General features: G+C 45.8%; 2 protein-coding genes, 3 long non-coding RNA genes and 3 pseudogenes across 6 annotated transcripts in view; 5 read left to right on the forward strand and 3 right to left on the reverse strand.

Moving 5' to 3' along the window:
* The window catches only part of LOC118926332 (uncharacterized), a 23,254-nt gene extending 9,224 nt beyond the window's left edge, over positions 1-14,030 (forward strand). For both annotated transcript variants that reach the window (XR_008996420.1, XR_008996421.1), the window contains exon 5: positions 11,761-14,030. This is a non-coding gene — a long non-coding RNA (uncharacterized LOC118926332). The remainder of the gene's footprint in view (positions 1-11,760) is intronic.
* A 69,689-nt stretch (positions 14,031-83,719) lies between these two features.
* On the reverse strand, positions 83,720-88,334 carry LOC118926330 (uncharacterized). Its single transcript, XR_005030421.2, has 2 exons — positions 85,812-88,334; positions 83,720-84,215 (listed from the first exon to the last, which is right to left on the reverse strand). It is a non-coding gene; the product is annotated as an uncharacterized LOC118926330 (long non-coding RNA).
* Positions 88,335-104,584: 16,250 nt separating this feature from the next.
* LOC118926326 (spermatogenesis-associated protein 31A3-like) lies at positions 104,585-113,288 on the forward strand. Its single transcript, XM_036913016.2, has 5 exons — positions 104,585-104,884; positions 105,920-106,278; positions 107,023-107,080; positions 107,481-107,939; positions 113,256-113,288. Exons 1-5 carry the CDS (start codon positions 104,585-104,587, stop codon positions 113,286-113,288), a joined length of 1,209 nt encoding a protein of 402 aa, XP_036768911.2.
* Positions 113,289-115,795: 2,507 nt separating this feature from the next.
* Positions 115,796-148,165, forward strand: LOC118926325 (cytoplasmic dynein 2 intermediate chain 1-like; annotated as a pseudogene).
* A 2,572-nt stretch (positions 148,166-150,737) lies between these two features.
* On the reverse strand, positions 150,738-218,861 carry LOC118926329 (vasoactive intestinal polypeptide receptor 2-like). The gene is made up of 14 exons (XM_057498441.1): positions 218,674-218,861; positions 214,721-214,820; positions 194,913-195,020; positions 190,722-190,819; positions 171,443-171,540; positions 163,395-163,536; positions 158,608-158,755; positions 157,997-158,057; positions 156,518-156,587; positions 155,943-156,034; positions 152,893-153,022; positions 152,785-152,826; positions 151,665-151,867; positions 150,738-151,554 (listed from the first exon to the last, which is right to left on the reverse strand). Exons 1-13 carry the CDS (start codon positions 218,734-218,736, stop codon positions 151,694-151,696), a joined length of 1,326 nt encoding a protein of 441 aa, XP_057354424.1. The 5' UTR covers positions 218,737-218,861; the 3' UTR covers positions 150,738-151,554; positions 151,665-151,693.
* Positions 195,191-197,908, reverse strand: LOC130682948 (uncharacterized). Its single transcript, XR_008996423.1, has 2 exons — positions 197,787-197,908; positions 195,191-196,711 (listed from the first exon to the last, which is right to left on the reverse strand). It is a non-coding gene; the product is annotated as an uncharacterized LOC130682948 (long non-coding RNA).
* Positions 218,862-245,969: 27,108 nt separating the features above from the next.
* Positions 245,970-273,927, forward strand: LOC118919310 (rabphilin-3A-like; annotated as a pseudogene).
* Positions 273,928-287,634: 13,707 nt separating this feature from the next.
* LOC118919315 (2'-5'-oligoadenylate synthase 1-like) overlaps positions 287,635-288,358 on the forward strand; it is a 3,279-nt pseudogene continuing 2,555 nt past the window's right edge.

A 288,358-nucleotide genomic window follows, 5' to 3' on the forward strand; every position in this document is an offset into this window, starting at 1 on the left:
GCATGAAGTACTGAAATTCACCAAATCTGAAATAATTAGAAAACTATTAATGAAATTAAACTCATACTTGAAAAAACTCCCCAAAATAAATCTCCAGGGTCAAGAATTGTACCCAACATTTAAGAACTAAAAACAATTTTACACATTGTCTTCCAGAAAATATAAATGAGAAAGTACTTCCCAGTTCATTCTATGAAGTTAGTTTTGCACTCTAACAAAACTAGACAAAGACACTTCAAAAAAGAAAACTAAACACTACGTGTCATGAATACTGACACAGGTTTTTAAAAATGCAAATCCAATTAATTAATATACAAAACTATACACCATGACCAAAGTGATCTATTCCAGTGATGCAGGCTGTTTCCATTCTCAAATATCAATAAATGTATTTCATCATGTTTTTAAAAAATCATATAAACATGTCAACTGGTACAGAAAAAGAATTTGATAAAATTCAACAATGACTCGTGATGAATAAGCTCAGCAAAAATGGATAAATAGAAACTTCCTCAATCTTGTAAAGAGTGTCTATATAAGACCTATGGTTAACTTATTATTGTATGGTGAAGACTTCTTTCCCCCCTAAAATCAAGAACAAGGCAAGATGTCCACTCTCGGCACAGCTTTTTAGTATAGAACTGCAAATTTTAACCAGTTCAATTAAGTGAGAAACTAAAGTAAACTTGAGGTGCATCAGAAAGAAAGGAAGAACTGTCACTATTTGCAGAAGATTCGGTCTACGTGATGCACACCCCCAAGGAATCATCATAAAACTCCTTAGGGTTAATATGTGAGCTCGTCAGTGTCATGAGATATAAACACAGCATGCAAAAATGATCACATTTCTATATACTCTCAATGAACATGTGGAAACCAAATTAAAATCATATTTGTACGTGCTCAAAGAAATGAAATATTTGTGTACAACAATGTATGCCAAAATTACAAAACACTGATGAAAGCAATCAAAGGTAGTCTCAGTGAATGGAGAGATATTCCCTGTTAATGGATTACAAGTATAAACATAGTAAAATTATCAATTCTCCTCAAATTGATATATAGGATTAAGCAAGTCCTCCCAAAATCACAGTAAATTTTCTGTAGAAATAAATAAGCATATTGTTAAATTTATACGGGAAGGCAAGAGAACTGAAATCTCTGAACTGATTTTGAAAAGTAAGAAAGAAGTAGAAGGCATCACGTGCCCCAGTTATAACCCTCACTACAGCTGCAGTAATCAAATCTGTAAGGAAGCGGCTGGAGAACCGAGAAACAGATGCACACGGTGTGGCCACGGTGTGGCCAGATGAACAGATGCACACGGTGTGGCCAGATGATTTATGACAAGGGGAAAAAGCTAGTCATTAATGGATTAATAGCAAATCTACTAAAACACTGAAATGTACATGTTAAATGGGTGAAGTCCATGTTATGTGAGTGAATAAAAGAAACAGAGGGTTTCCTTTGTTTTCATCAAATGGGTCCTAACGTTAAAAGAACTGAAGGTGCATTAGTGAGTCGCTGAGTCAGATGTGGACAGTCTTGATTTTCTGAGAAACAAGGAAGAGGAAAATGAGACAATTTAACGTCCATGTGTCTTCTGTTTACTTCATTTTTAAAGGCAAGCTGTGCATTTCTAAAGAATATGGTCAGCTCTTAATTATTTCATGGTTTATTCCCTCTGGGGGTTATTTCTCTGCCTGCATTGTCTCAATTGTATAGTAAAGGAATTATACCAGAGGATGGGCAGTAGACCATGAAAATCAAATAAATTAATCTGACTTTGAACTGTTGTCACAAAAAGTTCAATAATAGAAGCATAAGTTGGCTTATATTTGGGATAAATTCAGACTTTTCCACTCTTGCAAGCTTTAGCTGCTGTCAGAGAGGATATACAGTCCCATTTGCCATTTGGGGTTTTGCCTTGTGACCAGTTAAAACACAAATTCCCCAGGATCAGAGAGACCATGAAATAAAAACATTCATCCCATGCTAATTGTGCTGAGTCCCGGGGCTTTTCCTACTTTTCCCTCTAAATATAGGGACTTATGGATTAAGATATTGGCGTGTCAGAAAAGCCCAACCCAAGTTACTAAAAAAGATCTGTGGAAGCACACTTATTGAAACCTTCACAGTTGCACTCAAAGAAGGAAAACTAGGAACCATAGGCCACAACCTGTAGCCAAAAATAGAAATAAAGGATTGAAGAATACCCCTCCATGTTCTCCCTGGGAAGCCAAACTGTCTTTCTTGCTGGCTTGGTAAAAGCACAGACACACTGGTCTCACTGTACAAAGACATCATATTCCTGAATTTCAACTTCTATTAAAAGAATATTTTCATGAGACTATGTATGTCCTGCTAATGCTCTCATGTTCAGGGGAGAAAGGTGGTAAGAAACTGAAGTCAGAGGGTAAAACAGGTACCAATTTGGTATAAACTATGAAAGAAAGCATTAACTGAAAAGCAACAAGATGGCCACCTGAGCAGGTGCATTCACCTTCCTGTCCACTCTGAGGCTCATGGGAAAGATAGGAAATAGCCAAGACAGGTAGTCGACTCATAACAACAACTTGGAGAAATGTTTTCAAAATTAGCAGCAGCATTTTGAGGAATTTTTAAAACATGGGAAGGACTACAAACCAGACATAATAAAAACATTAATGAAAACATGTTAACAGAGGGCATGTGCAGCCTATCAGTTTTATCAATGAAGCTCAGGAAAGCTCCAAATAAAAGTTACCAATATCATGTGGGAAATACCACTTTCAACAAATGATACTGGAAGAGTTGAACACATCCATAAAAAAGCATGTATCTTTATTTTATATCATATATAAAAATGAACTACCCCGAGTAGCCAAAGCAATCCTGAAAAGGAAGAATAAAGCTGGGGGGATTACGCTCCCCAACTTCAAGCTCTACTACAAAGCCATAGTTATCAAGACAATTTGGTACTGGCACAAGAACAGACCCACAGACCAGTGGAATAAAATAGAGAGCCCTGATATAAACCCAAACATATATGGTCTATTAATATATGATAAAGGAGCCATGGACATACAATGGGGAAATGACAGCCTCTTCAACAGCTGGTGTTGGCAAACTGGACAGTTACATGCAAGAGAATGAAACTGGATCATTGTCTAACCCCATATACAAAAGTAAACTCAAAATGGGTCAGAGACTTGAATGTATGTCATGAAACCATAAAACTTTTAAAAGACAACATAGGCAAAAATCTCCTGAATATAAGCATTAGCAAATTCTTCCTGAACACATCTCCTTGAGCAAGGGAAACAAGAGCAAAAATGAACACATGGGACTACATCAAACTAAAAAGCTTCTGTACAGCAAAGGACACCATCAACAGAACAAAAAGACATTCTACAGTATATATTTATAAATGACATATCTGACAAGGGGTTAGCATTCAAAATATATAAAGAACTCATATACCTCAACACCCAAAAAGCAAATAAACCTATTAAAAAATGGGCAGAGGAGCTGAAGACACAATTCTCCAAAGAAGAAATCCAGATGGCCAACCGACACATGAAAAGATGTTCCACATCACTAATCATCAGGGAAATGCAAATTGAAACCACAGTGAGATTATCATCTCACACCAATAAGGATGGCCAGTGTTGAAAAGACTAAGAACAACAAATGCTGGTGAGGATGTGGAGAAAGGGGAACCCTCCTACACTGCTGGTGAGAATGTAAGCTAGTTCAACCACTGTGGAAAGCAATATAGAGGTTCCTCAAAAAACTAAAAATAGAAATACCATTTGACCCAGGAATCCCACTCCTTGGAATTTACCCAAAGAATACAAGTTCTCAGATTCAAAGACATATGCACCCCTATGTTTATCACAGCACTATTTACAGTAGCCAAGATATGGAAGCAACCTAAGTGTCCATCAGTAGATGAATGGATAAAGAAGAAGTGGTACATATACACAATGGAATACTATTCAGCCATAAGAAGAAAACAAATCCTACCATTTGCAACAACATGGATGGAGCTGGAGTGAAATAAGCCAGGTGGAGAAAGACAAGTGCCAAATGATTTCCCTCATTTGTGGAGTATAACAGTGAAGCAAAACTGAAGGAACAAAATAGCAGCAGACTCACAGACTCCAAAAAGAGACTAGTGGTTACCAAAGGGGAGGGCTGTGGGAGGGCAGGTGGGGAGGGAGGGAGAAGTGGATTGAGGGGTATTATGTTTAGTACACATGGTGTGCTGGGGGTCACGGGGAAAACAGCGTAGCACAGAGAAGGCAAACAGTGAATCTGTGGCATCTTAGTACACTGATGGACAGTGACTGCACTGGGGTATGGGTGGGGACTTGATAATATGGGTGAATGTAGTAACCACATTGATTTTCATGTGAAACCTTCATAAGAGTGCATATCAATAATACCTTAATAAAAATAATAATTTCTGCATCACAGGGTTGTTGGGGGCATGGATAAAAAAAAAACCAAAAATGGATAACAGACATAAATATGAATGGTAATGCTTTAAAACTTTCAGAGAAAACAGAGTACAAAGCTTTATGCTGTTATGTTAGGCAACTATTTTTCAGCTATGACACCAAAAAATAATTCATAAAAGTGAAAATAGTCAACTTCCCTTCATTGAAATTAATAACATTTATATTTAAAGATATGGTTAAAAGATCTGAATACAAGCTCCAGACTGGAAACAAATATGTGAAAATCACATATCTGATAAAAGATTCATATCCAAAATACATAAAGAACTCTTTCAACTTAGCAATAACAAAGAAAACAATTTTTAATATTGGGCAAAAGATCTGACCACACCCTTCACCTGAAAAGGTAAGTGGATGGCAAATAAACAGGTAGAAAATGTTCAGTGGCATTTGTCATTAGGAAAACACATATTAATACCTCAATGAGATATCATTACTCAGTTATTAGAAAGGTAAAAATCCAAAAGAGAAACCAGTGATATTAAATGTTGGCAAGAATGAAGAGCAATAGGACCTCTTGCTCCTTGCTTGGGGGAATATAAAGTGACTCAGTGACTTTAGAAGACAGTTTGGAATTTTTTACAACATTAAATATATATTTACCATACAACCCAGCAATTGAACTCCTAGGTATTTGCTCAAGCAAACTGAAAACTGAAATTAGTACCAAACTCTGCACTTGAATGTTTGTATTATAGCAGCTTTATTTGTAATTACTAAATATTGTGAGGTGGGGAAACAAAAGAAGATGTCCTTCAGTGGGGGAATGGATAAAACAAAGTGTGGGACCTGTGATCAAAAAGACTGAGGTATTGATTGATGAAACAACACGCATGAATCTTTACATGCATTTTGTTAAGTGAACGAAGGCAGCCACAGAAGTCCATATACTGTGATTGCATTCATAACATTTAGGAAAAGGAAAAACTAGAGGATGGAAAATGTATTATTTATTGCTATCGGTTGGGGGAGCAGAGGATGACTGACTGCAAAGGGATTGATTTACTCAAAAAAGTGACCATTAAAGTACATGAACTGGAAAATCCACCAGATACTCTGGGACACGAGGATGGAAATCAGACTGTGACAAATGAATCAACCAATTAATCGAAAGGAGAGGGGAAAGGAAACTTTTGGAAAATAGTGTTTTTACTGGAAATTTATGCTAAAGACAGAAAGAACTGTACATAAATAATACACTCTACTTGGTAAATATTATTTAATTGAAATGAAAAGGACCAGACAAGCTAAAACAATCTTGAAAATGAACAAATTTGGAGGCCCACCTTTTCTAATCTCAAAAGTTCCTGGGAAGTTATACCCCAAAAGACTGTGGTACTAGCCCAAGGACTGGTATAGAACAAGGGAGTAGAATTGTTATGGGCTGGGGTCATTGTCCTCCGTTCTCGTCCCCCTGCAACAAACTGAGAGGCAGACACAATAGCGAAGCAGAGGGGAAGTCTTGCTTGAATACACTCGCGGGGTAGAGCAGGCCAGAGGCAGGGTAGACACGGGCCGCCATCTGCTATGCGGGAGGGAGGCCTTTGTAATAATACATAAGGAGGCCTATATATTAATCCAGGTAGGAGTTGCCTCTTTGCTTGACAAGGTGGGGTTATTTGATTGATGTGTCCACCTCTCAGTGTACGTGTCCTTTCCTATGATGAGGCACGGTGTTTTGGGCAGCCCTTAGTTTTGTTCGATTGTGCCCACGTTGGGATCAGGTTGGGACCAGTTTGGCTTGGTCCTGATTGGCAAAGAAGTTACCTCCCCGTAAAGCCTCTGTTGCCTTCATGTAGGACCCCTTACCTGGGCAGGCTGGGCAGTTTTTCCTTGAATTTATCTTCCCTTCCCCCAGCTGCTCATGTCTATCTTTCTACCCAACAGAACTAAGAACTCACATATCTGTGACCAATTAATTTTTGCAAAGGTGGTGAGACCATTTAATGGGGATAGAATAGTCTTTTCATTAAATGGCAACTGTATATTCACATGCAAAAATTGAAATTGGGCCTCACCTCACACTATATATAAAGAGTAACTTAAGTGTAAGCTAAACTATACAACTGTTCGAAGGAAACAGATGTAAGTTTTTGTGATCTTAGGTTAGGAAAAATTTCATATTTACAACACCAAAAGAACTCACACAAAAATAAAATTAATTCTTTTTCAGCAAAATTATTATTACTGTTATTTTTTGTTCAAAGACATTAAGGAAATGAAAAGGTAATCAACAGACTGGGGGAACATATTGCAAATCATAGCTTATAAAAAGCTCATATCTAAAATACATAAAGAACTCTTAAAATATTTTAAGAAGAATTAAAAGGACCAAATAACAGGGGCAAACGATTTGAAAAGACATTTCAGTGAAGAATAAAAACTTCCTAAAAGCACATGAAGAGATATTCAGCATCATTAGTCATTAAGGAAAGTCAGATTAAACCCCACTGAGTGCAACCCAGAACCTTTAGAATGACTGTAATAAAAAAGACAAGACAGGACAGAGCATTGGCAAGGACATGGTAAGAATGGAATTCACATACACTGCTAGTACAAATGGAAAATGGAACTGTTTGGCAGTTTCTTAAAAGGTTAAGCATAAATTAACAATGTAAACCAGTGAGTCCATTTCTAGGACTCTACACACAAGAAATAAATGTATAGATTCACAAAAAGACTGGTCTATGAATGCTCATAGCAACAGTATTCCAGTTCTTCACCAGAAAAAAAAAAACAACTCAAATATCTACCAACAGTTAAGTGGATAAACAAACATGCTACATTGATATGATGGAATACTGTTCAGCAAAATAAATAAATAAATAAAATACTCATATATGCTAAAACATGGAAAAAAACCTCAAAACATTATGCCAAATAAAAGAAGTCAGACATAAAACATGACCCATTGAGCTTTCCTTCATCTAGGGTGACTGGACTTCCCCTGTATTCCTGAAGGATATTTTCACTGAAAATAGAAACCAGACTTAAGAAGTTTTCCTCAGCACGTGGAAAATCCCGTGCTTCTTGCTGCTGGCCTCCCCAGTCTTGATGAGAATGAGTAATCTTTTGATTGCTTTTCCCTATCTGTAATTGATTTCTCTCCACCTTCTTTTAAAGAAATTCTATTTGTCTTTAATTTTCAGAGGCTCGATTATGCTATGTCCTGATGTGCATTCTTTGAATTTATACTGTTTATGATTTGTTCAGTTTCTTGAATCTATAGGTTTATGTCTTTTGCCAAATTTGGGGAGAATTTTCAGCTCTTACTTGTTTGAATACTTTCCAGCTCCATCCCGTTTTCTTTTCCTTCTGGGGAATTTGTGACATGAATGTTAGATCTTCTGTTATTGTTCCTTATTGAGGCTCTGCTCAATTTTTTTCCATTTGTTTCCTCTGTTATTCAGATTGGGTAGTTTCTACTGTTTTATCTTCAAGTTCACTATTTATTTCCTCTGTCCACTACCTTTTCATTGTGAGTCCATCCTTTGAGTTTTTATTTTGGCTGTTGTATATTCTGAAGCTCTAAAATTTCCACTTGATTCTTCTGATTCCTTTGTTTCAGTTGTGCTCATAGCTGCTCATTAAAAGGTTTTGATGATGGAGGCTTTAAAACCCTTGTCGGATCATTCAGCGCCCGTGTCATCATGTGGATGGTGTCTGTTGATTATTTTTCTTGTTAGTTTGAGATCTTCCTGGGTTTTTGTATAAAAGGTGATTTTCTCAAACCTACTCATTTTGTATATTATGTTGAAGAATCTGGATCTTATTTAAATTTTACATTTTATCAGGCTTTCTCTGACATCACTCTGATGGGTGAGAGAATCTCACCTACTACCACCAGGCAGGATGAAAGATCAGGCTTCCACTTATCATTTGGGCAAGGCAGTGGGTACTCCTTACTTCTGGGGTGTGTGGGAGGTCAGGCCTCCCACAGGCTCTGCTGACCTATCCTGGCTAGGAGGCGGGAGGCCCTCACAGGACCTGGCCAGGGTGGGAGTCTGGGCTCTCCACTGGGGCTTTGCTGCTGGCATGGGGGAGAGGAAAGGGACCACGGTTTCTTCTGAACTATTTAGGTAAAACAGAGCTGTTTTTGTCTAAAAGTTGCCTGTACTGCGGCTATATTGAGCATGCTTTCTTTTGTCTGCACAAAATGTCTGTGGGTTTTCAGATTCTCCAGTGCCCAGTCTGGGATGTAGAGGCCGCTGTGTCATTTCTTGGGTCCGAATGTCCCCCGGTCACCTTTCTTCTCTCCACTTGTCTTAAGTCTGTTTATATATAACAGCCAGGCACTTTAGTTGTACTTATACGTTTGGGGAAAAGTCATCTGCTCCACCTTCCAGGAAGTGGAAGTTCATTCTGTGAATTTTAATCACGTATTACCTGTCCTCTGTCTAGCCCACTGCACTATAAACTCCATGGGAATAGGAATTCTTACTTCTTTTGGTCAGTAATGAAGGGCAGGGCCTAAAATATGCCTGGACCATGATAGATACGTGTTAATATTTGTCAAATAAATTAATCATCAGAATTTTCATTATGCAAAACTGGTTGCTGGACGATCATGCAGTAAGATCTATAGTTCTTAAGAAAATATATTTTGGCCTTCCATTTCTACCTCAAGCCCAATTATCTTTACTTGAATGTGGAACCACAAGCAAGATATTTTCCGAAAAGCAAGGACTTAACATTTCATAGCCTCAAATCTTTTGGAGGCTCAGGAAGACATAGTCAGGAGTTTGGATTTTACTGCAAGTGTGATGGCAGATACTTAAAGGGCTTTACCCAGGGAGGTCCACTTCATGTGGCACAGGTGACTCTGACTTCTTATGGAGAGCATACTGGGTTGGTCCAAGAAAGGGAGCGTGTGGAGCTGTCACAGGGTTACCAGAGTTAGCTCCAGGCAACATGAATGACACATCGGGTGCAGTGGTGGCAGTGAGGATGGGCAGGGGCGCACCAGGCCTGCAGCAGGAATGGCCGCTCAGAATCAGAGTGGCTCCCAGAGCTCCAGCTTAAATATCAGTGTGCAAAAACTGGCTTTGAGAGGAAACCAAGAGTTTAGTTTCAAATGTACTCAATTTGAAATAATCATGGTCTTTCATGTGAGGATTGCGTCAGTCTATTCAGGTTGGGTGGCTTAAATAAGAGAGGTTAATTTCTCACAGTTCAAGTAGCCAGAAGCCCAAGATAAGGTGCCGGCAGGGTGGGGTTCTGATATGCAGACCCCACTACCCCCTGGCTGGGTCCTCATGTGGCCTTTCTGCGGCGTGTGCGCAGAGAGAGTGGGAGCCATCTGGCATCTCTTCTTATAAGGACACCAATTCCATCAGACCAGGACCCCACATCCTGACCACATTTAACCTCCCTTACAGGCCCCTGTCCAAATAGGGCCACACTGTGGGGTAGGGCTCCAGGAGGCACACAAACCTGAATCCATCACACGGGTGTTAACAGACCATTAGGCACACAAAGCCAGAGCTCAGAGGAGAAAGCGGGGCTGAGTAAGTGCTAACCGTCCCTGTGCTGGAGGCCATGGGGTCAGCTAGGACACGTGCGAAGGCGATCTGGCAAAGAGCACAGAAGCTTGTCTAGGACTGAACACTGAGGACATCCAGTATTTAGAGACCAGTAGAGGAGGTGACAGCGACAAAGCTCTCCGCGATGGAGCCCCAAGGAGGACAGAGCGCCAGAGGCCTCCCGCCCATGCGCACTGTGGGCCCTGGGTCTCATCTTTGTGATCTAGGACCGCCGGGCAAAGGGTCAAGGACTGTGAAATCCCAGAGGGGATGTGTGATGGCACGGGATCCAGGGGTGCAGGTGCCACCTCTCAGCGAGCCCCCTTGGCTCAGTCCAGGCGTCACAGCTTTTGGTAAGGAAGATTTGTGATTGCTTGTGACCTGTTCTTTATTTCTTTGAAAATGTAAGATTGGGGTTTAATGCCTGTGTTCTTTTTTTATGTATATAGTCATTTTCCATGAGTCTCAGTAGCGGAGAATGGAGAAATGTCTTGACAGCATGACCTTCTCTGGGCATCAGTACCCTCAGATTAACATACTGATCACTGCACATCTTAGATGTTGATCAGTTATATCATAGATGTGTAACACATGCAAATGCTGGGAAAATACACAGTAAGCACTCAATAAACATTGGTATCAATTTGCTCTATTGTTTTGGAGGAACCCATTCTTTAACAGCTTCTTAAAGAATAGAGGCCATGGGATGGTAAATTACTTGAGCATTCTCTAAGTGTGTCTGGGCTGCTGTAACAGAATGCACAGACTGGGTGGCTTAAAAACAACAGGAATTTGTTCCTTACAATTCTGGAGGCTGGAAGTCCAAGATCAAGGCACCTGCAAATCCCATGTTGGGTGAAACCACTTCTGGTTCATAGGTTCATCTCCTTGTGCTCCCACGTGGTGGAAGGGACGAGGGGGCCTTCCGGCCTGCAAAAGCACTAATACCATCCATGGGGCTCCACCTTCATGACTTAATTATCTCCCAAGGGGCTGTACCTTCAAATTCCATCATACTGGGAATAGGGACTCCACATGCAAACTTTGGAGGGACACACTCAGTCTACATCAAGCATAATAGCACCCCACCAGTGACATATTTGGGAGTGGGTCTAAAAGCAGAGAGGACAGGGTGAAAGTCTGTTCAGGAAGCTGCTCAGATCCTCATTCCCAACTCCGAAGGGGGTCGCCGCAGCTGACAGTGGGCAATAGAACACCTTGTTTCCTAACACAAACCTCTTAATACCCATGGGGAGCAACATCTGGCCCAGGCATTCTTGGGACCTGAGCTATTTCTTAAATGTCCCTTTTGGGTATTACTAAGATATTAGAGAAACAACTCTTCTACTGTTGTTTCCTAAAACCAAGAAATATTTTAAATAGACTAAATCCCAAGACAGCCAGCTGCTGCCAGTGTGAGAAGACAATTGGGTGAAATCTGGTGAATGTATGTATATTTCTTAATCACTGTGGGCCTGTTTTGTCCTTTGTAAACTAGAAATAACAAATAACAGCAGAAATAACAAATAATATCGGATTCATGTGAGAACCAAATGCATAGAAATGAAGTAATGTGTGTGGAGGCACTTACACCTGAAAGCATCATGTGGTGGGGCTTGGAATCGAAATCTGAAAGAATTTCAGTAACACTGCAGTATATTAAGGATGTCTGCAAACTCTTGCTTTTCCTTTTGAAAGGCAGCATCTAATTTCTGTCCCTTAAATCTGGGCAGGCTCTGTGATGCGGCAAGGTGACCGGAGCAGCCACTGGAGAGAAACAAGCCTCAGGCTGCTGGCCACAGAGGAGCTCCAGACCAGGACCGGCCCCAGTGGGTCCTGCCGAGTGAGGTGGCCATCCCAAAGGGCGATCAGCATCCCCAATGACGTCGCGCTTCCTTGAGCCTTCAAGGAGCAGACAGAAGCACAGATCAGAAAAAATACTCACCTCAATAGCTTAACTTTTTAAATAATCGGTTGTACAATTTAAAAATTAAATTATTTAATTAAAACATTCAAATTTAAAATTTAAAAAATGAGAAGTTTTTAAAAATGAAAACATCCGTTTAAAAGAGAAACCTCTTGATTACAGAAGAGTCAGAGGATGGGACTCATACTGAACGGGGCCACTTCTGTCTCTGCGGGCGTGTCAGCGATGCGCACTGGGCCTCCATCAGGCTCCTGCGCTGAGGGCAGGGGCTGTGGGTCTGACCCACCAGGGGAGCCTGGACACACACTTTCACTTTCTCGGCCACAGATTTTCATCTGTAAGTTTTTCTAAGATTATGAGCCAAATATTTTTGAAATTACAAAGGAAATTTAAAATTATAAAGGAAACATAAAGCAAGTCACTTACACCTGCAGCTGTTCTTTAATAAAACTTCATAGAAGCACATTTCAATCTGGCTGCAAAGGCTGATCTGTGCATTCCTACCTTGGTGTATAGTTTTGCCTTTTCTTGGGACTTTATATACAAGTTTAGACTTGCACTGCATGCAAATAGTGGGTCAGTGACCAATTCCAGTCCTGCTTTCCAGGATAATGAAAGCTGTCATTTGTTGATGGAAGCTGGAAAAAAGATTAAGTGGGATTTTCAGGGTCCTTCTGTTCTTTACATGTGGAAGTTGACTCTAATTTAAATGCATCCTTTGTCCAGGCTTGAATGTGGCAATGGATTAGTAGGGTAATATCTGAATGTTGGGTCTGCATCTGGGACCTTTGCACTGAGCGATCTGGAACCATGTATAGAAACCACTGCGGTCATAGTGCACCCCCATAGGGCATGCTGTTCTATGCATACTATTACTTCATCTTTGGAGATGACTGAATTTTTTTTCATGGCAAAGTCATAAAAATAGCAGTGGCCTGTGGTGAAGCTGCGGGGCAGGCAGCCAAGGACCTGCCTACAGCGGGCTCCAGGGCCAGATGGCATGCGGCTTCCCAGCCCACCCCGTTTCGTTTGTGAGCTTGGAGCACAGCGCCTCACACTCCCCAGGGCTGCTCACCTGCTTCCGGATCTCAGACATAGAGGGTCAGATGCTGAGTTTCCTTTTATGGACAAGTCATGATTATAATGGGGCTGATGGAGCCCAGTGTGAAAACCAAAGGGCAGCCCTTCAGCTTTAGAGAGACTTTCTGTGCACCTGCTATGTGTGGGCAATTCACTGCTCAGATTGGAACGAGCAGCCTGGCCCCTGGTAGCCAGGAGTAGAGTTGGAAGGGGAAGAAGCAAGCGCTCAGGGCAGGTAAAAAGGCAGGGACAAGGGGCCAAGGCAATGCGTACAAGGCCCACGGGAACCTAACAGGGTCTCTGTGCGTGGCTGACTCCCTGGCCAGCCAGCTCTGACCAGAGTTGCTTTGCTGCTTCTTGAGCATCATGTCTGCCTCTCCCTCGGAGCAGCATCTGTACACTTGCTCAGCTCTGTACAGTGCCCCCCACTTGCTCGATTCCAGCAGACCTCATTGGCTTCTGATCACTGTCAGCACCTTCAGCCAAGATTGTAAGGAATGTTCCCCACGTGAGGCAGCTTACATCCCCCAATGACCAGAGAGGACCTTGGCCATGGACTGCCTGACACGTTTGTAAAACTCTGTACTATGTGCAGACCCCAACTATCTAACTGTATCTGCTCAGAAGGAGGAAACAGTGCTATTACCCAAAAGAAGAGTGTTGCCTTTTGCTTTACCAGAAAAAATAAATGTTCCACACAGCTAAGTAATTTCTCAAAATGTGCATAAAACTGGTAAAACCAATTTCCTTAACAATTTTGACTGGCTCCATTTTAATGCTAATATTAAGCCATCACATATCATTCCATTAATAGCTGAGTGAGCTTATATGTTGGAAGGATTAGATCCTTTCTTAGAACTAGTAAAAAAGTAAATATTCATTTGTTATTTTTTATTGAAGTTTTCATCTGTTAACGAAGCCTACCTTGTGCTAGCAGCAGGAGAATAGCTATAGGACTTACTTTGACAAATTTTTGTTTGAAATGCTTCACATGGTTTCATCCATATTGATTTCAACAATTATATAGTTCCTTTAAAAAACTGACAGTATTTTGAATCATTATTTCTTCTGTTTCTCCTACTCTAACATTATGCTTGAGATTCATTTCCTCTGTGTAAATATTTTAGCCCATCTTATTTCACCATGTGACATGCACAGGTGGACATCTATGCATCTCAGAGAGGACACATACACTGGTGATATTTCCTGCTGGCCTCCAGGCAATCCACCGGTGTGAGGGGGTGGGTGCCCTATGCACTCCCTCACCTATCTCTCTAGATGATTTTAATCCTGAAGAGGATAAGTGATTGCCAAACAGTAAGTTAGGAGTTCTGTTAGAAATCATGGGCATCTCTGCTGGACAAAAGTCTATGGGTCCACAGGCACCTTCACTAAATCTGGGACCTTTAGAAAATAACAAGCAGTGACAATATGACAATAGGGAATTTACATCTGCAATCTTTGGGTTAACAGGTTTTAAATAACCACCTTAGCTTCAAAATACATGGGAATGTGTGAAAATTGAGACCCCTCAGTCACAATCACTGTCCGTGATGTGGTTTAAGTCATGTGTAGAGAGACTGAAGAGGTGAGGAGGGTGGGCACATTTCATCTGAGGGTGGAGAGCAGCGTTTGAGGAGATGGTGGGCAAGAGTCTGAAGCCCAAGGCAAAGGGAGACAGTTCACCGGCAAATGGAACGGAGGCTTAGGGACAGTGCTGAACCCTGCCTGCAGGTGTATGAAGGAAACCCAGTTAGCTGGTCTTTTGTGAATCAGGAACATAAGAAAGGGGATGTGTTAGAAGCAAACAGAAACCTCAGGGCTCCACATGTTAGCACGTGATGCAGACAGTTAGGGATCCGGGCAGCCGAGATGCCCGGGCCAGGCTGCCTGAGCGGGGACAGAGCAGAGGCCGGGTTCCTTTCCAGAGGGCACTCACCCAGTCTGAGAAAAGAACTGTGGTTCAGCACTCTGAGCGTCTGCTGGTACAAGTGGCTCACAATTCAACCAATTGGCTGTGAAAACAGTGATACCTCAGAGCTAACCTCTTATTTTCAGTTATTTAATCATAAAGCTGACATGGTAGGGCCAGAGGCCTTTGAGGCTTATTACTGAAGGTTTTCTTAAAATTTGCCACCGTAATTTGGATCCTAATCTCTGTTGGACTTGTTCTGTTTTGGATTAAAATATAAGGAAACTAAATTTCACAGAAGTACCAAGATGATCACTGTGGAGAGAGATGAATGAGTGGCCAAGATAGAGACCTGAGCCTGACTCCTCGCCTTCTAATTCAACTCAGATGCAGCAAGGGCATAAGAAGATGAAGAAGAGGAGATGACACTGGGGAAAATGTTTGGAAGCTGGAAATCAGAGGGAAGAATGGAACCCATCTTACCCGGCAGAAACTTGAATCTTTTCTTGCCGAGGAGAGGGTGGAAGAGAGGGGTCTCAGCTCAGGGACCCACGGTGGCCTTGCAGTGTATATGCAAGGTGTCCGGAGCATCACACAGCACAGTAGGACAATGCCACATTGCCAGATGTTTGGAGGACTGTCTCGGCATGAGGATAGACCAGAACAAAGTAACAGGATAGAGAAACTTGGAGAAACAAACTGTACACAAAACAGAACACAGTGATTTCTTAAAACTGTAATAAATTGCCTCAAAGTAAAAAGAACAGACTGAACTCATAAAGCAGGAACATGGAGTTATAAAAGGAAATATTTAAAGAATAAAAATTAATTTTGAACAACTTAGAAGTTTAAAAATAATCTAATTGAATGCTTGCAAACTATAGTTAAGGAAATCTAGGAGAAATCAGGGTTAAAAAAAACAGATATGGAGAATGTGAGAAAGGTAATAATATTAGACAATCTCTCTAAAGAGTCCAAGTTAATATAGCTTATATAGCTTCTATGTTTTATAAAGAAAAAACAGCAAAAAAAGTGGAAAAGTAAATGTTGAAAAATTTCATAATAGAAGCATATGAGTTTCCCAAAATTTTCAGATTGAAAAGTGCCCCTGAAACTTGCAAAGAGTTGAAATGTGATTCCTACAAAGTCCCAAGTGTACAATTTTGGATTATTTTTGACAATAATGATTGAGTCATAAGCTCTTCCAGAGAGAAGGGAAGAAAATGACCACATAGATACATTCTGGGGATTCTAAACGGCATAGGACTTCTCAACAGCGTCCCAAAAGACAATATAGCTCAACATAACCATTTGTAGTTCATTCCCCAGCTCAGCTGTGAACAACATGGACAAGGTCTTTGTATTGGGAACCCTGAATACTTATCCAACAACAACACAAAGGCTGTGTAAAGTGATGCTAACTTACAGTCTTGGTGCTACGGCAGACAGGGTCTTGGAGAAGCAGCTTCTTGGAGAGGCTTCTGGAGGGCTGGAGCAGGTCCCTCAGCAGGGCGGCGGGAGCCGGTCCTTCCACGTGGGCAGCCTAAGGAAGAGAGCGCTCAGATGTGCGCGGCTGCCACGGGCCTGCCTGGAGACAGCGGGCTGGGGATGGGCTCACACGTCAAAGTGTGCAGGATGACATCTGTGGCCATTCACTGGTTTCATGGTAGAGAGGAAAGAAGTGACTTTATGTGGAGTGTGTAAATCAGGATTCCCGTGTAAAGAGATGAACACATGTCAACGACTGAATCCCTGTGGAAACAGGTAGGATGGAGAGCCTGATGCAGAGAACATGTGCGTGCAGGAAACAGGAAGGCGGTGAGCTGCAGCACTCGTTAATGACCAACAGGGTGGCCACCTCTCACTTTTGGGGTAGTGTTTTCTACCACACAGACATCATGAGCATCTCTGCTGGACAAAAGTCTGTGGGTCCACAGGCACCTTCACTAAATCTGGGACCTTTAGAAAATAACAAGCAGTAAGTGAAAGTACAGTCTCCTAAGTGATCAAATAATCCTCGGTTGGGACTGTGCTCCCATAGGACAGTAAACAAACATTCTGTCCACCTTTAAAAATAAAAATCTAATCTCCAAGTTGAAGTGTTTTTCTTAACATAAGTGTATGAGTTCCATGCACCAGATGTGAGCTGCTCGGGAAGGAGCCAGCGTGATGGGGGCTTCAAGTGAGGCCCCCCAAGAGGAGGGCACGTTCACGGAAGAGTCTGGAAGGAGCCGGGAGCACTGGCAGGAGGAAGAGCTAGACCAGGGCTGTCAGTGAGGAGACCTGTCAGGCCCCCGCCTCGGGGCAGCAAGAGAGGAGAGAGACGGAGACACACAGAGACAGAGAGGCAGAGACCGGGCAACCCAGCAGGAGCACCGTGCTTCCGCCCACCTCGCAGGCCGGCTCAGTCCCGCAGGGCCTCTCCTCTCCTTCCCTTACATGTCAGTCCACCCCTCCAGATTAACCGTTTAATCCTGTAATGCTCAAGGAGGGCAGATTTCATCCTAGTCTCAGGAGCCTAGGGCGGGGAGAGACGGTGCAGAGGAGAGGGAAATCCAGGGTCAGACCCTGCTCTCCCCCACGGCTTCCGGGCCAGCAGCAGCTTTAGAGGCGTTTGAAGTCCTGGTTACTGCACAGGACCAAACATTTAATTGTGAATTTTGTTTGGTGATAAGGAGTAACTGGAATTTTTTTTATTGTCTAAATAAGACATGAAATAGCTTGTAGTTACCCTGGATTACATGAGTGAATTGTGGTTGGGTGGAGTGGGCAGTGACTGGCGTGTCTGGCATTCACCAGATAGGGGTCTGCTGGCCACTGCAGTGACTACACTTCTTGAGCTCCAGAAAAAAAGCGTGGGGCAGAAGAAGGGGTGTGTTTTGAGGTACAAGGCAGTGAATCGTAGAAGAGGGCAGAATCTGTAGCTGTATTATCAGGAACCAGCAAATAAAAGCTACAACTGAAATATAAGAAATGGGGAAACATCAGAAGCAAATACTAATAGAAACACCTAAGAGGGATTGTTTCTGGGAAATCAGGGTAGGTTGATGGATGTTTCCCAAGCAGTCCTGGCCTTGCATGCATTTCAGCTGAGGGACATCACATTCAGCACACGCGAAGTCCCCAAGGGGCCAGGGGCAGGGAGAGGAAACACTTTCCCAACAGCAATGGTGCTCTTATATCAGCGAGTGTTAGGCTGCAAGCTGGGCGTCAGACTTTCTCCACCCCAACATCTAAATCACAGAAGTTGGAAAGAAGAGGAAAAATAATTCACAGCGGGAGAGGGACAGGCGCCTGGAATGTGCTGAAACATCTGACTCCAAAATTCATGAACAATGTTAATTAAATATGAACAAAAACTTACTAATGTAATGTGATGTTAGAAAAATGTATAAAATCTGTTAGTAAAATACCATCCACATTAACTAAACTATCCACCTTTCATTTGTTGCTTTGACATTTTAAAAGCAAAATCAAAGTTGACAAAACATTTTGCCTAAGCCTCCTAGTGCATACACACAGGTTTGGCTTGTCAGTCAGCTCTTCACCACAAAGATTTCAATGTCTCCAAGAAGGAATCTTTTTTATTTTCTGAACTACTGATCCTCTGTTTCTTCAGTCTTAGAAGATAAAAGTATTTTGTCCAGGTACAAATGTGGTTTTTGGGTAATTCTGAAGTAAGTCACCCCGATTCAATCTCTCCAGGGCTGGACAAAATCTAGCAGAGAAGAAAGAGGGCCGCAGGAAGCAGAGCAGCAGATTCCATGGCAGAAAGTCACATGTAAATCACATGTTGTCCACTTGGGAGAGAACTGGTGGAAGTAGCTGTTCTACAGCGGAGACGTGAATGCTAATCTGTCCTCTGTCCTGGTTGAATTCCTGCCCCAAATTCATAGCCCTTCTCTTGCCCTGGACAGGCATGGTTCGGGTCCTCCCGGATTAGGTTTCAGATGGTGAATCCACTGTCACCAAGCCAGGCACAATGCCCAGCTGAAATGGGGCAACTCCACTGCGTCCTCCACTGTAACGAACCACGCTTTGGCCTGGTCCCCTCTGCCGCTGAGACCAATGAGTTTCCTGCTACGGGGTGCATGTGGTCTAATGCTGTGGTGTCTTGGCTTCAAGGTTTCCATTACTGATTGTGCTTCTAGGCCTTTCTCACAGATAAATGTATTACTCATGCCCTTTATTTTTTCTGTCCTGGTGCTTTGACGTCTGGGCCTTGCTGACCCTGCTGACCCTCCCAGAGCTACATAATCCCTACAGAGAGCAAGGGCTTGCTCAGAGGTGCTCCTTTGGTCAACAGACTACAGACTAGCCAGTGCAGACCCCCAGCCCGTGGGGCTCTTGCACCAGAGCCACTGTCCTCCTGCCCTAAACACCACAGGGCTTGCCAGAGACAACTGGGACAGGCCCTCGGCCCCAGAGCCAGCTGAGAGGCTTCAAGCTACCTGATCCTTGGCCTGCTCGCCCTGCCTCACCAGTTGCTTCCCACAGGGAAGCCTCTGGTCTGTTTCCCCACTGTGACCTCTGGGTCACCCCAGTGCTTTCCGTGTGGACCCCCAAGCATGGCATGCCCACTGTGAGTACCCAACCATCTTTTCAATGCCAGTTGTTTCCTGATCTGTTAGCCTGACTGTATCTGAATAATAATAAACCTCTATTTTAAAACACTTAACTTGGTCCAGTCCTTCAGGGGCATGTAACACGGCCACATAGATGCTGACATGGTATTTATTGTCACCACTCCACCTAATTCATGGGTGTCAAGACAAAGTATCAACCATTTCCTAACAGAAGAGTGGGTCCCACCTGGGTCGCACCCCACCCCCGGGCACTGAGGGATCAATGACAGCTCCACAACACTTACTGCTCCAAGAATTTCATGCTGCAAGTTCTGTTGGTGTTTTACACACACGGTCTCATTTAGTGCTCACGAGAACAGTGTAATGTCAGTTTTATTATCTCCATCAACCATATATTAAGGACTTGCCCAAACCACACAAAACCACACAAGACCACTGTTTAATAAGGGGCAGATCCTGGGTTTTTACTGACTCCATCTGAGGTCATGAGACTGTGTGATTCACGTATGACACTATGCAGCCCTCGGAGCCCCCAGTCGTAAGACCTCAGTCGCCAGTGGATTAACCACTAATCCATATCCCCCTGGGGGTCTGCCCTCGCACTAGGACTTCAGGATTTCAGGAACATAAGAGTAAAAGGAAAGCATAACTATGGGTCAACAGAGCACATATACCCCACACATGTTGGGTGCTTCTTGCTCTGCCCATCAGCCAACATTCAACCAGAGAAGTGGAAGCAGTTGGATCCACACACGTATGTGAAGAGGCACTTGATAAAACACACAGGCATTTACTACAGAAGGGACTTATTACAAGGAACTGATTCCAGGTGACCTCGGCTGGTTGCACGCTCCGTGGTGGCGATGACCCACCACATCATCAGCCCTACCAACACGCAGTGGTAGACTCCGAGCCTAACATGGTGGCCAGGGGGGACAGGGGATCAGGGTTCAATTCCAGGGAGGGAGTCTGACAAATGGTTGTGACATCCAACGAGGGCAGCAGGTGTGCAAATTACCCATTCCCGACTCAGGGACATGGTGACAAAAAAGACAATGTAGGATTCTTCTGAGGCCACGTAACTGGAGGGAGGAACCCATACAGGGAACAGGGTCAAAGAAAAACGTTTTTCTTTCTTTACTGGCCTTTTTTTGATTGTCTCAAAAAAATTTTTTTCTTCTACCTGAACATGCTTTTGTCTCCAGTAAACATTGTGTGGGAGTAAGGACTTTACAGAGAAAAACAGGCTTTAAGGTGTAATTCCGAGCCTGTTCCCTGCCTGCAGTTCATTGTATAGTCCCCTCTGTCATAGCAATTTTGTTCTGAGGTGTAACTCATGATGAGTGATGAATCATGCAGTCCACTCCTAATACAGGCTGTCAGCCACCTGTCAGAACACTACTATATTCTTATTTTTTATTAGCCACCAGGTAAACTTTTAAAATTCCTGAGGTGTATTTTTCAAAATTCCCTAGATGGTTAGAGACTGCAGCAACCGCTTGGGGTACACGTGTGGGGATTTTATGTTAATGAGGAGTTCTGTGCTCATCCCCCCCTCTCAGAGGCTATTAGTAAGAGGGCTGGGAGAGGACTTTCCCCACTGTGAGGAGGAGGTCGCTGGAGATGGATTAGTAAAAGCAGCCAAACACCAAAGCCAGACTGCTGGGGGTCAAAGCAGCCCCAGGGCCCCAATTCCCCTTGACTCGGGGAATCCTGATGCCCACTGGAGTTCACGCTGGACCTGAGGATCCCCAGGCAGCATGACACCTGGAGACAAAATCCAGAACCCCAGAGAAATTAATTCATTATTCATGAAAATAATGGGTGCTTACTAGCTGTCAGGAGCAGACAGGAATTGAGGGTAAAGCAGGGAATACAATGGGTATTGTGCACAGCCCCTACCATTGTGGGCAGGAAACAGATTTTTAAGCAAATAGGTTAATTAATTACCAGATGTAAAAGGAGCTGTTCACTAGAAATTACTGATACAGGTGGGGTCCCAGGGTTGGCCTCTCTGAAGACATGACCACCCAAGATTTTGTAAAGGAGCTGGGTTGCTAAGAGCTGCAGGAATGATGTCCTTGCAGAAGGAATAATGAATGCAAATTCCCAAGGTAAAAAAAGGCTATTTGTACAACTTGGCTTGTTTTCAGAGCTGACATATAGCAGCGTGGCTTCAGTGAACCATGCAGGGGAAATGGAGACCAAGGTTTGTGGAGGGTGAAGGGCAGAGCACATGGGATGCAGGCTGCCACGATGATGCTAGCTTCCCTCCTAAGTTCATGGAAGGGTCACCATCAAGGGTTTTGCTTAAACAGACCTGTTTTATTGAAATCTTCATGCTGCAATAAATTGAAATAAAGAATCAATTGAAAGTAGAAAAAGGAAGGAGCTTAGAAACCTTGCAGGGAACAGATGCAGTAACCTAGGTGAGAGATCGCAGTGGCCAAGACCAGGATGGCAAGGGCAGGTGAGACCTACAGACTGGAGCCTCGTTTTGGGAAGGGAATCGGCAGCCATGGCAATGGAGTGAGTGGCTGTGTGGGCTGTAGCAAATGAGAAGTAGCGCGACCCCTGGACTCCTCTAAGCCTGTCATCTCTGGCAGGAACTGCTCCTCAAACGTTCCAAACTAGTTCTGCTTGCTCCCACTTCTTCCCTTTTAAAATTCAGTTCCACAAAGAGGCCAGACATCCAGTCACAGCCAGCCATGTTCACTGTACTCTGAGCCCTCCTATTGCACGTACAACACGTGACACAAGCCTGCAGTCCAGCCCACATCATTCAGCTGGCAGAGACCTGGCCTGGTCTCCCTGTGCTCCACACTCCCTCACTCTGCCCTGGCCACACAGCTTCTCTGGCTCTACAGACCATGGGTGGGGCAGTGGAGACCATGGCTGTGGGGGCTGAGGGCAGGCAGCCACCACCAGCAGTGAGGGAGTCTAGGAAAGTGTGGCCACGTGCCGGGTGCCATCAATACCGATGCTCCAGTGACAAGATGCTACAGGAGTGACCCCGAGGACAGTAGGAGAGTCACATGTTAGGGCAGTAGGTGATGGCGGTGGGGGTGCTGAGCCTGGAGGAATCATTGCTTGAAGTTGGGGGGAGGACAAATAGGGTTTTTTTTGCTTCAAGAAATTTACATTATTGTTCCTTCTGCAAAGACCCCATTTCCTGCAGCTCTTAGCAACCCAGTCCTTTACAAAACCCCATTCCCAGTCCCAGAGGTCAGGGAGGTGGGGGAGACCAGGTCAGCCACTGCTGAGAAGGCCACAGGGGAGGTGACAACTGGAGGCCAGGAGGTGAGTCCTGGGAGGAGCTGGGAGCACAGGGGAGTTATTTAATGGGAGGAGCTCAGAGGGCGCAATGTGACAGTTTGAGGAAGGCTCAAGAGTGCGCTTGTTGTTGGGTGTGATTGAGAGGGGCTCGCCACACCCCATTCCACAGGGCATGACAGCAGGTTCCTGTTTCACCCCCGAGGGTGGGGACTGTGCCCAGGGGTCACCATGTCATGGTAGGTGGGAGCTATGTCTGAGGGCTGTAATAGGGCTGCAAAGATCCATGCTTCAGTGCCAGGAAAGACCCACTGTTCCTGGAGGCTGGGACAGAGATGAAGATAAAACACTGTTTCTTCCTCAGCGGGCAGCGCAATTGGACTGTGCCTACTAACAACAATAGAGTGATCACACGTCACAGCTATCGGGACTTACCTGGGAGGCAACCAGCAGGAAAGGCAAAAAGAGCTGGTTCCAGGGCCGTTTGAGAAACAGGAACACCCAGTCGGGGAAGGCCTGTCCTTGATGAGATGCTACGTCACCTGCACGACTGGTTAAGTTCTGCAGGACACTAACCCCTTAGCACCTTCATGCGGAACTGGTCTGCCAGGTTGTGGAGCCTCCCCAGTCTCTGTAGGTCAATGTCCAACCTGACAAGCTGTAATCCACCTGGGCTTTTCTGCAATTAAGTATTTGCCAAACACATTTATATTTCAGTCCTCTCTTCTTGGAAATCCTGCCTCCAGATGAAAAGTCATTCAGTGAAAAAATAGGTCCATTCATTTTGATGGGAAAGTATTGAAGCTACCATAAAGCATTTCTACAGAGAGAAACATGCATCACTGAGCGACGGGAAGAAGTGCAGGGACACAGACACAACCACCGTTGCCTAGTTAACACCCACATTAAGTCCTGCTCGGAGCCGGGATGTAATGGTTTCTGAAGTTCTCCGGTGATGGTGGGGTAAGGGTGAGTGGGAAGACGGCATCCTTAGGCAGGTACGTTCTTCCTTCTGCACAGTTTCTTAGCAATTTTCCATATTCCTGCAGTTTCTGATTGGCTTACATTCAGACTGAACTTAAAAATAAAGTTATAGCAAGGAAAAATGCTTTCAGTACCTGGAAACTTGTGCAAATAACTTGCTTGGCCCCCATGACTGAAGGGCTGGAAGAGCCCAGCTCTTCATTACTCTCTGGCCTGACAGAAGCAGGGCAGGACACCTTGTGTTCATCCCAGCATGGCGCAAAACCAACCTGGTGCCACGGGTAAATCGGCAAGTAAGTCCTTGTATGAAACTATCATGTTGAAATGTATTCATAAACAGTATTTATTTGTTGTGATTCGTGATCTGTATGAAAAGGACATTATATTCCTCAAAATAGTCACAATAAGAAGTGTGTTGCTAACACACAGCTAAATAACTTAGTCATTATTTAAAAGAATTCTGTGTCCTGTGACAACACAGTGACCTCCCTGGTGTTCAGTGGCCCGGTGGAAAGTGCTCTGGTGTGAGCTCCAAACAGCACACAGTCAGCCCTTTCCTCTTCCCCAGTTTGAGCAAACACTGTTTCTCTTCCTCACACTGAAGAGGCAATGCTGAGATGCAGCCTGCACCTGAAGGCTCACATCCACCACCGGGCAGGGTCTGCAGGCCTTTCTCCCCCTGCCTCCCAGCAGGACGGAGGTGCTCGCCCTGCTCATCCGGAGGAACACTGGGAGCTGCTTGACACGAGGACACAGGTGGAGCCCAGAGGTGAGGCTGACTCCTGGGCACGGGATGATGTCGGGTGCCGAGGAGCCTCAGAAGGGGTCCCACCTGAGGCCCAGGTTTGCAAGTGCTTTGCTAGGCCTTCAAACGTCGAACTTTCTTTATACATTTAGGAGGCTGTGTCTCTGGGGCTGATCAGCCACAGTGGCTCATTCCTCAGAGGACACTGAAGATGGTCCGGACAAGAAGAAAGTAGGAGAAATAGGAGAAGGCCTACTGATGGGTAGATTAGCAAAGCTACCCTCTCTGAGGCAAGGCGGTGGGGGTGGGGCAGCAACATGCATGCGGCACTGCAGCCAGTGGTGAGCAATGCACAAAAGCAGGAATCTCAAAACAAATTTGCCCTCAGCATGTTTTGTGGCTCCTACTGGGTGCGGTGGATGACGATGGCTGCTCCTGTGGGGAGAGGAGGATGCGATGGCTGGTCCCGCGGGGGCCAAAGGAGGATAAGGATGGGTGGTCCTGTGGGGGGAGGAGGATGCGGATGGCTGGTCCCATGGAGAAAAGGGAGGATGAGGATGGCTGGTCCTGTGGGGGGCGGGGAGGATGAGGATGGCGCTCTAGCTTGGAGTCTCAGCCTTTAGAGTTGCTTACTCTGGGTATCAAGATGTGGACGATCACTTATTCCAAAACCTTGTTTAATATCCTCTACTAAAACCAATAGCTAAATCCAGTAAGGTCCTGGAGAAAACAAACTAATTTTTAAAAGCTCCTTCTATCCTTTGAAAAGTGATAAAAAATTAATATCAAACAAATGCCCAATTTCTGATTTTTCCAAATGCTTAAACAAGATTTTATCTGTTACTGTGACAACTGAGAGCTTCATAAATTTTTTCTAGCTTCTGATATTTTCTAGAATGTATCTGCGTTTTGGTGTCTTTTTAACAATTTTGAGATGACAATAGTAATGAAATTGTTTTATGGGCTTGTGGGGGTGTGGTAGGAAGTTATATTGATGCCTTTGTTTTCCATTGTGAGACATTTTAAATAAATCTTTATATTTAATGTGCACATTAAATGACCCATTCGCTTTGCTCACCATCTAATTAAATCATTGTGATAAGCAAACTGACTTTATCAAAAATCTGCTGGCTTAATTAAAACTTCGAGATGGTAAAATCATGTCTTTAAGTGAAATTGACAGTCTTAAGAACTTGTATTAAAAAGTGGTTAAGCTGAAAATGATGAGAAAAATTTCTGAATTAAGTAACTGGTAATGAAAAGCAAAATAAATCCCAAGATTGCAAAAAGGAGATAATAAGCACAGAAATAAAAAGATCTCATGGAAAATCAACAATGTGAAAGGTTGCTTCTTTGAAAATATGTACAAGATTTGGGTGATCATATGCTTGCTTTACCCAAGATAGTCCCAATTTCCCCCTGCTGTCTGGTGTCACCTTCCATTTAGTTACATCTCTGACTACTGATTATTAATTAAACATAATTATTCACAGTTGAATTCTGTTAATCCAGCATGAGTTTGGTAAACCTCCGCTTTGTATCAGTAGCTTCTTCCGTGGTCTCAAGGGTGTGCCATTGAACAGAATTCTCATTTTAATGTGCTCTAATATGATAGATAATCTGTGATAGCTTGCCTCTCTTTTTACAATGTCTTCAGATACGGCATGACTACTGCCTCCCTTAGTGGGACAGCATGCAGGGGTTGCTGACAGACTGAAGTGTTCCTGGACACAAGTGTAAAGGACAGCACCTTCTACTGATGGGGGAGAGACGCTTATGCTCCTGTGCCCATTTGGTATACCAGCAAGCTGTGGCATGGCCACCCCACCCTGGCCTGTTGGGGTTGATGACTAAGTGTGGGAAATGAAAGTTTAGGTATAAGGGAAATATATATGAGAAATGGAAGTAGATCAATCCTCTTTAGAGTGTATATGGTCTGTACATAGTCAGTCATTTATAGCATTTTTCCCATTTAAAGGTACCATACATCTATATTTATTGTATTGTTCAACAACACTTTAATTTTGCAGTTGTGTTTGTTTTGCAATTATTTTGCAGCATTAAGCTGAAGAATAATAAAGTTCATGTTTAACTAAAACTTATATACAGAAATCTCATTCTCAACTTTGGTGATAGTTACCTCATGCAGACTGTTTGTTGTCATTGACTATCCCGCAGAGGAACCATAGTCATGCCATGGGAATGAGAAGTGACAACTTCTCAGGTCAGGAGAAATTACAAAAAGACTGTGCTTGAAAGTGAAAGTTGAACACATCTTCAGAAAATGTGTTTACATTGTATGTTGTGAAGGAAGACTTTTCATTTAGATCAAATAACCGTTTTCACTTTGAATTTCAAGTTTTCTTGGCATGTATAAAAAAGTGAGGCAATAGTTACCAGTTTTTGGTTTCAGTTGGCAAGAGAACATAGTCGATAATTAAATGATGCCAGATTTTTATCAGTGTACTGGATGCTTCAAACAGAAAATTAAATTCCAGTACCAATTTTATCTTTTCAGCTAATCCATGTAATCAAAGTAGGGATTTGGAGGTTTATTCTGCTGAAGGTGAAGCATCTGATATCATGTGAATGTTACAAGGTTTGAGTTTAAAAGTTCAATAATGAGGATAAAAATTTTGTATTTGTGACAATAATAAGGAGAAATTTGGGATGCCAAGCTTCATGGTACGAGCAATGTTGTTTCTAAGGTTAAAAAGCCCAGAGTAGCAATCCACTGGACATTGATTAGGGGCACGCATAATTCATAACGTCGTTCATATAAACTGCATCGTTTTGCCAACTGGAATGAAAACATAGTTCACAAAATTTATAAATATTTTACATATACACAACTAAATGACCTACAAAATTCTGTGAAGTTAAATTTTACAAATAGCACAACAGAGTATGTTTGATTCCTCTTCTTTATCCATCACAAATAGTTAAGGTGGTTGAACCTTTGAAGTTGTAACTGTGAAAAGTAGCCAGTGTGAGAAATAATGATGGCGAATTTTTATGAGTCTCCAAAATTCAGTTTTGTGCTTTATTCTAAATAAATGAGATGTCTTAGAAACAAAAGAGTATCTAAGAAAATGCTGAGTGAAAACATGATGACAGTTTTGCAGAATCTGACTTGGACAAAGCATTCCGAAGAATTATAGAGACTGGTTATTTGACAAGTGTTTTTCTCATGAAAATATTTGTTAATGACATGTATTCTGAATGAAGGAAAAAGGTATTACCTGTGAAAATATTTTGGCTAAAATATTAAAAACAGATTCTGTCAATCTCTGCCCTTTCCGGCTACTTCAGTTTTGTAGGATTATTTTCACAGTGAAAATCATCATGGTCTGTGGAGGAAGCTCAAGTTTATTGAAGGGATCAAGTTTATTAATCATACAATACAACTTTGAGGATTTTTTAAAGTTTTAAATATTTTTAAAATTAAAAATAGTATGACCATATATTTAAAAATCAGTTATTCTAAAAGATTTCAATGGCACTGTGTTAGAGAAACTGAAATATATGAATATTTACCAAGAGTCAATTACTTTTATTTTTTCCTTTTGAATGTTTAAATATTCATTACTAGGAATTATTTTTGTTTCTAAATTTGCTTTGGTAATATGAATGTTTTTTAGGAAAAAAATTACTTGAAAGTATAAAACTAATTATTTGAGTTTGTAATATAAGAAGCTAATTTGTTATATTGCACTGTTTTATATCAGCTTAATTATTTTTGGGGGCTCCCTTTCACACTCCTGGTTTGAAAAACAATTTATGCAGTCACCCTACGTAAGAGAGAAAAAGATCTGGAAAATAAAGAAGTAAAGAGGAGGCATAAATGAATAATATCATGAATGGAAAAAAGGACATAACCACAGACAGAGGAGTCATCAATAATATTCTAAAATAATAATATCACTAACTTTGTGCAACGTGTTTGAAAACTTAGATGAAATGGACAATCCTTTCAATATATAACCTAACAAATCTAACTTAGGTGAAACTAGATTGCATGAATGGTCCTAATACTATGAAAGAAACTTAATGACCAAAACTTTTTGACAAAGAAAAACACTGTGGTCGCACAGTTTTGTAGGTGAGTTCTACCAAATTCTTACCCGGTGGTTCATCCCAGTTTGCACAGGCTTTTCCAGAGCAGAGCAGATGAATGGTTGAATTATTCTGTAAGACCAATACAATCCTTAAGCAAAACCTGGCAAGGACAGTACAAGAAAACAACACTACAAACTTACTTTATTCATAAATATAGATAGAATCACCTTAAACAATTTAACGATCTGAACCCTACAGTGTATAAAGTGAGCGTATACAGTGTCTTGGGGCCAATTAAGTGGAGAAACCTGGCAAACACCACTGCAGCCAGGTGACCAGCTCAGCATCCTCTGTGGTGAGTCAGGTGGACAGCATGTGCCCCGGACAGGGTGTGAGGAGTGGTGTGTCTCCACCTCTGCTTCCTCCCAAACCTTCTCCCTAGTCGAACCATGAGAAAGACATCAAACCCCAACATTCTACAAAATACATGATCGGTGCGCCTCAAAACTATCTAATGTCATCAAAACAAGGGAAGTCTGAGAACCTGTTACAGCTAACAGGTGGCCAAGGAGACAGGTCAGCAAATGTGCCACAGTACCCTGGAGGGGATCCTGGCTCCAGAGAAGGACATTAAGCAAACAGAAAAAAAAACTAGAAAAATGTAAACAAGGCCTGAGGCTTAGTTGATAACAAGAAAAGACCTCTGTTCATCAAAACAGAAATAAGAAACTTTACAGAAAGTGCAAATCTGCATTTAGAGTAAGAGGAAGGCATTTGTGATGTGGGCAGGCAGCGATCTGAGAGCGCCCCGCAAACCCATCCCTGGTGTGCAGCCCCTTCACCAGCTAGTCAGATGCTGATTATTTGCTGCTGGAAGGAATTTTCCTGGTGTGACGAAGGTCCCAAATCTCCCTAAAGGTGGGGAGTTGTCAGATGGGCAAAAGCGACCAGGCAGCCCTTCCTGTTGGCTCTGGAAGAGGAAGGCAGATGTCCCCTCTGCTGGCCTGGACAGAAGCAGAAACCCAGCTTGTGAACTGCCTATGAGCACCCTGAGGCAAGGAGCTGTGGCAGCCCCCTGGAGCCAAGGGCGGCCCTGCCCGCAGCTGCCATGGTGGGATGCCCATCACACAGCCCCAGGAAGGAGTTCTGCCAGCAACAGTGAGGAAGCAGAGTGTCCCCCCACCCCCCACCAGCACAGGGCGGCAGGCACCTGCACTCCCACCTGTGAGACCCTGGGCAGAGCCCAACCACGCCTGCTGACTTCAGGCCTAAGGAGACTGTGGAGTGGTGCATTTCTGATATTTTAAGCCACTGAGTTGTGGTAACTTGTTATCCAGCAAAGAGAAAAGTAACACAATGAAATAGCAAGGAGTGAGAAAGAAATGCTTCAAGAACAAATAACCTCCTAAGAAAAGAAGGGCACACACACGGCCAGCAGATATGGCAGATCTCTTTAACCTCTTAATGAGGAATGCAAATGGCACTTGGATGAAATATTTTACACCTATGAAATCGCCATTACCTAGGAAACTTGTGGATACTGATTTTTAGATTTCAAGTCTAGATTTCAAGACTCTCTTGTTCACTGTATGTAGAAAAGTCAAGGGGCATAACCACTTCAGCAAATAATTTAGAATTATGTTATTCAGCTGAATATTTGCCAGGCTTACTGTGGCAAGGAAATCCCGTTTCTGGGAGTGTACCCAAGAGCAACTCTTGCAAGTGTTCATCGGAAAACATGTATAAGAAGTAACAGCACTGCTTTTATTAGAAACATCTTAAAAATAACCAAAACGTCCCTCAGCAGAGACTGGGAGTCAAGTGTGGAATACCCACACTTGGAGCATTCTGTAATGGTGAAAACAACAGGTTCACGAAGCCGTACACACCAATCCCAGCAGTGCAGCACCATGTGAACAAGCTGCAGAGGGTTAACTATACCATGGCATCATTCCTATACTGTCAATTAAAACAATTACCAGAAAAACACTTTAAAAAAGATTCTAAGAATGTTTTCATACTAAAATTATGTTTCACAAAAACATCAGAATGGTAAATGCAACATTTCAGACCAGAGTTACTTCAAGTGGGGTAAGCAGGATTTTGGGGTAAGGAAGATGTAAATGATGGGCAGCATCCCAGAGAATCACTTATATGTGGTCCATGCTTCCAGTTACATCGGATGAGAGATGGTGGGAGGGGGGAAAGGAGAAAGACCACATGAGAACCCATGAGAGCAGAGTAGTGAACAAATGAGTTTGTAATTCTGTGTACTCTTGGTCACAGCAGGGTAGGAGGGTGGGGGTGGTTGCTTTGCCAGCCCTGTTTCAGACCCAGGGAGGGCCCCTTGATGAAATCCTTTCTGGCCAATGCATTCCAACTTCTAGTGGGCCATGGCACTTAGCCAAACCAGGCCTTTTCTGCACAAACATGCAGGAGCTGACTGTCCCAAGGATTGTTACTGGGTTGATGTGACAGCCCATTAAAAATGGGTGGTTCCTGTTTACATTTTATTCAAATGAACCAACTATACAGATATTTAGGAGATAATTGAGAAAACTTGATATCAAGTGATACCACAAAATTCATATTAACTTTACTGTCATGGTTATTTGAGAGAACCCACATATATGCAAAAGTGTATACATACTATTCTGAATTTATAAAATGTTAACAACTAAAAGAAATATGAAGGAGCCTTCATTTTAAGTCTAAACTTATATTTCCTTTCTCTTTCCACAAGTCATTCCAATTTAATAGGTGTAAAATATTATTTCATCCAAGTGTCATACTCTGATTATGCCTTTAAAATAGTTGCCTGTTTCATTCATGGTGACATTTTTCTGTTGAAGTAAATTCAGGGTTTACATAACACACAAGCATATACATTTTGTATTGAAGTCACTTAGTAGGCGCCATAGCAGTCAATACCTAGGGAAATCTCAGATCTTCATTACCTAGAAAATGACAGCCATCTACTGAAGCATAACAGTAATTGCAGGTATCAATTTTGTAATCCGTGTCATCACAGAAAGCAGCAGGCTTTTAGATGCTTACACAGTGCCTCAAAAACATAGGGAACTTGAAACAAGGTGGAGAGTTCAAGATGACTTGCAGAATGAATGTACAGTGTCTGCAACTGCCTTAAGAATCTCAAACATTATAAACTCTTTACCTGCAACAGTGCACACTCCTAAATACCCATAAAAACTCTTTACTGGCTTCCTGGGGGACTCTTTCCAAGAGAGTCTACCCTCTTGAACATTCAATTAGAAGAACAGGTCTCACCCTCCCATTCTGTCATCCTTCCCAGCTGGATGGAATTTAGGATTGTACTCACATTTTGCCAGCTATCCAGGGAAATACAGCTTGTCAGTTGCTTGGGAGCCCAGCCAGTGTAGGACCAAAGCCAAAATGAGAAGGAAAGATCTAGAAATAGAGAATTGTGGCCATTTGAATAGATCTCCACCTCCCATACCTGGACCTTCCTCCACCTGCTCAAACCACATTTTCACAGGGAGGCACTTGGCAAAAGTGAGGATATTTTCCTACTCCCCTAAACGTTGCTCTCAGCCTACTATGAGTTCCATGAAAAAACTGAAGAACCAAACTAGCACCTTGACTGTCTTGTGAATTTCCCACAGAGTTAGGAAGAAAGGTGTTCCTCCCATGGAGTTGTCGGAGCAGATGATGGCATTTTCTTCTCTAGTTTTTGGAAACAGATTCACTTCTACTTGCATGAATTTGTGTTTTTCAAAGAAATGTAAATTTAGGAGAAGACAAAGGAAAAATACCATTCACCTGCAGATTAAATCATGAAGATCCCGAAGTACTTGGCATGCCTCTCCTTTTTTTTTCAATTTCTTTGAAAGCTTTCAGAGTATTAAATAAAGTGAGGAAAGTGTTGGAAACTTTCATGAATAAAATCTATATTTTCTAAACTAGTCAGTGATTGATTCGGTTTAAACTGCTCTGTTTTTCTAGGTCTCAGTTTTAAGCAGAAGAAGATACTGGGGAGAGAGAAGTGGAGAGGAGGAAATCAGGTTTTTGTTCCTTTTTCACTCTTGTATTTGACAACATACCTCCCCAAACAGCAAAACGTTAACGGTAAGGATGAAAATCTTATCAAAGAACAGAAGTGTAAATGCCAGATGGGGACTGCACTATGTAAATTACAATGATACACATTAGGGGTGTGAGTGTGTGAGCAAATTTTAAGTTTTGCCAAAAAACATCATCCCACATTTCAATGTTCCTGTTGAAATAAGATGTACTTATTTTATAATCTATGGTAACTTGCACTCAATGGATCATAATCCAATACAGTATATGGGTAGTTACCACATACTCCTTAACCCTGACACCTCTCAGAAGGGGAAACACCAGGCACCTGTGCACACAGCTGGGTGCTCCGCCCAGAGGCTGGGTCCCTCCACACCAGCACCAGCATCCCTGGGGTCTATCGGAGATGCAGAACCTCGGGCCTCCACCCCAGATCTGCTGACTCAGAAATGACATGTTGCCAAGACCCCTAAGCGATCTGTGGGACACTGTGTGAGACTCAGTGTGGAACCAGCTGTGCAGTGCCTTCAGGCCCTGGCCCAGGAGCCTTTTTCTTGGGGTCAGCTATGAGTAAGTTCATCCAGACCTGTGCAGCCCCAACATGGCCCTAGAATTGTATGGGCGACACCGGAGCCTTTGTCTGCCTTTCAAAAGTTTCTCCTCTTTGCAAACATAGTTATAGGTAGAATATGCCAGTCGCTCAGTAATGAGGATGAGAACATGCAGCAGGTACCCCAGGACAAAAACTAGTTCTAACCCAGATTGGCAATTTTCACCAGAGTTTCCATAGAAATTGCACCAGGGGCTCCGTATCCTTACGCCCTCTTCCTAAACCAAACAGGGATCTGCCCTCGGCGCCTCCTGGAGAATGGGTGTGGGAGCCATCCGGCGGAGGGCAGTGTGCTTCCCTTCTGCCCTTCTGATGTGTTATCTCTGGGATGCAGGCTAGGAATCTTACCAAGAGCTACAGGGATCTTGTGCAGATTAAAGTTTGAATCTCCTGAATCCAGAGGACACACCTTTTCCCACAACCATGGGGAATAAATCTGTGCGGGGAGCCCCAGCGTCTTTGAAGAACTTCATGGTGGTTCATTTCTGCAGGTCAGAAATCACAGAGAGAACTGCTGCCACCAGGATGGGGTGGGCTAAGGGGCTCCTGAGAGACGGGTCCCCACACTTATACCCAAATCGAGGTGGGAGTGGTGCCCACAGGACAGCACAGCCAGAGTAGTGATCAGGGAGCTCACACAGCCCTAGCCATTGGCTAGCTGACCCTGATGTCCCAGAAATGGAATGAGGGGCAGCTGCTGAAGCCCTTTGATCTGTCTAGGCAGAAAAACTATCTGCTGAACAGAAGTCTAATTTCAATAATCAAAACACAGTTCTTGGACCTTCAATCAATTTAGATACTGGAGTCTGCTCACAGATAGAAATCTCCTGGAATGAAGGGGAGACAATTCCCTCGAGAAAGGAGCCTTCCACATCACTGAAAATTTGCAGTTCATCTTCCAACTGGCCTTCCCCAAGGGGACCTCCAAAGGGTGACTGTGTATGAGGAAGGGTGAAATAGCAGACTTTTCAGGGATTGCCAGATACTGACGCTGAACTGACATTAATTCCTGGAGACAAAATGTCACTGAGGCCCAACAGGCAGAGCTGGGATGAGGCCAGATAACGGAAGGCGTTCAGTCTCGGGTGCATGTAACACTGGGTTTGGCAGGTCCCTCACCCCACCCTGTGGTGTTTCCCAGTTCCAGAATGAACTCAGATAGACAGACTCACTCACTGGGACTTATCTTGTCCAGATGCTAAGGTGGGTGGATCATTAAGAAACTTCCAGAGGACCACTGAGGCACTGCATCTTAGAAGCCAGGCAGTGGGTGTCATATGTGACCAGGATAGGCCTCTTTGCTGGGAGTAAGCATTCATCATCAGCATGGCTTCTGCACATCACGGACAAGACCCAGTCTTCTCAGCGAATGTGTATCAGTTGCACTCCTTCTCACAGGTGCATGAAGCCCAGTGATTGTCCAGTAGGCGGTGAGTCTCTCCCAGAGGCAGCCCCATGTGTAGGGCCTGAGTAACAGAGGCTCCTGGCCCCACACTGTCCCCTTCGCTCCTAGGACAGCCTCTTCTCCTGGATCTCTGCAGCTCAGGTCTGAAGCAGAAGAGGAGGCAGGGAGAACTGGAGCATGGAGCCCACAAAAGACACCAGAGAGTTCAGAAAATGTTCACATGTTTCTTGGAAGAGACAGCTCAGGCTATTTTGTTATGAGTAAGTGATGTGCAAATTCAGTGCAAATAAAGATTTTGGAAAACACAGGTTGTTTTTTTCTGGCTATTGGATATATAATGGAATATGGCTTGTAGGAAATTCTTAAATAGGTCTTAAATAGGTTTTTTTTGCTGCAAAAAGCTTTATTGTTTCCATTTGGTCCATGGCTTAGGAGAGAACTCCACAGTGGTTAAAAGGCTGCCTAGTGGCTGCAGGGAGAGGCTCAGGCGGAGGCCCTGACACCTGGGGGATGCCAAAGAGGCCCCTCTATGGCTGCTGGGCTCCAGAGGCTCCTAGTTGTGCTTGAGGGTGTTTTCAAGATCCCATAATCTCTTGCTCTATCTGGTGTCTGACCATGGTACTGCAGACTCTCTGGTGTTGACAAACTGCAGGGCCACCCTTGTCCCCAGAGGCCCCTAACCTGGCACCCGGATTATACCTCTGTTTGCTTCAGCTCTCAATTCAAGTGAGGCAGAAACCAGTCCCTCTGCAAGCCCCCTGCTAAATCCCAAGCCTTGATGCACATTCTATTCTCTTTCTATCCTGAGGGAGAAGCCAGGAGTTGGGAGCTCTCTCCCAATGGTGCTGCACTGTTATAGTAAGGAGAGAAGACTAGGGGGGCAAAAGCAGAAAACTCTACTTCAGTGGGGCCTTTGGTGGCTGCAACCTCCTAACTGGCGCCTACAACCTCAGAAAGGAAAGTTAGTCCATGTGTTGTTTTTAAGTTGCTGTCTCCATGGTGGATGAGGGCACAAGACTTCCTGATCCATCATCTCGCCGCAGTCTGCCTGCCCAGCTTCCAGTGTCTCTTACTTTATATTTATTACGATTACTGTAAAGGGACTTTAATTGGCTTTTTATTTTATGTACTCTGCTGTTTTCTTTCCTACTTTGTAGAGGATATATCTACTTTCCTATACTTTAAAAAAGTATACATTTTATTTTTAGTTTTCTAGTATTTATCTCTACCTTACTCAGATGGACTTACATCTTTTTCCCAATAAATTCAAAGGTTTATAAATATGTGTAGTGCCAACATTGAAAAGACTAGGAACAACAAATGCTGGTGAGGATGCAGAGAAAGGGGAGCCCTCCTACACTGCTGGTGGGAATGTAAGCTAGTTCAACCATTGTGGAAAGCAATGTGGAGGTTCCTCAAAAAAATAAAAACAGAAATACCATTTGACCTGGGAATTCTACTCCTAGGAATTTATCCAAAGAAAACAAGTTCTCAGATTCAAAAAGACATAAGCACCCCTGTTTATTGCAGCAATATTTACAATAGCCAAGATACGGAAGCAACCTAAGTGTCCATCAGTAGATCAATGGATAAAGAAGAGGTGGTACATATACACAATGGAATACTAATTAGCCATAAGAAAGAAACAAATCCTACCATTTGCAACAACATGGATGGAGCTAGAGGGTATTATGGTCAGTGAAATAAGCCAGGCAGAGAAAGACAAATAACAAATGATTTCCCTCTTTTGTGGAGTATAATGACAGGGCAAAACTGAAGGAACAAAACAGCAGCAGACTCACAGACTCCAGGAAGGGACTAGCAGTCACCAAAGGGGAGGGGTGTGGGAGGGCGGGTGGGGAGAGAGGGAGAAGGGGATTGAAGGGTATTATGTTTAGTACACATGGTGTCGGGGGGGTCATGGGGAAGACAGTGTAGCACAGAGAACCCAAGTAATAACTCTGTGGTGTCTTACTACACTGATGGACAGTGACTTCAATGGGGTATGGGGGGAACTTGATAATATGGATGAATGTAGTAACAACATTGTTTCTCATGTGAAACTTTCATAAGAGTGTGTATCAATGATACCTTAATAGAAAAAATCTGTAGTGTCACCTGAATGGAATGATCACTGTGGTATGCTCATACCTCTTTCTTCTTTCTACTGTTACTACCAGACTGTGTTACTGTTTCCTAAGATTTTAATTCTGGATAGCTATAGATGTATTTTTGAATTCAGAATGTCCTTATTCTAAAAAAAATAATCACCCAAAACCTATCAAAGTAAAAATCACATTTATTAATTTATAAGTGTATGCTACTGCTCTTAATTATATCATCTGTAGCATAATAATACATTCACAAAAATTACAGAAATCAAAACTCAGGTTATAATTATGAATTAAATGTTTTCCTGTCTAAATTCTATGGCTTCTTCCATGCCACCCTAGGATGAATAGAGTCCACTTTTGAAAGCTCAGTAAAGGTTCCTAAGTTATTTATTTATCCTTATTCTTCATTGCATTATTCATATCTCATTGTATCTTTCGAATGTGTTTATCTTCCTGAAATGCTTCTCCCAAGGGTGTTTTCAACGACAGGCTGTTTTATCTTTGTGTGCCGTATTGCTGTGAAAATTCTCTTGTCTCTTTGTCTCTTTCTCTTTTTATTCATTATCTCAGGGTGCTTTCTGAATTCTTTCCATATCTGCGCTTTAAAATTTTCCTTTAACGTGTATTATTTTTTGTATTCATTTTCTTTTTGTTTGTTTTAACAATAAGAGGGCTTATAAAATGTTCAAGAGAAGCCAGAGATGGAACAAAATATAATTTTTTGGCAGAAAAATGGGTAAAGGCTATCAGCAGACACTTACCAGAAGGGTAAAGACAAATGTCATAGCAACGGCTGGCAATGTTTATGCATCTGTAATTAGTAAAATGCAAACTAAAATGAGATACACCTTCATGTTCTTCACATTGGCAAAAATCTTAAAAGTGGAAAACTTATACTGTTGACTACATTGTAGTGGACCTTTTGCTCTTATTTTTTGTGAAGATAAATTGATAAAACTTTATTAGAAAATTATTCAGCAGCATATTTCAAAATGAAAAAATAAAAGTCCACATAACCTTTGAGCAAGCAATTCTTTTAGGAATCCATCCTAGGTAAACAATATTGCACTAAATTTTATATACAAATTCCCAAAACAGCTCAAATGGATTATAGACCTAAAACTATACAACTCATAGAAAAAAGTATAGGAGTAAATCTTTGTGACCTTAGGCTAGGCAACGCTTTCTTAGATATAACAAAGCACAAGCAAGAAAATCAAATATAAATTGGACTTTATCAAAATTATTAAAGCTTAATGCTGAAAGGATATCACAAAAGAATGAAAAGATAATCCAGAAAATGAAGAAAATACTTGAAAGTCATATACCTGATAAGTGTTTCTAGAGTGTTTTGTGTCTAGCATTTATAAATAATTCTTACAACTCAATAATATAAGGATATGTAACCCAACTAAAAATGGGCAAAAATCTGAATATTTATCCAAAGAAAATATACAAATGACTAATAAACCCCTAAAAGATCCTCAACATCATTAATCATCAGGCAAATACAAAATCAAAATCAAACTGAGATGTCCTTCACACTCACTAGAATGGCCATTAAAATGAACAAACAAAATAACCAGGGTTGATAGGAATATGAAATGATTGGAAACCTCATGCACTGAGTGGTGGGAATGTAAAATTTGTATAGCCATTTTGGAACAGTTTGACATTTATTCAAAAGTTAAATGTAGGTTCATCATATGATCCAGTAATTCCATTCATAGGTTTATGCCCAAGAGATTTGAAAACATGCCCTCAAAAATATTTTACATGGATGTTTATAGCAGCATTATTCATAAGTCAAAAAGTAGAAACAACTCAAATATCTACCATTGGATGAATCACAAAATGTGGCATATCCACACTGAAATATTATCCAGCAATAAAAAGGAAGTTCTGCTACATGACACAGCATGGATGATCCCTGAGACATTATGCTCCGTGATAAAGAGCAGAGTAAAGAAAGCCACACATTGCTTGATTCCATTTATACAAAATGTCCCGAATAGGCAAATCTATAGAGATGGAAATTGCACTAATGGTTGCTTAGGTCTGAAGGGCTTGAGGAAATAAGGAGTGACTGCTAATAGGTTACCAGGTTTATTCTGGAGGTGATCAAAATGATCTAAAATTGTTCCCATGGCTGTGCAACTCTGTGAGTATAGTAGGAACATTGAGTTGATTGCTTTAAGTGGAAAAATTATGTTACATAAATTATACGTCAGTATGATCATTACATGAAAAATTTACATACAAAAATATCCACAGAGGTGTTGAGAAAAAAACTGGAAGAACTATAAAAATGTCTGACAGTAGCAACTGAATTAAACAACATCCTTCCAAGGGCACACTATGTAGTCCTCCAAACAAATACAGGGGGAATCCATATATACTTATGATAAGGAGAAAACTCCAAAATGTGGGGTTAGATGGAAATTCAGTTTTAGGTAAATATATATATACCATACTCCAACTTTAAACTGTAGGTAATTTTTTCATATTTGTGCAAGAGTACCAAAAAATACTGAAGACATGTAATTGCTGATACTGTTTTTGAACAACAGGGGGTAGGAGCAGAGGATATGAGGGCTGGGGGGTTTGTGAGAGCTTTATTTTGTATGTCTGCATTGCTGGGATATTTTAGAATGACAATGCCATTCTGTATTATTTGAATAATGAACAACAAATACACAGATAAACACAGCTAAGTAAAAAGAATGTACACGGGAGGACTGAGGAATTAAAGAAATGCCTGTCTTTACTCAGGGTCCTCTTGGCCAGCAATGTGTGGGCTCCATCCGTACAGTGACCTCCGCAGGGCACTGTGCCTGGACGTCAGTTGAACATGTCTTTGAGGAGGGCACTTTCACGTTTAGAAAGGAAAAGAAGGGGGACGCCAAGTCTTTTTTCTTTCTTTTACAGTCTATTCAATTACTTTCCTCTTTTTTTCATTCTTTTCGATTTTTGTAATTCATTTCTTTTTACCATTTTTAATGGTAGTTCACTTCTGATTTTGTAATCTATTACTGTTTTTAACTATTTATATCTATTGATTAAAATTAACACACCAGGGTGTGTCAGTCAGGTTCTAGATGAGGATTAATTGAGGAACTTGCTTTATGAAGACTCTTTGACAACGTACAAGAAGTTTGTAGGGTTTTCACCAGTCTGGAGGAAGACCTGGTCAACAGGAATGGAAATAAGTGGCTCGAGAGGAGCTTAGCCTTCCTAAATTGCCTTCACCTTGTGAGTGCTGGTGAAGACACACCCTACCTCCACCTTCTTCCCGCTTGCCAGAGCTCCCCTCTGGGCCCCAGTGGGAAGCCCTCAGGCATGGAAGCCCATTGGCAGCCTCTTAGGGCAGAGAGCCAAGTGAGAACAGTCTGATTTTGGAAATTGGGGTACTTAGCTGGATAGAACAGTTTTGACCCTTATTTGTTGTGCACTGTGCCAACCTGCCATGTGAACTTAGCATTTTATACAATTCTTCTAAGTTACAACCTATTCTGATTGGCATTTCATCACAATTTTTTTCTGATTTGTTGTTCTTGAAATGTCAAAAATGGCCTTAAAATGTGTTCAACAAGGTTGATAAACAATAGAGTTCAGAGCTGAATTTGTATGAGGCCCCTCCTGACTACAATTTTCACAGCACTCTCATTCATAATTGCTTTTGCGGGGATTCTTGGCAGGCTTAATTTAAGCTTTATCTCAATAGCTTTAGAAATGAAGCACTCTTTTCAAATACTCCCCACAATTCATGTTTAATTGCTCTTTTAAAAGCAATACTTGAAAAGGTTCCCACAGCAAGACCCAGATTCTTTTTTCACTGGAGAAAATAGGAATGAAAAGAAATCAAGGCAGGGAGATGTTACCTGAACTTGAGTGTTCTGAGAGGTGCCATGTTATTTCTGGGTGGTGAACTGGGGCTGCCTTTTATCCCACACAGTAAATAAACATCACCCTCCCTGCCTCTCACAAGCAACCTGAGAACTATCTATGATGCCTACTTCATGCCAGTGTAAGGCATAGGTGCAACTCCACTGGGACAAAATTAGTTGTGATCATCTTCAGATTTGAGTAGGTGCTTTAATCATGCCCATTCACCAACATCAATCAATCATATGTAAGCTGTACACACATAGTTGTTCAATGCAAAAGTGAAATTTGGGAAAATCTTATAACTAGTATCAAGCTCTTCTGGTCAGACAATGCTTGATTGCCATTCAACTCAGCTGAAACACATTATGTGCTTTTTTATTGCCATTAACTTTTAAATTTCAGAGTCCCTTCAGACAATTTTTTCCCAAAGCAGAATGCATGTCAGAACCACCTGAGAACCAGATTCATTCTAGGCTAACTGAATCAAATTGAATCTAGAGTCTGTATTTTTAAAGAGCTCCTCTTTTGATCCTAACACCTAGCCATGTTTGGAACCCTACAACATAGAGTAATTTTTTATTCGTAAATATATTCTATTTTCTAAGTAGATAAATATCAAGGAATTGTGTATATATGTGTATGTGTGTGTGTGTACGTGTTACACATATATTTACATATAGTATGTTGGGGCAGTAGTTAGGAAGCTTCTGTTGTGGAAGCTTTGGAGGGTAATTTTCTAATTTTCTGGTGCTTTCTTGCATGGTGATGGTAGGTAGATAACCCGAAGTAGGTGGGTAACTGTAGAATAATTTTTAATTTTCTTTGTTATATGAATCACTTTCACTTCAGGGAACTAAAGACAATGTGTTGATCTGATTTTATACATCAAATTCTTCCTGGTAGTTAGTTTTGATAATTTATAATCTGACTTGAAGTCAATTTCCCATTTCTCCTTAGATGAAGATTATAGGCCCCAGTGGATATAACACAGGCAGGGCAAGATGGCAGATTAAAGCCCAGAATATCACTAATTTCATTAGCTCTAAAGAGGATAAATCATTAAGTGAAAATGGAATACTCCAATTAAAACTAAAAGATTGTCAGATTGGATAAAAAAGTACCTAATTATGTACAGCTTACAGGACATGTGTTTTAAATTTGCGACTATAGCACCATAACCTACTGATAGAACAAAGGACCATCTCAATGCATGCAGAAAAAATGATAAAAATCAAATGCATTAACGATAAGTGCACTTAGTGAACTAGAAATAGGAAGAAATGTTCTTAATCTGATGAAGATCTACAAATAACAAAACAGATGTTAAAGCAAGCATCACACTCAAAGCTTTAAGACATTACCTCTGACATCAGAAATAAAGCAAGAATCTGCTATCACTTTTATTCAGTTCTGTTGTGGAGATTCCAGTTGGCACAAAAAGAGATGGGGAAAAATTGAAATGGGAGAAATAGAATAGTTATTATTTTATATGTAGGTAACTCTCTATAGACAACTCAACAGAATCTAATAGTCTATTAAAATTAATAAGCAAATTGTCAAGGTCAATTATACTGGTTATAACATCAATATATGAGAACCAATTGTATTTCTATATACTAGCAAAAAAATTAGAAAATAAAATTTAATGAAGAGAACTTTCATGCAAGCATTAAAAAATTTAAATATAGGAATAAATCTAAACAGAGTTAGTGACCTCAACTCAGGTGGTCAGAACTTGTGCTTCTAAGCCCCAGCCTGTGCTGCCTCCGGAAGTGGACAACTGTACTCATTCTGGTCCTGCCAGCGTTTTCTGTGCCTAAACAGATTACTAAAGCCCTTGGAACAGAGCTGTCCCTGGTAAATCCCTTTCTTCCCCATGGCAATCCCACAAACACTAGAACCAATTGACTTTTGCCAAGCCAGGACAGCAGCTTGCCTTTCCCATATGGTCCTCTGCATGGACTGCCATATGGCACATATGTCAACACTTGAGCTCTGTGTGACCTTGACTGTGTCCTCACCTCCCAGCTCGTGTTAGCACACTACACTGATAGGACCCAGAGTGCACATGTCTCTGGGTTTTTAAGGCAAAGGGGCTGAATCCCATGAACAGAGCTGGTGAGGGGACCTGGAGTCCTATGGTCCAGGATGCGCAGCCATCCTTAGCAAAGGTGACAGCCCCCTGGGCCCCCGACCACTAGTGCAGGAGGCCTGTTTGGTTTCTGCAGGCAGCATACACCACACCTGTGTGTTTTGCTCTGATAAGAAAGACTGATGACCTTGTGTGTTGGCTGCACAAGAAACAGCTCACCAGTGGCAGGCTGCAGCCACTCAGCCACCACGTGGCCCACACAGAACCCTCAGAGACAGCAGCTGGAGAGGACACCCTGTCTGTGGCTGGGGACAAGTCCCGACAGGAAAACCATAGTGGAGGCCCGAGAATTTGTTAATAAAACCTATTCAGTTATAACTATTGTCCTTTTGAGAAACATTCCCTAGCTTTTATTAATCTAGTAAAGGCTGAATGCTTAACTATGAAACATGAGATGACCGAGGGACCCAGGAGGCCTTTCATGAATAACTTTCTGCCGGATTCTTCCATAGGCCCAGCTGCATCCTGGAAGCGGTATAGGGGACCTACTTGCGCAGGCCCTAGAGTGCAAGTGGCATGTCCCTCCCACCACTACCAGGGTCATGAGGAGTACCCTCTGGCCACTTGGCAGAGAAATGTTAACTTCAAGTCCCTCCGCAGGTGGCTCTGAGCAACACCTGGGGCAGGGTGGGCAGAGCATGATGGCTCTCCATCAAACCAGCCCCACCGCACCAGTGGCACCTTCCCAGACAGGCCTTCTGCCCTGACTGTTTACCGCACCCTGCCTTCTATCATGTCACAGTTTCACTCTCATTATACAGCTTACTAGTATAGAAAATTGTCTTGCTTATATCCACCTGGCTTATTTCACTGAGCATAATACACTCTTGGACCATCCATGTTATTGCAAAGGGCAGGATTCCTCTCTTTTTATAGTGGAATAATATTCCATTGTGTACATGTACCACCTTTCTCTATCCATTCATCTACTATGGTAAATTTTCCTTTGTATTTGTCTGTTTCTTTTGTTTAGAACATAAAATAACTAAGTTCAGAGAACTTACTGTCATAGCATGAAAAACAGAAGCCTCACATTCAACCAAAACATAATGCAAGCCAGATATGTAATTTTAAAGTTTCTACTAGGTGTTTTAAAATAGCAACAAAACAAAACAGATGACATTAACTTTAACAGTGTGTCTTACTTAATCTACTGTATGTAAAAATTATCATTAACAGGTAATCAGTGTTACCTGGACTCACCTCGTGCGGCTGTAGCCACAGCAGCACAGCCAGGAGTGATACACAGGCGACTAAGTCCTTGTTGACGAAACGAATGCACTAAGTCGTTCAGCGCTGTAGGTCCAGTCAGAAGAAGTCCTGTGACAGACGATACCCTAGATATTGTTGCTTCTATATGATTTTATAATAAATGTTATTTTTTTGTGTGTTTCTTTTTCCTTCCATTGCATATTTCCTTCTGGTTTGAAGAAACCTGTTCCTGTTCCCTCCTCCTTTTGCATCTGACTCTCTTTTTCAGTTCTATTAGTGTTTATGTTTCCATTCTTAACAATTTATCAAAATGTAAAAATTAAATAATTATTAGGCCACTCAATAGGATGACTTGTTAGTTATTTCTCGCCCCACTAAAATGTACCATTTTGAACCCTGCTTTCTTTTCTACTTTTCCCACACACAGGAAACCTGATCATATGAGACCTCCACTCTCCCACATTTGTAAATCTTGAGATTGATTGGAGAGATTTTTTTTGTCAAGCTATTATTAAAGTTAGCTTGCAATATAGTGCATTTCCTTGTTCAGAGGCTTAATGAAACCCTACATGTCAATCTCATTCTCAGGACTATCTACTCACTGTAGCCACTGTAACAGTTTCTCCATCACTATTTCCTCTAGTGATGACCATGTCTGCACCGATATAGTTTTTCTGCTCCAGTTACCATGGAGGTAAAGATCTTCAACCATCCTCCTCAGATAGGAATCATGGGCTGAGCCTCTCTGAATTTCTCCCTGCATTAATAAATGTCTTCATTTTGTCCTGACAGTTTAATGGTAGCTTTATTTTTGAATAGTCTTATTGAATTACAATTAATACAGAATAAAATTCATCCATTTAGAGTTTCATTTCAATGATGTGCTCACGGAGATGTGCAACCATCACCTCAGTCAACTGCAGAACCTTTTCCGTCATCACTGTGTCCACTACAAGTCACTCCCCATTCCGTGTAGCAACCACAGATTCACATCTTGGTTTGTAGATTTGCCTATTCTGAAAATTTCACATTAAGTGCAGTCATACAATTTGTGTTCTTTTTTGACTGGTTTCTTCACTTAGGATAAGATTTTTTAGATTTATCCCTGTTGTAGTATGTGTCAGTACATGATGTTTTGTTGATGAATAGTTTCCCACTGTATGAACATAACACTTTGTCCCTATTCAGTTTTCATTGTCCTCTAAGAGATGTTTGTTGAGATAGAAAATGGAAGGTAGTGCTCACCATTCAATATGCTACATATAATAGGACTTTTGGGGGAGAAAGTGGGAGTAAGGATCAAATTTATATTTATTATATAAAATTTATATAATTTTTTCTGAAGAAAAGTGGTTAACCAAAAAGTGACAGGGGAATAGAGTTATTAATTTTCTCAGTGAATTTGTTTTTGAGATAGAGTCTCTAGGTTTATTAGGGGCCTGCTGCCATTTGAAGAAGACAGTTCATGGAACAGGCAGGGGGACATCAGGGGATGCCAGAAGGTCCTAAAGTTTCCATTTACCTTGCAAGGTGGCCACAGTCCAGGCTTCATCCTCAGTCTGGGAGGCTGCATGCCTAGATTGTCAGCGCTTAGTGTGGCTCCATCTCCTAAGGCAGACTCACACCCTAATGTGGCTCTCACAGTTCAACATATCAAAATCAGAAAAATGGCCTTCCCTTTGGATGAGGACGGCAATTGTCAAATGAACTGAATGGTCCAGTCCAGAGATGTTAAGTGTGAAGTCCAAGTATACTTCAAAGGTTGTTCTCAGCTATGCTACTCTGAAGCTCTGAACCCACTTGGGGAGGTAGACCAGCTTGGTAGGAGCATCCTGTGTCAGTTTTGTTGAGGTGATTGCCTCTGTGACCCTACTATTCATATGTACTTTTCCTGACAGTCTTTTCCCACACAGGACCAGTGCAAAGAGACAGGCTTCTGGCTCCTAAGTCACAGCCACAGTCTGGTCCTGCCCCCTCGAGCTGGGCATTATCGTCATTGGACTTCAGGTCACACCTGTTTAGCAGTGCTTCAGTCAGCTTAGGCTGCCATCGCAGAGCACCACAGGCCAGGTGGCTCGGACAACAGCTCTGGAAGCTGGCAGTCCAAGGTCGGGGTGACAGCAGGGGTGGGTTTTGGTGAGAGCTTGCTTCCTGACTGGCAGTCACCTTGTCACTGTGCCCTCACATGGCAGAGATAGAGCTCTGGTGTCTCTCTCTGTCTTAAAAGGGCACCAATCCCATCATGGTGCCACCGTCAAGACCTCATCTGAAACTAACTGCTTCCCAAGGGCTCCATTTCCAAATGCCATCACATTGTGGATTAAGGCCACAGCATATGGATTTGAGGCAGACATAATTCAGTCCAGAACAAGTGGATTAAATTTCAAAAGCCCCTGCATCACTGCATCCTAACCATGGCCTGTGACAGAGCACATGATAGAGATGTACCCTGTCTCCAAAAGACAGAAGCTACAGCCTGATACTGAGCCTTTACGGGGGAGATGGTCCTTCATTAAGGGCAGTCAAGGAGTCCAACTTCCTCCCAGTTGTGTTGCCTGTGGGATCATGGGCTACATAGTCATCTTGGGGCCTCTCCTGAGGAAGGTGCCTGTAGTCTTGCTCAGCTACGCCCAAGGACAAAGAAGACAACAGTACATGACTCTCAGTAGAGATGCTACTCTTTATACTGCGTGACCATTGGGCGTAGGATCCAAATCTAATTCATCTGTGTCCACGACACTGTGTCTTGATTGCAGGTCCTCGATTAATATTTTAAATCAATAAATGGATTTTTAAAATGCTATATAAAAGCCTTTCTTGATGGACAGTGACTGTATTGGGGTATGTGGGGGGGACTTGGTGATGGGGGGAGTCTAGTAAACATAATGTTCCTCATGTAATTGTAGATTAATGATACCAAAAAAAAAGCCTTTCTTATAGATTGGCACATTATTGTTTTGATTTCTTTTGGAGTGAAGGAATGTTTCCCACTCAACTGAAATCTACAACTGCAAATTCCTAACTAGATATAATGTACATTGTAAAAACATCACAAAATGAAAACTCTGATCACAACTGTCTTTAAATTGTGCAGTCCACCCAGTCCTACTGCTCCCTGGTTTGTTAGGGGAAGGACAGTCCCAGACAGAATGTAGGCCTGAAAGCAAGCTTGTTCTGAAATCAAGGGTTTTATTCATTCTCAAAAGTACAGTTCACATACCCAGAACCAAAGTTGTATTATAAGCCACGAATGGAGAATGTGTGATGAGACACTCCCAACACGCGGGAGGGGGAATGGACAGAAGGTGCACGGAGGACTTTAGGAGGGCTATCGGGTGAGGACAGTAACTGGGTCTTTAAGAAGGGTCTACATACTCAGCCAGCCCCAAGAGTCCATAAAAAGTAGTGGAGGCGAAAGAGCAAAAACACTGATATAAACCTCAGACTCAGAAATCCAAGAGCCTCTAGGAAGACCGCTGTGCTTCAATTGTTATTTCCATCCAGGGCAGGAGCGAGGCAGGAACGAGGAAACACAGGCCTGCTCTCATGAACCTCACATTCTAGTTGGGGGGTGACCCCATAAGCAAGTTACTATTAGATGTGTAACATTACAGTGTGACATACGCAATATGCCAAAAATGAGTCATGATTAGAGGTAATGAGGAAAGAGAGGGAGACTTTTTAAAAGGGGTCCCTTTGAGCAAAAGATCTGACAGAAGTGAATGAATATGCTAAATGAATATCTGCAGTTAAAGAGCAATTTTAAAAGGTGCTCAGGCAGGATTATTCTTAGACACTTGAAGCAAAGCAAAAAGACCAGCATAGGTGGTGCACAGTCAGTGATGAGAAGAGGGTAGGAGATGAGTCTAACAAGAAAAGCAGAGGTAAATTACATAAGGTTGAGTGGCTCATGGTAAGAATGCTGGATATTTTTCCTCGCCGTAAAGGGAAACAAATTGCCAGGTTTTGAGGGGAGGAAGTGAGTGATCTCATTCGCATTTCACAAAGGGCATCTTTCAAGAATATAGAGTGGGACAAAATGTGGAATGAGTTCATGTTGGAGTCTATTCACATAGCCCAAGTGATGTGAGAGAAAATGTGGGTTGAGTAGGAAAGAACAATGAAATTGGTTAAGAGCAGTTGTATTTGAGATACATTTTGAAAATGGAGGCAATGCTACTGGCTCCCCAGGTCCCCGGGCTGCAGCTCATCTCCTCCTGCCCCCTCCCTGGCTCCACGAAGGAGCACACCACGTGGGCCTGGAGGATGGCCTCTCCCAGCTTCGGCCAAGCCCGTGCCGGCCTTCAACTCCCTACAACAGATGGGGCAATTTGCCCCGTCAATGCCTTTGCCGATTTTCATTCCTCTTCCTTTGCCCACCATCCAACTTCCGCTCTATTTCCGACCTCGGCCTCCTTGTTCCCTGTCAGGGGAAGCACCTGATCTCTGTGCAGTTAATACCCGGTATTAATCTTTATCCTGGGACACTGTTTTCTCTCATTAGCCCTTAGCACTTTTGTGATTGGCTACTTGTTTGTGGTCCTTCTAACCAAACACAATGCAGTCTTCCAAAGGCTTTGGTCACATCAGCACCCCATTTCAAGAACTGTTGGAAACAGAGTTGATAATAAATGTTTATTGGGTGAATAATTATACAGGTGTATAAAAGAGGTTCCTTCTTTTACTGATATGATAGCCACACTTTTAAGTTGGCTTTTCCAAGGCAGGACTTCTCTCCTCTTCTGGATTCCCCAGACTCTGTTTTATTCACCACTGATTTCTACCATGAGAAATCTTGGTAATTTACAGTATGACTTCCTCCCTCCATTCTTTAAAAGAGTTTCTTCTTCCATTTCACTTCACGTATATCCACCCCCACAGATATCTTAAAATATCATAAAAGTTACATGCCATTTCCTTTTAAAACTTAAAATCCATGCCATCTGTAACAGCAGTGATAGAAGTTCACACCTCAGATGAGTGCCTCTGCACCATTAGTGATCAACACTGAAACAGCTTGAAATTCTCTCTTCTACGTTATATCCCCGCAAAAAAACAAGCAGGAGCAAACGTAAAAATGGAAACTTTTCTCTTTACACATCTTAGGACTGTTTTGTGCTTTTTTAGATTAAAGAAAGCAACTGCTTTTTTTACTGAAGTATAGTTGATATACAATATTATATTGGTTTACACTATGCAACACAGTGGTTTGACAATTACACACATTATTAAATCCTCACCCTGACTAGTGCAGTTACTGTCAACATAGAAAAACATTACACAGACATTGGCTATATTCTCCGTGCGGTACTACCATCCCTGTGACCAGCTTATATTATGATTAAGAATCGTGTCCCTTTATTCTCTCACCCTCCCTACCCATTTTACCCACTCACCCCAAACCCTCCCCCATGGTAATCACCAGTCACTTCTCAGAGTCTATGAGTCTACTGCTATTTTGTTCATTTTGTTTTCAGATTCCGCATATAAATAATGTCATATGGTATTTGTCTTTCTCCACCACCTGGCTTATTTTACTGAGCATAATACCCTCTAGGTCCATCCACGTTGTCACAAATAGGATTTCTTTCTTTTTTTTATGGCTGAATAATATTCCATTGTGTATATGTACCACCTCTTCTTTAGCCCTTCATCTCTTGAGGGACACTGTGGTTGTTTCCATATCTTGGCTATTGTAAATAATGTGGAAATAAACATCAAGGTGCATATATCTTTTTAAAGCAGTAAATTCCTAGAAGTGGAATTACTGGGTTGCTTGGTATTTCTACTTTTAGTTTTTTGAGGAACCTCTGTACTGCTTTTCATAGTGGCTGCACCAATTCACATTCCCACCAACTTTTCTCTGCATCCACACCAGTACTTCTTATTTCTTGTCTTTTGTGTATGTGGCCATTCTAACTGGTATGAGGTGATAATCTCATTGTGGTTTTGATTTTCATTTCCCTGATGATTAGCAATGTGGAGCATCTTTTCATGTGCCTGTTGGCCATCTGTAATTCTTCTTTGGAAAAATGTCTGTTCCAGTTCTCTGCCCATTTTTTAATTGGGTTATTTGTTTTTTTTTGGTGTTGTCATACAAGTTCTTTATATATTTTGGATATTAATCCCTTATTGGACAAATCATTTACGAACATATTATCCTATACTGTAGGTTGCCTTTTTATTCTGTTGATGGTGTCCTTTGCTGTACAGAAGCCTTTTGATTTGATGAAGTCCCACTTGTTCATTTTCTATTTTGTTTGCTTTGCTTTGCCTGGGAGGTATGTCCAGAAAAATATTCCTCATGATTATGTTTAAGAGATTTTTTCCTGTATTTTATTCTAAGAGTTTTTGGTTTCATGTCTTACATTTAGGTCTTTAATCCTACTTTAAATTCAAGTTTACATTTCTGTATGGGGTTAGTCAGTAATCCAGTTTCATTCTTTTGCATGTAGCTGTCCAGTTTTGCCAACACCAGTTATTGAATAGACTGTCTTTCCCCCATTGTGTATTTGTGACTCCTTTATCATATATTAATGGACCATATATGTGTGAGTTTATATCTGGGCTCTCTATTCTGATCCATTGATCTATGGGTCTGGTCTTGCACCAGTACCATATTGCTTTGATTTCTATAGCTCTGTAATATAGCTTGAAGTTAAGTAGAATAATCCCCCAGCTTTGTTCTTCTTTCTCAGGATTGCTTTGGCCATTTGGGATCTTTTGTATTTAAAATTGGTGTCTTGCAGACAATACAGTGGGCCTTGGGTTTTCTGTCATTTGTTTTTAATCCACTCAGACAATCTGTCTTTTGATGGTGTAATTAGAAAATTCATATTTAAAGGGATGATGATGTACTTGCATTACCATGGATATACTTGCATTTGTCATGTATGTAATTGTTTTCTATTTGTTGCATTTGCCTGTTACTCCCTTTTTTTCTGCTTTTAATAGATTTTATATGACTTATTTTCCCTCTTAGTATATCAACTACACTTCTTTTCAAAAAATAAATTTCAGTGTGTATGCCTTAAAGCCTGCAAAATATTCATTTTTAAATACTTTACTCCACTTTCAAATAACATAATGCTCATGACTGTGGTACCTTATAATGGTATCACCGACCCCTTCCTCTTGCTCACCCCTTGTGGCATTGTGCCATTCATTTCACTTATCTATGTAAAAGTCACCCATTATTAGTATTTGTCCTTCAACCAAACAAGTATGTTTTTGACCAAATAATCAATAAGAAAAAAGAAATTATTTTAGCTTCACTTACTCTCTGATGCTTTCCTTTTCTTTATGTATATCTGAGTTTCTGAGTTACATCATTTTCCTTCTCTCTGTACAAAATCTTTCACTATATTTGCCAAGGAAAGTGTCCTAAACTGAAATACTTAAGTTTTTGTTTGTCTAAGAAAGTCTTTATTTCTCCTTCTTTTTTTTTTTTTTTTGAGAGGGCATCTCTCATATTTATTGATCAAATGGTTGTTAACAACAATAAAATTCTGTATAGGGGACTCAATGCACAATCATTAATCAACCCCAAGCCTAATTCTCAACAGTCTCCAATCTTCTGAAGCATAACGAACAAGTTCTTACATGATGAACAAGTTCTTACATAATGAATAAGTTCTTACATGGTGAAAAGTGCAAGGGCAGTCATATCACAGAAACTTTCAGTTTTGATCACGCATCATGAACTATAAACAATCAAGACAGATATGATTATTCGTTGGATTTTTATACTTGATTTATATGTGAACCCCACATTTCTACCTTATTATTATTATTATTTTTAATAAAATGCTGAAGTAGTAGGTAGATGCAAGATAAAGGTAGAAAACATAATTTAGTGCTGTAAGAGGGCAAATGTAGATGATCAGGTCTGTGCCTATAGACTAAGTTTTAATCCAAGCTAGACAAGGGCAACAAAACATCCACGGATGCAGAAGATTTCTCTCAAAATGGGGGTGGTGGTGGTGAGGTTCTAAGCCTCACCTATGTTGATCCCCAATTTCTCACCTGATGGCCCCCCCTGCAACTGTGCCTGTCTTAGGTTGTTCCTCTCTTGAGGAATCTTACCCGTCTCTGGCTAACCAGTCATCTTCCGGGGCCGTACAGGGAAATGTAAAGTTGCTAAGTGAGAGAAAAGTATTATTGTTTGAAAAGGTTAGCTTTTTACTTCTTTGCAGATTTATGCCCTGTGGCTTCTATGCCCAGCATTCGTCTTGAGGTATCTTTACCACTTGGAAGAATTATGATAGTCGGTAATTCTCTATATGAGGCACGAATTCTACTAAAGGGTTGTAATTAGGAAAGAACAAGAAAAGCTATAGAAGTAGCAGACGGAAGGAAACATGGGAAGATTGATTATTTCTTTGACATATCTTCTTGTAGAGTAACATAAGCATGTATAGGTTTTAAACTACTAATTAAATTGCATACACACATTAACATAATAGAAATACAGCTGCATAACAAAAGCAGACCTACAATTACCAGCCATATCCAGTGAAACCAAGAAAACCAGTTAGGTACCCTAGGCATTTGTGAAAACTTATCAATGATATGATGGATATTGTCTAACTGAATTTGAATAGTTTGAGAAAAACCAGACAAATTAAAACAACACATTCCTGGGAACTGTTCACATCCCATATGTTCTTTCAACAGTAGATAGTCTATAGTCGCACGATTTTGGAGCACTGCAACTTGCACTTCTCCTAATTCTTGGTTGAGATCTGACCATATAGATCCAGTCAAATTTGTTGTTTCACTGTATGCACAGGCCAGCTTAGATATCTCCTTCTTTCCAATGGCAAGTCCAGGAACCGGTGGGATGACTGCTGCTACAATTGCAACAGCGCCAGGATCTTTGTTGAAGTTTTTTGATGATCATCTTCTGGAATGACTCTTCCAGAGGATGTTGATGTTGGAAGTTCTTCTTCATATCGTATCTTAATTCATTTTCTGGGTAGCCAAATTAGGCTTTGATCCTCTGTATAACACAAACAAACCCTTTGCCCACACTTTGATATGACCTTTATACCATTGTGAAGAACCTATTGGAGATCACAACACAGGAACTGCTTTTTTTTTTTAAGAGAAAGGAATATTATCAGAAAAACGTACTTCCACAGTTGATCATCTGACACCCTTTAAAAGATAAAAATTAGGTATATGTAAAGCATGCATTAATCATTGATTTGCAGTTAGTTTTATCCTATCAGGGAGTAATTCCCCTTTTCTTTCTCTTTTTTTTTGTTATCATTAATCTACAATTACATGAAGAATATAATGTTTACTAGGCTCCCCCCATACCAAGTCCCCCCCACAAACCCCATTACAGTCACTGTCCACCAGCATAGCAAAATGTTGTAGAATCACTACTTGTCTTCTCTGTGTTGCACAGCCCTCCCCTTTCTCCCACCCCCCACATTATACATGCTAATCATAATACCCCCTTTCTTCTTCCCCCCCTTATCCCTCCCTACCCACCCATCCTCCCCAGTCCCTTTCCCTTTGGTACCTGTTAGTCCATTCTTGGGTTCTCTGATTCTGCTGCTGTTTTGTTCCTTCAGTTTTTCCTTTGTTCTTATACTCCACAGATGATTAAAATCATTTGGTATTTCTCTTTCTCCGCTTGGCTTATTTCACTGAGCATAATACTCTCTAGCTCCATCCATGTTGTTGCAAATGGTAGGATTTGTTTTCTTCTTAGGGCTGAATAATATTCCATTGTGTATATGTACCACATCTTCTTTATCCATTCATCTACTGATGGACACCTAGGTTGCTTCCAATTCTTGGCTATTATACATAGTGCTGCTATAAACATAGGGGTACATCTGTCTTTTTCAAACTGGAGTGCTGCTTTCTTAGGGTAAATTCCTAGGAATGGAATTCCTGGGTCAAATGGTAAGTCTATTTTGAGCATTTTGAGGAACCTCTGTACTGCTTTCCACAATGGTTGAACTAATTTTCATTCCCACCAGCAGTGTAGGAGGGTTTCCCTTTCTCTACAACCTCACCAACATTTGTTGTTGTTTGCCTTTTGGATGGTAGCCATACTTACTGGTGTGAGGTGATATCTCATTGTGGTTTTAATTTGCATTTCTCTCATAATTAGCGATGTGGAGCATCTTTTCATGTGTCTGTTGGCCATCTGAATTTCTTTTTTGGAGAACTGTCTGTTCAGTTCCTCTGCCCATTTTTTAATTGGATTATTTGTTTTTTGTTTGTTGAGGTGGGTGAGCTCTTTATATATTTTGAATGTCAAGCCTTTATCGGATCTGTCATTTACAAATACAGTCTCCCATACTGTAGGGTACCTTTTTGTTCTATTGATGGTGTCTTTTGCTGTACAGAAGCTTTTCAGCTTAATATAGTCCCACTTGTTCATTTTTGCTTTTGTTTTCCTTGCCCAGGGAGATATGTTCAAGAAGAGGTCACTCATGTTTATGTCTAAGAGATTTTTGCCTATGTTTTTTTCTAAGAGTGTTATGGTTTCATGACTTACATTCAGGTCTTTGATCCATTTCGAATTTACTTTTGTATATGGAGTTAGACAATGGTCCAGTTTCATTCTCTTACATGTAGCTGTCCAGTTTTGCCAGCACCATCTGTTGAAGATGTATGTCCCCATTGTATGTCCATGGCCCCTTTGTCAAATATTAATTGACCATATATGTTTGGGTTAATGTCTGGAGTCTCTAATCTGTTCCACTGGTCTGTGGCTCTGTTCTTGTGCCGCTACCAAATTGTCTTGATTACTATGGCTTTGTAGTAGAGCTTGAAGTTGGGGAGTGAGATGCGCCCCCCCCCCCACTTTAGTCTTCTTTCTCAGGATTGCTTTGGCTATTCGGGGACTTTGGTGTTTCCATATGAATTTTTGAACTATTTGTTCCAGTTCGTTGAAGAATGTTGCTAGTAATTTGATAGGGATTGCATCAAATCTGTATATGGCTTTGGGCAGGATGGCCATTTTGATGATATTAATTCTTCCTAGCCAAGAGCATGGGTTGAGTTTCCATTTATTAGTGTCCCCTTTAATTTCTCTTAAGAGTGTCTTGTAGTTTTCAGGGTATAGGTCTTTCACTTCTTTGGTTAGGTTTATTCGTAGGTATCTTATTCTTTTTGATGCAATTGTGAATGGAGTTGTTTTCCTGATTTCTCTTTCTGTTGGTTCATTGTTAGTGTATAGGAAAGCCACAGATTTCTGTGTGTTGATTTTGTATCCTGCAACTTTGCTGTATTCCGATATCAGTTCTAGTAATTTTGGAGTGGAGTCTTTAGGTTTTTTATGTACAATATCATGTCATCTGCAAATAGTGACAGTTTAACTTCTTCTTTACCAATCTGGATTCTTTGTATTTTTTTGTTTTGTCTGATTGCCATGGCTAGGACCTCCAGTACTATGTTAAATAACAGTGAGGAGAGTGGGCATCCCTTCTTGTTCCTGATCTCAGAGGAAAAGCTTTCAGCTTCTCGCTGTTCATATGATGTTGGCTGTGGGTTTATCATATATGGCCTTTATTATGTTGAAGTACTTGCCCTCTATACCCATTTTGCTGAGAATTTTTATCATGAATGGATGTTGAATTTTGTTGAATGCTTTTTCAGCATCTATGGAGATGATCATGTGGTTTTTGTCCTTCTTTTTGTTGATGTGGTGGATGATGTTGATGGATTTTCGAATGTTGTACCATTCTTGCATCCCTTTGATGAATCCCACTTGGTCATGGTATATGATTCTTTTGATATATTTTTCAGTTCGGTTTGCTAATATTTTATTAAGTATTTTTGCATCTACATTCATCAGGGATATTGGTCTGTAATTTTCTTTTTTGGTGGGGTCTTTGCGTGGTTTTGGTATTAGGGTGATGTTTGTTTCATACAATGAGTTTGGGAGAATTCCCCCCTCTTCTATTTTTTGGAAAACATTAAGGAGAATAGGTATTATGTCTTCTCTGTATGTATGATAAAATTCTGAGGTAAATCCATCTGGACCGGGGGTTTTGTTCTTCGGTAGATTTTGATTACCATTTCAATTTCTTTGCTCGTAATTGGTTTGTTTAACTTTTGTGTTTCTCCCTTGGTGAGTCTTGGAAGGCTGTATTTTTCTAGGAAGTTGTCCATTTCTTCTAGGTTTTCCAGCTTGTTAGCATACTGGTTTTCATAGTAGTCTTTAATAATTCTTTGTATTTCTGTGGAGTCTGTCGTGATTTTTCCATTCTCATTTCTGATTCTGTTGATGTGTGTTGATTCTCTTTTTCTCTTAATAAGTTTGGCTAGAGGCTTATCTATTTTGTTTATTTTCTCAAAGAACCAGCTCTTGGTTTCATTGAGTTTTGCTATTGTTTTATTCTTCTCAATTTTGTTTATTTCTTCTCTGATCTTTATTATGTCCCTCCTTCTGCTGACTTTAGGCCTCATTTGTTCTTCTTTTTCCAGTTTCAATAATTGTGATGTTAGACTATTCATTTGGGATTGTTTTTCCTTCTTTAAGTGTGCCTGGATAGCTATATACTTTCCTCTTAAGATTGCTTTCGCTGCGTCCCACAGAAGTTGAGGCTTTATGTTGTTGTTGTCATTTGTTTCCATGTATTCCTTGATCTCTATTTTAATTTGTTTGTTGATCCATTGATTATTTAGGAGCATGTTGTTAAGCCTCCATGTGTTTGTGAGCCTTTTTGTTTTCTTTGTAGAATTTATTTCTAGTTTTATACCTTTGTGGTCTGAAAAGTTGGTTGGTAGAATTTCAATCTTTTGGAATTTGCTGAGGCTCTTTTTGTGGCCTAGTATGTGGTCAATTCTGTAGAATGTTCCATGTGCACTTGAGAAGAATGTATATCCTGTTGCTTTTGGATGTAGAGTTCTATAGATGTCTATTAGGTCCATCTGTTCTAGTGTGGTGTTCAGTGCCTCTGTGTCCTTACTTATTTTCTGCCCAGTGGATCTATCCTTTGGGGTGAGTGGCGTGTTGAAGTCTCCTAAAATGAATGCATTGCATTCTATTTCCCCCTTTAGTTCTGTTAGTATTTGTTTCACATATGCTGGTGCTCCTGTGTTGGGTGCATATATATTTAGAATGGTTATATCCTCTTGTTGGACTGAGCCCTTTATCATTATGTAATGTCCTTCTTTATCTCTTGTTACTTTCTTTGTTTTGATGTCTATTTTTTCTGATACTAGTACTGCAACCCCTGCTTTTTTCTCTGTGTTGTTTCCTGAAATATGTTTTTCCATCCCTTGACTTTTAGTCTGTGCATGTCTTTGGGTTTGAGGTGAGTTTCTTGTAAGCAGCATATAGATGGATCTTGCTTTTTAATCCGTTCTATTATTCTTTGTCTTTTGATTGGTGCGTTCAGTCCATTTACATTTAGGGTGACTATTGATAGAGATGTACTTATTGACATTGCAGGCTTTAGATTCGTGGTTACCGAAGGTTCAAGGTTAGCTTCTTTAGTATCTTACTGCCTAACTTAGCTCGCTTATTGAGCTGTTATATACACTGTCTGCAGATTCTTTTCTTCTCTCCCTTCTTATTCCTCCTCCTCCATTCTTTATATGTTGGTTGTTTTATTCTGTGCCCTTTCATGTTTCCTTTAACTGCTGTTAGTGGGTAGTTGATTTTATTTTTTGCCTTTAGTTAGTATTTGGTTGGTCTGCTTTCTTTGCTGTGATTTTATTTTCTCTGGTGACATCTGTTTAGTCTTAGGAATGCTCCCGTCTAGAACAGTCCCTCTAAAATACCCTGTAGAGGTGGTTTGTGGGAGGCAAATTCCCTCAACTTTCACTTGTCTGGGAATTGTTTAATCCATCCTTCATATTTAAATGATAATCGTGCTGGATACAGTATTCTTGGTTCAAGGCCCTTCTGTTTCATTGCATTAAATATATCATGCCATTCTCTTCTGGCATGTAAGGTTTCTGTTGAGAAGTCTGATGGTAGCCTGATGGGTTTTCTTTTATAGGTGATCTTTTCCTCTCTAGCTGCCTTTAAAGTCTTTCCTTGTCCTTGATCTTTGCCATTTTAATTATTATGTGTCTTGGTGTTGTCCTCCTTGGGTCCTTTCTGCTGGGAGTTCTGTGTATTTCTGTGGTCTGTTTGATTATTTCCTCCCCCAGTTTGGGGAAGTTTCCAGCAATTATTTCTTGAAAGACACTTTCTGTCCCTTTTTCTCTCTCTTCTTCTCCTGGTACCCCTATAATACGGATATTGTTCCTTTTGGATTGGTCACACAGTTCTCTTAATATTGTTTCATTCCTGGAGATCCTTTTATCTTTCTCTGCGTCAGCTTCTATGCATTCCTGTTCTCTCATTTCTATTCCATCAATGGCCTCTTGCATCTTATCCATTCTGCTTATAAATCCTTCCAGAGTTTGTTTCACTTCTGTAATCTCCTTCCAGACGTCCATAATCTCCCTCCAGATGTCTGTACTCTCCCTCCAGACTTCATCCCTTAGCTCTTGTATATTTATCTGCATCTCCATCAGCATGTTTATGATTTTTATTTTGAATTCTTTTTCAGGAAGACTGTTTAGGTCTGTCTCCTTCTCAGGTGTTGTCTCTGTTATCTTTGTCTGCCTGAAATTTTGCCTTTTCATGGCGATAGAGATAGTTTGCAGAGCTGGCACGAGTGACGTCTGGAAGAACTTCCCTTCTTGTTGGTTTGTGGCCTTCCTCTCCTGGCAGAACAGTGACTTCTAGTGGCTTGTGCAGGGCAGCTGCATGCAGATGGGGCTTCTGATTCTTGCCCGGCTGCTATGGAGTTTATCTCTGCTGTTGCTGTGGACGTGGCCTGCCTCGGGCTGCTACTCTGATATGGTGGAGCCGCATTGGAGGGGGAATGGCTGGGAGGCTATTTATCTCCATGAGGGGCCTCCATGCTCCCTGTTGCCCAGGGGGTTAGAGTGCCCAGAGATCCCCAGATTCCCTGCCTCTGGACTAAGTGTCCCGCCTGTCCCTTTAAGACTTCCAAAAAGCACTCACCAAAGCAAAACAACAGCAAAAAAAAAAAAAAATTAAATTAATAAATAAATAAAAATAAAAGCCGCTCACTTTTCTTTGTCCTCAGGTGCCGGCCTCAGGGACCTGCTCACCGGTTCATCCATGTACATGATTTTACCTATTTCAAGTATATCAGCAGAATAAAAACCCTTTATTTGCTGTGTGCCTTCATGGCACTGCAAGCCTAGTGGGCTCGTGCTCTCCAATGGTCTCCGCTCTGTTCATGCTCACAACTTGCAACTGATGCACCTTCCCAACCTGTGGGTGCACCTTCTTCATGGCTCCCACTCCCGCTCTTATGACGATGCTTTTAAAAGTATGAAGATGACCAATCACCTCAATAGAAATAAAAAGCAATTTGGTTTTGAGGTGGGTATAAGTCTCCACTCACCAATAAATAAAACTCTACTTTAATAAATTGCTCAATCCTTTTGTTAATAAATAGCTAGTAAATAACTCTATTTAAAAAAACCTGTTTTGCTTCATGGAGTCTGCTTTCAGTCTCTCTCCTGACATCTGGTTGCCGAGCTGACTAAGTGCCTGGGTCAGGGATAATGAGAGAGGGAAATAGAAAAAGAAGTAAGTTAATACCTTGAAGTGTTATCCAGGCACATGCATCCTAGAACCAAATTTCTCAAGGTAGCAAAAAAGGAAGGAATTTAAATGAAACTGGCACTCCCGTTTTTATCTAAGGGTCACCTGAGGCTGACGCTAGAGCAGACTTCAGTGTTTCTCATCCTTCAAATAGTTTCTGAACCTCTCATCTGGTCAGCAGCCTCCTGTGCTCCTTCTCTTATGCCAACTTCTCAAAATAGGTGTCTGTTCAAGTACCCCCAGGGACCCCTGCTGGTCACTCAGTTAACTCCAAACAGGCTTCTCTTCTCACCAGGCAGCTGAAAGCCCCTCTTGTCTGGGCGCAGATGACGCCCATGTCACCCAGCACAGGGTCTGGCCCTGCTCTCATTTATTTTGACTCTCAGTGGCATTTGTCCCATTGATGACTCCCTCCTTTTTGGAGCTGTTCTATATCCTCGATAAGCTACCAGTACAAAGGTCGACTTCCCCAACTTGCTTTACCTACAACATAAAGATATGTCACTGGAATACATATGAGAAATTGAAGTATTCCTCTACACTTGTTAAAACAGAGATTTCATTTCCTACTGTGTTGTGTTACACTGAGTGTCATTACCGTGAACTGCCATGGTCATAATATGATCCTCAGAACACATATTTCTTGACCATCTTGAGGAAAAACTTTTGCACATCCATAGAGACAGGACTCCAGTCTGGGCTCAAGTCCTGCCTCCTCTCCTTCCATGCTCTATGATCTTGGCACCACACCACTTTTTCCTCACATGTAAAATGATAAAAATAATGCAATTTAACTCTTACGGTTGTTTGAAAATTAAATGAGTTCTTACATGTAAGAATTTGTGCATGGCACATGGCCAAATGTGAGCTTTATTGCTATTCCCAGTTTTTCCAAGCAGGCATATCATGGTAATTGATTTTCTGCCAAGCTCTCTTGATTTCATTGAACAACAGCTGGTGATTATGAGAGACCGAGCAGTCATGGCTTTCTCCACTGAAACCTGGTTCTTATAACTTAGAGATACTAGGAGGCCACGGCAAACTTCAGTTTCCTTAGCTGGTGAAAAGATAAATCAAAGAGATTAAAAGTTGTCATCAGTATTGCTAGGAGAATGTTGCAAACCATCTTCATTTGGGCACATTTTTTCCAGGCAATGTTGAGTTCCAGGCATTTGAAAAGGTGTCCAGATGAAATAGCCCGGGAATCAATATGATCAAGGGCACTTTTCCATTCAGGAAATGAAGTTGAGTTGATGTATGATTCGTGCACTGGGGGTACGGTTTTCAAAGAGAAAATCTAATCACTGCATATATAAGGTCTTAACATAGCTATAGATAAAAAATGCATATTTTATTGGACTTTGATGATCACAAAAACAATAAAACAATGAATACTGTCTGCATAAATAGTGTAGATAAACACTAGCTGATATGAATTAAGTGCTTGGGGCAAAACTGTGGTTTATCTATGGATATTATCAAAAACTCTGGAATAAGTGTAAGATAGCAGAGCTTGTCTCAGGACCTCAGGCCTCAAGATCTCAGTGTGCTCTTTCTGGTGGGAAGTCTGATGTGAACCTTTGCTATAGGGACAGATGCCCCTCTGATTTCCTCCTCCGGTACCTCCTCCTATTTCATCACATTCTGCTTGTCAGTGTGATTCAGTCAAACAAATCAAACCACAGAGATGGTATAATTTCAGCTTGACCTTGAGAAGGCAATCTTCCTTACAATTAAAAAAAGAAAAGTTTTGATTGTGAATTAAATGAGAGTAGTAATAATGCTTGGGTCAGAAAACCCGAAGTGCTAGGCTTAAATTTATAGATAGCCAGGTTCAAGATGAAAAATATTTCAAACCACAATTTAAAAATAAGTAAGAAACAACAGTTTTTTGAACAGGAGGAGAGCCTTTCCCTCATACCCCCAGAAGTCACATGCCTGAGCGACCGTGACCTAGAGTCCAGCATTGATGGCATATTTAGCAATGGGATGAATGTCACACCTGCTTCTATACAATATTCTTTGAGGAACAAAGTCAAGTTAAAGGGAGGCATACTGATTTTCAGGGCTAGCTAACACTGTGGATGCTAATAAATTCAGACCCCACAAAGGCTGGAGCTCCCCCACTAGAAACTGACTTCCCAATAGCCACATGAATGCCTAAAAGACGTTGTCAAGCAACATTGAAATATCTTTGATATTGAAGACATTAATGTCCCACTTAAGAATTTTGTTCCCTGCCAAAGGATCTTTATATAAATTTATGTACTTTTTGTATAAAATCATGAAAAGAATATGATGTCTGATTTGTGGAATTATAAAAATACAGAGCTAAAACACTGGAGAATATTATGGACATGTCAAAGAAGTTGGGGTCAATTTTCTCTAACGTTTTTGTATTTTAAAGCACAGCTTAAGATGCTGATTAATTTTTGAATGAGTATGCCTGGTATAATTTCAAAGATAAGCAGTAAAGAATATAAATACAGATGCCTGAGCTTCCAAATGAGAAAAGGGGGGGGTGGGAAGCACACAATTCTAGCTGTATTAAAGACACCATTAAAAAAAATTTTGATGGAACATTTAGAAAAAAAAATTGGGGACTATCTTTATGATACTCAGGTTGGGGAGACTTGTTTAAGCATCATATCAAGAATTAAAACTATCTTATTAAAACCAATTCAAACAATAAAGCATGTAAGAAAGAAAAGTCACAAATAGTAAGATGTTTTCAACATGTATAACTCAAAAATGAAATAAAAAAGAGCTATGAATCATTAAAGGAAAACAGCTCAACAAAATTTACTCAACCTGAACAGTGACTTCATATCCAAGTAAACATGAGTGACCAAGAAGCAAATCAAAAGATGCTACACCTCATTCTTACCCCAAGTCCTACTAATGAAAATCACAATGAGATGCCCTTGTGTATGCATCAGGGAACTAGCTCGAAAGGCCAGTCATAAGCTTGGGTATCATACAAAGCAATGCAAACACTTGCACAGCTGTTAAAAGATACAATCCTTTTGGAAAACAACTCTCATTACATGGTAATCCCACTCCTGAGTGTTTAACATGGCAAAGCACATTCACACCAAGATGAAGAACAGAAATACTCAGACTCCTGTATATAGTCTGAAATAAGACAGAATTAGTCCTTGGTATTGGCTGCAAGGGGATAAATTCAAGGGTATTATGAAACTAGTAAACTTAAGATAAGCTTTCAGAAACAGACTAGAAACAAACTTCCAGAAAAGTCCAAGAGAACTGTAGAACTGCTGAGGGTGACAGCAAACACTGCAGAAACAGGATGCAGAATGACCCAGGCAGAAGATGAGCTATTCCTGCCAGTCCACAGGCCCACAGCTGATGGCCTGGGGAAGGGCTGTGCCATCACTCAGCTCCACTGGGCAGCAGAAACCATTGCCAGCTGCCTGAGGTCTAGCTGAGCTCATTCTATAATGGAAGTCTGGCACAGGTGACTACCTGCATTTGGGAATCTAAGGCATGTGTGTGCACTGTAGCTGCAAGAGAGACTTTTGGAATACAAAACAGCTCTGTGAGAAAACTCCACAATATAAAAGGAAGAATGTTATTAACAACATTAACTGGATTAGAAAAAATCCTTTGATAAGTTTAATAGATGTAAATAAAACATTTGGCACAGTCAACACCCACTCATATAACAGTTCTCAGAAAGCTAGGAACACAAGGAAAGTTCCTCACCTGATAAAGGACATCTACTGAAAACCCAAAGTTAAAACCGTGCTTCATGGGAAGAGACTGAATCCCTTCCCCTCACTGTGGGCATGAGGAAGGGGGTCAGCTGTCACTGCCTTTATTCAACACTGTGCTGTAATTTAAGCCACTGCAACAAAGCAAGAAAAAGTGGCAAAAAGATTGAAGAAAACAATATTTCTATTTGCAGATGACATCATTCAAAACATAGAAAATTCTAAGGAATGTTCAAAGCAGTTACTAGAACTAGTAAGCAAGTTTGTCAAAGTTGCAGAATACAAATACTGTAAACAAATAATAATTGTATTTCTACCTACTAGCAATAAATGACAAAAATTGAAATTTAAAATAAGTATTTATAATTTACTATAACAAAAAAAAGGAGCCTAGAAATAAAAATTTAAATATGTACAACACCTATAAAATAAAAACTGCAAAATACTGCTGAGAAAATTAAAGATTTAAGTAAATGGAAAGATATGCCATGTTTCTTGTCTGGAAGATAGAACACTGTTAAGATTTCAGTCTTCCAAATCTATAGATCCATCACAGTAGCCTTTTTTTGTCGTTGAAACTGATGAAGTGACAAGAATGTCTATTACAAATGACGTAGGATAGCCCAGGCAATCTTGAAAAATAAGAACAAAGTACTGCTTGACTTCCAGAGTTACTGTGATGCTAGAGCAAATCACAACAGTGTGGTAGTAGTGAAAGCATAGACAAGTAGGTCAGCCGAACAGAATCAAAGATTGAGATACACAGTGTGGCCAGCAGATCTTAAAAACACAGGCAAACACACAACGAATGACTTATTAATATTGTATAACTGCACATGATAAAATAATATGTATGTTCAGACTTTAGGGACACCCTATAAATCTACACAAGTGCAATTATTAGATTTTCAACAAATATTCAAGAGAGCTGAATAATTCAATATGGAAAAAATGTTCAAAACCTTGTGCTGGAAAAATGATACCCACAGGGAACAGATGAACCTTGAACTAAAAACAAAAGTTAATTTCAGGTCAATCATAAACTTAAATGTTATATCTAAAAAGATAAAATTACTTAAAAATAGAAGATACATCTTTGCAACTTTGTAAGAGTCAAAGATTTCTCAGAACACAAAAAAACACTGAGTAAAATTTAAAAACAGTAAGTTAGACTCTAATAAAATAAAAAATCACTACTCATCAAAAATCACTGCTAAGAAAATGAAAATTCAGGCCAAAGACTTGGGAAAATATTTGCAATACATAAATAAATTAACTGTGAGTGATATCCAGAATATATATTTGTACAAAGCAAAAGTCAAAAGGAAAGCAGCCCAATACAAAAAAAGGTGAGGGGTGGGCAGTGGACTTGAACAGACATCTCATAGGATGGCAACATCACTAATCATCAGTAAAATGCAATTAAAATCACAATGAGTTACTACTTCACACTTACTAGAATGGCTAAAATCTGAAACTGGAAATTTCAAGTGTTCCTGTGAAAATGGAACTTGCGTGCAAACAGCTGGACTCACTCGATTCTGGTGCATGCTACAACCACTTCTTGTGCAATTGATGGGATCATGTTCATCAATGAAAATGAATTACGATTATAGGTACATACACCAACATGAACAGTTCTCCCAAACATGATTTTAAAAAGCAATGTCAGGAGAATATAGACAGTATGAATCCATACATTTAAAGTTTAAACATAAATAAGCAAATCTAAACAGTTCATTAGAAGACACATATCATAAGGAAGCATAAAGAATAAAAAAGGTGTAACAGTTAAAATACAGGAAGATGGTTTCCTTCTTTGCCATGTGTTTTAGTTTACAAAGTATGTCTTATATGCAATATTTTGTTCATATGAAGTGTATGATGAGGTTAGGTTAGAAAAATAAAGTATGAGGACCATAACATTAGCATATATTTCTATGGGATGAAATACTAGGATGCATGTAAATTTAAATTATGAATTCCAAGCTGCCTGTATATTCCAAATATGGTAATAATATTATCTTTCTTTCAACATGCTCTTCTATCATTATTCTTGGTCATTTTAATATGCAAGTAGAGGATCCATTCAGTGAGTCAACAAACTTGAATGTCTCTATGCCAGTCTCCTTAATTCCAGCCATTTTTCTTGCTCCACCTACAAGATTGATGACTAAGTCAGTTACTACCTCCAAAAATCTCAGTTTCAGACCTCCAATTTTCTGATCACCTTTCCAGCTCATTCCAGCACCTGGACTCCAGCAATTACTGCAACCTGTCCACTGACCATGAGCCCTTCACTGGCATTCTCTCCACTGTCCCTAGATTTTGGGATGTTTCATCACCATGCATCTTTTGATTGCCTTGTCAACTTTACAGATTTCCATCATATTTACCTAAAAAGAATTACTCTATTCTCCACTTCCTTCTCAGTCACACTCAAGCAACTGAAGGAAGTTGGAGGAAAAAATATATACGTAAGTATTAATTTATCTCCTATTAAATAAATGACCCAAAGTGCCGAGGGGGGTCCTCTGTACTGCCCCACATGGCAGCTATGCTCTTCTCGTCACTGCTTCCCCACTGTCTCCAGTGTCACTTTGCCCCTCTCCTCTCTAATGCCCCGATTTCTCCTCTGGCTTCAGAGACAAGTCATCAACCAGAAGCCTACCTCAAATCCCACCAAATTCATAGCTTCCTTTCGCTGCTACCCTATCTTTCCTCCTAGAACAATAGATAAGCTGGCGTGCTCTGTCTTAAGGATAATGACCAAAGCTGACCCATCCTCTCTCAGCTTCGGATAGCATTTGCTCTGACAATTACCAGCCATTCTCTCTTGAACCATTATTCTCTCCCTACCAGATCATTCCAGGGACATACAATGGACTGTAATAGATCACATGTTTCAAAAAACAGTTCATTATCTTCACATCTCCTACCAGGTACTGAGCCCTTGCTTGGAACCCCTGTATGGACCACACATTTCCCATGAGTCACGTCCCATGAGAGAAATAACCAGTGTCTCCACCGCCTCTCCTCACATTCTTTCCTAAACCTGGAAGAAGCGGGCTCTGTCCTAGTACTCTGCAGCAGCCACTCTTTCCAAGAGAGATCACGATTCCTATACTGCCAAAGTTCAGGGGATACCTATTGTCCTCATCTTACTTGACATATCATCATGAAGCAGATAACTAAATTACTCTCCAAATTATTAAATACTTCTTTCTTGAAATACTCTCCCCCGCTGGTATCTCAAACAGCACAAGCTCTTAATTTTCTTCCTAGATCAGCAGCCATTCCTCAGTCTCCTTTGCTGGATGACTCCATTCTTCACAACCTCTTGGGGGTGATGTGTCCTGGAGCCCAGGCTTTGGACCCCTTCTCCATCAACTCTTACTCTCTGTGTGATCCCATCAAGTCCTTTGAAGCACAAATGCACATTTTTCCCTTTGGGATGGCAGTATGTAAAATGAGACCCACCATCACTCCCTTTTTATATTTGAATTTTCTCTATAGTCCTTATCATTGTGAGGTGTTTTATACAGTATGTGTGTAGAAGGACTTACTATCCACCCCACCCTATGATGTATACTACATGTACATGGTGAGTGCATTACCACTGGATTCCCAATGCCTAAAGTGATAATTGCTATGTGCTAAACACATACTAGTGAGTAGATGGGTAAAAGACTGAATTTATAAATGCCCAGAAAAATGATCTGGAAGGATAGGCAGCATAAGAGTACTTCTATTTGACAAGAGGAATCAAACTTACCCAACACTGGTTGGAGTTGGGATTGGAGATTGGTCAGTGAGGGTTTGAGCTGTTCCTCTAAAGTTGACTTCTATTGGTTATATTGTCATGTAGCTCTTGCATAATGAAAGTGATATTATTAACATATGTTAATGAAAACTCTTCAAAGTTTTGAAAGTAAGTATTTTCAAAATTAAATTCTCTGAGTAGCCAACTCATTTTTCAAGAAAAAAAGAGTCATTCTTTTGGATATAGAGGGAATCAGGAACTTAAGAAGCCATATATGAACTGCATGCTAGTGATGCCGGGGTTTTTGTTTGCAGAGCTGAAGAATGAGCTTCACAAACAGTCAAGGTAGAAGAGCAAGGTACAGGCTTTTATTTAGAGATACAGTGAAAGGACAGAGCTCCCGGCTCATGCCAGGAGGGGACAAGAGAGTCCGTAGTGGTGCATTGTCTAGGGGGTTTTATAGGCAGCTTTGGATTTTTCGAGAACATGAAAAAACTTAGGGATGGGAACCTGTTAAGTGGTCCCTGAATATTAAAAATTAACTTAACTGTAAGGAATTTCCTGCCTTGATTTCTCTCTGGGGCACCAGCGCCTTGGTCTGGGAGCATATCAAAAGGCTGCCTGCCCAGCCCCCAAGGTGGGCTGAGGTATTGTCTACTTGCTAAAGAATCTTGCCTCTGGAACTTCCTGGGTGTTAAAATGCAATCATCTTCATGATGGAATTCTTCCTGCCTTTTACCATGCTGTCTACAGCTGGGTCTGCATGCTAAGTTAGTTGCTCAGTTTGCAAAATCACCTTGTCAGATCTGAAGGAGGAAAGACAGCACATAGGCCTGGGCCTTTTAGCATGCTGAAGTGAATTTTCCACATGGTTACAAATGATTAGCATAACAAAACATGTGCTACTCTTCTTTATCTGGGGAACATTAACTGATTTCACTGAAGAATGATTCTAGAGCTTAATATTTAACATAGAGTTTTAGAGGGGGGTTTCCTTGCACATAGTTACATTGTTCTGACTACAAATATCCTGCTTTGCCCCCTCCGGAGGCCCTCACCCTACTCTGACTACATCCATGGTCCCTGTCTCACTGGCAAAACTGAAAACAAATCTCAAAGGCACATATGAAATACAAGTAACAACAGGGAAGAAAAAAATAATCAAAACTCATAGTTTACTTACATTTTAAGTAAATGTGGGCTTAAATGCTGATGAGTAAGTATACAAATTAATAATAACCAGAAACTAAAAGCCTTAAGAAGTCATTATGAGAAATAATCCTGGTGGAAGTAAAGATATTCTTTGGTGTTTGTCTCATGCAAGATATTACAAATATTAAATGTTAGGTTGGAGGAAGGAAAAAGAAGGACATGCAAACAGAACAGAGATGCCATAGGGGGAGAACAGACCAGACCCCAAGGTCCATGCCTTATATGGAAAGGGGCAGCTCTTCCTGAATTCCATCCTTCTGATGTGCCAACTAAGACCCAGATGTCAGCCTCCTTCCCCTTGGAAGGAAAAAAATTTCTAGTTGTCTATTATGTCACCTTTAGCCAATCATACCTCTCCACACCCCCTAGGATAGCTTGCCCACTCCTCCCCCTCCTAACCCCTTATAAGCCCCCACCTCCCTGACCAGGTGTGACTTCCCCGGCCTGTAATACCCAGACCGCGGAACATCACCCGGGAGTGGCATTCAAATAAACTACCTGGCCCTTTGTTGCCTCTCTTCGCCTGCTTATTTTGGCTAAAATTTATCTTACATTAAAGAGCTGTAGCTCTTTAGAGAAAAATACTAGCTAAATGTGTATTTAAAATGATGATCATGATTCTAAAATTTTAAATAGGATATAAAATGTCCATGACTTTTAAAACATAAAATATAACTCATAAAACTTAAATTATTCAATAAAATCTACCAAAGGAAAAAAAACAAGAAAGGGAAGAACAAGGAAGTACTGCAAAGGGAAAAATATGAAATAAAGCGACAGGAGTAAATGTATATCTGGCTATGGTCAGTACAAATAAATGTAGGTGAAAAACATCTCCCATCTCCCAAAGGACAGATGTTCTATAAGTGATATCTAAATAGCTATTTTGTTTATAAGAGACAGGCATAAAAATAACAAAGGAAAATAAAAATGGGGATGGGAAAAGCACTTAAAAGGAGAGGGACACTTTGTATTGGTAAAAGCTACAATCTACCAGTAGACGTAGGAGCCATGCACATGCCTGTACGTAACACAGAGCTTCAGAATGCATAAAAGAAAAATGGACAGAAATTGAGTGAAAAGTGAAAACTTTACAATCCTAGCCAGAGATTTAACCCTATAAAATGAACAAATGAAATGAACAAAACAGTAAGAAAGTACAGAAGGGTTTTAATAATAATTAAAATACTTGATCCTGTTTTGCCCTTATAAACCACAGGTCAGCAATAAAATGGAATACATTAATTTCAAACACAAAAAGTCTATGTTAGGTTGTAACTTTTAAAAACAAATTTTATATACTATCATAAATAATTGTGGCAAAAGTGATACTTTGCATCAATGGACTAGATGATTAAGGACTTGCCAATTTCCTACTCACTTGGGAGAATAAAGCAAAGTCCCTCCCTATATTACACCTTATACCAAATTAAAATCAAAATGGGCTAAGGATCTAAAAAAATAGTATTAGAAGAAAATACAGAAGGAATCTTACTTATCTTCTTGATGTAAGGAATGCCTTCTTAAGCAAGACACAAAAAACAGAAATAGCAAATGGAAATATTTAAATTTAAAACTATGGAAAGAAATAATACATAAAATTTCAAAAAAAGACACAGTCACATTAAGAAAATAGTTGCAACAAATAAACTCTCAAAATATAAACACTGAGAATTTGTTCATCCTTTCATTCTTTCAACAAATATTGAATGATATGCAGGTGGTGTGTTAAGATTTGTGGCAGTTGGTGGGAAAGCAAACTTGCTTTACTGTAGCTCTCATGCAGGTAGGGGACACAGGAATCAGACACACAAGCAGACTGTTAGAAATAGATAGTTAGGAAGTTTAAGAAATACAAAGGAAAACAAGGCCAGGCAGGATAAGGCAATGGTGAGTGACAGGAGATACAGCTGTAGGTAAAGTGCTTCCCTAAGCATCAATGGAAGGAGCAAAACCCTGAGAGGCAGGGGTAAGAGGCCTGTACAGGGATTGGGCCCTGCACCATTGTGCAAGCTGGTGGAAAAGTCCATATAAGGCTGCTGCCTGTGGCTCACTGTCAGGACTGAAATAACCAGAAGCCATCTGGAGACACCTGGACATCGGCTGGGAGGGGACAAAGATAGACCGGAGACAACTCAGGGCCCAGGAGGACAGACTGGACCATATGCTCCAACCTTGAGGAGGCAGGTGCCCTGCACAAAGAGCTTCAGCCTTCCCCCACGGAAGGGCCAGCACTCAAGAAACTGAGAGCGTGGACGCAGCCCTGCAGAGGTGAGATGAGCTGGCCAGCGACAGTGTGCAGGCAGCGGGAGTGCAGTGGCTGCTGCTACTCCGCGGCAGCTTTTGTGTTGGACGCACATTCTAGCGTGCCCGCCATTACAAGGAAAGACACAGGGGAGAGAATTCCAGCTCAACTATGCTGACGCAGTACACAGTCACCATATGGAATACCTTCCTTCTTCGAGAAATGGATATTCTAGCATAAACCTGGATGCAGGAGTATGATTTGTGAGGTCTGAGAGGGAAGCATTCCAGACAGAGCCAGTAGAGAGGGAGAGGCCTATGTGGAGCATGTGGATAGTGCTTCCAGGCAGGAGGGGCTGCACGGCTGCAGGAGGCTGCAGGAAGATGTGATCGAAGAAGTGCCTAAGGCATGCCTGGGGTCACCATCACACTCCATCCAGGCAGTGTGCAGAGAAGGCACTGAGCAACTATATCTTAAGTAACCAATAAATACATGAATGACTAATGTCCTTCATAATATTGGGAGTTAAGGGAATTGAACTGATTTACAAAGAACGCTATGTACAACATTGAAGTTCACGGACTCTAAGTGTGCATAGGTGTTGACTATAATATCTTTTCAGCATCAGCATATGAGCATCAGTTGCCTTTCTTGCATCTCCATAAAACTGATAGAGGCAAGGGTGTGGATAACAGCACCCACTTCTTCACACTAATCATATCTAACATCAGCATCTCAGGAGAGACAGAAAAGAACTGAAGGTATCAGAAAGGTTAATCAGCTGTCAGATTAAATTCGCATACAATGCAGATCCCAGGTAAGTTACCTTTGTCATTGAGACAGGTATTTACAGGATGGAGGAGCAGATGGCAACCCCAGACAACAGCTGAACAGCTAAGCCATGAGAAGACTGTAAAGAGGCAGAGCAATGATCTGTGAAGTTGGGAATGAGAGCAAGGCCCGTGCTGATTCACACACACACAGTATGGATATGCATCCAGCTCAGGTGTGGGTGATGTCCTCATTAAAAGCCATTAAAGTAGCACCTCTCCAAGACAGAGCTACATTGATTGCAGCACTTGACACTACCATTAAGTAAACCACTCAAAGCATTTAAAAACCTAGAGGATATACATGACATAAAAAATATAAATTAAAATATATGTGGGACAGAGGGACGGAAGATGGCGGCGTGAGTAGAGCAGCAGAAATCTCCTCCCAAAACAACATATATCTATGAAAATATAACAAAGACAACCCTTCCTAGAATAAAGACCAGAGGACACAGGACAATATCCAGACCACATCCGCACCTGAGAGAACCCAGCGCCTCGCGAAGCCGGTAAGATACAAGCCCCGGCCCCGCGGGAGCCGAGCGCCCCTCCCCCCAGCTCCCGGCGGGAGAAGAGCAGGCAGAGCGGGAGGGAGACGGAGCCCAGGACTGCCGAACACCCAGCCCCAGCCATCCGGGCCAGAGTGCAGGGCGCTCGATACTAGGAAAACAGGGCAGCAAGAACAGTGAGCGGGCACTGGAGGCTGGGCGACAGAGGACATAAGAAAAGCGCGCGACCATTTTTTTTTTGCTTTTTTGCTGTTTTGTTTTGGCGAGCGCTTTTTGGAAGTATTAAAGGGATAGGGACCCCAATACTAGGGAAACAGGGCAGCAAGAACAGTGAGCAGGCACTGGAGGCTGGGCGACAGAGGACATAAGAAAAGCGCGCGACAATTTTTTTTTTGCTTTTTTGCTGTTTTGTTTTGGCGAGCGCTTTTTGGAAGTCTTAAAGGGATAGGGACCCCAATACTAGGGAAACAGGGCAGCAAGAACAGTGAGCAGGCACTGGAGGCTGGGCGACAGAGGACATAAGAAAAGCGCGCGACCATTTTTTTTTTTTTGCTTTTTTGCTGTTTTGTTTTGGCGAGCGCTTTTTGGAAGTCTTAAAGGGATAGGGACCCCAATACTAGGGAAACAGGGCAGCAAGAACAGTGAGCGGGCACTGGAGGCTGGGCGACAGAGGACATAAGAAAAGCGCGCGACCATTTTTTTTTTGCTTTTTTGCTGTTTTGTTTTGGCGAGCGCTTTTTGGAAGTCTTAAAGGGATAGGGACCCCAATACTAGGGAAACAGGGCAGAAAGACCGGTGAGCAGAGGCCTGAGGCTGGCACCGGAGAATAAAGAAAAATGAACGACCACCACCCCTTTTTTTTTTTTTTAATTAAAAAAAATTTTTTTTTTTAATTAAAAAATTTTTTTTTCTTATGTTTTTTTTGGTGGTCGTTGTTTTGTTTTGGCGGGTGCTTTTTGGAAGTCTTAAAGGGGCAGGGCGGGTCACTTAATCCAGAGGTAGGGAATCCGGGATCTCTGGGCACACTAACCCCTGGGCTGCAGGGAGCAGGGAGGCCCCTTACGGAGATAAATAGCCTCCCAGCAGCTCCTGCTCCAACGCGACTCCACCATTTTGGAGTAGCTGCCCGAGCCAGGCCACGCCCACAGCAACAGCGGAGATTAACTCCATAGCAGCCGGGCAGGAAGCAGAAACCCTGTCTGCGCGCAGCTGCGCAGCACAAGCCACTAGAGGTCGCTGTTCTCCCAGGAGAGGAGGGCCAGAAACCAACAAGAAAGGAAGTCCTTCCAGCCGTCACTCGTCCCAGTTCTGCAGACTATTCCTATCACCATGAAAAGGCAAAGCTACAGGCAGACAAAGATCACAGAGACAACACCAGAGAAGGAGACAGACCTAACCAGTCTTCCTGACAAAGAATTCAAAATAAGAATCATAAACATGCTGACAGAGATGCAGAGAAATACGCAAGAGAAATGGGATGAAGTCCGGAAGGAGATCACAGATGCCAGAAAGGAGATCGCAGAAATGAAACAAACTCTGGAAGGGTTTATAAGCAGAATGGATAGAATGCAAGAGGCCATTGATGGAATTGAAATCAGAGAACAGGAACGCATAGAAGCTGACATAGAGAGAGACAAAAGGATCTCCAGGAATAAAACAATGTTAAGAGAACTGTGTGACCAATCCAAAAGGAACAATATCCGTATTATAGGGGTCCCAGAAGAAGAAGAGAGAGGAAAAGAGATGGAAAGTATCTTAGAAGAAATAATTGCTGAAAACTTCCCCACACTGGGGGAGGAAGTAATCGAACAGACCACGGAAATACACAGAACCCCCAACAGAAAGGATCCAAGAAGGACAACACCAAGACACATAATAATTAAAATGGCAAAGATCAAGGACAAGGAAAGAGTGTTAAAGGCAGCTAGAGAGAAAAAGGTCACCTATAAAGGGAAACCCATCAGGCTAACGTCAGATTTCTCAACAGAAACTTTACATGCCAGAAGAGAATGGCATGATATATTTAATACAATGAAACAGAAGGGCCTTGAACCAAGAATACTGTATCCAGCACGACTATCATTCAAATATGACGGTGGGATTAAACAATTCCCAGACAAACAAAAGCTGAGGGAATTTGCTTTCCACAAACCACCACTACAGAACATCTTACAGGGACTGCTTTAGATGGGAGCACTCCTAGAAAGAGCACAGCACAAAACACCCAACATATGAAGAATCAAGGAGGAGGAACAAGAAGGGAGAGAAGAAAAGAATCTCCAGACAGTGTATATAACAGCTCAATAAGCGAGCTAAGTTAGGCAGTAAGATACTAAAGAGGCTAACCTTGAACCTTTGGTAACCACGAATTTAAAGCCTGCAATGGCAATAAGTACATATCTTTCAATAGTCACCCTAAATGTTAATGGGTTGAATGCACCAATCAAAAGACACAGAGTAACAAAATGGATAAAAAAGCAAGACCCATCTATATGCTGCTTACAAGAAACTCACCTCAAACCCAAAGACATGTACAGACTAAAAGTCAAGGGATGGAAAAACATATTTCAAGCAAACAACAGTGAGAAGAAAGCAGGGGTTGCAGTACTAATATCAGACAAAATAGACTTCAAAACAAAGAAAGTAACAAGAGATAAAGAAGGACACCACATAATGATAAAGGGCTCAGTCAAACAAGAGGATATAACTATTCTAAATATATATGCACCCAACACAGGAGCACCAGCATATGTGAAACAAATACTAACAGAACTAAAGGGGGATATAGACTGCAATGCGTTCATTCTAAGAGACTTCAACACACCACTCACCCCAAAGGATAGATCCACTGGGCAGAAAATAAGTAAGGACACGGAAGCACTGAACAACATAGTAGAGCAGATGGACCTAATAGACATCTATAGAACTCTACATCCAAAAGCAGCGGGATATACATTCTTCTCAAGTGCACATGGAACATTCTCCAGAATAGACCACATACTAGGCCACAAAAAGAGCCTCAGAAAATTCCAAAAGATTGAAATCCTACCAACCAACTTTTCAGACCACAAAGGCATAAAACTAGAAATAAACTGTACAAAGAAAGCAAAGAGGCTCACAAACACATGGAGGCTTAACAACACGCTCCTAAATAATCAATGGATCAATGACCAAATCAAAATGGAGATCCAGCAATATATGGAAACAAATGACAACAACAACACTAAGCCCCAACTTCTGTGGGACGCAGCAAAAGCAGTCTTAAGAGGAAAGTATATAGCAATCCAAGCATATTTAAAAAAGGAAGAGCAATCCCAAATGAATGGTCTAATGTCACAATTATCGAAATTGGAAAAAGAAGAACAGATGAGGCCTAAGGTCAACAGAAGGAGGGACATAAAAAGATCAGAGAAGAAATAAATAAAATTGAGAAGAATAAAACAATAGCAAAAATCAATGAAACCAAGAGCTGGTTCTTTGAGAAAATAAACAAAATAGATAAGCCTCTAGCCAGACTTATTAAGAAGAAAAGAGAGTCAACACAAATCAACAGTATCAGAAACGAGAAAGGAAAAATCACGACGGACCCCACAGAAATGCAAAGAATTATTGGAGAATACTATGAAAACCTATATGCTAACAAGCTGGGAAACCTAGGAGAAATGGACAACTTCTTAGAAAAATATAACCTTCCAAGATTGACCCAGGAAGAAACAGAAAATCTAAACAGACCAATTACCAGCAACGAAATTGAAGCGGTAATCAAAAAACTACCAAAGAACGAAACTCCCGGGCCAGATGGATTTACCTCAGAATTTTATCAGACATACAGGGAAGACATAATACCCATTCTCCTTAGAGTTTTCGAAAAAATAGAGGAGGAGGGGATACTCCCAAACTCATTCTATGAAGCTAACATCACCCTAATACCAAAACCAGGCAAAGACCCCACCAAAAAAGAAAACTACAGACCAATATCCCTGATGAACGTAGATGCAAAAATACTCAACAAAATATTAGCAAACCGAATTCAAAAATACATCAAAAGGATCATACACCATGACCAAGTGGGATTCATCCCAGGGATGCAAGGATGGTACAACATTCGAAAGTCCATCAACATCATCCACCACATCAACAAAAAGAAAGACAAAAACCACATGATCATCTCCATAGATGCTGAAAAAGCATTTGACAAAGTTCAACATCCATTCATGTTAAAAACTCTCAGCAAAATGGGAATAGAGGGCAAGTACCTCAACATAATAAAGGCCATCTATGATAAACCCACAGCCAACATTATATTGAACAGCGAGAAGCTGAAAGCATTTCCTCTGAGATCGGGAACTAGACAGGGATGCCCACTCTCTCCACTGTTATTTAACATAGTACTGGATGTCCTAGCCACAGCAATCAGACAAAATAAAGAAATACAAGGAATCCAGATTGGTAAAGAAGAAGTTAAACTGTCACTATTTGCAGATGACATGATACTGTACATAAAAAACCCTAAAGACTCCACCCCAAAACTACTAGAACTGATATCGGAATACAGCAAAGTTGCAGGAAACAAAATCAACACACAGAAATCTGTGGCTTTCCTGTATACTAACAATGAACCAACAGAAAGAGAAATCAGGAAAACAACTCCATTCACAATTGCATCAAAAAAAATAAAATACCTAGGAATAAACTAACCAAAGAAGTGAAAGACTTATACTCTGAAAACTACAAGTCACTCTTAAGAGAAATTAAAGGGGACACTAACAGATGGAAACTCATCCCATGCTCGTGGCTAGGAAGAATTAATATCGTCAAAATGGCCATCCTGCCCAAAGCAATATACAGATTTGATGCAATCCCTATGAAACTACCAGCAACATTCTTCAATGAACTGGAACAAATAATTCAAAAATTCATATGGAAACACAAAAGACCCCGAATAGCCAAAGCAATCCTGAGAAAGAAGAATAAAGTAGGGGGGATCTCACTCCCCAACTTCAAGCTCTACTATAAAGCCATAGTAATCAAGACAATTTGGTACTGGCACAAGAGCAGAGCCACAGACCAATGGAACAGACTAGAGAATCCAGACATTAACCCAGACATATATGGTCAATTAATATTTGATAAAGGAGCCATGGACATACAATGGCGAAATGACAGTCTCTTCAACAGGTGGTGCTGGCAAAACTGGACAGCTACATGTAGGAGAATGAATCTGGACCATTGTCTAACCCCATATACAAAAGTAAACTCAAAATGGATCAAAGACCTGAATGTAAGCCATGAAACCATTAAACTCTTGGAAGAAAACATAGGCAAAAACCTCTTAGACATAAACATGAGTGACCTCTTCTTGAACATATCTCCCCGGGCAAGGAAAACAACAGCAAAAATGAGTAAGTGGGACTATATTAAGCTGAAAAGCTTCTGTACAGCAAAAGACACCATCAATAGAACAAGAAGGATCCCTACAGTATGGGAGAATATATTTGAAAATGACACATCCGATAAAGGCTTGACGTCCAGAATATATAAGGAGCTCACACGCCTCAACAAACAAAAAACAAATAACCCAATTAAAAAATGGGCAGAGGAACTGAACAGACAGTTCTCCAAAAAAGAAATACAGATGGCCAACAGACACATGAAAAGATGCTCCACATCGCTAATTATCAGAGAAATGCAAATTAAAACTACAATGAGGTATCACCTCACACCAGTAAGGATGGGTGCCATCCAAAAGACAAACAACAACAAATGTTGGCGAGGCTGTGGAGAAAGGGGAACCCACCTACACTGCTGGTGGGAATGTAAGTTAGTTCAACCATTGTGGAAAGCAGTATGGAGGTACATCAAAATGCTCAAAACAGACTTACCATTTGACCCAGGAATTCCACTCCTAGGAATTTACCCTAAGAACGCAGCAATCAAGTTTGAGAAAGACAGATGCACCCCTATGTTTATTGCAGCACTATTTACAATAGCCAAGAATTGGAAGCAACCTAAATGTCCATCAATAGATGAATGGATAAAGAAGATGTGGTACATATACACAATGGAATACTACTCAGCCATAAGAAAAGGGCAAATCCAATCATTTGCAGCAACATGGATGGAGCTGGAGGGTATTATGCTCAGTGAAACAAGCCAAGCGGAGAAAGAGAAATACCAAATGATTTCACTCATCTGTGGAATATAAGAACAAAGGAAAAACTGAAGGAACAAAACAGCAGCAGAATCACAGAACTCAAGAATGGACTAACAGGTACCAAAGGGAAAGGGACTGGGGAGGATGGGTGGGTAGGGAGGGATAAGGGGGGGAGAAGTAGGGGGGTATTAAGATTAACATGCAAGGGGGGGTAGGAGAAAAGGGAGGGCTGTACAACACAGAGAAGGCAAGTAGTGATTCTACAACATTTTGCTATGCTGATGGACAATGACTGTAAAGGGGTTTATAGGGGAGACCTGGTATAGGGGAGAGCCTAGGAAGCATAATATTCATCATGTAAGTGTAGATTAGTGATACCAAAAACAAAGAAAAAAAAATGGGCAGTTCCTGTGTGGTAACCTCCAACGAGTTCTACACAAGGGTATAAAGGGCATATAAAAGTGTAGGCAAAGTGTCTGTTTGTGTTTATACAGAGGATCAAAGCCTAATTGGGCTACCCCGAAAATGAACTAAGATACGATATGAAAAAGAACTTCCAACATCAGCACTCTCTGGAAGACTCATGCCAGAAGATGATCATCAAAAAACCCCAACAAAGATCCACGCACTGCTACAGCTGTAGATGCACTCATCCCACCCGTTCCTGGACTTGTCATGGGAATGAGGAAGGAGATATCTAAGCTGGCCTGTGCATACAGTAAAACAACAAATTTGACTGGATCTATACTGTTGGAACTCAACCAAGAATTTGGAGAAGTGCAAATTGTAGCGCTCCAAAGTCTTACAACTACAGACTATTTACTGTTAAAAGAACATATGGCATGTGAACAGTCCCCAGGAATGGGTTGTTTTAATTTGTCTGATTTCTCTCAGACTGTTCAAGTTCAGTTGGACAATATCCACCATGTCATAGATAAGTTTTCACAAATGCCTAAGGTGCCTAACTGGTTTTCTTGGTTTCACTGGAGATGGCTGGTAATTACAGATATGCTTTGGTTATGTAACTATACTCCTATTATGTTAATGTGTGTGCACAATTTAAGTAGTAGCTTAAAACCTATTCATGCTGAAGTTACTCTACAAGAAGATATGTCAAAGAAATAATCAATCTTCCCATGTTTTCTTCTGCCTGCTACTTCCACAGCTTTTCTTCTTCCTTCCTAATTACAACTCTTAAATAGAATTCGTGCCTCGTATCAAATTTATCGAGTATCATAACTCCTCCAAGTGGTAAAGATACCTCAAGACAAATGCTGGGCATAGAAGCCACAGGGCATAAATATGCAAAGAAGTAAAAAGCTAACCTTTTCAAACAATAAGGCTTCTCTCTCACTTACCAACTTCACATTTCCCTGTATGGCCCCGGAAGATGACTGGTTAGCCAGAGACGGGTAAGATTCCTCAAGGGAGGAACAACCTAAGACAGGCACAGTCGCAGGGGGGCCATCAGGTGAGAAATTGGGGATCAACAGAGGTGAGGCTTAGAACCTCACCCCCCCTGTTCTGAGAGAAATCTTCTGCATACGTGGATGTTTTATTGCCCTGGTCTAGCTTGGATTAACACATAGTCTACAGGCACACACCTGATCATCTACATTTGCTCTCTTACAACACTAAACTATGTTTTCTACCTTTATCTTGTATCTACCTACCACTTCAGCATTTTATTAAAAATAATAATAATAAAGAGAGAAATGTAGTATCCACACGTAAATCAAGTATAAAAACCAAATGAGTATTCATATTTGAACTGACTGTTTAGAGTTCATAATGCATGAGCAAAACTGAAAGTTTCTGTGATGACTGCCCTTGTACTGCTCACTATGTAACTTATTCATTATGTAAGAATTTGTTCTCCATGTAAGAACTTGTTTGTTATGCCTCAGAATATTGGAGACTGACGAAAATTAGGCTTGGGGTGGATTAATGATTGTGCATTGAGCATTGACTCCCCTATACAGAATTTTATTGTCGTTAACAATCATTTGATCAATAAATATGAGAGATGCCCTCACAAAAAAAAAAAAAAAAAGGACAGACTTCCAATGGTAAAATAAATAAGTAACTGGGATGTAATGTATAGCATAAGGAATATAGTCAAGATAATGTAACAGCTTGGTAGGGTGATAGCTGGAACCTCGAATTATGTATAGAAATGTTCTACCACTGTGTTGTACACTTGAAACTAATGTAATGTAATACTGTGCATCAACTACCCTTCAATAAAAAATAATTATTAAAAAAAAAAAAAAGTATATGTGGGAGACAATCATATTCCAGTCAATATAAAGCAAAGTAAATCTCTACTTTTAGATCTTTAAAAACCTGGACCTCTAACAGCTCAGAATCCCAGTGAGCATAATGAGAAAGCTGTTAGCTGAGAAAATAAGAAAACACTCTATGTATTGTACTTGAATGATGGAAACATCAGCCATATGCACTAGTGGCCTCCATGAGGCAGCACACAGACCACACATGGGTATACAGCACAGACACAGGCCACAAACCTAGCGACCTCCAAAACACAAATGAAAGGGGGGAGGAAGAGACTCTACCCACCAAGGGAAAATTAAAGATGGCCAGTCTAGTAATTACAGAAAAGCGGGACTTTAGACAGGCAGGTAGACACAGATATCCCTGATGGTCCAAAGGAGACAGAAAAATCAGCTGAAGCAAAACAATACAACTAATCAAGAGGTATAATCAAAATGAAATGAGGATGTACATACACCAACTAGAGTTATAACATCCTAAATTCACCAATTGGTAGGAATGCTAACTAGATTAGACCATCAAAAAATTGGACGTTTGGAATAAACTTAGTTACATTGTCAAGGGAGAGAAGTATCCATAACAAAACATGCCATAGACATTATATGAGATGTGGCCACTAAGGGACATTTAACTATAGGAAAAGGACCAGCCAGGGAGGAAATCTGGCAGATCGACTACTGTGGACCCGCAACTGAATCACAAAGGGAAGAAGTACTATGACCTGAGGCTAGGAGTGGCATGCTCTTTGGTGCCCAGGACACCCGCCATTCCCCAGAATATCAAAGGTCAGGCTGGGCAACATTTCTACAGCTAAGAAAATTTGGTGTGAGCCAATCTGAAGATATCTTATGGAACTTTCATAAAGTTCTTAATATAATTACAGAAGAAACTGTTGAAATTTAATGACCATGAAAGACAAAGCTATCCCCTCAAAAAAAAGAAAAAAAGGAAGATACGACTACCCAAAGAGCCAGGCTTTGAAATAAATGGGAAATGAAGCAGTGTTGGAGCACTGGTCAGGATTCATAGAACTATAAACACAGCCAAAATAGATTTTCATACCTATGTTAGAAGATGTCAAAATTGAAACTTATGGAGGTAAGACGGTGTGGATTCATTAACCCAGGTAAAGTCCCCCAAAGGGGTAGGTAATAATCCCTCAACATGGTATAGATAGTCCTGAGGGATACAATTTTCTTGATACTGCACTAATATTTCAAACTGAACTAAAGAGACTAAGGAAAAGAATGAGAATGTATGTGGTGGCAAGTGACTAGTAACTGTCTTGATTATATCACCCATTGTTACTTTAAATTGGGAAAAAAAGCATATCCGGGATGCTTAGTAGGATGACCCACTGTCCTAACAACGGAAACCAAAACAGAGCCTTGGGGGGACATGGCAGCGCACTGCGCTGACAGTAGGCCCAATAGGAAGCACACGATACTCAACTATCCGAGGATATGAAAGTTGCTAAATCAGCATCACAGGACACTGCAGGCGGCTGCAGAAGCAGAAGGAACAAAAGAGTAGGCATAACAAACTGTCTGAATCTTCCCAGACACCGAACATGGCTGTCAAGAACAGGGCCTTATCAAACTGAAAATAGAGCTGGACTACTTACAACAGAGATGTGATACATTAGTTAATGTCCTCTTCAGGATTACAGTGTGCGGGACATGTATGAGACTCTTGCTGGGAATGAGTCCTTGGACAGATTAGAACATTAGATACTTGAAAAGCAAGCAGCTGTGATGACATGGGTTTGGTCCAGCATAAAGCACAGCGTACTGGAGTGACTCAGAGACAGGGATTAAGTTTACAGTGTGTGAAGGCTCTACTTGTGAGTCTAAGTCCCAGTGATGTGGTAGCCACAATATTTTCTCAGCATCAACACAAAAGGGGATGGTCATTAAATCTCAAATTCTTCCGTGCGCTGCCATGTAATTGTCAACTCTGTGAAGTCTACCGCTGACTGGGGATGAGAGGCAGAGTCAGCGTCTCGGAACTGATCAGACCATACACAGCTAGGATGAATATCATAGGCTACTAGGCTGCATACTGCCAGTCACAGTGATGGAATTTCCATGACTAGGGAAACCTCGGCCAGTGAGAGCACTCAGCTCACAGCACGGAAGAGGCCAAGCTTTCATAGCTCAGGACCACTTTGCCCACCTGCAAGAGAGGAGGGAGTCCTTCTGCTTTCCTAACACCCAAAGTTTGAATCTATGCACAGAAACCATCCAGATTTGCTCAACGAGTGTCCTTTATAGAATCAGACCCAGAGTGAAGCCTTAGGCAGACCTTCCGGAGAAAGAAGACCAATCAACTATCACAAACAACATCTAGGAATGAAGGCATTGTAGTGCAAAGAGATGGCTGTGTTATATGCATTAGCAGTCCCAATTCAAACCATCTTTATTCCTTTTTGGCTCACTTTAGATTCAGCTATACAGATGGTCCCTGGTTTATAATACTTATACTTAAAAATTTTTTATTTTACAATGGTGAAAAACTGATACACATTCAGTAGAAACCGTATTCTGAATTTTGACTTTGGATCTGTTCCTGGGCCAGCAGTATGTGGTCTGAGCCTCTCTCATGATGCTGGGTGGGGCAGGGGGCCATAGTGCGGCAGCTGGGTGGCCGAGAGGGTCGACAACGGGTGCGCTGCAGCCATCCTGCACCCACTCAGCCATTCTGCTTTTCACTTGCACTACAGTTTTCAGTGGAGATGAGCAACACTATTATGAAGAAGTTTTTGTGTTAGATCATTTTTTCCCAACTATAGGTTAATGTAGGTGTTCTGACCATGTTTAAGGCAGGCTGGGCTAAGCTGTGATGTCTGGTAGGTAAATACATTTTCAACTTAGGATATTTTCAACTTACAATGGGTTTATTGGGAAATAGCCCTATCATAGGTTGAGGAAGATCTGTGCTTACTTTAGAGAGCAAAGGTCCTGGTGAAGACATGACACATTAGTATTCACAGCCCTGCCTCATACCACACTGCTCTGAATTGCATGACTTAACTATGAAAACTGGTATGGGCTACCTTCCTAAAGTGAAGTAAAACTCACAAAAAAACTTCCTACAGAATTAGGGAGTTGATGAAAACTTTGCAGAAGTGGGAATTAAATATGAGGAGAAATCACCAACAAGTAGAATATTAGCCAGACCAAAAAATCTCCTTACTGAGCTCATTCTAACATATTTCTCAGGAGTGGCTCTAGCATCTCTGACACATTTAATAAACCTGGAAGGTGTATGCTAAGCTACCTGACTGCTGCTGATTGCATTATATTTACCGAAGAACAAGATTTCTAAGTGGAAGAAAATGAACGTATAGTTTTTATTCACACTTCATCATACTCAAAACCCTTTCAAGCCTGCTGCCAGTAGGAATTACTTTTGATGCTAGAAACATCTTAATGGAAGTTATAGACCACAGGGAAAGAAAAGGCATGGACAAAAACCAAAGTAAGGGTGTTAGAAGGAATGTTTCATCAGAAAAACGTTTCATCAAAAGCCTGAGCATCACTCTGAAACATGAAAGAAATGGGGAATCCATAGACCACAGTCAACAAAGGAAGATAAATAAGAAAGTCAAGAAAGAGGTGTGGGCTCATTGAAAGAGATTGAATGTGGGTGTGAAGGCGCATGTGCTTCACAACTTGTCACGTTTCTCATGTCTCAGCAGCCACATATGAGAGACGATGCTGGGATCCCTTGCTTTGAATGCTGAGTTCATCCATGTTGGATACACTTCCAGAATTTACTCTGCTTGTTCCAAAGGGAAAATGATCTCTTAATGACCAGTATGTCTGAAACAAGAGAGTGAGAAATGACCGGCAGTCACAGAATATGCCAGCCCTCGGGAGCCGTGAAGGCAAAGGCAGCACATGCTGTTGTGGGAGAATGCCAGCAGGACCGTGAGGAGGGGCCTGTCCCGAGGCAGTGAGACCGAAGGCGCATGACCCCAGAGGACCCTCTTCATGCTGGAGCACATCCTCAGTGCAATGGGTGCCGAGTCATGTGTGCGTGACTAGAGCACCAGTCCTGCTCACCCATCTTCCCCTAAGGATGGCAGTCATGGCCAGGGCTTATGTGTACTTTCAAACCGACTGTAGATAAGATAATTAGATGTGCTACCTTTGTAGGTTTAGGGGTGTCATGTCACAGCAGAGTGAATGTTTTTAATAGTTTTTTTTACTGGATTATAAAATGAACTGTTAATTGAATGTAAATGTCATTTAAAATATTTAAAGTACTCTTTTCCTTAAATTTAATTAATTGAGTATTAATAAAATATTAATTAAGTATTAATTACTAGTGTAACAATAATTGCAATTTCCTTGGACAAAAATTTTCCTCAGACACAGAAAATTCCAACTGGTTTATATTCTTAGCTCTATCACAGATTTCCTCTGCTCTCAAGCATCCTTTCCAATGACCCAAATCCACCACTATTGATATCAGTTGTGAACATGCACATCTGATTCTAAGGAATGAACTCTGAACCCAGAGAGAATTCTAGAAGGTGGGGGGATGGGGGGGAAGATGCAGTATGCATACATTTTAAATCAGGAGGGAAGAACACAAAACCAGAATTGGTCAATCTCACGTGTTCCCCCTAGGACCATCCCTATTAATGGCAATAAAGAATGCGCCAAACCCTGAGACCTAGCTAGAGGTGGTCAGGAGCCAGAAAGGTTGTTTTTTCCTTCTTAATATTTATAGCCCCTCTTTTTCTCTTTTAATATTTAATATTAAAATATTAAATATTTTCCTCTTTTAATATTAGAACATAAATTATCAATCATTCAACTGCATGGAAATCATTGAGTAAAATCAGAATATCCAGGTCTCATTCTGGGCCATGCTCTCCCTGAGCACAGAGTGGCTTCTGGGCAAAAAGGCATCTTGTGTCTGTGAGCAGGACAGCACCACAGCTGGAGAAGAGGACTTTCCTGCAGCATGACCTCCAAGGCCTTGTCCCTGACCTCAGAGGACAATGGCACCCGTGGCTGATGTCCTGCTCCACCATTTTTATTCCAACATTCACCCCAGGACAGTTTTACCTGCTTTCTCGTTATGCCCCCATGCTGGCCTCTGATGGGGCCTTCACTCTTCTTTGGTTTCTCAAACTGCTACCAACAAAAGTGCCATGCAAGTGTGTGGCATTCAATGCTGAAGGAAACTCAGAGAAGATGGTACGTAACTGCCTAAGCAGGTCAGTTCTCCACAAAGTTAGGCCCTGGCTAGCAGCTCTGGATGCAGGCTGCCCAACACTCCTCTAAAATATTTATGAAGGCACAGAAGAAATTAAAATGCACACCACTGAACAATAAGCTTGGCAGGCAATATTTTGCCAAAACCTTACAGGCATTTTCACTACTAAGATGTCAGTTATTTCTCACCTTGGTAATAAATCGGAGTCTCGCAGGGAGCTTTTATGCAGTGTTGCGTTCTGCTGGAAGTGGTTTTCATTTGCAGCCAAGTAGGATACCCAGGCTAAGGCAGCTGGTGATGGATTGAGAAATATAACAGCAGGCCATGGTTGTCATGGAAATTAAAATATAACACATTACCAGCCCTTCCAGAAAAGTCTGCAGCATGGTGCAGAAACGTGAACTCCACACACCTCTCAAACCATCTGCTGTTCCCCACACCACCACTCACCTGCTCTCCCTCACTAACCATCTAACCAAGTGCTCTAACTAGTCATATGGAAACTACTCCAAGCACAAAATGGGCAGAGTGGAGGTGGAAAAATTCAACTTGTAAATTGTGTTCTCAGAACTGCTGGGCCACCACTAAGCTCCCTAGGAACCAGGCTAAGAGAGGAAGAGGCTGATGAGTGTAAGAGCAGCTGCCTGCTGGGTTTCATGCAGTCTCTCCTCAGAACATCAGGGAGCAGCCCAGGGAGTAGCAAATGTCCTGTTTGTGTCCAGAAGAGAATCTGCAAAATGAACACCGCCTAGATGCCAGGAACTGGGCTGGGATGTATGTGTGGCCCAAGGTATCCTTGGGAGGGGAACAGGAGGAGTGGCCAACTGCCAGCTGACAAAAGTTGTGTCTGAAATGGTTCCTTGATAAGAAAAGCAGAAGGAGGTGAGGCACATGCAGAAATGGGGCACATTAAAATATGCAGAACTATTAGCTGTAGCAGCTGAAAGACAATTTTAGAAATCACAATCAATATATGAAAGAAAGCAGGATCTAAAAAATTGAAGCCAAAAACTTTAAGTTGGAACAAGACAACAGAAAGTGGGGGGTGGTGACATCACAAACAATGTAAGACAATGAAGCATGCAAAAATCCAGTTAAAAATCTATATGGAAGTGATAATAGACTCAACTGACACTAATGGCTACTGTATCAGGGATTAGGGAAGTAAACACAAACTTTCCTAGAATACAGAGCACTCCTTTGGAATGCCACCAACCAGACTTTCTATAGTTGTTCTCTATTGTCACCATGTTTCTGCCATGATGACCACAAAACGTCTGCAACAACTCCAGATTTTCCTTCTAAGCCCAGGCAGGAAGGAGAAGGAAGGTCATGTCAAAAGGCAAAATCTTTTTTCCTTCAAAGTGATTTGGCATTCTGTGACAACAATGGCAAGAAGGCATCTTTCCTCCTTTGAGTTCCCCCTTTGTGAGAGTAGAGCCTAAGCATGGAGGCTTATACTATGTGTTTTATGCATTGAGTTCCTTCCAGCCTCTCTGAAATTCTCAGGCAGGAGATATGAGAGCCTGATGGGAAGACAAATCTTCCTGGAAATAACCTCCGTGTTGTAACTGTGTCTCATCAACTCCAACCACCTAAGGTTTGTGATGGAGCTGCGTTTGTAGATTTCTGGCATCTTAAGTTGGATTTATTTTCTGAGAGAGTGTCTTAGTCTTTCAAGAAGAGAGAGTTGACCATGCCAACTTCACCTTTTTACTCATTGGGTACTAATCCATGGTAGACTGTTCTTAAGATACCATTTGCTAAGCAATTGCAAATTTTTTTCAGTTGTGCTTGTTTTAATTTTCAAAACAAATCTTCTAATTTAATATACAAGAGAAAAACTTTGAGACAAAAACCACTCTATTCCAGTCAAAGACACCAGAAAAAATAAAATAAAAGGCATACACATCTAAAAGGAAAGAATAAATCTGTGTATTTGCAATGGCAGAACTTTTACTTGAAAATCCTAAGGAATCAACAGAATAAATGACATGAACTAATAAGGGTGTTCATCAAGATTTCATGATATGGGATGCAAGGAAGGTACAATATTTGAAAATCCATCATCATCCACCACCACAACAAAAAGGACAAAAATCACATGATCATCTCAACAGAAGCAGAAAAAGCACTTGACAAAATTCAACATCCATTCATGATAAAAACTCTCAACTAAATGGGTACAGAGGACAAGTACCTCAACATAATAAAGACCGTATATGACAAATCTACAGCCAACATTATGCTTAATAGCAAAAATCTGAAACCTATTCCTCTAAGACTGGGAAAAAGACAGGATGCCCACTCTCCCCACTTTTATTCAACATAGTACTGGATGGAGGTCCTAGCCTCAGCAATCTGACAACATAAAGAAATAAAAGGCATTCAGATTGGTAAGGAAGAAGTTAAAGAGTCACTGTTTGCAGATGACATGATATTGTACATAAAAAACCCTAAAGAATCCACCCCAGAACTACTAGAACTAATAACTGAAATCACCACAAGATGCTCATGAGAGAAATTAAAGAAGACACCAATAAATGGAAATACATCCCATAGTAATAGGAAGGAAAAATTAATATTGTCAAAATGGCCATCCTGCCTAAAGCAATCTACAGATTCAGTGCAATCCCTATCAAAATACCAACAGCATTTTTCAACAAACCACAACAAATAGTTCTAAAATTCATATGGAACCACAAAAGGCCCTGAATAGCCAAAGAACTCCTAAGAAGGAAGAATAAATCTGGGGAGATTATGCTCCCCAACTTCAACCTCTTCTACAAAGTCACAGTAATAAAAATAATATTGTACTGGCACAAGAACCAACACATAGATCAACAGAACAGAATACACAGTCCAGATATAAACCCCCACATATATGGCCAATTAATATATGATAACATAGTCATGGATATACAATGGGGAAATGACAGCCTCTTCAGCAACAAGTGTTGGTAAAACTGAACAGCTACATATAAGAGAAAAAAACTGGATTGTTGTCTCCATATACAAAAGTCCACACACAAAAGTAAACTCAAAATGGATCAAAGACCTGAATGTAAAACACGAAAGCATAAAACTCTTAAAAGAAAACATAGACAAAATTCTCTTGAATATAAACATGAGAAACTTTTTTCTGTGCACATCTTCTCAGTAAGGGAGACAAAAGCAAAAATGAACAAATAGGAGTACATCAAGCAAAAAAACTTCTGTTCAGCAAAGGACAACACCAGCAGAACAAAAAGGCATAATACAGTATGCAAGAATATATCCATAAATGACATATCCAATAAGGGGTTATTATCCAAAATATATAAAGAGCTCACATGTCTCAACACCCAAGAAGCAAATAATCCAATTTAAAATGGGCAGAGGATATGAACAGACACTTCTCCAAAGAAGAAATTCAGATGGCCAACAGGCACATGAAAAGATGCTCCACATCACTAATTATTAGGGAAATACAATTTAAAAACCACAAAGAGATATCATCTCACACCAGCTAGTATGGCCAACAACAAAAAGACAAGGAACAACAAATGCTGGTGAGAATGAGGAGAAGGAGAACCCTCCTACACTGTTGGTGGAATGTAAATTACTTCAACCATTGTGGAAAATAATATGGAGGTTTCTCAAAAAACGAAAAACAGAAATACCATTTGACCCAGGAATTCCACTCTGAGAAATTTACCCAAAGAAAAGAAGACCCCTTATTCAAAAAGATATATGCACCCCTATGTTCTTTGCAGTACTATTTACAATAGCCAAGAAATGTAGGCAACCTAAGTGTCCATCAGTAGATGAAAGGATAAAGAAGATGTAGTACATATACACAATGGAATATTATTCAGATGTAACAAGAAAACCAATCCTACTATTGCAACAACATGGATGGAGCTAGTGGGTATTACACTCAGTGAAATAAGCCAGGCGGAGAAAGACAAGTACCAAATGATTTCACTCATTTGTGGAGTAAAGAACAAAGCACAACTGAAGGAACAAAACAGCAGCAGACTCACAGACTCCAAGAAAGGACTAGCCATTACCAAAAGGAAGGGGGTGAGAAGGGTGGGCAGGAGGGAGGGAGAAGGGGATCAATGGTCATTATAATAAGCACATATAATATAAGTAGGCCATGGGGGAGGCAGTACAGCACAGAGAAGACAAGTAATTACTCTATGGTATCTCACTGTGCTGATGGATAGTGATTGCAGAGGGGTGGGGGCGGGGGACTTGATAATATGGCTGAATGTTGAAACCACAATGTTGCTCATGTGAAAACTTCATAAGATTGTGTATCAATGAAAAAAAAAAGAAAAGGATTCAAGTTGACCTCAGAATTCCCACTGGCACTGTACTATATAAAAAGAAAATGGAGTAATTTTCTTCCTAAAGTGAAAGAACTTTGAACATTTAATTTATTATTTAGGTGAACTGTCAACTCCCCTCTGCCTCTGAACCGCAGATTTGGAGGGAAGGTGAGGGAATGCTGAGGATCTGAAAGGCCAGCCAGGGGACTCAAGGCATCACAGCACAAGAGTAGTGCTGTAAAGGCACTCCTCATATTTATTGAGCAAATGAACCCAAACATCCATAGAGTTCTGAGTAAGGGGTTCAACACATGGTCAACACACAGTCATTATCTGACCTTGAGTCCAGCCCTAGGGCGTGATGCTCCTCAAGGACACTGAAACCATGTGATGGCAGTCACGAGTTGTAGGAGCTGTTTTGGCTCTAATCATTGTTTTTGATCAAGCATCAAGAGTTGTAGGAAAAACAATCAAGTCATATGTATTTGTACATTTGATTTCTATATTACTTGATTTACATATTAATCCCACGTTTCCCTCTTTTCTTTTAAATAGTAGATACAAAGAATATAGCAAGTAGAGTTTCTAACAGAAAGCTTTTTTTAAATTTTGGTATCATTAATCTACAATTACATGAGAGACATTATGTTTACTAGACTCCCCCCATCACCAAGTCCCCCCCACATACCCCATTACAGTCTCTGTCTTTCAGCGTAGTAAGATGCTATAGAGTCACTACTTGTCTTCTCTGTGTTGTACAGCCCTCCCCATGCCCCCACTCATTATACATGCTAATCATAATGCACCCCTCTTTTCCACCCCCTCATCTCTCCTTTCCAACCCATCCTCCCCAGTCCCTTCCTCTTTGGTAACTGTTAGTCCATTCTTGGGTTCTGTGAGTCTGCTGCTGGTTTGCTCCTTCAGTTTTTTCTAACAGAAGTATTTTTAACATAGCTTACTTCTCCACATTCTGCAGTATAAAATAAAAATCTCCTTGAGTTTATGTGATGTAAAATAAAGATAGAAAATTAATTTAGTGCAATTAGAAGGTAATTGCAGGTGATCAGGTCTATGCCTATAGACTGAGTTTTGATCTGAGCTGTGCAAAGGCAACAAAACAGCCATGGGTGTAGAAGCTTTCTCTCAAAACTGGGGTGTGAGGTTCAAAGCCTCACCTCTCTTGACCACCAGTTTCTCACCTGATGGCCCCTCTGTGACTGTGTCTGTCTTAGGTTGTTCCTCCCTTGAGGAAGAGGAGCAGGAAGGAAGTGGAGACCAGGGACTGCTGAATACCTAACTCCAAAGATTGGCTCTGGGAGCACAAACCTACATTTCATGGTGCTTGCATGGTACTCTTGTGATTAGGGGGTTGGAAAGCTAAGATAGGAAGAATTCCTGGAGAGACTGAGATTCCAGTGGCTTATTGAAAGCAGGGATCCATATCCGGCTGCTCTGGGACAAAAGAAAGGCAGGAAGTCTGAAAGACTTCCTAACAAGGAAGCCATTAGCAAGGGGGCTGCTAAAGAGGCAAGGATTGCACAAAGCTTACTTCTCAGGAGAAAGGACAGGTAGACAAAATTGTCCATGTGCACTCTACCCAGCAGGTTGGGAGCTTTCACTATCTTCAGGAACTCTAGCGTCCTGGCTGTCTACACAGCTCCAAAGACCTCCTGTGTGATACACAGCCTACCGCACTTTTCTCACAACCAGGTCCACCTGGTTCACAAACCGGCAAACTCTACCCTGCCATTAGGCCAGCCAGAGGGAAGATCTGTCTACAGGAAATACAAACTCAAAGCATAGAGGCTTATACCTATGTGATCGGCCCACTGGTCCAGGCAGTGGAGACAGGCATAGCAGTTGGAAAGCAGGAAGCAGCTCTTTCTGCCCCCACCAGGCACCAATACCACTCATGCATGACCCCTGAAATTGCTTCAGGGGATGACCAGCTATGGAGAGTAGAGCTTTTAAGTGCTAAAGGGAACCATACACAAATATGAAATGCCAAAGGAAGCTGAATCAAAGTAAAATTATTAATACAACTCCTGAGAAAGATTTAAATGATATCTACCTCATGAATCTTCCCGAAAGGGGGTTCAAAATAAAAATCATTAACATGCTCATGGAGGTACAGAAAGATATTCAAGAACTCAGGAATGAATTCCAGTCAGAGATCCAATCATTGGAGAGCACAATGGAGGGAATTAAAAGCAGGTAGATATGGTGGAGGAGATGATAAATGATATAGAAACTAGAGAAGAGGAAAACAAAGAAGCTGAGGCACAAAGAGAAAAAAGGATCTCTAAGAATGAAAGAGTATTGACAGAACTGTGTGACCAATCCAAACGGAACCATATTTGCATTATAGGGTTACCAGAAGAAGAAGAAGAGAGAAAAAGGGATAGAAAGTGTCTTTGAGGAAGTAATTACTGAAAACTTCCCCAATCTGGGGAAGGAGATAGTCTGTCAGGCAATGGAGGTGCACAGATCTCCCAACACAAGGGACCCAAAGAGGACAACACCAAGACATATAGTAATTAAAATGCAAAGATGAAGGATAAGGACAGACTATTAAAAGCATCCAGAGAGAGAAATAAGATCACATACAAAGGAAAGCCCACCAGGATATCATCAGACTTCTCAGCAGAAACCTTACAGGCCAGAAGGGAGTGGCATGATGTATTTAATGCAATGAAGCAGAAGGGCCTTGAACCAAGATTACTTTATCAGGCAGATTATCATTTAAATTTGAAGGAGGGATTAAACAATTTCCAGATAAGCAAAAGCTGAGAGAATATACTTCCCAAAAACTGTCTCTATAGTGTATTTTGGAGGGACTGCTATAGATAGAACTACTCCTAAGGTTTAACAGCTGTGACCAGAGGTAATAAAACCACAGTATGCCCCGGCCTGCGGGACAAACATGGGGTGTCGCCGGAGATGCCTGCAGAAATGAAACAAGCAAGGGACACAAAGCACGACCAGCAAGACAGGATGTCTGATCAAGCTGGCACAGTTTATTGTTTGCAGGCTCAATTTATACAGGTTAGCAAGGAAGGGGTGGGTCAGAAGATAATTGGACCTTAGGTGGCGCTGGCGGGAAGGTGTAGAGGGGTGATTGGGCCTTGGCTGGCACCGGCGGGAGCAGAGGACCCGGAAGAGAAGTGGGGAGTTCGCCATCTTGTGGGCGGGGGCCCTTGGGAGGGAGGTTTTAAGGGTGGGGCCTTCCCCTGGGGCAGAGGATGTTCTTGAGAAGCAGGGTGTTGGCAGGGTTAGAAGGCCAGTGGAAAGAACAGAGGAGGAAATGTTGCTTAGCAATCTGACTGCAAGATCTATATTGATTTGGCTAGGAGAGCAGCTTTGCTTTTTCTAGGATACTGCAGAAATGATTGCTGTTGTCTTAACTTACATAACTGGCATTGCTTAAAGTCCATAGGCTCGCTCCCAACAACAGTAAATAAAGGAGAACAGCTAATAATAAAGGAAATGCATAATTAAGTGAACTATTCTCAAAGCCAAACAAGGGATAGACAAAGAGTACAGAATATGATATCTAATATATAAAGAAAAGAGAAGGAAGAAAAAGGAGGTGAAAAAAAGAACCTTTAGATTGTGTTTCTAATAGCATATCAAGTGAGTTAAGTTAGACTCTTAGATAGTAAGGAAGTTAACCTTGAACCTTTGGTAACTATGAATCTAAAGCCTGCAATGGAATAAGTACATACCTATCGATAATCACCCTAAATGTAAATGGACTGAATTCACCAATCAAAAGACAGAGTCACTGAATGGATAAGAAAAAAAGACCCATCTATATGCTGACTACAAGAGACTCACTTTAAACCCAAAGACATACACAGACTAAAAGTGAGGGATGGAAAAAGATATTTCATGCAACCAATAGGGAGAAAAAAGCAAGAGTTGCAGTACTTGTATCAGACAAAATAGACTTCAAAACAAAGAAACTCACAAGAGACAAAGGAGGACATTACATAATGATAAAGGGGTCAATTCCACAAGAAGATACAACCATTATAAATATCTATGCATCCAACACAGGAGCACCTACATATGTGAAACAAATATTAACAGAATTAAAAAGGAAAATAGAATGCAATGCATCCATTCTAGGAGACTTCAACACTCCACTCACTCTGAAGGACAGATCAACCAGACAGAAAATAAGGAGACAGAGGCACTGAACAACACACTAGAACAGACGGACCTAACAGACATCTACAGAACTCCATACACAAAAGCAGCAGAATACACATTCTTCTCAAGTGCACATAGAACACTTTCAAGAACAGATCATATACTAGGCCACATAAAGAGCCTTAGTAAATTTGAAAAGATTGAAATTGTATCAACCTGTTTCTCAGACCACAAAGGTATGAAACTAGAAAGGAAATGAAAAATTCCACAACATGCTCCATAACATGCTCCTAAATAACCAATGGATCAATGGCAAAATAGCAATATATGGAGACAAATGAAAACATAATTCAACACCACAAAATCTGTGGGATGCAGCCAAGGCCATGCTAAGAGGAAAGTGTATTGCAATGCAGGCCTACCTCAGGAAAGAAGAACAATCCAATATGAGCAGTCTAAATGCACAATTAATGAAACTAGAAAAAGAAGAACAAAGGAGGTCCAACGTTGGTAGAAGGATGGACATAATAAAGATTAGAGCAGAAATAAATAAAATCAAGAAGAATAAAACAATAGAAAGAGTCAATGAAAGCAAGATCTGGTTCTTCAAGAAAATAGGCAAAATAGATAAACCCTTAGCCAGACTTATCAAAAAAAAAGAGACTCTACTAACATAAACAGAATCAGAAATGAGAAAGGAAAAATCACTACAGACACCACAGAAATACAAAGAATTATTAGAGAATACTACAAAAAATTATATGCTAACAAACTGGATAACCTAGAAGAAATGGCAACTTTCTAGAAAAATATGACCTTCCAAGGCTGACCCAGAAAGAAACAGAAAATCTGAACAGACCAATTACCAGCAACAAAATTGAACTGGTTATCAAAAACCTACCTAAGAAAAAAATACTGGGTCCAGATGGCTTCACCACAGAATTTTATCAGACATATAGAGAAGACATAATACCCATTCTCCTTGAAGTTTTCCAAAAAATAGAAGAGGAGGGAATACTTCCAAACTCATTCTATGAAGCCAGCATCACTCAAATACTAAAACCAGGCAAAGACAACATCAAAATGAAAATTACAGACCAATATCCCTGATGAACAAAATGAAAATTACAGACCAATATTCCTGATGCAAAAATACTGAACAAAACATTAGAAAACCGAATTAAATACATCAAGAGGATCATACACCATGCTCAAGTGGGATTCATCTCAGGGATGCAAGGATGGTACAACATTCAAAAAGCCATCATAATCATCAACCACATCAACAAAAAGGTCAAAAACCACATGATCATCTCCATAGATGCTGAAAAAGCATTTAAAAAATTCAACATCCATTCATGATAAAAACTCTCAACAAAATGGGTATAGAAGAAAAGTACCACAACATAATAAGGGCCATATGACAAACCCACAGCCAACATCATACTTAACAGCGAGAAGCTGAAAGCTTTTCACCTAAGATGGGGAACAAGACAGGGGTGCCCACTCTCCCCACTGTTATTCAACATAGTACTGGAGGTCCTAGCCACGGCAATCAGACAACACAAAGAAACATAAGTCATCCAGACTGGTAAAGAAGAAGTCACTACTTGCAGATGACATGATACTGCACATAAAAACCCTAAAGAATCTACTTCAAAACTACTAGAACTAATATCTGAATTCAGCAAAGTTGTAGTATACAAAATTAATACACAGAAATCTGTTGCTTTCCTATACACTAACGAACTAGCAGAAAGAGAAATCAGGAAAATAATTCCATTCACAATTGCATCAAAAAGAATAAAATACCTAGGAATAAACCTAATGAAGGAAGTGAAAGATGATACCATGGAAACTACAAGACACTCTTAAGAGAAATTAAAGAGGACACCAACAAATGTAAACTCATCCCATGCTCTTGGCTAGGAAGAATTAATATTTTCAAAATGGCCATCCTGCCTAAAGCAATCTACAGATTCAATGCAATCCCTGCTGGAGTCCAGCTCCCATGGGGGGTGTATTGCCCAAAAGGATGAGATGGAGTCAGCGCATGGAGAGACAGGACACTGAGTCATTTGGAGGAGGTCTCTCAACAAAGTGCAGATGACATCTTTATTTATACCATTTTGTACAAGAATATGACTTTTTTCTTTGTTCTTTTGATTAACAAGCACAGGCAAGCTTTTTTCTTTGTTTTTTTCTAATCTATACATGGTTAGTCAAGTGTTAGACATGGGATCTTTTTCTGTTCCTTGACCTAAACTTTTCCTAGCAACATGTACTCTATTGTGTCTCTCATTTCTATGCAAAGTGGTTTCTAAGAAATGCATGTGACCAAAGAAGCATGTGGCATGTAGCATTGACTATGGAGTCTATCAGCTTAGGGTGAAATACAGGTCACTCACTGCCACAGTTGGCTAGGTAGGTATCATTATCTATATTTTTAATGCAATGGGTACATTTTGTCCTCTCATAATATTTATTCTATCATAGGTAGATGTAAGATAAAAATAGAAAGCATGATTTAGTGCTGTAAGAGGGCAAGTGTAGATGATCAGGTTTGTGTCAATAGACTAAGTATTAATCCAAGTTAGACAAGGGCAACAAAACATTCACAGGTGTAGAATATTTCTCTCAACACTGGGGGGAGGTGAGGTTCTAAGCCTCACCTCTGTTAGCCCCCATTTTCTCACCTGATGGCCCCCTGCAACTGTGCCTGTCTTAGGTTGATCCTCCCTTGAGGAATCTTACCCATCCCTGGCTAACCAGCCATCTTCTGGGGCCATACAAGGAGAGTGAAAGACAAGTGAAAGACAAGTAACATTCTTCAAAAAGGTTAGCTTTTTACTTTGGAGATTTATGCCCTGTGGCTTCTATGCCCAGCACTTCTCTTGAGGTATCTTTACCACTTGGAAGAATTATGGTACTTGGTAATTTCATGTATGAGGCACAAATTCTAGAAGAGGGCTGTAATTAGGAAGGAAGAAGAAAAGCTATAGAAGTAGCAGATAGAAGAAAACATGTGAAGACTGATTAAGTGTCACACAGGGTTATTCCATTCAGTATTTCCCCATAACTCTACTTAGCTAATTTTCTTATAAAACTCTTCATCACTAATTTCACTAGCATTGCAAACAAGGAGGGCATTCCTACTTAGGTGGAGATGGGGTAGTCAATGTTTGACTAGCTACCTGCAGGTTTTGGTATTCTATGCCAAGATTGTTATCTGACCTCTGCATGTTCCATTGTTCAGGAGCACTGTCCTGAAAAGCTTCCGGGAAGTTTATGTTCTCCTCCTTACTGTGCTGCTTATCAAAGGTTAGCTTAGACTTTGGCAAAAATGCAAGCTAAAGCAAAGCCAATAGTACAATGGAGAATAACAAAATCAGGGTGGGTAATAGGTGGAGTCAGCTGTGAAGGCCCCTGCTTTCTGGAGGTCTCCTCCAGCCTGAGCTTTGCTACACAGCTTGAGTAGCATAGCTCCCACCAAATCCCTATCAAAATACCAATAACATTCTTCAATGAACTGTAACAAATAGTTCTAAAATTCATATGGAACCACAAATGACCCTGAATAGCCAAGGCAATCTTGAGAAGGAAGAATAAAGCAGGGGGGATCTCGCTCCCCAACTTCAAGCTCTAGTACAAAGCCACAGTAATCAAGACAATTTGATACTGGCACAAGAACAGAGCCACAGACCAGTGGAACAGAATACAGACTCCAGACATTAAACCAAACATATATGGTCAATTAATATATGATAAAGAAACCATGGACATACAATGGGGAAATGACAGCCTCTTCAACAGCTTGTGTTGGCAAAACTGGACAGCTACACATAAGAGAATGAAACTGGATCATTGTCTAACCCCATACACAAAAGTAAATTAGAAATGGATCAAAGACCTGAATGTAAGTCATGAAACCATAAAACTCTTCCAAAAAAACATAGGCAAAAATCTCTTGGACATAAATATGAGCAATTTCTTCATGAACATATCTCCCTGGGGCAAGGGAAACAAAAGTAAAAATGAACAAGTGGGACTATATCAAGCTGAAAAGCTTCTGTACTGCAAACAACACCATCAACAGAACAAAAAGTTATCCTACAGTATGGGAAAATATATTCATAAATGACAGATCTGATAAAGGGTTGACATCCAAAATATAAAAAGAGCTCACACAACTCAACAAACAAAAAGCAAATAATCCAATTACAAAATGGACACAGGATTTGAACAGACAGTTCTCCAAAGAATAAATTCAGATGGCCAACAGACACATGAAAAGATACTCCACATGGCTAATCAACAGAGAAATGTAAATTAAAACCACAATGAGATATCACCTCACACCAGTAAGGATGGCTACCATCCAAAAGACAAACAACAACAAATGTTGGCGAGGTTGTGGAGAAAGGGGAACTCTCCTACACTGCTGGTGGGAATGTAAATTAGTTCAACCACTGAGGAAAGCAGTATGGAGGTTCCTCAAAAATTTCAAAATGGAAATACCATTTGACCCAGGAATTCCACTCCTAGGAATTTATCCTAAGAATGCTGCAGCCCAGTTTGAAAAAGACATATGCACCCCTATGTTTTTCTCAGCACTATTTACAATAGCCAAGAAATGGAAGCAACCTAAGTGTCCATTAGTAGATGAATGGATAAAGAAGATGTGGTATATATACACAATGGAATATTATTCAGCCATAAGAAGAAAATAAATCCTACCATTTGCAACAACATGGATGAAGCTAGACGGTATTACACTCAGTGAAATAATACAGGAGAGAAAGACAAGTATCAAATGATTTCACTCATCTGTGGAGTATAAAAACAAAGAAAAAACTGAAGGAATAAAATAGCGGGCAGACTCACAGAATCCAAGAATGGACAAACAGTTACCAAAGGGAAAGTGATGGCTGGGAAGAGAGGGATAAGGGGGTAAAAGGGGGTATTACTATTAGCAGACATAATGTAGGGGAGGGGGGCACAGGGAGGGCTGTACAACACAGAGAAGACAATTAGTGATTCTATGGCATCTTACTACACTGATGGACAGTGACTGTAATGAGGTGTGGGGGGGGACTTAATGATGGGGCGAGTCTAGTAAACATAATGTTCCTTATGTAATTGTAGATTAATGGTACCAAAATTAAACAACAAAGCAAAGAAAAAGTAAAACCTACCTAAGAACAAAACTCCTAGACCATACATGGACTCACCGCTGAATTCTTTCAAACAGTTAGTGAAGATCTAATACCCATCCTCCTTAAAGATTTCTAAAGAGTAGAAGAGGGAATACTTCCAAACTCATTCTATGAGGCCAGCATCAAATACCAAAACCAGGCAAAGACACCACAAAAAAGGAAAATTACAGACCTTTATCCATGATGAACATAGATGCAAAAATACTCAACAAAATATTAGTGAACTGAATTAAAAAATGTGTCAAAAAGATCATCCATAATGATCAAGTAGGATTTATTCCAGGGATGCAAGTATGGTACAACATTCAAAAATTGATCATCATCCACCATAGCAACAAAATGGTCAAAAACCACATGATCATCTCCATAGATGCTGAAAAAGCATTTGACAATATTCAACATCCATTCATGACAAAAACTCTCAACAAAATGGTTATAGAAGGCAAGTACTCAACATAATAAAGGCCATATATGACAAACCCACAGCCAACATTGTACTTCACAGTGAGAAACTGAAAGAACTTCCTTTAAGATTGAGAACAAGACAAGGACTCCCACTCTCCCCACTTCTATTCAACATAGTACTGGAGGTCCTAGCCACAGCAATCAGACAACACAAAGAAATAAAAGGCATCCAGATTGGCAAGGAAGAAGTTAAACTGTCCCTGTTTGCAGATAACATGATATTGTACTTAAAAAACCCTAAGGAATCCACTATAAAACTACTATATCTAACATCTGAATTCAGCAAATTTGAAGGATCCAAAATTAGCATGCAGAAATCTGTGGCATTCCTAGACACTAAAAATTATCTAGCAGAGAGAGAAATCAGAAAAACAATTCCATTCAAAAGTGCATCAAGAAGAATAACATACCTAGGAATAAACCTAACCAAAGAAGTGAAAGACCTATACCCTGAAAACTACGAGACACTCATGAGAGAAATTAAAGGAGTAAGTGGAAACACATCCCATGCTCATAGATAGGAAGAATTAATCTTGTCAAAATGGCCATTCTACCTAAAGCAATCTTTAGACTCAATGCAATTCCTATCAAAATACCAACAGCATTCTTCAACGAACTAGAGAGAATTGTTCTAAAATTCATATGGAACCAGAAATGATCCCGAATAGCCAAAGCAATCCTGAGAAGGAACAATAAAGCTGGGGGGATTATGTTCCCCAACTTGAAGCTCTACTACAAAGCCATAGTAATCAAGACAATTTGGTACTGGCACAAGAACAGCTCCACAGACCAGTGGAACAGAATAGAGACTCCAGACATTCACCCAACCATATATGGTCAATTAATAAATGATAAAGGAGCCATGGACATATAATGGGGAAATGACAGCCTCTTCAACAGCTGGTGTTGGCAAAACTGGACAGCTGCATGCAAGAGAATGAAACTAGATTGTTTAATGCCATACTCAAAAATAAACTTAAAATGGATCAAAGACCTGAATGTAAGTCATGAAACCATAAAACTCTTAAAAGAAAACATAGGCAAAAATATCTTGAATATAAATATAGAAATTTTTTCCTGAACACATATCCTCAGGCAAAGGGAACAAAAGCAAAAATGAACTCATGGGACTACATCAAATTAAAAAGCTTCTGTACAGCAACGGACACCATTCAGCAGAGCAAAAAGGCATCCTACAGTATGGGAGAATATATTTTCAAATGAGTTATCTGATCAGGAGTTAACATCCAAAATGTATGAAGAGCTCACATGCCTCAACACCCAAAAAGCAAATAGCCCAATTAAAAAAGTGGGCAGAGGATATGAACATACACTTCTCTGAAGAGGAAATTCAGATGGTCAACAGGCACATGAAAATATGCTGCTTCACATCACTAATTATTAGGAAAATGCAAATTAAAACCACAATGAGATATAACCTCACAACAGTTAGGATGGCCAACTTCCAAAAGACAAGGAACAACAAATGCTGGTGAAGATGCGGAGAAAGGGGAACCCTCCTACACTGCTGGTGGGAATGTAAATTAGTTCAACCATTCTGGAAATCAATATGGAGGTTCCCCCAAAACCTAAAAATAGAAATACCATTTGACCTGGGAATTCCACTCATAGGAATTCACACAAACACAAGTTCTCAGATTCAAAAACACATGTGCACCCCTATGTTTATTTACAGCACTATTTACAATAGTCAAGATACGGAAACGACTCAAATGTCCATCAGCAGATGAATGGATAAAGAATATGTAGTACATTTACATAATGGAATGCTATTCAGCCGTAAGAAATAAATCCTACCATTTGCAACAACATGGATGGAGCTGGAGGGTATTATGCTCAGTGAAATAAGTCAGGCAGAGAAAGACAAATACCAAGTGATTTCCCCCATATGTGGAGTATAACAACAAAGCAAAACTGAAGGAACAAAACAGCAGCAGACTCCAGACCCCAAGAAGGGACTAGTGTATAGCAAAGGGGAGTGGTGGGAAGAAGGGAGAACTGGATTGAGGGGTATTATGATTAGTACACATGGTGTGTGGGGGATCCTGGGGAACACAGTGTAGCACAGAGAACACAAGTAGTGACTCTGTGGCATCTTACTACACTGATGGACAGTGACTGCAATGGGGTATGGGGTGGGGACTCGATAACATAGGTGAATGTAGTAACCACATTGTTTCTCATGTGAAACCTTTGTAAGAGTTTATTAAGGTATCAATGATACCTTAATAAAAAAAAAGGACAGTGGGGACCAGATAACATCTGGATGAATAGAAAATTGGCTAAGGTCTCTCTGACAGAGTGAATAGAGTGGGAAAGAAGGACCTACAAAGCCCAGGAGGGTGCAGAACCCTGTGGGACAGGATGGTTGTGGAGGGACTGTGGTCCCACCTGCTCCTCCTCTGTCCCCCCCCTCCAGGAGCCCTTTGTGACCAGGCCACCTTTTGTGATGCAGGCCTGCTGTGCTGTGCCCAAGCACACGCCCAGAGGTCAGTTGCCTGAGGGCAGCAGTGCGATTCAGACCATGGAGAATCCTCTCCTGTCTCTCTGAAAAGCGTTCTAGCTACCTGGCTGAGCTCCAGCTCCAGCTCCTGGGTGACTGACACCATCATTGGCCTCCTGTGTGGACTGGGGCTCTTCCTCCTATTACTCCTCTTCCTCCCAAGTGATCCATCCTCACCGCCACCTAGAAAACACGGAAACATCAGGAAGGTAAGGAGCCCTTGGCCCAGACTCGACAGAATGTGAGTCTCTCTTTTCTATGATTACTTCTGCTTTTTGGAGTCAGCTGTAGAGGCTCCTGGGATGGGAAAGAAGAGAACATCTTTTCTCAGTAAAGAATCCAAGATCCTCCTTTTAGGCATAAGCCAGGACGGGCACGAGTTCCGGCAGGAGGATCTATTCAAAGATCCCAGACAGGAGCCAGGTGGGCTAAAGGGCTCCATGCCAAAGTCCCAAACCCAGGGGCCAGCGGCTGCGGCCAAGATCCTAAGAATTTGAAGCCTGCAGGAGGACAGGCCCCTGAGCACTGATCTCCCAGCTGCCTTCCTGGGGCAGGGGTCTGGGGTGAGGGGTCTAGGGCGAGGCTCCATCCAGGCTGACCCAAGGGCAGTGCTGAGCCCGCAGCACCTCTGAGCAGGGGCTGCAGTGGGGCCCAGTCCTCGGGAGGCAGCGTGCTGTGTGGCCTGACGGAGCTCAGAGGGGCCTGTGGGTCTGAGCACGTGTGTGTTTCTTGAGCAGAGAAATACACAGACCCAACAAAGCCAGGGTGGGTCTCACATAGGAAGTCCTTCTTTACATTCTTCAAGAAAGGAAAAGGGAAAATGTTTTTATCTATGTTACAAATGAGTACAAGGACAGGAAACTTGGGGCCTGTTGGGTAAATGTAGAAAGTCATATGTATAGACACCGAGTCTCTACAGCTTGTCTATGGATGTGAGTGGGACTTGGTCCCAGCCTGTCATGCTTTTGGTCCCTCAACATCACCTGGAGTCAAAATGGAAGAAAAAGTATAGAAAAAGAAGTGGATCTCTGAAAGGTGAGCTTCTGTCACCGGCCCTGCCCACCCGAGTCAGCCAGTCTCTCTCCCGCTGGAGGGCCCAGCTCCACGACGCCCCCAAGGAGGCCGGCGGCAGAGCCTGTCCCTTAGGAAAGGGAGCCCTCATGGGTGGGGGTGGGGAGATCATGGGTAGATGATCAGAACCCAGGCAGGCACTCCCCAGAGTCTGCTGAACAAAGCTGCAAGGGGCTGGAAGTGGGTGTCACCCAGCACAGATGGGGTGGGCTGGAGTGGACCAAGAGTGCCTGGATTGGGAAGGGGGGACTCCAGGTCCACGTGTGGTCAAGGTGTTTTAACTTTCCTCAGGTGCCTCTGTGAGGTGGCCCTTGCCATGCCTCCCCCAGAGGGTGGCTGTGAGGGCCACAGGGGGGAATGGATGTAGAAGCAGTTTGCAAATGACAAAGTGTGCCCCGTCATGAGTCTTGCCATCACTGGCCTTGGACACTGAGGCTTGGGCTCCAGACTCTAAGCTCCCCAATGTCTCCCCTAAAGGGATGTAGCACTCAGGCTCCTATAAGACCCCTAGGTCCCTGCCTTCCCCACCATGACCATGACCCCGTCTTTTTCTTTCCAGCTTGGAGAGAAATCCTTCATAACCTGGAAGAGATTCAGGACCTGTTACTTCTTCTGAGAAGGTAAAGAATCTTCCCTTCTCCTCTGGGTCCTCCTTCCTCCCAGAGCCTTATGATGGGACTCAAGGGCTGCAGGCAGCCTGGGACTGACCTGGTGGGGGAGACGTGGGAACAGGTGTGACTGCAGCCCTGGGGGACAGCACGAGCACTGTGCAGACAGCATGGGGACCTGCAGGGCCATGGGCTTCAGGTGCCCAGCCCTGCCTGGCCTGCTCGGCCCCCTGGCCCTGGCTGCAGCTCTTGCCCCCTGCCTTCTGCAGCTGCATGAGGAGGCTCCCTGACAACGGTGACTCTCGGATGTTACTTCAAGCCCACCCCAGTGAGGGGTCTGAAGCAGAGCCTGCGGGAGCCCACTGGCCGTGCGGGGAGCCTGTGGGCAGTACTGCTCCTGCCGTGTGCCCTTTGGCTTCCTTGGCTCCTCCAGCCACACGCTCTCCACCTCTGGCCTCCAGCAGCTCACCGGGCCTGCTGACGACCTCAGTTTCTATCCATTCAGACTCATCCTGGAGTGACTCTCAGCCACCAGAGCCTTTCCTACCTACGCATTCCCCTGCCCCACCAAATCCTACAGATTCAGAGCCTTGCCCTCCACCTCCAATGGCCTCCTTTGTCCCACCACGAAACTCCACTCCGACTCCCACTCCGTGTGACTCAATGGCACTCTGCCTTGGCACCCTCCCACAGAGCTTGACCCCATATGCTCCCTGGCTGGCTTCTCCCACCCAAATCATCTCAGGCATAGGTTGTGCAACCTCTCCCATCCCAGCCCCATCCAGGTGTCAGGCAGATGCCAAAGCCTGGAGCCTCTCAACCTCCTCACGAAGCAAGTCGCAGCAAGATCACCTGCCCCAACACCCACCAGAGGTCTCATTCTGGGGACACCCCACAGACAAACAGGTAGAGGCTTGTACCCCTTCATTTGTCAACCCTGACACCCAGAAGCTGTGGGAGACACTAATTACCGGGAGAACAGAGCAGAAGATGTGGAAGGAGAAAGAAGAGGAAGAGGGGTCTGACCACCACCCGAATTGTTTGGGGAATGTGAAGTCCCTGGGTGAGAGCACAACAGGCAAACCAGAGCAGCTGGCCAGTCCTGAAAAGCCCCCAGATTCTAAGGATTTGGGGGACCATTTACAATGGAAATGCGAACAGCTCTTCTGGGGGTATCCCCTTCCTACACAGCAAGTCGCTGGTGACTAATGCCAGGGAATCTGGTTCTCAGCAAGAGATTCTATCTCATTCAATGAACACTCTCAGGCTATAGTTAGGCCACACATTTCACCGACCCAGGCCCTGCCTCAGCCTGTGGCCCCATCCCAGCAAAATCTGGAATGTCATGCTTTGAAAGAAGAAGCAGCTAGAAAGAGGGCAAAAGACCTCACCTTCTGTGGTTAGAAGAGCTCAGGTCTTTAGCCAAGTGACTCCCAACCTTCCGCAGGACAGCAGGGGAATGCAGGCCCACAGGCCAGTCCCTGTACTTCCTGGAGAACTGATCAGCCCTGAGCTCTGGGAAAAACTGGAGCAATGCCTTTGGGAGAAGCGCACAATCCCCAGGGTTGCCTGCCCCTCAAGACCCACTTGTCTCTGGATATGATGCAACATCAGGGCAAACTCCCAGGGGTGTATGAGGCACAGAGCAAGCAGGAGCCCCCACAGCCTTCTGCATGGACAGGCCAGAGCATCCAGGCTGCACAGAAGATCCAGTGCAGGTGCCCATCAAGGACCCTGCCAGAGAAAGATCTGTGTGAGGATATGGGGCATAGCATGGGGAGGATCCTACAAGAGCCGTGTGGTGGCTCAGCCAGCTCCCCGGTGAAGGTTCCAGGAGTGAACTCTGTGGAGCCAGAAAGAGCCTTGATGATGTCCTCCACAAGGGGCCTGGACAAGATGTGTCCAGAAAAGATCCTGAGTGCCCATGTGGGCAGGAAGTAGGGGCAGACCAGCGAGGGTCAGACTCCTGGGGGTGTTCATCCTTTCAGGTTTGCTGTCAGCCAGGCCTTGGACCCTTCTGCAGAATCACTCACTCACAGGGAAGCCAGGAATCCAGCACCCTCCAAGGGTCAGGAACCCGACACGAGCACTTCCCAAGGGTTCGCCATCTTCAGTCCACCTACGCAACAGAATCTGGAGACAGATATTACAAGGCTTCAGGCGAGGCACAGGTGGCACCCACCCCTCAAGATCCTGAAGGTCATAAATCTGTTTGAGTCGAAAAAGGCTCAACCCTCACCCCTTCTCTGCTCCCCCTGTACCTGCTCAGCTACCTGTGTACCTGGAGCCCAGCTAAATAAGTTTTCCTAGCTCTTGGAAAAACCTTGGCCCCCCCTGGGAGAGAAGGCAATAAAGAAAGAGGCAATTCCCAGCCCACTGAGTCCCCTCACGGCCCCGTCACCTACGAATGAGGGGATCCAGAAGGCCCTGGGAGAGACCCCACCCGGCAATGGCCACGTGTCCTCAGAGGCCCCTCTGACCACGCAGGGGAGCAGGTCACCTGCTCAGACCTCCATGTGTGTGTCTGTGGGCAGAATTTGGCACAGCAAGATGGCCGTGGGGGACCACAGAGCCAGCCTGGAAGCTGAGCCCAGGTGCAGCCATGGCCAGGGGTGAGCCAAGTGGGGAGAGCGGAGGCCAGGCTGCAGGAGATTCCCACCGCAGGGTCACAGCATGGGAGGGCAGCACCGGGTCCTGGTCCTCAAGTGCTGATGAGGATGGGGGGTCAGTGGCAGCTGAGGAGGCCTCTGCTTGGAAAGCCACCTTGGAATCCAGTGTGCCGGCCAACTCCCAGATGACCAGGGTGGATCTGAGGAGCTCAGGGACTCCAGGGACAAGTAAAATCCCAACACTGCCAAGTGTAAAGTGTGTGATTCAGGATCCAGAAGAGCCACGCCTTGATGCACAACACAGAGACTCGGGGCTCCACGAGAAGGTGGAGTCTGGGAAGCAGCCTCCGGACAGAGGCCCCAGGGAGTTTCTTCAGGACTGTGATGCTCACGCGCTCCTTCAGCACTGCCACTCACTGGGGTTTCTTGCCGCAGACAGCTCGGCTTCTCAGACATCTCTGTGCGGCTTCCAGAGCACGTCCAGTGGGGACACGTCAGCTGCACACGTGTCAGGTGATGTCATGTTCAGTGGATGGGCCTCAGAGCAGAGCAGCCGGGGGCTGAAGGGGTCCTGGAGACCAGAGGAGTAAGACAAGAGCCAGAGCAAGATGTTTGTCCCTACTGGTGAGGAAAAGGCCTGTAAGAGGTCCGACCAAGGAGAGCATGGAAGAGGATTAGCAGAACCTAGGACCTCACAGGACAATGGGGTGTTAAAGAATAAGGATAAGTAAACAGTAGAGTCTGTAAGAAGCAAGTCCTGCCAGCTCGGACTGAAGGAGGAACAGGCTCCTCCAGAAAGCCACTTCATAAAAGAGAGACAGCACTTTCCGCAGGGGATTTTCTCCAGTAAAGTTCCCCAGCAAAAAGGCAGGCCTCCGTCAGCCACTGCCCAGAGCCAGGGACAACACAACAGCAGATCTGTTCCAGACAGTGGGGCTTCCGGGGCTCAGGGGATCACGACAGCCGTGGGACGGATCTTAGAGGAGAGAATCACACTTCAACATGGACATCCTCCCTCAGAGTTAAATTGGCACAAAGGGCAATTCCAGGCTCCAGCAGGAGAACATGGTGCCACAGACTTCTTGTACCACAGGCTTCTCTCCTTTGAAGAGCAAGGGAGAGTGATGAGAGAGGAAGCCTGCAGTCTCCAAGCCACCCTGAAGGGCCACAGCAGTCCTGGCAAGAGTAGGTGGGCCAGAGACAAGGATGGCAACAGGGCCTTCCTACCCCATGAGCTGGGGTGCCCAGACAGGCCCGGCCAGCAGGGGCCAAGGGTGGCAGGTGCCTCAGCCTGTACCCACCACCGCCCAAGGCTGTGTGTGATTCAGAATTATGTGTCACCTGTTCAGCAAGTGCAGGATTCACTTGTGTTTCCTGGGCGGACAACTTTTCTGCAAGAAAATACCCATACGCTGCAGAGAAAAACTGTTTTTTCTCACATCAGCACATCTTCTAGTTGCTGATGAATTCTTCCTGAAGGGCCCTCACCCATAAGATGGTGAAATTCCTGCTTCTCTTCCGGGTCCTCAGTTCCCACCGGCGCCACCTGAACCCCAATCACTCCTCGCCCCCCTAATCCCAGCACCTAGCCAATAGCCACCAGCCCTGTAGAAGTGACACCACAATCACCCCATGCCCCTTCCTATATAACCCAGCACCTTTCCCTAATAAAGCGGAATTCTCCAGTGAATTGCTGCTGTGTGTCGCTCCTTTCCTTTCATTGGTGCCGAAACCCGGGAGACGGGACACCCCAACTGGGCCCCGTCTTCCCCCGACACCAGCAGCAGCCTGCCCTCGTCCTCTTTTTCCAGCGCTGGCTCATCACACTCACCACTCCTCTTTGGCCTTTGGGTAAATTTTCCCCCGGAGCGGGCCGCTCTTCGCTGAGCTATCACAGCACCATTGACCGTGATCGTCCGGCAAGGCCCTGACGCTCGGGGACGAGGAGGAAACTCTCCCCGCCTCAGGCCTTCACGGCTGCGGCGGACCCTCAGGTCCCCCTCCAACAGCCATAAACGAGGTGACTCCTTTGCGGATGAGAACGCTCCCTCCCCCCACCTCCTCCTTCCGTTCCTTCCGCTGAAATTCCTAGTACTGGGTTCCTCGTGACTCCGGCACTCTGCCTTCTTAGAGAAGTAGGGGTGACGACCCACACTTCCTAAGAAACTGACTCGTATACAAGTTTCCGCAGACCCCCAAGGATCATCGGGGACGCCCTTTGTCTCCTTGCCGTCTGCTCCCAGTCCGAGGATCTCCGTTCATCTTCCCCTGTTTGTCTCCTTCTCTGTCCTTTAGCCATGGGAGCCTCCTCATCCCTCCCTGAAAGTTCACCCCTTGAATGCCTGCTCAAGCATCTAGCCACCCTCTCCCTGACGCCTGATATAAAGCCAAAACTTCTCTGTAAATACTGCTCCCAAGATTGGCCGACATACCCCCTAGACAGTAACAACCAATGGCCCGCAGGGGGAACTCTTGATCCTAACATCACTCGCGATCTCTTTAACTACTGCCAGCGCCTGAAAAAATGGAAGGAGATTCCCTATACCAAAGCTTTCCGCCTCCTCGTCTCCCCGCCTCCCCCCAAGTTCTCCTAGCCTGCAAGCTGTCTCTCCCCCACAGAAGCCTCACATTCACTCCCTTCCCCCTCCTCTCCTACAACAACCCCTCCCCCTTCCTCCACCACCATCTCCTCCCCCACCTCACCCCCCTACAGATCAAGCCTGAGCCTTTCAGCCCCCCTGTAAGTCCCAGGAGCCTCCTCCATCTTTGCCCCCATCACTGTTTCTCCCCCACAGACTGAGCCAGAACCCTTCAGTCCCCCACCGTGGGTCTCCGCTATCGAAATATCTTCACCTGCTGCTTAATAGCAGGTCTGAAAAATGCAGCTCATAAAGTAGTCAATTTTCAAAAGCTCCAAGACATAATTCAAAGGAGGGAGGAGACACCCTCTGAGTTCTTAGACAGACTCACTCAAGCCCTATACAGTATACCAGCCTGGACCCGGAAACGCCTGACGGGAGACAGGTCCTTATGACATACTTCCTAGCTCAAAGCTACCCTGACATTAAAGCTAAACTCAAAAAGTTAGAACAGGGCCCCGCTACCCCACAGACTGAGATCCTAACAGTGGCCTTTAAAGTCTCCCATAACCGGGAGGAGGAGAAAGAACGCCGTAAACAAAAGGCTGATCAGGCCAATTTCCAAATGTTGGCCCAGCTGATAAAACCATAACCTGGGCGCTCTTCTACAAACAAGCCCTCCCCAGGAGCTTGTTTCAAGTGCGGACAAGAAGGACATAGGTCAAGGGCATGCCCCTCCCCCAGATCTCCTACCACCCCATGCCCCAGATGCCACAAAAAGGGCCACTGGATGTCTGATTGCCCAGCCACCCGAAGGGGAGGCTGGACGAACAACCCCCATCCTAAGCCCACCGTAGTGGGGCTGGCAGAAGAAGATTGATGGGGCCTGGGGGCTTCTCGCCCAACCATTTCCATCACCAAACAGGAGCCCAGGGTTCCTTTAATAGTAGACGGTCGCCCCATCTCCTTCCTCCTAGATACAGGAGCCACCTTCTCAGTCTTGCGGGAATACCGGGGCCTTACCACGCCTGCCATTACTCCTATAGTCGGGGTAAGAGGTAAAAAGATTTTCCCATTAAACCCCCCCCCTTTTATGCACAATCCAAGACAATCCCATACCTTTCTCCCACTCCTTCCTGGTTATGCCCCAGTGTCCCATCCCTTTACTAGGACGGGACATCCTTTCTCTCCTCCATGTTTCCATAACTATATCCACTCCCACAGCCCCCAGTACTCCCTTTCTGATGGCCCTCATAGCCGGTGACCCCCCTCTACCCAATGAAAGTTCCAGTTTCGCCCTCATACACCCTGTAAATCCCAAAGTTTGGGACATTACAAGCCCCTCCGTGGCTCTATGTCCTCCTGCCTCTATCAAATTACATGACCCCTCTCAGTCTATCTGTCAGGCCCAATACCCCCTAACCACTTCAGCCCTCATAGGCCTTCAACCCATCATTCAAGATCTTTTAAACAAAAATTACCTCAGACCCACTCACTCCCCATTTAATACTCCCATATTAGCTGTTAAAAAAACCAACGGATCTTTCTGCCTCCTCCAAAACCTTCGCCTCATCAACATGGCCATCGTCCCTATCCATCCCTTAGTCCCAAATCCATACACCCTTTTATCGCAGATCCCTGCCTCGGCCTCCCACTTCTCAGTCCTAGATCTCAAGGACGCATTTTTTTCTATCCCTCTGGACCCCTCCTCCCAAGATTTTTTACAGAAAACGGCTCCTCTCTGACCTGCCTTTTCCAAAAACCAAGACAGAAATCCTTTCCTTTCTAGGCCTGGCTGGGTATTTTAGAGCGTGGATCCCTAACTTCTCCCTTTTGGCAAGACCCCTATACGACCTCAGCAAGGGCCTCCCTGAAGAACCATTATCCTCCTCACCCCGACACTCCTTCATTAAGCTCCGTCGAGCCCTTGTGGAAGCCCCAGCTCTCCATCTTCCTGATTTGTTGAAGCACTTCTCATTATACATTCATGAGAGGTCCAGTCAAGCTCTAGGAGTCCTAGGCCAATATTATGGCCCATCCTTTGCCCCAGTAGCTTATCTTTCCAAGCAATTAGACCCCACAGTTTGGGGATGGGCCCCTTGCCTACGGGCATTAGCCACTGGACAGCTCTTGCAGAAGGAAGCTCATAAACTGACATTCGGGGTGCCCGCCCCTTACCATTCTGTCCCCACATCACCTAAAGGATCTCTTAACCTACAAAAGTTTACAGACTCTCCCTCCCTCCAGACTCCTGACCTTACTGTCCTCTTTCCTCCAAAATCCCGTTCGCCCCCTTTGCCATCCATACCCGAGTCATGACTTTTTCCTCCTTTACTGCTCCCTCGCTCTCTCTCACTTTTTTTTCCTCATTCCTATTGTCTTCCCCGCCACCCCAGCCTCCTTTGTATGGCGATTCAAAGTAAGACAGACTTACACACAGCATAAAACAAAAGTTACTGCCCTCATTGCCACATCAGACTGCCCTCTGAAAGGCTGCTCCGAGCCTTTATACCTCCACTTTCCTCCCTCCACTGAAGTGTTCACTAGCAGCTACCTTTATTCTCCCTACCTCTGCTTCCTCTATGACCAAAAACAAGCCTGTTGCAGGCGATGGCCAGACACCTACGGGGGATGTCCCTACTGGTCTTGCGCCATTCACTACATGGGTAACTCCTGGTACCCACAGTATTACTCCTCCAACCCATTCTCTTCAGTACTAACAAACCCCTTCCTTACCTGGCTTTGGCCCATTGCAGGCCCTATAATAATCATTCTCCTCACCTGTTTCTTCTTGCCTTGTAAAGTTTATCAAATCCCAAGTTGGTAAAATCTCTAATCAAACTTTCAACCAGCTTTTACTCAGGAACTACCAGCTTTTAGCCACAGAAGATCCCTCACCCTCACGTAACCTCCTCACCACACGCTGAGATGGACCCCTCTCTCCGCTGGAAACTGTTCCTGGAAACAATGGCCGCAGATGCCTGGCTTCTGGCACGCGTATCCTCTTGGCACCATTAGAATCAACAAGTCCTCAACCTATGGTTACAGGGAACCTTCATTGATTTCCAACCTGAAGAAGTCCACATCTACTCGTCCTTACTGTGGGGAGTCCTATCAACCCTTTCCTCCCAGTCCTCAAGCCCTCACTCCCTTCTCCGCCCCCGTTCAGCAGGAAGCAGTCAGAGAGAAAGCAATGTCCACAACCCCATAGAGGATAAAAGGGGGAATGAAGGGCCCCCACCCATAAGATGGCCAAATTCCTGCTTGTCTTCCGGGTCCTTGGTTCCCACCAGTGCCACCTAAACCCCAATCACCCCTCTCCCCCCCTAATCCCAGCACCTAGCCAATAGCCACCAGCCCTGTAGAAGTGACACCACAATCACCCCATGCCCCTTCTTATATAACCCAGCACCTTTCCCTAATAAAGCAGAATTCTCCGGTGAATTGCTGCTGTGTGTCGCTCCTTTCCTTTCACTTCCTACCTCAACTTCCATCATTTCCCAAAATACATGTTTTCCTCATGAGAGGTGGTGGCTTCTGTCTGTGTCCTGCTGTGGGAGGGGAAGGAGTCAGGGTCCACTCTTCCCACGTCCCCACCGTGGCTTCCCGAGAGATGGAAAGGGAGGTTGAGGATGTCTGTGGCGTGGCATGCCCACCTGTGCCCCTTGCCCTTGATGCACCTTAGGTTTCCATGAAAGCCTCATTACAAAGCAAACAAAAGCACTCTGGACTTGTCAAGATGAAGAAAACCTGTAAGGTGCCCCCGAACCCCAGGATCTGGCTCATCTGGCCCACTGCTTGGTCTCTACCTTGAACTTGTGCAGCTGTGTGGGAGCAGTTTACAGAAGCTGAAATTCCCCATAGGCTTCAGAAAGTACCCGACAAGTTCCCGTCAGAGTGCCAAGGGGTGCCCGGGGCAGTGCCTGCCTGAGAGCAGAGGCGCAGGAAACCTTCCCCACCCAGAGCTCTCTGTGGGGAGTAGCTGACACCTGCCCGGGCAGCCCCTGCTGTACTGATGAAGCTGGGGCTGCTGTGGGCTGGGGTCCCTCTAGCTCAGCATCCCCCTCCCTCCACCTTTCTCCCACTCAGGAGCAGCAGAAAGAGGATGCTCTCCGGCTCTGAGGGTGCGAGGGTAGGGTGCACAGTGGTCGTGAGGGGCTGGTCCACACCTTCCCTTCTGGGGAATCAGAGATCAAGGCTGGTATGACCTGTGCACAGTCACCATCTGAAGGTGGACCCTGAACCTTTGGGGAACAGGGGAGGATGGAGGCGAAATGGCATGGTGCAGCCCCCAACAGTGCAGGGACCAAGGAGCCCTGGAGACCCACCGCCCTCAGAAGCCCAGAGGGGAGGAGCAGCTCGGGGCCCATGGCTCCTGCGTGGTAGTCCGCCCCAGGGCCTCCACCCACACCAGCCCACGGAGCCCGAGACCTGCCACGGGGACCTGTGACAGAGGGCCGGGCTCACACAGGCAGGGAAGCTCAACTTTCCCACAGTATATTGAATAAACCTGCACAGGGCTGGGGTCCTTGAGACTGACTCAGGGTCTGTGACCTTTACTTCCACATGTGGCCCAAGGAAGGCTCCCAGGGGACACTAAAGGGTGAGGGACGGGACTGGGGTCCCACAGCAACTTTCGCCTGGCTCCCAGCGCTGCCCAACCCAGGGCTCAGAGGGGGAAGAGGACATCACACAGGATCTGTCACACAACAGGCTGGAAGTGACCTGTCCAGGATGAGGGCACAGTCCAGGATGGCCCACTGTGTGCTCTGCTCCAGCCTACAGTCTGCCACCCTGGCTGGTCCCCATGGGAAAGCTGGAGCTATTTCAACTTTGAGCCACATGCAGGGCATGCAGTGGGCCAGCTACAGGGCCACCCCTGGGGGTGAGTCCTGCTCCAGGAGCCCTGATGCAGGGACCATGGACCACCCCGGCCCCGTGTCTGTCAGGTCCCCCTGCCCCCATGTGGGCCAGGGTGGAGGAGTCAAATGGGTGCAGACACCGGTGCCACATTGTCCCCCGGAGCCGCATCCTGCCTCTGCATGCAGCTCCCTGGCTCCTCCAGGACCCCCCCCCAGGAGAACCCAGCCAGGGCTTGTGGGACTGAGATCCCGGGCAGAGAGACCCCACATCGGGTCAGGTGAGGGGCACAGAGGGGACCCCAAGGCTTGGGAATCACTCTCCTTCATCATCCCACTGTGTCTGGCTCAGGCTTGGCCCAGGGAGGGGGCCTGGGTTTTGTGAGGAAGGTGAGGGGTGAGCGTGGTCTGTGCCCAAGTCTTAAAGCAGCAGGAAATTTATCTTGTGAAGCAGCCAAAGGAACACCTTTATAATTGTTTATCAGTGATTTTAGACTGGTGAATGATTTCTGAAAATCTGTATTTCTCTTACCTTTCATTCCGGTAGACAGACAGTAACTTCTTGCATATCAAGGACAAATTGCCATTGACTTAAATGGCCTAAAGAAAAAGCAGCTCACTAGAGTATACAAAGTTAGTTATTTAAAGCCGTAAAATTTCTAACTTGATGAACTTTTTTCTGTGTTGCTTAAATAAATTAAAAATAGCAAATGTAAAAACAGAAGTTCTTTCTATTTTTCTTTTTAGAGAAAACCCAAAGATGACACTTGGAAAGCAGATGACCTGAGAAGACACCTTTGGGTAATGCACTCACAGAACTGAGCTGGGGTCTCTAGGGCCAGGCTGGCTTCTCGGGTGGTCGTACCCACATTGTGCTGCACAGCTGCACCTGCATGTGGCACATTTCAGAGACAAAGCCCTGGAAGTGGTGGGACCAGGTTTCCCAGCCCAGCCTGCATCCCACCTTCATGGTCAGGTTTCTGTCATGGTTCAGAATTTGGGCTGTATGTGTGTTTGTGTGTGTAAGAGAGAGTGTGTGCCTCTGTGTATGTGTGTGTCTGTGTGCAGATGTGCATGCATGTGTGGTATGTGCTTGCACGTGCACGTACATGTGTAGTGTGTACATTTATTTGGTCTCTGTATGTGTACATGCATGTGTGTAGTGTAGTCTCTGTGTGTATGTATACATGTGTGGTATGTGCATTTGTGTGGTTTCCATGTGTGTATATGCATTTGTGTGTGTATGTATGTATACGTGGTGTGTAGATTTGTGTGTGGTCTCTGTGTACACATGTTTGCATGTGTATGAGGTCTCTGGGTATACATGTACATATATGTGTGGTCTCTGTGTGTATGTGTGTGAGTACATTTGTCTGTGTGGTCGTGTGTGTGTGCACATGTGTGGAGGAGGCTTGCGGTTGGGATGGAGGCTTCCTGAGAGTTTTATAAAGAGGGTCTTTGCTCCTTGAGTGGGACCCAGGCAGTTCATGTCTCAGATTTAAAGCCCAGCCCAGTGTACCCACCCTTTAACCAGTGTGGAATTTTAGATTTGATTTGCCAACAGGCGTGAGGGTCTGCTAAGTGGGTGCCATGGCCAGCCGTAGAAATGCTACATCTGACCCCCTTTCTGTCGGTTCTGAAAGGTTTGGTCCAGACCCGCCTTGCTGGGTTGGCACACGGTTGGGGGGCTGTCCCTGGGTGTGACTGTTAGGGCCTGTTCCCTGCTCAGAACACACCACCAGGTGGTCCCACGGAGGAGGAGCACGGGGAATGGAAGCTGTCCAAGGAGTCAGGAGCAGACTTCCTCGGGTGCAGAGAGCACAAGCCCCAGGAGGGGACGGCTGGGCAGGAAGGCCATGGTGCCAGGGAGCAGGCTCGTGGCAGCACAGGGACAAGCAACAGGAGAGGAGAAAGGACACCTGGGGGAGGAGCAGAGAGAAGCTGAGAGAGAAGTCCCGGGAGCAGGACACAGAAAAGCCCCAGAGCTGAGGAAAAGAGGGACAGAGGCAAGGAGTCCCGGGTCCAGAGGGCGGAGCTCTGGCAGCCGGCTGCCCCCCACAGCCTGCAGGCCGCAGCTCCTGGAGAGAGCAGAGCCCAGGGTGCGGTCAGGTGCGTGCGCAGCAGGGCCTGGGGTGGGACGTGGGCCTGTCCTCGGGGGCCACGGGAGTGTCCTGGGGGGACCTAAGTGCTGGCAGGTGGTACGCAGCTCGTGTATGTCATCCTCTGCATTTTCCCGTGAAGTAAAGGGCTCACAGTTTGGGGGCACTTCCTCTTTTCTAATGTTCACTCGTTTTGTTTTGTTTTCTCTGGTACTTTTCATAAATGTCCAAGTTCTGAGTTTGAAGCTGTGGTCCCTTTGAGTTTCACTGTTGTTTTCTTTTTGCTATTTTAAAAACTCATTTCATTCAATGAAAGCAGTAACATTTCTCCTTATTTACTAGAGTTTTGCTATTGAAACATTTCAGTTTTATTATCAATAAATGTCAACCCACAGTGTAAATAAAAATAATGCTCTTTGATAAAAAGAATTCATCAGAAGTACCATTTTTATTTCAGCACTTTTTAATTATTATTTATCTAAATTCTTAGGAACTCTAAGGTAAAGGTGCATATCTTCCCCCCCCCCCATAGTGGAAATATCTTAATTTTATTATTATACAAATAGTATATTCTTCTTATAAAAAATGTGAACTAGTCAACTTCAAAAGAAAAGGAATATACGAGAAGAAATTGTAGCAGCTCTTGGAGTCCTGGGGAGCCAGGAGGGCCTGGACGTGGGCGGGGCCGTTCCCTGGCGCCCACCACTCCCTCCTGCTGCTGGGGCATCGCCCGCCTCTGCAGACAGCCCACGGGGAGGTTGCCTTGTGTTTCTGTCGGGTGGGGTGTATTTTAACTTCTGGTTAACAGGTTACCTGCCACTCGTTAAGTCTAACAGCAGCTACCTTACTCTCCATTGCCTCTTTTTAGGGTCATTATTTTGGGGTTCTTCATATTTATTTCCAATGGAATCTAGTTTGTCCTTAGAACATTATTTCCCGGTTGCCTCCTGATCTTGTTTCTCTCATGCACTATCGAGAGGGACGCACTGGGAAGATCGTGCACTTAGACCCCGACATCCCTTCCTCCTTCCTGGCTACTCTTGTGTCTCCCTCATCCCCTCTGCATCTCCCCTTCTGTAAAACAAGTCCCTGTTCTGCACCACCTCTGTAGCTGCTCTCTGCCTTGGTGAATGTGTCCAGTCTCATGGTTTTAAATACCATTATCTGTTCCTTATTTCCAAGTTTTGATTCCCAGCTGGGCCTCATCCCTGTCTGGGCTTGTATGTCCTCCTGTACTTGCTCTCCGATAATGTTGCAAACTTAATGCCCTTCAAGCTGAACTTCTGGGAGCTCTGAGACACCTGCTTCTCACAGCCTTCCCCATCTCAGCGGACAGCACCCGTGTCCTTCCCTTCCTCAGGTGGGAAAACCTGGGAATCACCCCAACCGTATTCTGTCTCTCCACCCCATTTTTTGATCCCTGGTACTCCTGGCTATTAGAAGAGTGGTCAATGCTGAGTCAACGCTCTTTGAATGAATGAACTTTGTTTCAGTGATTTCTGAATGTTTAATTTTGTCCTCATCTTTAAAAATATTGATTCTCTCAGTTTACGCCTAATGACTTTTTTGCATATTTGAAAGTACAGGCCTAGTTTCCACCATTGGGTGGTACTGTGGGTGTCAGCAGTGGTCAAGTATGGCTCTTCTGGGTCCCTCCTGGCAGGGAGAAAGGGCAGACTGTGGGTGGGGCCCTGGGCCCCCCTCCTGCCATGCCCTCAGCAGTGGGCTCCAGAGGCAAGAGGTTGGGCACCTGATGTGGTTCTGAAGTTCATCCCTGAGGTGACATTTACTTCTTTGTAGCTGGACCCTTGGCAGAAACACCTGCTCAGCTGGGCAGGCTCTTCTCAGAGATGGGGCCCTGCTTCCCAGTGCCTCTGCCAACTCTGTGAGCTCCAATGGCCTTTTGTTCTGTCTGGGGCACCTCTTGAGTTTCCAGGGGTCAGTCTGACATTTTCTGGGTTGCCTCAGTGGCAGTTGCCATTGATGTCCCTCTTCACTCCATTTTAGGGTTAGATTCTAGAACTTCCCATTCTTGGGATTGGAGGATGTGTTTTAATTGAAGAATATCTTTCATATGTGTTAATATATACTGTGTAGTAATGCGTTACATACAGTAAAGACCAGAGAGAGGTTAGAAGATCTTTTTGATGTGCTCATTTGTGAATGTTAAAAATATGTTTTATTTTTGTAGTCAGTAAAGTACAAACTGAAGAGAAGGAGATTGTAGAGGAAGACTCCAAAAGAGGAGACAGAGAGAGAGAACGGAGACCCCGAGAGAGGAGGGTGGGCCACGGGCCAGGCAGGGGGCTCTCAGGGCTGCTGGGTGGAGGTGCACACATTCTCTGTGGAGGGCTGGCACTCTTTGTAAAACAGAATTCCAGGCCCAAAAAGCTCTTGGCCCCATGGCACTCAGTTATTTCTCTTCAATCAAGTGTTTTTCTGTGATTTCAAGAGCAATACTTTGTTATTTTGGAAAATTTAGGAAATAATAAGAAAGAAAAATGAATCCCAGCCCAGAGACAATTACTGATAATGTGTAGGTATATATCCTAGCAGGTTCATGTATATATATTTCTAAGTATGTATATGTCTATGTACACATATACCATTTTTCTTAAATTAGATTTTTTGCTGTTTTATAAACTTTAAACTGAGTACATTTTGAGCATTCTTCCAAGTCATCATATTTCTCTATAATATTATTCTTGTGGCTGCATAATTATAATATTCAATGATATGGATGTATCATGGTTTTCTTGACACATCTGCTTTTTTTGGATGCTTAGGTTGCTTCTGAATTTTTTTATTATAAAGGCATCCATGGGATAAAGTTTCTGTATTTATCATAATTATTTCCATATGACTAATTTCTGGAAATGAACTTGCCAGCTTAAGGTGAATGTAAACTTACCCAACTTGCTTTCCACGAAAGCTGTAATTATTTATATCATTAGAGTATGATTCCCCATGTCCTAACCAGCAATTGGGCATTATAATTTCTAATCTCTGCTCACTTGATTCAGAAGAAAAGGACTTTCTGAGCATTTAGTAGAAGTTCCTGCCCTGCTGTTACCACTGTTGCACATTTTCTTCCTGCCCTAGGACCTCATCTTGTTGATTTTAAGGGTGCTTTAAAGGTAAGCTCCCTGCTGCACATCCTACTGCCATCCTTCATTTTGAATTTTATTTGTGGAATCTTTGTTTTTGTAAGTATATTTAAAATTATGAAGTAGCCAAGTCTGTCTTTCATTATTTCTGATGTAATGTATACACAGCCCTTTCCCCACACCAGTGTTAAGTAAATAGTCACCTGTGTTTTGTTCTGAGTACTTATCATTTTTTTTACCACTTAAATCTTTAACCTCCACAGAATTTATTTTGGTGACAGGCTTGTGTTGGTAATCTCACTTAACAGCCGAGGAGTTTTGTCAGGGGCTTGGCACCATGTTTTCTGTAGGAAGATCACCCTGGCAGCTGAGCAGAGCGGGTGAGAGTTGGGTGGCAGGAATGGGGACCAGGGTGCACTGAGCCTATCAGGGACCTCCGGCTGGAGTGGGAGTGGTTGCCTGGGTGTGAGTGGAGGAGTCCTGAGTGGCGGGCAGCACGGTGTGGTTTGGGGTTCTGCTGGGCAGGACTGGGTCTGAGCCAGGTGTTGCACAGGCGACCGTGGCCCTACTATAGACCTCTCCAGTTACTATCCGGCACTCATACTGGTTTTGGGGTTCAGACACGACTAAATGATGGTGCCTGGTTTAAGAATCTCCCTGTGGGCAGGAAGCAGAGGTGGAGCTTCTCAGCAGAGAGTTTGGAGGGACAGGTCCCTGGACTCCCAGGAGGAGTGTGGGCTGTGGAGTCCAGGAGTTGGGGACCAGGCCATGGGGCAGGGTGAACCATGCAGAGTCCCATGTGCCATGTGAGGAATCTGGATACTGTCCCCCATTTGGGCAAGGATGCCTGGCAGAGTCGCTGCTGTGCGGTGGGGTGGGGTGGGTGCAGCATCTGCAGGGGGCAGTGGGCTTCTGTGCATCAGCAGAGCAAGCTTTTGGGAAGGAGCTGCAGCAGGATGGAGGAAGGAGGGGCAGTGCTGGTCCCCACCATCACTGCAACACGTGTGAAGCACTGCGTGCCTGCCTGTGTGCTCATGTGCTTGTACCTGTGTCATGTCCACAGCCGCAGTATGGTGACAATGAAGACAAACCTCTTAAGTACTGGCTTTATAAGGAAGAAGGTGAGAGAACACATAGGAAGCAGAAAGAGCCAGATCGAGAAAAGAAGCATCAAGAAAAAAGCAGCACAAGGGAAAGAAGAGAAAAGTATCCAAAAGGAAAAAGCAATTCATTCCCTGACAAGGAAGCAGCAGAGCAGAGTAGAGAGAAATGCCACAAGGAAGGCTTCCATTTGGGTGATGAGAGGAACCGGGGCCACATGGACAGGAAACAGGCCCTTGGGAGAGGAGCACAGAACAGGGAGCCCAAGGCACTGTTTCCTGATGGTCACTGCCTTTGTGGTCACCCTGAGACCCAGAGGTCATCTTCATGCAGCCAAATGATCAGACTTGTCACCTAAAAGTAGTGACCTTGGTAAAAATGTGATTCAAGTCTGTACTGTTGACCTTTGAGCAGCACCAGTTTGAACTTTATGGGTCCACTTATACACAGATTTTTAACTGGAGTAGGGCGCTTGGTACCCATAACTCCTGTGTTGATCAAGGATCAGCTGTACATGAAATCAATATGGGATGATTACTGACCTAGGGAATAGGCAGTCTAAGGGTATAATTATATTACAGATGCACTTGCAACATATTCAGAAATCTATATAAAATTTTAAATTTAACATTAAAAAGGAAGCTGACATTTTTACAAGAGGAAATTAAGTAAATAATTCATAAAAATGTTCACCAGAATTGGTAGTATGTTTGCAAAAAAAGAACACAAAATTTAAACTATTGATTTTAAAGGATCTAATTTTCCTCCATGTATACTTACATGATTACTGTAATTACTGAATATTCTCCTATACTGATTTTAGTATCTTTGGTTCTAGTATACACTTTCTGCTGTGGTGTTTTTCCAGACTCTGAAGTGAAGCAGTTCCTTTCTCCCCTTTTTTGGTTTTGTTACCTCAGGTGGAAGCTAAGCAAAGGGCAGGCCCTTGGGGGCAGAGACTGGCACCTCTGATTGGCCAGTGCTCATCTGGGGAGGTGTGTGCATTTCCGGATAATCTTTTGCTCTGTGCACTGTTCCTCAGTGCTGCACTGAGGTGCGTATTGGGGGATTCTGGCTGTCTTTTCTGTCCCCCATGCAGCAGTTTCCCCTTCAGCGTGGAGACCCCCAGCTCCAGGGCAGATCTCACTCAGCTTTCTGTGGCTCAAGGTCTTGAAGTGAGCTACTGGCTGAAAATACATAGATTTTTAAAAATGTTTTCCTTATGTCTCCCAATTTTTTGGTAAGTTCTAGGGTAACATTGCTCACTAGAATTTTAATGTGAGCCTCATTTGTAATTTTTAATTTTTTAGCAGTCACATCAAAAATGTAAAAAAGAAATGATTAATTTTAATAACATATATAACCCAGTATTTCTGAAATATCCTTTCAACATGTAATCATTAAAAGGAATTATCAGTGAGACATTTTACATTTTTTTTTTCACTAGAGGAACAAAATATGTGACATGTTTTTCCCTGAAAGATCCCAGAAGTGATCTTGAAGATATCAACAGCTCACTTGGCTTTGATGAGGCCGGCCATGTTTTATAACATCAACACTGAATTTATCTTGGTTTAATTCTCCAGTATTTATGGATACAATAAGATTCGTTTTCTGGACACACAGAAGGCTTCATATTTTCTTTGTGGCAATGCACCATGCCGTTTCCATCTTATGCACTGAGTAGCTGTGGGTAGTGATGTCTGGGTCCTGCCTTCCTGGTGCCAGTGACCCAGCAGGTCTGGCCACCAGCTCTTCCCTCCTGGTGTGGGTCATTTCAGCCTCTGCTCGCTGGCACTGGAAGGAGGTATAGTTGTCCCTGCCTTATCCGTGGTTTCAGTTCTCATGTCAACCATGGTCTGGAAGCCGACTTGTGGCCATAGGTTGAAAGGTCTGCAGCAGCCTGACACGGTGGCACTGAGCTCATGTCCTCCCCTTGCTACATCTCATCACGTGGGCCTTCACCATCTCGCATCCTCACGAGAAGTGTGATGCAGCACAGGGAGATGTTTAGAGGGACAGACCATATTCACATCACTTTTATTACAGCATATTTTATAATTGTGCCACCTTATTATTAGTTACTGTTCATCTCTCACTGCCTCATTTATAAATTAAACCTTACAGGCCTATAATCATTTATACATAGGAAACAGTAGTACACGTCAGCTTTAGGACTGTCCTTGGTTCAGACACCCACTGGAGTCTGGGACCTTGACCCCTGTAGTGAGAGGGGAACCTGTACCGCTGTTTGCCTACTTCTCTGAGTTGATGCTACTCACCCTGTCACCCCAAGTACATCAGGCTGGGGCCCGAGTCCCTTGCCACCGAGGGCAGCGCCTGCCTGTGGGGAGCAGATGGGCTCTGGCCGCCCTAGAGATGCTCCCTCTGCTGGCTGCGCCCTGCTCTGCCCTCCAGACGGGCTCCTGGGGGAAGCCGGCTCAGAGGCGCAGATGCAAGGGAGAGCGTTTAACTTTGGCGTCCCCTCCAGATGAGCGTTTTGACTCATGCTTCTGTGCTGTCCTCATACTGTCCAGCATACTTCTTCTGGACAACAGGACTTAGTATGGAGGGAGGGGCAGATTTTAAATGGAACCCTGTTGGCACTTGTTTGGGATTCCTTGGCTGTGAAGGCCGTCTAGGTTGTCAGAAGCCGTGGCCCTACTCTGCATGGACAGAAGGGAGCATTTTCAGAGGGCTTTACAGGGACAAGGGTCAGACTGAGTGACTGGCCAGCCTTCTCAGGCATTGCTCTGCATTTATATTGAAGAAGGTTATGAGAATGCAAGAAAATAAACAGATGTGATTCAGGTCATTGTCAGTGTGAAATAGTCCAGGTAATGGTAGCTTTCAGAAATGCATGCCAAACTGCAGAGCTCAAGGAAGTGGGCCTGTCCTCTTGTAGGAGGACCTCTGGTCATGGCGGCACTCTTCCCAAAGCTGTGCTGATGCCACCTTCCTGTCATCGCCCACAGCTGGTTCCTGCTGCTAGGACGTGCCAGCTCGCCACTCCCCCTGCCCCCGGCACAGAGTCTGGAATGCCCCTGGGTGCCTCATTTGCTGCATGGATGCTGTCTGGGATGGAGGGGTGGGCAGTAGTTGGCAGTGAGTCTAAAACTCCCATGTGGTGTTTGAGCTGTTTCTCCTGTCAGTCGGCAGGCGCCCTCCTGACCGGTGCAGCACGTGCAGTATGTGACCCTCACTGTGTTGTATGGTGACTTTATATAACTGTGCCAAAAGGACCGTTTTACAGGGCAGTTTTAACTATAAAGTATTTGCTCCAAATAATTCCCTGGCCCCCAGGTGGTGAGACGTCCCTGGTGGTCCCCTCAGTCCTGCGGTCATGCAGGACCACGCTGCCACCTGAAAAGTCAGCACTGACTGTCCTTGTGAAGAGCACCCTGCCTTCTGCACGGCAGACCTCCTTGATTCTGTGGCACTTTGCTGCACAGCCGGTCACAGGGGTCTCAAGATGGAAGATGGTGGGCTTAAGGTCCCAGCCTCTTGCCCAGCCCTGCCTCTCCTGGCTGTACCTCTCCCTCTTCCCTCTCACATGTCACAGCCGAGCCCCCCAGCCCTGCCCACCTGGCTCACCTCCCTGTCCCTGTGTTGGTCCACGCACTGACATCTACCTAGTTGTGACCCTAGAAACCAGGGACTCATTTCCTTCTGACCCCAACTTCAGGGCAGCCTCGCTCCCCTGGGTTTTGCAGTGGCTGCTCCACTGGCCCGGCCAAATCCGTCCTGCCTGTGGTGTCAGAAGGTCCATTCACATGTGTTTGGTTCACCCCTCGTCCAGGATGAAACTGAGCAAACGGGTGCATTTGGGCCGTCCACATGGGTAGGGAGCGGGCATCTTTTTGTGCAAAATACAAGTTTTCTTAACATATTTGGTTTCTGCTGCCCTCTTTGCCTGGAATCCTGGAATGTAGTTCTCCTTGGTTTTCCTGGTCACCTCTTACTGATCCTGAAGACACAAACCAGGGTGGCCTTGGGGTGACCTGCACAGCCACCCCATACCTCCAGAGCACCCCCAAGCCCACCTTCCCTGCAGGCTCACTGAGCCCCTCCTTTATCCCAGACCACAGGTGCTGACGCTGAGGCTGGGAGTGGATCAGCGATGAGCCAGGTGCACCCTGATGCCCAGGGGCAGGCCCAGATCAGAGCAGCCCGTCTCTCTCTAAGTGACAAGGATGGGAATGTGAGGACTTCACACATGAGCTTTTCAGTCACTGGGGCAGTTCAGACAGCCCTGTGCTGGCATCTGCTTTAGCACATATCTGTGTGTCTGTTCTTGACAGTGTGGATGTGGGGATTTGTTCACAAGCAAGAAGGGAAGCCAGAGAGGCATGCTGGAAGTTTGGAATTTGTTCATAGAAATCATTTATTCGCCATTTATTTGTATTTTATTTATTTACATATATAAATTTTTTCTTCAGTTATCAGAATTATAGAGGTTTTTCAAAAAGGATGTGTTTATTAACTGTTTTCTCTTTTTGATCATATTTGTAAGTTAGCAAGGTGTTTCTTAAATAATTTGAAGTCAGGTTATGTTAGTTTTATAAATACTTAACATTTTAAAATTAGCAACATCAAATGAATCTCAGAAAACATACTTTCCCAACCCATTTGCAAGATTCAAATTTATAATTGAATTTTTTGTTATATGCTTGATTTTTATCTCTAGGAAATTGAAAAGGACAACATTCATTTAGAAAATGCTGTAGCTTATGTGTAGACAACTAGTTTTGAAGATGATTTTGAAGTATGTATAAAAGTTAAAAGTTTTCTTGACTTAAAAATAATTTGTTCTTAAAAATTGACTTGAGCATAGTAACAGTAGCTTATTTCTCTTTATTGTTACTCTTCATACCCCATATCTGTTTGATACAGGCCTTTTGCCTCTGAAACGTTTGCCACACCTCTGTCAACTCTTACACTATGATGCAATTAAATAATTTTACAATTTAACCCATTTCCAAGTGTACTGCATTCAAACATACATATGAATATATACATGTGTATGGGCATACACATGTGCATATGCATGTATGCACATGTGTTTGCCTGTGTATGTGTGTATATAGTATATATCATGTGTGTTTATATGTAGAGTATTAGTATTATGTGTGTGCATGTGTATATATGTATGTATACAGAACATGTATAGTGTGTATATGCATGTGTGTGTTTTTAGAGTATAGTGTGTGTATGTATGTATATAGAAGATGTGTATGTATAGTGTGTGCATGTGTATATGTATGTATATAGAGCATATAGAGTGTATGCTCATGTGAGTAGCATATGTATAGTGTGTATTCACTTGTGTATATGTATGTATATAGAGCATATACATAGTGTGTGTGTATAGAGGATGTATAGAGAGTGTGCATATGTGTATATGCAGTATATGTATAGTGTGTGCATGTGTGTATGTATATTTATAGGGTATATGTTTTGTGCATGCAGAGTATATATACTGTGTGTGTGCATATAGAGTACATGCATAGTTTATATTTTTATATGCACAGACACTCACACTCTCAGCACAAAATTGCATATTATCATTACAAAGAGCTCTTAGTGTATACGGTTCTACATAGTGTGGTTCCTTTTTAGAGAAAAAAATGAGTACACAGATTTATAATTCAGTGCCATTGAAATCAATAAACTATAAAAAGCTTTCTTAGCCACAGTGAGGACTTTGTCTATTTTAAATTATGATTTGTATGAGTGTTCTCTGAAGGCACTTTGCCCTAAAATTTCCAAGGTGTTGTTATTTTTTGTAGGACTATGAAGAGGACTTTGAGGTATGTGATGGAGAGGATGACGATAGTGCTAATGAGCTAGAACCAAAAGAAAAAATAGAACTTCCTCCAGCCAGAAAAAAGGAGATACAAGAAATTCAAAAAGTCATTAATGCAGAAAATGAGAGGATTGGAGAGTTGTCATTCAAGCTGTTTCAGAAGCAGGGTCTGATGGCAGGTGCAAGGGAATCCAGTATGCAAATCAGTATGGTGTGTGTCCATGCGCCCAGACGGCACCAAGACCCTGCAGACGTGTGCCACGGGCGGGGCCACTCTAGTCAGGTGGTGGATGTGTAAGCATTTCATGCCCCCGTGATGATGCCGTGCTAGGCACTCAGCAGACACTGATGACGCCTGTGTTAGGGTCACTCAGAGATGAAGCGCAGCCAGCCTTCCTGCGGTGCCTGTGGCCAGGGCAGCTGTGAGCACTGTCGCCAGCCTGCGCAGTGGTGTGTCCTTGTGTTGTCAGCTGGTGCCGTCTGCCCCACGTGCTCTTTTTCTCTGATGCCACTGTCCTTAAGGTTCCCTCCTTGTCCACGAGGGAAATGGCTCAGAAGTGCCAGCAGAGGGAGCCTTGTGGTGCGGCCATGGCCAAGGACCAGAAACATGGCCCCTCTGGCCTGTTCTCAAGAGCACTTCTGAGTGAGCCTTCTCTCCCAGGGATTCTTAAAAAATGAAATTAGAAATGTGTTTTGCTCAGAAATTAATGGCATCTGGTTATGTTAAAATTACTTTGCAGGAATTAGTAGTAAATATTTTAAATTCAGTTAAAGTGAAAACTATGACATTCTTAGAAAAAATTATCACAGAAGGTCAAGTAGGACAACATTGAAAATATTGGGTAACATACTAGTTTAAATTATTAGTAGAATAATTAGTCACCAATACAGTTAGTGTGATTAGTAATCAATGTGATGTGATAATCCAAATGAAGTTCAGGCAGAGGGATTATTGGCGCTTGCAGCAGAGGTTGGAACAGCTAGTGAGTGTGGATGTGTAGACAAGTGTCTAGACTTGTAGCTAAAAGATTCCCTTTCCTGGTGGTGCCATCCAGCAAGTGCTGCCCCACGCCCCTCAGTCGTGGCTGTGTGCGCAGGGAGGTTTCGGGCAGCATTCCCAGCCCCACCATGAAGTTGCTGAGAAGCGTACAGGATTGGATTCCAAGTTCCTAGGTTCCTAGCCAAGCTCTGAATAACCTTTTCTTCTTGTTCATGTCCTGCCATTTGCTGGGCCTTGTGTCCTTGAAGAGCATGAATTAACAAGATGAGAATCCCACCTCCCTGCACAGTATAAGGCATTGATTTTTTTAAGAGGGCCAGGGCTCTGCACTCGCTGCTGAGTGTGAGTGTGGAGCCAGCTCGGGTGCCACCTGCCATGGGAGGCAGTGGGGTGGTGCTGGAGGGTGCTGGCTCCAGCAGTGGCCAGCCTCTCTGGGCTCTGGTCCCCATCTACAGACAGGGGGAGGGTCTTCAGGGCTGTGACCATGGGGCATACAGGGTCAGGCGCACACTGAGCATGATGTGTTAACTGCTAGTGTTGTTCAGCGCCATGGCCTAGTAGGTGATAGAGTGCTTCTTGTCTACACCCTGTGTAGCCCACACCCTGCAGCCCTCTGTGGTGGTTGGCCTGTTGGTTAAAGCTGCACCAGGAGGATAGGGTGCAGCTTCTCCCCTACCCAGCTCGCCCCCTGCCCACGACAAAGTCTTTGGAAGAACCCACGCCTGCTCTCCTGTTTTCTGTCTGTGACAGGAACGACTGATTCAATACAAACTCACATCTGCTTCTGTTTCTCAGCTATTTTGCATATTCATGTCCCAATTCCCTTACTAGAAGGTACATTTTTTGTAGGGGCTAGATGGGGAGACTGGGGTGGGAATTCTTAAATATTTCTAAAACTCTTAATCATGTGATTCACCTACACAGTAAATTTGGTTTTGTTGCCTCAAAGTTTTGGATGAAATTGGCAGTAGCAGGCCTGTTATGTGCTCGTGGCTGTCTAGTTGTGTGCAAAGTCCTTACTGAGATTATCATACATGCGTCTAATTGTTTTACTCTTGATTTGTTTTGATTGTTGAAAGAAATGTTTCAGTTTCCCAAAAAGCCTTTTATGTGTACAGATGCAAACAGTTCCCCTTCCAGAGCCCCTGTTTGTGGAATTTTTGTGGATTTTACAACAGCCTCGCACAGTGAGAAGAGTCAGACTTAGGCCCTGAAGCAAAAGTAGGTATATTGGGAAATTTGTGTAAAGCACAGTGGTGTTTTAATGTGCTTTTCTTCAATGCAGTTTAAAAACCAGGGCTTTTCACTCATTTGTGACTGGCTCTTGAGATGCACAGGCGCCTTACCTTGCGCTGTGTTCCTCTGGGCTGGGAAGCTGGGTGGGGGCTGTGCTCCAACCGACATGCCCTGGGAGGCGCCGCGCACTCACCACACCCAGAGCTGGTGGCCGGACCGCGCAGGCATCCCCGTGTGTCGCTCCGCCAGGCTCAGCTCCGGCCACCCTCAGGTCACCCACAGCCGAGCACTGCTGCATGATTCTCAGACGAGGGGCTGGGGAGGGCGACTGGTGGCAAGCATTCCCGGGTCGTGCACCGTGTGCTCGCCCTGCCTGTGCCAGGCGCCCTGCCTCCCATGGGCCACGGGCCTCCTGTGGTCCTTCCGCCCTGGTGTCTAGGTGAGGGAGGCGGGCTCAGGCCAGCCTCTGGGGAATGGCAGAGCTGATTTCTGAACCCAGGGCCACCAGGCATCCGAGCTGATAATTAATTACTCTGAATTTGGAAATGGAAAATTTTAGAAATTTGTAAGTCAGAGGACATGCTCTTAAGTCAAGGGTCCACCATATACATATTTAATCCAAGTAGTATTTGGGAGTAAATATGAAAATTTAACATTCATTTTTGAAGAGGGTTTAAAAATCCATCATACCGTCTAGCTCACTACTTGGCATTAGTAAGTACTCAGCAAGTTTTGCCAAATGAACAAATAAATCATTAATAATAAGAATATGAGCTTTTATAGTGTTTTTATTATATTTTGGGCCTCCTCTTCCTGCCTGTACGGCTACATATTTTTTAACCTTATTCAAGTTTTAGAAACTACATACAGTTTACCTGGAAACAGAGTTTACACCGTGAATTCCTCAGGCAGATGTTAATATGACGTGAAATGATATTTTAAAAATCAAGAATAAGATAACCACCAAATTCCATGTAGAGCTTGGCAGGGGGTTCCGGGTAGTAAGTGGGCCCCTCGTGGGCCTGGGCCATGTGGAGTTCTCTGGTTCTGGGCCTCAGCACCTCGGACAGTCACTGTGTGAGGACCTGTGACGTGGAGTCTGCATGAGTCACTTCAGGTCAGAAATCCCAGTGACAATGGAAGACTGGAGGCAGGGGGCGGGGAGAATGGTGATGGTGGGCAGAGAGAAAGGCGGCAGCGGGGAAGGTTGTGGTGAAGACCCCAAGGGGCGGAGAAGGGAGGAGTGGACAAGCCAAGTAATGGGGCCCCCCTGGTACTGGGGGCCATTTCCCCCCTCATTCAGCCATGTCGATTGAGCATTGACTGTGTGGAAGTCACAGTAAGTGAAAGAAATAAAGCTCCCTGCCCTACAGAGCTGTGTGGGGCCAGGGGAGGGTGACGGGGAAAGCCAGACTGACCCTGGGGTGCCAGTATCAGGACACCAATGGAGGCCGTCACACAGCATGCAGGAAATCACTTTCCCTGAGAAGGGCACACACACAGCAACTCCGGTCTGTGTTAACCTCAGGGGCACTGAATTAGGATAATTAATTGTTTGGCTCATGTTTACTCACATCATTGGTCCGTGTATGGCCATCTTATCTTTACTTGATACTTCAGGCTCACCTGATGAAGGTGGGCCTTGTCAGTGACCGACGTCTAGTTACAATGCACTACCCTCTCCCCAGATGTCCCTTTGTATATCTTCAGTTTAACAGCTTCTTGTTTTTGATTTGCTTTGAAGGACACGCAGTCTGAAACTGCTTTGGCTCATTGACTTAGACTTTTCTGTCACTTTCTCTCTCTTGGACTTGCTGCCAGTAAACAAATATGACATGTACATCAGAAACTTTGGGAAAAAGAACACCAAGCAGGTCAGTACGAGGTGTGCTGAGTAAGTGACAGAAATGCAAATGAAGTACAATAAGGTGAACTCGTGCAGCCCGTCATCCTGTGCGGGACTCCTGGGGCTCAGGAGTGGCACAGAGGGTGTCACCTTGGGAAAGGGTCTCCTTCCTCACTGGTGCTCATTAGCCCAGAGAGGCGACCCGGTGTCTGCAGGCACCCCGCCTGTCTCTTCCTTGGTGTCCATGGCCTGTGCTCCAGGTGAGTCGTTCCCTAGTGACCTTCACTGAATTCTCCTAGTCCAGAGTTGCTCTGATCTGTCCCCCAGAATTTTGTGCTTCTCTGTGGTATTTCCAGTCACTGATTGGGTGGTGGTCCACCTTCCAATCAGGCTGTGAAGTTTTAAAGTCAGAGGTCCTCCCTCACCTCCTCCTCATGCTCCTGATAGTGCCACCAACCAGCTTGCTCTCCAGGCACACTTGGTGGGAAGGTCACAGGATGAAAAAGCCGACAGATGAACCTTTGTTTTGCAGCCAGCTCACTCTGACCTTGAGTAGATGGCGTGACTTCTTTGCTTGTTTCCTCATTTCAAAGCTATTAGTAACAAAACTCTTTACTGAAGCATCTTCCTTTTTGAAATAAAATTGCAACTGGTTTTGCAAAGCCAGAATGTTCAAAAGAATAGGATGAAGGAGGACAGGGTGGCGGAATTTTCAAACCAAAGCTAAATTGCTTGGTGTGCCACTTTGAAAGCACCTTGAAAACGAGAACTGTTCATATCGACATCTGCGGCACAGGCCGTGTTCCCGTGACTGTCACTCATGCCACAGCACATCCACTCGGCAGAGGCCTGAGGCTGTGCTGCCAACTTTAAAGTCGAGATCATTTTCTTTTCTGTGATGAGAGATGGCTCTGGCGGTGCGACCCACTGCTAAGTCCAGCGTACCTTTGTTTTCAAGGCGTATGTTCAGTGTAATGAAGATAACGTTGAGAGACATTCAGACCGAAGAGGTCGAGGCCTGGGAGGTGTGGACCCAGCACCCGGGAGAAGGCGCTGCCGTGTCTGGGGGTAAACAGCTCTGTGCTCTGGGCCGATGGGAGTGGAGTGTCTGGTGGTTTCTGGGATCACCTTTCTTGCTCTTCCTTAGATCTTTCACTGGGGGTGGTTGTCAGCACGTGGCATGGAGGAGCGAACCTGCTTCTGTGAGCTGCTGACTTGGGTGCTGCACTGGAGGCTTGGCTGGGCCCTGAGCAGGGTTCATGGCACTTTCACCCCCGACGTGAGGGGCACACCCATGTCCTGGCGGGCTAGCACAGATGGGCTGTGCTGCTCTGCTTCCACCCTGGGGGCAGGCTGTTCTGCTCAGTAGAGTTTTCATATTTAAGGACCAGATGTTTCATACCTAAGTGTCCAGACATGTTCATGGTACAGGCACGAGACCCACAGCACACATGTTCGACACTGGGTCCCTGGAGCTGCATGGGTGCTGGTGGGTGGTCTGCTCTGGGGGTATCTGTGGGCAGGGGTCCCCTTGCTCCCCTTCCTCATGGAGACTCACTCTGTGAGAATAGCATACCTCATGCTTGCATAACAATTGAATTGGCACCTCTAACTATTGTCCTCAGTGTTTCAGGGAAATTCTGTGTAGAGACTTTCTATAAAGCAAGACTCAATTGTTTTTGAAAAAATCACTAGCAGATCTCGGGAATAAGTGTAAACTTCTCTGACTTGTCCTTCCAGGGCCCGTTTGTAACGCCTCTTTGGACTCAAAGGAGTGTGAGGCGGACTCCTTTAGGGTCACATTGTTTTTCTAGGGGCTGAGGATGGCACCATCTCTGGCACTGTGGCTGCACCCAAGGTCGACACACCAAGGCTGTCCAGCTTCCTCCAGGCGGCTTGCCAGGCACACCACACCCTCTGCGTCTCCACAGTCATGAAGCCCTGTGTGCAGGTGACCCGCTGACACATGTCACAGCAGCTGTCTGTGGGCTTGGGTCTGTGGCTTCATGCCAGCTGCACACATGTCAAAATAAATGCAGACTGAAAAGCAGGTGTATTAAGTTGGCAAGGCATGTGCACCTCTAGGGTATTTGACACCCATGTCTTTTAAACTGATTATAGAAATTTTCAAAATGCATGCAAAGGGAACAGCAGGCTGCACCCATGGGCTTCAGCAGCTACTGACTCACAGCCAACCTGTCTCATCCGAACCCCCACTCCCCCGCCCCCTCAGTTACTCAGAACAAGTTGTGGTCACCACATCATTCTCTCCATGGCTACCTCAGCCCTGCCCATCACCAGGTCTCCTCAGCTGACTGTATGTTTTTCATGTTGGCTCAGAATTTAAATAAAAAAGCTGCAGTAAGTACAGTAAATGTGGAATGAGCCCGTTTCTGTCTATTCTGGACACCCAGTGCTTACACCCTCTCTGTACCATGTTAGAGAGTCTGTGCTTCACGAAATACGATCACGCCCTCATGTAATTTGAAATCCAGCCAGCTTCTCTTTCAGCATAAGTTCAGGGGGCACGAAGAGGAGAGCCTTTGGGTCAGGGTCAGGAGGAGGAGAGCTGTCTGCGGTGGGAGTGGAGTGTGGACACAGAGCAAGGTTGGGGCTGACTTGGACCGCACGGCTCTCCGCTAGCTTCTGCAGCCCGACCTCCACACCCGTCCCGTCAGGACCCAGATGACAGCACCCCCACCAAGTCTGCCCCTGCCCATCAGCATCCTACACCTGTTAGAGCAGTTACAGAGACCCTGCTCATCCTGGGTCCCCACAGTATGGGGTGTGCACAATGTTGTCTGCACCCTTACTCATTCAGGAAAGCTGGGTGGCAGCCGTTTTGCTCTTCCTCTGTATTTGCTAAAAAAACACCTTCTGATGTACACACTGGCTGTTCCATGGAGTTTCCAATGGTGGAGGTTTACCTGTATCTGCCCCTGTGCAAGAACAATAAGAGTGCATTTGGTTATTTTTATGATGTCTTGGAGTTAAGCGGTTACTTTCAGACATGCGGAAGGTGAATAGGTAATTTGTGTATGTGTTTTCTTGTAAAAGTATGCTTGAGTGTGTTTATTAAGGACACGACTGTCTTTGAAAGGTGATTGCAGTTCTGTTGGGAGAAGACCATGTGGTGGCCGAGCCCCGCTGGAGCCCTGGAGTGCAGGGCAGTGTGCAGCCTCTCAGCGACAGCGCCTTGCCGCTGGACACCAGCCTGCCATTCCTCCAGAGTAAGGAGCTGGCCCAGTGCGTCTTGAATCCACCACTAGATGTTCATGTGAGAAGCATGATCTTTAATATGACATCCCATGTTAATGAGGCAGGTTTATTTAATGCGGAATGGAGATCCTACCTCTGTGGGGCTCTGGGGTGCAGGGTGAGGTTTCCTTAGTGTGTCTGTTAGAATCATGAACTCTCATGAGATAATGAGCGGAGGGACAGGAACTTAGGTGAATGGACCCTGAGGTTTGGTGTGTTCTAAATCCTTTTTTCAGGCCTGTTCAGTTTCTTTATTTCTTGGAATAGGGAAATGTGAGTGTGGCTCTGAGAGTGGTGTTCCTATCTGAGCTGCAGTGTGACAGGCTCGGCAACGCCCTGCAGCTCCTCCCTCAGACTTCACCCTGGCCACAGAACAGGACCGCTCACCCCGGGAAGCCCACAGCACCAAACAGAGGTGTAGCTGCAGGTCACCATTTGTTAAACAAACTGCATTTGCATGACCATATTTAAATTTCTTAAGCTGGTCACCAATTTGCCTTTTAAAAAAGTAGCTGGTGAGGCAGTGGGTGCAGCTGGGGTCCTGTCTGTGGGGGGAGGCACACGGGTGAACCTGCCCTCTGCCAACTGCTCCTGGGCCTGCAGAAGCCAGGGCACTGGTGCGACCTAGGGTTTGCTCTGTCCTGCCTACTGCTCAGAGGTCGTTAGATTCATGTATGTTCCTCTGCATTTGACAGTGACAAAAATGGTATCATTAACTTAAAAAAACCTCATGTTCTTTGTATTTTTGTTTTTAAAAGATAAGAGTTATCCTACTAGAAAAATAGTCAATCATTGTATCTGTAGCATTCAAAACATGGACAGTCACACTCCTACCACCCTCCTCACGCCAAGACATGGGGAGTAATAAAGTGCTTTTGTGGGAGTTGGTTTGTGCCCATGGCTGTGCAGGCTGCAGGGAGCGGGAGATGCCCCACACATGTGCTCTTACATGCTTGGCCCTGCTGTGGGCAGACAAACAGACAAATCCTGCCCTCCTGGTGGGTTAAATTGGCTAAAAACTACTGAACAAGTGAAATGTCAGAGGGGAGTGTTCTAAAGAGAAAAAAAAAGTGGGCAGTAGTTGCCGCCCCTGATGGAGAAGGCCTCGCTGCAGGAAGACCACCGGGACCGGAGGGGTCCTGGCCAGGTGCGTAGGGGCAACTCCAGAGCACATTTGGGCAGCCTGGTCTAGCAGAGTGGCTAGTAGGTGAGGGAGAAGGCGTGTCATCCAGATTTGAAGGGTTGCTTTTCTGCAAAACCATGCGGCTGACTTGGACAGTGTTCAGGTAAAGCTGTGGCCATTTTCAAAACCCACACCTTGTGTGTGTGCAGTTGTGAAAAGACCATGTTTGCTGCTTCAGTAAGATGAGATTTACTTGAATGTTCTCAAGTGTGTTAATTTAACATGGATTCTGGCAGATCACTACAATGCAGAAATATCATTCTCCCTTTATTCGTAGATTGAGAAGTGTCTCTTCTGCATGCCTCTCAGGTGCAGAGACAGATAGTGGTGTCTGTCCATGGTCGGCCTAGGAAGGCCTTCAACCCTGTGCTGGATGGCAGATATGTGCTCTGCCTGTGGGATATCTGACAGCCTTTGGGGCCTCAGAAGGTCCTGATATGACTCAGAGGTATGTCTCCAGGAGTCACAGCCTTAGCAAAAGGAAGGGCATGCAGCACGAGGGCCAGTGCAGGGGCACGCACCACGAGCCAAGAGGGGACAGTGACACAGAACAGGAACTTAGCAGGCACACTCTCAGCTATGAGCAGGTGTGACAAGACACGTGTGTGTGTCTGTTTCGTCTCTACAAATTCTTAGCTCAAAGGACCCATTCAGACTGAGGAAATCCAGGGTCATTGCAGCCTTGTGGGTCCATTGGGAACCAGTGCCATGTGACTTCAGGTCTCAACAGCACAGGCCACTGGGCGTGGCTGTGGGAATATGCCTTTTTGTTCACACCTTGTGGGTCACGGACATTTTAGAGGCTTCTTAGTATGCTTGGGGTTTCCAGTCTTCGGTCCTATGCACTGCAGGCCCTGGTTAATGGGGCCAGTGGGGCTGGCTGCTTTCTTTGGGGTTGGGAAAATGCACACTGTGATTTTCCAATTCGTGTGCTCCTTGACATCAGAATCATTAATTCTCCGCAGCTGTTGGGTCATAACTTTCAGGTGTCAGTTTTGGGGATTTGAAAATAGTAACTTTTTGCAATAGCAGATGTAAATAAAATGACAAAGAAATGCTTTTCTGTCCTGGTCTCAGCTAATTGAGGTAACGGAGGGTGTGGCACACTGAGCACCAGGCTGTTTGCAAAGCACCTCAGTATGCCTCCTGCTTGCTGAGTCCCACAGCCCCGGGTGGGAGGGGCCCAGGGGCCCATGGGACACAGGGAGGCCGGAGCCGGGTGTTCCCATCTCAAGCTTGCTATGTGCCTTCCTAGGTCACATGCTGTTGCTTTAGCCCTTTTAAGGCCTTTTTGCTGTTTGCTGGAACAGCCCGTGGCTCAGTGGTCATGTGGGACTAAGGGAAGACTCCCAGATACATTGTTATGTGAAGCTGAGCGACTGCTTCTGGACACTCAGGATGCCGACATTTTCCACCGGTCAGTGTCCTCCAGGAAAGCCGCGGCAGGTTTGAGGAGCATCTGAAATTTCTTTACATTTTTTGCTCAGATTACTCCAGGGGATGGGGTCTGATCTCGGAGGAAAAAAGAGACATTTGATAAATAGAAAAACAAAGATCCATCTGGGTCATGCGTGGCAGTGACCACCCACAGCTGCAATGTTCCTAATTCAGTGCAAGGCTTCTACATCCTTGATGGATGACTCGGTCTATGCCAGCTGAAGGCCGGCTGCCATATGCTCCCTCTGTGTTCTGCAGACACTGTCCCGTGATGCCAGTCCCGGCCTGTATCCCAGAAGCTTGCATCCACCTCCTGGTCGCTCTGACGTGGGGGTGGGGCCTGTGCTCAGACCCTGGTGCTCTCACTGTCTGTCTCTGTGTTCCCACCAGGCCCCCACCCCACCCACACTTGGTTCTGTGTCTTTCATTTCCACCCACACTGACAGTTTTCTCTCTATATAGTTTTACCTTTTCTAGTTGTGCAATAAACAGAATCACACAGAATGCAGACCTTTGAGCCTGGCTTCTCCCACATCGTGTGTTTGCCACCTGGTGTGCTGTGCATGTCAGTGGCCCCCCTCCCGGATGGGCAGTACCCACTGTGTGTACTGCATTTACCCACCCTCCGGTCCAGTCCCGGTGGCTGGCGCCCATGAATGGCACCTGCAGGAGGGCCTGCGTCCTCACTGGCAGCGCCGTGTGCTCTGACCCCTAGATGGGACCCTCATTCCGGCCAGCCACTGCAGCGCTCTTCAGGCCATGGAGCCTATCTCCACAGCCGCCCATAAGAAGCAGAGTTTGGTGCTCTCACCCGTTTCTACTCAGGAGGGTACTTGGCCCTCCAGTTCCGTGAAGCCCCCAGTCAGCAGCTAGGACGTGCCATCATTGTTCATGAGCCACTTCTTGTCTCTGTTTCTGTTAGAAATGTCGGGGTTGTCGTTCCACATCACCTCCTTGGATGAAAGTGGGGTTTTCAACATGTGGGTTAGTACGGCTTGTCCGGGCACCTTATGCACAGGCTCCCCACCTACTGGCCTGAGTCATGTGAGGTGCGGTGAGCACCTGCTGTCTGTGAGGAGACCACAGCATGGCTGGATTGCCAGGAAACCTCCCAGAGTTCCCGGAGGTTCGTCCGGCTGGATGACAGGGCCGGGAGGTGGCTGGAGGGTGTGCTGAGGCTCTGGCCTGGATCAGCCACCCAGAGAAGGGAAACGGCCGGGTGGGAGGAAGAGTCACATCCTCTGAGCCACTAGTGCTGAAGTGAACATCCTTCCTATGGGGCAGTTACAGCCGGCGCCTGATGCAGTGAGCCGTCTGCATGAGCCCGTGCTGTGCTCAGATTGTCTGATATTTGCAGGGTATTAATACTCATTTCCAATATTCTGTTCTCAGGTGGTGCTTGAATTATCAAAGCCAGATATTGCAGGTTCAATAAGTGATTTAGGTAACTATTAAGTTGAAAATATTAATTTTAGTCAGAGTTTCCTAAAATGAATGGAGATTAAAGATACAAATAACCACTTTAAAAAGTAATTAGCTGTATGAGAAATGAAGTTATGTATGACCTTATCCACATGGAGCAGGAGCTCAGAGTGAGTAAGTGACCTGCCGCTGATGGGATGATTCAGTCAGGGGCAGGGAGGGCTCTTCACGCTGTGATTTCTGCTCTGTGGGGTGCATGTAAGCATAGTGCTAGCCCCCTGCCTTTACTGCGGGCTCTCCAGGGCCCAGAACCCCACCTTCGTGTGTGTGCACACTCTGGGGTCTGGGTCCCTGGGGGAGATGCATCTGCTCCCCGCCCTTTGCTTTTGGCATGTTGCCACCTTTGTCGTGACTCTGGAAGGGGTCTGAGACTGGCGCGGGCAGCCCCGTGTCGGGGCAGATGTGACACGGTCCTCTGCACAGGCCTGCTGCTCTCATGCCTCATGGACCTCCCTGGTCTGTGCTGTTGTGTGGTCTATGGCCCGTGACTTCCTGACACCTCACCAGCCCTGACCACTCACTGTCCCATGACAAGCCCCCTTCCTCCTGAATTGTTGGCTGTGTCCTGGGAAGATCTGGCAAAAATCTTTTTTGTTGTTCCTGACTTCTCGGAATCAGAGAAGCGTCTTTATTCAGCAGGGCCAGTGCTTCACCTTCCACTGAGGTGTCAGTGGCATTGCTGGGACCTGACTTGGGCTCTGATAAAGCCAAGGCCAAATCATCTCACTGGTCTCACTGGTAAATTTATTGAGGTTGAGTAACTATTTTTCTCAGTGTCCCCTTCATAGAGCATCCTCTGCTGATGATGAGACCTTCGTGCTGCATGTGTCTGTGGGAGGTGGTGGCGCGGGGGCCCCAGGTGCTCTGCCCTTCCTTGGCGTGGACTGCGGGCCATACTCCCAGGCAGACTTGGAGCTGAGCCACCTCCCCAGGCCTGTGCCCGGGTCTCAGGGGTGTCACAGCCTGGAGGAGGGCGCAGCCTGAACTGGCTGTGCTGCCCACTTGTGCCATGACCTGGCACCTTTTCAGAACTATGGTTGGTAATAAGGTGGTAGAGTGTCTGCTGCAGTTCACAGTCTGCCTGTGCAGACGAAATTATTTTGCATGAAAATGCTTTGTAGTGTATGTGGGAAGTCATGTGAAGGATGCTGTAGAGCAGTGTGTGTTTCACTGTTAAATGTTACTCTATGAAAATTCCCAAACACTGACCATGTCTCCACTTTGCTTTTGGGAAAAGAGGGAATGACATTCATACAGCAAGCAGTGTGGAAAAGCTCTGGGCATCAAATGCCTGCAGGAGAGGCTGGGTGGTTCCAAGCTGTGTCTCATGAATGTTGGATCAGCATCCCGCTGGAGGACTCCTCATGGTCAGAGCCAGCCGGCTGCTGTCTGTCCTCTGAACTGTTGGTCCCTCCCTGGGTGCCAGGGGGCCACAGTGAGTGGGTGCTGGGGCTGTGCTGTGAGACAGTGATCTCATGGGGAGGGTGGTGTGCCAACCATAGCCATTGCTGATGTCATTGCTGGATCAGAAGTGCTTGTCCGGCCAAGTGCCAGGGCAAGGAGGCCATCCCAGGGTGGGAGGGGTAGCCTTTGGAGGAGACTTTGAGCCCTGGGGTTCCTCCAGTGAGCTGGAAAGTGGGGGTGTTGCCAAATCAGAACAGCAACATTGCACATTTGCATCAGTTATAACTGACAGGTAGCAAGATTCAGAACTGAGTCTGTGATATATGATTACAGCACCCTTTCCAACTGGAAGTTGAATTTATTTACATACTTTTAATCCAACTATTCCAAGGTTCTAGGTAGTACCTTTCCCAGGATTGGGGTTTCAGTATATATAAATTTCCAGTGCCCCCCTTGCCGTAGTTCCAACACAAGAGGACAATGTTGGGACTAGACAAAGGTGGCAAGGCCAGGGGACGGCCGAGGTGTGGCATCGCACTTTGGGACGTCCCAGGAAGGAATTGCAGCTCTGTGGCTGTGACAAGGCGGGCAGTGATGGGCTGAGGAGCCAGAGCCTCTGCGTGTGTCTGCAGGAGAGCGGGCAGGCGTTGGGGCCAGTGTGCTGCCGATGTGCACAGGACCACCAGTGGGCGCTGACGGCAGAGTGTCTGCCGGGCACTTGGCATTTTGTCAAATGCTGACTTTTTTGCTCAGTGCTGCCCTTCTTTTATAAATCTAAACCTGTGGGGCTTCTTGACCCAGATTGCACCAGTCCTTGTCCTATGAGGCTCTGAACTGAAAATTCTTTATTCCTATCCTACAGCAAATACAAAACCTCTCCTGCTTGGGGGAGGGAATGATCTTTATTCATCTACATTTTGATATTATTTTCTAACACAGACAATGAAGTAGTGAAAAGTGATTCCAGGAAACTATAATTGGATTTGGGTTCAACTTGTGTTGGGGAAGGGAGGCATTTATTTCTGATTTCTGCAGCAGTCACTGCAGGTGGGCTCCCTGGCATCAGGGGAATAAAATTTGGTGGAAGTTCTGTACAAATAGAGTTTTTAAGGTGATCCCTTGGGATCAGTGCTGGGAAAGGGGGAGTGTTCTCATGGAGGGAGGGGACATTGAGCCACTGCATGCACAGCGGATGCATGGCCGGAACTGCAGGAGGCGCTCCAGCTTCTTCACCTGTGCTTTTTGCTGGCTTATCTGCTTATTAGTTCAGTATCAATGGGTCCAATGCCACGTACAGAGCTACATTTTTTTTCTTTGATTAAAGTATTTTGTGTCTTATAAATTGGTACTATTTGATTATTTTTCATCCAGTTTTAAAACAACCTTGAAGTTGAACTTAGATGAGTTTCTGGAATGAGAAATGTTGATATGAAAGTATTATTCAGAAATTTAGATTTCTACTTTTATTCATATGACTTTATATGTCATAAAAATTCTTATTAAGTGTACAAATATAATTTATATGTTCCTTGGTAATTTATTTCCTGAAGATATCTTTTTTTGACAGTTACTGCAGTGAGGGGCTATCAGCATGTGATTTATCCCTGAAGTAACATTGGTTAATAGCCTGATTCCTCATCATCAGACAGAACTGTGGGTGTGTCAGTGAACTTGTACATGCTTTGAAATTGTGAATCACCTTCAGTGGATTTAAATATAATTATGATGGGGTATCAGTCATGTTTAAAAACTCACACAGTAAGTAGACTGCAGAGCCAGGCACAGGTGGTCTGTGGGCCAGTGGCAGACGCCTGACTCCCTCATAGGGTTTCCATAAGAACTCTGTTCTTACCTCTGCTGTGACCCTTACAGCTTCATGACATGCATTGCATTTAATTTTTAACCAAAATGTCCTGTAGTGTACTTGCCCTCTTGGAAGTAAGGTGTCTGATATAGCTAAAGTCAGATTTCCCCCAAAACCCCCAGCACTGCCTCCCCTAGACCCATGCACAGTCATCTGGCCTTGCTGTGAGCACTCTGGGTGCCAGGTTTTGTGGTGCCAGGGCCCAGCATTCTTTCCCTTTGGGCTCTGGTGAGGATGCAGACATGTGAAGACAGCAGTCACTGCAGGTGGGCTCCCTGGCATCAGGGGAATAAAGTTTGTTGGAAGTTCTATACAAATAAAGTTTGTAAAGCGATCCCTTGGGATCAATGCTGGGAAAGGGGGAGTGGCCAGACCTGGATGAGGTGAGCTGTGAAGCCAGCCCCACAGCTGCTGCCGGGCCCCAGGGGCACTGAGCCGGGCACCTTTTCAGAGTGGACCTTGCCAGCCTTTCTGCCCTCTGTCCAGTCAGTCACTGGACATGGGTATCCCTGGAGGTCTCGTGACCTTGAGTGAAGCTCCCTGGAAGCTGGGACAAGCAGCCGTTCCCCGGGAGGAACCTCATCCACTGCAGTCGTGGCACGGGTCTGAAGTTCTCTGTCAGGGCATGCTTGTGGTGTGTGGGGGTCAGAGGAGGGGCCGGCTAGGGTAGAAAGGTGACTTCTGGGAGAAGCGGCAGCTGAGATGGGCCATACGGTGTGTGCCCCACCAGAGGGGGCAGGGCATGGAGATGCAAGGCCCACATAGGAACTGGTGGGTCTGCCTTTGAGAAAGAGACTGTGCAGGTCTGTGGCCAGACCCTGGGGTGTTTGCAGTGCTGAGGCATTTAGATGATTCTCTGGAGGTGGTAGGGAGCCATTGCAGGATTTTAAGGCAGTGTGTCTTACTTAGAACCGTCAAGTTGGCAACAGTGTGGGGTTCCATGGGAAGGAGACCAGCCAGGCAGCTGTTACAGGGTCCCTAAGGAAGATGAGTGCAGTCCTGGCCCTGGTGTCTGGCTCAGTACTGGGTACTGTGCATGAGATGAACAAAACGGGGCATGGAGGCAGAGTGTGCGCTGTGCATGGCCATGACCAGGAGGCAGTGACTCTGTAGCAGGGATCTCCTGGGAGGCACGGACCTGGGAGTCCTCAGCTGGTAGGTGACATTCGCGTCCTCAGTGTGGTATGAGAAGTGTGTGCACAGAGTGGCCAGGGTCCTGACCTCTGAGGAGGGCAGAGTGGAAGAAGGGGCTGCTGTGGGCCTTCTGTTCAGACACATCCCTGTGCAGTGTGCAAGCCTTCAGTATGCTAAGTATGGCTTTTAAAAGGAACAGAGGAACATGCCAGAACAAGGATGGAACTTGGTTTAGTGTATGAGCTTTCGGGTGCTGTGGGACTGGGCTGCCAGGTGGCTGTGTTGAGCTCAAGCCCTGCAGCCCCACTGCTGCGTCAGGCTTGCCTGGGACAGGGACCAAGGATGAGACTCTGCCCCGGACTCCGGAGTCACTGCCTCTCAGGGAGAGAGACTCAGAGAGCCCACCTGCAGCCCAGCAGAGCCGGAAGCATGGGAGACCTGAAAGCTGAGCTCTGGCGTGGGTGTGATCCACGAGCTGGTCCCCGGCCCGTGACCCCAGCTGGCTCACCTCAAAACACAGGGTGCCCACAGGAAGCAGCTCAGAAAGAAGACCCCAAAATGCCCGGTGTGAGGAGACATCACTGTGAGTAGGATTAGCACTCCCAAGACCTTGAGATAATTGTGCAATCCAAAGAACATTCCTAGAAATGGAGGCATTGTCTCAAACTTAAAAGTTAGTGGGTGATTAAGTAGCAGATTAGACATAGCTAAAGAATTAGTGAATGGGAAAATAGAGCTTGAGAAATTATCAAGAGCTCAGTAATATAAAAAGAAACAGAAAATGGAGCCAGGACCTCAGAGGCAATGTGAAAGGCCTGTTGTGATGTATCTCATGAGAAGTGATAAAAGCATGTTAAGTGTCATTATCCTCATGGTTTTAAAACTGTCTGTTCATCTTTGCTATTTTTTTCAGCCTTTCCCATGAAGATGATGAGTTTTGGGGGACCACCCAAACACTGAATGTTAAATTCCTGCCTTCAGATCCTAATCACTTTATTGTTGGCACAGATGTGGTGAGTGCCACATCTTTTAAATATTTAAAATTTAAAAATTCTACTCCATAGATATTTTAAATTCTACTCTTTAACTCATTCTTTGAGTTGCCTGGCAAATATCTTCACTAAAGGTTAACCTACTCTTTACTTTTATTGTAATCTTGTTTAAATTGCATCAGGAATAATAGCTTTATCCAGCCTCGCCCCTAACCTTTTCCTTAGTCACCTTTGCATCTCCCACCCCTAGGGCCTTGTAAGGCATGGCACCAGACAGGATCCGAGAGTGTCTCCCAGACTGTTCGTTCCCCAGCAGCGCAGTGTGAGACCAGTGAAGGTGAATGGATTGCCTTTTCGCCATTTGGAGAGCCAGTATTCCTGGTAAGAAAGTCTGTTTTAAAGCACAGCTCTATTGGGGCAGCACAACACCTGGTCATCTGTTGGGGTTTTAGAAGTCGGTCATCAGCAGTGTGTGTGGGACACACCTACACACCTCGCTCCTCTGAGGTCCACCTGTGAGGTCAGTGCAGGTCCTTCACACAGCTATGGAATGGATCAGCTGTTAAAACATTTTATTTTGACATAATTTCAGGCTCATAGGAAAGCTACGGTAGTACAGTTCTCTGCCTGCCCTCCATGTAGGCTCCCCACATGCCACATGTTTGCCATCTGGCTCCATCCTGTCTCTCTATGGGTGGGTTTACAGATCCACCCTGAACAGATTGGTGTCGGTGTCCTCAGAGCAGGACCACCCTCTGCCACTGTGGTCCTGTCCCCTACGTTGGGGGTGACGTCCTTTCTGAGCAGAGTGCTGTCCTGTCAGGAGCTCGTGCAGCTGCTGTGCCTCCTCAGGACCCTCTGACCTGGGCATCTCCTCAGGTTCTCCGGCCTCGGCACTGCTGATGGGCATAGGATGCACCTCTGAATGCACGTGCTGGTCCGCACGGCTAGATCCGGGTCTGCGCCCTGGCCCGTGCCCGCCAGTGCTGTGCTGTGGGTCCCACCCTTGCCTTTCTCAAGAGGGTCCCGTGGGGACAAACGGGCATGTCAGGAGCCCTGCTGCTCGTGGGGCCACTGGCAGCCTCGCCCGCTGTTGGTGGTGGTGTCCAGCCCCCGCTGAGCCTCCATGTGGAGCCAGCTGTTCCCTGGGCTCCTAGGCACACGTGCCTGCCTTTATTATGTGAATGGGCATGTGGCTCTTGACTCTTAGGTGGGTCCCAATGACTTATTCTGCTGCTCACACTGTCCCGGGGCGTGTCCTCTGCCGTCACTCACAAGCCCTTCTTTGCCATCTGGTACAGTAGGCCCTGGAGTCAGCCGCTTCTCCAGGAAGTCCTGTCTCCTGGAGGGAGAAAAATACCTGGAAACCAAGCTCTGGGCAGTAGAATGGTTGCTGTGCAGGCACTTTGATCTCTGCCTGTCATATGTCTCTGATTCAGGTGACTTGGGCCCGCTGCCTCCCCAGCTGGGAAAACTGCTCCAGGTGTCCTGGAGCACTTGACCTCACATGCTCCATCCCGAGTACACAGATGACTCATGACTGTGCCTCATGCCTCTGCGGCTTTTGAGTATGTAAAGGATTAAATATATTGAGGAAAAAGGCATCAGGTGTCTCTGAGCTAAACAGTTTTTCTTTGTGGAAATTTCAATCCAAGGAGACAGTATTAACCACATTACTGGTACCCATGTATGTAATTTTTCTAAATAGGTGGCTTGTTTACTTCCATGGAGCCCATCTTAATGGCATATGATCACATCAGCAATATTCAAGTTTGTTAAAAATAAATACTGTTTATGTATTCACTGAATTCATTAATTATCAGCCATTTGGGGAAGTGAAGGGGTGCAAGTGTACCCGAATCTCCAAGGGGAGCACCTTTGTGTGGTGAGGGCAGAGGTAAGGCTCTCAGGGATTTCCCTGGCTGCTGAGATGAGGACAAAAGGAAAAACAGCCGGGATCAGCAGTCCCCTCCCCACACAGGCTGGCTGTTCTGAAGGGAGCATCTGCCTGCACCAGCTGACATCTGAGCGCCCAGTCATGCAGTGGGACAGCAGCACCGGCGGCCATGCTGCCACAGGCCTGCAGTGGTCCTTGACGCTGCTGGCTGTGTTTCTGGTCCAGGACGATGCATCCTGTGTCTACATATGGGACCTTCTGGAAAGCGACTTGGGTCCTGTATCCAAAGAGCTCATCTCTCTAGACAAGGAAGTCTCAGGGCCCAACAGGCCGTAGTGGCGGCTCTGCAGGGTGGGCTTTCCTGCTTACTTTGTGCATGCAGTTGCTACACTTTAAAATGCCATGATTTATTCTTAAATATGATTTCATGTTTACATATTTTAGCATTATTTTGAGAACCACTGTAAGATGTGTTTATTTCATGTTTGGTCCAGAAGAGCCTCTGGGTTAAAGGATCGTACTGTTCTGTTTCCCTGTCATCATCAGTCTGTGAATAAAAGGAACTGTGTGAGCTCCTTATTTATGTTCATTTACTAGTCTTATAAATTTAGTATTTGCCTGAGTGATCTACAAAGTGTTCCTTTTGTATCTACAAAGGGGTACCACGTGGGAGTCAGTAATTCATGATTTCACAGTAATGTCGTTCCTGTGGCCCAGGCGGTGTCACAGTCACGCCAGTCCTGTGTGGCCTCTGCACTCACCATGGGAAACCCCTTGGGCTAGTGTCAGATAGGGGGTTGTCATCAATGCACTGTAAATAATACCTTGTCTCTGTTTCCTTATTAAATTTGATGCTTTCTTTATGAAGGACTCTCTCTGGACCCCACTTTTTTTCCTTGAGATTCCTTGAGATTTTATGTTGTTTGTCAGTAAGTCCCCTCCTGTGAGGGCTGTAACAATCTGAGGAGGATGGGGGCCACCCACTGTATCCCACATCCCTTTTGTAAAGGAAAGAGGAGGGTCAGAGGGATCAAACAGGAAGTAGTTTGCCAGGATATTGGGGACATGCTGATAAGGCCTGAATAAAAATGAGGAGTGCATTTATTTAAAGCACTAGGTATACTTATATTATTTTAGTCATTAAACAGTACATCGTAACACTGGGCTGCAACTCATATAAGCACAGAATGCACTTAGTTATTCCAAAGACTGTCTGCCAGTCATTTAATAAAGCAGGTATTTGTGGGGGGCAGATCTGTTCCAGGCATGAGGGGTGCAGTGTGAGCCAATCCTGCTGGGGGAAGAAGGTAATAGACAAGGTATGGTAAATGAGCCAGCCCCACAGTGCATGCAGGACACGGGGGTATCCAGTGTGTGGGCAGTGGTGCTGGGGCTTTAAATGGGGCAGGGCAGGCCTTGCTGAGGCGGGGATGTTCCACAGAGGAGCCTGGGGGCAGGAGCAGGCCCCCAAGTCCTGGAACAGACTGTGCCTGTGGGGGGCTGGCATGGCTGGTCAGTGTGTCCGATCTCGGGAGACGGTGGTGGCTGGAACTGCGAGGAGCAGGCAGAGCCCCTCTTCCTGGACACCTGCCTCTGTGGTCAGGCTGAGGAAGTAACAGCCACAGTAAGCGGCCAGTTACTTTTCTTTAGCATCAGAGAAAAGCAGAACAGAAAGAAATTCGAGTTTGAAAGGCAAGAGTCTAGAAGGAAGAAGTTGCCACTTTTAGGAGAAATTCAAAAACCGTGAGTATGACTACCTGCTCAGCAGGGGCAGCACGGATGTTGCAGCTAATCTTGGGCCCGGACCTTGTCTGGTTTCCCACCCTGCTGCTTGGGTTCTGTCCGGCCCACGCATCAGAAGGACATTTTAAACTTGTCAGTAATGGTCCTGACCGTGTTTCCACGCTTATGGGGATGGAGGGACAGAGGACCTGGCGCATGTCGTGGAGTCTGTCAGCCAAGCAGCAAGTCTAGAGATGGGCCTGGTCAGGGAGATGGGGGCAGGGAGGGCAGGGGGCCAGGCAGGGCAGCCAGGATGTCTCCGGGTCTCTCACTGGCTGAGCTGTGCTGACAGGGGCGGAGCCCAGGGCTTTGGGCTGGCGATATAGCCCACGGGTTCTGTCTGTCTGAGGGCAATGCGTCCTGGGTCCACACTGTTACCTGCAGCCAGTCCAGCAGACCTCTAAGTGCAGAACTAGGCCCACAGTGGTTTCTATCAAGTTTTATATGTTTATTTCTGGCATAACTTTTCACTGACTGCTATCAAATTTGTAGAATTTCTCTTCCTTTTCTCTCTTCCCTGAAGGCAGATGGTTTGGGACACTCAGAATCACAGTGTGCGCCTCTCACTTGCAGGGTGATGGCCATGACCATCGTGGGAGAGGCAGAGAGGACCAGGGGCAGCTTCCTGGCCCTGGTGCTGACCAGAGCCTCTGGCAGCGTGGATGTGCAGCACCTGAGGAAGGCGTGGGTGACCCCGGGGGGAGACGAGCGGAGGCGGCTGTGGCTGATTCTGCAGGAAGCCTGGTAGGAAGGGGGCCACAGACCGCTGGTGCCATTGTGAGGACAGTGCTGCGCAGGACCCGGTGAGGACATGAGGGTGTGTGCTCCTACGTCCATATGCATGTGTGTCATGTGGATGGAGGACATGTATACTGTACATCATTTATTTTACAAGAATGTCACCCAGTAAATCACTATTTTTGAATGGAAAAAACACACACTTTAGGTGTTTACTGAGCTTCAGAGGAAATAGTTATGTCCAGTACATTCTTCTCTGAGAGTATTTCTACTTAGAAGAGCTTATAATATTGTCTCCTCTGTTACTAGATTCCAAACAAACCTACATGAAGTGTTTTTAATGAACAATGTTCTTAGTCCTGCACAAAATGGCATATATGCAGATCTAAACTAAGGAGCCAGTCCATTTAAATGACCACTGCCAGCTGTTCCCTTGAAGGTTTTGTGGGCTGCTGCTTTGGGCACTGTTTGAACATCTACTCAGACACATTTTGCATCATGCTTTCATATTAAAAATTGTCTTGTATAAAAATAATACAAGTAAGTAAGTTCTGTGGACTTTGCACACAGTCACAATGGGGACATAGGGGGAGGAGAATTCTGGGCTGGTATCTGGGAAAGCCCAGGATGGCCTTGCCGACCCAGCATCACCCAGCACAGAGGCGGCCAGGGGGAGTCCCAACACGGTCCAGGCTCTCTGGGCCACACGCAACTTCCACTAGCCAGCAGTGGGGAAGTTCCACCCCAGAATGGGAGTGCTTTTCACCTGGAAGGGCCTGGGAGGCCCCCTGCCCATAGCACTCCATGTATGGGGACCTCCCAGGTGACACGGGACACCTGTCCCATGTATGAGTGTGTGTGGCTGTCTTGCCTCTGGCACGCTCTGCCGGCTTCACGGGGCCACGAGCTCTGGAGCAGAAGTAGGTTGGATCTCTCCCCATCGCCCCTGGGGCTTTGTGCTCACCTTGTGCACAGTAGGCACCCGGCCTGTGCCCAAGGCAGGGAGGATGCAAGCTGTGCAGGCAGGCGTCTGTTCGGCTCTTGCTAGTACAGCGCAGTCATATTCCATAACAGGACGTGGAGATTTCATTCTGCAGACAGGCTGGCCTCCCACCCTCCCCTCTCTGTTCCCTCAAGCTTATTTGTGAAATCCATTTGATCTAAACTGGCATTAAGAGAGGGGCCTTGTCACAGCTCATGTGTACATGTCTACTGTCCCCAACATATTAAAGTACAACTTGAAAAATCAACATTTGGGGATCCCCAGGATAGGACAGCATGAGGGTGCTAACTAGAGCCTTACTAGACCTAGACCCTCCAAGTCCCACTGGAGGCTCAGGAGGACCCAGAGGGATGATGCATGGCCACCAAAGACTGTTCCATGGACTAGGAGCTAGCTATTTCCTCGGGTGGTGATATTGGCCCTGACCCGGGGCCGCCGTCCTCCCCGGCTGAGTGCCTGCATCTTGAACCCAAGGCTATGTCTGCCCCTCCTCTGGGACAGCTGCTCCTGCCTTCACAAGTGGAGCCCACCCCCATCAGCACCTCCTTCCTCCCACCCACTCAGAGAACCCAGTACAATGGAGCCATAATGACCTACGCAGACACGGGACCTGAGATGCACCCTGCTGGCGGTCCCTGCAGGAGGGGCCGGTGCCTCAGGCTTCTGTTTTCAAATAGTATTTAGAGCACGAGGCACCAGGCTTGGAAGAGAGGACCCCATTTGAGTCCAGTGGTTCTGCACTGGAGGAAGTCTGCTGTGGGCTGGAGGCGTGAGTGTAAATGAACCTAATGGGTAAAGAATGCCAAGATCCAGATCAACAGTTACATAAATAACCCTATCTTAAGACAAAACTTCAAAGGAATTATGAATCACCTTCTAAATCATGCCTTATGCCGACCCTACCCAAAAGGCCCTAACCCCAAACCGTAAGCCCTTGTAAGAATGGAAATAAGTTAGCATAAGAGTAGCCATCTTAAGGGCCTAGAAGCCATTTTCTGAGGTTGTGACTTAAAAAGAAAAACTGGAACTGGGTAAGGCCTTGGAAAACAAGTTAATCATGAACACCGGGATCGGGGCAGCTGTGGCCTTCGGTCAGCTAACCTTGGTCAGCTAATTTTACATACCAAGCTTATTGTGCAGAACCTCCCTAACAATTGAGGAGTGGTCTTATCTTGCTCTCGCTTAACCCCAGGATGTATGTCTTGCAAAGATAATGTGCAGCTGTGGAAAATTACTATGAGTTAAGTGTTTTAAAAATGCTATATAAACCCTTGGCTTTGAGTGCTCAGGGTCCTTGTTGAAACCCGCTGTGTCGGGCAGACACTTGGACCCCAGCTAGCTGGAATAACAATAAACCTCTTGCTTGTTGCATCGATCTGCCGTGGCCTTCGTCTCCTCACTGGGGGGGAAGCGCAGACCAGAATAAGGCCGTTGGGTCTTACACCCTTAAGTGCACCTCCTCGCTGAGGTTGCCCCACTCCATCTGAATGCGCGCTGTCTTACCAAATACACTTTATCGTTGCAGAAGCCGAATGCACTTGTCTCTGAGCTCTTTTCCACAATAAAGACAGGAGCTTGCCAGCCTCCACCTCTGTGGGGACGTCTCTGTCACGTTGCTGTTTCATTCAGCTTTCTAAGTCTCAACATGATCCTTTTCTCTTTCCCTGTCTTATTTCAGACCAGTAGGGAAGTGGAAGTTCTCAGAACATAAACTCATTCCACCCAGTGCTCTGTGGCTCCCCCAAATCCTGGGGTGGTAGGGATACAGTTCCCATGCCATGCAGATCACACAGACACTGGGCACCAGGTGACCCTGGAATAGGAACTGGCAAGGGATCTGCTCCATGTGGAGCAGTGGGTCGGTGATTTTCCCTTCCCTCCCTCTGCTCTTCCTTACTCTACAGCTGCTGACATTTGCTCCTACTCTTGCTTTAATTAGAATTCCTATCTTGCTGGCACTTGATTGACATGATGGAGGATTCTTTCCCAATCAGTCGAGGGCCCTCCCCAGTCTGGGTGAGGTTCCACCTGGTGCGCAGGGAGACTCTCCAGATGCAGCTGCCTAGCTGCCGCGGCACCACACCCCTGCTCAGGTGGGGGGCCTGGGGCGGGCACCTGTCTCTGCCCCGAGGAGGCACTGTGTGTCCACCTGCTCCTCTCCCTCCCCGGCCCACTCCACCCTGGAGGCAGGGACATCTCTGAATGTGATGTCCTCGGCTACAAAGGCTGAGTCCATCAGGATGTGTGGGTCTGAGTGAATTCCTGCTCAGCGTACAGATGTGAAATCAGGTTTCATTGAGGTTCGGGTGACTTTGGACATTTCTACATGTTTATGACCCATAAAATGACACACCTTGACTCTGTGGTCACCAGCTCCACTGGCTGTTAGTAAATACTTTCTGCACCATTTTCCCTTTCCCAGGAAGGGTAGACTGGTTCCCGTGCATGGGCCTCGGTATGTCACTGTCCCCATGGCACCACTAACACCAGGGCCTGGCAGCAGCCATGACAGGCATGGGGACCTGGTAACAGCTAGGAGGTCCCCGGACACTGCCGCTTGGCTCTGCCAGCTCCTGGCCCAGGCTTCACCGGGTGTGGCACTCACACACCAAAGACACACAGCTGGGCAGCCACCTGGTGTGTCTGCAGCAGAGCAGGCCTCCACCACCACTGGTGGCCTCCCCTGCTGTGGTCCCTGAGACATGTGTTCTGGGGCTGAGGGGCCCTGGGGTGACGTGCTCCCTGGGGGACATCCTCCATGCACTTTCCCTGGGGTGGGTGTCTCTCCTGGCGGAGAAGCAGGGAGTGGAGAGACTGTGGTTTGAGCTAGACTCCAGGCATGGGGACAGATGGGCAGAGGTGCCCAGGTGGGCTGGGTTAACAGGCTTGCAGGAGTAACTTCATGGGAAGTCCTGAGCCAGTCTCTGTGCACATGTGATACAGGCAGGGGGCAGAGGTAGGCTTGCGCAGAGGGAGGTCACTGGCCAGCACCCAGCTCAGGCCTGGGCTCCCTGCCCAGAGCAGGTACTGACATTAGAGAGTCCCTTGTCTTCCTTCTGCAGCGGCTGGGCCCCTTCTGGCCCCCTGCAACTCGTTTCAGGGGCCACGTGGTCCTCTGCTGTCTTTGAAAATGGGTCTGTCTGTGCGGCCAAACAATGCTCTGAACAAAATTGCCGGAATGTGGGAGTGACAATGATCAGACATGGATCTATGTTGGCTGCCACGCACCCCCAGTCCCGTGGTGGGGTGAGCCCAGAAGTGCAGACTTACCGCAGGGACTGCTAGCCCCTGCCTGCCGGCTAGATGACCGAGGTCTCTGTCTGCAGGAAGGATGGGGCGCGGGAGCCCTGGGGGCATGGCAGGGTGCTCTCTGAGCTGTTCCTCCAGGAGGACGAGCCGTGGAACCTGTGGTCCCGGCTGGAGGGCTGACTCCGGCACAGGCCTCGCCATTTCCTTCTCAGCTTGCCCTGCACCTGGGGGTCAGCAAGCGTGTAAGCCAGGACATGCCGCTCAGGGACCCCACCAGCAGTCACCCCGTGAGCGAGCTGCCCTCCATTTGCTGGCCGGGCTGGAGGACCCAGGCCTTGAGTGGCTGGTTTCGGGAAGGCCTGGGCCCAGGGTTAATGTAGGTTTTCAGAAGCACCTGGGCAGCGGGATTGGAAGTACCTGGACCATGGTTCACTGCCAAGTGCGTTTGAGGGACGTTTGGAAAGGAGAGGCAGGTAGGGTGTTGCACAGACCCCGAGGACAGAGAGAGGCAGAGCAACCAGAGATGGTGGGCTTAGGCCCAGGCTCTGGGGAGGAGCACAGAGAGGGGGAGACAGCGGGCAGGGAGCGGACAGCCCCCAGGAGTGAGCGCGGGTCACTGCGCAGAGCCGGGTGGCACGCCCCCAGGCTGACCCCTCCGGTTGGGGAGCCCCTGGGTATGGAAGATGCCTGGTGAACAGGCAGTAGTGCTGGGGGGGGTTGCTGTGATTCTCCTCATATGGGGTGGGGTGGCAGCAAGGCAGACTGGGGAAGCGCTGGTCCTGAGGAATGGGAGAGGAACCTGTGAGTGCAGAGGTGCCCGAGGAACAGTCAGTGGGTGGGGAAACCACCCCCAGAGGAGGGCAGGGAGCAGCCTGACAAGCCCAGTGGAGCCCCCAGCAGGGCCCCAGGGTGTGAGTGCCCTTCTGCAGGTCGCAGGCCTGGCCCTGGGGCTGCAGGATGGAGGGCCTCCGGAGGAGCCCTGGCTTGGAGTGGAGAGTGGCTGTGCCATCTCTCCACTGGTGCCGGGGCACGCGGGTGTCGGATGAGGCTTTCGCGTGAGCTGTGGGGCCACGGCAGAGGCCTAGGCTCCTCCAGGCAGGGGGATCCCTCACACACAGGTCCCGAGGTGCTGAGGACTTACTTCGCTGTTGAGGAAGCAGTAGAGCACTGCCACCACCAGGCCCTGTGGGCAGGAAGGGGCATCAGCAGCCACTCAGCCCTCGGGCAAGGGCAGCCCCTCCACGCGCACCTGAAACGATCTGATGCACAATTTGAGCAGGATCTGGTATGTGGAGGAGATGCCGATGGGAAACACCGCAAACACCACGTAGTGGACTCCAAACAGGGGGATGAGCAGCAGCGTGGACTTGGTCAGCCTCCTGCCCCAAGAAAGGGGACCCAGTCAGGCAGGGCCACAGGCTGGCCCTCAGGAGACCAGGCATACCCACACACTGGCCCAGGGCCTCACGTCCAGCCTCTTTTCTCCTAAGTTTAAGTATCACACACCCCCAACCCCAGGGCAGAATGGGCAAAGGTGATGATAAGAATCTCTTTGCCTCATAAGGTGAATAATCTCTCACAAGGAATCTCAATGGGCCTGCTGGTGAAGATGAGCCTCAGAGGGTTTGACCCCCTGTGGGTCCCTGGTTTGGCAGTCGGGACAGTCACTGGCATTTAGGGACAGAGGCAGGTGTTACTTTCAGATAACAAGCAAAGATGCAGGAGGGTGGCACCCACGTGGGAGGGAGGGAGGGTCCCTGCAGAGGCAGCTCCCGGGTTGGGCAGGTGAACCGCACTCCTGAGCCCATGGGTTCTGTGGAACTGGGGGACCTGGACCCGCACAGCTTCTCTGTGTGAGTCATTATCCTCCCTAATCAGAACACAGATTTTTCTGGCATTGCATTTTATGTTGAAAATAAAATAGATGAACTAAACTCCACCCTCCACGTGCTTCTCCCCCCGTTCTGTGTCTCAGTTCTCCAAGTCGGTGCTTCTCAAGCTTCAGCTGCACTGGAACCCCTGCAGGCCATGTTGAAAAGCAGATGCTGGACCTGTAAGCCAGGCATCTGGCCTGAGAGCCCCTGTATCTGCCAGCTTCCCAGAGGTGCTGCGGCTGCAGTCTGGGGGCCCCACGTCAGGAACCACCACTGTAAGGCAGCCGCCCTCACTGCTGTGGGCTAGAATCACCTGGCTGCTCAGTCCAGCCTGCCCCCCACTCCCATTCAGGTGGGTCTTGGTAGGTGGGCCCCATGCCAGTGTCACATCTTCTGGGTGACTACAGAGTGTGACCAAGTCTGACCCCTGCAAGGCCCCTGGGGCCACAGACCTGGACCCCTGGGGCCACCTGGGGACTCGCTGGGAGTGCAGGGCCTCAACCCCCAGGTGACATGTGCATGTGGACCCCCAGTAACTGCAGCAGACTCTCCAACCACCCAGCTGCCTCTTCCTGAGTGGGGGGAGCTCCACTTTGCCCCCCTGCTCTTGTTAGTTGAGTCCCAACAGTTAGAATAAAGTCACGGATTTCTTTATGTATTTTTGAGGTACTGGCCTGAAACTGAGCCCTCAGAGCCTGGATGTAAGTTCCAGAAATGTGTTCATTCCCCCCAGTTTCCCTCACAAAAAACACCTGTGGTGTTGGCAACCAGCAGGATCTCCTGTGCCTGCACAGACCCCGAGCCTCCCCTTCTGCAGCAGCTGCGAGCACCCCAGATTCTCAGTCAGCAAGGAGGGTGCCAGGGACTCCGCACTGCTGCCGGATGCCCTTGTGGGGCCCGGGCCGTGCTTACCTGCCTCTCGGCTCAGGCCACCTGGTGAGCAGACGCTGAGACCCTGTGGGCATCTGTGCCTTTGGCTACATGCTAGAGGGACAACCTGCCCAAATTCTCATCGTTAATACATCCAACATTTGCCATCATGCTAGTTTCCAGAAAAGGGACCCAGCAAGACTGACCTCTGGGTACCTGTCCAGGCAGAGTGGTTACTACCACTCATGATACAACAGTTACATGGGAGAGACACCAACATATGACCAGAGGGATGCCAGATGTGCTCTACCTTTTCTGTTATCATGGAAAAATAGTCTATTGTCCTCATTTAATTTTGTTTCCAAAATAAAAGCATCCATCTCTAGACCTACTTAACAGGAAGTCCCCCAAAACCAGAGAAAGGTGAGCACAGAAGCTAAACAAGACTCATGGAGAATGAAAAGGGCTGCCGGCCTGAGATGGGTTCCAGGGATCATCCCAGCCTCTCACCCAGGCTAAAAGTGCTGCTCAGACACTGCAGCTGGAACCGCTCTGACCTCCCGGCCTGACATGCGACCTTCTCTAGGTGTAGGCTCTGTGCAGCTCCCTCTGACGCAGACGGGTATTTATACACGCCAGGGCACAGTTGGGTGACTGCCTGCCAGGCTCTCACAGCGGTGGGGCTGGGCACCGTGTGCCATCTGGACACTGACAGTCCTCCTGAGCTTGGAGATGGTAACTGCAGTTCCCAACTTCCCGCTGAGGAGACCTCGGCCCAGAGGGGCATCTACTCCCACAGGCCTCCTGCTGGCATAGGGCTCCAGACTACTAGGGACGCTGCCTGCCCACCTCCCCAGGCCCCGAGGTCTATGGGAGGGCAAGGCAGGAGCTGGTGGGGTGAGGCCCACGAATGGGCAGGCGGGTGGCTGGGTTCTGGACCTGGTTGTCTGTCCCCAGGCTCCCAGCGGCTGGACCAACCACTCCACACTTAAATAGTGTTGATGTTATACTGGAGACCGGGGCTTTAAATTTTCTTTATAAGTTCTTGATAGAAATTTGTAGAATCTTTAACTCCTTCAGAGAGTCTCTTGGCTCCTAATTAATTGGCTGGGTGATTGTGGGAGACCCCCGCTCCCACTGAGTGGAGATGATGAAGATCTTCACATGATCACCAATCAACAAACACAAATTGAATTACCACTAAGGACAAGGCCTGGCATTAGGTGTGGGCATGGGCCCCGTGGTCTGAAGGGGAAGAAAGGATTAAACATAAAATACCAGCAATGTGTGGCCAAAGAGGAAAGTCAGATTACAGAACAGGCAAAAGCATCAATAGTGCTCTGGAGGGCGTCCATGCCGACACAAAGGAAAGGGGCTGCAGTTACTCCCCCCTTGGGCAAGACACAGCCTCAGCCGTGTGCAGTCCCGTGAATTAGCCATGAGCACATGCCCTTGACCACAGAAGGGCCTTGGGCCGCTTGCTGGGTGTGCGACCGTGGCCCCAGGCCTGTGGTGAAGGCCGCTCAGCCCTGGATCTAACTAAGCACATACTCACTTATACTGTGACTGGTCGTTGCCACCGACATCTGGGGACGTCAACTTCTGCAGTAAAATTCGTATAATACTAACAAAAAGGACAAAGTTGACCTGCACAAAAAGAAACAGCATGTCATGTGGAGCTCCCCAGCCTGGGAGGGGGGTTGGCCGGGAGGCCTGTGGCTCAGCCCTGTCTGGGCAGCTGCTCCTCGCCTGGCACAGGGCACGGCCCTGCCCGCGGGTCTGCCCCCAGTGGGAGTGGGCAGTGTCTGTACCACTGGCCGTGGCCCAGGTGGCAGCATGTGTGAAGTAGTTTGGAGATGGGAAAGGGGCAAAGGAGTCCAGTCCGCCTCGTGTGTTTGGCCAGCCTGAGGGCGCCTGCCCTGGGGAGCCCTTCCCGCAGGGGGAACTCACGCTTCCTTCTCCGGAGGTTGGGCTGAGCCCTCAGCCCTTGGGCAGAGCTTGGCTGCTCCCTCGTTCTTCTCCAGGGAGAGGAGCAGAATGGGGCCGTTTACATTGAACACAGGGTGACGGGCTTACCCTGCCAAGTGCTGCCCACCAGATAACTTATGTTTCAGTGTAGAAACTACTTACTATAATAGACATTAAAATTGGTGTTCGTATAACCCACCAGGGAATGCTGTGGTCGTTGGTATCCCAGCAACTATTGAAAAGAGAGAAGGAAAACCCCATTACCACCTACTCCATATGTAAACCACGTGGTGTGTGGACTGTGGACTCACCCACTGTAGGGCATGCCCTGTCCCTGTGAGGGAATCACCTCCCTTGGTGCATTTCCAGGCTGCTGGTGCCACTTGTTCCATGGTAAGAGCATAACTACTCTGCATTTACAGGTCTTGGCACAACCACCCCGTCAAGACCAATTCCCTGTGTTCTCGCCATGATGGCTCGGGGAGCGGGGACACCAAAGCACATGGCAGCCACACCCGGGCAGCCGGCACAGCTACCGCTTGCTGTGACCGACAGCAAATCCAGGGACGTTCTCCTGAACCCTGGTTCCTGCACTTCTGAGGTCTGAATGTATATATGGAATGACATTTAAGATGTCTGTGCAGCAGAAAAGGCCAGCAGAGCTAGAAATGTCTGTCCTGGAGGCATTGCCTTTAGCTGCCTAAAGGACTGGAGGGTCTCCAAAATTCCCTCTGTTGTCAAATCCAGCAGTGGGGGACAGCAGCCCCTCCCAAGCAGGAAAGAGACCTACCCTCGACCCCAGGTTGAGCTGGTGTTGCCATTGGGATGTGAAGCCCTTGGGAACCTAACGGCAACCCTAACCCCGACCCAAACCCTGACCCTAACCCCAACCCTAACCCTAACCCCAATCCTAACCCTGACCCCAACCCGAACGTGACCCTGACCCAAACCCTAACCCTGACCCTGACCCAAACCGTGACCCCGACCCCAACCCCAACCCTTCCAGCTGAGGCTTTCTGCACCTGCCAGTGTGAGCCAGGCTAAGGCTGGAAGAACCACCGCAGTCAGCCCCAAAGGCTGCACACAGCAGCACACCACATGAGCACACCGTGATTACCCAAGTCCCCATTCCGGGTGGATCAGTACTGGTACTGGGTGACTTCCAGCCCCGACAGCCCCTCTCACAGTATTCACGGTGGGCACGCTTGGTGCCTGGGTGGGGCTGCCAGCTGCTCTGCACCCTGTCTGCACTGTGTTCTGCACGTAGGATCCAGGCAGAGGTGGAGAACCATTCAGAGCTGCCCTCCTGCCTTTTCAGCCCACCTTCGACCCTTCACCCTCACCCTTGGCTCAGCAAACACTGCGTGTGTTTTGCCCGGTTCCCTGTGTGAACACTGCTCCCCTCACCTAAGACCCTGATTCCTGTGATTAAATCTGCCTGGTTTATCCCGCTTCCTGCTCTGCAGCAAGGCTTGCTGGATCCCTTCTCTCCAAACACTCCGACCCAGGGACCGTCCTCCCCACAGCGCTCAGAGCCACTCATTTCCTGCTGGCCGGGCTGTGCCTGCAGACGCAGATGAGGTCGGAGGACCCGTGCAGCCCCTCCCGCTCCAAAGGCAGAGCCATGGGAGTGGCACTCACCCTGTGTCCTCTAAGGAGAGCCTGGTGGCTGCCCACGCCCCTGTGCAGATGGTGGGGACACCTGCAGAAAGACACCCAGTCATCCACAGCCCCGGCCGGTCACCGGGTGCAGACCGGCAGGGACGACACAGCTGTGCATTTCTTCAGCCAGGGCCGTCGGGGACCAGGGCTCTCTGATGACGAGATTAAGCAGAACCACCTCATAAACAGATGCCAGCTCATGCCCAGGCCTCATTAAAGTGTGAAGACGAGTGTGTCTGAACGCTGAGCACCCACTGTGCATCAGGAGCACTCGTTCAATTGCAGGGCTGCTGTGCTCCCGTGACCCCTCACAGTGAAAGGGCTTCCTGCTCTGTCTCCCCTGCGCCCTTCTTCCTGCCTGTCCCCCCTTTGGGCACACTCCAGGAATGTGAGCTCAGTGCAATTTTAAACCAGCTTCCTGGGTCCCAGGAATGGTAATGTGTTGGCTGTTGGAGTCTCCTAGAAAAGCTCACCCCTGTGTGACCTGAGTGCACCCTACAGGGGGAGCAGGGGTTCTCGGAGCTGAAAAGTACCCCCCAGGTCAGCAGGGAGGGGTCAGGTCGGGGGTGGGAGGGTGCTGGGCAGCTTACCCGATCCAATCAGGAGGTAGGCTGTGAAGCGGTGGCTGGGGAACATGGCCACCAGGAGGGCATGCAGGTGCAGCCCCTCGGCCAGCAGCCAGTAGAAGTTGGACATGACGCAGTACTGGAAGAGCACCAGATTCAGCTTGCAGCCAACCTGCAGGGTCACACACCAGCACGGGCACGGCCCTGAGTGTAGCACACGGCAGCCTGAGCTGCCCCCCAGCACCACACCCACACTGCTCTGAGGAGAGGAGAGAAAGCGGGGAGCGGGTGTGCACAGCCCCCAGAGCTGTGCTCAGGGCTCCCCACCTCCCTCCCCGCTCCCCATCCTCTACTCAACCCTCCTCCCTCTGTCCTTCCCAAGATCCATTCTTAAAAGGGATGAAGAAATTAACAGAAAAGCAAGAGAAACCGGCAATTATTTCCCCAGGAGTTTTGGAAGGGTTTTCTCTGGGGAGAAAATTGCACAGGATATAAAGCATATATATTTAAATACAATCTCTCAGGCCTTCACGTAATAAATGAACCATGTTTTCCAACTTCACATGCAAACACTAAATTGCTGCTTTTAATCACTAAATTTACTTAGGAGTCATGAAAAAAAGGACTTTGATTTCTGTTCTCTGTCTCTTTGCAGCCTCCCCCCAAAATTACCGTGTGGCTGTGCTTCTATACGTCCATATATGTGGGTACACTTTCACGTTTATGTGGATATACTGACGTGTACACATGGGCATGGACACATGTGGGATGGATATGCTTACATAATGTGGACACACATGGTGTGGATATGCTCACACGTGCGTGGGCACACAAGCGGGGCAGATGTAGATACTTTTATATGGCATGTGGATGTATGTTTATATCCACTTACATACATACTTGTGGGGTGCTTAAAGGGACCTGTGGCTGCCTGTCAAGCTGGCATCAGGCTGCAAGGACTTTGGCTGACAGCCCTCAGCCTTCCAGCCTGCCCGCCTCCTGCCCCAGGCCTCTGAGGAGCAGCACAGGGAAGGGGCACTGCCTACTGGGGCTGGGACCCTGAGTCCTACCACCAGGGCCTCACGGACACAGAAATGCACGTTTTAACAGCCACAGACATGGGAAACTCGCTCCATAGCCTGTCAGTGGGGCAGTCACACAGTTGGGCTTGGTGTGGATGGGGAGGCATGCCCTACCAGACCAGCAGAGGCTGCAGCTGTGTGTGGCGGGTAAAGCCGCCAGCTCTCTGGCCTTTGGGAAGACGACCCAGTTCTAAGTGTGAGTGTTCACTGCACTGCTTCCCTGCAGAGCTCCATCTGACAGAGACGATGCGCTGCACATGAAGATGTGTATGCCAGCAGGAACCACGACACTGAGGCTGTGCCTGCTTGGTGGGATGTCACAGCCACATGCTGGGCTGCAGGGCCAGTCAAAGGAAACACTGACACCCCCTGGGCTTGGAGGATTTCCACGACGTCCTGTTGAATGAGGAAGAGGATGCAGAAAAATGGTCTTTAAGATTATTCCATTTTCTTGGGAAAACTGCAAATACTGTGTCTGCATCTGGTCCATTTTCTCATTCAACATCACCACCCTTGAGGACTGCAAGGCCCAGGGCGTGGCGCTCCCAGCTAGCTTCATCCTCAAGGGCTTCAAACCACGCCCCTCAGGTTTCTCTATGGCATCCCAAAGACGCAGGGGCAGAGCCTGCCCAGGCCAGTGGTGAGAGCAGCAGTCCTGACCTGCCTGGCCCTGGTCTGCAAGCCCCACACGCACACACCAGGGTGGAGGGGAGGAGCCCGCCTTGGCTAGGGCTGCCACTGAAGGTCAACTTCCAGTCTGGTGTTCATGTTCTCTGGAGTGTGGTTTTCCAGGGCAGTTGGATAAAAACCAGACAAACCAGAGCAGAGGATCAAGCCCAAGCGCATGCAGGGCTGGCAACCCTGGGAAATGGCAATCTCCAGCTCCCTTTGTGATGCAAGAGGCCCAAGTACACGAAAGGAACAGGAAAAGCCGCGTGTCTCCTGGGCTGCTGCAGGTAAGGTTTGCTGTCACACCTGGACATGTGTGTCTGCTCCAGGCCCTATGGGAATGGAAGGCATTTCTCTGGTCCCTGGGAGCCTGGTGGCATCTATAGTTGCTGATTATGAGCAAGCAAAACAGCATATTTTTTTGAATGTGTGAAATACCATTCAGACAGCTATGGGGCCAGCATAGAAGGTGGGCCTTGGCGCGGGGGTGTGCCTGACACCCGGAGCCCCTGCTGCACTCAGCCTGGGGCAGAGTTACTTGTCTGTGATGATGGCCGCAGGGTGGTTTCCTGGGTCCCATTCACAGCTGCTCTGCCCCTGAGGGCGTAGGGCTCCCACAGCACCACGCAAACCTCAGGCAGGTGGTCCTTCCGGGCATGGATGCAAACACAGGAACTGAGTCTGAAGAGCACATGCAGTGAGCACCTCACCCACTGTGCCCCTCTGCTCACTTCCCTTCCTCCAACCCCACTGTCCTTCAGGCTGTGGCCAATGTGGTAGCTCGGTGGGCCCAGGACCCTCACCCAGCCTCCAGCCTGGCCCTGTGATGCACATGCTCTTCCCAGGCCAGGGGTGTGGCTGGCTCAGAGTTGAGCAGTTGTGCCCCTCCTGAGCTGGGGACTCAGGCCCTCAGGGATGACCTTGGAAGCCTGGGCTGGGGCTCAGAGCATCCCCAGGGACCCCACATGCTGTGTGCTCTGGTCTCAGTGAGAATGACCTCCTGTATGTCCCACGCACGGCCTCTGGCAGCCAGGCGATCCCAGACCACCCGTGCAGCCATGGCGTGCAGGCCGTGCAGGCAGAGGTGGTGGGGGCTGGGGGCTTCTGAAAAGGAACAGGCTTTTTCATGCCTTGGCCCATCTGCACACCCTGAGGAAAGACGTCAGTGCCTCACTGGGGGACCCGCCCCAGGGGCTCTGCTTGGGGGGAATGCGTTTGGCTGAACCCAGCTGGGAAGAGAAGTGTCAAAAAAGCATAACTGAAAGAAAGGCTCCTTGTTCCCATCCCCACATGGGGCCCAAGTGTCCTGGCCGACGGGCTCACTCAAGGCTCTGCACCCATGAAGGGACAATGACAGGGAAGAGCCCTTCTCCCCAGGCCCCACTCTCCCCCCTCTCATGTTCTGCCCCGTTTCCCTGCTGCCCCCACCCTCCCTTCCTCCCCTGGCACAGGAATCTTGGTGGCATCTGGTGCCCTCCCCTCTGCTCCATGCTTTGGGGGTGGTGAGAGGAGGCACCCTTGCCCACTCCATTCCAGACGGCGGTCCTCAGAGCTGCTAGGACAGTCCGAGTGGCCCCGCAGGCATCTCAGCAGGGCTGTGGGCCTGCAGTTGGCCAGAGCACAGCCTGAGCCCAGTCAGCAGTGACACGCCATGGGTGGCTGGGCTTCCCTCAACCCCACATCCTCATTTACCAAATGGGCGAATTGCTCTTTTGAAGGTGGATGGGCACCATTGACAGGGTCCACAGGCAAAGCCCAGCACAGGAAGGGGCTCCAGCCATGGCTGGGGGTGGTCCCATCCACAGGGGTGGCAGAGGTCTGGCAGGGTACCAGCAGGGCGGGTCACCCTTGGCCTGCACACCCAGGTACCGTCCCTCCCCCATCCCTTGGTGAGGAGCCGGTCAGGACTGTCCACATGGCAGGAGAGGGTTGAGATGTGGCTCGTGGTCAGAGGCCTAGTGTTTGTGGCTCCGTGACACTCAGTGGAGGCGGCGGGCTCCTCCAAGCTTTGAGGCCATCCAGGGAAATGCTGGCGGTTCCTCAGGGTATGCCAGCCCTTGTCATACATGGAGAATCCCCAACTTCCTGGGGTGGGATTTGTGGGCTCCTGGGTGTGATAAGAGTGCCTGTGGGTTGTGAGCCGATTGTCCCCCCAGACGTGTTCACCTGCAGCCTGATGGCACAGCTGATGTTCTGTCGTGTGGAAAGGGGTTCACTGTCTTAAAACCAAATCAGATCACATCTGTCCAGTACAGAGCAACCGTGCGGCAAAGCCATCCAGCCGGAACACGAGGCGGGGCAGTGTCCTGGCTCCTTGCGGGAGAGGGGAGCCGACCCCAGGAGGCGCGACCACATCAGGGGTGAGGCACCAGAGCCCGAATGCCTTCCAGCATCCTGAGGACACCAGCACCACGCAGTGGAGAGGAGCGAGGAGGCGGCCTCCGCGTGAGGAGCCTGATAAATGCCATGCCGCAGTGGGCTTGGCACTGGAGACCGGCTCGCGCGCTCCCTGAGCCCAGCGGCTGGAGAACCATGGGGAGGCGGGGGCCACCCCACTGCGTCTGTGGGAGCTGGTGACTGACGCGGGTGCCCTTGTGCCTAAGGGCTGAGCCCACGCTTGCTCACAGATGTGCAGCTGGGCTCCCAGCGGGCATGGGGCACTGATGGGAGCATCTCCCACACAGAATCAGGGAGATCTGGGGACAGAACGATGGCTCTGTGCTCATCCCTCCATGTCAGGGTTTTCCAGCCCGGAACTGCTGCTGACAAGCCCTGGCAGTGGGGAAGGGGGGCCCAGCCAGCCACCTGCCTGTGTCACCCCCTTGTCTCACCTGCAGAGCTGGGCCTACTCTGGGCCCCCGCGCTATGGCCAGGCCCGTTTCTCAGGCCTGAGCACCACCTCTTGGAGCCCGTGCACCAGCTCCAGGACTTCATCACGGGAAGTGGGGATTGGAGGAGGGGTGGGTCCCTGAGCAGGGAGGTTGGCGGCTGCACTGCCTACAGGCCACCCACTCCCCACCCGCCGCAGCAAGAGGACTCTGCCCACAGGGGTGGCCTTACCCAGGAGGACTGTTGGTCGGGGCAGTGCTGCCTGCCGGAGCTGGAGTACAGAACGTCATCCTTGACCAGCACCGAGACGGCTCTCAGGATGAAGGAGAGGAACAGGTTCAGGTGGATGTGGTTGCGGGTACAGTGCAGCCTCCTGGGGGGGAGATGGATTGTCACCCATTGACGCGGGGGCACTTTAACCCGAAGGCTTCCTTCTTTTTTAATGGAAGCTAATAATTATCTGACTACTCCCTAGGGTATATCAAGGATGCTTTCTGTTTTGTATTATGATAAATATTTTTGTACATGAATCTTTACCCTAATTCCTGACGAGCTCCTCAGGTCAGAGTCCTCGAACGGGACCTGAGAGTGAAAGTATGAACAGCAGGGCCAGGCCCAGGCCTGCGTGGCACGTGCGCCCCATTCACTGTTTCCAGCAAGGCTCACGTGGAATGCCCTGTTACTGGACTTAAGTGTCTGTGATATCCTGCATATCTAAAAATGCTCAGAACGTTTTGTTATAATGCTCTTATAACACTTAAACTCTGCTTTGGAGAAGACTTATTGAATATTTGAGTTGACTTTTAATTGAGAAGTCATTAGGAACACCAGCTGTCCTACACAAATGCACTTACAGGGTCATTAAACATCAGCTCTCTAGGTTTAGGTGAATTTTAAACATTTTGAAGAACATTAAAAATACGTACTAAAGTGGGCTTCCTCTGTGGGTATGAAGGAGCAGCTTACTGACCACCTTCCCACCTGGGTGAGCATGACCCTCAAAGTGGGCAGGGCTTTGGACAGCAGCCAAACAGCGGAGAACGGAAGGACTGGGACCCGGGGAAGGGAAACGCATCCATGCCTGCCCCCTCGCTGTCTCTCAGGTTGTCTGTCTCAGGGCTTAGGGAGCAAAAGCCCCGAGCTTGTCACAGTGTCACTGCAAGGGATGGCAGCAGAGTGAGGGGCTTTCAGGGTAACAGGTGAGGGGCTGCAGGTCTGGAAAAAAGGAAGAGTCCAGAGCTCAGCAGGTGATTACCTAAGGCCTCACACTCACTTGGGTCCCAAGTTCACATTCTGGGTGAAATGAAGTGAAACCCAGGGGCCAAGAAAGTGACATGCTTGGAAGAAATTTTAGCAATTTCATGTACAGAATTCAGTGTCTGTCGGGTAGAGGCACTCCCAGGCTTTCACTGGAAACCCTAAAGAGCTGTGACCCAGAAATAGTGATGAACCAGAGAGAAGCCCGTCTTCATAAAGCCTGAAATACAGCCTCAGATCAACTCAGTCCCGACTGGTGCTCTGCCTATCTTGCTAGAAAACCTCTGTGCAGTGGGATATCATCTAAAGCCTCTGCAATTTAATTATTTGTAATTTCAACAGAAATAACTAGGCATGCCAGAAACAGGACCAAATGATCAACTGTCAAGTTAAAAAGAAAAAAAAAATAGACAATTTTAGAAAAACATCCAGGTCTGGCATTTTAATACACAGAGTGTATTAAATATACACTGATTAATATACTCAGGTACATTGATGAAGAGATGGAGGCTTTTATTAGCAGATGGAACTGATTACAAAAATCAAATGGAAATTTTAAAACTTACAAAAAGCCCAAAATTAAGAATTTAAAAGCAGGGTCTAACATTAGATTAGACATAGTAAGTGAGAGTACCATGAATTGAAAATAGTCCAGATGAATATGTCTAGATAAGAGAGAAACAAAATAATGGAAAATGGAGAGAATCAGTAGGAAATATATAGGAGGTGGTGAAAAAATTGGTCATATGGGAAAATAGAGTTTCAGAAGGAGAGAAGAGAATAAAGTACAAGCAATATTTTAATAACTATTAGACAAGAACTTTTTGAAACTGTTAAAATATAGTAGTAGATTAAAGAAGCCCCACTAATCCCCAAAGGAGAAATACAAGAAAGCCACAGTGAGTCCCATGATAGTGCAGCTGTGAAAATCAAAGACAAAGAAAAAAATATCTCAAAGCCCCTGAGAAAAAAAGACATACTCCTTCAATGGAACAATGGTGAGACTGTCAGCTGAGTTTTCAAAAGAAATAATGATGTACATCTTTAATGTGATGAAAGAAAATAACTGTCAATAAAGAGTTCAATACTCTCAAAACTACCCTAAAAATGAAGGCAAAATTAAGATGATTTCAGATAGTCAAGGACAATGAGAATTCATTACTGGTAGGGTGGTGCTGAAAGAAACACTACAGGGTGGTCCTCGGGCAGCAGGAGGGTGAACCCAGATGGAAATGTGGAGACACAGGGGGCCAAGGAGCACCAGGAAAGACAAATATGTGGGTGCCCTAAATAAATACTTACTTTAAAACAACAGCTGTGTCTTGTAGTATTTAAAATATATGTAGAATTAAAACATGTAACAACATCACCTAAAGCATGGAGTAAATGGAGTTGTATGTAAAGTCCTTAAATCACTGGAAAGTGGTGAAATGGTAACTGGAGGCTACCTCCTATGAGGCAGAGGTGCATGTTGTAAATTTGGGGTGACAACTAGAAGAATAATAATAGAAGGTATGACTAATGCTCTAAAAAGGGAAAACTTGCATAATAGAAATATTTGATAAATGGAAAAGAAACACAGAATGAGTGCAAAAGCAGCAAAGATCAGTCGAGACAACAGAGAGCAAAGAGACGCAGGTGGGTTGGAACTGCAGGTTGTTAGTGAGTAGTCTAAATATGGGTGCAAAGATACTGCATGTAAAAATAAAAATAGGGTGGTAATAAAAAGTGAATCCCATGGAGCTTAGAAGACACACAAATTAAAAAACAGGGAAGTTCAAAATAAAAGCATAGAAAACAATATGTCTTGCAAATAGCAAGTGAAAGAAAGCTAACATAACTATATTAATATCAGGCAAAGTAGATTTTTAAGGCAAGGGGCACTACTAAGTATGGATGATTTAATAGGATGATAAAATATTAAATTAGTATGCCCCTAATAACATGACCTTAAAATACATAAAGCAAATAGTGTAAGTTAAATAAAAAGAGAGAAACAAGTCCACAATAATAGTGGGAGGTTTTAAAACAGTAACTGATAGAACAAGCAGTTAAAACAATCAGTAATGGTATTAGAATATTTAAATAATGTGATTACAAACTTGATGTAAATGACATTTGTAGCATACAAAACGCTAACTGCAGAATTCACATTTCTTTCAACTGAAAAGGAAACTTTTGCCAAAATATACCACATTTTGGGTCATATGCAAGCCTCAACAAATTTCAGAGGATCAAATTCATGCAGTGTACTGATCACCATAAATTAAACTAGAAATCATTAATAAAAAGCTGAATAAAAAATTAATAACTGATTGGAAATTAAGCTGTAGATTTCTATAGCCTATGAAATTAAAAATAACCACAAAAAAAGTTTAGAAAAATCAGAACTAAATGATAATGGGAAACGCACACTTCTTAAAACTTGGAAGGCGGAACTACAGCAGGACTGAGGGGGGAGTTGCAGACACAGATGATGTACTTGACAAACAGCACTGTCAGCGTGTGAGCATCTGTCTCCAGGAACTAGAAGAAGAGCACTAAGGTAAAACCAGAGACAGCAGAATTAAAGAAATAATAAAAATAGGAGGCTAAGTTACTAAATCAACAAACACACAAGAAAGGAATGAACAAAGTCAAAACGCTGTGCCTGGAAAACACAGATAAAATCGGTAAGAGCTTAAAATCAAGATAAAAACAAGGAAAACACAAATTACCCACACTAGGAAGGAAAAAGGAGATATCAGTATAGCTCTTATATACATTAAATGTATAACAAAAGAATATAGAAAATGTAGATTAAAAGGACAGATTCCCTGAAAAAAAACAACTTATAATTAACTTAAGAAATAGAGAATCTGAATCATCATGTGTCTAGTTTAAAAAACTTGAATGTAGAAATTAAACCTTCCCCCTGACAATTCTCAGCCTGGATGGCTTCCTTGGTGAATTCTACAAACTTTAAGGAAGAAATACCACCTTATCTGACCCAAACTATTCCACAGCCTAGAAGACAGGGAACACTTTCTTATTCACTAATGGGTGAGTGTAACTGTCAGATGAGAGCCTAATTTTATAAGAAAGAATATAATAGATCAAATTCACAAATGTAGGTAGAAATTCCTCAACAAAATACTAGCAAATTAAACCCAGCTATATCATAAAAGGATAATACAACACAACCAAGTAAGGCGAATTTAAAGGAATGAAAAGTAGATTTAATATTAGAAAACGTATCTGTGCAATTTTTCACACTAAATGAGCAAATGATAAAAACCATCTACTCATCTCAATATATGTATAAAAATCATAAAATTCAACACCTATTCATGATTAAAAACTGAGATACCTGGGAATTGAAACCAAAACTAAATGGGCCTTGACCCCTGCCTCATACCACACACAATAAACTATAGGTGTATCATAGACCTTCACATAAAATGTTAAATGATAAAATACCTGGTGGTAACAAAGAGGAATATAGCAAAGATTTCTTAAATAGGCCTCAGGAGGCACTGACCAAAAATACAGATAACAAACAGACTTCATTAAAATTAAGAACTTTTGTTGATCAAAGGCTCACCAAGAGAGTGTGAAGTCTAGAGATAAAGTCTAGATAACCACAGAGGTAGAGATAAAATTTGTAATACTAGGTATCTGACAAAAAACTCCCCTCTATGACTCTTAAAAATCAATTTGAAGGGAGATAGCAGAACAGAAAAATGAACAAATACATGAAACAACACCTCAAAAAATCCAGATGACCTCATCAGCTATCAGGAAATGCAAATTAAGAACATCATTCTGTATTATTATAAACCCAACTGCATGTCTAAATTTTAAAAAGTTAATGATAAGTGGTGACAAGGATACAGAGCAATTGTCAGTCCCCTGCATGGCTGGCGGGCTCCTGCAGGGTGCAAACACTCTGGACAATGGTGGCAGTTCCTAGAAAGACTATGCATGGAGTATGGCTGGTAAGTGTAAAGTAAATGTCTGTACAAATGTAAATGTGCACACAGATACACAGACACATGTTTCAGGAAGCGTGTACTTATGTGCAGGAGGCACACAAGGGTCTTTGCATCAGCCCTTTGTGGTCCCAAATTGAGAGTCACCATCCATCAACAGTGAGGGGCAAGTAAATAGTATTGCACTCAGTGAACGGACTACTTCACACAATAAAAGAGAACAGGATGACTTCATCAGCAACAGGGATGATTTGCCCTGCAAAATATTGTTTGAGGGAACCCGAGACAGAAGACTTCCTCTGTGTGATTCTAAGATAGCATTTTCAAAAATGGCAAAAGCCATCTGGTGTCAGAAATCTGGATAATGGCCACTTTCAAGGACACAGAGCAGATGTGGGAACGGCTTCTGGGGCTGATAATGTCCTAAATCTTGATATGGGTGTTTGTTCATTTGAAGACATGCATCAGCGGCAATGGAAGATTTACCCGCTTCCCTGAACATGTACTTCATTAGTAAACGTTTATTTTAACATATTTAACAGCACTGCCATAGTAAATGAGGACATTAAATGGGCTGTAAAATGTCCTTGGTGTCTAGGGGGCTGTGGAATAAACCGCTGTGGGACCACTGGGCTGCAGTTGTAGACACTGCCTGCTGGCTTCTCGTGGGGGCTGCATTCATCTCTCCAAATCACCTTTTCTTTCTTTTCTTCTTTCCTTTTTCTCCTTCCCTCCCTCCCGCCCACACCTCTCCACTGCAGAGATTGGGATCTATTGCCATGACTCAGAGATGACATGCCATCCAGGGAGTCACGTTTGCTGGGTGTCTTGGCTAAGCTCATCATGCATCGCTCATTTTAAAATTTACTTCTGAGTGAGTCTCTGCAAAAGGGAGCTGGATGTGACTGCAGGTGTGGCTTCTGATAAGCCGGGCTGGAATTGCTCATGGTGATGGCTGGACACGGCCTCTGGAGAACATGCCAAACCCCCAGGGAACAGGGGGCCTGGGCGGTCATGAATCAGGGCTCTGCCTCTCCAGCTCAGTGACCTGGAATGTGGGGTGCCTCTCTGGGCCTCCTTTCTCTAACTGTAAAACTGGGCAGAGGCAGCACTGGTGGAAATGCTGTAGGGACAAAATAAACTCTTATGGAAGACATGGCATGCTGTGTGTGGCAGTAATAGCTGCGATTCCTGGGTTTGCGGGGACTAGAGCGGCTTTGCCTGGACCTGGACCCCATATGCCCTCCAGGACGGCAGCTGCGGGGCCCAAGCTAGGTCGTGTGTGTTACCCCAGCCTGCAGTGCTTGGGTACTTCGTCGAGGATGGAAGCTGTCCATTCCTTGGCAAGAGTTCCTAAATGCTTTCTTAGCTTATGCAGCTGTTCCGGGCAATAAATGTTCAATACCAGCAAAGAATCCTGTGTCCTGGCTGTGATTATGGAGATGATGGAGATGTTATATTTATAATACAGATTTTAGAGTCACCTCCCTCACCACTCTCCCAGGAAGGGGCATCAGATGGACAGACACATCTGACCCCTGGAGGCAGGAAGCATTTCTGTGGCCAAGAGGAAGGCACAGCTGAGAACCGTACACCAGCTCTGGGCTCTGGGTGACGCTTCCAGCAACCGTTACATGTTGAGCCAGCAGACGTGTCCTTTTCTAACTAAGAAATATCACTGGCAAGTGACTAATGACTTTTGATACTCATAAAACCATTTGAGATTCTCTTAAAGGATCATGTGCATGGATTGAGTGCAATTCCAAAATGCCCTGAAGTTGGCTAATTAAATGTCACCAAGTACAGAATGAGGAAAACTGCCAGTGTCAAGAATATGGATTTTCACTATAGGAGCTCTTTAAAAATAAGCTAAAATTTTTCTACTTCAGGTTATCCTATTCCACCTCACCAAATATAATTTTCCTTTCTTTTTTATCTTTAATAATTTGAACATTTAAAAATACATAGTAAAATACAGAGGATAACAGAACAAATATTAATGTTGTACCAGCATTTTTTAAAGAAATAGAATATGATAGATCTTCCCCACATTTTTCAAAGTACAGTTCTGGATGAAGGGTTCTGATGTACTCTTTCTGAGAATTACCAACTATTTGATATAGGTGAAATGTCTGAAAAATGAAAAGTATGATTTGATTATATTTGCTGGATTTCCACCTATATTCTAAATCAGTCTTGCCTTATCCATTTTACTTCCAAGTATGGGTGTCCTAACAGTTTGTGTTAGTTTTTAAAAATATTCCATTGTTATATCACTGATTATATCTGAATACTGTCAACATTTGAACTACATTTGAGCAAGAAATTACATGTGGTGATTAAAACTGACCCATTTTATTTAGTGATGCTTAAGATTTGGACTTATTCCTAATATGTGTATTAGCTTTTTCTAGATAGAGCCTCTACTTGTACCCATGAACAACTGCAGTGTAGCCGGTCATTAGTTAGCAAGGAGACCAAGGCTCACCAGGTAGAACTCTAGCCTCAATACAGGGAAAACAGTGGCAAAATTTAGAGTGCTTACCACATGCCACGTGGGCTCCATTGGTATCCATGCTTTACAGATGCACAGAGAAGTGAGGTAATTTGTCCAGGGTCACATGGCTACTAAGAGACTGATCCAGGGCTTGAACGCAGGACTTGAAACCTGCCTTCATGCTCTTGAACACGTTACAGTGTCTCTCAGTAGACCACTGGTGGCCAAAACGCAGGTGCTTCTGAATGACAAGGGCAAGATCATGTTGCTTCTGTTTTCAAAGTGTTTGCATAATGCCTACATATTTGGTAAGTAAGAGTTGAACTGAATTCTTATCCAAAGTCAGCATTTTCTCTTTATATAAGAAATGCAGATACTTAAATAAAAACACACATATCAGTGTTGAATTTCCCACCGGCCTTCTCCAAGGGAGTTTCACTAGCTCAGCACATGGAGAGAGGGAGCAGGCTGTGCTCTCTTGGGCTGAGGCGGCTCATGCTGGTCACATCTTCCTGCCCACAATCTTGGCAGAGTCACTCATTTCCACTACTTACCTGAAGAGGCAGAGAATTATACTTCCGGTTGTAAGGGAAATCAGAGAGACGCTGTAGCCCAGGGTATACGTGGCCTTCACCAGCACGTAAACCATGATCTACAAAGAAGGAAAGCGTCTGTGAGCTCTTGGTGGCCAGCACGGGGCAAAGGGTCCGGGCAGTCCCCAGATCCAAAGTGCATCCCTCACCAACACTTTGGGCTGCGGATTGCCGGGAACACAAGGAAGAGCATGGTTTTGGGGTTCTGCCTCCACTGTGAACCAAAAGATCACATTCATGTCTTTAAATGCCCACTGTTTTCTTATGATTCATTGTGAATGACTTTGGATGGTCCCCATAAAGCAATCTGTCTGGAGGGAACAGGACCTGCCACGCCCTGAAGCACCAGGTCAGCCCTCTGGGGTGGTGGGTCAGTGGAAGAGCTCATGTGGCCGCTCACATCTGAATATATTGAAAAACCCACATGACTGTACACTCACGGCCCACACTCAGACAAAGGGTACCTTCTAACGTAGAACCAGAGGCTGAGGCGCAGTGCCTTGTAATTTAGTATTACTCGCATTTTTTAGTTTGGTGGGCTTCTTGGCTTGGTGCTCTTGAACTCCATGAAATCATGAGGAGCAGGAGAGAGCTAGTGGGAAGCACCCTGGGTGCACTAACACAAGGGGTTCTGCCCTGGAAGAAGGGGGTCACCATCGGTCATGGGAAACCAAGTGACAGCTGCAAAGAGGCACAATTTATTCCTGGTTCCCATGGGCTGTTTTCTGGCTTTCATTTTTATTGATGGAACTATCTAATTCTTATAAAATAAACAGAAAAATAACCATGTTATTACACAGTGAATTTTGTCTTGCAAACGAGTCCTGACAAATCTGTATGTTACTAAACCTCACTGTCATTTTATAATAAAAACTCAAAGCAAAACAAAAAGCTCTGTGCTTCTACTTATTAGCTTGCTTATTGGCTCTTTCTGATGTGTTTTTTACTGAAGTGTAGTTGATGTACAATGTTATACTGGCCTCAAGTGCACAACATAGTGCTGGCAGTTCCCCACATTATTAGATGCTCATCCCCACTAGCGCAGTTACTACCTGTCAGCACAGACACATTGCAGAACCATTGCCTGCATGCACTAGCTGTGCTTTATTAGTTTTGCTCTTAACGATAACATTACCACTTAATCATTACTTGGACCAAGTTACCCTATTTACATTTGAGTTGTAGGAATCCTGGGACCCAGGTCTGCCTACTCAGGGTGGTCCCAGAAGATCAGAGGGTCCTGTTGCCCTCTTCCAGCAACCCCCACCCTGTCCAAGATGAACTCCCACTCAGGGCCCCCTGGGGTTGGAACTCTGAAGCAGGGAGAGAGTCACGTTTAAGGCATCCCCCACTTCTCTGACCATTGTTCTGAGGCTGAAGCTGCAAGCTTGTCCCTGTGAGAAACCCAGAAACTGCAGGGCCAGTCAGTTTTGCATATACATCCTGGTCTAGCGGTTTACACAGCACTGGGCCACGCAGAGTGGAGGACCAGGAGACAGTGCTCACTGTTCCTGGTTTATCTCTAAACTGACTCTCTGACAGGTGAGTCCCAGCTCTTTCAGGGAAGTGGTGGGGCGGAGGTGTGTGCACCCAAACCGAGGCAGAGCCAAGGCCCCAGCCTGGAGCAGAGCCCGCAGACCCAGCTGGGGCAGGGGAGGCAGCACCACTGAGGGGGCGTGCAGGGCAGGCCCTGCTCCCTTGCATCTGGACAGGCCTATCGGCAAGGCACCACTGCCCTCTCCCTGCACTGTTCTTCATGATCAAGGTGATGACACTTCGAGGAAAGCTTCCTCTATTTACCACTGATTGTGAAGGCTGATAGTGGGCTAGTGTATTTTAGAAACAAACTATGACATCTGGGGGAAAAAATGAGCCTATGACCAATATTAACGAGAAAATTAAATTAATTAGCATGACAAGGTAATCCAGGTTAGCATGGATCCTGACCTGGCAAACTAACATTCAATACGACACTGGAGCGAGTCTCTCTGTTACGCCTGCATAGGGACAGCACAGCCTTGGGGTAAATTTCAAGGAGTCTGCACCTGTCCTGCCCACAGTGCTTCTTGCCAGACATGGTACTTAAGTCTAAATTAAAATTTTATCTTCAGTTACTCAGTTCCACTGGCCACAGTTCAAGTGTCAGAGCCACGTGTGGCCGGCGGCTACCACGCTGGACAAAGCGGATGGTGAGAGCCTGCATCAGGGCAGAAAGCTCTGTTGGCACTGCAGCCTGAGCCCTGACCACCCACCCACAGAGCCGCACATTATTTGTTTTTCAGTCCCATGCAGAGGGAGACTGAGTGGATGCCTTGACCTGTTTGGAGGTCCTTGCCTTGTTGTCCAGGGTCTATTCGCATGCCGCACCCCTGGGTGCGGAGCGGGAGGTGAAGGTGTGAGGCAGCCCCAGAGGCATGATGGGCGAGAAGTGGCAGTCACAGCATGACTGGGCCTCAAAGGGCTTCCACCTCTGCTGCCCTGACCTCCCGAACAGGCAGGCAGGATGGCTCAGCTTGGACCGAAGCCTCACTCAGTGCGCACCTCCATGCTCCTGACATTGCTTCCAAAAAGCAGACACCAGGCTCAACAAGAACACTGGCAACATGGAGACTCACACAGGGAAAGAACAACCCCATAACAGCCGCACACCCAGAAGGAAGGTGAGCCCATGCTGACCAAGGCTTCTCCATCTGCTTGGGAAATAAACGGCATGGCCTTGAGGTCCCTCTCCAAGTCCATGAGCTGAGGGGGCCCCATGAGGGGCAAAGATGATCTCAGGAACTCAGCGCTCTCACATCACCTATAGAAGCCACAGCTCTGCCCTGTCCCTGAGTGACTTTATGGCTGAGTGGGTGGACGCTGTGCTGCCAGTCTTCACCGCAGACCCTCCTGCTGAGCAGCCCACCCCAGAAGCAAGCCACAGTCCCCAAACACAGAGCCAACAACTGGTCACTGAACACAGTGAGCAGCCTGGCATCTGACCCGTATCGAGGACTTCCATCCCGGTCACCAGGACTATCCCTTCCCTGCAGATGTGTAAGTTTGCAGAGCCTGTCAGCAACCAGGTGTGAATGGCCTGTCCACTGGGGAGATCTGGACCCAATCTCTGCTGTCCCTGGGACCACCCTTCCTGCGGTGGGAAACAGACAACATTTCAGTTCAGGGAGAGAGTCCTGCACAGAACTCCACTCTCTCTACTCTCTCCATTAATTCCGGGTCATAATTGGTGAGGGCGGCAGGAGCTCTGAAAGGTTACTGCTGACCTTGGGGTGAAAAACAGAAAATCCTGCCACAGAGGTGACTTCTTTCCAAGGCTCAACAAGTCAGGTCATGTGGAAGCTTGTCATCCTGTTAAGCCTCAAGATGCAGGGCTCTGTGACTGTGGCTATGTGACTCGGTTTCACGGAGAGAGCAGATGATATGCTCAGGTTCTGAAAATGTCCTCAAAAACTTTGCTTTCAGATTTTCTTCCATTTTCTATTTTCTTTTCTGGTTGAGGGATTATAAACAGGACTGGGCATTTGGAGCAGCTTCCATTAGTTCACCTTGAGATGAGAGTTCAGTTGAACTGTTGGAAAATGAAATGCATCAGTCCTACCCAAAGCACAGAAAATGACATAATAGACATAAAATGAATCTAATACACCTCCTGACAGCAAGCCAGAACTGCAGCTGAAAACGGCCATGCAAAAGGCCCCAGGAACCGCCTCCCGGGGTGGGTGGCACTCCATGGGCCTAGACATGTCCACGTGTGTGTGTAAGTGGCGTGAGCTGCCATCACAACGATTTGAAGGAGAAAGTTTCATTCTGCATAAGAGCTCAGGTGACTTCCATCACCCTCCATCCGTGGTGGTATCTGCTGTCCAGGATTTGCCTTACCTTAGTTTTTAGGACCCCCTACTTTTTACTACTGCCTGAATAGTCAGGCTGTGCTAGGCTTCCTTGGGTTTGCCTTTTTTTGCTCACATTCTTCCTTAACTCCCCAGAAGCATCCTCCTCAGGCTTTGTGGATGAGGCCTGGGGGCTGTCAGTTCTTGGTTTTCTGAAGACGTCTCTTTCTTTTCATTCCTGGGTGAGGCTCAGCAGGGGCTCTCTGGGTGGACAACGGCCTCCTCTTGACCCTGAAAGCCCCTGCTGCCTCGTTTCCTTTCTCTGCTTTCTTCCCTCTTTCTGGTAGTTTCTTGGTATCTGATTGTTCCCATCCCAGAGTGCTCTTTTCATCTGTATCTGATTTGCTCTTTAATGTATCTCTTTATTTTCATTTTTCAGGTTTATTTTTTCCCCCAGATAAGGTCCTTTGTAGAGTATTTTGTTTCTGGCTCATATTTTCAATTTCCTCTTTTTAAAAAAAAACACATTTTGAATGCACTTACTTGTATTCAGTGCCTGATGACTCCATTCTCTGAAGTTTCAAGGGTGCAGCTTCCCTGCTTGTCATCTGCTGACTTCTTGGTGTAGTTGGTGCCTTTGCACGTGAGCGCCTCTTGAAGCTGATCCGTGGGAATTCGTGGGACAAGGGCAGAGACGTTTCCTTCCAGAACTGGTGCTTGCTTCTGCCAGGCACCCCCAGTGCTGCAGTTCAGGAATGCTTCACAGCATCTTGGCTCAGAGGCTCCCTACCATGCAGGTGACATAAGCAGGGAACCCAGCTTGTAGGAAGTCATGCCCGTGGTGACAGATTTTTAAATTCTCCTTATGGAAAGCGAAGGGGGATAAGGAAAGCTTGTCACCTCGCTGGCCATGTCTGGACCAGCTCCTGGCTCCAGCCACCCAGCTCTTCTGCTCCAGGAGGCGGCTCACCAGGGCTTCCCATTTCCGGCCTGGTAGATGCCCCAAGAGCCAGCTGCCCCCACAGCCTGGGGCCTGGGTCTCAGCTCTTTTACTGAGATTTTCTTATTTTCTTGAAATCCCAGCTACTCAATTTAAAATGTCATCATTATAGTTTATTTAGCATTCTGGTTGATTTTTAGTGGGAATTTTTTGCCCACGATTTTTATATTACATATTTATTTCATGCCAACCATGTTGGGTATCACTGGTTAATTTAACTTGTTCTGTTCAACAGATTCACTGAGCACTTAATTGGGCCCTGACAGGGTGTGAAATGCCTAGAAGGGTGAGTGAGATACGGCTCTGCCCACGAGGAACTCAGGTGTTTCACCACAGGGACTCTGCTTTGGGGGCTGACCACTCAGGAGACAACACATGAGCTGGGAATCACGATCAGTATGTTCTGTTTTTGTGTCCACTGAATGAAAAGGAATATCCACATTTCAACTGATATTACTTTGCTTGAAGCTGGTTTAGATTTTATACATTCTATGTTTTTAATCATTTAAGAAGGCTTGATTCGGTCACCTGCAAAGTGCCTCCATCAGAGCCTTTGTGAAGTGGAGCCGATTCCAGGATGAATTAGAAGCCTCAAGTCAAAGGCAGCAGTGGGAAGCAAGCTCTTTTCAGAACAGAACACGGAACAGCTGCTAGCAATGATGGACTGGCACCAGAACCAGGGCTGGAGAGACCCGCCAGGGGATGCGGAACGATCTGCGGGGCTTAACTGGGTCCTCTAGTGGCCACTTAGAGAATGAGGCAGATGACGGGGAAGCCATCAGGGGTTTCTGCTGGAGGACGATGAGCAATGCTTAGTGCTTCCCTGGAGGGCATCCCATCTCCTGTGCCCCCACCTACGTGGACAGAACTGCAGCACGAGAACTGCCGTTTGGAACACAGCCCCAGAAAACCAGGTTTGGGTCCCATCTCTGATGCAGGGTTAAGCCTGTTTTCATTAGAAGTGGCTCAATCAGCTAAGGGTTTTGAGGGCTGCACAGAGGGTCTATGCAGCCTCTGTCTCTAGACTCCAGAACCTTCCCAGACTCTGCCTCCACCCTGGCTTCCTTCCTGGGGGCTCCTGTTAGGCCCTCTGCCTGGGCCCCTCAGAAAGGGGCCTTCAGAGTAAATGCTTGGTTCTGAGGGTCTCTGAGACCCTTGGCCTGATCTTTGCTGTGAAAACTGCATTTTATTCTTGATGATTCCCAGATGCTCTTAGAGATCAGACCTACCTCCACTCAACTTTGACCCAAGGCCCAGAACTCCTCCTTGTCAGAGGTCAGCCAGCAAGAAGCAACCTTACGTATTAGAAAGACTGGTCACACGGGAGTAGGTGGGAGGGGTTTTCCCCCCTAACTTTAGACTCAGACTGAAGCGCTGGTAAATTGGCATTCATTGTGCATGAAAAGCAGCCACAAAGAGCAGAGTTACGGTGCCCAGCGCATAGCAGGGAATCACTGAATACTTGTTGGGTGAATGAATGATTCGCTGGTAGAAAAAAGAGCACATGCAGGCAGAACAGACACAGACAGTCAAATATAAAGTCCTACGTCTTTAAAGTTCATAGGATATGATACAATGCCTGTAAAACTGAAAAAGCCATGCAAGTGATGAATATCCAACTTATTTCCTAAATAAACTCTTAAAGAATAAAATTAAAACTGGAAAAACAGTAAATTCACTTGAAGAATTAAAAAATAGGAAATTTAAAAATAAACGTGTCACAATTATAATCAGAGACACAATCATAGCCTTAAATACCTTTGTAAATAAATTTAAAAAAAAAACACTCAACTAAAGAAGCCATAAAAATAATAAAACAAGCCAAGTAAAGCAAGAAGGAGGCAATGATAAAAGCACAAAAAGGTAGATGCTTCAGGGGGACACGGGCTTGTGGTTTTTTATTTGCTGATGTATATCAGAAATGCCCTGGCAGTGCTGGCATGTAGTAAGTGCTCAACAAAGGTTTGCAAAATAGGGAATTAGTGGTCAGATTTCTAATAAACCCACAGGATACTTTTTTATGTATGGGTCAATATAACAGACACAAAAAACAAGGAAAAGAGGTTTTTCCCCATGGGAAATGAAAGCTAAACTGTGACCTGTGGATAAGGAAGGAGTGTTTCATTCCTGGAAAAGAGAAGGCAGTGGAGACAATCCATGAAGCCACCACACGAGTATGATCAGGACTCATCTGGCAGCCCCACAACGGTAAAAGGCTGGAAAGAACCTAAGAGGAGCATTCTGGGCCTGAAATGGGGAAGCAGAAGCATCTGCCCAGGCAGGAGAAAAATCTGAATAATGGGGAACAGACCCTATTTCCGACCCCAGTGCAGTTTTCAAGTCCCTGCCAGCGGGCGAGCCTGAAATCACTAAAAGGTGCTGAGCCTCGTGCAGAGCGAAGGCCTGCTCGTGTCTGTGCTGCAGCTGCTGTCACTTTGCCTGGAGACAAGGCACTCCTCCAGCACAATTTAAATGCTGGTCCCCATCTCAGGGATGCGACGTCTCTCAGACCCTGATTCTCGCACACCTCCAGGTTTTCCCAAGACTGACGGGGCCAGGCTGGCGCAGCACCCTCCCCTCTTGCAAACTGTACTCTCTGGCCGTGGATGGGAGCCGGGGGCAGCAGGGCCCTGCCAGCATGTGGATGAGGTGCTGCTGTCCCAAGGAAAGCCTCTAGATGATTCAAGCCCTGCCATCCCTGAGCAAGAGTGACCCACCAGGCCAGTCTGCCAGGTGGCTGAGCCACAGTGGGTCCATCAGGCAGCATGCCTGGCCTGGTTCTTCCTTCCAGAAAACAGATGTAATGCATTGCCTATTCTTAAACTACGTGACTCACCCAAGGCATGAATTCTGGCTGCAAGTGTGATAGGAACAAATAACCCAGCACAAGATGCAGCTGAGAGGCAGGGGCCGGGCCCCAGACTGGGCCAGGCTTCAGTTTCCTCAGGAGTCTAGGAAGGACGGATCATGAGCTGATGAGGGCGAGGGTTCAGGGCCCCTGTGAGTGCCAGGGGGTTTTGGGGCAGGCGGCATTTCCACCTGAAGGTATCACGGGAAGAGGCCCTCAGTGTCCTGTACTCCATAACCTGGAATTTCACTTTCTATCCTGAATAAAAATTTGAGTTCATATGAATTTTGTATTTTTAATGTTGTATTCTTTTTCTTGAAGCAAGTCCCCAAACTGAGTAAGCGTCAGGCCCCACGGGATGCTCCCTGGGCGGCGGCAGCGTCACGTGGGAGGGGCAAGGTGCCGGAGGGGCTCCCAGCCGAGGAGGTGTTCACTCCCAAGGCCCGAGGTGGGGGGCAACCCCGGCACGCTGTCTGCTCACACAGCAAGGGCTGCAGACGCTAACTGGGTCCTGAGAGGTCACCACGACACTGTAGGTAGTGTGACAAGGGGCCGAGATTCCACAGGACAAGGGGATCCGGGTCCCCTGCAGACGCAAGTGTGTCAAGGTTCCTGTTGACATGAGATTTTACCAGATGTGATGCTGCCACAGAGCCACGTGCTATGGTCACAAGTTGGAGACTTTGATTTACTTGTAAAGGGACTTCACGGTGTGTGGCCATTGTCACCAAAGCAGGATGTAAGGCGAACGGCCTGGGAACACTTCCACTTTCCAGCACTTCCAGAAGCTGGCGTGGCCGCTGAGCCACGTGGTGGGCAGCAAGGGGGAGGGATGGTCCACTAAGTCACTTGAGTTGGATGGGGAAACCCTGTGTGGGCCAGGCCTCTGTTGGCATCCTGCCTGGGGTCGACAGTTGTCCCAGAGAGAGGCCTGCAGGCCCCCTCCTTCCAGCTTGTCCCTGCGGGCTGCTTCTTCAGCCCAAGCATGTGGGACAAGCAGACACCTAAACCTCTCCCAGCTCCAGCTTCTCATGAACGGATGTGTGCCCTGGAGCAGCAAAGGCAGAGGGCACTGTTAGTGGGTTAGGCAATCAAAGTAGTGGTAACAACCACCATCTAAAGAAGGGTGGCACAGAAAATGTGGTATTTGAACTGTTGGTGTTGGTCACAGGGCAAAATGCATTTCTAACTGTGGATTTTAATTTTAAGAAGTTAAAAGTCCCTTGGCTAAACCAGAGATCCATGACTCAGCCCAGCAGGGTCTCAGGAAGCTCTGGTTGAGCCCGGCTCTGCCTTCAGCTGGTGTGAGAATCTGCTGAGTCTTCTGCCTGTGCATCATGTCGGCTCACTCCCCGAGTGCTCCCAGCAGGGACAGTCCAGCCATTACCAACGCCACTTCACACTAGTGCTGAGGGACAGACCCGGACTTCTCAGACAGCCTCTGTCTCAGAGGGGATCCCATCTGAAGGAGAAGGCCCAGCCCCTGTCCTCAGGGCACAGTCCAAAATGAACGAGTAAGCACTAACATTGCTGCTAACAGAATTCAGCCCAAACGGTGGAGACAGAAGCAGGAGCGGGAGAGGCATGTGGTGCAGACCTCGGGGACCCTTGGTGGGTGAAGGCCAGGGAGGGGCTAGTGGCCAGGAAGCTCAGGGAGATGCTGGCCAGAGGGCAGGACATCCAGGCTCTGCGCAGAGGTGATGTGAGTACCAAGTGACCTTTGCTTCTCCTGACTCCCTGCCCCGGGGCAGTGCCAGGGGGCTCCCTCCTCAGGTTTCAGCCTCCTCCGTGGCTCCCCTGTAGGCGACCGGACCATGCTGCTGACCCCCTGCCGTGTGCCCAGATCGGGCCACTGCCTTCTGGTAGCTCCTGAGTGGCGCTGCAACAGGATGTTGGGTGCCAGGACCCACCGCCCAACAAGGCACCTCTCAGACTGCTCAGGTAAGGAGGTACCTGCTCTCTCCTGAAAACGTGGAAGGCTGAGGCTCTGTGTTAAGGCAAATGTTTTAGAGGCTGTTGGAAATCACTGCCTGTTTCCTTGGGAATGCGGTAGGAGGCCCAGGTCTTTCCTGAGGACACGGCCGGCCCCAAAGCCCTTCCCCAGACATAAAGCTGAGGAGCCCTGTCAGGATGCAGGACTGAGCTCATGCAGCGTGTCATGAAAATGTGAACAGTTTGAATTCCTCCTCTTGCAAGTTATCAGCAAAATATCTTGAAGACCCACCTAGCCTCACCAGTTGTGTGCAGGAGACTAACAATACTCAGGACCCAACACACGGGCGCACCTCCTGCTGCTCCAGAAGGCCTCGTGAGGGGAGCAGGTGGGTGTTACCGCTGTGCCCCCATACCCGGGCCTGAGCCCAGGAAGTGCAAAGCCACAGGGCTGAGCCGCAGTCGACTGGAACTGGATCCTGTGAGACACCAGCTTCTCTTCTGGTTCAGTTTTTTTCTTTAAGTGGAGTTGGTTAGTTCTGCCTGTAAGGAGCTTGGAAGTCGCCCTCCATCCTAAGAACTTGTAAAAGTTGGAACAGACTGAAAAATCTACACCTCTTTTTGGGTCTTCAAGAGAGGGCAGGCAGCTGCCCACAGCTTGGGCCAGCGGCACAGAGTCGCGGTCCCAAGGTGGGTGGCAAGGCTCTGTGCTGTGTTGGTGAAGGACAGATATGCCATGGGGCAGGGCACGGTGCCTGGAAGGAGCCCCACAAGCAGAGTCCCTGGTGTTTGGCAAAGGGCAGAGGCGACTCAGAAGAGGAAGGACAGTCTCTCCAGCAAACGGTGCTGAGCAACTGGATGTCCACATGCAGAAATGGGGTCTGGGCGCACGCCTTAGGTGCTTTGCAAAAATAACTCAGAGAGGACGCAGACTTAACTGTGAAGTGCAGAACCGCAAGAACCTAGGAGACAGCATGGGAGACCCAGCTGACCCCGGGATGGCGGTGCCTTCAGACACAACAGCAAGGTGCCACCAGGAAAGGAAGAATCCATCAGCTGGATGCCATCAAATTAAAGGATTTCACTCAGTGAGGGACCCTGCCGAGAGGACGAGCAGATGGGAGAACACGCCTGTAAACACCTGCCCTTGGTAAGGAGGGGCCCAAGCAGCTGGTCCAAGCTGCTCTTTGTTACCTGCGAGCAGAGGCCTCAGAAACTCAGCAGTAAGGAAGCAAACAGCCCTGTTTCGGAGATGGCTGGAGACCTCCGCAGACCCCTGCCACAGAACAGTAGACGGCAGGTGGCCTGAGAGGCTCCACGCCGAGCCGGGCGCGGGGCCCTGTCTGAGCCGGATCCGCCCGCTGCACACAGCATAGCTGGGAGGGCCGGTCTCAGGCCTGTGGCTTAAATTCCATTAACGGTGAGGCTGTGTTTTCCTTTCTGCCTCTGTTACCCCAGCTGTAAAGCAATGATAATAAAAGTGCCTTATCTCACAGGCTTATGTCAGATGAAATTTAAAAATCCATGTAAAGAGCTTTGTAAATGTTCAATAAGAAACTTACGTTACTTGATCTGATTTTATGATGAAAACCATTTTTATAATGAAAGAGATTTTAAAAGCTATTAACCCAATGACCCAAGTCCTCCTACTGGGGTTAAGAAATACTTCTCAAGCTTCTGTGGCATGAGTTCTACTTCAAAACGTAGCTCAGAGCAAGCCCAGGGCCCCGCATTGCTTTCCTGCTTCCCTGGAGCATCATGGGGACAGCGGGGGACTGCGGGGCAGGGCCCACACCCCAGAGGCCCTGCTCCTCCCTCATTCCATGCGGGCTCGTCCAGGGTGCTCAGAGGCATGGCAGGCCCCAGCCAGGAATGCAGCCAACTCTTGGCTGCTTCATGTTCAGAGTCACTGACAGGAGCTGGGCGCAGGTGGAGGTGGGCTACAGGGGACGCGGTGGGTCAGGGAGCCCAGCACTCACCTGCCAGGACCTGCCCTAGGTGCAAGCCACGCACAGGCCAGGCTTCAGTCCCTGGGCCTCACCCTCTAGAGAGGCCAGGCTCTCCTGAGGAAGGCGCAGAGACGCATCCACGGGAAAAGCAGCGGCTGGGATCACCCATGATTCCAAACAGGGCTGATTCCCATGGACACCACACTGTGATTGATTCTGCTGAGGAAATGATAGCAATGTGATTTGGCAGCCTGTGTGGCTGCCTGGGTGACTTTTTAGAAAGGAGGTTGGGGGTGGGTGTGTCCCAGGGGCTGTCGCCCCACAGGACATGGACCCCAGACTTCATGAGGGGCTCGCAAAGTCACACTTTTTTTTAAGTAACCACAAGGAATGTTCCTTTGTTGGTGTGGAAGGGTTAGAGGAAAAACTGATTTTCTTTTAAAGTCCAAATATGACATTTCTGAGAAAACAAAGAGCCATAGATATTTTGGGCAATTTTACCCCACCAGGACCCAGTCTGAGCACAGGGTTTGTGATATAGAAAACCTGGGACTGGGACCATTTGCTTCAGCACCGAGTGTCTCTGCCTTTACTTGAAGTGAGCTGGCAGAGAACCCCAATCTCTTCAGGAGGAACACCAGACAAAGCCCGACAGACAGCCCTTCCATGAAGCCATGGGACTGTATGCTTCAGAAAAACAATCTCGTGAAAGACAGAGAAAGACTATGGAATGTTCCAGATTGTTAGGGACTGAACAGCTGACCATGCAGAGTGACATGTGGCCTTTCCGGGAAAAGATGCCCCCACGACAGTGTGAGGCAGCAGGTGAACCTGGAACACAGACAGCAGATTAGATAAAAGCATCACAAAAATGTTAAATGTCCCAAATTTGGTAACAGCCCTGAGGTTACACAGAGGAAACCCTTGCCCCAAGGAAATGCAGCCTCGCAGCTGAGGAGGCCAGAAGCACGAGTGGGCAGCACACCCACGTGCCTGCGCTCACAGGGCCAAACCTTGCCGGCTCAAGCCACCCGGGGTGCCCAGTGCTACTGTGCACTTGAAGTGGGTCACTTCAAGGTGGGTTTAAAACTGCGCAGAGAAGAGGGTGTGAGCTGTCTCATCATTGTCCCGACAGAGCCCAGGGCTAAAGGCAAGTGCAGCTGAGGAAAGCTTTGACACACTTGGCATAAATTTTAGAGGGTTTTTGGACTTAAGATCTGATTTTATTTGAAGATTGAAGTACTATGTGCTTATTTTTGAGAAAATAGTAAATACAAGGCCAGTAAAAGGAGGCCCCGGCAGTGAGGCAGCCTTCCTGGCTGACAGCCTCTCTGTGCCCCGTCCCATTCCTGCCACACTAAGGCGACGGTCAGGGGGTAACTGTTCAGAGCGTCACCTTGTTTTTCCTACAACTTCCACAGACCTCAGCAGTGCTCCATAAATACTGTTCATTTCCATCCTTTCTTCAATTATTCCTCAGGACCATGAACTTTTAGTCCTGGAGATCGTGGGTCATGCAGAGAAATGGCAGGATTAGCCAGTGAATGGCTGGCTTGTTCCCCAACCCGCCTCAGAGCCAGTCTTCCTGCCCCCACCTCGAGGGCCCAGGGGCAGCCTCATGTCCAGCACCAGACTGCCAGCTGCTTGGGCCCCAACATCTGTCTATCCCCCAAGGTGGCTCAAGGATAAGCTAGTGAAAGGGGGCATCACGGAGCCCGGCGCCTCCCAAGAGCACCACGCTGGGCCAAGACCAGTCTGGCACAGCTCAGCCCTGCAGCTTTGGGTCCAGCCAGCCCTGTGACAAGCCGTCCCTTACAGAGAAGTGGGGGGCTTCTCTCATCAGTGCAGGCCCCCAGGGGTCTGCAGGGCAGCCCACGGCTGGGCATGCTGGCCCCCGTGCTCTGCTGCCAGTGGACCACTCCCCAGCTCCCCTCCCCAATGCTGGCCTGTTCTTTATCTTTCCTTTGACCCACAGCATCAGCACTGAGTTGGATGTTCCCGTGGGGCGCACTCCTTGGTTCCTAATTCTGGATCATACTGGCCTCTGATTTCTGTGCCTTCCTGGATGCAATCGCTTGTCCTGTAGATCTTCTGAATCACGTTTCTGCTTGTGGGTAGATTTCTGCCTGGATGAGCCGGCTGTTTCCTTGCGCTGGGCTCTGCCACCCCGGGCAGTGTTCTGTGTAGCTCTGGCCGCATCCTCTCCAAATCCCAGAGCTGGTCTTGGCTGTGCTTGCCCTGCTGCCCCTGCCCTGGAGCCCACCTACGGCTTGGTGAGCTGCCCACCTCTGCTGGCTGCAGCAAGCACATCACTCAGGTGCCCCAGGCAACCATGAGGGGAAGCTTTCTCCCACCACTGGACATGAAATGAAGCAAAGACTGTGCTCCTGGTGCATGTTCGGAAGCTGAACTGAATCACCAAATCGGAAGCAAACACAGAGTGTAGTGCTCCAGGCCTCTTGGGCCAGCTGGCATACTCGGGCCTGTGCTGAAGCGCCCACGTGCCATCTTCAGGGTCCCCCTCCACTGTGCACTGGCTGACAGCACATCCTGACAGGGTCTGTGGGGCCGAGCGAGGTGCCAAAGGGTGCCTGGCACAGAGACACCACAGATCAGATGCCGTGGTCTCTGCTGTAGGGATGGGGAATGTGGGGAGGTGGCATCAGGGTCAGAGGGAGAGAGCTACTGCAGCATCTGAAGGTGAGAGGAGGGACAGATATTTTTAGGGATATAGCATAATATGGAAGAAATGTGTCCACTTGACCCATGGAAGGCTGGGTGCCAACAGCTTGGGCTAAATTTAGCAGAAGTGCTGTTTACTTAAGAGCCATGGTAGCAAACCCATGATGCAGGACCGGTGGGGTGCCCAGCCTTGCGTGTCCACTGGGACACTGGTGTGTCAGGGCAGCTGGCCATCAGTGGGGCAGGCTGGGGAGCAGCCTAAGCTGCAGAGTAGTGTGGGGTGACTGAGATGCCCCCGAGAGGGCTCAGCCTGAGGCCCTTGCAGACTCTTCTGGAAGACTCCTGGTGCTCAGGAGAAAGCACACCACTGGGTCCCACAGGATTCATCCTGGCAGCTAAACTTCTAAGCATTTTCATGTTTCACCCACTCCCAGCATCCCTGGGAAATTAGACAGGTGGGGACACTGGGCAGCAGGTGGGGACCAGGGCAGGGAGCCCGGCCAACACACTGCCCTCACCTGGTGCCTCGAGACAGCCTTTGATGCAGAAAAATATCAGGTGACCAGGGTCCACCTGATGGGTTGTGGCGGGGAGCTCTGTCCAGGGAGCCCCAGGTCTGGGGGACAGCTGGTAGGGGGACGGACCAGTACTGGGCTGTCCTGCTGAGGCTGAGAACATGATGCCAGGGCAACCTCTTCGGTGTAGGGCACCCCCACGCTCCCATGAAGGGGTGGGGGCAGCTGAGAGGGTCTCATGGTCTCTATCCAGCCTGCCTTCCCTGCAGCCTCAGCAGGCTGGGACCTGGGGGCAGAGGAGCGAGGGTGGCTGTGGGGCCCCCAGGGCCTGGGGGAGGAGGGGCCCTTAAATCCTCATAATGGGATTAACCCTTTATGCAGTGATTAAAAGGTAAAAGGCCTAAGATGCAGTGCTCCTCAGCCAGGGCACGCACACCTGCAGGTGGGTTTGGCCAGAGGGACCGGGACTGGGAAGCCGGGTGTGGTGACAGGGTCCTGAGGCCAGCCCGGCAGGCTTCAGGGCTTCACTGTGACTTGTAAGACCCAGAGAATCAAGGGCCAGGCGCTGCCCCAACCCTTATGACTCCCCAGCCTCCTGCAGTCTCCTTCGGGGAGAAGCAGCTTTGGGCATCAGCTCCCCCCTGGCTGGAGGCCCTCTGGGTCTCCTTCAGCCACTCCCCCTCCTCACTCGACTGCATCTTCAGTTTCCTCACCGGATGCAGCAAGCCTGCGGCTTTAGTGGAGGCTGATTTTTTTACTGAATTTAATTAACTGTGAAACAAAGATCACACACAACACCCAGGCAGAGCTTGGCCGCGTGAGAGCAGGAAATCCAGTAAAAAATCTCAGCAAATCCGGGAAGAGTGAGCGCCAACGAGACGGTACTGAGAGGAAGTGGGGAGCCCCATCTTCACCAGGCTGCGTCCCTCCCCTCAGCCCGGGGTGCAGGGACAGCCGGCAAGGGGTCTTCATCTTTGAACTGATTCCCTGAGTGACCAAGTGTTCAAATATTCAGACAGCGGAAGCTGCAGCCAGGGAGGGGAGCCTCCTGCTTTGGTTCTGGGCCATCATTTCCAAGCTTTCACACATGCAAATACTTTGACTTTCTAATCTGTTAGCAGGGAATATGCTGTCCTGATCTCTGCAGAATCTCTGAAATGTTTAATTAAGAAGAACAAGCCTCAAGCTGGACAAAAAACATCAGAAAATTACTGACACTCTGTGCCTCCCGCAGGCTGGATTTGGTCACAGGCCTTTCCAAGCACCAAGTGGGCCCATTACGGTCTCCAGGTCTCCTGGAAGGTCCCCTACAGCATGACCAGGGGAATCCAGGGAGAAGGAGAAGCAGTCGGGTGCGACTCCCAAAGTAAGTCAGCACTGACGTGTTGGCCGCTGGCCCTAGGTGCCCTCCCACATCCATCGCGGCCCTGCCAGACCCCACTGGGCCTTTGTAACCTAAGGTCAGTCAGAGCAGTGGGACCTCCGAGACACAGTCATCTTGGGATGAATTGGCCCGCCCCTCTTGGGGACCAGAGCCCATCTCCAGGTAAACGCTGCTGGTGAGGCCTCAGCATGCTGTACTTTCCACCCCATACCCATGTCCTGAAGCCTCAGAAGTATATCTGGGGCTGGTTCTATATAGTTAGAGTCTTATTGTTATAAAGCCATATTAAAGAGCTCACCCACAGTTCGGGGCCAGCCTGGGGCTTGGAACACTCTTGTGTCTTCCAACGAAACATGTTCTGAATTCAGACTGGCTGAATAGGTCTCTGATTTTGGGCTGTGCACTCGGTTTAGAGCAACGACATGAAGCAGGGGAATTTATCCCCCACCTTGTAGCTGGGATGGGTTGAGGGAAGTTAAATGTATGTCTGCTGAGCCGTAGGTCCCGCTGTTGAGGGCTGTCCAACATCGGCATTTATTGCCCAAAGGAGACTCAGCAGCCTCCCCTCCCGGTAGGGCATTACCTGCGGGGTGCAGTAAATACAGAACGCCCATGGGCCAAGCTCCAACCCGGCGCACAGGACAGCCCGAGGGGTGTGTCAAACACAGCGGGTTATGTTCCACTGGAGCCAGATGAGATGGCTGCGGGGAGAAGGCAGTCACAGTGGGAAGGGTCAGGAGGCTGGAGAACGGGTGGGGAGGAGGGGCAGTTGGTGGGGCGTTTCCACGGCCTTCGGTCCTAAATGTGTCACATTTCAGTGAAGTGCTAGGAACTCTTCTGCTGATTTAAGTTCCTCTGGTTCAAAGCTTGGCCAAGGGTGGTGAATCACAGCTGGTGTCTTTTGGGACATGTGGAGTGGAGTCTAGCTGCACGAATTCCCATGCTGTTCCTATAATTCCAGAGGCCCAGGTGCACATAGGCCGCAGGTACCACCCACAGCCTCTGCTTGCGACGAAGACGACTTAGTGCCAAGCGAGAAAGTTGACACATTCAACCCAGAAAAAATGGTTTGCATGATTATGCATAACGGAAACAACAGTGAGCAAAGGAGGTTTGGATCCTGTGATACTCACACTGCAAGGCTTAAAAAGAAATTCCCTTTCCTAGGAGTCTGCCAGCAGAACTGGGTGTCTAATGAGGTCTGAGGACTCACCTCCCACAGCCCAGAATCTGACCAGACGCCCCCATCCGGAGCGTTGGAACTGTCTTAACAACCCAACCCTTGCTCGACAGGCTCTAGACACAGCAGCCTGGCGTGCACTGTGTGCCCAGACCCAGGTCCCAGCGATCAGCCTGGCTCTGTCCCGACTGCCTGGAAGGACTGTCAGGATGGCAGCTCCATATTTCCCGGGAAGCATCAGCATGGACCCCAGGCCTAGCTGCCTGCCCAGCTATGCCCCACACCCATCACTGCCACGACTACAGTGGGGAGAGCGAGGGGTCAGAGGAGGCCCAGCCACAGCTCTGCTCACCAGCCTGGGGCCTCTGACCAGTCACGCCATTTCTCTAAACCTTAGTTTCTGTCTGTAAAGTGGGTTGTCACTAAGATTAAATGAGATGGGGTGGGGAAATGTGTGACATTGGTCAAAGTGCATGCTTTCAGGTATAAGCTAAGTTCTATGTCTCACCAGAAAAAGGTGAGTGTATTTGATGAATATGAGATGACTGATAATTAGTTTGATTGAGGGAGTTTTTTCACAGTGTTAAGTGTATATGTGTAAAAACATCACACGGTGTTCCTTACATATATGCAATGCTGTCAATCAGACCGCAACAGAACAAGATCACTTGAGATGATATGGGTAATTAATCTATAATATCGGTAACTGATCAGCAATATAGGCCACACCACCACCATCATCTTCACTGACTCTTGGCCAGAGGTCAGGGGTCTTAGCTTCCAATTAGGATATTGGCTAAAATGTATGGTACTTCCTTTTCTGCAGTTTAATAACTTGGTGGGAAAAGAACTGGCTTTAAATGATAACCCTTAGTGAGGAGAACAAGGTCAGCCCTTTGGAGAGCAGGAGCACGGGACGGTGGGTCAGTCCTGGGGAGAACTGGTCCCACGTCAGCATCACTGACGGTCTCATTAGGTGGCAGGACAGAGGGACCCAGGGACCGAGGGACCCAGGGACGGTAGGATCCAGGGGCGGTGGGACCCAGGGTGGGTGGGTAGCTAGGATTCCCTGAGGCTCTTTAAAGGGCCTCATGTACATCCCACACAATGTACACTTGGGGAACACGTGTTTGAAGTGAACCCCATCCTCAGGTGTATGAGGTGCCCGTGTTCCACACAGCGCTGTGGGGTAAACAAATGCAGCTCAAGGGGAGGCAGTGTTCTAGTTTGCTGGTGGAAACATAATAAAACCACAGTTATTGGGGTAAGTGTGCAGGAAAGATCAACAATGCAGGCTGCAGTTGACTAAGTATACAGACAGGCTGGGGCAGAGTTTAGCAGAGCTGGAGTGCATGCATCATTTAAATGACTGGGCTCTTGGACAAATGGCTCACCACCACACCCTCCATGGCCTCCTTAAACTGCGCCAGCAGACAGGGCCCTTGAGAGGCCACGCTAGTGCAGGCCAAGTCCCCAGCGTGGCCTGCGATGAGTCACTGGCAGCCAGCCTGGGCCTGGGTACCGCCAGCCAGGCACACTCCACTTCCAGGTTTGCAAAGATGCTCCAGCTGGTCCAGTCTCCTGCTGCCACCTCAGGACCAAGGAAACTACCATGCAGCTTCTCAACAGCCCGTCTTGTAGCAAAACCCTACCAAGGATGGAGAAACACCCCGGCAGGAAGGGCGCTCATTAAAGCTCACTTCAGCAGGAGAGCCCTGGACAGCAGGTGAGGAGAAAGCCTTTCCTGCCTCCAAAACCATGGAACTATCAGAAACTCCCAGAGGCCAGGCAGCAGACCTGAAACGGGCGTGGCCTTTCTGGCCACTGAACAGTAGCCCTGGCCTCAGAGGCGAGCCCGCATAACCCCGCAGGGCCACTCAGTGCACAGGCGGAAAGTTTGGGCCACGTGCCAGCCCTTACCTTGTTCTCATCTTCAGGGTCGTGGAAGCCGCATGCATCTATGAAATCTGGAAACATCTCTGACCACCCATCACTTGTGCAGTTCTTGCTTATGTTTCCTAGAAGAAAAGTTGGACCGTTTGCTCTGTGGTGAAGTGTGAGGGGCTGCAGGCTGGGGCCGGGCAGGGGGCCTCAGAGCCAGTAGCCTTAGAGCGCATGGGGCAGGCACCACGGGGTCGCTAGTGCTGTGGGAGAACATTGTGGAGGTTAGATGTGAGCTGCATGCAATAAAGTCAGTTTTGGTCTTACCATCGAAAGTTGCCCCTAACTAATCCAAGCCCTTTGTGAAGCCCAAGAACAGATGTTCCCCTACTTACCTGAGCATGGCAGGACGGTGACCACGTAGAGGGCCGGGGTGGTCATGGGTGAAATACACGTGGGCCTGGGGGCCTGGGCCACATCTGGGGTGGGCTTGGGGGTCTCAGACAAGGGAGAAGCTCCCTGTGGTTAGCATCCCTGCCCCATAAGCCCGGGGCTTGCGGAACGGCATGTGCGCCCACAACACGGTCTCTTCTGTAGCATTACTGTCCTTGTTGTGCAGGCAGGGAAACAAGCTCTGGGGCTCAGTGATGCCAGTGGTTCTGTATCGGCCGAGCAGCAGGACAGGATTTTAGACTCAGAAATCCCTATTTCCTCTGCATCACGCAGGCTGCCTGTTCACTTGCTCATGGAGTCATCAGGCAAAACCCAGAGCAAAGCCCGCTCCTGTGGAGAGGTTGGCCACACGAGCACATCCTGGCTTGAAAAGCGGGCCTTCGGGACAGGAGGTGGGGTGAAGTGGTCTCAGCAGCACCCAGGGCCCCACGGCCTGGCCCTGCCTATTCCTCTCCAACACTGTCACCCCGAGGGTTTATCCAGCTCAAGGCCCAGAGTCCCTCCTGCACCAGCCCCCAGAGGGACACAGGGGCCAAGGGGTAGCTCAGGGACTGCAGCGCACAGGGGAGGCAGCACAGATCCCTGAAGAGTGGGTCCTTGCTGCTCATGTTAGAGGCAGGTGGCACGAGGCCCACAGACCAGCATCAGGAACAAGATGATAGCACAGCACATCCCCCGCCCCCGAGTCCTTGTGTCCGGTGGGGGAGCTCCCTATTTGCACCACTCGTGGAGTCCTGGCCCTGCAGGTGACCTCACTTTATGGACAGCAAACTCGAGGCTGGGAGAAGTTGGGCCTCTTGCCCCCATCACACAGCTGACGAGCGAGAGCCCATCTCAGTCCCTGGCAGTGGGCTCCTCATCTGCCAACCCTGGACTGGCTGGAGTGGGTGCTGGGCAGGCAGACCTCATGAGTACGTCCAAACACTAGTGTGAAGAGGACACTTCAATGGGCTTCATCCTGTGAAGTCCAGCTTCCCCAGTTCTTCATCCCATCTGGCTTCACACCCCTGGATATCCCTGAAGGCAGAGGAGGAGGTGAGCTTCCTAGAAATGTGTGAGTCAGCAAAGGAGAGGGCCAGGGCAGTGGGAGCAGGTCAGGGAGGTGGGAGGGCCTCTGGGAGCTGGGGGTTCTGGGAGGACGTGGGTGAGGCCACAGCTTTAGGACTCAGGAGAGTGGGCCCCCTCTCTACCCTCTGAGTGAGTCTCTCCCCAACCCTGACTCCATGGGGCCTTCATTACCTGGGGGCCTATCTACTCTGCAGGTCCTCCCCCTACTTTGTGGAGACCCCCCACTGTTTTCTGACCTTCCAGAGCTGTGGCCCTAAGGTCAGCGTTGGTGCCCGGGTGTCCTCAGCACGGGGTGACAGGTGCCTGAGGTGCCTGCTCCCCAGGTGGTTATAAGCCCCATCCTTTGCCCATTCAGTGTGGCATCTTGGAGGCCTCCAGCTGGGCTCAGCCTGGGCTAGGGACAGGCATGCCCCGCTGCCCCCCAGGCTCTGTTGGGGAGTCACTGCTCTCCAAGGACAGCAGCCTGAGGTCCTGAGCCTGCACCTCAGGCGATGCACTGGGCACGGCCCACAGCTGTTGGGAAGCTCCTATTGTAATCAGGTGATTCTGGTGTCCCTGGGGCCAGAGCTGGGCCGCTGTCATGGGCACTGCTCCTGACCCTTTTGTTGTCAAGCTGTCCTGGCTTCCTGCAGCATGTTGGCCCTCTCCCCGACGTGGAGGACCACTGTACTTGAAGTGCAGTGTCCTAAGGTTCCAGTTCCCCAGGGTAAATCTCCCATGTCCTCAAAGCCACGCTGTCCTGCTCGGTTGTTTCCTGCCTCCCTTTTAAAGGCTCCTCCATGGAGCACACACTGCTCCCCGCCTCCCTTGCGCCCCCACGGATGATGCAGAGGGGCCTGCATGACCCTGGGTTCACCCCGCAGGAGGAGAGCTCACAGTAAGGTGCCAGCTGCCATGACAGCACACATGGCTACCTGGACAGCCCCCCAGTTTCCTACCCGCTGGAGGGATGAGAACTTCAGAGAGAAAATTACTTCCCAGAAAACACACAGATCCATTTCTCAGGCCATGGCAAGAAGCCACTTTCAGCTTTTTGAAAGCTTTCTATAAACTGAAGGGTGCCATACAGATTCAAGCACCACTGGTTCTTAATTTTGTGTCAAGACCTCCCATTTACCCCTGCCGAGGTTTGTCTTTGGGGCCTCAGCCCGCTGTTGTCCATGCCCATGGGCCCCCACCCAGCCCTCCTCGGCCCCCAGCTGCAGATTATGTCTCTGCTTCTGTGAGCTCTGGGACTCTTACACACCCATGTGGATGGCAAGTTGTCAGCAGCTGTGTAAGTTGTCTCGTGGTTCATGTTTTTGTGCCCAGTTATAAACATGGAGGCATATACATTTCAGATAATAGCTGTGGCATCCAGATGCAGGAACTCTGGCCGACTTTCTTGCGGTGGAGATGTTCCCCGTGGCAGCAAGACGGCTCTAGACAGAGAGCACAGAGCACTTAACCTGAAACAGACTGGAGTTTTCATTCTCCAGAGGAGAGGCTGCACAGTGATTCAGAGTTGAACCAGACTCTAGCTTGTCCTGGGAGCTGCGTGCCCAGGGGGCTCCTGTCTGGCAAGGGCTGGGCTGGAAGCAGCAGATGCCCGGGAATGGGAGTGCTCATGTCTGCCTGCGTGCAAACCCCAGGCTGCTCTCTGGAAGCCTTGGGAATCGAACCATCCATACAAAGTCTGTGCCAATTCCTTCAGGATTTCCAGAATACTGACAGCCCGAACCATTCAGTGGGAGTATCATTAACTGGGTGGGGGGACACTTTTTACTAGTCTTCCTGAAAGAGATGGTGGCGGTGGGCGTGGCATGGTCTCAGTCTTTGGGCGCTTGGCTGACTCACTCAGGACGGTTCTTACCTTGCAAGTCGGAGGGGTGAAAGAAATCTTTCTTTCCTGAATCACTTTTCCTCCATCCAGATCTATCCTGCGGTCATCGGAGGCATGCCCACAACTCCAGTTCTCCAGGCTTCCCCGTGGCACCTGCCCTCTGAATGTGAGCCTTCTGCGTGCCAAATTATTGTGCATCTGGTTTCCAGATGGGTCTTCTTTTCCACTTTCACGGGCAGATTTAGTCATGTTATGGAAATCAGGACCGTGTACAATATACCACAATGAAACAAAACTGCCTTCTGTAGAGCGAGCAGGGCCTTGTGCAGCAGAGCACAAGCCACAGGAGGAGGCCCTGACCACTGGCCAGCACCCATGGTGCTCTGGGGACTCAGCCTGCAGGTCCCCGAGGCCAGGGGCTGGGGCAGCAGGTGGGAGCCCAGATGCGGGGAGCCAGACCAGAGACCCACAAGGCTTCCTGGGCATGAAGCTGTGCCCATGTGTCAGGCAGCCTCAGGGCCTCTGGGGAGTGCTGAGGGCTTGTGGGTTCTGAAGGCGCAGGATGCCAGGGAAGGTCTGCTCAGCTCCTGTGGCACTTGGCTCTTCACTCCCCCTTGTCTGCCTCTGGCGCACAGTGGACCTGCCCAGCCCAGCCTCTCCCTGAGGCCTGCTCTCCCCTGCATTTGATTTGAGGTGGATGGCTCAGCTGGAAGCTTTTCATCCTGCTCCTGAAACCAGCTCTGTGCATGACGGCTGCCCCCATTTTATGACTCGCTCAGCAAAGTGGATGGGTGCGCTGGCTGCCTGCTGCCTTCACAGAGAAGCTGACCCTTTCTGACAGACACACACCCTCTCTCTGCACAGCTCAGAAACAACACAGACAGTACCTGATTTGCTGTAGAAATTGCTGAACACTTTTGGACAGGGCACTGTGACGGTCTCGCCTAGGTCTGCTGGGGGCCAGCATGTGATGTTGTCCCAGACTCCAGGGCAGGCTAGGAGGAGAGAGCAGTCAGCATGGTGCACCCACCGGGGGCACAGCCCAGTCACACCCAGGCTGATGGGACCCATTCTGCTCACAACTTTGCAAACAGAAAGCCCATTAATTAGGTGCTTACCTTGCAAATCGATTTTCTGTGAAATAAATGTGCACCAACAATATTACTGAGAATATACTAATTTTAATCAGCTTTGAAGACACCACCAGATCTGTGGTGGGAACTACTGTGTATCCAACATGCACAGCACACTCCTGAATTTTAATGGAATCACTGCTTTTTACTAAGGATGTGCACCCCCAGGGGGACAGAATGGGGGCTCCTCGGCATTTGTGTAAGTCTTGGAGGCTTAGGGTCCCCTGAATGAATGTATACTTGTGCTTTTAGGATAATTTGCAAAACTAAATATTTGATAAGGTTTAATTGGTTTTTACAGTCAGGATAACATATTAGTGATAAAATCTTAGGTTACCTTCACAGAGTTATCAAATAATTTGTACAATATTACAGCTTAAAACATTTTTTCTGATATGTTGTTTGGTCTCAGTAACTACCCAACAAAGGCAAGTCATACAAATACTGCTTAAATCATGTCACAGATGAAAAGCACAAGGGACAAATAGTTCAGAGACTTCTTGATGTCACACATTGTGATCAAACCCACATTTGAACGTTGGGCTTTTTACTACAGTCCCAGGTATTTCTACTCTATTTTGTGACCTCTACAGTTTTTTATTCTATTTGACTGCAATATTGGAGGAGCAATGTGGCTGTCTAGGTGAAAACAGATGACACTGCTTCTTTGTCATGGCGTTCAGACCTGTACAGACACTGTACGGAAACACTAGGGGAACACACATATTTTTGTTTTGCACACGGGGATGTTTTACTTTAAAAAAATAGATGCCTCTGAAAGGTTGGTTATAAACCAAGTTTTGCTGATGAAAATACTTTCTAAAGGTTTTAAAAATATAAATGAAAATTTTTAAATTCTAAAAATTGAAGTGCACACCAATGACAAAATAAGTACATGAATACATACTATAATACTGTTCTCACATTTTTAGAGGAAATGTTTCTTTTTAAAGAAAATATTCAGAACAAGTCATCAGGTTCTAATGCATCACCGGAAACCAGGTATGTCCCGAGACTGAAGGGCCAGGCAGTGAGCAGTGGGGGTCTCATGAAGGCCCTGAGCCCTCTGACTGCAGCGTGAGTGGGTGGGTGATAAGGTAGCGCTTTCTGACGGCTGGTTGTTGATTAAGGGTCAACTGCTGTCACCAAAAAAGGCCGAATCTCTGCTTTGATGATGAAACCTCAATAGGTGTTAAAGCTGTGTGCTCGCCTCCGGACTCCTCACGCCGTGGGAGGGTGTGGCTCCGGTGCCCAGAGGCCTCTGACTGCACCCCTTCCTTTTATTTGCTCGCTTACTGAGCACATGCAGAAGCCGCAGAGGACATGCTCACAAAGGCGCGGGGACCTTGTCATTAACTGAGCTTCATGCGCAGTCCCGCAGGAGGAGCCGCCTGCAGGGCCCGGAATGGGGAGGAGGCATCTGCGTGTGGGCTGCGTCCGAGCACAGAGGACAGCCAATCAGGAGTGTATGAGCTTCTCTCTTCTGCTGCCCAAATCCCAAAATGACAGTCAAGTCATTTGAAGGGGCAGCACCAAGAGATGTCAATAAAACTCTGCAGGTAGAAAGCATGTGGTGTGTTAGGTAACCAGGCCAAGCAGGGAGCCCAGCTAAGCCTGCAGAAGGTGAGAAGCTGGGGGAAGGTGATGCTCCCCTGTGGAAAGGGCTCTGTGCACCAAGGCACCTGTGTCCATGTCCTGCCGCCCAGTGGGACAGGACCCACAGGTGGCCCCAGACCAGCAGGCCAAGTGGGCGAGGCTCAAAGAAAATACAGGAGCTGATGGTGGCCCCCTAGGTGCTTCTTTGAAAAATAGTTTGGTGTCCTGAAGTCAATGCTCTAGACTAAGTGACCTTCATACAGTGCGGCCAGCAGACATTTTTCAAATTTCACAGCACATTCAGTGGAATATTCATGGGACACTGATGAACAGAGTCCGGGAAGGGCTGGGGTTAGAACACGCTTCAATCGATACCCTGGAAATATGGGCACTGAGGGTGGGTCTGAGGGAGGGGCTGTGGCTCAGAGGGTATGGGGGTCACCTCTCCAGAGGGTGTCTCACAATCAGAGGAATCTACTCTAATTAAAGGGAAAGTACTCCCCATGTATCCAAAGAACCAATTTTCTCTCAAATTGTCCTCAGGTGAGTCATAACTCTCACTGAGGACGGTACATGTGTTGTTTTGAGTTCTGGATTTATTTTCTTATAATCACATAACACAAACATCAATTTTCAAGAAAACTGCAAATGAATCTCCCTACTTCCTTGTTACCCTGTATCTAGGAAAGAGTTTTTACAATTCCTGGGCTTCATCCCACTGCCCCAACCTTTGTCCTCCGTGGTGAGGCCACAGTACCAGGGCAGGACCAGGACTGGGCCCACTTCTTATTTGTTGTCTAGAAGGCGCTACTGCCCCGTGGCCCCCTCTGGCCCCACAAGACCTGTTATTGATCCTGAGCTCGCACACCTGGATGGATATGCTCCACCTCTCAGTCTTCCGTGTTAGATATTTTAGGGTGAAAGCACTGCACACAGAGCCAAAGGCATGTGTCTGAGTACCGGCTCTTCCTCAGGCATCACGTGTGATGGAAACGTCTCTGTGCGGACAGCAATGGTTCTGTGGGCACTGACAGCAAGTGCTAGGCTTGTGTTTCAGGTGAGGCTTTGACCACGCCGCATATGGATACTGCCCACTCCACGCGAGGTTCCTGGTGCACCGCGGGCAGTGACCATGCTCCGACCGCCCAGTTTCTACTGGAGAGAAATCCAGACCCCTTCAAATATCAACTCACAGAGAGAGACAGCACAGTGGGGGGACAGCTTAGGAGACCCTGGGGGGGGCCTGACAACTTCGCCGCTCCCCATGAAAAGTATGTGCCAGGAAGCAGCAGTGACAGGGGTGGGGTCAGTTACAGTGGCCTGCTTCGGAGGAGAGGGCTTGAGGACTGGCCTCGGGAGACCTCAGCAGTCACCTTGCTCCTGACGGAGTGTGGGGAAGTAGGCTGCAGGAACAGGGGAGTGAGAAAAGAAAGAAAACTGAGGCGTCATGCCAGGAGCAGCTGACGGTGTGCCTTCCTCTACGTTAAAGAGCAAATATCACGAAGAACGGCCTCCAACCAAAAGCTCAAATTTAAGTCCTCCACAATCAGATGCTGTGGGGGCCCAGGGTGCCTGCAGGCTGGCGGCCAGAGCTGCCCTGGCCACTGAGCACCCCCGCACGCAGGCACAGATGCCTCCCCGCGGACTAGCGGGACGGCACCCCGGCCACCTGGCTGCTGGCGGTCGGACACCCCCCAGGCGCGGCCTCCGCGGGCGGTGAGCTCTGCCTCCTGCTGTTTCTGCTCCCGTGACCGCGGCCAGAATCCCGGGATGAAGTCCGTGGGGGGGGCTGTCAGGTGCTGGGCTGTGCCAGAACCCTTGCTAGACTCCGATTTACTCGTTTCCAGGAGCTGAGCTGAAGCTGAGAGGTGAGTGGAGACAGGCTTTGGCCCCAGGACGGCGACGGCGGGAGAGGCCCTCGCGGCTTCCGCCTGTTGCTGCGGGGCGGCCGGTCGAGGAGGGCAAGCGCGGAGGCGCCACCCCGGTCGGCTCCGTGGCCCACGCGGGGCTCACCAAGTGCCAGCCCTTCGCGAGCAAGCATGGCTGCTCACCCACTTCTTTAACCTAAGGAGGAACCGGGAGAGCCGCCGTTTGGGTTCTCTGCTCACTCCCGGCGTGGAGCCACGAGCGTCCACAGGTGGCCTGGCCAGATACGGACGTGCTGTCCTGGGGACTCGCGACCTGATGCTGCCTGCCACCTGAGCACCTGTTCCCGAGCCGGCGGTAGGCAGCGCCCAGCCCCGACCTTTCTGCGACACAGTCTCCCTCACTTGCCAGGTCTCCCTGCACTCGGGCGCACTCAGGGCTGGTGGCAGTAACGGGGTGGAGAGGGCAGGCTGGCCGTGGGACCTGCTGAACAGCCCCGCCGTGGGTGCTCTCCGGCCGGAGGAGGCTGGGCCGTCCTCAGAGGTCCTGGCCCAGGCTCTCGTGTCCTTTGCAATGAGAAGGGCTGCCTCCCCCCACCCCCACCCCCACCCCGCCCCACAGCCTCACAGGCCAGCTCCTTGCAGGGGACAGTGACGAACTTGGCTGTGGCCACCACTCACACCTGTGGCTCCTGGGACTCGATCCTGAAAGTCCTCTTGCCGGGTTGGGGGGATCTCCCTCCACTCTGCAGCATTATAAGGATGCTTTCTAAAAAGAAACTCTCTCCCTAAACAGTCCTCTCAACCTGCCTCCCCTCCTCATCCGTGTGGGAGTTGGAGTAACTCCCAGGAACTCTGAGCACCCTGGTCCTGGTCCTGCGCAGGGTGCCGGGCCTTGGAGGGGCACCTGCCCCAGGCAGGGCCTTCTCAGAGCCACGTGGAAGGTTCATGAGTTCTTTCCAGGAGTGGATACATATATACCAACATCTTGCTTCCTTGCTTTGCTGCTTAACAATGTATCACCCATATTTTTTCATGCAGCATTCCATCATTTGTAACAGCTATTAACATTCCAGTGTGGCTACAACATGAAATCCTTCATTTTTAAACTCTCCACCTCCACTGTATTTGTGATACAAACAATGATGGAATAATTGTTGGATTGGAAATCTAGTTATTAAGAATTTAGCAAGTATTTGAACTTTTATCCTGTCCTTTTGGAATGAATTGCAGTTTGTTCCAAATGATGAGGAAAAGCTCTTCTTTACTTAGAATGCAAACTAATAGATGTGTAAAGAATTGTTAGAATTAGAATATTAGCACTTTGTGAGCCCTGAAAGTGTAATTGATTCAAGTGTGAATCTCAGTAGGTATTGAGAGGGTGAGGCCTCAGAAAAACAGGGTATTTTGATTGCCCTGAATGGGCAGCATGCAAAGATGTCCGAAGAGGAAATCCAAAGCCAAGAAAGTGGCAGGAAAGCTTAGGAGCAAGAAATGTGGCCCAGCATTTCTGAGTCTCCAGGCCCAGTGATAGTGTTCGCTGTCCACAGGGCTGGTCCATGGCTTCGCCCGGGAGACTTCTTTACAAAAAATGCTGAGACAGAGAGTCCTGGCAGCTCCTGGGGGTTAACCTCCTCATCTCCATCCCATGCTGGGTTAGGGAGCAGAGGCCTGGGTCCTTCCTGACCATGGGGAAATGGCCTGAGTGTCCAGGAATGGTAGTACGCTGAGGGATGTCTCAACAGAAGGTCTGAGCAAAGGTGGCAGTAAGACTATTGCTAAACTGAGGCCAGTCCTAACCACAGCCACTAACTAGCAGCCCGGTTACTCTGTGTGCAACAGTGATGGTTCAAGTTTTACTAAATGAAGGGGACTCTCTTTCTGCTGTTCTAATCATGCTTTTTGTTGTTGTTGTTGTTGTTTGGGTCATTGTTTTTTCTTTATTTTGGTATCATTAATATACAATCACATGAGCAACATTGTGGTTACTAGATTCCCCCCGTTATCAAGTCCCCACCACATACGCCATTACAGTCACTCTCCATCAGTGTAGTAAGATGCTGTAGAATCACTACTTGTCTTCTCTGTGTTGTACAGCCTTCCCCGTGCTCCCCTACATTATGTCTGCTAATCGTAATGCCCCTTTTTCCCCCTTATCCCTCCCTTCCCTCCCATCCTCCCCAGTCTCTTTCCCTTTGGTAACTGTTAGTCCATTCTTGGGTTCTGTGATTCTGCTGCTGTTTTGTTCCTTCAGTTTTTGCTTTGTTCTTATACTCCACACATGAGTGAAATCATTTGATACTTGTCTTTCTCCACCTGGCTTATTTCACTGAGCATAATACCCTCTAGCTCCGTCCATGTTGTTGCAAATGGTAGGATTTGTTTCTTCTTATGGCTGAATAATATTCCATTATGTAGATGTACCACCTCTTCTTTACCCATTCATCTACTGATGGACACTTAGGTCGCTTCCATTTCTTGGCTATTGTAAATAGTGCTGCGGTAAACATAGGGGTGCGTATGTCTTTTTGAAACTGGGATCCTGCATTCTTAGGGTAAATTACTAGGAGTGGAATTCCTGAGTCAAGTGGTATTTCTATTTTGAGTGTTTTGGGGAACCTCCATACTGCTTTCCACAATGGTTGAACTAGTTTACATTCTCACCAGCAGTGTAGGAGGGTTCCCCTTTCTCCGCATCCTCGTGAGCATTTGTTGTTCCTTGTCTTTTCTATGTTGGCCATCCTAACTGGTATGAGGTGATATCTCATTGTGGTTTTAATTTGCATTTCCCTGATAATTAGTGATGTAGAGCATCTTTTCATGTGCCTGTTGGCCATCTGAATTTCTTCTTTGGAGAAGTGTCTGTTCATGTCCTCTGCCCACTTTTTAATAGGGTTATTTGCTTATTGGGTGTTGAGGCATGTGAGTTTTTTTATATATTTGGGATGTTAACCCCTTGTTGGATATGTCATTTACAAATATATTCTCCCATACTGTAGGATGCCTTTTTGTTCTGCTGATGGTGTCCTTTGCTGTACAGAAGCTTTTTAGCATGATGTAGTCCCGTTTGTTCATTTTTTATTTTGTTTCCCTTGCCCAAGGAGATACATTACATTCAGGAAAAAGTTGCTCATGTTTTTATTCAAGATATTTTTGCCTATGTTTTCTTCTAAGAGTTCTATGGTTTCATGACTTACATTCAGGTCTTTAATGTACTTTGAGTTTACTTTTGTGTATGAAGTTAGGCAGTAATCCAGTTTCATTCTCTTGCATGTAGCTGTCCAGTTTTGCCAACACCAGCTGTTGAAAAGGCTGTCATTTCCCCATTGTATATCCATGGGTCCTTTATCATATATTAATTGACAATATATGGTTGGGTTTATACCTGGGCTCTCTAGTCTGTTCCATTGGTCTATGGGTCTGTTCTTGTGCCAGTACCAAATTGTCTTGATTTCTGTGGCTTTGTAGTAGAGCTTGAAGTTGGGGAATGTAATTCCCCCAGCTTTATTCTGCCTTTTCAGGATTGCTTTGGTTATTCGGGGTCTTTTATGTTTCCATATTAAGCATGCATTTTTATGTCATTTGTAACCAATAGCTATTGTCATCATTCCTAACTGAAGCCTTTTGCCATGGCCTTGGGCACCCAGCCCAGCTTAGTGGGTGCAACGATGTAGCTCATTTCACTGGCAAATAGCTATTGGTGAGGCAGAGAGGGGTCACCTTCTCAGGGGAAAGGCCCAGAGCCAGGACCTGTCAGAGCCGGGAGCCCTGGACTGTGCTCTTCTGGGATCGTGTGGGTGAGGCAGCCACATGCCGCAGCTGCACTCAGGAGCTGAAGGAATGATTCAAAGGCAGTTTAATGGAACCAGTCAGGGTGTGACCACAGCCCCACCACCTGGAGAGAGTGACGAAGAGAAGCAAGTTGGTTTGTTTCCTACCAGCAGCTGCACATTGTTCACGATCTGACAGCTTCCAGATAAGCTGCAGCCAGGCCTTCCAGGGTCAGGAGCAAGCATTCATCCCTCAACAAGGTCTCCAACCCAAGGCCCTGCTGTCGATGGGCTGGCGGGCCAGGAGGGCCTCAAGCAAGAGCTCCTCCCACCAGCAGAGCCGAGCAGAGGAGAACACGCGACCGGGCATCCACACACACCCGTGGGCAAGTCCACACGCAGTCAAGTTTTTGAGCCCTGGGTAGTGGCTGTGCAGAGGCCCCAGGACAGGCCTCCTTGGGTGCCCCATACAAGACACTGGAGGAAACCTAGGCCCAGCAGAGGGAGGAGTCCACATGTGTCAAAGCACGATAAAGAAGGTATTACAGGGAACTTGCTTCTGGATGGAGCTGGGATGCCCCAGTATTCTGAGAAAGGAGCTACGATTCAGCCCTGCACAGCCTGGAGGTGGCACCCCCGAGGGCTGGGCATGCCTTTGCTGTGCCACGGCCATGGGTTGGTGCTTTGAAGTGGGATCACTCTGGAATTTTGAATCTGAAAGTTTTATTTTTGGGGCAACAGTTGAGGCAGATTCCATAGGTGGGAGTCATACTGGGACTTGAATGACACTAAACAAGACTCACCCAGAATTAACCGAAGCTGTTAGCCAAGCAATGGGAGTTTCCAGAGAAACATAGAGATCCAGGGCAAACCTGTACATTGAAGAGATATTCTGAACCCAATAACCCCCAAACACCAAATGTCCTCTGATTTGAGCCCGAGAGAGTCTGGCACCTGCGTGGGGCCCTAGGCAGCACTGCTGAGCCACTGGCTGCCCCAGTTCTCAAAGGCAGAGCATTCATGCCTTTCTCCTCCTCAGGCAGCTGCACAGACAGCCAGGCCCCAGGGGGCCCATTTGAGTTCATAAACACATGCTGAGCACAAATGCTTTTGCCCTGAGATGGCTGCTGTCACTGCCTTTTATAAACAGCCACTCTTTCCCTAAACATTAAAAATTCTCAAAAGCCTTCTTCCAGTGCCTTGATGACTGGGGACATTGTTGTTGCCTGTGAGCTCCAAGGCCAGAGCATGGTAAAGCCTGCCATGTTATCCCCAGGATAATCTCCCATGGATTTACATACAGGACCTGGGTGACTTCCCAGGATCGCTCCAGGACACTTCTGTGCCCGTGTTGGGATAAGCATGACCAATTGCACATGGCCCAGCAGACACACAGCCAAGAGCACCCAGGGCATCCAGAGCTCTGGCTGACACCCCCCCCAGGTGGGTGGGATGCAGCTGTACCCAAGGTCTGCAGATGAGGGGGTTGTCTAACACACCACATGCTTTCTACCTGCAGAGTTTTATTACATCTCTTGGTGCTGCCCCTTCAAATGTCTTGACTGCTGTGCCACACCAGTCCAGGGTTCCTAGAATATCTCAAGTCAGTACATTGGGCCACAGTTGAGGAACGGAGTCACCCGTGGGTCCTCGTGTCCCCGCCCCTGGGCACACAGTCCTCTATGTCCTCATCCTGCCTCTCGCCTCCCTCCTCTTCCTCCAGGGCCCTCAGTCAGCCCTGGGTCACCCTTCCTCCCACTGCAGGAACTTCTGCCAAAACCATTGCCCCCATGTGGGCCCCTTCACTCTCCCTCCACCGGCTTTTCCTCCTGTGTCAGCAGGCTTGTGATCACCACCTTGGGGTGATCCTTTAGGTGCTCAGCACTGGCTCCTGCCTTTCTGCAGAGAAGGTCCTGCTTGGCCAGCCTGGGACCCTCAGATGTCACCTCCTTTGGCGGTGCTGCTGGCTCCACCATTTGTCCAAGCCTCTCTTTCTGGCACCTTCTGCAGTGGGCACCCCTAATCCCCAGCTGGGCTCTATTCCTTCTCCATACAGGGTTGCCTTCATTCAGCTCCACTTCCTCTCAGAAGTGTTTGCCCCATGAACCTTCCCGAGACACCCGACTTCTTGGAATTCCTGGGGCTTCCTGTTCTCAGTCCCAGAACGTGGGCCCATCCTACTCTCCTTCCCCAAACCACTCACCTGGGCCTGGGTTGCTGCCTGGGATGGGCTGAGGTTGTTCGGTGTACCTGCTGCTCACTCTCCCAAGCTCCTGCACATCTAAACTAGAACCTCCCATCTCCTGATGAGTCAGCAGCCTGGGTGGAAATAGGCCCTCCCTCCTCTGAACTGCACGGCAGGTTTTGGACAAGATCACCTCCCGCGGATCGCCATGATGGAGGGCACTTGGCACAGGGTCCTGAGGGGCAGAGTATCAGAGCTCGCAGGAAGAATGTTCTTTGTGTCACTGGGGCCAAGTAGTGGGACCCGGAGGCCTGGGTCACTTGTTAGGCTGCTGTCCTCCCTCCACAGGGAAAGAGGGAGCCGTGACGAAGCCACCGATGTCTGAGAAGCTGCATTAATCCTTCCCCAGATGGGAGAGAGGGGTCTTTGAAGCACCAGTTCCTGGGCTGCAGGTGCTCAGCCACTGCAGCTCACGGTAGGTATGAAGTTTAAAGTAGGTGCAGACATCTGGATGCTCAGGACCATGGACTTTGTGTCCTGAACTGCCTTGTCCCCACTTGCAGGTAAACCGCACCTGCCCTGATGGGTCCTTACTTATCCACAGAAGGCAGAGAACTGTGTGGGTCTCCCCAGCAGTGTGGGGACAGAGGCCGTGGCCAGGGTACAAGGAAGGCCCTCCAATCAAGACTGACCGAGACTCACAGAGCCTGCAGTCCACAGAAAATAAATGCTGACTTCACCAGGCTCATAGTAACTAGTGGAAATCCTTCACAAAAGATCATAAACTGAATGTGCACATTTAAAGCGAGTATGCGAGAGGTAAGATAGGATCTTGCCAGATGTGGGGTGTTCTAAGGAACCCCCTTCCTCAAGCAGACATTAGAGAGGAAGAACACCCTGTTCTAAAGCCCACCTCTTCGTCCAAGACACCAAACATGGTTTTGTAAAAGAGCATTTGGCCAGGAGTCCAGGGACCTGGGCTCCCACCCCCAGCTGGGATGGGAATCTGGAACGTCCTCTCACATTTCTGCACCTGGATGAGGTGCTGACTGTCACCTTCCCAGCATCAGGCTCAGGGGTCCCAGCATCTGCTGTGCAGCCATGCTCACCCCTGTCCTGGCACCGCACATCACCCACAGATGCACCTTGCGGTACCTTCCCTCTGCTCAGGGCACCTGGGTTTGCACGTCTGGGCTCCACAGGAAGGGACCCTCCAGCAGAAGCGTTTGGCCAGGAGGCTGAAGCGGACCTGTGCCCAAAGTACAAGCAGGTGCGTGTTCCCTGTCACAGCAGAAGCAGCGCCAGGTGCAAAAGGAGCTTGCAGATGGCGGGGGCTCAGCCTGGTGGCAGTCAGGGTGGGCACAAGGTGTGCAGGATGGAGTGAATCCATGCCCAGGCTGAGCAGGCAACACAAGGCAAACCAGAAACCAAGACCAAGGTTCCTGAACAGTGCCGGTGCAAAAGCCCTTACAGCAAATTAGCCGAGGACTGGTCACTGGTGTGTTTGTGACCAAAAAGCATCCATTTTCTTGGTAATTTTCCCACCCACCTTTTTCCTGCATTATCTCTGAGCAGAGAGAAGTCCTTATGCACTTTTCTCTTTTGGCTTCTGGTTCAGCAGACTGATGTCACTACATTTCACATTCTCTGGTTTCCCTTAAAAACCTTGTTCTCTGATGCAGGGCCTGGCTCTCCCATCCCGATGAACTGCTGCTGGGGGCTTGACTCGGTCTTGCAGGGGTGGACACAGCACCCAATTTCCCCTGACCCTTCTTGCCTGGTACATGATCAATAAAACATGCCGGGAAGAGCAAGTGAGCAGCAGAATGCCCGTGCTGACAGAACCAGCCAGACAGCAGGACAGACTCGATTTCACCCAGAAGCAAAGTGTGGGTGAGGCGTGTAAGGACCAGGAAGGTGTGCTGGCCTTCCCGTGGGGCTGAGGGCAGCGTCTGGGGATCCACGGCACAGCAGCTGATCATGACACGGAACAATGACTCAGGAACAGAGGCCCTGCTCTGAGGGACTTTGAGGCAGTTGCTGGGTGTGGTGCTTAACCCAGAAAACTCCCCAAAGCCTCGCTCAGACCCACAAGTCCTCCTTGGGAAGGGCTGCGACCTGCCCATGTGATCAAACACCCGGAAACCTGAAGCCACAGAGAATCTAGACAGACTAATGAAATACATCAGAATACTACACAGCTCTTAAATGGAATATATAAAGCAATACAGACCAGTCTGCAAATACATTGCTAAAGTAAAAAAGAAAAACAGTGCAAGCAGAGCTTTGGGGTAGACAGCATGCTAACTGCCATTTGTACAAGACAAATAGGAGGGACACACATCAGTCTGAGGATCCCCAGGAGGGTAGGTGAAAGGCAGTAGCTGTCCTCAGAGAGGGGACCTGGGGATCTGGAGTAGGAAATAGTTTTCATTGTATATGTTTTTGAATGCATTTTTTATGGCATATATCACTTAACTTTTAATGTGAAAGATTTCATTAATTTGTTCAGCACAAGTTTATTCACTATCTTCTGAAATGCCAATACTATGTAAGATCTGGGGGCTGCAAAGACGCAGAGACCACCTCTGCTCTTCCCCAGATGGAGGACACATCCCCTTCCGATGCAGGCATAAATGATATAAAGTCACACACAAATTCCTATCCAATCTGTCACAGGCAGGACACCTGGGCAAAGCCTGGGGCCTCTGACATTCCCTCTCACTCACAGGTCAGGAGGGGTCACATGCCAGGGCTGCCTTTTAGCTGTGTTTTTAGGCACTTGTGGCCTCAGAGTGCCTCATATACCTGTTGCCAAGGTTTAGTTTTAACAATGAGTCAGTCTTAAGTCATGAAGCTCTGAATACCTACTAAACTTTTATTTTGTACAAAGTGAATCCTTTTAAAGGGGTTTAGAATTGAAATTCGTTTTTGTCTGGTTTTATGTGTTGTTTTAGATTCAACATGTGTTAAAAATAATTCCTAGTCGAGTTTTTACTAACTCCCTAAAATTGAAAATGACTTTTTCTTGTCTCTGGTGCTCTTCCATACCAATTTCTTTTTTTTTTTTTTTTTTAGATAATTATTTTTATTGAAGGGTAGTTGACGCACAGTATTACATTACATTAGTTTCAAGTGTACAACACAGTGATAAAACATTTATATACATAATTCTAGGTTCCAGCTATCACCCTACCAAGCTGTTACAATATCTTGACTATATTCCTTATGCTATACATTACATCCCGGTTACTTATTTATTTTACCATTGGAAGTCTGTCCTTTTTTTTTTTTTTTTTTTTTTTTTGTGAGGGCATCTCTCATATTTATTGATCAAATGGTTGTTAACGACAATAAAATTCTGTATAGGGGACTCAATGCTCAATGCACAATCATTAATCCACCCCAAGCCTAATTTTCGTCAGTCTCCAATCTTCTAAGGCATAACAAACAAGTTCTTACAAGGAGAACAAATTCTTACATAATGAATAAGTTACATAGTGAACAGTACAAGGGCAGTCATCAGAGAAACTTTTGGTTTTGCTCATGCATTATGAACTATAAACAGTCAGTTCAAATATGAATACTCATTTGGTTTTTATACTTGATTTATATGTGGATACCACATTTCTCTCTTTATTATTATTATTTTTAATAAAATGCTGAAGTGGTAGGTAGATACAAGATAAAGGTAGGAAACATAGTTTAGTGTTGTAAGAAAGCAAATGTAGATGATCAGGTGTGTGCCTGTAGACTGTGTGTTAATCCAAGCTAGACAAGGGCAATAAAACATCCATGTATGCAGAAGATTTTTCTCAGAATGGGGGGGTGAGGTTCTAAGCCTCACCTCTGTTGATCCCCAATTTATCACCTGACGAACCCCTGCGACTGTGCCTGTCTTAGGTTGTTCCTCCCTTGAGGAATCTTACCCGTCTCTGGCTAACCAGTCATCTTCCGGGGCCATACAGGGAAATGTTAAGTTGGTAAGTGAGAGAGAAGCCTTATTGTTTGAAATGGTTAGCTTTTTATTTCTTTGCATATTTATGCCCTGTAGCTTCTATGCCCAGCATTTGTCTTGAGGTATCTTTACCACTTGGAAGAATTATGATACTCGGTAAATTTGATATGAGGCACGAATTCTATTTAAGGGTTGTAATTAGGAAGGAAGAAGAAAAGCTATAGAAGTAGCAGGCGGAAGAAAACATGGGAAGATTGATTATTTCTTTGACATATCTTCTTGTAGAGTAACTTCAGCATGTATAGGTTTTAAACTGCTACTTAAATTGCGCACACACATTAACATAATAGGAGTATAGTTACATAACCAAAGCATATCTGTAATTACCAGCCATCTCCAGTGAAACCAAGAAAACCAGTTAGGCACCTTAGGCATTTGTGAAAACTTATCTATGATATGGTGGATATTGTCCAACTGAACTTGAACAGTCTGAGAGAAATCAGACAAATTAAAACAACCCATTCCTGGGGAATGTTCACATCCCTTATGTTCTTTTAACAGTAAATAGTCTGTAGTTGTAAGATTTTGGAGCGCTACAATTTGCACTTCTCCTAATTCTTGGTTGAGTTCCAACAGTATAGATCCAGTTCAAATTTGTTGTTTTACTGTATGCACAGGCCAGCTTAGATATCTCCTTCATTCCCATGTCAAGTCCAGGAGCTGGTGGGATGAGTGCATCTACAGCTGTAGCAGTGCGTGGATCTTTGTTGGGGTTTTTTGATGATCATCTTCTGGCATGAGTCTTCCAGAGAGTGCTGATGTTGGAAGTTCTCTTTCATATCGTATCTTAGGTCATTTTCGGGGTAGCCAAATTAAGCTTTGATCTTCTGTATAAACGCAAACAGACCCTTTGCCTATACTTTTATATGCCCTTTATACCCTTGTGTAGAACTCACTGGAGGTTACCACACAGGAACTGCTCTTTTTTGTTTTGTTTTGTTTTGTTTTGTTTTTGGTATCACTAATCTACATTTACATGACGAATATTATGTTTACTAGGCTCTCCCCTATACCAGGTCTCCCCTATAAACCTCTTTACAGTCACTGTCCATCAGCATAGCAAAATGTTGTAGAATCACTACTTGCCTTCTTTGTGTTGTACAGCCCTCCCTTTTCTCCTACCCCCCCATGTATGTTAATCTTAATACCCCCCCCACTTATCCCTCCCCACCCACCCATCCTCCCCAGTCCCTTTCCCTTTGGTACCTGTTAGTCCATTTTTGAGATCTGTGATTCTGCTGCTGTTTTGTTCCTTCAGTTTTTCCTTTGTTCTTATACTCCATAGATAAGTGAAATCATTTGGTATTTCTCTTTCTCCGCTTGGCTTGTTGCACTGAGCATAATACCCTCCAGCTCCATCCATGTTGCTGCAAATGATTGGATTTGCCCTTTTCTTATGGCTGAATAGTATTCCATTGTGTATATGTACCACATCTTCTTTATCCATTCATCTATCGATGGACATTTAGGTTGCTTCCAATTCTTGACTATTGTAAATAGTGCTGCGATAAACATAGGGGTGCACTGATCTTTCTCATACTTGATTGCTGCATTCTTAGGGTAAATTCCTAGGAGTGCAATTCCTGGGTCAAATGGTAAGTCTGTTTTGAGCATTTTGATGTACCTCCATACTGCTTTCCACAATGGTTGAACTAATTTACATTCCCACCAGCAGTGTAGGAGGGTTCCCCTTTCTCCACAGCCTCGCCAACATTTGTTGTTGTGTGTCTTTTGGATGGCAGCCATCCTTACTGGTGTGAGGTGATACCTCATTGTAGTTTTAATTTGCATTTCTCTGATAATTAGCGATGTGGAGCATCTTTTCATGTGTCTGTTGGCCATCTGTATTTCTTTTTTGGAGAACTGTCTGTTCGGTTCCTCTGCCCATTTTTTAATTGGGTTATTTGTTTTTTGTTTGTTGAGGCGTGTGAGCTCTTTATATATTCTGGACATCAAGCCTTTATCGGATGTGTCATTTTCAAATATATTCTCCCATACTGTAGGGATCCTTTTTGTTCTATTGATGGTGTCTTTTGCTGTACAGAAGCTTTTCAGCTTAATATAGTCCCACTTACTCATTTTTGTTGTTGTTTTCCTTGCCCAGGGAGATATGTTCAAGAAGAGGTCGCTCATATTCATGTCTAAGAGGTTTTTGCCTATGTTTTCTTCCAAGAGTTTAATGGTTTCATGACTTACATTTAGGTCTTTGATCCATTTTGAGTTTACTTTTGTATATGGGGTTAGACAATGGTCCAGTTTCATTCTCCTACATGTAGCTCTCCAGTTTTGCCAGCACCACCTGTTGAAGAGACTGTCATTTCGCCATTGTATGTCCATGGCTCCTTTATCAAATATTAATTGACCATATATGTCTGGGTTAATGTCTGGATTCTCTAGTCTGTTCCATTGGTCTGTGGCTCTGCTCTTGTGCCAGTACCAAATTGTCTTGATTACTATGGCTTTATAGTAGAGCTTGAAGTTGGGGAGTGAGATCCCCCCTACTTTATTCTTGTTTCTCAGGATTGCTTTGTCTATTCGGGGTCTTTGGTGTTTCCATATGAATTTTTGAATTATTTGTTCCAGTTCATTGAAGAATGTTGCTGGTAGTTTCATAGGGATTCATACCAATTTCTTCATCCTACAGAATTTGAAAGTAGCAACTACAGACCCTTACTATCTCACTGCCCTTCTAAGTTCATGAGCAGACATGCATGGTTGGTGTCTGGCATCGCAGTCATCCAGCCCACCCTGGCTTACCTCATCTGTGCTGCTTATTCTGGTGACTTATTAGTATTTATATCCCTGACATTTGAGCCATGCATATTCCAAAGAGTGAAAAAGAAAAGGAAAGGAATTTAGAGGACAAAGTGTGTCTCTACAGAAAGATGAAGGTGGCCAGGCCTGTCTACCTCACGATGCAGCCTTTTTCCTGAAGGGCAGCCAGCCTTGTTAGCAAGCTATTCTTGCAAGTCAGGAAGGGAAGATGAGTCAGATGTAGGTATTTTTGTTACAGAGCTTTAATAACAAGAATCTTCAATTAAGAAAATGTCCAAGGCCTGATACTTGTCATTGTAAAAAAAAACCAAGTGGCATCTTTCCCCACCACTCCAAAACATGGCAGATGTTTTATGGCCTCTAAAGCTACCATGTTCTTTCTGCTCCAGCTGATGCTGAGGTGAACTTAGCGATTTTCAGGGACTCTGTCCTTACATACCCCCACGTCTGATGTGGGCCAACACAGATCACCTCTGAGAAACTCTGAACCCAGCAAAAATAAGCAGCAAGGGAGCCCGCTTGAATATTTAAGGTGTCCTGACCCACCCTCGCACCAGGAGGCATTTGTTCTCCAACCATGGAAACAAGCCTGAGTCTGGCCATCCTGCAGATAGCAGCCTGCCTGGCTTCTGCAGAAATTTGTTGTTGTTGTTTTTTAAGTACTTGTTGCAAACTTTTAAGAAATTGTAATATTTTGGGTAAAGTTTGTATTTCTGATGTTCTCTGAAAATAGGAAGCTGGGCAATTCAGCACCTGCGTTCCTCACAGAAGAGTGGGGTGTAAGGAGCATCTGCCTCTTCCCAGGTCCCCAGGGCCCCATGGCCCTACACCACCGCTGCCCAGCCACATGGCCGGCAGCTCCCCTCCTGGGCAGCAGCTTACTGCTGTTGAACAGTTGGCCAGGGACAAGGGGTCATGCTTGTCTCTTGGAAAAGAGTAAAACTAAAAGGATATTGTTCTGAACACATTTCATCTATGTGAGCCAGCCAATAATGAGAATCTTTTATATTTAAAATAAACCTGATTGTGGGTCACAGCATCCTATTTCATAATGGCAGAGAACCTCACCTCCCTGAGTTGGTCCTCTTGCTCCCTGTATGGCATGTATGCCATGAGGCACGTCATCGGCACAGACTTACAGATGTTCCGTCTGCTATCTGGCCAACCTTGACCAACTGTGAGGGAATTCCTCCCAGGGAAGCTCATGGCCATACTCTATTTTTTAAAAGGTAAGTGTTCCTGTCACCCATTGGAACTGTGCCAGCTTTCTCTCTGGTACCAAAGCATTCTTGATGAAAACAGGACATCAGGAATAGCAAGAACGAAGCTGTAAGACAGTATCGCGGGAGCTTTTCCCTAACACACCAGTTACGAGAGGGTTGAGCTGGGAGCGGTCGCTCAGGGGTGCAAGGGAGAGGGGCATTGTCTGCAGAGATTTGTCAACAGCAAGAAAACTGACTACAGTTTGGTCTGGTTTCATTATGACCACAAGCCAGCAATGTCAATGGTAAAATTCTCCTCCCGTGCCCATTTCTGGAGTGTCTCTGCAGGCCCACAGCTTGGCACTAGACCTGTGTGTGTGTCCTGGGGAAAGCTGTGGGAATCAGGACTATCTGGACCGGGGAGGAGAATGTAGAGTCTACAAATGCCCTTTATGTGTTGGAAGAAGTAGCTCTGCCCCCTATGCTCCAGGAGGCAAGTTAGCACCAGTGAGTGGCGGCCATTTGTGCACAGCCTCAGAGCCTGCTAACAATGTGACTGTCCTATATGGTGTGAGGAGCAGCGGTCCCATCCCTGAGAGTCTTCAGACAGAGTCTGAAGGGCACCTACCGAGGACACAGCAGACACCCCAACTCCTCCACATGCAGGAGGGTGTGAGGCCAGACCGCAGGGATGTGCAGATAGGCCCCAGGGCCACTGGCACTAACTAGATGACCCTCACAGTTTTGCCTGTCCTCTTTCAGCAAGGGAAGCTGAATCTAACCTCTTGACTCTCACGGGAGGGAACACACCCATCATCTCATCATGAGGCCCTGGTTAGCAGGACCACGTCTCATCTGTCCTTGCCACGGGCTAATGCTTGGCATGTGGCTTTGCACAGGACACTCAGCCCACGTTTCTTGTGGAGCTGGACTCCCCTGCTTTTCTCTGGGCAGAGTTCTACCAGGCCGTTGGGAAGCTGTGGCATGTACGGTACAGAACCACGAATCTGGATTTGGCAGGAAGGAATCCTGGAGCCCAAGACCTCCCTGTTCAAGGTGTGGAGGCTCCAGAGGGGGTAGAAGGGGCCCCGATGCCTATTTTAGGTTGGGTCTAGAGTCCAGTGTGAGTGCCTGGGAGGTGGCAGGTCCAAACTGCGAAGTGTGGTCAGGGCATGCACAGTGCATGCTGGGTTGTGTGAATGAAGAAACGCAAAATTTCTCATCAGCATTTATACTGAGTACAAGTTGAAATGAGAATGATTCAGATATATTTGGATAAATAAAATACTGTTAAAATTAGTCGCATATTTCTTTTTACTTATTTTAATGTGGCTACTAGAAAACTCAAAACCACCCTTGTGGCTCACATTCTATGTCCTCTGGGCAGTGCTGGCCTAAACAGAACCCATGTCTGTGTTTTTTTTCTCTGAGGTCCTCTGCAAAATGCTAGACTGTTTCAACACATGGTCATACTCTGATTTTAATTCTTTTCTTTAGGAAGATAAAACAATGGCACAGAACAGAGAAAAAGAAAACTGAAAGACAAAGGGCTTGCTCCTGTTTATAATCAAGGTGTTTCAAGTCCCAGACCTGTATTTATAAAAGTGTGGATGTGTCTGGGCTGACTGTGTCACCCCAACATTCCTCCTCTGGCCTGGAGAAAATGGATCAGAAAGTTCACTGTATTTGTAATAGTTTTGTCTTCAGGAAACCAATGTCTCATTTTTCTGTTTGATTTCCCATAAGTTTCTATCATTCCTAACTCGACCAGAATCATCTGTAATCTAACTAAGAATTTAAAATGTGAGAGATTAAATAAATACACATTCCACAGAAAATGGAGTTGCTTTTGCAAAGCATAACAACACCCATGAAAGTATTTTAGCAACTGTTGCTATTGTCTCAAACCATGGAAACTGTTACTGTTAAGGATTAAGTCTTTCTTTTTAAAAGGTCTATGTAAAGGCCCCTCCCACCCCCATACTCAAGAGGCTGTATGAGTTTCATCAGCAGTCATCGAAAAGCACTGAAAATGGACCTTTTTTCCCTGAAGATGCAAGTGACCTTAAAACACCAGTTTTCAGCATGAGGTGTGAGTTTTTGCATGTTTGATTACCAATTTCTGGGATGGCCTTGCTCACCAATTCTTACCTTTGTAATTTTCTGTTTGAACCCCTACAAGCTCTGCACATCTTGTTTCTTCCTCCTGTATTTCTAGATGAAATCGGCATTCTGGGTGAATGCTGTTCACCTGGTCAAGGTTTAAAAAAATAGAAATAACTAAAAATTCCACCATAAAAGGAAACTCAAATAGAAATTCTGCAAAAAAACCCAAACTTCACAGTGCTAAACTGCTTCCAAACTAACACTCTTTTCAAAACAAGCACCTTCTTGGAAATTCATCCCATGGTCTAGGCTAGGAAGAATTAATACTGTCAAAATGGCCATCCTGCCTAAAGCAATCTACAGATTCAGTGCAATCCGTATCAAAATACCAACAGCATTCTTCAATGAACTAGAGAAAATAGTTCTAAAATTCATATGGAACCACAAAAGACACCGAATAGCCAAAGCAATCCTGAAAAGGAAGAATAACGCTAGGGAGATTATGCTCCCCAACTTCAAGCTCTACTACAAAGCCACAGTAATCAAGACGATTTCGTACCGGCACAAGAACAGACTCATAGACCAATGGAACAGACTAGAGAGCCCAGATATAAACCCAACCATATATGGTCAATTAATATATGATAAAGGACCCATGTATATACAATGGGGAAATGACAGCCTTTTCAACAGCTGGTGTTGGCAAAACTGGACAGCTACATGCAAGAGAATGAAACTGGATTACTGCCTAACTCCATACACAAAAGTAAACTCAAAGTACATTAAAGACCTGAATGTAAGTCATGAAACCATAAAACACTTAGAAGAAAACATAGGCAAACATCTCTTGAATATAAACATGAGCAACTTTTTCCTGAATGTATCTCCTTGGGCAAGGGAAACAAAATAAAAAATGAACAAATGGGACTACATCATGCTAAAAAGCTACTGTACAGCAAAGGACACCATCAGCAGAACAAAAAGGCATCCTACAGTATGGGAGAATATATTCATAAATGACATATCCAACAAGGGGTTAACATCCCAAATATATATAAAAAACTCACATGCCTCAACACCCAATAAGCAAATAACCTTATTAAAAAATGGGCAGAGGACATGAACAGACACCTCTCCAAAGAAGAAATTCAGATGGCCAACAGGCACATGAAAAGATTCTCCACATTGTTAATTGTCAGGGAAATGCAAATTAAAATCGCAATGAGATATCACCTCACACCAGTTAGGATGGCCAACATAGAAAAGACTAGGAACAACAAATGGTGGTGAGGATGCAGAGAAAGGGGAACCCTCCTACACTGCTGGTGGAAATATCAATCAGTTCAACCATTGTGGAAAGCAGTATGGAGGTTCCTCAAACAACTCAAAATAGAAATACCTTTTGGCCCAGGAATTCCACTCCTAGTAATTTACCCTAAGAATGCAGGATCCCAGATTCAAAAAGACATACGCACCCCTATGTTTATCGCAGCACTATTTACAATAGCCAAGAAACAGAAGCAACCTAAGAGTCCATCAGTAGATGAATGGATAAAGAAGAGGTGGTACATCTACGCAATGAAATATTATTCAGCCATAAGAAGAAACAAATCCTACCATTTGCAACAACATGGATGGAGTTAGAGGGTATTATGCTCAGTGAAATAAGCCAGGTGGAGAAAGACAAGTACCAAATGATTTCACTCATGTGTGGAGTATAAGAACAAAGCAAAAACTGAAGGAACAAAACAGCAGCAGACTCACAGAACCCAAGAATGGGCTAACAGTTACCAAAGGGAAAGGGCCTGGGGAGGATGAGTGGGAAGGGAGGGATAAGGGGGATAGGGGGGAAGTACAATTAGCAGACATAATGTAGCAGGGTGGGATATGGGGAAGGCAGTATAGCACAGAGAGGACAAATAGTGACTCCATAGCATCTTACTACACTGATGGACAGTGACTGTAATGGGGTATGTGGGGGAGACTTGATAACGGGGGGAGTCTAGTAACCATAACGCTGTTCAAGTAATTGTACATTAATGATACCAAAAAAAAAACAAGCACCTTCCTATCTGGCATGGTTATTTTTTTTTTTAAGCTGCACTATTTACTTCATAAAGGAATTTTAAAACAAATATAAAACCTAACAGAATATGTGTTTTTTTTCCTGTGCAGGAAAACAGCGTACTAATGTAATACACTGTATGTTGTTGGTACTAATTCGGGGGCAATGGGGTACTTTAATCCAATAATCTTTCAATACTCCAGTCCTCAGTTTCATAGCCCTTGGTTTAAGCAAGCACACGGGCACCCATAAGACCAGTCTTGCCTACTGAGCCCTCCGCACAGACGCCAGCACGCTTCCTGTGAGGTGCCTCTGCATCGGGAGGAACATGTATTTTAGGATAACTGATTTTAGGGGCTGCGGATCACATCTGAAGCTCAACTTTAGAGTCTGGTGTGAAGTTTTTCAAAAAGATTAGGAGGTAGGAGGGGAAAGGAATTGTGGGAGTACATCACTCCCACTTCCACTGAAAGAGGAGGGTGGTTTAATGCGTATTTATCATAGAGATTGTAGATGTGATACTATAATAGTTATGATCTATAAGTTTGGCAAAAGACAAAATGACATGTTTCAGTCTTAGCAGATGATATTCTCTGATCCTCATTTTTACAAAAATCTAGTGTTCTCCTTATTTATGACCCCCTCCCACAACGCGTACACTGTTGACTAGAGCTGTGTGCCGTCCCCCCACCCACATTTCTGAAGAAAATTTTACTTTTACTAAAGAGAATTGTACTCTTGGGTATATGACGGCCATGTGTGTTTACTTATTTCCTACCATTGAAACAGGTCAATTAGAATTCTAACGAGGAAAAAATTTCCTAGCGGAAGTAAGGCCGAAAGCAAATGTTGGATACTTTTGCCACATTTGCCCTCATTGAAGAAAAAAGACCCCACGTTTGTTTCTTTCCCCCTAAGATCTACATGGCGCGGCACCATTTGCAGAGACTCCTGCTTTCAAACATTCACTGTGGCTTAGGCTTCAGAACTGGGGAAATTATATTGATTTAAAGAGAAAGATATATTCTTGTTACAGGATTAAAAATCCCTGGCATTCTTGAAATAGGCAGAATGATGACTTATTTGGGGGACATCTTCCACATTAAAGCAGCATTAACCGTAATAATCCCTGGTACTTTTAACAAACTAGCTCTCCGAAGCGCTAACTCCAGTACCAAGGTTCTCGCCCGCACAGCCTTCCTGAGGGACGAAACGCCTCCGTGCGCGGCAAGGGAGTCGGTAGGTTCTCGCCCTCCGGAAAACTGGGGCGTCCCCGCCGTCGGGGCTTCCCTATGCAGCGCCTCGCGGGGCTTCACCCGCCGGACGGGAGGCGGCCTGGGCGGCAGGCTGCGAGTGCGCGGGCCGCGGCCTCCCGTCCACGGGAGGAAGCAAGAGGCGGGCTCACGGGGGGTTCACAGCGGCCTTCAAACAGAAGTAGAATTCTCGGGAGTTAAGAATTATCTGCCGACGCCCTCGTTTAACAGGCGTCTGCTCAGTGCTCCTTGTCCTCGGTGCTCTTGAATAAGGAAAACGAGAATCAGGGCAGAGTATTTCCCAAACTTTCCGAGGCTGCTCGTATTCCCGTCTGACGCGCAGTAGAACAAACAACTGCCGGTACCGGCCCCCGGAGGTCGGGGGAGAAGCGCCGCCCGGGCCGCGCGCGCCCAGGAAACCGCTCGCCTCGCGGGGCGTCGGGAGGAGACACGACCGGTTTCTAGCGAACCCGGGGCCGCGGAGGCGAAAAGCCCAGCGCACCTACCCGCCGAGGCCCGGGCCGCTCCGCGTGCGGCTCTCCGTTCTGCTGCGAGCGTCCCAGCTCTTCGGTGGCCCGACCCCGCCGCCCGCCCGCGGGAGGGAAGCGCGGCCCGCGCGAGCGCCGCGCTCTCTGGGGAGGGAGACGGGGCGCGGGGCGCGGGGCGCAGGGCGCACTCACGGGAGCGAGCAGCCAGCAGCAGCAGGTCAGGAGCCCGAAGGGCAGCAGCGCTGGCGCCCTCATCCCCGCTCTGCGGGCGCGGACACCCGCCGGGCTCGGGTACGCGCCGCGGGTTCGGACCCTCACCGAGGTCCGGCGATCCCAGCGCCGCGGGCGCCCAGCAGCTGCCGCCGAGCCGCCCGAGCGCCAGGCCGAGTACGGGATCCCGCTCCGCCCCCGCGCCCCGCGTCCCGCCCCGCGCGCCCTCCCCATCCTCCCTACTCCCGCCCTTCCCGGGGCTCCCCTCTTAGCCGCCCCGTTCCCGACGCTCACCGTCCTCTCTCCCCACCCTCCTCTCGTCCCCCCATTCTCCCCACCCCCTCGTCTCCCCCGCTTCCTCCTCCCCACCTCCCCGCCCTCCCCGCGTCCCCGTTATCCTCCCGGCCCTCCTCTCCATTCTCCCCCGGTGCCCATCCTCTCCGCGCCTCCCTCTTAGCCGCCCTGTTCCCCGTCTCTGCAGCCGGGAGAGCGGTGAGTGGGTGCGCACCTGCGGGCCGACGGCGTGCAGTGGATCGCCCCGGGGGAGACCCTCTCTGGGAACAGGGAGACCGGGCTCCGAGCTGGGTTTGCATCTACGCGTTCCCGTGTTAAATCAAAAGCTAAAGGCGCCCAAGAAAGTCACAAGAACCCCAGTTAGGGTGGGTGGGTAGTCTTTGACGCCGGCGGACTGGGTTGGGGCAACTGAAAATTAACGAGAAAATTGGAGTGCATTCGGAGAAAACAGGAGGGCAGACCCAGCTGGGCGGGTCTTGAATCCTGCAGCGGAAGCCCTGGAGGGCGTCCCTCCCCTGCCCCAGGGCTGCCAGGGGGTCCCGGGGCATCCGCAGGCCCGACGAGACCGGCGCTTCTGGAGCTTGGAGTCACTTTCAACATCCGGAAGGATTAGTTCAGCAAGAGAGCTAGTTGTTATCCAACAAAGAAAGCACTAGAAACGGAAAATAAAACAGGTAATGTATGTTGTGTTTTTCACTTTTTATTTGAAAATAATTTCAAACTTACACAGAAGTTAGAATAAGAAGAGTAAAGAACACCCCTTTAGCCTTCATTTAGTTAGATTCAGCTTTTAAAGTTTTACATCATTGGCTTTATCATTTTTGTCCTCTCTGAACCCGCTCTCCAAATACGTCCAACAAAATATTTCTGTCGTCTGTCTACCTATCATGTAGCATCTATCATATCTATACATCATCTATGATCCGTATTTATTATCTATCTGTATCATCTATTATATCTATCATGTATCAATATTATCATCTATGTATCTAGTATATTTATCATCTATCAATCATCTATCTAGATCTATATCTATCGGTATCTACCAATGTCTTTCTGTCTGTGTACCAATATCTATCTATCCCCATCTATTGCCCATCACCCATCTTTCTAGCGGTAGGGAACAGTATTAGACAGAGCACCTGATGCTCTAGGTCTGCAGCTTGGGATCTGAAAGCTCATTGACTCTGGGTCCAATTTGGCAACATTTCTTTGACTCACTATTTGACCTTGAACAAGCCAATGAACTTCTTTGAGTTACTTGTCCATTTGTAATGAGCATAAGGATAAAGATACCAGCCGGCCCTCTCACCTCAGAGGGTGGTGGTAACAGTCGGTTATTAATGCAAATGTAGATGCTTTGCTGAAGGTCTACCCTCTAAGCGTGATGGCATCAGGTGCAAGGCAAGTCCCAGGTCTCTTTCCCTGTAGGTGCTCACAGTACAGCAGGTGGAGGCGAATGGCATGGAGGAGTAGGTGCGATAATGACAAGATGCAGCACAAAGGAGCAAGAGGAGTTGACTTCTCCTGGGAGGAGCTTGGAGGAGTGAACCTCTAAATGGGACTGGAGAATGATTAAAGTGGAGAGGGGTGATCTCAATCACAGGGAGCATGGTGGACAGAAGCACCAAGGAACCATGAATGTGCTGAGCACATCAGGGAAATCAAGGCATATGGCCAGTTCCGGAAGTCTGAGCACCTGACAGATAATCTTGATCCAACAGAAAGCTAAGTCAGTATTGTCTAAGAGTCAAATTCACTAGCTGCAGAATGGCACACAGGACAAAAGGTTATGTGTATTCTGGACACACTGTTAAAACTGATGAGACAAAGTTGCTATTAACTAACATCAGAAGTTTACTGTCTCCACTGCTCTGTCTTTTCCACTGCTCTGTCTTTTCCACAGTGTAATAGAGTTGGGATCATACACTATGTAGCCTTTTCAGATTGACTTCTTTCAGGTAGCATTAAGTGTTCAAAGTTCCTTCATGTCATTTCATGGTTTGAGAGCTCATTTCTTTTTAGTGCTGAATAACATTCCATTATCTGGATGGACCACAGTTTGTTTAACCATTTATGTACTGAAGGACATCCTGGTTGCTTCCAAGATTGAGCAATTACGAATAAACTGCTGTAAACATTCATGAGCAGGTTTTTGTGTGGAAGTAAGTTCAACTATATACCTAGGACTGTAATTGCTGTTCCCTGCAGTCAGTATTAGCTTTGTAAGAAATTGCCAAACTCTTCCAAAGTGGCTGCAGCATTTGCATTCCCACCAGCAGGGAATGAGAGTTCTTGTTTGCTCCACAACCCTGCCAGCATCTGGAGCTGTCAGTGTTCCAGAGGTTTGACATTCTTCAAGGTGGGTAGTGGGATCTCATTGTTTTAATTGCATTTTCCTGAGGACTTGATGAGGGGCATCTTTCATATGCTTATTTTCCATCTGTTTATCTTCTTAGGTATCTGTTCAGATATTTTGCCAATTAAAATCTGAATTCTTAAGAATTTTTTGTACATTTTGGATTCCAGTCCCTTATCAGATAGGTGATTTGCAAATACTTTCTCCCAGTCTGTCACTTGTCTTCTCATTTTATCAACAGTGTCTTTCACAAAACAGTTTTTAGTTTTATTAAAGTCCTACTTACCAATTTTTTCTTTCTTGGATTGTGTTTTTGGTGTTTTATCTGAAAACTCATCACCAAACCCTAGGTCATCTAGATTTTCTCCTATGTTATCTTCCAAGAGTTTTATGGTCTTGCATTTTATATTTAGGTCTATGATCCATTTTAATATAATTTCTTTGTGTCAGGTTTAAGGTCTGTGTCTAGATTCACTTTTTTGTATGCAGGTGTCCAGTTATCCCAGCAAGATTTGCTGAAAAGGCTATCCTTTCTTCATGAATTGCTTTTGCTCCTTTGTGAAATGTCAGTTGACTACATTTGTGTGGATCTATTTCTGGGCTCTATTCTGTCTCACTGATGTATTTGTCTATTCTTTTGTCAATACCACACTGTCTTGATTTCTGTAGCTTTATAGTAAGTTTTGAAGTGTGGTAGTGTTGGTCCTCTGACTTGCTCCTTCTTCAATATTGTGTTGACTCTTCTGGATCTTTTGCCTATTTATACAAATGTTAGAATCACTTTGTCCATATCCACAAAATAACTTTCTAGAATTTTGAGTGGGATTGTATCAAATCAATAGATTAATTAGGGAAGAACTGACATCTTGACAATATGGAGTCTTCCTATCCATGAACATAAAACATTTATATAGTTCTCTTTTGATTTAATTCATCAGAGTTTTGTAGTTTTCCTCATAAAGATATTGTACATATTTTGTATCATTCATATCTAAGTATTTCAGGTTTTTTAAAAAACATTCTTTAATAAAAATGGTACTTTGTGTTTTTAAATCAAAATTCCAATTGTTAATGACTGGTACATAAGAAAGCAGTTTATTCTTTAGGATTTTCTATATAGACAATGATGTCATTTGTGAACAGAGAGAGTTTTATTTCTTCCTTCCCAATTTGCATACTCTTTATTTCCTTTTCTTGTCTTATTGTATTAGCTAGAACTTCCAATATATTGTTGAATAGGAGTGCTGAGAGAGGATCTCCTTGCCTTCCTAATTTTAGCAGGGAAACATCTAGTTTCTCACCATTAAGTTTATTAGCTATAGGTTTTTTTTTTCCTCTAGATGTTCTTTATTAGATTAAGAAACTTTCCCTTAATTCTTTGTTGAGGTTTTGTCATGAATACGTGTTGGATTTTGCCAAATGCTTTTTCTGTATCTTCTTTATATGATCATATGAGTTTTTTTCTTTAGCTTTTTGATGTGAGATTAATATCAATTGATTTTCAAAAGTTGAACCAGGTTTGCAAACCTGAAATAAATCCCACTTATTTGTGGTGTGTAATTCTCTTTATACATTGGATTTGACTTGCTAATATTTTATTGAGTATTTTTACGTCTGTGTTTTTGATAGATGTTGGTCTGTAGTTTTCTCTGCTTACAGTGCCTTTGTCTAGTTTTGGTGTTAGGATAATGCTGGCCTCATAGAATGATTTAGGAGTGTTTTCTCTACTTGTTTTTCTTGGAAGAGATTGTAGAGAATTTATATTATTTCTTCCTTAAATATTAGGTAGAATTTGCTAGTGAACCCATTTGGGCCTGGTGCTTTCTGTTTTGGAAGGTTATTAATTTTTTATTCAATTTCTTTAATAGATACAGTCCTATTCAGATTATCCAGTTCTCTCCATGTTAGTTTTGGTAGATTGTATCTTTTGAAAAATTGATTCATGTCATCCAAGTTATCAAATTTGTGGGCATAGAAGGGTTCACAATATCCTTTATTACCTTCTTAATGTCCATGGGAGCAGTAGTGATGGACCTACTTTTGTTTCTGATATTGACAATTTGTGCAGTTCTATTTTAGTCTTACTTAACAGGCCTATAAGTTTATCAACTTTATATCTGTGCAAATAACCATAATTTAGTTTCATTGTTTTCCATTTCATTGATTTTTGCTCCTATTTTTATATTTATTTTCTTGTGCTTACTTTGGCTTTCATTTTATGTCCAGGTCTGACAATTTCAACATCTCTGCCACATCTGAGTCTGGTTCTGATGTTTGCTTTGCCTCTTCAAGCTGTGATTTTTATATTTCAGCATGCCTTGTAATTTTTTGTTGAAAGTCGGACATGGGTAAAAGGAACTGAGGCAGGCAGGCCTTTAATATTAGTTTTTATGTTTATCAGCTAGGAGTTAGGCAGTGTTTGCTGTAGATAAGAGAGACTTAAATCTCCTCTGGTGTCCTTGTGTTTTTCTCCTCCGTTGTCTTTCTGATGGGCTTCCCTACAGACTCTTCTTGAATAATGTCTGAGATGTGCAGTTCTTCCAGGGTATGCCCTGTTGTTATGCAGGATCTGTCCGTGTGGTGGTGGTGAGCTGTGGGGATCCACAGTTCCATGATGAGGTCTTTTGTGAAGCCTGTACTTCTGGACTGTGAATGTCACCAGTGCTCTTAGTTTAAGTGGTATGGGATGGATGGAGGGGGTTGGAGTTGGGTATTTCCCTTCCCCCAGGTCAGTTAGGCCCTGGTTAACTAGTTTCCACTAAGGCAGGCCTTGTTAAGAACAGAGCACACTGGAGTATTTAAAAATGGTCCCTGTGCTGGAAGCACAAGGGGCATTTCCTCTCTTTTTCACTGTGAGAACCTGGTCCACTCTTGGAGGTAAAAGTCATGAAAGTGAGACTCCCTCAGGATGAGATCCCCCTAGAGTTTCTGACTCTCAGTTTTTTCCACAGTGAACCTCCATCAGTTAATCAATTACAGCTTAGGTTTTCCTGCCTCACTCCTAGTTCACACAAAGGTTTCTGCTTCTATAAGTTGTGATTCTCTGCATCAGCCTATCTCTCTCTCCAATTTGGCGAGAAGTGATCTGCCCTCTGACCCCAATTCTCTGATGAATCTAAGACAAGTTTTTGATTTTCAGTTTGTTCAGCTTTTTCTTGTTTGAAGACAGGACAGATGACTTCCAAGTTACTCATATGCTGAATTAGAAATTGGAAGTCTTTTTAAAAAGTACAAGCCAGAGGTGGGGTAGAATGTAGCATAATATTTTTGTAAATGTACTGAATTACTTCTTGAAATATACTCCAAGTAAAAATCAAATGGACTCCAACATTTACATGATATTTGGTTAAGTTCAAGGAAAACAGATCAGCTGGTAAACTGATCAGCAGATGAGTTGAGGAATTGATGATGAGGTTTTCAGTACTTTTTTAAAACTAGGAAAGCCTGGGTAGTTAGAATTTTAATATTTCACATGGCAGGCTGACTTTACAGAGCTGATAAATCCAAACCAAGAGGCTGAAGGTCAGCAGCTTGGACAGCAGAGTGACCTCGACTTAGTCAAGCCTTTCGTATCTGCTTCACTCACTCCATTAGGTCTAGAATCCTTAGAACTGGTGCGGATGGTGCATTATTTCCAGCAAAAGAAAAAGAAATCATAGCAAACCTTTCAACATACCTTCTAACTCTATTTGGCTTCCGCAACCCACACTCTGCAATCTTGTGCTGCATTCTTCTTGTCTCTTGATATAAATTATCCCTAAATGGTGTGGTTACTGCCTCAAAGTGGCTGCCTGCTCACATCCCAGGAGACGCTAATAGTTGATTTAAGTTCAGACAGTGTGCACCAGCCGAGCCCAGAGCTCAGAAGGCCCTCCATTTCTGCTCAGTCTCTCCTATGTCATGATCAAACAAAGCAGTTTCTTCACAGTAAACTGGAATTTGCCAGTGCTTGATCTCTTCCTCTCAAAAACCTCACAAATGGCATTTAGTGTTCCAGTCGCTTCAGTCACACACATTTCTGTGCTACAGGACCAGGCAGCCAGCAAAGAGTTAATGCTCTTTCTGCCTGGGAGTTGGGCCTGGGGAAAAGGCAAGCCTTTCATATGCATGATGTCCTCACAGGTGAGACCTCCCTCAGCACTGGCTTCCTCATCCCCCACCTCAAGGTCCCTGGGAGACCAGGCTCTGCTTCCTAATGGCTGCCACAATTACAAACTGACTGAGCCAAGGAGAATGCAAAACATTCCTCAGACCAGCGGCTCTCTGTCGCAGTGGTGCTGTCCCTCCTACCCCAGGGGTATGGAATGGGCTGAATGGCTTTGGAGCAGGGGATGAAACCTCGCTGAAGAGCCCAGGTGGGCTGGCAGCTGCAGCCAACTCTCGGACAGCACGCTCTCTGTGCATCCTGAGTGTGCCAGCATGTATCCCCAGGACAGTTGTGACTGTCCAAGCAGCAGGGTGCCACATCTCACTGCTACCTAGATTTTTCCTCCTGTGTGACTGGCTGGTTGCAGCTTCTCAGAAGGCTATGTTAAAGGACTCAGAGGCCAAGCCCCAGGCAGTAGTTAATCACCCATTTCTGCTGCTCAAGAACATGGGAGAGGCAGCAGGTGTGCCCAGACTGTCCCTGGGGTACCTTGGGATCCAGCTCCTCAGTCCCAGGAGGGGGACTTCACATGGCTTCAAGTCTCTGGAGGCCGTGACGGCTGCACCCTGCAGAGAGCACTGACCCTCTGTGCTGGCCTCTTCTGGGCCACCTCCCTCCCAACTCCAGCCAACTTGGGAGGCATAACAGCTAGTGTCTATTGTCAGGCACTTTCCAAGAACAGTTTGCTGGACCCTATTAATGCTGTCAAGTGAATGTCACTGCCTTCCTGTTTTGATGACAAAGACATTGGAAAGGGAGTAAGGGTCTGAGATAGCAGGTGGCAGCTCCTGACATGGCCCCTGACTTGGCCCCAAGGTCCATTTGGGCTGTAAGTGCCACAGCGTGCTCCCTTCTTTTCATACTGGCACCCTTTTCTTGGGTCGAAAGGCAGGACCTGGCCGCTGAGCTTCTGATCTCACGGGCTTCCTGTGAGGGCCTGAGAGCTGCCCATTCAGCATGAGAAGCAGTGTGAGAACTCTGACCTGAGAGTTCATGCAGAGATGGGCCGCGCACTCTGCTCCCCACCCAGCTGAGCTCCACGATGTGAGCTCCTGCCACGGGCTGAGCCATTGTGGGCGTGCAGCCTGGGCCTCTGACCATGCAACCTGGGCTGAGACTGGGCAGCTACACGAGAGACCACACGTGAGAAGTGCACCTGGAGGGGGGCCACACATGCAGCAGCTGAGCCAGGCTGCGGGGTCACACAGGGGCCCCTTCAGCTTCCACGACCCACCCGACCCTCGGGGCAGGTGAGCGCAGCTAGACATCTCGCCGGCCTTTCTGACCGTAAGCTCTGTGAAGTCAGCGATCGTGTCTTGCCCCCTGCGGCATTCTGCCCTGGCACAAGCAGCCGACGCCTCCCCAACCTGTGTGTGTTGCGGCCCATTGCTGCTGTGTAACGACTATCACAAAACTCAGTGGCTTAAAACAGTCGTTCCAATTCGCACGGGGCCCTGGGGTGCAGGAACACAGCAGCACAGGCGGTCCTCGGGCGCCTGGCTCTGCGGGTGGCAGAGGCCCGTAACTTTCATGCACGCGCGGCTCCGCGCGGCCCCGAGCTTCCCAGCCAGTGGGCCGTCGGTCTCGGAAGGCCGGGCCCGGGCCCGGGGCGTGCACGCTGCTGGCTCCAGGCAGGCTGGGGCTGCGCCGCGCCTCGTGCTTGTGGCCGAGTGGGCCCAGGATGAAGGGGTGAGAAGCAGGCCCGCCGCGGACGGGCAACGGCAAGGCGGCATCGCTGGGAGAACGGGGGGCGGGGGGTCTCTCGGAAGGCGGAAGGTGCCGCCCGCCTCGGTGAGCGAGGGGCGGGGGCGCGGTGCCGCTGTTCCCCGCGGAGCCTGGACTGTCAGGGGCACGGGATCTGCGCCCAGGCTGCTCGGGCCGCGTCAGCCCCTTGTCGCCGCGCACGGGGTCTTCCTTGCTCCGTCCCTAATGTGCGGCCGATGCGTGCAGCAGGCGCCGTGACCGTGAGCCGTGAGTCCTCGGCGGGGGCAGCTGGCCGCTGAGGTCCCGGGACCGGCGAGGTCTCGGGCAAGGCCGCAGCCACGCGGGGGCTGGAAGCAGAGGCACCGGGCGCCGCAGGCCGAGTACCACGGGCGGTTCTCAGGCCCTCGCAGGCCGGACTCTGCGGCCCTTCCGGCACAGGAAGCCTACTGCGGTGGGTCAGCACCCCAAGCATTTTCAGGGCAACTTTCTTGAGTAACGAAATGTATTTAAAGATATTTTAACTAGTTTTAAAAAATGCAGTGTGCTTCTACATACATATTTTGGGGGGACTACCTGTGTGTCAGGCATATCACATAATACCATTTTATTTGGAATTAAAAACAGGTGTTCTTAAGGGACTCCCCAAAGAGGATACCCAAATGGCATATAAAAATAAGATCAATATACTTATTTATTGTTATTTATCAGGGAAATGTCCTACATACTCAAGGGGTGATTAAAATTTAGAAGACTGCCTTTACCCATCTTGGAAAGATATGGAGCAACCAGAACTCACATTATTTGCTGGTAGAATATAAAGTATAAACTGGTAAAAACCCTTGGAAAAGCATTTGGCTATAGCTGCTAACAACTAAATGTGGGTCTGCCTTGACCCAGTCATTCCACACCCAGGATAAAGGGGTGTGTGCGTCCACCGTGCCACATGCAAGAATATGCTGAGCAGCCTTTCTAAAGGTGGCCAAACCCCACAACCACCTAAATATCCTGGTAACCTGTGCTGCTGTGCACTGGGAATCTCTTGGCAACGAAGGAAACAAACTGTGCAGACACAGGCATGTCACAGATGTGGTGAAGTCTGGGAACAGAGAATTAACCAGGAAGGCAGGGGTGGGAACAGTATTACCTCAGGGAGGTGGGTGTGTGAGTGAACTTCACTGGGCTATACACTTCAGATTTTCACTTTATGTACATAATTCTCCCCAGTTTTCAGCATCAGTTTTTGTTGCCTGGTAAATAGTTTCATGATGAAGAAGCAGATAACTGCCTCAGATCCATTTGGAAAAAGAACAAGAACTCTTGACATTTAACTTTTTGGATCATTCTTAGCCAGTTGGTGGATTTTCTTTTCTATTTTGGACATTTCACATGACTTTAAAGGCCGGCAAAAATGCCCCAAGACCGAAAGCCAGTCTGAAGCTCTCCCTGAAGAGGAGGCGCTGCCGGTTCAGCCCCCCACGTCCACCTCCAGCGGCCGACATCGCGGCTTTCTTTCCATGTTTATGTGACCGCCACTAACCTCCGGGTTATTCCCCAGGGCAGTGTGGGGAAGGCCAGGATGAGAGGGGCTGTGACTCGGTAGCTCGCTGACAGTGGGGGCTCAGTCCTGCCCGCATCTCTGGGCCGGCACAGAACGTGCCTCAAAATGGTCCCGCCCACCGTCCTCCAGCGCTGGTGCCCTTGGTGCCCTGGGGGCAGCGACCCCCCATCAGTATGTCAGTCCAAGGGGCCTCTTGGACATGCCTGGGGCTGCCACATCTCAGAGAGGCAGATGCTTCAGGCACGAGGTGGGCATGGCGGCATTTCCTGGGCTCCATGTGTCCTGAGCATCAGAACTGTTTCTACATACATTTGGAAATAAAAACAGACTCCTTTTCCTTCAAAACTTTTCCTTGGTCACAGATTTGGTGTTTAAAATGAAAACGAAGTGGAGATGACTCCTCGGGTATTTCAGGCCCCGTCTCCTCACTCCTGATGTGAAGCAGTAAGAGACTTTGGTCCACATGCAACCCCTTCCTGCGTGTCTCGTTTGCTGGGGGTAGTCAGCCTCTTCGCCCCCGCTGGGCCTCCCTCCAGCTCAAAGTCCCTGCTGCTTCACACAAAGCGGGGGCACTGTGAAGACTCAATAAAGACCTTCCTGTAAGCCCAAGTTGTATTTATTTTCAGTATAGAGAGACATTTTGAAAAAATAAAAATTTTTTCTCCATTTGCTCTTACAGCCAAAGTGGTCCATGCACCACACACATGCTGGCCTAGGGCAGGTCTGCCTTGCAGCATCTGGCAGGAGGGCCAAGGACAGAGGGCCCGGAGGCACAAGCAACGGCTCTGGAATTCTCACCTCTCAGGCGGACACCCAGAGGCCCTTGGTGGCTGGGAACCGTGCAGGGACACAGCTGTTGGCTGTGGGAGAGCTCCTGTCGTCAGTTCCCTGGATGGCATTGTCACATCCTGGGATAAACTTGGAGGAACCTATGAAGCTGCATGTCATCTACTAAATGAAACTGGAGATCTGACACTGAGCCTGGATTGTGCTTTTCTAGTCATGGAGATGGATTTACACTATGCCAAATATGCTCCCTCACTCTGCCCTCCTTATGGCATTAGTTGTAACTTGGGTTGTCATTGTGAGTCACTTATAAAGGTTTTTCTTAGGGAGACGATGACCCACAGATCTAAAACACATGGAAGTTCTTGGGTTTGTGTCGCTTTGGCGACGGAGTACAGTTTTGACCCAGAGTGTAAACCTGGGTTTCTCCCAACACTGCCCCATCACCTTGCAGAAGCTTCTTCACCCTCAGAAGGCAGAAGGGGTCCTCAGCTGCAAAATGAGGGTAATAATAATCTCATGACACAGGTTACTGTGAGGATTAAACGAGACGAAACACATGGATAATTCAGAACAGCTGCAGGCACGGAGGGAGCAGGCGGTGCTGGCTGTCCTGGTGCGGCGCCGCTCCTGCTGACAGTGCCACCCTGTCTCCTCTGAAAGGCTCTCTGTCCCTACCTGCTGTCCCACAGCTGCCCAAGGTCTTCCACATGGAAAAGTGACCCTTTTCCACACAAAATTTATGAATGTCAAGGTTATTCCACAACTATAATAAAAACTGGAAGTTGGAAATGAAAGATACCTCGGTCTTTCCTTAGGACATTTTGGGCACCCTACTGCTGGCACCACCAGGTTACAGCCTGTAACCACGCAGGCTGATGGCCTATCACCCTTCAGTTAACACCTTGTAGCTTTATTTGTCATAGCATTATCATGGTGCTATTTACTTAGGGTCAACTAGGGGAAAATGTAGGACAATTTTATATTCAAAATGGTTTCTGAAGCATCTCCACATCCTCACAGGTTAGATATAAAAGACCTGAAAGGATACTTCACAAAAGTAGATATACAGATGGAAAGAAGCTCAAATCGTTATTCACGAAGGAAATGCAAATTAAAGCCACTATGAGATGCATGTCTACACATCAAACTGGCTAAAATTAAAAGGCCAACCATACCAAATATTTTGAGGATGTGGAGGAACCCTCATCCACTCTGACGGGAATAGAAAGCAGTTTGGCAGTTTCTTAAAAGTAAACATACTCCTGCTATACAACCTACTCATTCTACTCCTGGATATTTAACCTAAAGAAATGAGAATTTATATCCACAAAAAGACTTGTACATGAATGTTCACAGCAGATTTTCATAACAGCCCCAATCTGGTATCAATGCAAAGGCCCCTAAATGTGTGAATGGATAGGTAAACGGTGGCACTGCCACACAGTGGGCTACTTCCCACCAATAAAAATTTTACCCACCAATGAATTACCGAAGGATGCTACAACCTGGATAAATAACAAAAGTCATTAAAGCTGAATGAGAAAAGGTAAGCAGAAAGAGTACATACCATGATTTCACTCTTCTAAAATCTATGAAATGCAAATTACTTCCCCTAGAAGATATTTGTGGGGAAATTGTCCTGAAATTTATACAGAACCATCCCTCTAATTCTCAGCCATGCACTTGAGGTGCAGAAAAGGCATTGTTGAAATGTAACACCCATTCATTATTTTTAAAGCAATAAAAAGGTGGAGTGCAGACTAGGAGAAGCAATGGACTTGCCTCAAGAACATATACAATTTTTACAACTCAACAGTAAGTCAGACTAGCCAATTTTTTTAAGTGCACAAAAAATTTCAACTGCCCTCACTAAAGAGGATCCACAAATGGCCAATAAACACATGAAAATATTCTCCACATCATTAGTCATTGGGAAAATGCAAATTAAAAGCACAATGAGTTTGCACCATACACCCACCAGAATGGCTAAAATTTTAAAAACTGCCAATACCATTAAAAAAACTTCCAATGGCTAAAATAAAAAAAATGCCAAGGAAGTAGAGCCACTGTGGGTGTCAATTTGTGCGTTGGAAAGCAGTTTTGCAGTTTCTGAAAAAATTAAACATACATTTAACACATGACCCAGAAATTCTGCTTCTGAATTTCTACTCAAGAAAAACGAAAACTTTTTTGTTTTTGGTGGCTGGGAACTCAAAAGATTTGTACATGAACATTCATAGCAGCTTTCTTTAGAGAAATTGTGTTACATTAAAATACTTCCTAGTGATAGAAAGGAATGATATCGTGATATGTGCCACAACATGAATGAGCCTTGAAAGCACTACTATCAGTGTCTCAGTAATATTTTCATGGTATGTAACCCAAAAGAAACACCTAACATTTCCATTTAGTAAACAGTTAGGTATAAACAGCTTCATAATAGTGGTTCTCAAGATGTCCAACGTGGTTCTCAAGATGTCCAACAGAAGCCTCTGTGTTTCCTTCAAAAATTATTATAAATAATGTTCATAGTGCCTATGAGTTTGCTGTAGTGTCCCCACATGCCCTCAGCACAGGTTGGGAACCATGAAGAGCAATGGCTGCCTGAGGCTGGGGGACAGGAATATGAGGGAAATTTCTGGAATGATGGGAGTTCCCTAAATTTTTATTGTAGTGGTGGTAACACACACGTGAATTTGTCAAAACTCATCAAAGTGTGTTCCTAAAATGGATGCATTTTATTGCATGTAAACCACATCTCAATAAAGTAAACTTAAAAATAAAGGCTGACTCCTATGTTTATCACAGCACTATTTACAATAGCCAAGAAATGGAAGCAACCTATGTGTCTATTAGTAGATGAATGGATAAAGAAGAGGGGGTACATACACACAATGGAATATTATTCAGCCATAAGAAGAAACAAATCCTACCATTTGCAACAACATGGATGGAGTTAGAGGGTATTATGCTCAGTGAAATAAGCCAGATGGTGAAAGACAAGTATCAAATGATTTCACTCATGTGTGGAGTATAAGAACAAAGCAAAAATTGAAGGAACAAAACAGCAGCAGACTCACAGAACCCAAGAATGAACTAAGAGTTACCAAAGTGAAAGGGACTGGGGAGGATGGGTGGGAAGGGAGGGATAAGGGGGGAAAAGGGGCATTATGATTAGCAGACATAATGTGGGGGGCACAGGGAGAGCTGTACAACACAGAGAAGACAAGTAGTGATTCTATAGCATAGCATCTTACTACGCTGATGGACAGAGGCTGTAATGGCGTATGTGGGGGTACTTGATAATGGGGGGAGTCTAGAAACCATAATGTTGTTAAAGTAATTGTACATTAATGATACCAAAATAAAAAATGAAATAAAATAAAAAAATAATAAAGGCTGAAAATATCTATTCTGGGCATGAAAATACATCTGTGCACACACATACACACCCATGCATACACTCACTTCTCTTTCTGTCTGTTCATAGAATCATAGGACTACATTTAATATTTTGTTATTGGCCCCACTAATTGGCTCTTAGACTCAGTCTTCACTTCCCTTTTCTCCCCATCACCACCGTGGCCCACAACCCTACTCCTGTCAATGAGAGATACTTTCATCATTTCTTCCCAGCATTCATGTATTAGTGAATCCAGATTGAGTGGCATGGAGGAAGCCATAGAACCTACTGGGCATTATTAGGTATCAACCACTATTTTTTTTTTTAATAATTATTTTTTATTGAAGGGTAGTTGACACACAGTATTACATTACATGAGTTTCAAGTGTACAACACAGTGGTAGAACATTTATATACATAATTCTAGGTTCCAGCTATCACCCTACCAGGCTGTTACAATATCTTGACTATATTCCTTATGCTATACATTACATCCCGGTTACTTATTTATTTTACCATTGGAAGTCTGTCCTTCTTTTTTTTTTTTTTTTTTTGTGAGGGCATCTCTCATATTTATTGATCAAATGGTTGTTAACGACAATAAAATTCTGTATAGGGGAGTCAATGCTCAATGCACAATCATTATTCCACCCCAAGCCTAATTTTTGTCAGTCTCCAATCTTCTGAGGCATAACAAACAAGTTTTTACATGTAGAACAAATTCTTACATAATGAATAAGTTACATAGTGAACAGTACAAGGGCAGTCATCACAGAAACTTTCGGTTTTGCTCATGCATTATGAACTATAAACAGTCAGTTCAAATATGAATACTCATTTGGTTTTTATACTTGATTTATATGTGGATACCACATTTCTCTCTTTATTATTATTATTTTTAATAAAATGCTGAAGTGGTAGGTAGATACAAGATAAAGGTAGAAAACATAGTTTAGTGTTGTAAGAGAGCAAATGTAGATGATCAGGTGTGTGCCTGTAGACTATGTGTTAATCCAAGCTAGACCAGGGCAATAAAACATCCACGTATGCAGAAGATTTCTCTCAGAACGGGGGGGTGAGGTTCTAAGCCTCACCTCTGTTGATCCCCAATTTCTCACCTGATGGCCCCCCTGCGACTGTGCCTGTCTTAGGTTGTTCCTCCCTTGAGGAATCTTACCCGTCTCTGGCTAACCAGTCATCTTCCGGGGCCATACAGGGAAATGTGAAGTTGGTAAGTGAGAGAGAAGCCTTATTGTTTGAAAAAGTTAGCTTTTTACTTCTTTGCCTATTTATGCCCTGTGGCTTCTATGCCCAGCATTTGTCTCGAGGTATCTTTACCACTTGGAAGAATTATGATACTCGGTAAATTTGGTATGAGGCACGAATTCTATTTAAGGGTTGTAATTAGGAAGGAAGAAGAAAAGCTATAGAAGTAGCAGGCGGAAGAAAACATGGGAAGATTGATTATTTTTTTGATATATCTTCTTGTAGAGTAACTTCAGCATGTATAGGTTTTAAGCTACTACTTAAATTGCACACACACATTAACATAATAGGAGTATAGTTACATAACCAAAGCATATCTGTAATTACCAGCCATCTGCAGTGAAACCAAGAAAACCAGTTAGGCACCTTAGGCATTTGTGAAAACTTATCTATGATATGGTGGATATTGTCCAACTGAACTTGAACAGTCTGAGAGAAATCAGACAAATTAAAACAACCCATTCCTGGGGACTGTTCACATGCCATATGTTCTTTTAACAGTAAATAGTCTGTAGTTGTAAGACTTTGGAGCGCTACAATTTGCACTTCTCCAAATTCTTGGTTGAGTTCCAACAGTATAGATCCAGTCCAATTTTGTTGTTTTACTGTATGCACAGGCCAGCTTAGATATCTCCTTCCTCATTCCCATGGCAAGTCCAGGAACTGGTAGGATGAGTGCATCTACAGCTGTAGCAGTGCGTGGATCTTTGTTGGGGTTTTTTGATGATCATCTTCTGGCATGAGTCTTCCAGAGAGTGCAGATGTTGGAAGTTCTTTTTCATATCGTATCTTAGTTCATTTTCGGGGTAGCCAAATTAGGCTTTGATCCTCTGTATAAACACAAACAGACCCTTTGCCTACACTTTTATATAACCTTTATACCCTTGTGTAGAACTCGTTGGAGGTTACCACACAGGAACTGCCCCCCCTTTTTTTTTTTTTTTTGCTATCACTAATCTACACTTACATGACGAATATTATGTTTACTAGGCTCTCCCCTATACCAGGTCTCCCCTATAAACCCCTTTACAGTCACTGTCCATCAGCATAGCAAAATGTTGTAGAATCACTACTTGCCTTCTCTGTGTTGTACAGCCCTCCCTTTTCTCCTACCCCCCCATGCATGTTAATCTTAATACCCCCCTACTTCTCCCCCCCTTATCCCTCCCTACCCACCCATCCTCCCCAGTCCCTTTCCCTTTGGTACCTGTTAGTCCATTCTTGAGTTGTGTGATTCTGCTGCTGTTTTGTTCCTTCAGTTCTTCCTTTGTTCTTATATTCCACAGATAAGTGAAATCATTTGGTATTTCTCTTTCTCCGCTTGGCTTGTTGCACTGAGCATAATACCCTCCAGCTCCATCCATGTTGCTGCAAATGATTGGATTTGCCCTTTTCTTATAGCTGAGTAGTATTCCATTGTGTATATGTACCACATCTTCTTTATCCATTCATCTATTGATGGACATTTAGGTTGCTTCCAATTCTTGGCTATTGTAAATAGTGCTGCAATAAACATAGGGGTGCATCTGTCTTTCTCAAACTTGATTGCTGCGTTCTTAGGGTAAATTCCTAGGAGTGGAATTCCTGGGTCAAATGGTAAGTCTGTTTTGAGCATTTTGATGTACCTCCATACTGCTTTCCACAATGGTTGAACTAACTTACATTCCCACCAGCAGTGTAGGAGGGTTCCCCTTTCTCCACAGCCTCGCCAACATTTGTTGTTGTTTGTCTTTTGGATGGCACCCATCCTTACTGGTGTGAGGTGATACCTCATTGTAGTTTTAATTTGCATTTCTCTGATAATTAGCGATGTGGAGCATCTTTTCATGTGTCTGTTGGCCATCTGTATTTCTTTTTTGGAGAACTGTCTGTTCAGTTCCCCTGCCCATTTTTTAATTGGGTTATTTGTTTTTTTTGTTTGTTGAGGTGTGAGAGCTCCTTATATATTCTGGACGTCAAGCCTTTATCGGATGTGTCATTTTCAAATATATTCTCCCATACTGTAGGGATCCTTTTTGTTCTATTGATGGTGTCTTTTGCTGTACAGAAGCTTTTCAGCTTAATATAGTCCCACTTACTCATTTTTGCTGTTGTTTTCCTTGCCCGGGGATATATGTTCAAGAAGAGGTCACTCATGTTTATGTCTAAGAGGTTTGTGCCTATGTTTTCTTCCAAGAGTTTAATGGTTTCATGGCTTACATTCAGGTCTTTGATCCATTTTGAGTTTACTTTTGTATATGGGGTTAGACAATGGTCCAGTTTCATTCTCCTACATGTAGCTGTCCAGTTTTGCCAGCACCACCTGTTGAAGAGACTGTCATTTCGCCATTGTATGTCCATGGCTCCTTTATCAAATATTAATTGACCATATATGTCTGGGTTAATGTCTGGATTCTCTAGTCTGTTCCATTGGTCTGTGGCTCTGCTCTTGTGCCAGTACCAAATTGTCTTGATTACTATGGCTTTATAGTAGAGCTTGAAGTTGGGGAGTGAGATCCCCCCTACTTTATTCTTGTTTCTCAGGATTGCTTTGTCTATTCGGGGTCTTTGGTGTTTCCATATGAATTTTTGAATTATTTGTTCCAGTTCATTGAAGAATGTTGCTGGTAGTTTCATAGGGATTGCATCAAATCTGTATATTGCTTTGGGCAGGATGGCCATTTTGACGATATTAATTCTTCCTAGCCACGAGCATGGGATGAGTTTCCATCTGTTAGTGTCCCCTTTAATTTCTCTTAAGAGTGACTTGTAGTTTTCAGAGTATAACTCTTTCACTTCTTTGGTTAGGTTTATTCCTAGGTATTTTTTTTTTTGATGCTATTGTGAATGGAGTTGTTTTCCTGATTTCTCTTTCTGTTGGTTCATTGTTAGTATATAGGAAAGCCACAGATTTCTGTGTGTTGATTTTGTATCCTGCAACTTTGCTGTATTCCGATATCAGTTCTAGTAGTTTTGGGGAGGAGCCTTTAGGGTTTTTTATGTACAGTATCATGTCATCTGCAAATAGTGACAGTTTAACTTCTTCTTTACCAATCTGGATTCCTTGTATTTCTTTATTTTGTCTGATTGCCGTGGCTAGGACCTCCAGTACTATGTTAAATAACAGTGGAGAGAGTGGGCATCCCTGTCTAGTTCCCGATCTCAGAGGAAATGCTTTCAGCTTTTCGCTGTTCAATATAATGTTGGCTGTGGGTTTATCATAGATGGCCTTTATTATGTTGAGGTACTTGCCCTCTATTCCCATTTTGCTGAGAGTTTTTAACATGAATGGATGTTGAACTTTGTCAAATGCTTTTTCAGCATCTATGGAGATGATCATGTGGTTTTTGTCTTTCTTTTTGTTGATGTGGTGGATGATGTTGATGGACTTTCGAATGTTGTACCATCCTTGCATCCCTGGGATGAATCCCACTTGGTCATGGTGTATGATCCTTTTGATGTATTTTTGAATTCGGTTTGCTAATATTTTGTTGAGTATTTTTGCATCTACGTTCATCAGGGATATTGGTCTGTAGTTTTCTTTTTTGGTGGTGTCTTTGCCTGGTTTTGGTATTAGGGTGATGTTAGCTTCATAGAATGAGTTTGGGAGTATCCCCTCCTCCTCTATTTTTTGGAAAACTTTAAAGAGAATGGGTATTATGTCTTCCCTGTATGTCTGATAAAATTCCGAGGTAAATCCATCTGGCCCTGGGGTTTTGTTCTTTGGTAGTTTTTTGATTACCTCTTCAATTTCGTTGCTGGTAATTGGTCTGTTTAGATTTTCTGTTTCTTCCTGGGTCAATCTTGGAAGGTTATATTTTTCTAGGAAGTTGTCCATTTCTCCTAGGTTTCCCAGCTTGTTAGCATATAGGTTTTCATAGTATTCTCCAATAATTCTTTGCATTTCCGTGGGGTCCGTCGTGATTTTTCCTTTCTTGTTTCTGATACTGTTGATTTGTGTTGACTCTCTTTTCTTCTTAAGAAGTCTGGCTAGAGGCTTATCTATTTTGTTTATTTTCTCGAAGAACCAGCTCTTGGTTTCATTGATTTTTGCTATTGTTTTATTCTTCTCAATTTTATTTATTTCTTCTCTGATCTTTATTATGTCCCTCCTTCTGCTGACCTTAGGCCTCATCTGTTCTTCTTTTTCAAATTTCGATAATTGTGACATTAGACCATTCATTTGGGATTGCTCTTCCTTTTTTAAATATGCTTGGATTGCTATATACTTTCCTCTTAAGACTGCTTTTGCTGCGTCCCACAGAAGTTGGGGCTTAGTGTTGTTGTTGTCATTTGTTTCCATATATTGCTGGATCTCCATTTTGATTTGGTCATTGATCCATTGATTATTTAGGAGTGTGTTGTTAAGCCTCCATGTGTTTGTGAGCCTCTTTGCTTTCTTTGTACAGTTTATTTCTAGTTTTATGCCTTTGTGGTCTGAAAAGTTGGTTGGTAGGATTTCAATCTTTTGGAATTTACTGAGGCTCTTTTTGTGGCCTAGTATGTGGTCTATTCTGGAGAATGTTCCATGTGCACTTGAGAAGAATGTATATCCCGCTGCTTTTGGATGTAGAGTTCTATAGATGTCTATTAGGTCCATCTGCTCTACTGTGTTGTTCAGTGCTTCCGTGTCCTTACTTATTTTCTGCCCAGTGGATCTATCCTTTGGGGTGAGTGGTGTGTTGAAGTCTCCTAGAATGAATGCATTGCAGTCTATATCCCCCTTTAGTTCTGTTAGTATTTGTTTCACATATGCTGGTGTTCCTGTGTTGGGTGCATATATATTTAGAATGGTTATATCCTCTTGTTTGACTGAGCCCTTTATCATTATGTAGTGTCCTTCTTTATCTCTTGTTACTTTCTTTGTTTTGAAGTCTATTTTGTCTGATATTAGTACTGCAACCCCTGCTTTCTTCTCACTGTTGTTTGCTTGAAATATGTTTTTCCATCCCTTGACTTTTAGTCTGTACATGTCTTTGGGTTTGAGGTGAGTTTCTTGTAAGCAGCATATAGATGGGTCTTGCTTTTTTATCCATTCTGTTACTCTGTGTCTTTTGATTGGTGCATTCAACCCATTAACATTTAGGGTGACTATTGAAAGATATGTACTTATTGCCATTGCAGGCTTTAAATTCGTGGTTACCAAAGGTTCAAGGTTAGCCTCTTTAGTATCTTACTGCCTAACTTAGCTCGCTTATTGAGCTGTTATATACACTGTCTGGAGATTCTTTTCTTCTCTCCCTTCTTGTTCCTCCCCCTCGATTCTTCATATGTTGGGTGTTTTGTGCTGTGCTCCTTCTAGGAGTGCTCCCATCTAGAGCAGTCCCTGTAAGATGTTCTGTAGAGGTGGTTTGTGGAAAGCAAATTCCCTCAGCTTTTGTTTGTCTGGGAATTGTTTAATCCCACCGTCATATTTGAATGATAGTCGTGCTGGATACAGTATCCTTGGTTCAAGGCCCTTCTGTTTCATTGTATTAAATATATCATGCCATTCTCTTCTGGCCTGTAGGGTTTCTGTTGAGAAATCTGACGTTAGCCTGATGGGTTTCCCTTTATAGGTGACCTTTTTCTCTCTAGCTGCCTTTAACACTCTTTCCTTGTCCTTGATCTTTGCCATTTTAATTATTATGTGTCTTGGTGTTGCCCTTCTCGGATCCTTTCTGTTGGGGGTTCTGTGTATTTCCGTGGTCTGTTCGATTACTTCCTCCCCCAGTGTGGGGAAGTTTTCAGCAATTATTTCTTCTAAGATACTTTCCATCTCTTTGCCTCTCTCTTCTTCTTCTGGGACCCCTATAATACGGATATTGTTCCTTTTAGATTGGTCACACAGTTCTCTTAATATTGTTTCATTCCTGGAGATCCTTTTGTCTCTCTCTATGTCAGCTTCTATGCGTTCCTGTTCTCTGATTTCAATTCCATCAATGGCCTCTTGCATTCTATCCATTCTGCTTATAAACCCTTCCAGAGTTTGTTTCATTTCTGCGATCTCCTTTCTGGCATCTGTGATCTCCTTCCGGACTTCATCCCATTTCTCTTGCGTATTTCTCTGCATCTCTGTCAGCATGTTTATGATTCTTATTTTGAATTCTTTTTCAGGAAGACTGGTTAGGTGTGTCTCCTTCTCTGGTGTTGTCTCTGTGATCTTTGTCTGCCTGTTGCTTTGCCTTTTCATGGTGATAGGAATAGTCTGCAGAACTGGGACGAGTGACGGCTGGAAGGACTTCCTTTCTTGTTGGTTTGTGGCCCTCCTCTCCTGGGAGAACAGCGACGTCTAGTGGCTTGTGCTGCGCAGCTGCGTGCAGACAGGCTTTCTGCTTCCTGCCCGGCTGCTATGGAGTTAATCTCCGCTGTTGCTGTGGGCGTGGCCTGGCTCGGGCAGCTACTCCAAAATGGTGGAGTTGCGTTGGAGCAGGAGCTGCTGGGAGGCTATTTATCTCCATAAGGGGCCTCCCTGCTCCCTGCAGCCCAGGGGTTAGGGTGCCCAGAGATCCCGGATTCCCTACCTCTGGATTAAGTGACCCGCCCTGCCCCTTTAAGACTTCCAAAAAGCACCCGCCAAAACAAAACAACGACCACAAAAAAAAAACAAGAAAAAAAAATTTTTTTAATTAAAAAAAAAAAAAATTTTTAATTAAAAAAAAAAAAAAGGTGGTCGTTCGTTTTTCTTTATTCTCCGGTGCCAGCCTCAGGCCTCTGCTCACCGGTCTTTCTGCCCTGTTTCCCTAGTATTGGGGTCCCTGTCCCTTTAAGACTTCCAAAAAGCGCTCGCCAAAACAAAGCAGCAAAAAAGCAAAAAAAAAAAAAATGGTCGCGCGCTTTTCTTATGTCCTCTGTCGCCCAGCCTCCAGTGCCTGCTCACTGTTCTTGCTGCCCTGTTTTCCCAGTATCGAGGGCCCTGCACTCTGGCCCAGATGGCTGGGGCTGGGTGTTCGGCAGCCCTGGGCTCCGTCTCCCTCCCGCTCTGCCTGCTCTTCTCCCGCCGGGAGCTGGGGGGAGGGGCGCTCGACTCCCGCGGGTCCGGGGCTTGTATCTTACCCCCTTCGTGAGGCGCTGGGTTCTCTCAGGTGTGGATGTGGTCTGGATATTGTCCTGTGTCCTCTGGTCTTTATTCTAGGAAGGGTTGTCTTTGTTATATTTTCATAGATATATGTTGTTTTGGGAGGAGATTTCCGCTGCTCTACTCACGCCGCCATCTTCCGCCCCTCTCTTAGGTATCAACCACTATTACAAATTAAGAATGTGGTGTCAAGGTGCATGATACCTTTTGCACAGTAGAGACTTGTTAAATATCCATTGACTTGAATTTACTGAATTTGTTGAGACCTTTTTCTGGGAAATCTTTTCATTATTATTAAATAGTAATTTGAAAACACCTCCTATGTGGCTACCATTTATTGAACATTTGATTTTATGATAGACATTGTGATTAATGTTCTTCAGTTTTATTTCATGAAATCCCCCAAATCTGTGGGATAATGATATTATTAGCCTCATTGTACAGATTGGGAAAATAAAGTTCAAAGACATTAAGTAAATTGATATGTGCAGAGATCTGGGATTACTAAATGGAGGAACTGGGATTTATATTCCAGTTTGTCTACCCAAGCAGCTCATGGTTTTTACTATGCCTGTCTGACTAGCTCCATGCCTCTGATCTGATTATTGGAAGAGAGTAGAACTTTTAATAGAAATATGAAGCTCATCATGTGCAAGATAAGACTAGAAGGTGTGATGTCCCTCTGTTCCCTCCTGGTGTGTGACGGGTGATAGAGTCCTGTTTAAATGTCCCTTTGATTTCACTATTACATAGCATGGTCCTTCTCTGAAAGCTTTTCAGGGAATGAAAATCTAGAACCACATATTCTTCTGATGGACAAATCCCAGACATTCTAATCTATTCTCTTTAACCATTATGGGACTTTTAGTTGAATGATAACTACATTAGGAACATATAAATAACAATGACACCATGCACTTTTAGATTGCATTACCATTTACAAAGTATCCATCCCCTGGTAGTCTTCCCAGACCATAAGATCATCAATCATCGAGTGGTCACTGTTGTCAGCTCTACATCATCTATTCCATTCCAAATGATTAATCTGAATTCATCAGAGTATCCCATTCCTCAGGCCAGTGAGCAATTCAAGAATGAGCGTGTGGCCCAACCTAGCCAATGAGATGTGAAGAAACATCTTAAGGGTGATCCAAGAAAAGCCAAGGAAGAAAGAATCTTTTTTGCTACACTGTTTGTGTCCACATCTGGATGGACCACCTGCCACAGCCTTCTCATTCCCATGCCAGCCTGAGAGTGACAGTGACAAAGGATGGCAGAGCTGTGAGACAGAGAGAACCTGGCCTTGATGATTCTGAATCAGCTGCCCCTCAAGCCCTCGTGCCTCCAGCTTTCATCATATGTGAGGTGGCAGGTGCCCTTATTGCTTAAACCATCTTGATTCCTGTTTCTGTCACTTGCAGCAGAAAGGATCCTCGTACGTTAGCCCAACCTAAGAGGTTAAGCAATTTGCTCTGTATCACATTAGTAGTGTGACTAAAATTGGAACCAGAATCCCAGTCTCCTATCAGCCAGGTCATCTTTCACTCACCAGCCAGTGTTAATTGGATGAAATTATTGTACCCATTTTGGCTTGATGAATATCAGCCAAATACTCAAAATGCCATTTCTTTTTGTTGTGCAAAGATGAAAACCTGAGCCAATTTAAAGCAAAAATCCAGGAAAATAAATGTCTGTTGAATATGATAGCACATAATATAGATGCTTGCTTTGGTATTATTTTATAATAGAAATGAACTTATAGCTGAAAATAATTGGTTTAATCTAACACATGAAATAGCACCATCTCCTTTAGATGCATAGCAAGACATACTGTAGTATTGGGTTTTTTAAAAACATTTGTAAGTAAATCTTATGGGAAAGATTCTTTTTCATGGTAAATCTTAAACCCTATGTAAATAAAATATGAAAGTCATTACTTTCTACAGTACCAATATGTAAATTTGGGTTTTTTTTCCTTTCTTCAAGGTTTGTGCTTACCCTTTAACAAATGTTTGCAACAAATTTTTATCTGGCTAAAACTGTTTTTTCATCTTTGGAATATTTCCGACAATCAAGAGTTTAATCTTTCCTTGGGATCTAGACCTGGAAGGGGCTCAGACATCTGCTGATTTATCTTCCTTCCTTGTCACAGGCTACTCTTTGCCTGGGATGAAGTGAACTCATGCTGCTTTTTAAAGTCCCCAGAACGCATCTAGCACCACCAGTCTCTGAAATGCCTTCGCAGCACCAGGCAACCCTTCCTGGGCCTGACAAATCTTACATTGTGCAGTTTAAGCTCATTTCCTCTTTTCTGCACTTCTTCAGTTGATAAGGGCCTCTTTCATCCTGGATTAAATCGCAAGTCCTTTGCCCAGGTGCCTGTCGATGCCCCTTCTGATACCTGAGCCCTACCTGGGGCTCCAGAGAATACTGAAGGGGAGACCAGATAGGACGACTCAGCATTGAGCGCCCTGTAGCTGTGATGCCTCAGTTCAGGTGTCTGCCATCTCTCGTGCTGCCCACTGGCTGCCCAGGGCTCCCTGACGACTCCCACCTCTGATGGGAGTGTTTCATAACCAGAGGGTCCACATGTCCTGGGCTGCTGTTCACTGATGCACGCCTGTTGTCTGCCCCTATTTTTAGGAGCACCCATTCCTTTTACCCTCAATGGTGTCTTAGATTGCTTAATAAAGTAGATGATTCTCTTATTTGTAGGGTATGAAGAATCAGGGTGATGGCCCTGATCTCCCAGCCCCACACACTAATGCAGCAAACAGAAAACAGAGAGACTCAGCAGAGAGTACACTAGGCTCATGCTCTCCAATACGCTGTCCACATGTGGCTATTGAGTACTTGATGCGTGGTCAGTTCTGAAGCATGCCAAATGTGTAACATGCCTTCCAGATTTCAAAGCTTAGTACAAAAATAATGTAAAATATCTTGTTAATAATTATTATATTGAAATTGTGTTTCATGTGTGTCAGGTTAAATAAATGATATTTATTAGAATTAATTAGGTAATTAAGACATAACTAGAATTAAAATATATTTAGATTCTTTTACTTGCTAATGTGGCTACTAGGAAACTTAAAATTACACATGTGGCTTGCACTGTGTTTCTCTTGCACAGGGCTGCTCCAGATCCAGTAGACTGGTCCTACATTTTTTTGTTGTTGTTTTTTTAGTAACTCAAATCTTTATATCAGTTTGTCTGTCTGTGGTATATATATATATATATTTATTATTCAATTTATTATCATTAATCTACAATTACATGAAGAACATTATGGTTACTAGGCTCCCCTCTTCACCAAGTCCCCCCCCAACAAACCCCATTACACTCACTGCCCATCAGCATAGTAAGATGCTGTAGACTCACTACTTGTCTTCTCTGGGTAGCACATCCCTCCCTATGCCCCACACACACTATACATGCTAATCATAAGGCCCCCTTTCTTTTTCCCTGCCCTTATCCATCCCATCCCACCCATCCTCCCCAGTCCCTTACCCTTTGGTAACCGTTAGCCCATTCTTGGGTTCTGTGAGTTTGCTGTTGTTTTGTTCCTTCAGTTTTTCTTTGTTCTTATACTCCACATATGAGTGAAATCATTCGGTACTTGTCTTTCTCCACCTGGTTTATTTCACTGAGCATAATACCCTCTAGCTCCATCCATGTTGTTGCAAATGGTAGGATTTGTTTCTTCTTATGGCTGAATAATATTCCACTGTGTATATGTACCACATCTTCTTTATCCATTCATCTACTGATGGACATTTAGGTTGCTTCCATTTCTTGGCTATTGAAAATAGTGCTGAGAAAAACATAGGGGTGCACCTGTCTTTTTCAAACTGGAGTGCTGCATTCTTAGGGTAAATTCCTAGAAGTGGAATTCCTGGGTCAATGGTATTTCTATTTTGAGCTTTTTGAGGAACCCCCATACTGCTTTCCACAGTGGTTGAACTAATTTACTTTCCCACCAACAGTGTAGGAGGGTTCCCCTTTCTCCACAACCTTGCCAACATTTGTTGTTGTATGTCTTTTGGAAGGTAGCCATCCTTACTGGTGTGAGGTGATATCTCATTGTGATTTTAATTTGCATTTCTCTGATAATTAGTGATGTGGAGCATCTTTTCATGTGTCTGTTGGCTATCTGAATTTCTTCTTTGGAGAACTGTCTGTTCAGCTCCTCTGCCCATTTTTTAATTGGATTATTTGCTTTTTGTTTGTTGAGTTGCATGAGCTCTTTATATATTTTGGATGTCAACCCTTTATCGGATCTGTCATTTATGAATATATTCTCCCATACTGTAGGATGCCTTTTTGTTCTATTGATGGTGTCCTTTGCTGTACAGAAGCTTTTCAGCTTGATATAGTCCCACTTGTTCATTTTTGCTTTTGTTTCCCTTGCCCAGGGAGATATGTTCATGAAGAGGTTGCTTATGTTTATATTCAAGAGAGTTTTGCCCATGGGTCTGCCCGATTCCCAGGAAAGGATTTCAGGGGAGCAAACCAATGGGAGACATCCAGAATGTCACGTGGGATCTCCTGCTTGGGGTCTCATTTAGCACTCAGAATGGAGTAACAAAGAAGGTTTATCTATTGCAAAATGCTTGGCTGCTGCAGCTAACCAGAAAGTAAGAATCTTGTGACCTATAAGATCTTCCAATTTGTCTTGGCTGTCAGGAAACTCAGCCAAAAGTATATTGTTCTATCACATTGTCATGGTGTTTACTCAGGTAACTTCCTTCTCCTTGAAGAGTTGAACCTGTAGCCATAGTCTAGATTGTCTCACATTCCTTTGGGAAAGAAAGAAGAAATAAATTCATAAACAAAATAAGTATATGGCCTTTCCTCTTGAAAAATCACGTCAGTGATGTCCTGAAAACTCAGAGCCCACAGGGACTCTTTCCTTTATCCAGTGCTTGAGAATGACTACAGTTCTTGTTGTTGGAAATTAAGACTCAGATTGGAACTTCTAACCAGCCTTGATCATGGGAGGGGGTAAGAAAAGGAGAGTTCAATATCCTTACATCCACCAAAAGGAAATAGGGCACTATTGCTATCCTTCCTAGCTGCTTCCCTGATCACTGGCAGCTCAGAGCCTAGCATATCTGAGCGTGCACTGGCTATGTTTTGTCCCCAGAATGTCTGCACCAAGTGTGGGGTGGAGATCTCCAACAATCGTCCTCATTCTGTGTGGCTCTGCAAAATCTGCATTGAGCAAAGAGAGGTGAGTGGATTGGTCCCATCAACTTCTGGAGCACCCTCCTTTCTTTGTCTAGCTCCCCCTTCTTTGATGGAACTGAAACAGGGTGGCAGTTGAGGTCTGGGGAACCTGGTCAGGCATGGGTCTTAAGGGGTTGGTGAAAGGAAAGGAGTGACACACAGCAGCAATTCACTGGAGAATTCTGCTTTATTGGGGAAAGGTGCTGGGTTATATAGGAAGGGGCATGGGGTGATTGTGGTGTTACTTCTATGGGGCTGGTGGCTATTGGCTAGGTGCTGGGAGTGGGAGTGGAGAGAGAGGTGATTGGGCTTCAGGTGGCGCCGTCGGGAACTGAGGACCCGGAAGAGAAGCCGGAAGTTTGCCATCTTACTGGTGGGGGCCCTTCATTCCCCCCTTTCTCCTCTATGGGATTGTGGACGTTGCTTTCTTTCTGACTGCTTCCTGCTGAACGGGGGCAGAGAAGGGAGTGAGGGCTTGAGGATTGGGGGGAAAGGTTTGATAGGACTCCCCACAGTAAGGATGAGTAGATGTGGACTTCTTCAGGTTGGAAATCAATGAACGTTCCTTGTAACTATAGGTCGAAGACTTTTTGATTCTAATGGTGCCAAGAGGATACAGGTGTCAGAAGCCAGGCATCTGCGGCCATTGTTTCCAGGAACAGTTTCCAGTGGAGAGAGGGGTCCATCTCAGCGTGTGGTGAGGAGGTTACGTGAGGGTGAGGGATCTTCTGTGGCCAGAAGCTGATAGTTCTTGAGTAAAAGCTGGTTGAAAGTTTGATTAGAGATTTTTCTGACTTGGGATTTGATGAACTTTATTATACAGGGTAAGAAGAGACAGGCGAGAAGGATGATTATTATGGGGCCTGCAATGGGCCACAGCCAGGTAAGGAAGGGGTTTGTTAGTATTGAAGAGAATGGGTTGGAATTGGAAGCAGAGTGGAGGCTGGAGGCAAGGTCGGTGAGTTTGGTAATGTCAGTTTCTACAATGCCGGATTCGTTGATGTAATAGCAGCACTCTTCCCGAAGGAAGAAGCAGGTGCCGCCCTTTTCGGCTGTAATCAGATCTAAGGCCCACCGGTTTTGAAGGGTGACCTTAGCTAGCGAAGTGACCTGTCTTTGGAGAGAGGCCAGGGAATCGGCAGTGGATGTCAGGGCTCCCTCAAGTTTGGCGTTGAGATCCTTAGTTGCCCATAGAGAGTGACCCAAGGCTCCTCCCGAAAACCCTGCCCCAGTGGCTGAGGTGGTCAAAGAGATACCGACCATGATGGGAAGGAAAGCAGCCCTTTTTGTGCGTGAGGGCAAGGGAGGTTGGAGCTCAAGAAATTCTGCCATGCTGTAAAGTGTAAGCTGTGGGATTAGGGTGACGAGAATGCAGGGTATATTGGAGTTGGGAGGCAGTGAGTTGAAAAGACTGCCATTGCACCAAAAGAAGTGACCTGGATGAGTAAAAGTCTTAGAGCTGGAGGTAGGGGTGTAGATAGAGAGATAGTGACGTGCGCTGGAGGGGGGAGGGGTTGTGCCTACACAGTGGTGGATGGTGAGATTATCTGTGTATTCTGGTTCCCATAGGGGTATGTCTGCCAGGGGACGGAAGGGTTGTCCTTCTGCATGGAAGGAGTAGTTGGAAATATTAAGGGGCACGGCAGCCAGCAGTGGGCGCTGTAGTGATGCGCACAAGAAACAATTGGCGGTGTTGAGGGTGTGGTTGAGAAAGATGGTGGTGTCTTGAATGAGCTGTAACCAAGAGTAGGAGAAATTAGAAGATGAAGAAGTGCCATCAAGAGTTTGGATAATGACTTTTTCAGAATGTCCGATATCTGATGCAACTTGAGAGATCTGGGAGTGAGAGGGAACATACTCTCAACAGATATGAAGGGTACCATGGGGGGTCGAGGACCCCCCCATAGTAAACTGAGGCTGTGACCCTGGCAGCCCATCGAGAGTCCCAGGGAACTGGGATTGATAAGGAGAATGAGCTGTTGGGGTATTTCATGAATCGGTTGGAGGAGTAATACTGTGGGTACTGGGAGTTACTCATGTAGTGAATGGTGCAAGACCAGTAGGGACATCCCCCGTAGGTGTCTTACCATCGCCTGCAATAGGCTTGTCTTTGGTCATAGAGGAAGCAGAGGTAGGGAGAATAAAGGTAGCTGCTAGTGAACACTTCAGTGGAGGGAGGAAAGTGGAGGTATAAAGGCTCAGAGCAGCCTTTCAGAGGGCAGCCTGATGTGGCAATGAGGGCAGTAACTTTTGTTTGATGCCGTGTGTAAGTCTGTCTTACTTTGAATCGCCATACAAAGGAGGCTGGGGTGGCGGGGAAGACAATAGGAATGAAGAAAAAAAAGTGAGAGAGAGCGAGGGAGCAGTAAAGGAGAAAAAAGTCATGATTCGGGTATGGATGGCAAAGGGGTTGAACGGGATTTTGGAGGAAAGAGGACAGTAAGGTCAGGAGTCTGGAGGGAGGGAGAGTATGTAAACTTTTGTAGGTTAAGAGATCCTTTAGGTGATGTGGGGACACAATGGTAAGGGGCGCTCCGAGTGTTAGTTTATGAGCTTCTTTCTGCAAGAGCTGCCCAGCGGCTAATGCCGGTAGGCATGGGGCCCATCCGCGAACTGTGGGGTCTAATTGCTTGTAGAGATAAGCTACTGGGGCAAAGGATGGGCCATAATATTGGCCTAGGACTCCTAGAGCTTGACTGGACCTCTCATGAATGTATAATGAGAAGGGCTTCGACAAATCAGGAAGATGGAGAGCTGGGGCTTCCACAAGGGCTCGATGGAGCTTAATGAAGGAGTGTCGGGGTGAGAAGGATAATGGTTCTTCAGGGGGGCCCTTGCTGAGGTCATATAGGGGTCTTGCCAACAGGGAGAAGTTAGGGATCCAAGCTCTAAAATACTTAGCCAGGCCTAGAAAGGAAAGGATTTCTGTCTTGGTTTTGGGAACGGGCAGGTCAGAGAAGAGCTGTTTTCTGTCTAAGGTAATGGACTTTCTTTGTTGAGATAGAAGAAATCGGAGGTAAGTGACAGAAGGGGAAGAGATTTGAGCTTTGGCAGGGGATACCCGGTAACTTCTGGAAGCTAGAAGGTTAAGTAGGGAGGCAGTGTCAAGTTGAGACTGTTCCCACGAGGTACTGCAGAGTAGAAGATCGTCCACGTATTGTAATAAGGTGGACTCGGAAGCCTTGTGGCAAAACTGTCCAAGTGAGTTGTTCAGAATGTCTTGTGTATGGGTCCGTCCAGGTGAAGGCAAAAAAATCTTGGGAGGAGGGGTCTCGGGAGGCTAAGGCAGGGCAGCGATAAAAGGGTGTATGGATTTGGGACTAAGGGTTGGATAGGGACGATGGCCATGTTGATGAGGCGAAGGTCTTGGACGAGGCGGAAAGATCCGTTGGTTTTTTTAACAGCTAATATGGGGTTATTAAACAGGGAGTGAGTGGGTCTGAGGTAATTTTTGTTTAAGAGATCTTGGATGATGGGTTGGAGGCCTATGAGGGCTGAAGTGGTTAGGGGGTATTGGGCCTGACAGATATACTGAGAGGGGTCACATAGTTTGATAGAGGCAGGAGGACATAGAGCTACGGAGGGGCTTGTAATGTCCCAAACTTTGGGATTTACAGGGTGTATGAGGGCGAAACTGGAGCTTTCATTGGGTAGAGGGGGGTTGTCAGCTATGAGAGCCATCAGAAAGGGAGTACTGGGGGCTGTGGGAGTGGATATAGTTATGGAAACATGGAGGAGAGAAAGGATGTCCCATCCTAGTAAAGGGATGGGACACTGGGGCATAACTAGGAAGGAGTGGGAGAAAGGTATAGGATTGTCTTGGATTGTGCATAAAAGGGGGGAGGTTTTAATGGGAAAATCTGTTTACCTCCTACCCCGACTATAGGAGTAATGGCAGGCGTGGTAGGGCCCTGGTATTCCCGCAAGACTGAGAAGGTGGCTCCTGTTTCTAGGAGGAAGGAGATGGGGCAACCGTCTACTATTAAAGTAACTCTGGGCTCCTGTTTGGTGATGGAAATGGTCGGGCGAGAAGCTCCTGGGCCCCGTCAATCTTCTTCTGCCAGCCCCACTACGGAGGGCTTAGGATGGGGGTTGTTCGTCCAGCCTCCCCTTTAGGTGACTGGGCAATCAGACTTCTAGTGGCCCTTTTTGTGGCATCTGGGGCATGGGGTGGTAGCCCTTGACTAATGTCCCTCTTGTCCGCACTTGAAACAAGCTCCTGTGGGGGGCTTGTTTGTAGAGGAGTGCCCAGGTTGTGGTTTTATCAGCTGGGCCAACATTTGGAAATTGGCCTGATCAGCCTTTTGTTTACGGCGTTCTTTCTCCTCCTCCCGGTTATGGAAGACTTTAAAGGCCACTGTTAGGATCTCAGTCTGTGGGGTAGTGGGGCCCTGTTCTAACTTTTTGAGTTTAGCTTTAATGTCGGGGTAGCTTTGAGCTAGGAAGTATGTCATAAGGACATGTCTCCCGTCAGGCGTTTCTGGGTCCAGGCTGGTATACTGTAATAGGGCTTGAGTGAGTCTAAGAACTCGGAGAGAGCTTTTGAAAACTGACTCTTTACGAGCTGCCTTTTTCAGACCTGCTATTAAGCAGCAGGCGAAGATATTTCAAGAGCGGAGACTCACGGTGGTGTTATAATCCCAGTGTGGGTCTTGTTCGGGGACAGCGGTGGGGCCAGGGGGATAGGTGGGGTCAGTCCTGTGGGTTTCGGTGGCGTGCATTTGGGCGAAGTCCCAAACTCGTCTATGCTCTTCAGGAGGGAGGGTATTGGCCAGGAGCATGAAAATGTAATGATGTGTGAGGCTGTATGACTGGAGGGTCTATTGAAACTCTCTGATATATGTTGTGGGATCAATGGAAAAGGAACTTACGCGTTTCTCAAGTTGGGCTAAATCTCCTTAGGAGAAAGGGACGTGAACACGCACGATGCCTTCGGATCCTGCTACTTCCCGGAGGGGGGTGATAATTTTGGGAGGCCCTCAGGACCGAGTCTGAGGATGACTGAAGGGTTCTGGCTCAGTCTGTGGGGGAGAAACAGGTGATGGGGGCAAAGACAGAGGAGGCTCTTGGAACTTAGTTAGATGGGGGCTGAAAGGCTCAGGCTTGAACTGCAAGGGGGGTGAGGTGGGGGAGGAGATGGTGGGGGAGGAAGGGGGAGGGGCTGTTTTAGGAAAGGAGGGGGAAGGGAGTGAACGGGAGGCTTTTGCGGGGGAGACGGCTTGCAGGCTAGGAGAACTTGGGGAGAGGCGGGGGGAGGAGGCGGAAAGCTTCGGTATAGGGAATCTCCTTCCAGTTTTCAGGCGCTGGCAGTAGTTAAAGAGATCGTGAGTGATGTTAGGATCAAGAGTTCCCCCTGAGGGCCATTGGTTGTTATTGTCTAGGGGGTATGTCGGCCAATCTTGGGAGCAGTATTTGCGGAGAAGTTTTGGTTTTATATCAGGCGTCAGGGAGAGGGTGGCTAGATGCTTGAGCAGGCATTCAAGAGGTGAGCTTTCAGGGAGGGATGAGGAGGCTCCCATGGCTAAAGGACAGAGAAGGAGACAAACAGGGGAAGACCAACAGATATTCTCGGACTGGGAACAGACCGCAAGGAGACAAAGGGCATCCCCGATGTTCCTTGGTGGTCTGCGGAAACTCGTATACGAGTCGGTTTCTCAGGAAGTGTGGGTCGTCACCCAGACTTCTCTAAGAAGGCAGAGTGCTGGAGTCACGAGGTACCCAGTACTAGGAGTTTTTGGGGGACGGAACGGATTTCGGCAGGTAAAATGGAAGGAAGGAGTGGAAAAGGGAGCGTTCTCATCCACAAAGGAGTCACCTCGTTTATGGCTGTTGGAGGAGGGGCCTGAGGGTCCGCCGCAGCCGTGAAGGCCGGAGGCGGGGAGAGTTCCCTCCTCGTCCCCGAGCGTCAGGGCCTTGCCGGATGATCACAGTCAATGGCACTGCGACAGCTCTGGGAAGAGTGGCCCACTCTGGGGGAAAATTTACCCAAAGGCCAAAGAGGAGTGGTGAGTGTGAGGAGCCAGTGCCAGAAAAAGAGGACGAGGGCAAGCTGCTGCTGGTGTCGGGGGAAGACGGGGCCCAGTTGGGGTGTCCCGTCTCCCGGGTTTTGGCACCAATAAAAGGAAAGGAGCGACACACAGCAGCAATTCACTGGAGAATTCTGCTTTATTGGGGAAAGGTGCTGAGTTATATAGGAAGGGCATGGGGTGATTGTGGTGTTACTTCTATGGGGTTGGTGGCTATTGGCTAGGTGCTGGGAGTGGGAGTGGAGAGAGAGGTGATTGGGCTTCAGGTGGCGCCGTCGGGAACTGAGGACCCGGAAGAGAAGCCGGAAGTTCGCCATCTTACTGGTGGGGGCCCTTCAGTTGGTATGAAAGTAACCAGCTCAGCTGTGAACACAACAGTCCCCAGACGTTTGAATGCATTTTTTTTCTCCCCTTCCCCTTTTGGAATTTTTCTCTGCCTAGCAGTATGGAGCACACCGCATCTAAGAAGTGGTATCTTACACTTCATATCCAGTCTTTTCCTTCCACTTTCCAGCTGTGTAACCTTATTCCAGTTTATAACCTTCCTGGTAGTCAACTTTCTTCATCAAGAAAATGGGTATACTCAGACCCTCTTCTTGAGTATCAGGGACATTGTGGGCATCAAATAGGAATTGTGAAAAGTTGCATACTGGTGAGAAATGTGTGCTGGCTATTGTGTTTGTGCACAGACAGCAGGGAGCAAAGCTAAAAACTGGCATTCACAAAGGCAAGAACAATAGTGCTTGGCTGCTGTGTCTTCATACTCTCCCTCTCCTGCCCCAGGTATGGAAGCGTTCTGGAGCATGGTTCTTCAAGGGCTTCCCTAAACAGGTCCTCCCCCAGCCTATGCCTATAAGGAAGCCCAAGACCCAGCAGCCGGTCAGTGAGCCCACTGTCCCTGAGCAGCCCACCCCGGAGCCCAAGCACGCTGCCCGGGCTCCAACTCGAGGTAGGACAAAAATGACTTTTCTTTTCAGTACCAAGGACAGATCCTGGCTAACTTGTCACCTAGAGGATGTCCTGACCTCCTGTCTGTGTTTCTACTCAGCTGGCGGACAGCCAGGCTCTGGGGTTGGGTCTAGGATGCCTATGTCCTCTTCACAGCTCACCATAAATAATTATCAGGAACGTAGCACAGAGAACTCTCCAGCAATGCCTCGCAGCCAAAAGCCTTTGTTGTCATCCATCCCTGCGGGAGCATTCAGAGGTACAACAGAGGTGGGAATTAAAATTAGAAATGGAGAGACTCCCATCACTAATATACTCTCCAGAGCCTGGGGGGATTTGGGGCTTGCTGAGGAGGCCTTTCTTGCCCCTGATATTTCTTCTATCCACCACCAACTGCAAATCTGAAATTGGACTAATTAAAGGTAAAAGATGAACAGACAGGAAATTAGTAAAGGAAAATTACCACTCCTATGGATATTATCACTATTATTCAAGTGTTATTATTAGTTATTAAAAGAATGATAAAAAGGAAGAGGCCAAATAGTAAAAAGGAAAAAAAAACAACCACAATAAAAACACATTGTAGTTGAATGAGACCATAAGCACTGACCAGATAAAGCCCTTGCAACAATGTCAATTAACACTGAGTGATCTGTGTTTGCATGACAATTCCGGAGTTGTGTGCAGGCAGTGCTTCTGAAAGGAAGGTTATAGTTGAAGGTTTCAAAAATGGAAGTGCCCAGCTATGTTTCCTATAAGATTACTTCTCAAAATTCCAGTACAGTGGCTGGAACTTAAAAGGCACTCAACAAATGCTTTCTTCCTGACAAGGCATGAGCAATTTCTATTCCTTGTGGAGAATCACCAAATTCTCAACATACACTACATACCCTAGAGGCCCCCAGTTTCCACCACTAGAGCATCCTTCTTTCTCATTTCCCATTATTCCCTCTAGACTGAGAAGCTAGCACAGCATAACTGTCAAGACCTTAGGCATCTGAGGTCAGGAGGACCTGAATTTGAATTCCAGCCCTTGCTTGGGCAAGTCACCTATCCTTTTGGAGACTCTTGCCCCATCTATAAAATGGAGTTAATAACTCATTGGGTTTTAGTCTGAAGGTGAAATGAGATACTACATGCGAAGTGCTTTGCAGAGTGGAGCACTTTGTAAATGTTGGCCAATCTCACCACTTATACACAGATACACACACATATGCACATAATGGTATGAATGAGCTTACCAGGTAAACTCTAGACAAAACAAATAACTCTGAAATATGGTGGATGTGACACCCATTCACCTCACTAGGAAGAAGTAAATCACCAGCATTGTACACTGAGACTTAAAAAAATTAGTGGTGCTGGTAATAATAATTACCAAATTATTTTTAATAATTAAAAATAATTATTATTGATTTAAATAAATCACCCAGTGCTCATGAATGTGTGGGGCAACAGGTACTCTATCAACTGTTGGTAGGACTCAAAGTCACTTCCAACGTTTTGGAAAGTCCCTGGCAGAATTTATTAAAATTTGAAGTATATATACCATTTGATCCAGCCATCCCTCTCTGGGAATGTTTTAATAGCAATAAAAGTACCAACATAAAATATATATGTACATTTATTGCATTATTATGTATGGTACAAACAACACTGGAAAAGCCTACGTGTTCATTAGTAAAGGAATTGTTGAATGGATTAAGATATATCCACTCCATACTATACCGAGCATCTTTTAAATTTGAATGATGTAAATGTATATTATAGATTCGGAATTATGTCAGAATATGCACTTTCAATATTCTTTTAACCAAGAACAGACAAAATCCCTGCCCTTTTGCAGCTAAAATTCTCGTGGGGGAAACACATGCTCAAGAAGCAGCAAATGCAAATATGATATAATAGCAAGTAGTGTACCTGCCTGGAAGCAAAAATGAAGCCAGGAAAGTGGGTAGATAGTGACAGGAGGCTCCATGTGAGATAGAATGGCCAGGGAAGGGCTGCCTACTGAGGTGATATTTGGGCAGAAACCTCACAAAAGTGGTAGAGAAGGCTTGCAAAATATTTGGGACTATGATGTGCAAAGGACTTGAGGTTGCAGCATGAGTCCTTGGGAAAATCAAGTTGAGTGAACAAAGCACATTCTAGAATGGTATATAGCCAGTGACCCCAGTTAGTTCTTCTTTAAGCCTATGTGTGCTCATATGTGTTTATGCATGCAAAGGAAATAATATGAAATAGTTCATGGGAGCTACATCAAAGGGGAGATTGGGAGGCGAGACTTCTAAATGAAAAAAAGTTCTTGGGATGGTGGATGGGGCCCTTTGTGAGTCCTTAATAATGGCTCTCTGGAAATCATAAAACAAGCACTCCCCATAATTTCTTTCTCTTTCCAGGTGACACTGAAGACAAGAGGGGCCCAGGTACGAAGACAGGTGTGTTCTGCCGACTCTGTCTTCTACTTTGGGACAGGAACACTTTTGCCCCACTCCTCCATTGCCTTTTCTCTGTTCAATCCATGCTTTTCCTTCCAGGCCCTGACCTGGCCTCTACTCCCGGGCGAGGAAGTTATGGGCCCCCTGTGCGCAGGGCCACCGAGGTGCAGGCGAGCTCATCTAGCCGGGACCCAGAGAGCTGGGACCAGGGTCACGGTGTGGCTGCCGGAGACTCCAGCCAGAGCCCAGCAGATAGGAGAGATGGGCAAACCCAGGCAGACTTCCTGGATGAGGAGAATCAAAAGGGATGTGGAGGACCATGTTTTTATTCATTTATTTATCCAGTACTTATTGAGTACCTACTGTGTGTCGTGTTCTGTTCTAGATGCTGGTTCTAATGTATGGGAGAGGAAAGACAGGATTCAGAAACAATTCTGATTCTAGACATCCATAATTTTGGTTATATCCTTTCCTTGCTCGAGTGCTGTAAATAAGAAAAACATGGATTTTTTCCCCTCCTCCCCCAAAAAACTCTGGGGTGAAACACCCCTTGGCTTTGAGCAAAGTCAAGATGCTTTCCTCTCATAGATCCACCCAAGTTCTTTCTTGCTGTGACAGGTGGCCTCTGCTGACCGTGACATGGGGGTGTCAGCACAGCCAGGCCACCGCCTGCAGCTGCTCGCGCCTCCTGGGGTTCTGGCACCTCTGGCCTCACTCATGGTGAATTTATTTGGCAAGACTGCCCACTGGTAGGAATCCTTGATTCCTGGGCTTTGAAAGAAATGTCTACTAGCTTGGGGAGATCATGTTCTTTAGTCCCTTGTGTGAGACTCAGAACAGCTTCATTTCTTTTGTAATGAAGGAATGAGACCAGGTCTAAAGTTAGATGGGCTGAGTACTTAGGTCCCGTGCTGACCTCTGGCCTGTTCTTCCTGAATAGAGGGTTTGTAGCTTAGCTCCTTAGCTCCTCTTCTTGACAAGAGAGTGGGGCACATACTTTGTACTAATCTGCTACCTAGACCCCCTAATGACCCTATGATTCAGATTCCCAGAGAAAGATTAATTTCATAGATCTGCAACATCAGAGAATATTTACTGAGTGCTTACTATGTGCCAGATGCTGTCCCAAGCTCAGAGAAGTGTTGCTATTTGCCCTAGGTCACACAGCTATTAATTGGCTAAAGTGGAAATTAAACCCACATCTGCCCAACATCAAAGCCTGTGCTTTTTGTTTTTTCTCTTCCAGAGGTGAAGTTTTTATTGACAATGCTTTTTAAAAATCTTTACTGTAATAAAATGTACCTAATATGAAATGGACAGTTTTAACTACTTTTAAGTGTACAGTTTAGTCACATTGTCATGCACCCATCACCACCATCCATCTCCAGAACTATTTAATCCCAAACTGAAACTTCGTATACATTAAACAATACCTTCAACTTCCCCCCTGCCCAGTCCCTGGCAACCACAAATCTATCTTGTCTCTGTACACTTGCTTATTCTAGACACTTCATATAAACAGAATCATAATATGTGGCCTTTTGTGACTGGCTTATTTCACTTAGCATACTGTTTTCAAGGCTCATTCATGTTGTCTCATGTATCCGAATTTCATTCCTTTTTAAGACAATAATATTCCATTGTCTGCTTAGACCCCATTTTGTTTATCCATTCATCTGCCGATGGACACTTGGGTTGTTTCCACCTTTTGGCTAGTGGGAATAATGTTGCTATGAACATTGGTATATAAATATTTATTTCAGTTCCTGCTTTCAGTTCTTTGGGGCTGTGCTAAGGAGTCCCATACACTTAAGGAGTGCAATGGCTGGAATATATGGTAAAACTGTGCTTAATTTTTTGAGGAACCACCATAGTGTTTTCCACAACAGCCTCACCATTTTAACATTCTCAACAGCAGTACGTGAGGGTTCCAGTTTCTCCACATCTTCACCAACACTTGTTATTTCCTGTACATGATATACACATACCATATATAACCTAGCCATCCTGATGGCTGGGAGGGGACATCTCATTCTGGTTTCCATGGGCATTTCCCTAATGATCAGTGATATTGAGCATCTTTTCATGTGCTTATTGGCCATTCATATATCTTCTCTTTGGAGAAATGTTTGTTCTTTAGCCCACTTTTTAATTGGGTTGTTTGTGCTTTTATTATTGAGTTACAGGAGTTCTTTATATAATCTGGATAATAATCCCTAATCAGATATATAATTTGCAGGTATTTTCATTCCATTGGTTCCTTTTTCACTCTGTTGACAGTATCAATATTGTCATTTGATGCAGAAACATTTCAAATTCTGATCAAGTCCAATTTACCTGCTTTTTCTTTTGTTTTCTGTACTTTCAGCTCATATTCCAAAAAATCATTGCCAAAGCCAATGTCATGACGTTTTCCCTGTTTTTGACTAAGAATTTTATAGTTTTAACTCTTGTGTTTAGGTCTCTTATCTCTGATTTATTTTGAGTTAATTTTTGTTTATCAAAGCCTGTGCTTTTAACCCATGTATGATTTTGCCTCCTGAGGGAAAAGACAGTCACATGACATTCTTAAACCGCATTTGGGTCCCCTATCCCTGGACAGTCATTATAAATGTTCCCCTTATCTATGAAGCTTCTAGCACTTACCTGCTCAACCTTGGGCTGAGTTAATTGCTCCATCCTCTGAGGTCCCGGAGTACTGACATGCAGCTCTAATGAGCACTGCACAGCTTTTTAAAGAAAAGTCTGGGATATAATGCTAGGTCCATGTGAAGATAGAGACCAGATTCTTCCAATAATAATAACAGTGTTTAGGGTTTACTACGTGCCAAACACTGTTCTGAGCACTTTGCATGCACCGTATCATTCTATCTCTACCACAACCTATGAGGTAGGTACTATCATCCCCATTTAACAGACAAAGAGGCTGAGGCCCAGAGAAGCTAGATCGTGTGAGTGAAAGCCATATCACATCACCTGTGCTTTTTCAACACCCATGTCACTGCTGTAACTTGCCTTGGAGGTCTGAGTATTAGAGTGACCACCCTCTAGGGAAGGAGAAGGGGGTCTGAGAGATCTGAGAGTGTCAGGGGCTGCATTCAATTCAAATCGAATCCAGAGACATTGCCCAAGATGGGTGGTCCCAAGCTTTTGTGTTTCCACCGCATGTGTGTGTGTGTGTGTGTGTGCGCACATGCACACACCTGACAGGGCTGTTTCCTCTCCTTTCCCCTGCAGGTTTGAGATGGGCCAACACTGTCTAGGCCTCCAGACCTGCCCCTGCCTCCATGCAGAGCCCAGCACCTCCTCAGCCTGGGCAGCCAGGTACCTGCCACCCATCTGCCTGCTTAGGCATCACTCAGCTGGGACCCCAATACCTCCCAGCCTTGCTCAGAGAGCCCACTGGGCTTTCTGCAAGGCTGCAGCCACTGCTAAACCCTAAGGCCTTCTAAGACCCTTAGAATGGGAAGCTGGGCAGGGGTGGGGGTGGGGGGAGCATCTTACCAGCTAAATGGAAGAAGCCACAGTGCTTTGCTCTTGAGTGTTTCCACCTGCAGGGATTGTCAGTCACATGCAGCAACCACCTACCCTTTATTTTCTTAATATCTTTCTTTGAGTTGACTCACTTGAAAAACATAACCGAGAGAACTTGCTATTACACACTCTCTTTCAAGGAAATTTAAAGGACATTGGTCTTATAAAAAGGCAATGTTCCCAGAAGAGTAGTGTGAGATTCAGCAAGAAATGGTAAGCAAGGAGATTAATGATTTGCAAAAATCTAAATAAATATGGACTGTGCAAAACAATAGAAATAACGCCTAGTTGGTACAGTTAAAAATTTATTACTTTCAAAGAAACCTATATTGGCATAAGTGAGAAATCAGTGTTCATGCCATAAAGAAGAGTGTATTAGTTGGCTAAGGCTGCTGTAACACAGAAGCACTGGGTGGCTTAAAAATAGCAGAAATTCATTGTCTCACAGTTTGGGCCTGAAATCTAAAACCTAGGTGTCAGCACGGTGGTTCTCTCCGAAGGCTGTGAGGAGAATCTGTTCCATGAGTCTCTCCTAGCTGCTGGTGGCCTCAGGCTTTCCTTATCTCATAGACGGCATTCTTCCTAGGTCTTCACATTGTCTTCCTTCTAAGCAGGTCTCTCCTGTATCCGCATTTCCCTTTTCTGTAAGGACATAGTCATACTGGATTGGAGTCCACCCTAATGACTTCATCTTAACTTGACCATCTGTAAAGACCCTATTTCTAAATAAGGTCACATTAACAGGTACTGCGAGGTTGGGATATCTACATCTTTTAGGGAGCACAACGCAACCAATTATAGAGGGTAATTATAAAAATTAACATAATGAAAAGAAAACAATGCAATGAAATCTCAGTACTCTGGCCTGGTGAAGGTTCTGAGTTCTCTTTTGTTCAAAAGGGAAATTTGCAATGGTTAGAGAGGTGTTAAAGACAGAGAGGCATCTAGATGAGACTTTCTCCATGACAGAATCAGAAATGACAGGCAATAGAAACAGAAATGACTTTCTCTCTGTGTCACTGAATGTAATGTCATGCCCCATCCCTGTGACTCTCCTTTGCATCCCTCACTTTGGGAAATGTAGTTGTAAAGAGTCCACCTGGACCAGTAATGCCACTGTAGCAATGGTAACTCAAGGCAAACTCAAAGCGTAAGCTTGCCTGCCATCTTGCACATGATTCTCACTCCATTCATCTGCCAGCCTCACAGAGGCTGAGAACAGCCAGAGAACATTGAAAAGCCGGTATCATCAGCCCCATTTACAGAAGAGGGAATTGAGGAAGGGAGGATTGGGGCTTGAACCCAGGACTTTCTGACTCCAGAATCCCCCAGTGGAACCATTCCTGAAGCCCTGGATACCCCTGCACATCATCTACTGCCTCAGTCTTGTCTCCACACCCATGAAGAAGGGCGGCCCAGGGCAATCATCTCTGCTCCATCCTCTTTCTCTCTTTTCCCCATTTAGGACCCCCAGGAGGCAGCAGACTGAGTCCTGGGCCAGCAGGTCGCCTTCCAGATCAGAGACCAGGCAAGTATCCTTCCAATGCCTGCCCTCTCTCCCACTTCAGCCCCCACAGTGCCAGATCCCTGCCCATTCTGCACCCAGAAACCTTGCTGATGAGCTCAAAGGGGCCCCTCTCATTCCACAACTCTAGATGGTCTGTACTAAAATTAGATAGACAGAAAATGGCCTCACATGAAATGGATAAGGGCACACACTGTCTGGATTCACACCACTGCTCCTTCATATCCTGGCTGTGTGACCCTGGACAAGTTACTTAACCTGCTTGAGCCTCAGTTTCCTTATCTCTAAAATGGGGATAATACTCCAACCTACTTCACAGAGTTGTGGGAGGATTAAACAAACTAACACATATGAAACTGTAGCACATGGCCTGGAATATATTACGACCACGCTGAGGGACAACGATGATTATATATGTTACACGTGCATCACCATCATCATCAATTATCACAGCAACAGCTTATTTGTTGTTCCCCAATGCACCAGGCACTGTTTTAAGGCTGTACATGTATATTAGGTAATGTTAAAAATAATAGCTACTACTATTTGAGCACCTTCAGGTATTATAATTCCCATTTATAGATGAGGAAACTGAGGCTCAGAGACATTAAGCAACTTTCCCCAGCTCACAGAGCAGAGATCCAAACCAAGGCTGTCTGGCTGCAGAGCCAAGACCACTGATAAGTACCACCATGAGTTGTGTTCTGCCTGCATCTGAGTCAGCTCATGGGGCTTGTCATAAAACAGTTTCCAAGGCCCCACTGCATCGTCTACTGATTCTGGGTGGTGCCCGGGAACCTGCATTTTTGCACCCTTCCCTAGGTGGCTTTGACAAAGGCAACATTCCAAGAACCACTGAATATGACAGCATGATATGACAGCCCTGTTACCTGGAAGTGGTGATCCTTCATTGAAGGGCTCTGGGTGATTCTGGTGCAAGGCTTACTAAATGCCTGGTATACAGTAGGTGGTCTCACTCATAGTAATACTGTAGCAGCTGTTGCTGCTACTTTTAAGACACAGGGACTCAGCTGTCTCTTCCCATGTCCCCTGCAGAGGTGGCTCCCAGTGATCCTGGCTAAGCAGGGGCTTCTGCCCCACCACGGGAGGACAGAATGGGAGGAGTTGGCTACTCAGCAGTTGGAGCCAGGGAGAACCGCACAGGCCATCCTCCAGGCCCCTATTCCCAGGCATCTGCTGCTTCCCAACCCAGCCTGCTGGGGTCCCTGCCTGCCAGCCCCCACCTCCAGAGGAGGAGGAAGAGGAAGCCAACAGCTATGATTCGGATGAAGCAAGTAGGTGGCACTTTACGGAGGGGTGTCTGGGAAAAGTTGCCTCAAGGGTCACTCCCAGGAAAACAGGAATGGCTCCAGGGATAGCCTTGTACACCCCCTGTCCCCCTAGATGCCAAATCTAATAAGCATATTAACCAAGTTATAAAGACAACTTTGTGCTACTAAATTCACAAAATGACATCAGCTTTCTAAAGAATTAGTGCAATATATATATATACGTATATGTATATGTGTATATATATATATATTTTTTTATAGTAACATCAAAGTTACTATTTAAATCATTGAAAAGAGTACAGTTACACTGCATTCACTTAGTTTAGCTTGGCGGTTCCACAGAATTATCACAGCAGTTCTACTCTGTGGCCATCCTACTTTTCTGCCTTTCCATATCCTAGTCCTTCACACAGAACAGTGACCCCTGCTCCCACTTTCTGCCTTACACATCTTTTCCCGGACCTGCCAAGCCTGGATGAGCCCTCCCAGCCTGTGTCTGCCCCAGTTATGATCTGTCCTGGCAATTCCTAACAAGCCTGCCTCCATTTTCAACTCTATTCTCCTCCCTCATCTCTATATTGAATAGGTTTTTATTGAGCACCTACTAGGTACCTCCAGACTATTCTAAACGTTAGGGTACCGAGGCAAAAAAATGACAGGCAAGATGGCTGATCTAATGAAACTAACATTCTAGTAGAGAGACATAGTTACCATTGCACTGAGTTCATTTCAAATAGAGCACCATGAAGAAAATAAAATAGGGTGAATAACCATGAAGATGGCTGCTTTAGATGCAGTGATCAGGGAGGGTTTCTCTGAGGAGGTGGCATCTAACCTGCGATATGGATAATGAGAAAGGTGCCAGTCACGTGAGGTTCTAGAGGGAGAGCATTCCAGGCAGAGGCAACAGCAAATGCTATTACTCTTTTATTCCCTCAGCAAGTAAGTGAGCACTGACTGTGTGCCCTGCATTGTGCCCAGTGTGGACATAGCCATGAACAAGACAGTTAACTGAGCAATTGAACAAATGATTAACTGATCCCAGATGTGTTGAAGGCTCCAAAGTAGAAGAGGGTCTACCGGGATGGGGTATCCAGAGCAGGCCCTGAGCATTCCTTTCCTCTATAGGCCCAATGCCTGGCCAGACTGGCACAGATTAAGTGCTCATGAAATATTTGTTGAATGACTGAATGAATGCTCTCTTGGTACGTGCCTCTGCCCCCTTCAGCCACCCTTGGTGCCCTGGAGTTCAGCCTTCTCTATGAGCAGGACAACAGCTCTCTGCACTGCACCATCATAAAGGCCAAGGTGGGTGAGAGGGCCCCACTCTAGGTGCTCTGGAATTTCTGGGGGACTTAGGGAGGGTATGAGTTACCAAGCCTGTCTCCTGTCATTGCCTTGTCTATCTGTGACAATGACGGAAATGACAGAGGGCAGGGATTAGTTATGGCCAATACCTTTGGGGGTGTACTTCCTCCAGCGATGATCCCAGAGGGGTTTCATTTAACTGTGGCTGCCACCCAGGAGTAGAGGCAACCAGGCTTCAAGAGCAGAGCCCAGATCTTCCCAGCCCCATCTACAGCCACTGGAGAGGACCACAGAGGTGCCGCCAGGAGGCAATGACAGCCCGACTTGACAATGACATGCCCACCGAACAGCTTCTTCTGTGGATGTGGCTGTTAAGCTGGAGCAGTGGCCTGAGTTGGGGGCCATTGTTGCAGATACAAGGACCATCATGTGGGCCTGCGAGGGGGCGGGAAAGGCAAACCAGGATGGAAGAGCATCTCCACGCAGCAGGCTCAGGGGAAGGGAGCTCACTGAATTCCAGACCCTGAGAAAAACTGGATGATATGAGTGCAAATCTCAGAAAGTAACTGAGCAGGATTTCCCCCCACTCCAAGTCTGGTCTGTGTAGAAGAACAAGCAAGGCTGCAGAACCAGGTGTCCTGGGATCAAATAGCAGCTCCCCTGCTCCTAGCTGTGTGACTGAGGGAAGTTACTTAACCTCTCTGTGCCTCAGTATGTCCATTTGTAAACTGGAGATAGTAATGGAGCCTTGTCAATAGGGATGACTGTGAGTATTAAGTGTAAGACACGGGCTAGTTTGTGTAGGATGGTCCCCAGCTATGCCTGTTGCCTCACTATGATACTTAAAAGCTCCCCTTTCACTCACAAAACGTCCCTGTTTGGATGATAAATGAGGTATGAAATGCTTAACATGACTCCTAGGTCAACACACTCAGGTTATTTCATCAGCAAGCGAGCATTTATTGAGCCCCTATGATGTATCAGCCACAGTGGCAAGCACTTAGGTGCATTCACCACCACCCCAGTGACACAGGGAGGGAAGTGCATGCAGCATCTTATTTCATCTTCATAGGGACCTCTGAGGTGGGGAACATTATTGGCCCCATTGTGCAGATGGGAAAACTGAGGCTCAGAGTGAAAGCCTGAGGTCACAGCTGGTAGGTTTTGAGCTGGATTTGAGTCCAGAGGTAACAGTCTCTCTCTTTCTGTCCGTAACCATTCACTCACAGTCCCCTCTTCCAGATCCAGATACGGGGGGAACCACATCAGTACAGCCCCTTTGAGACAGGGCTCCAGAAACTCAGATGCCTACAGGCTAGGCTGGTGATGGTGGTGAGAAGCGTGGGTTGGGTGTGAGATGTTAGAGGGTGCTAGTAATTCCAGTAAATTCAAGTGAGCAGACCCCAAACAAAGACAGTGTGATTCAAATTTTAATATACCATGCCTGTCAATTTGCACAGTTCTATCATTATTCCTATTTTACAGAGGGAAAACTGAGACACAGAGAGACTAAATGACTTGCCTGAAATTTGAACTGTGCTCTTCCCCATGAGGCTACCCTGCCAGCTCCTCCCTTGTGCCCCACTTGTGGCCTCCTCCCCACCTAGTAGTAGTGAACCATGCTCACCCTCACCTGGGCCAGAGCACCCTTCACAGGTGAGATCCCATCTGACCCTCCAAGAACCCCTGGATGCAGGCTGCAAGCAGCCCCATTGAACAGATAAGGAAACTGAGGTCCACGGAGATCACAGGACATGATACACAGGATTTGGGTTAGTGGGGTGCAGGGGACAGTGGGAGCCCAGAGGTGGGACACTGGGACACCTACCTGAGCCTGGGCACAGAGGGATGGACAGAGTGTATCTGAGCCCTTGGAATTTGGGAGTTGTTCATATTAGAAAGCCCAGCTTAATTCGTGCCCCTGACAGACTCCCTTCCCTGCCAGTGATTCATCTGAGCCCCATCCCAGCCCCATGAGGCAGGCCAGGCAGAGACTGTGATCCCCACCATACAGTCTCAGACATGGTGCAGGGGCCAGGGCTAGAATCAGGCCTCCTTTCCGTAGCCTCTCCTATTCTCCCACCCTTCCTATTCTGAGACAGCTCCCCACATCCTAGTACTGACAGTTCAACCTTGAAGGGTTAGACTTACCGTGTGCCAGGCCCTGTGCCCAGCACTTTACAGGTGAAGCTGTGTTTACGTCTTACCACTCCATGAAGCAGGTACTGTTCTCATCCTGTTTGACAGGTAAGGAAAATGAGGCTCAGAGAGGTGAAGAAACTTGCCAAAGGTCACACAGCAGCAAGTGTGTGGCCAGGCTTTCACCCTTGTCTGCCTGATTCCAGAGCTCTTTCTCAGACACTTTATTTCCCTTCCTTCTCCTTGGAAGAGGAAGCATGCAGGGTGGACTGATGGGCAGGACAAGTGCCAGGGGCCGTGGCCATTGCTTACGACAGCTGAGCACCTGGCCCTCCTAAGGTTCTCACACCACAGCTTTTGCCTTTTCTCTTACAGGGACTGAAGCCCATGGATTCCAACGGCTTGGCCGATCCTTATGTTAAGCTGCACCTCTTGCCAGGAGCCAGCAAGGTACCATATGGCCAGGGCCTCTCAGCAGGATGAACACATGAGCCCTGGCAGGCACCCAAGGTTCCCAGCTCAGAGCCTAAAATGGCCCTATCTGCCCCCAGTTCCCGCATCCTCCCTGATGGCAAAGTCCGTACAAGGGGTCAGGGGGAGGCCAGCAGTCATTGTCCTTCAGGGGCCGTGGCTCTGCCCACTTCTCTGACCCAGAAACTTGGGATCCAGGGAGCAGCCAAAGGTCAAGAGAGAAGCAGATGCATTGATTATGCCCTTCACCTGCTCAAATATCTGCAGTGGCTCCCCAGTGCTGACCCTGGCCCACCTCCACCTACCCATTTTATGCCCCAACCAAGGGTTCCTCATTTTTCAATAGAAGTGACTAACCCTCTCCAGATTTTAGGGCTAAGTACCTGAGATAATGTTCTACTACTGAGCAAAAATGTACCCCCTTCCTACTCACCTGCTGATCATACTTTCCTTTGTGGAGGGAAAGTGGGGTAATTCTCTCTGGATTAGCCCATGCAGAGCACATGACTGAAAATGGAAGTGTGCATTCTTGGATTTTATTTTTTGTTTTATTGTGTTAATTTGGCACGGATGTCTTAAAAACAAAGAAGACCACAAGACCTCTTGGCCACATGATCTTAGGAAAATGCCTGTTAAAAATCCCTGCAAGTATCAAATGCCCCATAAGACAAAAGAGGACACACACACACACACACACACACACACACACACACACACACACACACACACACACACATTCTCTCTTTCACTCTTTGCATCAAGGAAAGAGCACCTCCCCTGGCATTGGTCAAACTGTGAAGTGTTTGGTCACTCTCCTTCGAACTCCTTAGTGATGCTTGTTTCTCCTTGAGACTTTCTCCTTTGCTCACTCCTAAGTCCAAACTTGCATTGCCAAAGAATCCAGGGAGTCATTTACATGTTAATATGAATAAGATTTGTTACCTGGCCACCTCTTCTGGGTATGCTGCCTTTCTAGCCTTTCTCTCAGAGAAAAATGAAAGGACAAAGATAGAGAGGGCAAAGATATTTTGTCTGCCCCCTCTAAGGAATTTCAAGCATGGATAATGCTATTTGGGGAAGCGAAAGGAGCTGTCCCAGTATCCCTAGTACCGCGTTCACCCCTTGTGGCGGTGACGACAGCGATACGTACACAGACCTGGTTCACTTCAGTTGTTTATTGTTGCTCGGAAGGCCGGGAGAAGGTGAGTGAGAAGAAGCAACAGCCGGGGGGGAGTGAATGAGAGGAAGAATGAGAGGAGACAGAGACAGAGATTGAGAGAGAATGAGAGTGAGTGAGTGAGAGAGTGAGAGAGTGAGAGAGTGAGAGAGTGCTTCTCTTTCCTGCTTATGCCTTATATAAAGGAAGCTGGCCTATGGTGATCAAGATCATGCAAGCCTATAGGAGCAACTTCCTTATGCTAATGCCACCAAACCAGGCAGGGTGGCGCCCAGGAAGCGTGCGCCACCTTAGGGCATTGGTCAACTAGAGTGGAAGGGTGGTGTTCAGCCATAGTGGGACTCAGCCTCGGCCGTAGGCCGGCCCCTACACCTAGAGATTGTTCCTTCATTGCCTAGGCATGGCTGACTCTTATTTCTGCCTTCCTGGCTTATAAATGATATTTTTTCCTCAAAGGAAGATGTCTCTATTTTCTAATCTTAACGGAAATTTCAAAAAGAGAGCCCAGTGCATGGAGGGACGGGTGGCCCAGTGGCCAGCACTGGTGACAGCTGTAACCATCACCTAGAGGATCCTGCCCCCCACTCGCTGAGAACATGCATTTCAGAGTAACTGAGCTGCTAGACGCTCTTCAGGGGAGGGGACTCCTCAGTCACCCACCCATCCAACCCAAAAGAGCCCCAGGAATGTAGCTGCAGGGTTGGCTCCCTCCTGAGGCAGGTGTCTGTCCATCTCTCTGGGCTGTAGGCCAACAAGCTTCATACAAAAACCCTGCGGAACACCCGGAACCCTGTCTGGAACGAGACTCTCGTCTACCACGGTATCACGGACGAGGACATGCAGAGGAAGACCCTCAGGTACCTGCTGGGCGGGTGGGCGGAGAGGGCACCAAGGCGGAGCAGACCGAGGCACGGGTGGCTCCCGGGGGCCGCTTTTTCAAACAGCTCTGTGTAGTATTTTCTTTCTTTTTCAATTCTACAAAAAACCAATATATATTTCTGGTAGAAACTCTTGGAAATGCTGATAACTAAGACTCTTAACAGCTTGGTGTCCGGACATCTGGGTTTTTTGTATTTATTATATTTGTGTGTATCTGTGTGTGTATATGTGCAAACCTTTCTTATAAATTGAGGGTTTACAAAAATGAACCATCCTATTAATTAGCCTGTCTTCCTTAGCAGTATATTAATACCATTTCATATTCTTCTATAACACAGTATTAAATGCATTTTTAATTACATAAGTAATAAATGAATGCATTCTTCTTGCAAAAAACTATAGCGGAGGTAAATCTCCTTTTAAATTTCTGTCCCCTCCCTCAGCCTGGGCCTGCTTCCTCCTTCTGTGAGTGGATAAATAGTTATCCTGTTGTTTACAATGTAGGAACAATTAGGCTGCATGTATCTGGATCTTGCCTTCTTTCTTAACAATATGTCTTGGCGTTACAGCCATGAGAAATATCTAGCTAATATTTAAGGACTTCAGAGTATTCCACAGAATGGATCCATCATAGATTTTTAAAAAATGTCTTATGACTGTTATAAATATACAGAAAAGTACAGAACATAATAAAACAAATACCCATGAACTCATTACTCAGGTTTTTAAAAATAAAACTCAATATTTTCCTGTTTGTGCTTCAGCTCTATTTTTTTTCTAAAGAATAAGGTGCTACAGATGCAAGTCATAGCTCCTCTTGGGTATTCCATTCCCTACCCTCCTCCTCCCCTTCCCAGGGCTAAACGCCATACTAAGCTTTTTTTTTTTTTTTTTGTAGATAATTACTTTTTATTGAAGGGTAATTGACACACAGTATTACATTAGTTTCAGGTGTACAACACAGTGATTCAACATTTATATACATGATAATTCTAGGTACCAGCTATCACCATACCAAGTTGTTACAATATTTTGACTATATTCCTTATGCTATACATTACATCCCGGTTACTTATTTATTTTACCATTGGAAGTGTGTACTTTTTTTTTTTTTTTGTGAGGGCATCTCTCATATTTATTGATCAAATGGTTGTCAACAACAATAAAATTCTGTATAGGGGACTCAATGCTCAATGCACAATCATTATTCCACCCCAAGCCTAATTTTCGTCAGTCTCCAATCTTCTGAAGCATAACTAACAAGTTCTTACATGTAGAACAAATTCTTACATAATGAATAAGTTACATAGTGAACAGTACAAGGGCAGTCATCACAGAAACTTTCGGTTTTGCTCATGCATTATGAACTATAAACAGTCAGTTCAAATATGAATACTCATTTGGTTTTTATACTTGATTTATATGTGGATACCACATTTCTCTCTTTATTATTATTATTTTTAATAAAATGCTGAAGTGGTAGGTAGATACAAGATAAAGGTAGAAAACATAGTTTAGTGTTGTAAGAGAGCAAATGTAGATGATCAGGTGTGTGCCTGTAGACTATGTGTTAATCCAAGCTAGACAAGGTCAATAAAACATCCACGTATGCAGAAGATTTCTCTCAGAACAGGGGGGGTGAGGTTCTAAGCCTCACCTCTGTTGACCCCCGATTTCTCACCTGATGGCCCCCCTGCAACTGTGCCTGTCTTAGGTTGTTCCTCCCTTGAGGAATCTTACCCGTCTCTGGCTAACCAGTCATCTTCCGGGGCCATACAGGGAAATGTAAAGTTGGTAAGTGAGAGAGAAGCCTTATTGTTTGAAATGGTTAGCTTTTTACTTCTTTGCATATTTATGCCCTGTGGCTTCTATGCCCAGCATTTGTCTCGAGGTATCTTTACCACTTGGAAGAATTATGATACTCGGTAAATTTGATATGAGGCACGAATTCTATTTAAGGGTTGTAATTAGGAAGGAAGAAGAAAAGCTATAGAAGTAGCAGGCTGCAGAAAACATGAGAAGATTGATTATTTCTTTGACATATCTTCTTGTAGAGTAACTTCAGCATGTATAGGTTTTAAACTACTACTTATATTGCACACACACATTAACATAATAGGAGTACAGTTACCTAACCAAAGCATACCTGTAATTACCAGCCATCTGCAGTGAAACCAAGAAAACCAGTTAGGCACCTTAGGCATTTGTGAAAACTTATCTATGATATGGTGGATATTGTCCAACTGAACTTGAACAGTCTGAGAGAAATCAGACAAATTAAAACAACCCATTTCTGGGGAATGTTCACATCCCATATGTTCTTTTAACAGTAAATAGTCTGTAGTTGTAAGATTTTGGAGCGCTACAATTTGCACTTCTCCTAATTCTTGGTTGAGTTCCAACAGTATAGATCCAGTCAAATTTGTTGTTTTACTGTATGCACAGGCCAGCTTAGATATCTCCTTCTTCATTCCCATGGCAAGTCCAGGAACTGGTGGGATGAGTGCATCTACAGCTGTAGCAGTGCGTGGATCTTTGTTGGGGTTTTTTGATGATCATCTTCTGGCATGAGTCTTCCAGAGAGTTCTGATGTTGGAAGTTCTTTTTCATATCGTATCTTAGTTCATTTTTGGGGTAGCCCAATTAGACTTTGATCCTCTGTATAAACACAAACAGACCCTTTGCCTACACTTTTATATGCCCTTTATACCCTTGTGTAGATCTCATTGGAGGTTACCACAAAGGAACTGCCTTTTTTTTCATACTGAGCTTTATGGATATCATTCCCAAGTATGTCTTATACTTTAGCTATGTAATTATGCATCTATAAATGATATATGGCATTGTTTGACATGTTTTTAAATGTTATGTAAATGTCTTACCAATCTATTCAGCCAGTTCCCTGTGGATGGACATTTAGGTTGTTTCCAGTTTTCTTACCACGAAGTTGCAGCGAGCGTCCTTCATGCTTCCTTGCCTTACATAGGGGCTTTTTCTCAGGGTATAAATCAAAGAGAACCATTTGCTGGATCATAGGATACTTTGTTGGTGGTGTTTTTTTTTAATTTTACAAGTCACACAAAGTGCTTTTCAAATGGGCTGTTCCAAGTACATTCCCACCAGCTGCAATATTATTTTAAGTAAACATTTGCATTGCAGTGCAACATCCGTTTAGAAAAATGCACACATGAAAAGGGATAAGTTGATGAGCAGATGGATGGATTTTCACACTGTTGAGCACACTGGAATTGGAGAACAGAGCATTCTCAGACCACAGAAGCCCCCCTCCAGTGCCCCTCCATCTAGTGAGGCCCCTCCCCTCAGGATATTCACTGTCCTAACTTCTAACAGGACAAATTAATTTAGTCTGGTCTTGTACTTTATATAAATGAAATCATTCAGCATGACTCTTGTGTCTGTCTTCTTTCATCTAATATTGTATCTGTGTCATTCATCCCATTTATTGTGTGTAGTTGTAGGTTGTTCACTGTCATCACTGTTTGGTATGCTATTGTGTGACTATACCACAGTTTTATTCACCCATTCTACTCTTAGTGGTCATTTGGTTAGTTTTCAGTTTGGGGGTGTTCCAGTAGTGCTTCTAGCAACATTCTAGTGGTTGTGTCTTGAAGCACAGGTGCACACTAGGAATGTTGGGGCTGAGTCATAGTATATGTATATGTTCAGCTTTAGTAGAGACTGTCAGTTTCCCAGAGGGTTGTACTGATTTATACTCCTGCCAACAATGTATAAGAGTTCCGGTCCCTCCACATCCTCATCAACACTTGTTCATGTTGTCTGTTCTGGTGGGTGTGTGGTGGTGGTGCAGTGTGGTTTTGCAATTCCCTGATGGCTGATTGCAACACTATTTCTCATACATACAGTTACATTTTTATGGCTATTTCATAATTTTCTTAAGTAGTCCCCCCATGATAGAGCAGTTATGTTATTTCTGCTAAACTGTTTAAATTTAAATTGTTTCACAATTATAAACAATACTGGGATAAACATCATTCTGGTTAAATTCTGTTCACTTATCTTTTTATGTTTTGGAGATAACTTCCCAGAAGTGGCATTCTTAGGTCAAAAATGGTGATTATTCTTAGGTCTTGGGACACACATTGCCCTACAGGAGGATGGTACTGGTTACACCCACATCAGCTGAGAAGAGACAACTCTTTTCTCTAGTTGTATATAAAGGGGCTCAGCTATGGACCTTCAGAACTTTGAACGTTGTTCAACAAATGTTGATGGCAAAGGAATGAGATGCCATGAGTTCTTGCCTGTCCCCCAGATTTGCCTCCCATGCCTTGGGAGAACAAGTCCTTTCTTCCACTTAATATATGTGAGGATGAACTACCACACCTTGATTGGTCCTTTTGGCCTCCTTGGAGGACCTTCCTCATGACCTGTCCTTTCTGTGTCTCTGTTCTACTCAATGCATACAGGGTGAATAACAAAAGACTATATAGTATTCTAGGATTCAGGGGGACCTGGATTGAAATCCTGGTTCCCTAGCCTCTTACTAGAGAAAAATGATTCAAACTCTCTCGGCCCCAGTCTTCTCTCCAAAGTCAGAAACCCAGATGTTTTGGGGGATGAAAAATTAAATGAGAAGAGGTCAGCTCAGTTCCTAACCTAACTTTACAGAAGATGATACTCAACTGGCCATAAAGTATATGAAAAGGAGCTGAGCCTGATTAATCACCAGGAAAATGTAAATGAAAACAACAATGAGATACTATTGCCACTCAGAAAGGCTAAAATTAAAAATTGCCAAAATCAAAGTCAGAATGAAGAGCAGTCAGAACCTGCAGAGACTGTGGGTAGGAGAGGAATTGGTGGAATCACTTTGGAAAGCTGAAAAGTTATAGCAAAGGTAAAATTAAGTGTAGTCCAAAACTCAGCAGTTGTGTGCCTAGTAAGATGCCCAAGAGAAATATGTACATGTGCACATGAAAAGACAGGAATAGGTATGTCCCCCTGCAGCTTCATTCATAATAGGTCAAAACTAGAGATAGTGCCAAACCAAATGCCCATCGGCAGCAGAATTATGTGGCATATTTATACAATGGAATACTATACAGCAATAAAAAGGACAAATTACTATAGACATGGATGGATCTCACAGACATAATGTTGAGCAAAAGAAGCCAAACATAAAGGGGTGTATGCCATCTGATTTTATTTATATGAAGGTCAAAAATAAGATACTCTTGCCAGAGGCCAAGGTAGTGATTATTTTCAGGGGAGGTGTGACTAGGAGGGTTCTGAGGGTCTTCTGGGAATCAGAATGTTCCATATCTTGATTAGGGTGGTGGTGGTTACATGGGTATATGTATGTGCAAATATTCAGCAAACTATAAATTTAAAATTTGTGCTTATAAGTTATACTGCAATAGAGGAAATAAAAGTACCTGACCTAGTGCTCATTGAATAGGAAATTGAAATATTCCTATGCACGTTACCCATTCCTTGCCAGCATCAATCATAACTCTTGGTCCATAACTGAAGCTTAGTAATAGGCTCTTCTTTCTCTCCCCACCCCTATTTCAATCACAGGATCTCTGTCTGTGATGAGGACAAATTTGACCATAATGAGTTTATTGGTGAGACCAGATTCTCCCTTAAGAAACTGAAGCCCAACCAGAGGAAGAATTTCAATATCTGTTTGGAGCGGGTGATCCCCGTGAGTGCCTTTGCCCCAAGGGTTTGATTGGGGAGAAGAATCTGGAGGGGTGCTCCCTTCCTTAGGGCCTGTAACTGGGGTGGTAGATCTGCAGGGTGCCTGACAGTAGAGGGGCTGTGGCAGCTGTTGAGAGGAGGGTGATGATTTCAGGTCAGAGCATCAGGGTTGTATCCTGGCTCTGCCTGTTTCCACCCTGTGTTAGCATCACTTCTCTGAACATCAGAGTCCTCTTCAGTAAATGGGGAAGAGCAGTGTGGTGTGACAGTGTGGGTTCAAAGTCCAGCTTTGCCACTTCCCCACTCTCTGGATTTGACAACTGTTTGAGCCTCAGGTTTTCATGTCTATAAAATGGGCATTATAATAGTACCTGCCTCATGGAGGGGGTGTTGTGTGAAAGACATAATCACAACAGAGACTGTTACATAATCAGCACTCACAAATTAACTGTTGTTATAGGAAATGATACTGTCATAGCCATGACTGTCATTCATGAAGTCATAAAGCACATGGAGCTATACATGAGGCAGAATAGCACTGTGATTAAGAGTATGGGCTCTGAACCCAGACTCCCTGGGTTTGAATCCCAGGCTCTAGCACTTACAGTGCATCCTGAGTCAGATTACTTAACTTCTCTGGGCCTCAGTGCTTTCATCCATAAAATGGGATAATATAGTTCCAACCTCAGAAGGTCTTTTCAGGACTGATATGAGAGGACACACATAAAGCATTAAAGCCATTATTGTTAGATGTGGCACTTGCCTTTTGAGAAAGAACAAGAACCAAAGGTTCTCCAGTTGCACTGCACCTTAAAATCACCTGGAAATTTCAAAACCAGAGCTTTACAAACTAAGATTTGTGGGGATCTCCTTGGAGATTCTAACTTAGTGCGATAGGGTGGGACCCAGCAATCTGCTCAGAGATAATCCAACCTCTCCTTTCTTACATTTGGGCCACCTTGGGCCTAAAGAAGGGAATTGTTGCCCAGGTTAGACCACAAGCCAGTGGCTGTGCTCTTGGGCACCTGCCAGAGCCCAGCTCTCCTGTAACCACCAGTGAGGCCACTCCCCTGGGCAGCAGGCCAGCCTCCCACCAGGAAGATGGGGGCAGGGGAATCCTTGCAGCATCCCCCCACCAGATGGTCAGCATGATGATGGAATATCTGTGTACCACACCATATTTTTATAGCACAGACAAAGGAACAAGACACAACAAGGAAAATTGCAAGGAGGAATTCGCACTGCATGCTAGGCTCCAAATAAATAATTAAAGACAGTCCTAGGACAAAGCACTTCCTCTGGGTGTTTGCCTGGTAACAGCTGGTTCTTCAGGCTTCCCCTTCCTTCCCTCACTCAGTTGTCCAGTTGGTCAGGACGTTAGCCAGGTCCCCACCTGGGTTGTCAGCTCCTGAGCTGGCGCATCGTGCTGCGACAGACGCAGCCAAGCCCCGAAGCACAGAGGTGGCAGGACAGGCAGAAGCCTGCAGTGGCCACAGGACTCTGCTGACCATCATTGTTTGCTCTTTGCCCTTACCCTTCACACCATCAACTTCCCCTGTATACCCTCCCAGGGACAGGGGTCTTATAAGTGCTGTGCTATCCCCTGTAGACCCCAGTTTTCCTCATCTCTAAAGTGGGGAGGCTGGATTTAACCAGTGGTTTTCACATTGTATTTACAAATGGACCTTAGGAACCATGGGGGAAGAAGCAGCTGGTGGGCCAGACCCCAAGACCCCTGTGTCTCTTGAACCAGAGATGAAATCTTATGTGTTTTGTGTAGGCAGTAGTCTGCCACTTACTGGTGTGCGACCTTGGGCAAGTGGCTTAACCATTCTGACCCACAGTGTCCTCACCTGTGAAATGAGGGCAGCAATACACCCTCATCATAGGTTGCTGAGCATTAAGAAGATCTGCCAAATGGCGAGCATCATATACATGTTAGCTAAAAGGGAGAAAGCTAGAGAAGATGCTTGAGAAACTTGCCCTCATGGCTACGGATACTAATGAGGGGCGAAGGGGTTCTGGTGTGGGGAGCTGAGCCCCACAGGCAACATTGTTATCTTCCCTTTCTGTTTCCTTCCTCTAAGATGAAGCGTGCTGGGACCACTGGGTCAGCCCGAGGCACGGCCCTTTACGAGGAGGAGGTGAGCATGAGTGGGCATCAGAGTCCGAGTCTGGCATCTCCCTGTCCTCTCCCTCCCTGGCCACATCCCCACTCCTTCTCCCCAAACCACTGGTGGTTCACCATGAGGTGCCCTTGCCCGCAGATTAGAACATGGGAACAGGTGGGCACTCTTCTCTTCCCCGCCGAGTGGGGGAAGCCTCACCCCCAACGCCACCACCTGGGACACACCCTGATTTCTTGGCCTTGCTGGCAGAAGCTCTGCTGGAAGTTCTGCAGAAGCGCAGCAGTGTCATGCTCCCTCCATGGGGATGGAGAGCAAGCTGTTTGAGCTGTGTGTCTGGCAGAGGCTGCAGTTGGGCTGCACATCCCTGCCCTTGGTCCAGGTCTCTTGTGTGACCCCAGGGACTGTAGTTGTGAGAAGACTGGTTGGGTCAGGGGAGTCTGAGCTCAGAGTCAGGCTGGCACCAGGGTCAAGCTCAGCCTATGACCAGAGTCTGGGCCCAATCCATGTCTAAGTCAGATTAAATCCATGGTTCCCATGTGCCTTGGACTATTGCCCTTGGCTTTCACTATTTGCTGTCCATGGTGCTGATTTCACTAGCCATAGGCTCCTCCTTAGGGCTTGCCACATTGCCTGGCCCCCTCCTATTCCTAGGCCCACACACCCTCTTCTCCTACTGCAGCAGGTGGAGAGTACTGGTGACATAGAGGAACACAGCAAGATCCTGGTGTCCCTCATGTACAGCACATAGCAGGGAGGCCTCATCGTGGGCATCATATGCTGCATGCACTTGGCTGCCATGGATGCCAATGGCTACTCAGATCCATTCGCCAAGCTGTGAGTCAATGCCTTGGGACTGTGAGTGGGCCCTAGAGGGGGTCCTAGATCCTTGCAAAGGGAGAACCAGAGAGCCTCCCCAAGATCATTGCACACTGAGTTCCAGAGGGGAACAAACCTGCCCACAGTCACACAGTGAGACAATGCCCAGAATTGGCTGGAGTGGAGTGTGGTGTCTCAAACAGACTGGTATATCACTTGCTCATGAGTTCTGTGGCTCTGTCCTCTCCTGTTGGAGAAGGATGGTCAGCAAGATTGCAATAGCCCCATTTGTAGCCCCCTGGAATCAGCAATACACCCCATTCATCAGTCCAGAGCCCCACCACCCAGGTAGCTATTTCCAGATTCAGTCTGGAGATGTGCAAAGGCCTTAGACTTTGGGGTTATTCCAGTAATCTCATCATGGTGAGCAAGAAAGACTTTGTTTTGTATTATTCTGGAGCCTATGAGAAGATTTTAAAGAGACAAGGGTTTTATTGGGGAAATGCCTGTGTGAGGGAAAGTAGGGAGAGAGCTGGGGAAGTGGGGGAGCTGAGAGACCACAACCCAAGTCTGTCCCTGAGGGGTGGGGGTGGAAGCATCCTGGACACAAGGTCAGCAAAGCCATCAGGGAGTCCTCTGGCCAAAAGTAGCCATCAGACAGGTCCTATGTCTCCTAGGAGTGGGTCTGCCATAGTAGGCCTGCCACATCCAGTCATCAGCTGGGAGCATGGCCTTGGGACCAGCATGGCATGGATTCACACCCACAGCAGCTGGAGCCTTGGTCGGCTCTGCTCCTGTAGCTGGAGGCCCACCAGGCACATTTTTGTGGCCACCACTGAAGCAGACCTGGAGCCCAATGTCCATCTCTTCCACCTTCCAGCTGTATCACTATAAGCAAGTTATTTAACCCCTCTGAGCCTTAGATTCCTCATTGGTAAAACTGAGACAATAGTTCCACTCATTTCCAATAATGGGCATAAGGCACACATGAGCTATCACATAAAAAGCAACTAGAATTGTATCTAGGTTTGGATCCCAAATCCAACTGTCATCAATATTCTCTAGCTGTGTGACCTTGGGTTTGTGCCTTAACATCTCTGGGCCTCAGTGTCCTCATCTGTAAAGTGGGATAAGTAAGATTGGTCATTAGTTCCAATCAGACACAATGACTAGATGAGATATACAAAAGCTTTGTTGGGGAGAATGCCTGTGAAGCAAAATCGGAAGGGAGCCTGAGGAGAACCGCAGGGACAGCAGGCCTTGGAGCAGGTCTGACCCCCTGGAGGAGAGCGGGAGGGAGGGCGGTTAGGACGCAGGGGTCTTAGGTTGTGGTGCAGTTCTGAGGAAGTTGCAGGTGGGGCGTTGGGGAATCCTTGAGGATGAAATAGAATATCAAAGGAGCCATGCATGTCCCAGAAATTGTGCTGCGCACTGTCCCTGCTGGCTCAGGCTGGCAGAGAGCTGCCCATGGGGGGCATGGCCAGGTGAGAACATAGTGGTGCATTCAGAGCCCGGCAGCCTGTCAGTCAATTTCACCCCTCCAGTTGGAGATCTGGGAGGTGCTATGTCGTGGAGTCTTGTGCACAGTAAATGCTCAATAAATACTTGCCATTATGGTTATAAATAACTACCATCACTATGCTTACTCGTGGCAAAGAGTGTTGGTAATCTTCTCTGCAACCTGTGAGACACTCCCTCCCTCCACTACCACTGCTAAGAGAAAGCAACGCTTCTCTTAAGGTCATGACTAAAAATCAGGCCAGTCTGGGCTTTGCTTCAGATTTTCTTTGAATGAGGAGTTAGTGAACAGAAGAACACACATGTCAGGGATGAGTGTGATTTCTAGGAGTAATTTGGTTTTGTTTTCTCATACGGTCCACTAGAGAAAATCAGCTCATGGGCTGCTGTCCTGCACTACATCAAATCCCAGCCACGTGCAAATTGTTTTTCTTAAATAATTCCCCCCACCACGCGTTCTCCCACCCACCCAATCTCTCCAGAAGTAGAGTTATTGTGGTTGCCAACCTAAGAGCTGCCCTGGCGGATGTTGTGGAGAAGGAAACAGGAAACCATTAATCAGTTTAAGATCAAATAAAGATTTTGTAAGTCAAAATTTCCCTTTCTCTTTTCTCAGCACTTGGTACCTTCCAATTCCCCTATTGGGCCCCTTCCTTAAAATTATCTTCAAAAGCAGTTCTGTGGATGAGGAAGAAATGTTTGCCCTCTTTGCAGATTGGAAGAGTGAGGCGTGCCAAAGTTACACTCATGTTGGTTGAAGTCGCACAGCTAGTGGCAGTTTGACTCAGATTCCAAATGTTCCTACTCATAGGAGTTTTTAGTCCATTTTATTTATTTGGCCAGAAAATGTTTTATTAGCACCTACTATGTGCCAGTCATCATGCCCACACAGGGGTCATCAAGGAGCTGTTCTTATTCATTTAACTTCATCCATAATAGCCTTTCATGTTTCTCTCAGGTGGCTGAAACCAGACATGGGAAAGAAAGCCAAACACAAGACTCAAATTAAGAAGAAAACCTTGAATACTGAGCCCCATTTTTGTCGTGCTCTGGGGTATTTCCTTTACATGAGAGAGAGACGAATTTCCTGCTAGAATGCTGTGAAGCACATCAGAAAGAGCTTTCTCTCACGGGTCAGCTTGAATTAGCTAAGGACAGGTAATGAGTTCCTTGTCACCAGAGGGTATCAAGCCTAAAATAAAAGACCATAGATTAAGAATGTCATAATCTATGCATTTGGAGAGAGATTGAATTAAGTCATTTCCAATATCATTACCAGTTCTAATAGTCAATAATACTGAAATCTGAGGAAATACATGGGGCATGATATACCCAGTTGACACAGCCTTCTCCCTGTCTCCCATTCTGCAGGTCCATCCAGTGCATGGAGTCTTGCTAAAGCCACTACCTAGATATCCACTGAGTGGACTCCTTCCTCTGTTCTCACTGTTACTCATCTGGCATTTCATGACTGGACAATTACAGTAGACTGCTGACTCACTTCCTGTGTTTGGTCCATCCTTCCACATAAGTGTGAGCTTTCTAAAACACAAATCTTAATTTTTCACCCTTTTGTCCAACCCAACGGCTCCCTGACTTCTTAGCATGACAATCAGGCCCTCTCAGACTCATAACCCACCCCTGTCCCATGTCACACTCCAGTCACACTAAACTCCATGCAGGTACCTGGCACATCTCTCGCCTCTGCGCCTGTTTCTCCCCTTCCCTGGACTTTCCCCTCTCTCTTTTCCTCTCTGGCAAACTCTTAGTTATCCCTTAAGAGTCAGTGTAAGTGTTAAGCCCTGAAGATCTGCTTCCTCTATGCTTCTAGGATTTTTGCATCCTTCCATCTTGTGCTGTCCATGGATTTCAATTATCTGGACAAACCTGTCAGATACTAAGGATCCAGAAATATCTGGTGAATGTTTGGGCAGAGTCAACTAGCACTGGTGTTTACCAAATGTTGTACAGTAGGAAAGGAAAGCTACAATACAGTCAGCTTTGTAGTGTTTTATTTTCAAAGGGCATGCACCCATATGTGCATATAGGGGGAATGTTCTGTGTAAACTGAGCCCAGAACAATCACTGGCCAGTAGGTCTGCCTGTCTTGTTTCTGGGTCCCTCTTTCATCTGGACTCTGATTTCCCAACTCTGACTCATGAACTTTGAGTAAAGAGCCAATTACTACTGTCCTGCCTCCCCCTCTCCTGGAATCTGAGCAAGTCACAAAATAAGAAATCCAAATAGCTAATAAACTCATGAGCAATAACAAAAATATGAATCAAAACCATACACCATATCTCATCACAGACTGGCACACAAATATTGTAAAATTTTGATAGCCAATGCTGGTGAGGAAATGTACACACTGTGGGTGAGAGAGAAAATTGATTCAACTCCTGAAGGGAAGTTTGTCAAAAACCTTCAGTTTTTAAAATTTGAATTCCATTTATTTTGGGAACAGGTGATACAGCCATATACTTGGAAATTCCAAAAGTACCAAAGTCAAAACGCTCCTCCCTCCCCAGAGACTTCTTCCCTTCTGAAGCCAGAATATTGTCTATTTCCAGGATTTATGTATACACAAAGCAAATAAATGTGTGGCCAGCTTTCTTATTACACACAAACGGCACCACAGTATACACCCACTGTTCCCTCTCTTAAAATTTTACAAACTCAGAAAAACACTGCTTGAAATTTATCCTGAAAACATCATAGTGGATTTGCACAATGATTTACCTACAAGGATGCCTTTTATCATGTCATTATAATAGTGGAAAATGAGAAACAACCTAAATACTCAACTGTTGGGCAGTAGGTTATGGTATAGCCACACAGCTATTAAAATGAAGCCATTAAAATGGTGATATAGAAAAATATTTGCTAACATGTTAAGTTGGTTTTTACTATATGTTATAAAATGGAAAAGATAGCCATAAAAAGGTATATTCATATTGTATTTCACATAATCAAATATTTCAAATAATGTTCAAATTAATATTCATATTAAAATTTAAAAATATCAATGTGGTCACACATGGAGAAGGTTGACAGTGGTTTTCTTATACTTAAATTACAAGTTTTGGGGGTTTTTCTTATTTGCTTTAATGATGAGTATGAATGAATTTTATAATTAAGCAGAAGAGTTATGTAAAAAATCAGATTGTCTGGAAACATAAGCACTTAACCCTCAAATCAGTCTCAGTCCCCTCAATTACCCTTAATCTCTAAATGATGGAGAGAGGGGTAGACCCACTTCAGAAGCTACTGGAATGGAAAGACTGAGTTCATGGCCATTTGCCTTCAAGCTAACTTGACCAGGACCAGTTCTCTTAGAAAAACCCTGCCAGCCTCCCCAGTATCAGAGAGTCCTTGAAGAGAGAATGACAGGCTGGAGGGACTTTATAAAAGAGTGTTTATTGAACAGAGGTTGTCAGGTGGAGAGTGGGAAGGCCCTCTAGCACCCTTCTGCCCATGAGCCCCTAGGGCTCAGCCTCAGTCCCCGAAGCCAGGGGTCCAGAGCACCCTCTCATTCACATGTCTTCACCTGCTGCATCCAGGAGTTTTTCTACGACATCAAACACAGTGACCTGGCAAAGAAGTCCCTGGACATCTCAGTCTGGGACTATGACATCCGCAAGTCCAACGATTACATTGGTGAGTGTTCCCATCTCCCAGAGAAAACCCCATCTTCTGTCCTCCCAGGAGACGAGAGCCTTATCTGGGGCTGTACAGAGCTGAGGGTGGCCCTTTCCTGCGCTTAACCACATTGTCTAAAGGCTAAGTTGGACCCCATGGGCCTGATTTGGGTCTCACCTGCAGATGCCTTTAGATGAAAGAGCTCACCAAGCCAGGAAGAGTCAATCACAATTGGTTATTTACTGAATAAATCACCTCCAGTGGAATAGTTAAATCACAGCAGATTGGGGTCTTGTAGCCTCTGTGAACAACACGGTGCAATGGATATCTCCTTAATCTATTGGCAAGTCCAGGATGAAGGTTCTGGTTTTCGCAGCCCCTTCCAAATGGTGAGGAAGAACAGTCACTAAAGATGGAGCAGGCAGGGAACCCCAGGCAGGGGAGACTGTGGGAGCAAAGGTGTGGAGGCAGGGTTGCTCGGGTGATGAAACTGACTCTTTGGAAATAGGCAATGAGAACCTGGAAGTAATAGGAGAGAATTATCAGGGAGTAGGGTGGTGATTTGTAGAAGGTCCTAGAAAATAGATGATTTAGGAATGACTTGATGCCATAATAGGGGGTCCTTGCAGGTTCTTGAGTACATGGTCTATAGGCAGAGAAGGCCAGTAGTAATCATAACATCATGCCAGTAATTGTCCATAGAGAAATGGATCCGCTTGGAAGAGGGGGTCTGCTTGGTGGCAGGTTTTGCCCAATTAGACATTTTGGTCCAAAATGCAAGTCCCATGCATCCCTCCACTTTGCCCATCTGCCCCTATCTTCCCTTCTTGTCCCCCAGGAGGCTGCCAGCTGGGGATCTCAGTCAAGGGAGAGCGCTTGAAACACTGGTACGAGTGTCTGAAAAACAAGGACAAGAAGATGGAGTGCTGGCACTAGCTACAGAACGAGAATCACGTGTCAAGCGATTAGGATGGTGGCCAGGCCCCCAGCCCCTGCCCCACCCGTGCCCAGTCACCCTAGCCTGCCCCAACTGCCCATCACACTCTGGTCTCTCTTCTCCCGGCCTCCCCACCCAGCCCTTCCTGAGCCTGCCTTTGCGGTGCCCCCGCCCACAGGCACTGCCACCAAAGACCTCCTCCCTTGGCAATGCTGCCAGGTCGCTGAGGATGCGGCCCCTCTGGCCCCTCCAGGATGGAGCAGGAGGGCTAGGGGATGGGCACATTTTACAAGGAAGCTGTTAACTTAACAGACTCTGGGTTTGGGTATGTTACAAAGGTTCTTCACTGTTTGGGACTGTTTTTAGACCCTCCTGGCCTTGAACAAACATGGACCAACTTGCGTTTCCTGCGTCACATCTGCAGATGTCCTCAGTTTTCAGCTGCCCCAGGCAAGGCTGTGAGGACTAGCTAGCTCTGGGGCAGAACTAGTGCCCCCAGGCTCCCGCAGTCCCCGTGACATACCCCCATGGCCAGGAACACAGACCCCCGGGGTTAAACTCCTCAGAGGCTAGGAACACACCCTCCCTGCTCCAAATGCATCAAGAAATTGACACGAAGGACACACAGAGGGACTCGGTAGCCCCTTCAGGAAGCCCATTTGCTTCCTTGCACAAATTAGTACCCATTCTCTACAACCCTGCCTCCCTCTCACTCTCCTTTGCACCATGTACAATCGCCCTTTCTCCCCGTTTCTCCTCTTCCCTCTACTCCCAACTCTCTCCCCTTCCCCTCCTCCCTCTTTAAGGGGGTAAAATAGCAAAAGCAAAAAATATCTTAATGCAGCCTTTCCCCCTCTTCTCATTTCACCAGCTTGACAGAACACAGGCAGAACCCTGAAGTTCTACTTAGGCCCACCCCGCCTAAAACCACCCACTTCTTTGCTAGACGAGCCAGGTGGCTCAGCCCCAGGCCAGCAGCTGGCACTGCCCGAAGGGCACGGCAGCACCCTGAGGCACATAGAGGGGCTTTCTCAGCCCCTGGCCTCCCCAAGCGCACAGATAACATTAGACACCAGAGTTCTGGGCCCCGGGGGGCCTCTCCAAAGCCCCAGCCTTTGTCCTCCCTCTGCTCTTAGTTAAATGAGCAAACCACCCGCTCCCTGGCTCTCTGACCCTTTCGCATCCTGTCTCTCACTCTGAACTGCCTAGAACCTCTCTGTATCTCTTTGTTTGTATCTTGGTCTCAGTCTCTCTTGTCTTCCTATCTCTTGCACCCTCTTCACCAAGTTTGTCGGGAGAATGAAATACCATTGTGGGTCTAATACTTTAAAGAGTGACTGGCTATCTTCAGCACCCCCGGAGAAACTGATTTTTCCCCCACTGCCACAAAAGTCACCTCTTCTTACCCAACAGTCCACCCTTACCTACAGAAGTCATCCGATGGACACTAAAACTCTCACTTCCTCCAAACACATGCCTTTTAACCTTCTCCTTCCACCCCCAGTTCCCTGTACAGTTCAGTGGAAGACACCAATTTCTTGCCTTGGATAACCAACATCAAGCTCTTCACCTTCCCAAGATGGCTGACAGCTTCCTGGCTGCCATCTTCCCTCCCAACCCTCTCCCTCCTCGTCGGTCCCCTTGGTGCCCAATCTCAGCCCACTGCCTTTCCATGGCTTGCCCTTGGGAGAAAGCATGCTGGCTATGTTGCCCATGCCTAATGCTGGTATTGGGCACTAGAATCAGCATGCAGTGAGCTTTTGCTGTGTCCGGGCACACGCCCCCCCCCGACAAGTGTAATCACCTCCCTGCCTAGAATACACACACACCCTCTGGTGCATGCAGAACCACCCATTTCCTTTCTTTGTGCTGATGTAGACAAAAATAAAGTAGGAATATCCAGGAAAACTGGTGGCCTGGATTTTTCCTTTCTGGTTTCTGGAAGTTCTTTCTTCCCATCAAGGTACATGCTGCTACTTGGATAGCCAGTATTTAATGAGCATCTACTATGGTCCAGCCCTGGGGACACAGCAGCAGACAAGCAGATGTGGTCTCTGCCCATGTGGAGTTTGTTTTCTAGTGGATTTCATCTTGGGCAGGTGGGTTCAAGGCAACTTGGCTGACCCCACACCCTCTTACAAGAATGCTTTTTGCTGGCAGTCACCCAATGGGGAAGCAGCACCATTATCTCCCACCTACCCCAGGGGAAAGCTCCAAGTAATTGTGGAATCAGCTAATATCAGGGCTGAAAGAGACACTAGCCAAGAGCCAGGGCTAATCAGTCAACCCACTTGTCTGACATGAATAACCCAAAGCCTAGAGAAGGGAATGACACACCCAGCATCTCAGGGCACCAGTGCAAGGAGAGGAGCCAGATCATTGGACCCCTGTGCTCTTAACACACTGACTGATAATAACACAGACCACCAAGAACATCACCTTGGTATTCTAGCACTTCCGCTCTGCCCCACAATGAGCCTTCACACATGATGCTAACTTGAGATTCTCAACAGTCTTGAAAGTGAGCTGAGTAACTAACTTTCCAGAAGGATTACCTCACTATAATTTATCCCAAAAGTGTTTAAGCAATTTATCAGGAATGTTGGTGACTTCCCAGAAGGAGCTGTCCATTCCGTCCAACAGAACCTTCCCTTCCTGGTCAAGCTGGAGATGATTTCCTCTTCTTGCTCCCAAAAAGGTGGGTCTCGGTTTGGGGGCAGAAGTCCTTAAAGAATTCCCTGGGAAGATTTGATTTTCAAATGACCCATGCTCATCCCCATTGCACACTGCCGTCCCTCCCACCCCAACGACTTCTCCCTCTCCCAGATTCTGCTGTGCCCTGGGGACAAGGTGTATATTTGAAAATATTTCCTGGTCCATGTCTTGTGCTTCCCACCTCCATCATGACTTTGCAAATCACTGCCCTCAAGTCCACCTATATTTCCCGTACTTTAGCCAGCTGCCACCAGGTGGAGAGAGGTGCCAATTTAGGTCATACAGGCCTCCAAGGAATGGCAGGAGACACTTCTTAATCACTTTCTTGTCCTGTGCTTGTAGAAGAAATCACTAATCAATATGGCATCTTTCCTATTGATATAGGAAAGCTAGAGCCTACGAGCAACCTCTGAATCCTTCTCAACACAACATTCTAGGCAGCCACCACCCATCAGTCATGGACAGGTGAAAAGAAACCTAACTTCTATCTCTAAAATGGTTGCTCTCCTTCCCCAGGCATGGGGACATGCCAAAGAAGCTGAGATGAATATACCTGAGCAAAATTTTCATAAATACCAGTACACCTGCCTTGGCTAATTACCTTTTTTGTCTCACTGAAATAAAACACTTTGTAAGAGGCAATATGGTGTGGTAGAAAGCACCAGACCAAAACAGCACACCAGCTTTTCAATCATTCAGTCCGGCATTCAAATCCTGACCGTCGATTTCCAGCAGTGGACCCTAACCTCCTTGAGTCTCAGTTTCCTCATCTGGACAATGGGGATGATAATAATAATAGTAAATACTTGAAAGAGGAGAGAGCAAGTTGCCAAAGTCTGGTCTTCCATCGGGACTGACAAAGATGAGGCTTGGGAAAAGGGAAGTTCAAGGAGCTGGTAGTTCCTGGTGAAAGGAAGGCAAACTTGGCACATGGCTTACGCCTCTCAGTGCTCCGAAACCCCCTGGGCTGGTTCCTCCTTGGTTCAATCAGATTTTCTAGGGGCGTTGGCCTAAGAAGGTTAAATAATACTTCTGAGCACCACAGAAACACATTGCCATGCATGCATACAAGAGGTGTATTTTGCTTGGCTCTGGCCAAAATTTGTGTGTGACCTTGAGCAAGTCACTTCCCCCTTGTGGGTCTTCAACTCCGTAGGCAGGGCATAAGAGTATCATGATTCTCAAACTTGGTTGCCAGGGCCCACACATGTGCCTTAATTTCCCAGTTGTCCAGTAAAGACCTAGTCCTTTTTGCTGAGAGTAGGCCCCCCGACCAGAACCTTGCATTACTACCTTGAGTAAAACACACAAGGGTGAGCTGTCTTTAGTTTCCTGTTCCTGTTTCTTTAAAGGGATCAAGAACATAAAGCCATCTGCAAGAGCATAAGGGCATAATTCTGGATTTTTCCAATATTTCCTTAGTCTTTTACAGTTGCCTCACTCTTATCTAATTCCATGCAACGTTTTATAAAATTTGCCTTTACTGCCTTTTTCCAAAGAATTCATGTTGGTTGAAAACATTGGTTTTCTAAGAACAGATGTCATTTGTACTTATTTTTAGATCTCCTTATAGATAGTTAGTGAAAAACATGCATTTCATTAACAAGCACAATTGCCAAAAAGGCACTTGGGAGCCAACCAGATCTTTGATTTACATACAATTGAATGGTGAGCAGAGTGTCCTGTGGACCCTCACACACTTCACGGTTCCATTTTGCCTTTGGCTTAAGTCACAGGATATACAGGAGTGGGGAGTGTCAATTAATTGAGCTGGCTAACGAAAAGGCTAAGAAAGTTAGTTCATTGGCATTTATAGACTCCTTCATCCAAGAATATACATTCTTTTCAAGCTCACATGGGACAGTCACCAAGACAGACCACATTCTGGGCCTTAACAAATTCCAAAGGACAGATATCATGCAAAGTATGCTCTCTACCACAATGGAATTAGATAAGAAACCAATGAAAGAAAGCTATCTGGAAAATTCTAACATATTCGGAGATCAAAAAACACACTTGTAAGTTATACAGGGGTCAAAGAAGTTTAGAGAGAAATTTTAAGATATTATGCTCTAAATGAAAAAATAATGAATTAAAGTTTGTGGGATGCAGTGAGGGCAGTGCACATGGAGGGAATTTGTTAGCATTGAACACACAATATTAGAAAAGAAGGAAGATCTAAACAGGGAGGGTTGAACAGGTGGAACAAGGAGATTTTTGAGGAAGTGAAACTTCTGCCTGATTGTATCATGATGGACACATGATGTGATGCATTTGGCAAACCCACGGAATGCACAATGCAGAATGAACCTTAATGTAGACTATGAACTTTAGTTAATAACATTTCTGTATCGATTCAATTGTAACAAACCTGGGCAGGGGAATCCATGGGTGGAAGGAGAGGGGGTACCTGGGAACTCTTGCCTTCCGTTCAAGTTTTCCATAAACATACAACTGCCATAAGAAATAAAGTCTATTAATCAAAAGGAAAAACAATACACTATGATGTCATTTCTTTAAAAAAAGAAAAGAGAACAGTGTTTGTGTGTATGCTTGTGGAAATACCTGGAAAGGTCCATACCAAAATGTGCACAGAGGTAGTCTTTGAGTTTCAGGATCATGGTGGTCTTCATGCTTCCTGATTTCTCTGAGACCTTTTCTCTTTGCACTATGCTTGTACTGCTGCAAAGATCACAGGGCATTATGAA

This window comes from Manis pentadactyla, chromosome 3, assembly GCF_030020395.1.
Source record: "Manis pentadactyla isolate mManPen7 chromosome 3, mManPen7.hap1, whole genome shotgun sequence".
NCBI lineage: Eukaryota > Metazoa > Chordata > Mammalia > Pholidota > Manidae > Manis > Manis pentadactyla.

Excerpts from the sequence above, each read along its gene's own strand:
- LOC118926326 (XM_036913016.2), top strand. The coding sequence starts at position 104,585 with ATGGCCTCCTTTGTCCCACCACGAAACTCCACTCCGACTCCCACTCCG. Across the intron at positions 106,279-107,022 it reads CCTGGAGCCCAGCTAAATAA|ACAGCTCGGCTTCTCAGACA; the intron begins GTTTTCCTAGCT and ends TTCTTGCCGCAG. Across the intron at positions 107,081-107,480 it reads AGCACGTCCAGTGGGGACAC|AGCCAGGGACAACACAACAG; the intron begins GTCAGCTGCACA and ends GCCACTGCCCAG.
- LOC118926329 (XM_057498441.1), bottom strand. The coding sequence starts at position 218,736 with ATGAGGGCGCCAGCGCTGCTGCCCTTCGGGCTCCTGACCTGCTGCTGC. Across the intron at positions 214,821-218,673 it reads GCTGCTGGCTGCTCGCTCCC|GTGAACAGCATTCACCCAGA; the intron begins GTGAGTGCGCCC and ends AACCTTGACCAG. Across the intron at positions 190,820-194,912 it reads CAATTTCTACAGCAAATCAG|GAAACATAAGCAAGAACTGC; the intron begins GTACTGTCTGTG and ends CTTTTCTTCTAG.